This window comes from Ooceraea biroi, chromosome 9 (genome assembly GCF_003672135.1).
Source record: "Ooceraea biroi isolate clonal line C1 chromosome 9, Obir_v5.4, whole genome shotgun sequence".
NCBI classification, from domain to species: Eukaryota; Metazoa; Arthropoda; class Insecta; order Hymenoptera; family Formicidae; genus Ooceraea; species Ooceraea biroi.
The window spans coordinates 12,639,652-12,924,037 of record NC_039514.1 but is presented as its reverse complement, the minus strand read 5'-3'; the positions used below and the strand labels follow the sequence as shown (position 1 = coordinate 12,924,037).

The 284,386-nt window shown below is 41.1% G+C and overlaps 23 protein-coding genes and 5 long non-coding RNA genes across 77 annotated transcripts in view; 15 read left to right on the top strand and 13 right to left on the bottom strand.

Annotated features, from left to right (window-relative positions):
- Nucleotides 1–26,907, top strand: part of LOC105279564 (cAMP-regulated phosphoprotein 21) — a 30,541-nt gene extending 3,634 nt beyond the window's left edge. For 2 of the 12 annotated variants that reach the window (XM_026972742.1, XM_026972739.1), the window contains exons 2-14: nt 17,505–17,775; nt 17,861–18,283; nt 18,360–18,960; nt 19,066–19,241; nt 20,121–21,085; nt 21,182–21,367; nt 21,452–21,602; nt 21,693–21,880; nt 21,974–22,144; nt 22,226–22,388; nt 22,473–22,659; nt 22,754–22,857; nt 24,571–24,614. In XM_026972742.1, coding sequence (XP_026828543.1) covers nt 17,544–17,775; nt 17,861–18,283; nt 18,360–18,960; nt 19,066–19,241; nt 20,121–21,085; nt 21,182–21,367; nt 21,452–21,602; nt 21,693–21,880; nt 21,974–22,144; nt 22,226–22,388; nt 22,473–22,659; nt 22,754–22,857; nt 24,571–24,614 — 3,591 coding nt within the window. In that variant the 5' untranslated portion in view covers nt 17,505–17,543. Of the gene's footprint in view, nt 1–12,238; nt 14,203–15,780; nt 15,900–15,964; nt 16,155–16,910; nt 17,201–17,504; nt 17,776–17,860; nt 18,284–18,359; nt 18,961–19,065; nt 19,242–20,120; nt 21,086–21,181; nt 21,368–21,451; nt 21,603–21,692; nt 21,881–21,973; nt 22,145–22,225; nt 22,660–22,753; nt 22,858–23,003; nt 23,103–24,570 lie in introns of those variants that run through there. The other 10 variants (XM_026972734.1, XM_026972740.1, XR_003407037.1 and 7 more) reach the window with 10 other exon arrangements.
- A 2,932-nt stretch (nt 26,908–29,839) lies between these two features.
- LOC105279563 lies at nt 29,840–86,379 on the bottom strand. The gene is made up of 9 exons (XM_011339422.3): nt 85,309–86,379; nt 81,506–81,543; nt 75,059–75,128; nt 57,030–57,244; nt 33,985–34,152; nt 33,523–33,728; nt 33,101–33,263; nt 32,605–32,787; nt 29,840–32,475 (listed from the first exon to the last, which is right to left on the bottom strand). Exons 2-9 carry the CDS (start codon nt 81,539–81,541, stop codon nt 32,272–32,274), a joined length of 1,245 nt encoding a protein of 414 aa, XP_011337724.1. The 5' UTR covers nt 81,542–81,543; nt 85,309–86,379; the 3' UTR covers nt 29,840–32,271.
- On the top strand, nt 51,147–56,332 carry LOC105279562. 2 transcript variants are annotated; one of them, XR_893970.2, is made up of 4 exons: nt 51,147–52,334; nt 52,422–52,932; nt 53,423–54,015; nt 54,431–56,332. It is a non-coding gene; the product is annotated as an uncharacterized LOC105279562 (long non-coding RNA). The 2 variants fall into 2 exon arrangements; XR_002193283.2 differs by having other exon boundaries at nt 52,422–54,015.
- A 967-nt stretch (nt 86,380–87,346) lies between the features above and the next one.
- Nucleotides 87,347–94,843, bottom strand: LOC105279560 (blood vessel epicardial substance). 8 transcript variants are annotated; one of them, XR_893965.3, is made up of 12 exons: nt 94,259–94,664; nt 94,049–94,091; nt 93,847–93,982; nt 93,541–93,719; nt 93,049–93,315; nt 92,559–92,926; nt 91,538–91,695; nt 91,303–91,405; nt 91,002–91,142; nt 90,738–90,903; nt 89,766–90,038; nt 87,347–89,320 (listed from the first exon to the last, which is right to left on the bottom strand). XR_893965.3 is itself a non-coding variant. In XM_011339421.3 (9 exons), the coding sequence occupies exons 3-9, from the start codon at nt 93,278–93,280 to the stop codon at nt 89,253–89,255; spliced, it is 1,236 nt and encodes a 411-aa protein (XP_011337723.1). In that variant the 5' UTR covers nt 93,281–93,315; nt 93,541–93,719; nt 94,692–94,840; the 3' UTR covers nt 87,347–89,252. The 8 variants fall into 8 exon arrangements, 1 of the variants encoding a protein (XP_011337723.1); XR_893969.3 differs by lacking the exons at nt 93,847–93,982; nt 94,049–94,091; nt 94,259–94,664 and adding an exon at nt 94,692–94,843 and having other exon boundaries at nt 93,604–93,719; XR_893964.3 differs by lacking the exons at nt 93,847–93,982; nt 94,049–94,091; nt 94,259–94,664 and adding an exon at nt 94,692–94,842.
- Nucleotides 94,844–95,065: 222 nt separating this feature from the next.
- Nucleotides 95,066–99,764, top strand: LOC105279558 (transducin beta-like protein 3). Its single transcript, XM_011339419.3, has 15 exons — nt 95,066–95,642; nt 95,786–95,837; nt 95,907–96,111; nt 96,238–96,406; nt 96,486–96,656; nt 96,842–97,017; nt 97,101–97,300; nt 97,376–97,579; nt 97,710–97,899; nt 97,972–98,093; nt 98,175–98,333; nt 98,413–98,578; nt 98,683–98,907; nt 98,983–99,110; nt 99,429–99,764. The coding sequence occupies exons 1-15, from the start codon at nt 95,617–95,619 to the stop codon at nt 99,624–99,626; spliced, it is 2,391 nt and encodes a 796-aa protein (XP_011337721.1). The 5' UTR covers nt 95,066–95,616; the 3' UTR covers nt 99,627–99,764.
- A 665-nt stretch (nt 99,765–100,429) lies between these two features.
- LOC105279557 (kinesin-like protein KIF19) lies at nt 100,430–116,189 on the top strand. Its single transcript, XM_026972110.1, has 21 exons — nt 100,430–100,535; nt 103,330–103,513; nt 103,616–103,845; nt 104,931–105,013; nt 105,092–105,247; nt 105,369–105,524; nt 105,601–105,766; nt 105,902–106,091; nt 106,227–106,430; nt 110,856–110,951; nt 111,062–111,265; nt 111,337–111,486; nt 111,572–111,784; nt 111,959–112,440; nt 112,520–112,695; nt 112,886–113,046; nt 113,139–113,352; nt 113,632–113,833; nt 114,380–114,526; nt 114,740–114,864; nt 115,487–116,189. The coding sequence occupies exons 1-20, from the start codon at nt 100,453–100,455 to the stop codon at nt 114,861–114,863; spliced, it is 3,621 nt and encodes a 1,206-aa protein (XP_026827911.1). The 5' UTR covers nt 100,430–100,452; the 3' UTR covers nt 114,864; nt 115,487–116,189.
- A 620-nt stretch (nt 116,190–116,809) lies between these two features.
- On the bottom strand, nt 116,810–119,904 carry LOC113562501. 2 transcript variants are annotated; one of them, XM_026972109.1, is made up of 3 exons: nt 119,573–119,904; nt 117,679–119,023; nt 116,810–117,585 (listed from the first exon to the last, which is right to left on the bottom strand). In XM_026972109.1, the coding sequence occupies exons 2-3, from the start codon at nt 117,819–117,821 to the stop codon at nt 117,330–117,332; spliced, it is 399 nt and encodes a 132-aa protein (XP_026827910.1). In that variant the 5' UTR covers nt 117,822–119,023; nt 119,573–119,904; the 3' UTR covers nt 116,810–117,329. The 2 variants fall into 2 exon arrangements, with proteins under 2 accessions (XP_026827910.1, XP_026827909.1); XM_026972108.1 differs by lacking the exon at nt 116,810–117,585 and having other exon boundaries at nt 117,958–119,023; nt 119,573–119,836.
- A 4,240-nt stretch (nt 119,905–124,144) lies between these two features.
- Nucleotides 124,145–132,485, top strand: LOC113562550 (mitochondrial dicarboxylate carrier-like). Of its 2 annotated transcripts, XM_026972275.1 has the most exons (11): nt 124,145–124,373; nt 125,205–125,326; nt 125,399–125,560; nt 125,810–125,965; nt 126,060–126,226; nt 126,310–126,517; nt 126,600–126,680; nt 126,769–126,825; nt 126,917–128,622; nt 128,686–128,892; nt 129,110–132,485. In XM_026972275.1, exons 3-9 carry the CDS (start codon nt 125,465–125,467, stop codon nt 127,031–127,033), a joined length of 882 nt encoding a protein of 293 aa, XP_026828076.1. In that variant the 5' UTR covers nt 124,145–124,373; nt 125,205–125,326; nt 125,399–125,464; the 3' UTR covers nt 127,034–128,622; nt 128,686–128,892; nt 129,110–132,485. The 2 variants fall into 2 exon arrangements, with proteins under 2 accessions (XP_026828076.1, XP_026828075.1); XM_026972274.1 differs by having other exon boundaries at nt 126,917–128,892.
- A 4,659-nt stretch (nt 132,486–137,144) lies between these two features.
- LOC105279548 (NHP2-like protein 1 homolog) lies at nt 137,145–138,062 on the top strand. Its single transcript, XM_011339407.3, has 2 exons — nt 137,145–137,320; nt 137,536–138,062. Exons 1-2 carry the CDS (start codon nt 137,318–137,320, stop codon nt 137,929–137,931), a joined length of 399 nt encoding a protein of 132 aa, XP_011337709.1. The 5' UTR covers nt 137,145–137,317; the 3' UTR covers nt 137,932–138,062.
- Nucleotides 138,063–138,569: 507 nt separating this feature from the next.
- Nucleotides 138,570–139,112, top strand: LOC113562516 (NHP2-like protein 1 homolog). The gene has a single exon (XM_026972155.1). The coding sequence runs from the start codon at nt 138,601–138,603 to the stop codon at nt 139,030–139,032; it is 432 nt and encodes a 143-aa protein (XP_026827956.1). The 5' UTR covers nt 138,570–138,600; the 3' UTR covers nt 139,033–139,112.
- A 145-nt stretch (nt 139,113–139,257) lies between these two features.
- LOC105279549 (chitobiosyldiphosphodolichol beta-mannosyltransferase) lies at nt 139,258–141,798 on the bottom strand. The gene is made up of 6 exons (XM_020031725.2): nt 141,018–141,798; nt 140,484–140,826; nt 140,130–140,326; nt 139,869–140,042; nt 139,606–139,720; nt 139,258–139,522 (listed from the first exon to the last, which is right to left on the bottom strand). Exons 1-6 carry the CDS (start codon nt 141,334–141,336, stop codon nt 139,303–139,305), a joined length of 1,368 nt encoding a protein of 455 aa, XP_019887284.1. The 5' UTR covers nt 141,337–141,798; the 3' UTR covers nt 139,258–139,302.
- A 43-nt stretch (nt 141,799–141,841) lies between these two features.
- LOC105279550 (regulatory-associated protein of mTOR) lies at nt 141,842–150,635 on the top strand. Of its 2 annotated transcripts, XM_011339409.3 has the most exons (23): nt 141,842–142,485; nt 142,672–142,774; nt 143,323–143,564; nt 143,641–143,787; nt 143,872–144,047; nt 144,133–144,192; nt 144,292–144,392; nt 144,515–144,648; nt 144,796–145,179; nt 145,294–145,368; nt 145,469–145,726; nt 145,828–145,971; nt 146,040–146,295; nt 146,394–146,435; nt 146,645–146,790; nt 146,876–146,973; nt 147,046–147,157; nt 147,356–147,510; nt 147,595–147,765; nt 147,883–148,127; nt 149,207–149,371; nt 149,485–149,767; nt 149,972–150,635. In XM_011339409.3, exons 1-23 carry the CDS (start codon nt 142,297–142,299, stop codon nt 150,159–150,161), a joined length of 3,876 nt encoding a protein of 1,291 aa, XP_011337711.2. In that variant the 5' UTR covers nt 141,842–142,296; the 3' UTR covers nt 150,162–150,635. The 2 variants fall into 2 exon arrangements, with proteins under 2 accessions (XP_011337711.2, XP_026827955.1); XM_026972154.1 differs by lacking the exon at nt 146,394–146,435.
- Nucleotides 150,636–150,902: 267 nt separating this feature from the next.
- Nucleotides 150,903–153,814, bottom strand: LOC105279551. The gene is made up of 2 exons (XR_893962.2): nt 151,917–153,814; nt 150,903–151,050 (listed from the first exon to the last, which is right to left on the bottom strand). It is a non-coding gene; the product is annotated as an uncharacterized LOC105279551 (long non-coding RNA).
- Nucleotides 153,815–162,732: 8,918 nt separating this feature from the next.
- On the top strand, nt 162,733–185,696 carry LOC105279547 (putative phosphatidate phosphatase). Of its 2 annotated transcripts, none has more exons than XM_011339405.3 (8): nt 162,733–163,246; nt 170,399–170,550; nt 175,254–175,358; nt 175,613–175,818; nt 179,836–179,893; nt 180,323–180,499; nt 180,680–180,781; nt 185,233–185,696. In XM_011339405.3, the coding sequence occupies exons 1-8, from the start codon at nt 163,183–163,185 to the stop codon at nt 185,323–185,325; spliced, it is 957 nt and encodes a 318-aa protein (XP_011337707.1). In that variant the 5' UTR covers nt 162,733–163,182; the 3' UTR covers nt 185,326–185,696. The 2 variants fall into 2 exon arrangements, with proteins under 2 accessions (XP_011337707.1, XP_011337708.1); XM_011339406.3 differs by lacking the exon at nt 185,233–185,696 and adding an exon at nt 180,871–183,926 and having other exon boundaries at nt 162,737–163,246.
- Nucleotides 185,697–187,185: 1,489 nt separating this feature from the next.
- Nucleotides 187,186–190,443, bottom strand: LOC105279540 (N-sulphoglucosamine sulphohydrolase). Of its 2 annotated transcripts, none has more exons than XM_020031715.2 (10): nt 190,159–190,443; nt 189,706–189,835; nt 189,481–189,617; nt 189,229–189,400; nt 188,899–189,137; nt 188,678–188,797; nt 188,228–188,431; nt 187,976–188,145; nt 187,705–187,851; nt 187,186–187,622 (listed from the first exon to the last, which is right to left on the bottom strand). In XM_020031715.2, the coding sequence occupies exons 1-10, from the start codon at nt 190,403–190,405 to the stop codon at nt 187,473–187,475; spliced, it is 1,716 nt and encodes a 571-aa protein (XP_019887274.2). In that variant the 5' UTR covers nt 190,406–190,443; the 3' UTR covers nt 187,186–187,472. The 2 variants fall into 2 exon arrangements, with proteins under 2 accessions (XP_019887274.2, XP_011337694.3); XM_011339392.3 differs by having other exon boundaries at nt 189,229–189,379.
- LOC105279541 (phosphomannomutase) lies at nt 190,343–193,007 on the top strand. Of its 4 annotated transcripts, none has more exons than XM_011339395.2 (5): nt 190,343–190,483; nt 191,295–191,386; nt 191,620–191,814; nt 191,900–192,167; nt 192,371–193,007. In XM_011339395.2, the coding sequence occupies exons 2-5, from the start codon at nt 191,327–191,329 to the stop codon at nt 192,634–192,636; spliced, it is 789 nt and encodes a 262-aa protein (XP_011337697.1). In that variant the 5' UTR covers nt 190,343–190,483; nt 191,295–191,326; the 3' UTR covers nt 192,637–193,007. The 4 variants fall into 4 exon arrangements, with proteins under 4 accessions (XP_011337697.1, XP_011337700.1, XP_011337701.1 ...); XM_011339398.3 differs by lacking the exon at nt 190,343–190,483 and adding an exon at nt 190,674–190,698; XM_011339399.3 differs by lacking the exon at nt 190,343–190,483 and adding an exon at nt 190,717–190,891.
- LOC105279542 (methylglutaconyl-CoA hydratase, mitochondrial) lies at nt 192,936–196,005 on the bottom strand. The gene is made up of 3 exons (XM_011339400.3): nt 195,377–196,005; nt 194,201–194,990; nt 192,936–193,729 (listed from the first exon to the last, which is right to left on the bottom strand). Exons 2-3 carry the CDS (start codon nt 194,947–194,949, stop codon nt 193,570–193,572), a joined length of 909 nt encoding a protein of 302 aa, XP_011337702.1. The 5' UTR covers nt 194,950–194,990; nt 195,377–196,005; the 3' UTR covers nt 192,936–193,569.
- A 1,284-nt stretch (nt 196,006–197,289) lies between these two features.
- Nucleotides 197,290–211,007, top strand: LOC113562549. 3 transcript variants are annotated; one of them, XR_003406969.1, is made up of 6 exons: nt 197,290–197,989; nt 199,734–200,037; nt 201,183–201,297; nt 201,416–201,516; nt 204,190–204,483; nt 210,124–211,007. It is a non-coding gene; the product is annotated as an uncharacterized LOC113562549 (long non-coding RNA). The 3 variants fall into 3 exon arrangements; XR_003406967.1 differs by having other exon boundaries at nt 197,290–198,887; XR_003406968.1 differs by lacking the exon at nt 201,416–201,516 and having other exon boundaries at nt 197,291–198,887.
- Nucleotides 198,923–208,723, bottom strand: LOC105279546 (uncharacterized ENTR1 family protein). 2 transcript variants are annotated; one of them, XM_020031716.2, is made up of 6 exons: nt 207,725–208,723; nt 206,454–207,044; nt 201,869–202,143; nt 201,420–201,629; nt 200,841–201,131; nt 198,923–199,906 (listed from the first exon to the last, which is right to left on the bottom strand). In XM_020031716.2, the coding sequence occupies exons 1-6, from the start codon at nt 208,119–208,121 to the stop codon at nt 199,760–199,762; spliced, it is 1,911 nt and encodes a 636-aa protein (XP_019887275.2). In that variant the 5' UTR covers nt 208,122–208,723; the 3' UTR covers nt 198,923–199,759. The 2 variants fall into 2 exon arrangements, with proteins under 2 accessions (XP_019887275.2, XP_026828073.1); XM_026972272.1 differs by having other exon boundaries at nt 206,499–207,044.
- Nucleotides 211,008–212,396: 1,389 nt separating the features above from the next.
- On the bottom strand, nt 212,397–214,686 carry LOC105279539 (developmentally-regulated GTP-binding protein 2). The gene is made up of 5 exons (XM_011339391.3): nt 214,145–214,686; nt 213,697–214,004; nt 213,189–213,619; nt 212,902–213,103; nt 212,397–212,739 (listed from the first exon to the last, which is right to left on the bottom strand). Exons 1-5 carry the CDS (start codon nt 214,206–214,208, stop codon nt 212,653–212,655), a joined length of 1,092 nt encoding a protein of 363 aa, XP_011337693.1. The 5' UTR covers nt 214,209–214,686; the 3' UTR covers nt 212,397–212,652.
- Nucleotides 214,687–214,904: 218 nt separating this feature from the next.
- On the top strand, nt 214,905–215,793 carry LOC105279538 (thioredoxin-like protein 4A). The gene is made up of 3 exons (XM_026972273.1): nt 214,905–214,982; nt 215,117–215,253; nt 215,470–215,793. Exons 1-3 carry the CDS (start codon nt 214,905–214,907, stop codon nt 215,681–215,683), a joined length of 429 nt encoding a protein of 142 aa, XP_026828074.1. The 3' UTR covers nt 215,684–215,793.
- A 1,913-nt stretch (nt 215,794–217,706) lies between these two features.
- On the top strand, nt 217,707–222,488 carry LOC105279536. 2 transcript variants are annotated; one of them, XM_011339389.3, is made up of 6 exons: nt 217,707–218,387; nt 218,462–218,991; nt 219,129–219,439; nt 219,658–220,795; nt 220,881–221,295; nt 221,418–222,488. In XM_011339389.3, the coding sequence occupies exons 1-6, from the start codon at nt 218,061–218,063 to the stop codon at nt 222,168–222,170; spliced, it is 3,474 nt and encodes a 1,157-aa protein (XP_011337691.1). In that variant the 5' UTR covers nt 217,707–218,060; the 3' UTR covers nt 222,171–222,488. The 2 variants fall into 2 exon arrangements, with proteins under 2 accessions (XP_011337691.1, XP_011337690.1); XM_011339388.3 differs by having other exon boundaries at nt 217,708–218,387; nt 221,415–222,488.
- Nucleotides 222,489–222,499: 11 nt separating this feature from the next.
- Nucleotides 222,500–225,153, bottom strand: LOC105279535 (eukaryotic translation initiation factor 3 subunit L). The gene is made up of 3 exons (XM_011339387.3): nt 224,875–225,153; nt 223,314–224,765; nt 222,500–222,926 (listed from the first exon to the last, which is right to left on the bottom strand). Exons 1-3 carry the CDS (start codon nt 224,902–224,904, stop codon nt 222,792–222,794), a joined length of 1,617 nt encoding a protein of 538 aa, XP_011337689.1. The 5' UTR covers nt 224,905–225,153; the 3' UTR covers nt 222,500–222,791.
- A 167-nt stretch (nt 225,154–225,320) lies between these two features.
- On the top strand, nt 225,321–232,732 carry LOC105279534 (chitobiosyldiphosphodolichol beta-mannosyltransferase). Of its 3 annotated transcripts, XM_011339386.3 has the most exons (15): nt 225,325–225,756; nt 225,946–226,279; nt 226,433–226,629; nt 226,718–226,891; nt 227,024–227,138; nt 227,219–227,400; nt 228,448–228,489; nt 230,454–230,577; nt 230,824–230,874; nt 230,943–231,017; nt 231,122–231,276; nt 231,564–231,670; nt 231,797–232,025; nt 232,170–232,341; nt 232,417–232,732. In XM_011339386.3, the coding sequence occupies exons 1-14, from the start codon at nt 225,447–225,449 to the stop codon at nt 232,331–232,333; spliced, it is 2,259 nt and encodes a 752-aa protein (XP_011337688.2). In that variant the 5' UTR covers nt 225,325–225,446; the 3' UTR covers nt 232,334–232,341; nt 232,417–232,732. The 3 variants fall into 3 exon arrangements, 2 of the variants coding, with proteins under 2 accessions (XP_011337688.2, XP_026828072.1); XM_026972271.1 differs by lacking the exon at nt 228,448–228,489; XR_002193276.2 differs by lacking the exons at nt 231,797–232,025; nt 232,170–232,341; nt 232,417–232,732 and adding an exon at nt 231,367–231,449 and having other exon boundaries at nt 225,321–225,756; nt 231,564–231,671.
- Nucleotides 228,355–229,079, bottom strand: LOC105279533. Its single transcript, XR_893956.3, has 2 exons — nt 228,601–229,079; nt 228,355–228,498 (listed from the first exon to the last, which is right to left on the bottom strand). It is a non-coding gene; the product is annotated as an uncharacterized LOC105279533 (long non-coding RNA).
- A 399-nt stretch (nt 232,733–233,131) lies between the features above and the next one.
- LOC105279531 (zinc finger protein 271) lies at nt 233,132–247,429 on the bottom strand. Of its 16 annotated transcripts, none has more exons than XM_011339379.3 (12): nt 247,283–247,429; nt 245,931–246,036; nt 244,709–245,113; nt 243,635–244,143; nt 243,412–243,553; nt 242,987–243,319; nt 242,658–242,902; nt 242,144–242,409; nt 238,905–239,126; nt 236,889–236,972; nt 236,587–236,804; nt 233,132–236,248 (listed from the first exon to the last, which is right to left on the bottom strand). In XM_011339379.3, exons 2-12 carry the CDS (start codon nt 245,979–245,981, stop codon nt 235,769–235,771), a joined length of 2,955 nt encoding a protein of 984 aa, XP_011337681.1. In that variant the 5' UTR covers nt 245,982–246,036; nt 247,283–247,429; the 3' UTR covers nt 233,132–235,768. The 16 variants fall into 16 exon arrangements, with proteins under 16 accessions (XP_011337681.1, XP_026828068.1, XP_011337679.1 ...); XM_026972267.1 differs by having other exon boundaries at nt 238,989–239,126; XM_011339377.3 differs by having other exon boundaries at nt 236,587–236,972; nt 244,709–244,921; nt 245,003–245,113.
- Nucleotides 247,430–248,437: 1,008 nt separating this feature from the next.
- Nucleotides 248,438–277,622, bottom strand: LOC105279530. 2 transcript variants are annotated; one of them, XM_011339373.3, is made up of 5 exons: nt 277,374–277,622; nt 251,294–251,618; nt 251,045–251,197; nt 250,789–250,933; nt 248,438–250,499 (listed from the first exon to the last, which is right to left on the bottom strand). In XM_011339373.3, the coding sequence occupies exons 1-5, from the start codon at nt 277,468–277,470 to the stop codon at nt 249,831–249,833; spliced, it is 1,389 nt and encodes a 462-aa protein (XP_011337675.1). In that variant the 5' UTR covers nt 277,471–277,622; the 3' UTR covers nt 248,438–249,830. The 2 variants fall into 2 exon arrangements, with proteins under 2 accessions (XP_011337675.1, XP_026828010.1); XM_026972209.1 differs by lacking the exon at nt 277,374–277,622 and adding an exon at nt 265,149–265,167.
- A 3,212-nt stretch (nt 277,623–280,834) lies between these two features.
- LOC113562525 lies at nt 280,835–282,829 on the top strand. The gene is made up of 2 exons (XR_003406950.1): nt 280,835–281,826; nt 281,905–282,829. It is a non-coding gene; the product is annotated as an uncharacterized LOC113562525 (long non-coding RNA).
- Nucleotides 282,830–284,386: the final 1,557 nt, after the last annotated feature.

The window sequence follows — 284,386 nt, the reverse complement described above, 5'->3', positions numbered from 1 at the left end:
CCCCGCGTGATTGCGCGAGGCAAGTGACCGGCGAGATTCCTCTCCAGGGTATTTTCGAGCGAAAGACTCTTCTCGGAGAAAGAAGAGCGATGAGGGAGAAGTTGTAGAAGTTATTTTATTCTGATGAACTCAATTTACCCATTTATCTACTCTGTGGCAGGTTGTTGCAATACTTACCGCACGGTCTCTCGTTGCAATTCCTTGAAGTGACGTATTTTGGGAAACTCTTGTGCACGAATGCTGTTTCCGTTCGGCGCTATGCCGCGCGATGTTACGCGATATATGTGCATTCTTTCCGTTTACTATTTCTTTACAATATCTATGACACACAGTCAAAATAGCTTCGTCTCAATGAACGCGATTTGTTTGCCGTTTCCGACGAGAAGTAAATGTAGGTGGCAAAAACAAAAATCGTAGTCAGGATTCAGTAACACAATATCATTGTAATAGGAGACTATGTAGGACAGAGAAGGGAAATATGAATCAGGTGTGCAATTACAAACTTGACGTTATCAAAAGCTGTTGAACACGTTTTGGAGCACATCTGGTTGTACATCGCGATTTTTATTTTTAATATTTTAATTCTTTGAAGCATAGTGGTATGAAAAATGTCCCACTTTTTTAGTGCTTGAACGTGCATGGTGGTGGTTATTCATACCACCTTTAAATTGTGAAATTACTAGAAGCATAAAGGTTTACATTTTGTTCCACTTATTTAATATAATTAGAGACTATAGTCAGAGACTCTCAACAGATAACAGACATCAATTATTTTTGTTTTTATTATTTTGTTTAATTTTGTATTCCAAATAATTAAAATAAACCTATTTTGTCACATTTTATACAAATACAATTCCTGTGCAGTAGGAATTTTTTTATTATAAAATCCTGTGCTTCAAAGAGTTAAGGCACATTGTTACGCGTAATTTATTACAGCACCATAGCTCGATCGTAGGAAACTCATTTTTTCTCTCTGCGACTGCACGTGATTTCTAATCAAGCAATCAGTGGGCAAATTTCGGCGAATTCCCGTCAATCGTTCTCGCCGTCCTTCATCCGGATTACATCGATAATCCGCGCGTGGCCGATGTCTTTTATTCCAACAAGGTCATCTTGGTGGAACGAGCAAGATGACTCACACGACACGGGATTCGCCGAATCGCAGTCGGATCGATCGTCGGGTGCGCGCGGCCTGCGTCAGAAACGAATTACGGATTTCGGCAGTCGGGAAAGCGCCGATTTTTCGGGGAAGCGCACGCGATTCCACCCTTGCTCTCACATCCTTGCACCGCTTCTCCTTCTCGTCTTCATCTTCCTCCTTCCTCTCATCCTCCACTACAAGTTGGTGTGGCGCGTCACGCCACACACGTGTAACACGTGAGGAAATACAGCGTCACGCGTCTCGCCGTAAGCAGCAAGCGCCCCGATAACCTTCCTTCAAGGGAATTCCCGCCCTACGTATTCGATCGAAGGTACTCGGCCGGGGTGAAGGTCAAGTTCGCCAGCCGCCGGTCGGACGATATCTGATGATTTGCTCGCCATTAAGGTATCTCACGGGATATCTCGCCCTACCGTGGAAGGCAATTTAGATCATTGCGCCCCCCGACCTCCACCCCGCCCCCGCCCCCTCGCGGGGATTTCGTCGCGTGGCGGATGCAATTTATCAGTCACCGCGTATAGATAAATACGCGAAATCACAATCAGGGAGGGTGGCGGGTTATCTTTTTCTGCATGGTCTCCGTGTACTTCTGAGAAAAATTTATCGGAGTATATATAAATATGATGATATTGTATCTCCGTTGGCAACAAACGATGTATAATCGTTTGTGTATGTAATGCAATGTAAGTTGCGCCGCTAGTATGTACAATGCCTCGATAAGATCGACTAACTTTTTACATGTTTTGCCAGCAGCATAGTTATTATTTAAGCCGACGCGCGTGCGGTGGGTCCTTGGAACGTGTATCGGTCAACTTTGAGTTTCCTCGATATGAACTCTGAGTCACATTCGCCGAGGGTCGAATTACACCATTAGTTTTATTAATTTTTTTATTGAACGGGAGTGCAACCCTTTGGTATCAGTAAAAACATAGAGGAAAGTCCCCGATTATGAGATACCATATCGATTTTGCCGAATGTAAGGAAATCTATAGGCAGAATTTTAAAATGTAATACGTTATCTTGAAAAGAATTTAATAAGCTTTAGGTTGGTCAAATGAAAAATCTAATTTAAATATTATTTTTTCTGAAAATTAAAAAAATTTGAAAAAAGAGCTTTACGCAGGATCGAGAAAGTGTGCTCCTAATATAAGATACCTCGAGAAATCGGTGTTAAAAGTGCAAAATACATCAGTATTGCAATTAAAAAACTTTATTAGATAGTTTTATAAAAATACTGCTGCTACAGCCTTCGCCAAATCTTCACGATTCCACTGTCGACGCTTCCTCGTTCCTCTAACCTCCATAGTCAGATTCTATAAAAATTAAATACACAAAAATTCGTAATATAAATTCGTATTAACTTTTCTTTAACCTTAAGTAGTATTTTCTTTCTTTTTATTACACTACATACTCTTCATATTCGAGCAATAATTATCTCATATTAAGAGTACCCCGAATATCTCATTATACGAGCCACACGCCTAGCGGTTCCGCGATCATGAAATCTAACTTCTGCAATTAAGCAATTCAACAAATCGCGTATTTTCCTGTTACTACGATTCTACTCTATCATTGCATACTGAATTTATTGCCAACCATTTCTTTATTATATAATAAACAAGGTTTAAAGACTTACCTCAAGTTCCTTTAACATGTTCACACTTTCACAAACTTTTCTTGCAAAAGCTAAACGCAAAAACGAACAATGAATTTTTCACTAAATACATTTTACACCAAGAGTAATAAGTTTATGGTGGAATTAACAGATGGTGCTCACTAGTTTAGCAGAAACCCCATTATCTCATATTAGGAACATATCTCATAATAGGGGATTCTCCTCTATAAGTTAGACATTAGTTGTTAAAAAGCGAGATTGTGCAAGTAATACAATAAGTATAAAACCATATAGCAATGGTAAGCTATCCGATATAATTAACAAAAGAAATTCAATATTTGATTATAAACTCATTATTAACTAATTCCAAAAAAACGAGGCAGAATATTTTTTATCTTGCTAAGGGATACAACGAATAAATCAATATGAACACAGTTCGTCATCGCACATGTACGGTTTAACGGTTTGTATTTAGTTTTTTAGTGTGGGGACAGAAGTGGCGGACTGACATTTCGAACGGCCTATGACCTATATCATTTTTGACACGTCATTTTGTCGAGTGCTTGCCTCGCAATTTGCAGTTTTAGTACTTTGGAAATTTACATTCGACCTTTTTTCACTGTTGTGTCGATTTCGAGAAATCGAAAGTATTTCGATTTGTGCCTTCCAATTAAATGTAAAAAGAAAATTAACAAATACGTATTATTTCTCCTCGTCTTGTTTCGTTCCGCGATTTGTGCGCAATAGTTTTTATAAATATGGAATACAATATATTATTATATTATTATGATTAAATCGTCACCTCTTCATTATATTGACGATGCAGATAAAAGAACTAGTTCGATAGATCGCCGGATGTCACCCGTGAAATGTCACTTGCCTGGGGAGTTGAGAGTGGAAAGAGCAACGGCGCGATATTTTATACGTACCCTTTTCCTCATGTGAGCTTCACCATTTTTCGGAACTTTTTTGTCAGATCTCGCGTCAGATCTTTCTTTATAACATCTCGTCACCGTGCGGGATATCGTGGAGATCGATTCGCGATTTCGCGTTAACTGTATCGCGTGCACGTGCTTTTGCATTTATCATCGCGTGCATGCTCACGGAAGGCAAACTTTCGATCAGCTATGAGTTGTGGGAAATACGTGATCGTATCAATAGACTTGCAAATTCAACGACGTCGTCGTGACATTGCGAACGTGCGGTTCCGATGAACGAATCGCGTGGACTCTTGAAGTTATGTACATTTTAGCAATCCAAAATTAATGCGTTCCTATTAGCACCGATGTACGAATACGATGCGGTGTACGAATTTTTTGTTATGATTTTTTGTGGACACTTAATCGCTGTCCATCTACCCTGACTTTGAAGAACATTTTATCTGTTTCATTTGTCGCGTATTCTCCTGGTCACATAGGCTCATTTCTCACGGTGCTACACTTAAGGTAAAGAACACGCTAGGTCACTCACCTGCGAGAACTTGCGAGAGCTTTTCCGCATTCGTGAAATAACGGGTTCTACCTCGACCTCGGTGTCTTTGCTCTTGGAACATAAGATGCAACGGCCGGTAGCAGTTCTCGCGTATTTCCGTTTAAATATTTTAGGAGGCAATCGGCATACCTCCAAGATAATTGCGCGGGAAGACGATACTCTAGCGCAATGTACTGCCACCCGCTCGCATCACTTTGTTCCTTCGAGCCGCCTGCATTTTCCATGCTTAAGGAATTTCTCACAATTGCTATACCGTGTGTCGTTCCGTCGTTCGATTTCTCGACGAAATTTATATTGCGTAAATGCTTTTATACTTCGTCACGTTTTTTTATAACTGATGGCCAAACTTTAGCATTTGGCAGAAGTGTTTGTCGTGAGGAAAGTCTTGAATAATTCTTAGATTCTTGCGATTGTGAAGTGATCTTTACGATTCAATTCGCGTGATGCACGTGTTCGGCTCCTCTCTATACCCTATTCGCATGTTGTTCCGCACAGTTCCGGTCAATATGAAAAACGGTCTAACGTCTGAATAATGTAAAGAAATAAGACTAGGGAAACTTACAAGCTACTTGGATTCCACCTGATTGCAAGTATGGCTAACGGTTAAACTTTTGTGGGGGAACATTGAAACCAATGACAATTCTCTCATTAAAAATTACGGAGCTTTGCTGGTGAAAACGTTTATCTGATGTCCAACAATGCGTACAAACGTCGCGTGAAGTTTAACGTAAGAAACAAAGAAATTAGTTTTAAAGATAAATTAAAGGTGTTAAAGAACATGAGATTTTTTTGTGGAGAGGAAACTTACAGAGAATGTCTTCCTTTAAATGTTTGTTAATGTCCTGTTAGATATTACAGAAATTATTTTGATCGCATATAATCGCGCGTTTGGATCTTCAGAATCAAGATTATGCCGATTATGGTATGCCGAGGATTGTTTTGCGCGCGCTGCCAAGAAATTGCGAAAGTCACTTTGACGTTAACTCGCGGCGCTGATATTTTAGGTCGACAGGCCTACAGAGAGATATAACTTCTCGACTGTTGGAGATTTACTCTTTTCCCCTCCGTGTAGAGTCCTCTTCTTTCATTGATGCTGGCGTCAGAGACCGTCTTGACGTAGACCTGAACGTGGGCCAAGAGTGACTATCCACCTCATCTGAGATGCAAGCCAACGTTTTTCAATCTTCCTTGAGCAATCTTCAACAACAATAAAATTCACAAGAGATTGCGTTTGTCAATCAATGCACGTAGAAGATATTCGAGATTCTTCGATAAATTTTCAATTGGTCGTTAAATTTTCTTTGCAGAAACACGGTTCAATTATGTAAGCGTCGACAGTTGTTTGTTATGACTTAATTAATTAACGTGATTCAAGAGACAAGAACGTTGAAGGAAAGAATTATTATCTTGATATCTGAGATATGAATACTCATTCACATTAAATTTTATTACATTTTATTTCTGAAAGATCTCGAAAGGAATTTCTTCTCGAGACATTCTGATTTGTTAAACACTCTGTGGAACGTCATGTTATAGATACATCTTGCGTCAAACTTTAAATCGTACCTTCTTCGACCGGCGTTTAATCTCTGTCAAAAATTTCAGCGTCGATTGACACAATAATTCTATAAAAAGTGCGGATATTTCTGTTGCATCGTTAATTTGCAGTTTTTTAACTGTCGGTTTTTAATTGCTAGCTTAATCTGAAATCACGTGGATTAAACGATTCCTTATATTTATTTAACGTTGAGATTACTGATGAGCTTCGCAATAATGTTATTGTAGGTGAGATTCGATTTTATATAAAATATTTATACGGTAGGCGGTTTGCGCAAGAACATGAGTAACGGTTCTGGATATATTCCTGTTAACGTTCAGATCACGTGATGACAGGGAATGCAACTTGTGTCAGTCGGAGAATGAAGCGACGTGCGACCGCGTATTGATCCGCGCATGCTGTGGTCCAGCAAAACCGCGCGCCTTTTTGCCATCAATTTCGGCACATTCTTCGCGAGCGATCGTCCGCGAAGTTATATGTTTCACGAGGGCTGACGCTCCATCGCGTCTCTTATCGTTTTTCCCTCGGTGGCCAGATCGCCAGGTCGAATTCGAATCCCTCGTGTAAGCGAGAAATCGAACTTCCGCCCAGGCGATAAAAATATAACGCGTCGACATCTGACGATCGTGCACGCATCGTACCATTTATTTTTATGACGAGCGCAAACACCTGCCTGGTGATCGAGAGCCAGCAGAAAAATTTCGGTTACGGAAAATCCGACGAAAAACGATTTCGTCGCAAGGCTCGATGAGAAGAGATTGCGTTAATAATTCTACTCTGCTTAACAGTCCTGTGAAAGGGCAGAGAAAGGCAAGTGGAATAGAGGGGTGGTAAAGACGTCAGAAGGTTGTGTGCCTATCAGCGAAGGTATATTCACGTACTCTCCTCCTCGTTTATTTCTGCGATAACCGATATAATTTTCGCAAGGCACTGCTAACGTCGACGCGGTATAACGACTGAGATCTTACTTACAAAGCTAACACGCTCGCATAACAAAATTCGCAGAACGAGCAGTGGTGTGTGATCCATTGAAACTCTCCAGCGTTACAGAACTCGGTATAATTCCGCTTTAATGTCACTTGAAGCGACGCCGCGTATCCACGAGTTATGAGAGAGGCTGTCGTTAGCTCGGATGATAAGCTAGGGGTGGGAAAAAAAGACGTCACGCGAGATCGACGTGCTTGTGGGCGCGCTAAAAGCGTGACGAGACGTATATCTGTCGGCGGACATGTGGGCAGTAGTCGGTGGTGGACGGGCGGCGGTGGTCGCGAAAATATTTTCATTATAAATAGCGGTCGACCGGTGTGCTGGGAGTCCATTGCAGAAGGCGCGAGCAAGAGCTGCTCGCTGATTTTACGCCCCTGAATGCTCGAGAGCGTTAAACCGTCGACGGAATACGGTTCAATTCCAGAATTGATAGAAACGTCAGGATCATCACGCTTAACGCATTTTACGAGGATTCACTCGATTATTTACGACTGGCTGGGAAAACGAGGTCCTCCATAAAACCGGAAGCGCGTTCCCATAAAAGCGGCTCTGCACGCGCGAGGGATGAACCCTGCTCCCCTCCGTTCGTCTTCGTCATTTATTCTCTGACCTATTTGCCGATATATAGGTCACGGAGTTCAGCAACCTAGGTCGGTACTCAGGTCAACTGTTATAACGGGTGATCCGGGCGAAACTAGCTATCTAAATCGCCGACTCTCGCCTCGGGGTCGTCTTGCTTTATTTCGGCTGTCTCGTTTGCGGGGAACGTTTCGCGCGAGTGTCGCGCGTGAATCATCCACCCTTCGGCTTCGCGATCACGTAGACGAGACAATTTGGACATGTTCCGGATTTTCGCGCGCGCTATCGAACAAGCGCGAGTATTATATATCGCAAAGGGGGAACGTGCCACGAGAGCGCTTGGCAGTGCGTGGCACTCTAATTGGACAACCGTGAATCAAAGCACGTTACACCGACCATCGTGATCTCTCGTACAGTACGTACAGACTCGTACTGCGTAATGCTTCGTTCACATCTCTTCTCTCTCCGTCGCGCGAGACGCGTTTCAGTAAGCGAGCGAGCGAGCGAGTAAATTGGAACCGAAGCAGAGACCGTTCATCTCATCTCGCGCTGACCGTCCGTGACGACATCCGCGACGCGCGTATGTACACGCGATCCTTGGGCAGACAATGCTGAGACACAGCTGTCGTCGCTTTGAACGATTCTCGCACGGAGTAAACAGCCGCATCAATTTTAAACCAGAGCACAATGTATCATGATGATTGGAATAATATATATATTCCGTGACTTAATCCGCATGGTCACGCGTGTTTACTCAAATCTCGAGAATCACAGAGACGACAGAACGTCGCGCAACCATGAGGAAGCGCATAGGGTAAAGGTGACAGTCGTTGGCACATTTACATTAAGGGGGGAGCCTGCTTTAGAACGTTGAAAATAAGGTATAATTTTACGAATTTTTTTGGAGAAACTATACAGCGGATCATTATAAAACTTTGATGCATTTATTAGTACATGTTTAAAGATAAAAAAATTATTTTTTTATTTGAATATATCGCCTGTAGAGGTCGTCCTGGAGGCATCTTAGTGCAGCCGGCATTGTAAATTCGTGAGCATTCTCCTGCCTCCAAATTTCATCCAAACTGAAAAATTGAAATATTTTCTCGTTATTTATGAATTCCCATCGTCGATGAACCTTTAATATTAATAAAAACATTAAGTTAAACAATTACTTTTGCATGAAAAAGTTCAACAACTTTGCCTAAAAATCGTACTTTTGTGTTCTAAGCTCCACCATTTTGGCACTTTTCAACTTTTTTCTTCTTTCTTTGGTTCATCGACGATGGGAATTCATAAATAACGAGAAGATATTTCAATTTTTCAGTTTAGACGAAATTTGGAGGCAGGAGAATGCTCAGCAATTTGCAATGCCGGCGACGCGGCTGCACTAAGATTTCTCCAGGACGACCTCTACAAGCGATATATTCAAATCAAAAAATAATTTTTTTCATCTTTAAACATGTACTAATAAATGCATCAAAGTTTTATAATGATCCGCTGTATAGTTTCTCCAAAAACAATTCGTAAAATATACCTTATTTTCAGCGTTCTAAAGCAGGCTCCCCCCTTAATGCGTGTCAACTGCCACGAACTGCACAAAAATGATAGACATCTGACTATAGTCTATAACTATATTAAATAAGTGAGACAGAATGTAAACCTTTATGCTTCTATAATAGTAATTTCACGATTTAAAGGTGGGATGAATAACGTCCCACCATGTACGTTCAAGCATTACAAAAGTAGGCCAATTTTCATACCACTATGCTTCAAAGAGTTAAGTAACATCGATTATAAAATATGTCTTACGTGATACCTTTTCACTTTCTGTTATATCAAAATCATATTACTAATTAGACAAGACTGTTATCATTAAAAAGATAAGCCAAACAGTTTAATTTAACTAAGTTAAATTTCCAAGGACTGAAACTTTAACAATAAACAGTTTCTTATCGTTATTAGAATAGTATGCCAATAACTATAGTACTGCCAACGACTGTCGCCCTTACCCTACAGAGTAGACAAGCAACTTTTGATCGCAAGTTCGTTAAGTCATCGTTACAGTTGAGCATCTCTTTGTCGGATATCGACAATCTATCTGCAAATGTCCGCGGTCGTTAAACGCGAGGGTTGATTCAGATATCCGTCATAGGTCAGTCGCCGCTGCGAGGGATGGGAGCGGCGGAAGTTCAAAGAGCGTCCGCGAGCGGATATCCTTATTCGAATGTTTAACTCTCTCGCGCGAGGGTGCCCGTCCGATGCGCGTCCGTCCAGGGAGAGTAGGTCGTTTCCATAGCGACAAGGGGTGCATCGGACTGGCACTGGTATCGCTAAAACTGAACGGAGCATCCCCCCGGGTGGGTGGGCGGCTTCTAACCCCTCGCACTCTCCGTATCCCGTTCCGCGGATACACATCCCGGCCTCCTGGCATATCCTGCTCCGTGTACCTGCACGTACCGCGCTCTCGTTCCGTGCCTGCGTTTGCCCTGCACCTAGGTCATCCCTCCCGTGTGGAAATTGGGTTAGACCTCCGGAATTAGGCGCCGCCGACCGAATGGCGGATCCGCCATCGGTGCGGTGTTCAAGTCGGGGAATGCGGGGTGGTCGATGCGTGATGTGTTCCATTACCGCGATTGTCGAGACAATTTGTCACCGCGACGATAAATATGATAAAAGTAAGACATGAACTGAGGAATCGTAATTCCTTCGTCTTCGACTTACGTGTAGGTTTTGTCATACGTGAGATAATCTATCTCGTTATCAGTCGCCGTTGTCGGTTAATAATTGTGACGGCAGAATTATTCATTTATTAAATCTAATTAATTACAGATTTTGCGTTACATGATGGATGGACGGGAAGCCACATCGATCTCTCTCTTTCTTTGTTTCTGATTCTATCTCTGTCTCTGTCTCCCTCCCTCTCTTTTTCTTTCCTCTCGTCGCGGTCGGCCTGCGATCGATTTATATCACGCGGGAGTCTTTAGGGTTGCGAGAAAAATATTTGCACGGGAGAACCAGGACAATGTTGGTAAACTGAGCCTCTTCCTACTCGGATCCTGATAAAATCAACCTTCTGAGACAATATGTGTCGCTTATATCTGATTCGATATATCTCCTTCCGTCGTCGATGGTGGCCGATATGTAGCAATTTGGATTTCACTCGTGGTGGAAACTTGTAATCGACTCTACTGGGTGGTCGATTCATCTTATAACTGGTTATAATCTGATATGATCCATAACCTGATTACGCTGTTAGTGTAATTTTCATATTTTGACAAACATTGTTAATGTTTTTATATTGATTTACAGTTAATGTAATATTTTATCATCAAGTTTATTCACGATGTGCGCACCTGTTCCCGATGATTCTCGACGTGAGTAAGCGGAAAGTTGTACGTCGGATGAACGATAGGATTCTGTGCGTTGTACTATGCCCGAATCGATATCTGATATCGTTTTCTTCTTTTCTTTTTTTTCGAACGGGACACCCCATATTATTCCAGGGAATACAGGGGTGCACGACCTAGTTACGCTTGGGCGTGTTATATGGGTCATAGACACCATTCGCACTCGGTTACACGTGTGTGCGCGCGCCCACACGCTCACGCGTGCCCGATTGCACTGCTTCACGAGAGCAGCAACTCACAAATGTGGGACATAAAAGTTTTATCACCTTGCTTTCGCTCTTACGCGACTTACGATTAAATTGCAGCTCCGAGATATTTCTGCGAACGCCGCTTCTCTCGGGAAGGAGAGAAATAGATTTCGGGAATGAAGAGGAAATTAAAGGAGCATTCTGCAGTATCTTGCGTCTCGGTCGCGTGTAAGCTCACAATTTCAAATGGCGCCGAAGGGGGATGCTTATCTTACCTTGAAATATTCGCTTGTCTCTTTGTTCCTCCTCTTTATGCAGAAAATGCACAATACATCTAGAAAATAAAGAGATTGATACTAATACAATCATTGATTGTAGATGTGTGAAAATTGTGGATTTTATTCAAAGAATGATTCTTGGGCATCGATACAACATTGAACATGATCAACCAATGCGTGAATGAATTTTTGGGGATTTCCTTTCGGAATTGCCTCGAGGTCTTTTGTTGCAGCTCTTAGATGGACAGAATATCATCGTAGCAAAATCTTTCCCCTTCATTGAAATCTTAAGTTTCGGGAATAGAAAGGTAGTCGCAGATAGATGGTTCACTCCTGGTTTGGCTCCCTGTGATTACTTTCCGTTTCCAAGATACATAGGGCAGACATTTCTATTTCGCCGAAATAACTGTCAGGATCAGAGCTCATCCGAGCCCCCAATGTGGATTTACCACATCTAGGCTGGTGGGTTTTCGGTGTACACAGGGTACGCACGGGGACACGCGCACGCGTGCACTCGACCGAGGTACACGTCCCTCCGCGTCTTGCCTTCTCTCCTTTCCTTATCTCTGTCATCGTTATCATCTATCTCCGTCAACTGTGACTGTTCCGCGCGTTTCCATCCCCTTCTAATCATCCCGATCGTCTAATCGTCCCGCTCTTTCCCCGCTTGTCTCTGCATCTTCCTCCATGGCGCCTGTTCGGCGATGGCGATGTCTCTATCTTCATCCCCTTCGCCCTGTCATCGGATCCTTCTGTCTCTATCGCTCTCATTGCCATTTTGCTTACGTCGAGAGGAAGAGGAAGAGAGAATATATACGTCCCTCTCTTCTTCTCACTCTCACTACCGGCTCGTTGCGACGCCGTTTCTCTCTCGCTCTCGCTCTCCCCCTCTCTTGCTCTTTCTCTCCCTGGCTGGCTTTGCGCTCTCGTTCCGTCCGACATACGAGCTACCCCCTCGCCGCTCTTTCTCGACCCGGGTTAGCCGCGCGCCGCGCCGCGCGCCTCTCTCAGTCTCTCGCGCAAAGCGGTCCCGCGGTGACGTGACGTTACACTCGATAGATTGTGGCTGGTCCAGGTTCTCTTGCGTTCCTCGCGCGTCCATTGAACAGTGGACCGTTCGTCCGCATCCATCGTGATTGTGCCGTTTCTCTCCCTTCACGTTCCTCACGTTTTTTCTTCAGGAACATCACACTTTTCTCCCCAACGTGTGTGAAGCACACGGTAGAAGGCAGACGCGCTGGTACCAGATCCCGCGCGCGCGAAGTAACGCGCTCGGAAGGAAAGAGAAAGAGCGAAGGGAGGATTGGAAGGGAGAAGAGAGGGAAAGAGAGAGAGGGAAATAGAGGCGTTCTGCTATTTTCGAGACGCCGCGGAGCTTTGCCAAAGCGTGCCACCTCGACTAGCGGAAAACGAGAGCTGAGACATCATAGCGGCCGGAAGGTCGCGCGGCGATCCGCATTTCCGCTCGATCGATCGCCGAGATTGTCGATCGACCGGCGGACCAGGCGAACACCTCGTCTCTAGGATCTTTCGACGCGCGTCGTCGCGAAAGGATTCAGCGATTTAACAGCGAGAAAAGAGCCCTTGTTGCGTCTTCTCCATCAGTAATCAGCGAGTAATGAATTTTCCGCGACAGTGCGATCGGCGATGACGAGGAGATCGGAATGTCGCGGTAATCGCGGAGTCGCAAACGCCACGCCGGAATAATTCTTCTGGTGTCTGGCGTGTTTCGGATTGTCCCGATTAACACACAATTCCCAGTTCTATCTGCTTAATTAATCTTCCGTTCCCGGGATGAAGCTGTCACGCGCAGTGCCATAAGTGAGAGACGACGGATCACCACGCGAGATTGAACGCTCGGGGTCCCTTCGCCGAGAGCGTAATCTCAAAACGGCTGCCACGTTGACCATTTTTGTCCCCGCTGTAATCGAAGTCGTCGCATTGACGTAAACCTTCTTCCTCGTGAGATTTTTCGTCATATCCCCCGCTCGTGCCGAAGTTCATACGATGGCGCGAGTTAGCAAGCGCTTTTACGAGCGAGAGACGTGACTCTCGAGAGATTCCCAAGACTCAAGAGACTATTAACGGACAACCGACGAAGAAACAAGAAGAGAGAAAGAGATCTGTTCTCGCAAATCGCCGTGCTTCTGCGATCGAGTCGCTTTTACTTAGAGACCAACTGTATTTATCAGTCGTAAAACGCACGCGACCAGCCGATACCGCTCCGCGAAATCACTTTACGCGTTCGAGATAAGAAGCGAGTGTCGACAGCAGGGAACAAGGAAGTTGATGAGCAGAGTATGAACTGATCGCGTTTAATAATAAGCGGATTTTCGCGTTGATTATTCCAATCGACTCGTGGTGAACGCGAGACGTTATCTCGCCGAGAAAATTGGTATCGGCAGGAAGAATCAGAGACGCGATCGAGTCGATCGAGGCGTAATTCGATCATCGATCGTGGTGGACGAGCAAAAAGTCCGACTGAATGAGTATGAACCACGATGGGGAGGAGGAAGCAAGAATATAGATGAACGATATGCGTGGTGATCGATAGCCATTGAGTACGCACAGAACATCATTTCGTCGAGCACAAGGACGTCAGAAGGAATAAAAATAAAAGCGGGTCTATCGAGAGAGGCACTAAGAGAGGGAGAGAGAGCGAGCGAGCACGAAGACCGGCAAAAAGGAAGGAAATGCGATCTGCGGCTGATCGACGGCGATCGAGAGCGGCTCGCGATAAACGCGTCGCGACCGAGAATGGAGGATAAATTTATCCGCGTCGCGGCAGGAATGCGGCAGAAACGTGGAGGAAGAGTGCACACGAGTGTATACGTGACGCGTACACGGAACGCCGTAGTCGCATTTCCGGTGTAAATTTAACGCGATGAACCGCACGCTTTCCCAATTAGCTGTCATGGAGACCACTGAGCCCGATCAGAGGTTCGTTGGACACCGAGAGAGAGAGAATTGCCTTTCATTCAGATGATTGTTTTGCGAATCGAATCGAAGCTTTAAGGATATTGTTTCCCGCCTTTTCACCGTAATCAGCATGTGTGTTAATAACGTGTTCAGTTGCGGGCATGCCGCGAACGTTATTAACTCTTATCAATATATGCATCATTCATATTATACACGCTTGCTTCGCGTTTATACGGAATATTTATTAGGCATTTATTGCACAGAACAATTTATTAATACATTGGCAAGCGAGTCGATTTCTCGAATATTGAAACATTTCGCCCAGCCAATTGATTAAGTCGACAGCAAAGAGTATATCGCACATTAATATGATAAAAAAATCAAATAGTTTATTTCAGTCTTTTTAGTCAAGAAAGGATTTGATTTATAATTTTCCTTACATTTTTCAGTTTTTCACTTTCACATTGCGCGTTAATAAGAATCAATCATGCCCGATGCGAAATTTATTTGCGCGATACTGGAGCGTTTGCGTATCCCGATTAGTGATAATGTCGCTCGTAATCGGTTTCGTTGTGTACGCGCGTGATAATAACAACGTGTCAATGAGGATATCGAATCTTTTCGGATCCATCGCATTGTCGTGCCCGCGCACGTGAAGCAATCCTATGATTTAATAATCCAACAGCATCGCGCAGGCAAATGACTCACGACATAACGCTGACCTATAGAAGCTCCGTGATTCATAGCTCGCCGTTTACGCTACGTATAACAATTATCGGATACTTCACTCAAAGACACGATAACGCGCGATATAGCCTCTCCTTTCATTTAGTAAGAAATGACTCCTTCGCAGAAAAGGAATCTTCTTATGCAACAATTTTTTCGTCATTCCCCTCTTTCATTACGTAAGATGATTGTTGCGCTGACAATTGTAATGCAAAACCGTTTAAGAATAGGATGCTTACTTTCGAGAGATTATACGGAGCATCGCATCCATTCATACCCACGCGATCAATTAAATCCGACAATCAAATTTTACGAATCATCCAGTCCGGATTAAGAGCATGGTTAAACTCGCGTTATCAGTCAATTATTAGATTGTAACATATATTCGTCTCGTTCTTTTAGTATTTTTAATAATATGGATTGTAACATATATTTGTTATTAAAAACAAGCGAGAGGAATATATGTTACGACTCGATATATTACATTAGATATATCAAAAATGCGTAACAGTAATATTTATTTAATTGACAAATTCTTAAATTGCGCAAGACCGGCAGAGTGTCAGATGGTCGGACAATATTTTTGTGCATTAGATGCAATGATTATTTAGGAATCTATTTTTCAACCACGCGCCAACAATTTCGTCAGACTTAAAAACGCAGCCATTTCCATATTCCATATAAACCTAGTAATAAGTAGGAATCATTAAATAATAATGTTACGTTGCGAAAAAATACCACCCCACGCCAGGAATCGAACCTGGAACCTCTCTCAGGTCTTGCGCAATTTAAGAATTTGTCAATTAAATGAAGTTGCTGGCGATTCAAAGAGATATGTATTAGTAATATTTATTATTGCTCTCTTTCTTGTAGCTCTTCTTGTGACTCTTCTTGAGCTTTTACCTATTTCATTAATCGAACCCGCAATCGCGAAGCGAATTTATTATACATACGTTGAAGGAGGACTAGGATAGAGTGGGAGGGCCACGCGCGTAAGTTTCACAAGCGCGCTTTTTACGCACGAGAGCGTCACGAGCGTATCTGTGTCTGCTTACAGAGTGTACGATGTCGGAAGGTGGACGTGCAGTGAGTGTCCTAGCGCTCCTAGTATCAACCCCGCGTGCTGCACGCCACCCGAAAGATTCACGTACTAATCTAGTCGCACCTGCGCTCGTACCCGCCGCTCGCAGTTGCAGGCTACTGCACCGTAACCCCATGACGCATTTAACACATGGCCCGCCTGGAGAGTAAGTTGTGCCCCTTTCACACTCGCGTTTGCGTGTCTCCCGTATTGTTTTCTCTTCGAGTATATACCACCCCGCCCCTCCGCCGTCGCCGTGATTTATCGCCCGTGCACTGGACACACGTGACATGCACATGCGACACATGCAACACGCATACACACGCGCACGCCTGAAAAAACGTGTCCAAGTTTCACCCACGTTCGAGACACAATAGCCGGAATGACGGATGTGCGTAAGCGTGAGCGTACCATCAGAAACACAGGCTCCTTCCGAGTTTACTGATGGTGCCGATGGCGAGGAGGATCGTTTTGTCGACGTAAGACGATATATCGACGTTCGGATGAGGATCTTTCGCTGTTTGTAATTTAATAACTCTGAAATTCCACCGGACAGTCACGCCAACACACGTAGCGTACAGTAGTCTTCACATTGTTGCACATCAACAAATTATTGATTCGATTGGGATAGTCGCTATCGAAAAACAGTTAAAGAATCATGGAATCCGATATGGAAACGTCTGGTAACACAGCATGTCCCTTTTTCTGCAGATTCTTCGAGTCTCATTCATTAAACATTGGAGCACGCGACTGGTTTGATACTTTAATATTCAACGTGGCTCGACATGTTGCTGACAGAGAGAAAGAGAGAGAGAGTCACTCTCAAATTTACCGCAGAAGCTGGGACAATCTGTATAGATTTCCGTTGGCGTCGAGTAGATGTGTATGTGTAATCGCGGTTCGCGCGTTGTGATGATTCCAGTACCGAGCATAGTGGTGTATAAAGGAAGCAGGTCGCAGGATCGACCTGAGAGTCCCACGGTGGTGGTGCGAGGAGGAATGCCCTCACTGCCATCCTCCAGGCAAGGCCTCGCCGTAAGTGGCTCCGGTGGTGGTGCACCTCACCAGGACGCCTCGGAGTCGGATATGATAGACGGGAATGCCAACCCTAACGCCGGCACCTCCCCCGCACCGAATTCACTCCACCGTCCCGCGCCTTCCTGCCCGCCGCCCGACAAATCGGACACCGAGAGCAAGAACTTTCGCAATCGGGTGTGTGTGTGTGTGCATACAGCATCATTGCTAGATTATTGTGCTTCGTTCTGCGCGTCTTTTCCTTGTAGATTTATTAATGTACATTCTCTAATGTACATTCTACTAAGAAGTCAAAAGGTAGAGTGATTAAATTTCGCAAACGGAGAGAAAAAGAAATATATTAAAAGCATATGATTTGTTCATCTTTTTGTTCTTTTTGTTGATCTTTGTTTTTCTTTGTCTTTCACGAATGTAATGTAGTATATTCGCTTATACGTTACGATTATCATATAATGATCGTGGAATTGTCTGGATGTTGCAGACAAATACGAAACTGAAATTGCTGGTCAGAAGCCATGCCATGAGAGAGTCAACGTCTCCCCCACGGGAGCCACACGGCAACGGTCCACCGTCGCCGCACAGTCCCCAATCGGCAGACAGTGAGAAGAAGATCGTGTGCAGCCTCTCACCTAACTCGACAAAGCTCAATAACAACGAGTCGATGTTCAACAGCAACCTCTGTCCCGCTCAATCTCCCAAGCAAATGCGCAACACAGCGACCTCACCGACCTGCCGGACACCGTCGCGAAATGGTAAGCACATTTTCTAGCTCGTCGCACGCGTAATTAGAAATAAGCGTGTCAATTAAACGTCTTTATCCTGGATTTTTGTACGTAGGTCAATCTAGTCCCTCTCAGATACACTCACCAAAGAACATCACTTCTCCGACTAATGGTAACAAATTCGAGAACCATCGCTCCAAGTTCGCGGGCGCAAATGTCATCCAGAAATGCAATAATTGCGTGAAGAACAATCAGAGCGAGCGGCCGGGTCTGCTACAGACGCCGGTGTCACCTTCCAAGATCGGCCAGGCATTGCAGCACTCGCCAAAGAGCACCAATCTCGCCCTGAGCGCGCAGAATCAGCACAATCAGCACAAGTCCGAGCAACGCAGACCGAACACGCTGAATATCTACAATAATCAATGCTCGGCGCAATGCAACACGCTCTCGGTGAGCAGGCCCGGCTCTAGGCACAAATTGAGACATCAGAATTCGTCCCAGGGCAGCTACGACAGTGCATCACCATGCCTTTCGCGCGGTACATATCGTTTAATCACATGGAACTCTGAATTTTTTCTTATTATTTTATTATCGAGTTCTACATTTGTTCGCAGACAGCAGCACAGAACTGTACACGGACAGCACCGGGATAGATCTGGAGCAGTTCATTGCAGAAACCATAAATCGCAATCACAAGGATCGCACGGTGTTGCTGAGGATCGAAAAAGAGCTGATCGAATTCGCAAAAGACCGACAGAAGGTCTCTCACAAATTTCCGACCATGTCGTCGTACAACAGGATGCTGGTACATCGAGTAGCAGCTTACTTCGGCATGGAACACAACGTCGATCAGTCGGGTCAAAGCGTCATCATCACGCGGACGAAGAACATGCGGATACCGGACATGCGTTTCAAGGAGCACATCAGGGATGACTTGATCTTGTCGGAGGAGCCACGACGAAGTATCCTAAAACGGGATTCCAGTTCGTTCGAGGATAGCTTCAACTTTAAGTCGCCGGACAGATCGAGCGATTACTGCCGGCGTAGCAAAAGTTTCGAAGAGCGGGAGGAGGAGTACGCTCGGGCTAGACGAAGGATATTTAAGGATAGCAGCGGCGAGAGCAGCGAGGTCGCGTCTTGGACATGGTCCTCATTAGAAAGCTCGGACACATCGGCGAGATATCGCTTATTACCCCCCTCGGATCACCTAATAAGGTAATGCTATTGCATTCGAGTTTGTAATAGTGATTTATAAAATTCATTGAACTTAATATGATTATGTATCGCGATCGCGACGAAAAATGATGTATGCATCTTTAGGCAAAATCGACTTCTGAAGGGTGAATCCTTTGATGGGCGAGATTCGTTCCGTGGCGCAGTGTTGCGTCCGTCAGTTTCTAAGTCATTCAGTTTTGGTGGATACACCAAAGGTATGCTGTCGAGGGGAGACAGCGTCACATCTACGCACAGCGCAGGAGCTCGCCTTATGAAGCAAGGTAATAGTTCGTTACATTGTGTGTTACTTGTGTTGTGTTACATTGAAATCCTTGATAAAAATTTCATTGAATTTTTTACTGATACTACCTTGCTGATTAAACACACGAAATATATTTTGATACATATAATTATATAATAATTTAATTATTTTTACATGTATATTATTTTATTACAACTTTACATTAATTACATTGATGAACATATTTATTGTCCTTCTTGGTTCTTCTTTTCTGCGCTTCTCCAATGATATAAAACAATTTATGTTTCTAGAAAATTTGTACATAAAAGTATTGAAAAATATTTTATTATACTTTATTTATACTTTAAAAGTACAATTGCAAGGGAACTAATGTAATTAGTTAATTACTATCAGAAATATTTGCATGATTTGCGTACGAAAGACAACAATGTATGTCAATAAATGTTTATACCGATGAACTTATACCGTTAATCACATGCAGTATTGATGAAAACATGTTTTCATCGATATCTCATAGATATATCAATCAAGTTTATTACTTTCAGCTTCCGCCAAGAAAGGGACTTGGTTTACAACCAATTCCCTAACACACACATTTATTAACACACATATTCCCTACTTTCCTAATCTAACTACTTTACATTATTCGCGATCGGAGCCTTCTTTCCTTAACCACTAAAACCATTAAATGCACTTAATTTATATAATTTATCCAGTTTACATTTTACACTTTATTACTTTATATTATTTTACATTATTTACATTACTTCCTAAGTATTACTACGTTCAATTTTCCTACTCTCTTTCTGATCTTCCAGTCTTCTTGGCGCCATAACTTCAAATTTGTCATCTCGTAATATAATATAGTCCTAATATATTATTACGCATAAATTTGTAGACTCGGGTGCCAGTGTGTGTTCACGCTTAAGCCCGTCGAGTAGCGGCTACAAATCTCAAAGTCAACGCAGCGATGCGACAATCTCGCCGTCTCCTTCGCCCTCCCCAGTGCCGGCTGCTGTAACATGTAGCCACACTCAAGTATCTAGTCAGGACTTAGGTTCGCCGGAGTCGGGTGGTGGCCAGACAGTTATGTGGGCAATTACTAGTCTATCCAGTGTACCGCCCGGCAGTATAATAATAAACCCGCAGACCAATCAACCATGTACGAACGCGGACGGCTCGATTTATCGCTACGATCCGGACAATCCGCCAAAGTTTTTCGCCATCGAGAACGAGAGTGGCAATATACCTGCGGCTAACAAACAACAACAACAGCAACAACAACAGCAGCAGCAGCAGCCACATGCGGAGCTACCCTCCGAGCCGTCCAGAGTGACAAGTGGTAACTTTAAGAACGAAGGTAAAAAGCAGCGATCGTCGCAGTCGAAGATTAACACCAGTGTAACATCTGGAGCTCAAGTGACGAACACAGCGACGTCGCCAAGTCTGCCGTTCACGCCGCCACCACCACCGCCGCCACCTCCTCCTCCATCTATTCCACAGAATCCACCCATTCCGCAGCAACAAGTGCAGCAGCAACAGCAGCAACAACAAATGCAACAACAAATGCAACAGCAGCAGCAACCGATACCGCAACAAAGTCTAGTCAAGTCGTCGGCGACGATTCAGACGTGTAGTCATACTAACCAAACGGCTCAACAACCGTACGCGACCTACGTACCTACCTCAGAACCGTACAACCAGGGTGTCTATCCGCCCCCTGTGGGGCAACCGACTGTGATGATGGCGCCTCATCCGACTCAGGGTCAAGCAAACAGTCAGGCGGATGTTGTCTTCAATCAGAATCAGCTCTATGCCAATTATGCGATGTCTGTGCACCAAGGACCAATACCGCAGTCAACGGTAAGTGCACTTGCCAGCTTCAAGTTCTTCCTTAGGAAGTTCTTCGTAATAACGTTTTCTTCGAAGAAATCACCAGTAATGCTGCGTAACTTTTAGGATGTGGCTGATTTGTCCGGATATTTCTTGGGGATGAATATATACGATCAGCGTGGTAATGGAGACAGTCATCCGACACCACCGCATTCGACGTATCCTCAACCGCCGCCGTCTGCGAATCAGACCGTACAGAACGTGCAAACTGTACCACCGAACTATTGGCAACCACCGCCGAATCAAATACCGGTATGTGAGAAACTAAAGACCAGTCACGCGTGCTCGTCCTCTCATTCTCTCGTCTGTTTTACAACGAAGAATAATTCTTTCCAGCCCCAGCAGACCATGTACTTCGTACCTCCGCCTGGAACAGCGATTTCCGTCGGTCAGAATCCGGGCGACAGGCAGCAGCTACAACAGCAGAGGTTCCCGACGAATTACTCCTTCAATGCGCAAACGATGACTCCTCCGAGCCAAGCAAATTGTACGTTGTCACACTGATCACAAACGCTACAATGTAATTACTCTCCTCGTTTCTGTCATCCACATAACATCGACGCTGCTTGCATTTCAGCTAATTACGTGGGCAGTTACCCAGTAGCGTACAATTCGGTACCGGCAGTAACCACGACACCGGGCGACTATACGTATCAACCTCCGGTCCACATGGTTCCTACGTACTATCCGCCAGCGCAACCAGCGATGCAGCCGCCCATGGTGTACCGAGTACCCACGCCACCAAACACGCCAACGTCGAATCAGGTAATTATCTAATGCTCAATATCGATCCAGCGTAACATTGCAAGCCGCTCTCTGCAAATACTCACGCTAACAAAACATTGGATTATTTATCAGATACCCAGTATGCCGCTGATGTACGTCAACTCGAGCAATTACGCGCCTCCGGCGATGATGTCCAGTGGAACGTTTGGTCAGGTCGCGCACAACGCCGCGTCCTCCGCGCCAACCGGCGCGTATATGGCACCCACGCTCGTTCCCAATTTCGTTTTCAGGCAAAACGTTTCTGTAAGTATCCTGTAGAGCGATGTGCAGAAAACCTGCATAGCGCTTTTTCCTGAGGAGAATGGTGTTTCTGTGGGCAAACAGGTCGTTCCCGGTGTTCGAGCGACAACGCCAGCCAACTCTCAAAGAGCCAGTCGATCCCCAACTCCGGCGCACGAGCTCTTCGGAGGCGGGAGCGGGGACCGAAGCGCACAATCTCAACCACGTTACCCACTGCCAATGTACCAGGGTGTCCATATCGTGCAAGGTAACATCTTCGAAAACCTAACGAATAGTTTCACTGGATTGTTTTACAATTATCGCTACGTCAAACTTTTATTAAATGTCATAGGGGATATGAGATTGATGCATCCTGGCATACCAACCAATCCACGGTTGCAATACGCACCGGTATCATCACCGCCTGTTGTTCAAGGTTGCCCGCGATCGTACAGGCCACCGTCTTATTCATCTAATACCTCGGGCGCCGGCACACCAACTTCCTTTGACGGCAAGAATCAGAAGATTCGCAAACAGAGGTAACTGTTTCGACTTTCTCACATGTATATATCTTTATTGTAAGCGTTATCGCTTGATTCCTGATGAATTTGTGCATCTATACAATTTATTCAGGTCCAAAGTAACGTCTTTGCCACCGAATGGCACGCGGCCAAATCTGTACCAGACGCCTTCCATACCGTCGCTCTCGACAAACGTACCCAAAGACATCAGAGAAGGTATGAAAAATTGATGGACATAAAAACATAAAACGATTCGATGTTCGCTCAGTACGTCGCTTAAGATTTAGTTACTTTCTTTCATTTCGCTTATAAAGAATAAGGAGTAACACGATTTTGACACGATTCTTGTCTCTCCTTGAAAGCGAAACCTGTGGAAGACAGTATGATATAAGGTACAGAACTTAAATATAAAATACTACACAGAACACAGTGTCTTCTTCGTATGATAGGGGCTTCTTCACGTGCGTTGGTTCATTATTTCTTCTGTAATACTCGTAGTTTTTCGGTTTGTACAATAGCGTGCTGGAAAGTAATTCCTACTTCTGCATAAGAATTAATATAAGAATTATTACACTGAACCAATTACGATTTCCTCAAATTATTATCACAAAAATGATGACAAGAAATGACAGATTTGTCTCGAGATTGTATAATTTTACGGAAAAAAGTAGGAAAAATACCTTTTCACTGCACATATACTTCATTGTTACACTGTACGCTTAAGCAACAACGCGCGCACAGGATAACTTTCCTTTTACTTGATAAGAAAACGTGCAGAATTGTTTCTGCCCAATTTTCAAATAACGATAAGTCCATTTTCTTGTAAAAGGTGTACTCTTGTCGACGTAACCACTTCAGAATCTGGGCAGTAACAACTCTGTATCGTTTCTTTGTGAATACATTTTGTTACAGTGACACTGAATGTGGTGTTCGCACACTTTTTTTCTTTTTATTTCACGAACATGTACGGTACATTTTTCATGCTTACTCTCGCACACGAATTAACGAGATATGAATAATGTCGTTTAATCGATTTCGTCCAATCGACGTCGGATTTTTTTATTTTCACTCTTTTTTTATTTGTCGACTGTTACCACCTGCGGTTGCAATTCGCTGCATTATTCTTTCTTATGAGACATGGTTTTCTTTCATATATATAAGGCTTCTCTTAATGAGTTACGCGTATATACAGGGTGAGACACCTAAAACAGGCCACCTGAATATCTCGACTGTTATTGGTGATAGAAAAAAATGTGTCAGACCACACTTGTATGGTTTCGAGGGACACATAATTTGTTCTAAATAGTTTTTTATTAGGTGGACGCGTAGAGGTCGTATGAAGGTCAACTTCGTTTTTTTAAATGGTATGATATGGTTTTTTACGTACTATCTAGTAGAGCGTTTGAAGATGCGCACATCATTCAAGGTCACTGAAGGCCAACTGCAAGGGAAAATAATTTACTTTATATTGCCTAGAGTTCTCTGCTATTGAAAATACCGTAAATTCAGAAATGAAAAAGTTCTAGCACTTAGAAATTTTAGCCTTCAGTGACCTTCAATGATTTTGACCCGTAGATCAATGCGCATCTTCAAACGCTCTACTAGATGGTACGTAAAAAAACATATACCATTTAAAAAAACGAAGTTGACCTTCATATGACCTCTACGCGTCCACCTAATAAAACATTATTTAGAACAAATTATGTGTCCCTCGAAAGCATGCAAGTTTGGTCTGACACATTTTTTTCTATTACCAATAACAGCCGAGATATTCAGGTGGCCTGTTTTAGGTGCCCCTCACCCTGTATATATATAGATAATTTTTTATTTTAACGACGTTTGTTTATTTGCATCAGATTTATTCATATTACATATCGAGGAAAGCAGCAATTTCTATTCAGCTTTCAGTGATTATACTTTATTTTCCAGGAACGGTGAAGGTGACAATCAATCGTCGGAATCAACTGGTATAATATTGAGCGAAAAGGGTGGCCGAGATAACATCATAAGGATAACGCGAATCGCGATATCTTGATCATCCAACAATTCGACATTGGCAACCTATTTTATCCGACACGATGTATTCTTAATGTTACATTAATTCTTATCGAAATTATTAGGAAAGTCAAACGGTGCACGTATATTGAGATATATGTGTGCACATTGAGAAAGAATAGTATACCGTAAAGCGAGCTTTTTTCTCTTTTTCTTTTCGGTGCAAAGATGCAATCTAACTCTTATCGAAAGTAGTATCGCGATCGCGCTGAACAAATTCTGAATTTACCATGACACCCATGCAAAAGCACGAAACGAGGGAGGAGAGGAACGGGATGTGATCACATGCGTATTACCCGGTGTAAAAAAATGAACGAAGAATTTGTGGTGCAGCTAGAAGACAGAGTTTCTGGACAAGAGAATTTTAATTACTACAATATTATACATGTATGTATATATATGTACATATATATTATATACATATACAGTATATATATACAATATATATTATATGTGTGTGTATATATACATATATATGGCATATATATTATACTTGAAGATATTTTAACTGCGATTTTACAGATACTATATGAATGTGAGATTTACTTTTAAGCATTATCGTTAAGGTTCAAACAAATACACGAATTTCCCGAGGCGGTCGTCACGATTCTCGATCGCCAAGAGAATGGATGCTAATGTACGGCAAAAGAGGAGAAAAAAAAAGTACATTTTACTGAGTACGTTTACAACGCACGCGAGTCCCCCGACTCGGTTGTTAGTCGCGATTCAACAAAAATGAATATTCTATTACATACTATCTATTACCCGATAATTTTTTGATACGCGCTGCCATTGTGCATCGGTCAACGAATGTTGCGTTACATCGCTGCCCATTCCGAGTACGTTTTTCGAACGAGTTATTTGCTACCTCAGCGTGATATTTACGAAAAAAATTCTAAAAGTTGTCGCGCGTTGACGATGCCAGTCCTCTTACGCTTCTCTCTTAGATTACATGCGACTCGTATCTATGCGCTCTATGAACAATGAAACGTACACAGAAAAAGACTTTGCAGAAGTGACGTTTATATATAATTTCATATGAACTTATACCCGAGAACTTGCTATTATGTTTTGCGAAATGTCATAATGAACTTTATGAGAAAAGCGAAAACGAAAATAATAATTATCTGAATAAATGCGAATATGTAATACTTTACACTTATCCTATAATATGCGTAATCAGGAGCATCCCGATCGATCATTGTAATTCACGATTATATCAACGAACGTCACTAACTTAAGTAAATATGTAAACGTATTCAGTACACGGTCTCTATGTCTAGTTTCGAGCAGTAGTTAAGTAGCGTGAAGCCATCACAGCCTGATTCCACAAGAAATCAACTGCACTTCTTCCTTCCAAGAAAAACCAAATCGAATTCTTTCCAATTTCCTTTTTACTCGTGATAATTTGTCGCGTTATCATTGGCACGTAACAACAGACTTATTTCGGTGATTTCCACACGTTTCCTTCACGATTGTCGTTATCGTAAAAATTCGCGATACGATAAACCGACGTTTCTCACATCTATAATTCGTCTTCCAATATGTGCAAGCACTCTTCATGAAGATTTCACGGAATCTCCTCTCTTTTTCTCTGTTACCTCAGTCACTCGCAACAGACATATTTCTCGCACACTCGTTCCAACGAAATAGAGGCATATGTGTTATATGATGTATCGTACACCAGTAGCGGTGATGGTGACACGCGGTCGTGGTAATTAATAACGTCTCCGTCTGTGAAAACTAGGCAGACCAGCGCGGGCAGATCTTGCGTTATATAGCACATTACTAGCACATAATGATATCCTGTACGTGTTACTTTATGAAACTTGCGCCGGTCAAAATAGATCTTCGCGAGTAGCCAGATTAGCCGCGAGAAAATGGACAAATTGAGTCGTTAGTCGAGTTATTACTTCGTAGGGTAGATCGCGGTGATCGCGCGAGGGTTGTCCGCGCTGCTCCGCGACACAAAACCAAGTGGAATCCATCCAGAAGCTTCGCTTACGGTGATTGTACTTCAGAAACGTAGGTGAAGGTGTGCCTATCTTTTTATGAGAATCTGAGTAAACAAGAAGGAGAACGCGCGCGAAACCTATTTATCTTTGACCGAAAACGCAAAAGTATAGGAACTATCTTTTCTTTTTTTTTCGTGAGAAAGCGCGACAAAGACTTTAATCTCGTTACATATAGGCTTAAAGAAGGAAAAAAAAATACGAAAGAGACCTGAGCAGATGTTAAGCCAAAAAAAAAATAGATACCGGAAAACAATTCGATAATAAAGAGATGGGCGCACAACCATAGTATTTAACTGTACCTAACGTGGTCGTAGCGATTAAAGAAAAATAAGAAAAAAATGAATAATCGTACCTAATAAAAAGCAGTTCACGCATCTCTTTAAGATAATAACGAGTAAAAAGTACGGCAGAGGGAAGAGCGGAAAGAAAAGAAATTTATCGGCTACGGAACCGCCACCAAGTATCGTTCGACACCTGATATTTTGCAGCCGATCGATTCACGCGAAGGAAGAGAGAAAAATTGTAATGCAGGATACGACATGCGGGCGTATAAAGTGCGGACGTTACTTGTTAGGCGGTTGCGTCTTTTCATCGGAACGGAAAGGGACGAGCAAAAAGCCAAAAGTGAATGAGCGAACGATCATATTTACTTATCTCTTCGTTTCGTTATTATGCTTCACTGCGTACAGTGCATTTGACACACCTGTTCAGCACATCACATGATTTAAATTATATTTGCATTAAGTCTCACGTTTCTCTTTTTTACGCTTGTATTTATTTTATTCGCGTTAAACGCGTGAATGGAGTTTCTGCGTTTCGATTATTGTTTCAAATCTCTCGCGTCGAATAGCTCGATAGCGAGCAAAACTCGACACGCGCTATTTTTTACGATTCTATTGTTCACTTCGTTACTCAAAGAGGTGAGACGTCGAAAGATCAAGCGCGTTATTGTTACCATCTTGTTTTCTCGGCTAATTTTGTAATTTTTCCTTTCCACGTATTCTCTAAAGATCGTGCAAAATGAATGGAAGAAACCGTGCCGATCACGGGTAACTCGCCCTCGAGAAAATCTTAAAGAGTACGAACGATAGAAGAGAGAACGGGTAATATATAAGTGTCGTAAGCTTGCAGGACCTCACACGTACCACGTATACATACAACACACACACACACACACACACACACACACACACATATTCGTTTCCTACTATTTTTGTAATGCGATGTAAAGTGATTGATAGTGGCGAGCAATAAATCGGCGGAAGATGGAACAAGAAGGAAGCAAAGAAAAGTGACGCTATCTAAGTTACAAGGAAACGAGATTTGTACGCGAACTGTAACATCGATTTCTCTTATACGCGGATTGTCATTTATCTCTTCTCCGTCTCTCTCTTTCTCTCTTTCTTTTCCTCTCTCTAATCATTTAGAACTATTCTCCTTCCGTTGATTTGAGCGACCCTTTAACGATTTGTAGTCTCAGTAGCTGAATTGTACATTATTCTGTGTGTAATGATCTACGAAACAAGATTGTTTCCTCATTCGTTGCATGAATTGACTCGCGCGAGAAGCGAGAAGATACACTGCGTCTCTCTGCTTCTCGTTAAAAGTGTAAGACGCGCATGTTGGTAATGAAGTTGCGAAGACAGAGTTATCTCGGTGTTACAGGAAGCGAAGTATCTTACCATTCAGCATATCTTTGCTACTGCTTATGTTTAGAGCGCAGAGCGAGCGAGCGAGCGAGTCCGAGAATCAAATGGATATGCTTGATGCTTTAAGGGCTGCTGACGAGTCGATCAACAGCAGTATTGGTGAAAGAATTAGTAAACACGTTCGATCTTCTTCATTGTTATACGTGAAATTATAACGCGAATCGATAATCGTCTGTTCGCGCGGATTCACGAATTCCAAAAACACTTTTGCTTTCTCATTTTAATGAAATTTATTTTTCCAAATTGGTATATGAAAAGAATAAATTTTGGTGCAAGAACTATGTGAAATTACCTGACATTGTCTCACCGCTGCAGTTGCGAGAATTTAACTTAAATCATCAAACAAAATTGTAGTTTCCTGTCTGTTTCTACGCGTCAGCTGCACTTGCACAGTACAAATAAGAAGAGAATTTATCATTAATTAAGATTACTCTTAAGCGATGCCGACGAGGCCCATTTTGAAAATCCAGAGCCAGTTTAACAACACGGACAAGTGCGCTGCAAATATGTCGATGTATATATACATATCTTTCTTTTTTTTGCGTATACTAAGATGACGTATCAATTACGCTGTAAGAATGGACAGTGGCTGTGCACTCCACGCTTAATGACATATTTTATCGCGATTGCGTTCTTTTTTATTTTGTTGGTATCTTATGCAACAAAGAAAGAGAGATTTATTCCTACTCGCCACTTGTCCGGATTGTCGATCGTCGGACACGTGCAACGCGCGATGACGTATGCAAGTACACACATATGAAAAAAAGCGATGTCTTTATTAAAATAAGATCTCCCGAAATAGGCGTTTGACATTTCAAGCATATTCATCGATTCTCCGGAGCACCGCATTAAACGGTATAATCTTAGTTAAGAGAAAGAATGTAAAGGAGAATATGGAAGAGGAGAGCGGGGTGATAAAGGAGGGCGAGGATTAATGAAGCGGAGGAGAACCGACCTGAATTATCTGTGTATAAATATAATTGCGGGGATGATGAGATGAGAAAGCGAAGCAATCGACAATTCGGTGGGCGTAAAGTAAAGAGCTATATTATTCTCATCCGAAATGCACAACATCGTAGGCAGAGCCGGAAAAAATGAAATTTGATATAGAAGTCATGTCAGTCTAATTATATTTCTTGTTATATTATATACATATATATATTATATATATTATATCATATTTTCCAAAAACGAATTATATATATAATTCAATAAAAAAGAAGACACTCTCGTTTGATAATTTGTCAGCTGGTATCAATTAATTGTGTCTTGCGAGACATATACTTCTCTGTTCCTTTCACCTTTTTTCTTTAATTACATGAAGATATAAAAAGAGCAACTCGATAACGAGGATGTAGCAACTTATCTCAATCTGAGGATTTAGAATACTAAAGGAGAAGAGAATATTTCAAATTGCGGTATTTTTTAACTAGTTTTATTAAGTTTTCATTATTTACACAGATTCGTTGTAGATTCTTTTGACAAGGGTCCAGAGGAACATTGCGGGAACATCGAGACTCGCGTTACCTTAACGAGGAAAAAGAAGACTATACAGACATTTTCGTCCCCAATGATCACTATGAACCAATGCCACAGCACAGCAAGGGATCTCGTGCGATCCACTCGCCGGGCGAGTTCCGATTCTCGACAGAGGCTCCGCGGATTCCCGGGACATCTCGAAGTTATTGCACTTTTCGAGGAATAGCACTAAGAGGACCGAACGCCATCAGTTCGCCATATAGCGAGATGCCGCTAAAAATCTCAGCAGAATAAAGACAGGAAACATATTTGCATTCGTTAAAATCCAGAAGACAGATACTTTTCAAATTATCATTACATTTTGAAATCATCTATTTTAAATTCTGAAAGAACGCAACATTCGCGCATATATAAAACAGCTTTTCTGTGACGATTAGTTAATAAAGATTTTGCATCTGCCTTTGAGACCAGCGCGATGGCGTTCATAAGCGTCAGCGTTTGCGTTATCATTCGACACGCCAGGATCCATTCGGAGCAACTGTCGCACACATTATCATCTTTAAAGAATTACTACATCGCGACACCCCGCTTCTGCACACGGCGCGGTTTAACGTTCCAGTGCACGACGAGTTAGCGAGTTAACGTTTTTTAACGCGGGTTGATTTTTCCCTAAGTGTAAAATTTTACGTTCATGTACCCACCACCACGTTGAACCCAGTTACGCGACTGCGTTGGCAGTAGTGTTTCCTTGTCTCTGTCAGAGTTAAGATCTAAACGCTCCAAGGTGATACGATGTCGATATCCTAAGTGTTTTCAATTTCACGCTAATTAAGTCCGATCTGAATCAGAATCGTCGAAAATGTACGGCTATTACTAGAAACTGTTCCTCGTATCATCATTCTCGAATGCTTCAGAATATCGACATTGGAGCAGCACCTCATTTCGATTAAACTAATTAATATTAACGTTTAAGCGTTATAAAGGATTACAATCTGATCATACACTCCGAACTAAGCGCTCGCATTGCATTCATTCGAGTATCGCGTCGTTGTAGATGTCGGAATAAATTTATAATTTTATGTCAAATTTCAATCAGCCTGCTTCTACCAACTCGCTGTGATAAGATGATAAACTATTCGCATCTCCACGACGGCGATCGTCCATTCACACGTAACTTCACAGAAAACGTACAAACATCAGATATGATGAGCGCCAGAATCCACGATTGCATGCGGAGAAGCTGGAGGGGTAGCGATTCGCTAAATTAATCGCTGCAGTATTTGATTGAGTTATTTCAGAGTTCACGCGCGCCTATGTGACGTGTTGACCTAAACTTAGAGCTAGCTAGAGTGAGAGTTCACGCGGACGCGATTGCATTAAATTATTGAGAAGATCACGAGTATGGGACGGTACTTTCGCATGTGTGTGTCTGCATATGTTTAGTGTGATAGGTATGTATTAGGACAGCGTATACCGGACTAGTGTACAATATAGTATATTACGTAGATTATGTATATTATATTTATATATATATATATATATATTTATTTATATTTATATATTAGAGAGTGACGGAAAATTCTCGACGGAATCAGCCATGTCGATTCGTTAGACGTTCACGATCGGAATTAATCGTAAGAGCTAAAGTATATATAGCTCGTTACGACGTTACGGACGGACGCCGGCGGAACGCATCATTGTATCAAACGTGATTTCTCTTCGTTTCCAGCATGATGTAATTTAAATAGCAATGTTGGCTAATAATTCATTCCAGAAATCGAGAAATTGCATTTTCAAATAGATCTCAATAATTTATTCGTGCGCGACAAGCACCGATGTATACAAAATATATCTTTTTCTTCCTTGCATAAAAATACACGTAAATTTCTAACGTTTATTATAAGACATTCGAATTTTTATTTGGATATTGCACCAAAGTTCAAGCTGAATACGAATGTTTCGTTAAAAATTCCGTTTTATCGAAACTATCGTAAAACTTGGTACCCGGAAATCGAGCATCGTAAGTTCCTCGTAGGTACCTCGACGCACCGCCATTGCTAACTGAGGACATCATGCGAAACAATCGGATTAACAAGTACAACAGGCAGTAGCGTCGGCAGTTGAGCAAGAGATTCGCGTGTCGTTTGTTTCGCCTCGCTGCGTCTCGCGGCGGCTTCGATCGCCGTATTGAATCGACTTCGTGTCAGAAGCAACTAGTCTAATTAATTTCCATGTTGATCGGGGAAGTCCACCCGAGTAGATCCTCATCGAGATCTCGCACGCGCGAGACCTCCGCAAGAAATCGCGGAGTACGGATTTTCAGATCAGATCGGGGGAAGAGTGCACCGATCTCGCGTCGAACGGGACGGAGTTTAGCTGCTGTGGCTGTAGGCGGTGTTTGTGTACGGTCCACTGTAAATGGACGATCCCGTCGTGGAGACGCTCTTGTGCCGTCTCTTGGCGAGCAGCACCAGAATGGCGGCCACTACCGCCAGCATCAGTATCAGGCCGGCGATGGCGATCCCGATGGCGAAGCTCCTTTGCGATATGCAAATGGTATTCGGATCGTCGATGGCCTGAAAAAATAAAACAAATGAATCTTCATCTTCCTTAAAAAGATCTTTATTTCAATACAAGACTAAGAATTACTTAATTACTTAACTTAATATTTGAGCATACATCAGAGTTACTAATAATCGACTTACTCTTTCTCTCAAGACATCATCGGAGAAGTCCGATTTGGGACCGACGTCTGAGGCCTCGTTGACGTAGAGACCGCTGTAGACCTCAATCGTGGCCGGCGTACCGTCCAGGCCTTCGACACCCTTCACCTCCTCATCATTTGCAGCATCTCGACGTCGTCTGGCTATCGAGTTGCACAACGGTGGCTGCAAAAGGAGGATAAGTGATGACTACTTTTGGAGAGCCCCCAAGAAACGATCGTACTCGAACGCTCCTCTTCAGGGCTTTAGATATTTACATAATATCGCGTGCATTCATGTGTAACGTATTTGCTGAGGTCAATTGGATAATCGTGACAGTGAAGTAAACGGTCCGATATTATCGAGCGATAGGTAGCTGTTGTAAAATCGTTAAAGGATGATAAACACATATTTAATGGCCCCCGTAGAGCCATTATTCAAGCTAGCTAACTCTTATATATTATAGCTTATATACATATATATATAGTAATGACGGTACCGTATTGCTACATCCTCCGCCATGCTTGATGCACAGCCTGACGTTGCACTGATAATACACGCTCGCCGTGTACGGAAACTTGTGCGCCTGGAAGTTCACCCTGGCCTCCGTCTTGTCCTCGTTGTACGTGAATTGTCCCATGATCTCGCCGTCAATTGGGCAACTGCGAGAAAACACGTCAAATGATGTACATCAGCAAACTGATTCAATTCGGTTTAGACTCATGCTAACATTCTTTCATCGTGTATTAATTTATACCCATTATTTGCACCATTCTTCGTCAATGAAGACAAAGAATATTTTAATAATTGATTTATAATTTCTATTTTTGGAATAAATATTTCATTTTTGCGTAAAAAGTTGTGCGTCTTCGAAAATGATTTCTAGATAGATTCTTCTTTTGGTACCGCGAACTGACTTACCCCTCGTCATTTATGAGCCGTTGTTCGCCCCAGCCGAGACCGTCGCGCACCAGACAATCGGAGATCTTTAAGCCGAACATCTCCTGCTTGTCAATGCTAATGACCAGGGTCAAGGGATCACCGATCTTCACGTTCTCCGCCACGTGATGCTGCGTTGGATCGCCGCTAAAGATCTTCATCGTGCATCCCGGCATCGGCGCGGTCGCCTGTATGGGGGCAATGCGAATATTAAACGATGATTCATTTACTCTACCGTCCATGTTTGCCTGTCCAGCCAGTACGGATGATATTTACACTAGATAAGCCGTGAATGCCGTGCGCGAGGTCATCGTAACTTCGACGAGGTAAGTTTTATCGAAGCGCGGACGCGGACCGACAGCGCGAGACGCGTTTTAATTGGCATGATAAATAGATTTTTCCAAGGAAGAAAGATGATGCGCCTTATACCGCACGTTTTACTACCTGCAATGGTAGATATGGCAGCATGGACACGTGGGTCTGATCGTTCGTTACGACTTTGTCGCGCGTCTGGTATCTGCATCTCACGTGAAAGCCTCTGCCCTGGTTCGTGACCAGCTTCAGGTGCGGCTGCACTACTATGGTGTTGAAGTATTCGATACCACCGTCCTCCTGCGAAACAAAAGACAACGGAACCATGAGCGCAAGCTCTAAATTCCCCGATACGATCATCTTAAACGATCGGCTTGTTGCATTAATGCTGGTCCAGTGCGCTTGCATTCAACAGCCAAAGGTTCCTCTCTGTAATACTGAGGAACAATATCTCTTCGTTGACAAGATCAATCGTACGTTTCCAACTACTTTGCGTTCATAAAGAACTAAAGAATCGTGAAATATCCTTGTGAATGTAGCCACGCTGGATGCATTAATGCCTATTGAGTGAGGAATTCAAATGAATCGGGGAGGAACAGTATCATATTATTATCATTCTCTTATTTCTAGTCACGTTTATATTCAATTATACAGGGTGTTTCCTAAGTAAGTAGACAAACTTAAGGAGGATATTCCTTGGCTTATTTTAAGAAGAAAAGGTCATATAAACATATGTCCTAAACTGCTTTGTTTTCCAAAAAAAGTACATCACTGTTTTCGTTCACTTTTCGTTTATTATAGAACAGTTTGTGTTATTGCAAATGAAACAAATGAAAAACAATAGTAACCAAAAAGAAAAATTATAACGAAAAAGAAAATAGTAACTAAAAAGAAAAATAATAACATCACAGTAACTGCTGAAAATGTCCACCTGCAGCCATGATACACGCCTCAACTCTCCTTTCCATTGATTGACGTACACGCTCAAAAATACTTGGAGTGTTACGTATTCTTTCACATCCATCTATTATGCGATTTCTGAGATCTTCTTCATTTTGAATAGGTGTAGCGTAAACTAAAGATTTAAGCTGTCCCCATAGAAAAAAATCTACTGGATTTAAGTCTGGGGATCTTGCAGGCCATAAATGGTTTGGTCTTTGAGTACCTCGACCGATCCATCGATTGGCAAACTTCCTGTTCAAAAATTGACCATTCCCACTCCATCCCCACCGCTGTTGACTCGTACTGCAAAAGCACGCTATCCGAAAAGTGAACGAAAACAGTGATGTACTTTTTTTGGAAAACAAAGCAGTTTAGGACATATGTTTGTATGACCTTTTCTTCTTAAAATAAGCCAAGGAATATCCTCCTTAAGTTTGTCTACTTAGGAAACACCCTGTATATTTAATTAGTCGCGCGCGATGTAATTTTCCGGATTATTTGAGATAAAACAAATTTGTGAAATTTTAAGAGAAGTAACAGTCACGACGGAAGTCGGACATGAATCGAGGTAAAGGAACACCAGCCATTGTTCGATCGCGCAGCCGACCGCTGCGTATCCGCGTTTCGGTGCTGCAATTCTCGCGTTGGGCCTACGTTTTATTATCTCGTTTCAGGGAGTACAGTAAAATCGTGGGTATGCGGTCACGCTTCTCTGGTCACTTTCAGTGTTGCAGCAGTAGCAACAGCAGCCGCCGTCGTCGTTTGTCCTTGCACCCCGCCAGCAAAAACCGGACCGCTGGACCGAAGGAGCGCGACTCCCTCTCCTCCCGCAGCATCATTCCGTCTCTCGTTCGTCCGGGATATCCAGAAAGGGAATGTTTACACGTAATTTACATTCCCGCAGCTTCCTCTCTCGTTGAATCGTCCCGCTATTGTACTTCCCTTCTCCAGATGTTCTTAGGGAGATTCAATGTAGAGGTCCTTTCTCTGTATGTTTCTTCGCCATTTGCATACACTGCGTATTTCTGTTGCAGGTATTGAAGCGTTCTCGTGAGAAAATCGCTTCGGATATTCCTGGTGAAATTTCAGTAGTCGCCTGTCAGCAGGCGACGGTCATTAATGCCAACGATGATGGCTAATGAGAGTAGCAATCCGTAATCGAAACGTTTCCTGCCATTTCCGCGGACAATGAATGTAATCAAACGGATAATCATCGTTCTTAAAGGCCGATCGTCCTCGAGGAACGATAAAGAGGTCTCGGGCTTGATTACTCTTGGAAGCGAGCACACCGATCATTTAGTGGTAGGACTATTGTAGTAATTTGATGGTAAGATAAAATTAATTCTCCGCTCGGTATTACTGTAATGCACACCATACCTGTACGCGTATAACGCATAATTCGTAGTTTTTTCATGGAGTGCACGTAAATCGCCAATGTTCGATATTTGCATACATAATTGACTTTCGCGCGTCTATCTCACTTACATCGAATTTCATGATCGCAAAGCACTTCCACGATATTGCGCGATGCAATCAATGAGGTTCATTAAAGCCGCAGAAAAATACCGAGGATTCGAGGAATAAAATTCCCGCCTTATCTATTATTAAGATACTATCCTTAAAACAATAATTTTAATTTTTCAAGCGATGGTCGTTGCTCCTTTGTCGAACCAGGGCTCGACATCTCGCTCAGATCTTCCGCCTTTCGCGGCCAAGCAACCAAGCGAGCCAGACTGATGCTGCGGATTCCTAGACGAGCACCGGGTATATCGAGCAGGCAACGACCTTCAGCGGGGCTCCTCAGCGTTCGACCTCAGCAAGGATACTCGCAATCTGCGGTGCATCGGCCCGCAAGAGCCCCGCCGAGAGACGTCAGATCGCCGACTTTGCGTTTCACACCCACCTAGCAACCAGTGTGCGAGAAGATCATGGCTGCTTTATCACGAGGATATCATGGTGGGAACGCACAAGGGGGTGGGGTCCCTCCGTGTCTCCAGTTACAGTGTCCTGACCGGTCCTTTATCCTGCCGCATACCACCGCTCACCGATAGCGGAACACACCGTCGCGCGATCTGCGCTGCGTGAACGCGCTTCGCAGGCCCGCGGGCGAAAGGACCAAGGACCCAGGACTTCGGCCTGGGACACTTTCAACGTCGCACTCCCCGCTTTGGCGCTCTTCGCCTTCTTACTGTCACTCCCTCGACCGTTCCCCGATGCTCCAAGTTCACGTTTCCACGTTTTTACGTTGGCGCCAGGGACGACGAGACTTGTTCTCGTCGAGTGCCGTCTCTCCGGAGCGACTCTGGTGCGATCGCCTTGTGATTTTACGCGCGCGTAAAGATAATGCCTTTCAGCATGGCTCTCTTAATCTGTAATAATTTTTTCTGTATTTTGTTGATTGAAGATCAGAGAGTGTTTAAGCATTTATTATTCTTCTAGGCGAAACGATTATGATGAAGGCTGGATAAAGATGGGGAGATTCCTTTCGTTGCAGAGAGGAGATTCCGCTGCGCGCTCATCCGGTCGTCGCGTTGTCTACAAATCGCGGTTTTCTTCAGGTATTTCAACACGCCAGCGGGAATCTTCGTTTCATTTATATTCGTGTTCTCTTCCTGGCTCGCACGTATAAAGATATATAAGATTTCTCTCTTGAGACAGCTTCTCTATCCGCCTCTTCCCCCATGTTCAGGAGCGCCAGCGGTATTTTTGACATTGAATTCCCGTCTGGCGCATGCCGGCGGCTACCATCCCCGCGGAGAAGGCGATAAATTGCGTTTCCCCGCGCGATACGTGGCGCCCGTTGCGAGATCGTTACTTTGATAGCTCCGACATTTCTCAGGCGTGCCTCGCGAGTGCGTATCCACTGTCATAAAATTAGTCGTCTTCCCGATCGCCGCTGCCAACGCTGCTTTCAACAACCTAACCGTCACCGAGACTATCATCGATGGTCTCACGGATTTCCGCGAGGAGTCTCACAGCTAATGGCCTTCGAGCGAGTGGATCGTTGCCGCATTTCGTGAATCGAATCACGAGAATCGTCACGAGGGCTAGTCGGTTATGGAATAATTACGCCCACGCTGTGCCTCACTACTAAAGTGCCTATCGCTCGCGGATACGAGAGGTCACCGAGGAGGCAACCTCGTCAATGAATTCGACGCACAATATTACGTAATAGCTGGTTAGCATCGATTCGCGGCGTTTACAGCATCGTCCCTCGCGAAGGCTGTTTCTGTACGCTTACCGTGGCTTCTCGCACGTAAGCACACACGATCCATCCGCTTTACGTCATGCCAGGATCGAGACGCAACCGAACATTCGAAGCGTAGTCCGTACGAGCAACGGTGATGCGCGTTTATACGCAAATATACGCTCCGGGCGCGCAATTTGCGGACGTCCCTTCAAGTCACGTCCATTACGTGATGCGCGTCTCGCGGCGATCGACGATCATCGGCACGCACGTCTCTCGCGTGCGAATCAGCGTGTGATTCACCGAGAGGGTGGACCATGTCGAGAACACCGTTCCGTGCGTCGTCCGCGACCTTCGCTCTCCCACGCGATTCATCTCGCGGCTTTCCTTGGTCACATCCTGGAAGACACCAGGACTTTCCGCATGGTTCTCGTCGGAGAATCCCATTTGCACACGCGCGGAATCGCGTGTCGCACGCACACGAGCACGCGACGTCAGCCAGCGAAACGTCGTGCGCACAAGGAACGAACAAAAAGACGAAGACAGAAAGAAGAGTCGGCTTCTCAAGGGATTCAAGGGGTGGACGTGCGCAAACGTGCGCGCACACACCGCGCAAGGATCGTGTAATGCGCGCGAGGGTACGTTGAAGCGAAGACTACTAATGCTAGCCGCATCTTTTGACGCCTACTTGAGCCTCTTACACCCGTTATTACATCGTGGCAGCGGTCTCTCTTTCTCTTTTCCTGTCGATCGCTTCGAACTTTAGCAATCTGGGAAAAAGTGTGGGACAGCCGCTCTAATGGTACACCGCGGCGCGGAAAAATCACCAATCCCCCGAATGAGTCGTTATCCTGCGCGAGGGGCGTATCATCCTCCCGCTGTCATTAGTATCGCTCGAGCGCTGCCGATAATTACGAGGATTTTTTTACAGGCGGTTCTGGTTATCCTTATCTTTTTCTTTTCATTACGGCTAATCGCCGCTGCCATACGGACCGTGATTAAGCGCGAATCGCGTGACCCCGCGAAGAGGGTTCCCTGCCACCGCCACCGGTCGCCTACAGCTAATCGTCCTCACGGTCTTGCTATTTCGCGCGGAGGGAGAACGAACTTTTCAGTCGACCGTGCCTCGGAATCAGGCACCACGTGGTTACAGAACGATCGTTATTTTCTGTATGCAATCGGGATCATTTGACGTGCGAGAGTGGATCTGCTTAAAGGCACTCCCGAGAGAAGAAGAGAAGGAGACGGTACGCCCATTACGGACGTTCGCTTTTTGCCCCCTGGCATGAATAGGGGTACGGTAGCTAAGAGGCTCCATGCAAATTGGCCCATCAACCGACTCATCAGCACCGCCTTTTCGTCATTATTATTAATGCTCTCGCGAGAGTCTCCTCGCGCGCGCGGTGGCGCCCTAATGCGAGCTGGTTGCTCGCCAGCGGTTGTTGCCGGCGCGTAACTTTGCGGCGTGTTTGATTAAAGGAGCAGCCCCGCGCACGAGAGACTCCGCTCGACATGTTCAGTCTAATTTACTTGACCGTTAGTCCGAGGTGGATCTGCAGTTTTAGAAGCATCTTCTGATATCGGCGCGGAAACGCTCCGACGGAGCGGTTCCGTACGTATATTTCATGCGTATGACGTATGTATCTCGCATCACGGCACTAATATCGATATATCGTGCGCAACACTCGTATCGCGCATCCGGAATATTCCGCGAGCAAAACAGAAGGGCTAACGGCATCCGCGAGAGAAGATGCGCGTTAAAACGTCGAGCTCTCGCCGCATCCGCTGCGAGCTATACGTCCGCGACGTAATTCATCCGACCAGGAAGCTCGCGCGAATATTATAATTATAATTCATGCGCGCCGGAGTACGAAGCCCATCGTCCCGGAGGAACCGAAGTTCCTCGGCGATGCCACGCTGCACGGCTCGCCTCATTTCTCCACGTCGGACACGCTAATGTAACGTTCGTAACAGTGCGATGTGTTTTCCATGAAAATTACATCAGCGGCAGCCAAATTTGCAATCGCGAAGCAGGAAGCTGCGCACGGCGGTTGCCGTTATTACGCGTCCTTTATGATTTACGCGACGACGAATAAAAGGGGATGGGAACGGAAGTTGCGAGTGAAATATTAAAGCGGCCTTACGACGTTTCCCCGTATTACTGTCGTTAATAGCACCGCGCATTAATGCATCGACCGTGCCGTGAAACGCTCGTGAACGGACACTGAAAAATGATTCCACGCTCGTAGATAGAGAAAAAAAATGGGAGAGGAAACAATGCGTGTTTGCTGCGTAAACGCGTCGCGATCGCGACGAAGATCCGAGCGGACGCGCGCGTACTGCGCACGCGCAACGGCGATTTTATACCTCGACGATGTTCAATAAAAATTTATGCACATCGTAACGCTGATTCCACGTAAACCAGGAAGCCGCTAAACTTCTTATTAGACGAGGCAATTTCCTCGCGCTGCGCTACCGAGGAGGAACAAGCAACGACGACGACACGACGACGACGACGATACGTGCGTGCATGCGAACAGCACGTTTCTCGTCTTTCGGTCTGTGATTCACACGACGACGATCGTGCCACATGCTAATGGTGGTTTCCGCAGACCACGAGGAGGAAACCTCCCTCTGCACGAGCGACTAACGGGACCCATGATTGGAAAATCATAGGTTTTTCCGCGTTTGCGGTCGGCCGCCGACGCGGCCGGAATGCCGGATCATCGGCGATCGCTCGTGCACCTCCATCTATCCGCAAGATCGAGATCGACCGCGCGGTCTGCGAGATCGTCCGTGGAGATTCCGCGGAGCGGAATTCATCGTTAAAAAGTCACCGCGCGCCGACGCAGTTACGCACCGCGCACCGGCCGTCAAGGCAAGTCGACGAGTTCCGCGAGGAGGATGTGGATGCAAATGGATCCGCGATGGACCGCCGATGCATCCTCCACGCCGGGGGGAGGGGGACTCGCCCTGCCCGTGGGGCACTCCGTGCACTTATTACGATACATCTCGCGGAGCGGAGCATTTCTCGGGTTCGACGGCCGGTCAGTTCAGGTAGGCAGGCAGGCGGCCGGGCGACCGCGTCGGTCGTCGCCGCGCGCAACGTCGGCGCCGGACGACTGCTACTCGACTGCCTCGTTCCGTCTCTCGTGCCAGCGACGTACGAACAGTCGATAGTAACCCTGGCGATCAAGACCTGGAGGTTTGGAATTTCCGCATGCGATCAACGCGGCGTGTTTGTACGTCATCGAGGAGGCTTTGATGGTATCGCCGACGATTCCAAGGCTTTCCCCATAGTGATAGCAGCTCTATTTCCGCACAAGAAAAGGATGTCAAGGTGCAAGGATTGAGTCATCTTGTATCGACAAGTTTGAAAATTGAAATTGGAAAGAGAAGATTTCTCTAGAGAAAATGATTAAGTTGCTTTACTCAGTGAGATTGAGATTAATAAATAAATTCTTAAGCAAGAAATAGTGTAATCGTTAGAATGTTTCGTATGTTCACCTGAATTGTCGAAGAGATCACATGCGCATCACGGCACAGGTCACGTAGCTGAAATAGCGATGCGTCAGGAGATGAAATCATGCGGCAAGCGCACGCGGATGAGAGTATCGAGCAAAAGAGGCGGAAACGCACGGAACGTGGAAACATCGATACCGATACCGATACCGATGTTTGCACCGCTCGTTACGCATCCCTCGCATAATACCCCGTGCGCATAGGTATCTCTTGCAAGGTACCTCGCGGAATCTCTCGGAATTCTCGACGGCCGCGGGCGACTCGCGATTCCCGTTCGATATATGCGCGCATCGCTAAAAATAGCCGAGCGGATCCCGGAATCGGAATCTGCGCCGAAGGGGTTTTGTTTCCTCCCTCGCCGCGGGAGCCAAGCATGCGTGCGTGCACGCACGCACGGTCGCCCGATGTATCGCGGCACGTAGTGCAGCTGTCGAATTACCTTCCTTGCTGCGTCGTGGCGCCAATTACGCGGCAAAACCGAGCCGATTGGCGGCATACGAGCTAACGGTTGCGTGCGGCCGGTCGGTTATCCCGTATAATTATCGGGTGCGGTCCATGCGGGAGGGAGAGAGAAAAAAATGCACACGGCGGGTCCGTCGAGTGTGAATGATCAACATGAAGAACAAAACTCTTGCCACTTAGGCCGAGCAAGCTTAGGTTCTTATCCGCTTCATTTGCGTCTCTGAATAATTATGATTTCTGCAAGCGAAGAAGTAGACGAGAGGAACATATCACACATTTTTGGTAGTAAGTTGGTGTGACAACTACCGCGTGATTGAATTGATTGAAAACAGATTGATGATTATGTAGTTGCGCTTTATTATTGAGCTTCATCTGATTACAATGTGCAATAGAGAAATGAGTATCTCCGTTGGCGCAATCGGCACGGTGTCGCGCGTCGCGGTTTGCCCAAACCACCGTCCGCCTACCTGCGTTTTGCGTACGCGAAGTATGTCAATGAAATACAAAAGTGGCTCGCAACGCGTAGCAATGAGGTAAGAACGTAATACGTGCAGCCTGCATGTGACATCTGTCGTGATGTAAGAACGCGCTAAGAAAACGACGAGGCTGCTGCTGTCCATCTCTTGTTCCATAACTTCTCTCGTAAACGTGAACTCGGAACGGCACAACTGGCGTTCTCGTTATCACACCTGCTTATTCCTAGTTGAATTTAAAAAACAAGTAATAATAGAGAACATAAATATTCCTACTTGAATTAGAAAAAAGTAATAATAGAGAACACAAATATGCAAGAGAATTAATAGACTTCAATTTCACAACACAATTTCGGACCGTTTAGTCGATTAATGTGGGCGCAGAAGTATCAGGGTTTGTATTTACTTTAGCTTATTTTTATTTTGCATACGTTGCGTTCGTATTTGCATCTGTCTTGCCTTAATGTTGTATTGCGTTCTTGGACTTTTTTACTTGCTATATGCGTTTATTAAGTTTAAGTTACATGCGTTTAATTAATTTTATTAGGCTGTATTTTTATTCTTTGTGTGCAATAGAATTTATTTGTCTTTTTTAACGACTTTAATCAGAATATTTGGTTGGCATAATGCCTTTTTTCTTTATCCTGCTTTCACTCGATTTTGAACTTTTCGGTTCTGGAGTTTGCGATTTGGATTATTGTATTGCTTATTTGATTATTTACGTTCATTGTTATCCTGCTTATGATCTTTTGTGACACTAGAGGGTAATTTCCCGTTCATTGAATAAATTAAAAAATTAAATTAAATTAAAGTAAAGAAGTATATTCGTATTCATCGGCGTGTCGTCAACAGAGACAATTAATGCTAATCGCCAGACGAAAGTTAGACTTCATCCACGTGGGCGAGAAACGCTCCGAAACTAGTATTCGCGTGGGTAGTTTTATCACATAACGACCACGATGACGACGACGACGACTACGACGAGGAGACATTTCGCGACCTCCCTCGCGCGTCCTTGCGAGCACCGCCTCTCTCGAAAGAAATCGAGTCTCGGCCCACATATTCCACCTCGGGCTACACCAAAATTAGCTTTTCCTCGAGCCTATCCCCCCTCAAAAGGCAAGTACGAAATCCCAGCGATGGTAATCCACCCACGTTTCGACACGAGTCGCCTTTTGCCGTCGACAGGAGCTAACAAAGTCGCGCGATTTTGCAACGCACTCGCTTTGCGCTTTCACGCTAAGCAAATGTCGGCGTCATCGACGTTTTCGCATGACCGTTTCTTCAAGCGGCAGCCTTGCCACTGTTGCGGACTTTTGTCGCTTTCACATTCAGTACGCACTTATTTGCCTAGACGCAGTTTTGCGTCTTCACTACTCCGAGACGAATGTTCAAGAGCCACGCCAAGAGCAGAGTCTCGCAACTCTGTAAAATGACCATCGAAGTGCGAACGATCGTATAGCCGATAACACACAAAGTCATTTATACTGCTACTCTATCATTTCTTACGTCTATCGCTTATATCGATAGAGGCTTCCAACAAATTATATTATCTTTTTTTACGTAAAAGTTACGCTTCATATGAGAAACGGGGGAAGGATCTAGGATCTGAAAGATCATTACATGAGCATTGAAAATATACATTTCTCAGAGATTATCTGAGCCAGGGAGTCATTATAGTTGTAATTATCTAATTATACCTTATCTCCGCGGCATCGTACGTGAGTTAGCTATCGAACTACAATTCCGTACTGCTTCCAATGCTCCTTACTTGCAATTGCCTTCGCTACTACAAGGCAAGCAGACAGGCTGCGGCAGTTCGTCATCACGTAAATGTACTGCTACCGTGGTTCGCAACGACCTCCTCCTTATGCCTCTCCTCTTTCCTCTTCCTCCTCCTCCTCTTTCAAAGGAAGATGCACGACGAATGGAATACGGAAGGTGAGTGGAAGCAGAGTTACAGAGAAAAAATGGATTCAAGTTCAGGGCAAGAAACGAGTTAACGACAAAAAGGAACAGCAAAGGAGGGAAAGGGAGAGGGACGCAAGGAGGATGCTGTGCCAGCGAGCAGCGCGACTTAATGACGCGAGAAGCTCGGGGAAATGATTTCAGCGTACTCGTCCTCGCGATTATTATTCTCCCTCTTCGTCGACCGTGTGCTTTCCTCTCCGTTCCTCTCATGCGCTTTTTCCGAGGACGTTTCTCCCGCACGATATCCTCCTCTTCGCTCCCTCCCGACGCTTTAATCCGCCTTCTTTTCGGCTCGACGTGCACGGTCAATTTGCGTCTCATTATTTTTCAATCTTCGTCATTCGGAAACATCGATTCGTGTTTGTCGGTTTCTTAATTCGTTAATGGAGAATTTGCGCGCCTCTCGCCACTTATCTATTTAAAGCCTGGCCTTTTTCATGCGAGACAGGTTCAGCGCATAAATATGTATGAATATGAATGCTGCATGTTTTACCGTTTAGCTGAAAACGCTGGTGATCTCACGACGTTATATTAATGTCTTCGCGTGATGACTCGGGCTTATAGTCCGCGTTACCGTTACTCGGTGTCTAAATAATGATCGCAGAATCCCATCAGCTGCGACTGGCGTTAGATCGGTCAAGGATTTTTATTATCGCCTGATGAGACGTTCTGGTATTTTTCTGCGATGAAAAGTCGCACAACGGGAGATCCGCAATTCTTCGTGTCCGCATTTACGTAACTAGCGTGCCAACAATCAGCCAGCAACACTTTTGCAGGGCATTTCGTACTCGAGCAGCACCTTTACGAGGTCCGCGGCCACCGGCTGCCGCTCTCGTTGTCCAAGAAAACGCGCTTGGGAGATTGAACGACCTTGGTTAGTAGCGCATTTACGGCACTTCGCAACTGTTCCAACAGCAGTGACTAGTTTTCGTTTAGATACGCGAGTTTGTATAATCGCACGAAACGCCCCTTTACGAGCGCCATTACGAGCCCGATAATACGATTTGCCTACGAGGTCTCTCACGCGGAGAACGTGATCTCGCGGGAACAATCCCGTTCGTTCACCAGGCTCCGTTCCAATCGAAATCGCTTTGGAAACGCTGTGGAAATGGCAGCAGATATCCAGCGTGCTCGTGAGACCGCCCGCGTGCAATTTCTTTCCGCTGCTCGCACGGTTCCGGGCAGATTCCTCGAGATAACGAACGTGGAGGGATCAGTCGAACCGAATCCGACTGCGTGCGTATTTCCTCGAGTTCGTGAGGACAAAGAGAGTCATACTGCCGCGTGCATTTGCGAGCTATGCCCGCTTTTCCCCGGCTCACCCTTTTACGAGCTCGCGAACGTTGGTAGCAGCAAGCTTCTTCATCTACGCGGAACATCCCTAACCGAGGATTTGCTTACGAGATTGAATGGCCGTTCCCGCGGTTATTTATGGGATACCCATCGGGAACCATGCGGGAACTCTTCCCTTCTCGCGGGCATCGGTATCGAGTAACCGTGGGAGAGATCCCGCCGAGATTCGAACATCCTCTCTTCTATCTCATCCTCCCGCTCTTTTTCTCTCTCTCTCTCTCTCTCTCTCTTCCTTGGATTGTGCCTGCACTTCCTGCACGCTCAAGATCAGGCATAAATTCCAACTATGAGCGTCACGACGTATAACTTAATCCCTGAACCTCGACCGTGGCTGGCTGGGTCGAGGTTTCTGATCTTTCGGATGGCGTATCTCGCGGATTTATGAGAAACGCCGATCACACCGACAACTATAGATCGTTTCCTAGAGGAAAACAAAATATCCGAGTAACATGAGTGCGCGAATAAAAATCTTTTATCATTTATATAATTTCATGGGTAATAGTACATGACAAAGACAAAGTTAAAGATCCATTCCAATTCTGCTTCATTCATCCTTTATGTTTCATCGTGATGCTGTTGGCTGTTTGTTATCAAGATTTAGTCCACATTTTCCTTCGATAAAAAATGTGTAAATAACAAAACGTTTATTTGCGTTCGATTTTCTTGGATGAGTCAAGCGAGACGAACAAGCGCGTTGCAGCCCGAGCTCCGAGGATCTCTCGACTCCGAAGAAACGTACTCGGCGCACTCGGCCGAGGTGAAGGCTTCAAAAAGAACTAGAAAACACTGGAATGACGTTCGGGGTCTGGTATTCTGGATAATGCGGCACGACGATCGCACACACGCTCGCGGTCCCGGCGCCGGCATTGTCGCCCGACATCGCGGAGCGACAAGGATCGATGGCTGGAGTGCCGCAGATAGAAGAGGGTCGCCGAGCCTCTTCGGCAAAAGAGGAGACCGGTCTCGCCGCGGAGTTACGGGTGAGTATCCTTGCGAGCGGTCGTCCTCAGCAGGCCTGAAAAACCAGCCGACGCGATGGCCGAGGTGGCTGCATTCGCCCCCAGTCAGAGGTCAACGAGGTTGAGGGGACCTACACGTTGATTCCACACACTCTCAAGCGCATCGCGTGACAGACAGTGGCTCTCATGGAAAAAGAATCGTATTGGTCCTGCTCTTTGACTGACAGCAACGAATACGGTTGAAACGTAGAAGATTCGTGAGAAGAATGGAATATATTTGGTAATACACGAGTGTAATAAAAACTCTCTAGTCATCTATTGCACATGATGTCATAATCAAAAATATTTGCAAAGAATGATAGAAAAATAAAGATTTTCTTTAGTCATCTACATCATGTCATGGTCAGCAATATCTGCAAAGGATGATAGAAAAATATGAATATATTTCCATTCTCTTATTTGTTTTTTCTTTAATTAGTTTCAGTTTTCATAAACTTGGCAATTCGTTTGATATAACTCAGCATCAAGTGAAGAATAATACAATAATACAATAATGTCAATTTTTTGTTTGTTGTTTCAGATTACTACGGATTATTTGAATCATTTGGTTCAAGAGCGAAAATTTTATCGAATTGATCGATCTCCCTATTTCACAGCGCGATCGAACGTTCACCGAGTTAATGGAAAGTCCACAAGGGCACATTTAAATGCGCGACTTAAACCGCAGAACAATAGGTCGTTTGAAGAAGAGCTCGTGGAGTGGACACACCATCTCGGCTTGATCCACCGTGTGCAGAAAGTTTCTTCTTCGACCCTTACAAGGCTCGCAGTCGTCACATATGCGGCAGTGATTCTCAATTCAACCAGTATGCACACGAAGAATTGATCGGTCACTTACATCTTACGCGTTTATCAATTTTTCTCCAATCTTTCATTACGATGCATGTATCAACGTACATTAATTAATATTAAATCGCAAATTTTCAGTTCAACTCGAGCGTTTGGAGCTACACGAACGTCGCGCGGCGAGATTTAAACAATGACCGTCAACAATGAGGGAGAAAGCTTGATGACGGATTTCGTTTATCGCTTTCATGGTCTTTTCTCATCTGTGGATGGCAAAGTGAATCGATTTTCGCCGGTGGTGAGTGCGCTGAACTCCATACGTCCATCGCATAAACGTAACGGACGGCATAACGGTGTTACTATTAGAGGCGTAATGCACCGTGACAGAAAGTAACGCTCCGTGCATTAAAATGCCGCCTGTGACTTTTTGCGAAGACGTGCAAGGGGGTTGTGATGGCGCACACTTGAGCGTCTGTCAAGTATTATCCGTGGAATCGGACACCTCAATTTTATTCTGCAGACCACGCGAAGGGGAACACGAAAAATGCGAAGCGTCCGTTAACTAAATCCATTTACTTCGACGCGTGCATCGCGCGCAAATTGATTGTCAATCGTTATTCTGTCGCCTCTTTCTGCACACGGCGAAGTACGAAGTATCGAAATGTTTTTCGCGCGACCGTTACATCCGCAACATGTCCATTACATATACTGTCATGCTTAACGAAGTGTATATTGCGATCTAACTGTTAATAGAGGAAAAAATGCATTAGTCTTCGCTATAAGATCATTATAAATTAAAATCATTGAGATCATTAGATGTAAATTATTACAAATCATAACACGTGACTTTACCACTGTGGAGAACATCGTTGTATATTGTTATGCATTGTTACACGTATCGGAAATGTTATTCCGTTTGTTATCACGATCGCTCTAATTAAATTAACCGCTGTACTGTCTGTAATTATATCTTTCCAGACAATTAACAAAATGAAATTCTATAAGAAAAACAGCAAGCGTTAAAAAATTTGCGTCTGCCGTTGATAGCGAAGTTCAATGGGTGGAACGAGAAGTCGCGACTCGTTTCGGGAGAAATGGAAGAGGTGAAAGTCGACCATTAATTCTCATGTTCGAAAGATATACCGGTCCCAGCATGTGGGTAAAGTAATCGTGAGATGACCACGTTGTTGCGCATCAACGGATCCTTTCTCACGACGTTTCCTCACGCCAATGATTATACGGCGCGTATAAGAGAGCAAAATTATAGCCGCCCATGCCTCAAGTGACGTTGATCCTCGAGAAATTTTGTTTGTACATTTTGCCGATATCACGGGTTCTTGTGCCTTCATAATCACTGGTCTGCATTTTGCTGTTCAGAAAAAATCGCGAAAAGAGCTGCTCGAACAACTACGAAACATTTAACCAGGAATATTAACGTATTTTTAATACTCTCGCAGTATGTACATATTATCTCGCATACATATATTTCAAATTAAGATTCTTTAAGAAGATCGAGAAAAGTATCGAGTACCAAGGCCACGCGGCCTCAGAACGATAAATTTCGCAAAAAGGACTGTCGTTAAAAGAGTAGGAACAGCAAGCTGAGTAAGAATGGCGTGTAATTTTCAACTGTAATAATGCAAAGGTAATATCAAGACGGTGAAGATTATAATTATAAAATCAGAAAAATTCTGTAAGAGAGGTGTTACAAAAAAATATGTATCTATTAAAGCATCTATAACACTTTTGGGGATGATGCATAAAATTAATCAAAATTTGTTCTCTACACGTGTCTATCTGTATGTAATATTCTTCTCACTCAACCTCTTGATATATTGTCACAAGTCGCTATAATTCCTAATAATCCCTAATAATTCCTCGCGGGAGTTCTCGAGTTAATTATCGATTGCCGATAGTTCATAAGGTATCAAGGACGTGTGGCTCTCTCGGGATGTTAAGTTCCGCAAAAAGGACTGTCGCTCGAGGAAGAGTTCGAGCAGCGAGCGGGGTAAAAGCGGCGTATAATTTCCAGGCCTCGGGCTAGGATTTTACGATTTAATTGGGCCTCGAGGAGAGGAATGGCGGTTTGCTCGTAACCGGTGGTTACCTCACTACTAGGAAGATATTATCCGGCCTTTCTGTACCCCGCGCGCGAACGGGCAAGGGCACTATTCGCTCGGCTAATGGTGGTGATGCGAGGGACGAGCCGCCTGCTGCGTGAGCGAGTACGACACGGGGATATACCGGCGGATTCCATCGGAAAGGGATGGACGTTCGTCCACGTCGAACAATAACGATGACGCCTCTCGATTTATTGGCCTTTCGTGATAATCCGCACCGTCATTCGTATGGATAATCATGGCGAATATCCGATACTCTCCGCGAACGTTCCGTCCAATTTACGCGGCAGGTCTGCACTTTCTTGCAGAGATACGTGTGTGTGAAGCAAGCTGAGTGCTTTGGATGGTGTGGAGAGTGCGAATTTTATTATTTATCAAGCAAATCTTACTCTGCGTATGTGTATATCGCTTAGGCACTTTTACTCTTATTTATAACTTTCTACAGAGAACATACGCGCATCATTTATTCGTCTCGTTTCAATCTAACGATCGGGCGATTTGTGACTCTGTTGATTTGCATAATGATCTCGATCGAGAGCGAAAAAAGCATCGTGAATCGGCAATGCGTTTGAACAGGATTGGTTGAAAAAACCTACCGACGAAGAATGTTGGGAAGAGGAATGGCGGGAAAATGGAAAGCATTTATCTTGATGTTAGACAACGCGCGCCGGGAAGTTTCTGGGAAACTACGGAGCGACTTTCCGTCGCAACGAAAACGAGATCGCGATCGCGAAAACACTGACGCATGAGAACGAAGGCTGGCGCAGTGAGAACTGTCGCCTCGCTCGCGAAACCGTTGCAACGCCGTCGGCGAAAGTTGAATTAGCGGATTCCAGATGCTGCGAACGAACATACGTACGAAACGCAACTCGAGCATCATCTTCAGAGCGCGCGCGAAGACTTCGCATTCGCGCAGACCTGGAAAAACCTTCGGAAAACCTTCGAAAAGCCATCGTTACGTCGACGATCGTTGATCGCGATCGCGACGATTCGCCATGTTCGGTTAATTGCTCGATTACCGCGCACACGCGCGATGCGTCTACGTGTTGCACGCGCGTGCAGCATCGCGCGGTGCATTCGCGCTCGCAAGGTCGTAGCCAAGGACACGCGAGAACCGAGGCTGCTGGAGCAGGATGCCGGCGACTATATACGCTCGCTACACGCGACGTGATTTAGCGCGCGCCTCGGCTCGGCTCGATTCCTCGCACTGACGTCTCGTAATGTTCCGCCGCGCGCAATGATTCCGTTAATAATTTTTACGAGGCGTTCCAATGCCGGCAATATATCACGTGCCGGTCATAGCGGCGACGGCGGCGATTCACGGCATCGCGGCGCAAGTAATAATTGAATCCCATCGAAACTGGCTCGCTGCTATGATTACACGTGTGTATGTAACGAGCGGTCCGCAGAACGAACGAAGTTATCGCGCCGATTAACCGGCCAATTAACTGGCATCGTAACTATCAATCTTGGCTTTTTATCACTCGCCACGCACCGCGATTGCCCGCTATTGACACCGTTATTAAGATGACGCAATTTGCTTCTCGAAGACGGCCGATCGATGCGATGCCATTGATGAAAAATTTATGCGGCTGTTCAGTTACATTTCCCGCCGACGAACGGGCATCGCGCGCGATGAAGCGGCGTATCGTACTGAATTATATTGGACGTTCGTGTGCCTCTTATTTGCAATTACACTCGTTGGATAATTATACACGGACCGTATGTACAGTGAACGGCTGCGGGAATGAGAAGCGACAGAGCCAAGGGTATTTTCTGTCTTGTGCGCTTGATTTTTGCGTCGGCCACTGCTAAAATAAACGGCTGTCTTTAAGTAATTAATGTTCTTGACGTACGGGTCCGTGGCGTGCATTGGTGCCCGCAGCACAAGCGAAGACATTTCTCGTCCTTAACGACGTGCCTTAAATTAACGTCGTTTGTCAAATTCAAGCCTGTCTGTATGGTCTAAATTAACATCGCCTCGACTCGCGAGATAGACTTTGTAACGGAATGTCAGTATTGTAATATCATAAATTAAATGTGTAAAATCGGGGTAAAATAAACGCGTATGCGGCTACCGCGCGGTTTGCTGCAGGGTAGACGTGCTGCACAAGCGGTGAACGTATTATATATATTTTCGAACTGGTCTGACTACTTCTGGCAAATTCTTTCCCCGTGATTTTGTATTCTTGTAGGCGCACGGGAGAACTGCCGAGTCGATTTTATATGCGTGAAGATCATCGGCAACGATGCGAATCTTATTGAACGGTAGAACAAGAACTGCCAAACGGAATCCAGATGCGCGAAGGGGGAGCGAAGCGATCGGCGGTCGACTAAAAATGGAGAATATTTAATCCGCCGAAGAGAAAGAGGATTGACGGGAGAAGCAGCGAAAGGCAGCTCCAAAAAGATCATGTTATATAATAACGAGTGTATTTACAGGTGGCCCACCTTGTCAAAGATCGAGAGAAAGTTTTGGATTTCGACAGACTGGCCACTTAAATCTCTCGAGAGCCATTTTGGGTGGGCGACGGGTTTGCTCTTGGCGAAATTCGGCACGATTCTTCTCGACTAAAAGGCGACATCTCGCACATGACAAATAACATCGTTTCGCAATTTAATTCAAACTGCAAGCCGATTGATACAGGTTCATACATGAAATTTAAGGCTCCAAAATAATGAAATAGTTTTTTATTTAAACGTAATCTCTTATGTTTTTAAATTTTTATTTCAGATATATGTTATCTATATCACGCAACAATGTGTGGTGTATTGTCACATTCTGCATCTTCTATTAGATATTTCAAAGATGCCCTCGTCCATGGTACTGTAAGAGATATATACATATGAAAATTCGTATGTAAATTTATCGGTATGCACTCAAGGATACAAATAAAACCGATCACGGACTTTTACTTTTGCGGTACCGGCGTGGGCAAAGCTCACGTCACTACGTGGAAGATAGCAACCCACTCGATATTCAACTTAAGGCCTCGTCGCCGCTAGTAAATTTGCAAATGAGAGAAGAAGAAACGAAAGCTCTTGAGAGGCTGTGAAATTTGTAGAATGATGATTTCACGTATCTATTCTCGCGATTTTACTGTCGACTTTTAACGCGGAATTATTTATGAAGAAAGTTTCGAAAGAACGCGAGAGCTGGATGAAATATTAATGCACGAGAGTACACTCGGTTCAAAGAAAACGTCTGTAGTATGCAGAAAGCCTGAAAGATCGACATTTCTGAGGTAAGTGGATTTATCAGACAATTATGATAATCAGATTTTGCCCACGGAGCAATCCGAGAACGCGATTTGCTGATACTTCTGTGCGATGAGTCTTTCATTACATAAGAAGACACCGAATCACGTGCATGCGCGAGAATGTGCACTTGAAGGTAAGATTATGTAAGAGGATCGTACTTGGTACGGCTTCGCTGCATTAGGATGCAGCTTCTCGCGCGCCATTTCATCCGGACTCATCTTACCGTTACCGTGTGATGCAAAAAAAGAAAGCAAAGTAATCGTACTTTTCAACATTCTAATTAGTTGCTTACAAAGATTATACTAACGGTATAAAACTGATGATATCTACTGACGGTCCAGTAAATCTCTATATTTATATCTCTATAATATATTTGATTTTAGAATTATGTATTATATATTACATTGTGCATCGTGTGCATTACGTATGCATAATCCCCTTCCTTAATATCGCATTCGCATTTTTATTCGAAAGGGTCTCGAAGCCGGAAGGGTCAAACGGGCGTAAATTTATGCGGGGACGTCGAAGCTGTTTGACGTCGATTTGGCATGCATGCGCGAGAATCAGCCGGAGGGAGACTGCCCACACACCGCAAATCCGTTCGCGACGCCCACACCAGGAGAGATTCTCCACGAGGATCACCGGGAATCGCCCGTACACGCTGAGGTCAAAGACTGCCCCTCACCTCGTCCGTCCGACCTCATCTTGTACGAGCACGCGGTGCGTAGTACCAGCGCGAATTATTGTTCCCTTTAGCGCGCCAGCCCTTAAATTATGCGCAGCTCCGGCGGTAGGTGTTGTTGCCATTAAATGCCGGGAGGAAACCAGTCTCCTCTCCTCCCCGGAAAGCGCACCGGGAATTCATCGTCGTCGCGTTGTGCACCTTCGCCCTTCGAGGGCAGGCAGGCAACGACGCAGGTGGTACGCACGGGCACCGGTTGCTGAATCAAATTGTCGAGTGCACGACACGGATGCGTTCGTACGATCGGATACATGACGCGCCTCCGCGTTCGTACTCCAGGATATTGCAGGATTCCCGCTGAACTGGCTGTTTCCGTTCTTCGCAGGTATGAAGCGGTAATTGAACCGTATGCAATTACGATCGATTACGTAAACACAAAAATACGCTTCTTAAATATTCATCGTGCAGCGCATAGAGCGAACGGAGCGTACTTTTGCGTCGAATCGTACGGCGGATCGTCGGGCACGATTCGCGTTCTTGAGAGCGCCCGATGACGCCGGCAAATCTCAGCGATCTGCCGAGCGTGCTAATGATATAACCCGCTGCTAATGGAGGTAGCTCGCGTCCGTCGTAATATAAATACTTCGTCGAGATACGGACTCGCGTGAGCTCGCTCACGCGCGGGTACTTTAATCTACTCGCGAGATACGCGAATGATTGATACGTCGAGCCGCCGCTTGATCACGGTCGTTTCGTCGATACTTTAATTGCTTATTTATCTTCGTTATTTCTATTTCTAGGTCCTGGAGTGTTCCCAATTGAATTCACCGTGTCAAAATCACCGTCGTGCGATCATCGCGGTCGCTGAACGCTTCCATCATCGATACGGCGGTGCACTTTGCATCGCCCCGGGATCTACCTCGATGTTATTATCGACCCGTCGAACGAGCGAGCAATCCGTTAAGTCTCGGTCAGCGACTCGCGGCGTGTTTCTGCATTGCAAAGGAAAGAAGCGACAGACGCCGGCTGCACGAACCAGAAAGTCATCCCTTCGTTTCTCCCTTGCCGAAGATCGCGTTAGTCATACACGCCGAATATGACTCGCGTGCACACTCGGTGATTACTGCTATCTTTGTAGGCGGTTCGTAAAAGACTGAACGCGCACCTTGGATTTATGCGAGTGCCGCGGGGGCAGCTGGCGATTAGAAATCTGGCATACGTTTGCATCGGTATATATCTGCCCCGTATCAAAGCGGAGCAACGTGAACGACCCCGAACGAGCAATTCCGAGCGAACCGTAATGCCAAGCTGCTGCTTGAGACGTTCGCTATATCTTGCGAAGATAAATTTATAGCGCGCACACGCGCGCACGAATAAAACCCCGAGATTATTTTATCTTTAATTGCTGATCCTGGAGATATCATTAGGATGCATTCCCTCGTTGCGTTGACCGCGACCGCACGTCGCAAATATTTCAATATCGTCGACTCGGCATCGCGATGCTCGGTTCATTATCGGTAAATGGAAGAAGGAACCGGGCAACGGTCCGTTAAAGACACAAACGCGATTCTGCATACGTACGCGCTAATATAAGGCGTAGCTCGTGTGCATATTACATACAGGATGTCCTATAAAATCACCAGTTATTTCAACCATCGCTTTAACCACGTTCCTTGACCAATACGCAGCCGATTTTTTCTGAACAGTCTCACGGTTCTCGAATAATTAATTCTAGAAGCTAAGGAGCTTCCGGCAAACAAGGGAGAAAATAGCTAATGTAAAGTCATACTGTATCTATTTAATTTCAAATTCACTTGAGAATTCTAATTTAAAGCCTAAAGAAAAACTTGCTTCAAGCTGAAGATGAATAATGATTTTACATAAATATCTACAGTGTGAGTCGAGACGAGGACAAACGACGGCCTGTTCGACGCTATTTTTGCCGAGGAAAAGCCATCTCTTTGCATTACTCGAAAAAATTGGAGGGGCATCCATTAAAATTCTAGAACACCCTGTATATCCCTCTTGTAACGTTCCCCGTAAGTCCGGTCACATAACGGTCCAGTTATGGTATGGCGAGGAAGCGATCTCTCGCCTCGACACACGATTCCCTCGTTACACGAACGAGTCCTCCACCACCATTGTCATCACCACCGTCATCACCATCGCCGTCGTATTTCCGTCTGCTGCTTTGGCTCGTCCTCCGACCGACGCGGCTCGCTTCTTCGAACGTGTACTTGCGCGTATATTCGTGCCTCGATATTTTCCTTCCCTTCCTTTTCTCTTTATCATCGACCAACATACAGACGGTCGCGATCGTTATGGCGACCACGATACGTGTCGAGATATTCGATCGCAAGCAAGCAAGCAAGCACGTTCTTCTTCTTCCCCGTTTGTGCATACACGTACGGCGGTTGATAATGACATAATGACGTAATAAGAATAATGGTAATAACATTAGACATGTTAATCACTCTCATTAACATGATTGCCGCGATGGTATCGCGCTTGTTAGACGGAACTACGCCTATAGAGAGAGAGAGGACTTCCTTCCTGGAATATTTTTAAAACGAATGTTTATGCCTATCCATTCGATCATTCGATTCGAACGTCTATCATTCGATTCTTTATCGCGCAGTGAAATCAACCGTTATGATTTTATCATTATACTTACATTATATATTATATAACTTTCATTATTATTATTCATTATTATTATCCCCATTGTTAGTTTTTATACATTCTGTTCTTTTTCTTGTGTACGTGAGTACAAAGGAAATGATGATTTCATCACTTAAATGAGCCAAATTTTGCTCCTAAACACCGTAAACATAGTGTCACAATAACAACGTGCAATGCGCACGGTTTCAAGTCAGGTGTATTGGAATTACAGCCGGGAAAATGGAGCGAAGTTCTTGCGTCACAGACTGCAGATTACGGACATCGCTTGCACCGCTGGTGGAGCCCCTCCCCTGATTAGGCCTTTCAGATAATTTCGGTCTGTGCCTGCTGTAAAGCAGGAATCGTTAATCAACGGCGGCGGTTATAGGAAAATTACACGGATACGCGACAGACCAAATTAAAACTGTTCACCCTTCACAATGAAGGTGTAACTAGTGACGCAACGTAATAATAGTGGCGGTGATTCCTCGTGGTAATAAGCCACGGACATTCAACTAATAGATAGAACAAGCTAATCGATCGAGGAATTTACATTTCTCGTAAACACGGAATCCTGAACGATAAAAAAGGAAGACATAAATATAGACATAAAGAACAATAATGCGGAAAGGATGGTGCGTTGCACGAAGAGGATGATTATCGACGTATTTTATCTCGAATAATAGAGGCAATATGATTACTTGATATCGCTGATAGGGGCAGTAAGAAAAAACTCACCAGCTCAGTGGGCATAGTGTTGCAGGACCTGAGTGGCAGATTGTAGGTGATCGGAGTGGGCTGACTCCTGTACTCCTGCAGGCAGGAGCTGTTCTTCGACAGCCCACGCGGGTAGACCAGACCGTAGAAGTCCGTGTTGCCCTCCGTGGAGATGCGAACGATGATCGACTCGCTCGCACACTCGATCTGCACGGTGTTCGCTATCGCCGCGGTCGCTGTGAAATACGAAAGAATCGTAATCGGCAAATATATTATACGACACACGATACACGAATTAGAGCTAGCGCGATAGCGAATCTAAGTTACGAAAAATCGCGGTCTGAATCTAAATTACGAATCTCAAGCCGAGTTATCATCTCGGGCTCGGTAAACTTCGATTCAGATCGCGAGCGTTCGATCGGAGACGCGTCTCGGGGTGTCGTGCCGAGATGGCATTCAAGGTGTGAATAGCGTAACGGTGCACCTCACGAGCGATGCGATCAATTGTCTGATATTCGCGCCGTATTCGTCTACGAGAGGCAGATACACCTGAATGACCGGCGACGCTCTTCGACGAATCGGTACGCTCATTGAACGATCGCCATATCCGTGTAGCGCGAACGCGGCCATTGTACTCGCCGTACGGTAATTTATCGTTATTAACGCCCGACACGTCGGGTGAGTCGCACGCTCGATAACCCGGAGTTTAATAACCCAGACCCTCACCTGTTACGAATCGCGTCCGCTCTCGATTTCAAGGTAATCGCTCGGAACGGAAGATCGATCACATTCAAGTCCAAGACGATCTTACCGCGTTTTTACGAGACGCTCAGAACCCGGCGGAATCGGCGCTTTCTTGTTGTAAATGGATTCGTCGTAAATACGTCTGCATCGTGATTGTTATGGGTGTTGCTGCGTTTCGGAGCGTTCACGGTCTATCAGAAAGGGGTCAGAAGACGAAGAAGGGAGTTCCTTCGTCGAGCCAGCAGCAGCAAATCGCAACCATAATTCGTAACGCCGAGATGAAAGCAAACGCTGGGTACAGCATTGATAGCACTTTGTAGACAACCGCGAAATGAGCGAAAAACCCGCGCCGATTGCGCGATTGTTGCGCGATTGAACAGACAAACTTCGTAATAATGCGCAAGCACACAAGCGTACGGAGAGCTACCGCTTTCCGTCTAATCGTTTTCGCAAGTCGGATCCGGCGAAACTTGCAAGGTGCAAGTTATCGATTATCTTCGCGGATCCTCTTAATATCGCAATTCTGAACGTCACTTGCGACATCGGGAGGAACAGAGCACTCTAGGAAATGATCAATTTACATATTTACAAGCCATTACAGTCGTTAATCTACATGGAAATGTGCGTCGTATGTGACACGTGCATTCATGCGACAAGTTATTTAATCTCATTGCATCTGTCGGGAATATTTATAATACTCTCGACGGCGGTTCACGCGCGTCGTCTTCCTCGCTCGTCGATTTCCCGTCCCGCGGAAATTCCACGATGTCAGGAACTCGTTTGTGTCCGTTGGCCTGTGACTAATTATCCGTAACAACGTGCGTTCACGTAGTCGAAACGGCACATCGTTCTCGTATAGCGCGGAATCAAGCATCCCGGCCGCTGCAATTTCGTTCATCGACTTTGCGTAATCGCGTTACGGGCAGCCGACGCGCGATGAGAGAACCTCAATTAAATTTATTACGTGCGCGCGGCAGCGAGCAAGATTGCACAGCCGGAGAGGTAGCGCGCGTATACTTCTAATTGCACGGATGGAAATGAAACACTCCGCCAAGTGAGTGATCGCCGTCCATTAACAACGACATTGGCTCGCGCATCGTTATCGCGTATCGCGCCACGCTTTTCTATATTATATTTCACGTTCGGGAAATATTGTCTTGTTAGCGCGCCGAGCGACGAGAAGAATGTAATCGAGCGAATCTGCCATTAGCGGCGGCCGATTAAAACGGGGCACTCCCGTACGCGTTCATCGCGCCTAATGAGCGCCGCAGATTATCGCTCCGGAAAATTCATTAGAGCTCCCTCGCAGCGACCGGTGAGAGAAACGACGCCCGAGTAAATTGGGATGCTTCGCATGCATGAGCGCGAGTCGTAATGACAATAATCATCGGCGGATTATCATTATCAGCCCGCGAGGAGACAATGATGAGAGAGTCGTGAACTTGACTAGTCGTTGCGGGCGGTCACGTCGAGCATGCCGACGCGAGAAGACTTTCTTCCTGTATGTGTGCTCTCTTGCCTTGGAGAATCTCGTCCGGATCCAGATGTTGCAGCACGTTGCTTGGATTATTATCTGTGAGGCAGCATCGCGATGTAACGACGATTGCGCCTCGCGAGAAGAGATGTTATTGTCCAGAGCAGCTCAGAATGCCCGCTCCAAGAGCGCTGTGCATTGTTACATTTAAACGAAACATTTTGTTCTTTTTTATAATTTATAAGAAGATAGAATGGATAAGAATATAGAATGATATGTTAAATATTGAGATTGAAATATAAATTAATTATCTTTGGGGACAAGTGTTCAAAATCTGCATTGATGTATTCCATCAGCGAAAAGACGCAATCCTCACTATCGGGCAGTGTCATGTGCATGAGGAAAACTTAATAAGAGGTATCTAAGTACAAACATTATGTAGCGATATGAAAGTAGCCAATTGTATCACAAGTGTATGCTATTTATATTCATCTCTAACTTTCCCTTATTTTCTTTAATGCTCTAGTGTCCGTAACAGGGTTGGGTAGATAATTGCGGGAGACCCAATTCTCGAACAAACGATTAAAAGTCACCAGGTTGACGAGCGCTTCCTCAGCGCTCTATTGAGATGTCGTCCATCGTTTAAATTAAATTGAGGAGCGATGCCCGATCATGGTGGGAAGCAATTAACGGCACGCGAAAAGTTAATGGCGCCAGTCCCCATAACGTCAGACCCCGATCGTCGGATCACCGTCGGAAATATCAAGACGGGCCCCGAAAGAGTACCGGAATCCACGGAGGTCAACGACCGGCCACGGGTTCGTACTCTTCCACGCGATTTATTTCGGCTTTTCGGCACTCTCCGCATAGCGGATTCGACGAAGGAGAACCACAAGCGAAAATCTCCCTTCTCTTTCCACATATCTCCGTTCCCTCACAAAAATACCAAAGAACTCTGGCTGTTCCACGTTTCACGATACGGATGAAGAGCCTTGCCATAATGTGAATTCCATTAAAGCATTAAAGAATAGCTTTAACGTATTATTAATCTTACAAATGAATTAGCTAAGAATTATTACGTCAATTACAGTAACGCGCTCGATTATTTCCGCTAGATCTCATAATGCAAGGTATTCCGCACGAAAAAGAATTACGTTAAGGTGCAAGATGTACATTCGTCGCGCTTTATTATCTTTAAGCGAAATCGAGCGTTAACGCGGCGCGCGGTCCAAGTCGCCGGTCGCCGGAAGTCAAAGGTACTTGACCCTTCGGCCAGTCTCTTTGTACCAGGCGACTCGGACGCGTAACATACAACGAGTGAATCTGACGTCGCGTCGGTGGCGATGGCGGCAGTGCGAGACAGGTCCGTAAAAATGCTAATGAGCCCGGCGATCCTTGGCGTCGTCGCTTTTATTCGCTTTTCCTTTCTCCCGCGCTGGCCGTTTCACACATACGCACACGCACAGATACGCACGATGTTCTTTTCTTCTTTTTTCCGCCTCATGATTCACTTTGGTTCCCGAAGGACGAAACAAAGACGCACCGAAGAAGATGTTTCCTTCGTGAGCACAATTTGCAAACGACACGCGAACTCAGCTTGTGTGTGACTTCCGCCGCGCATGGAACGTGCATTAGAGAACTCGCCGACTTTGCGTTTCCCTGCTTGCTGCCATGCCTCCGGCTTTTTTCCTGTTTTCGCTGAAACTCATCTTACGCGCGAACGCTCCCGAGCGAGGATTGTTGCCCCTGCGAGATCGCGCGATCGTGAGAGGCGATTAGAGAGCGGCGCAGTGCTGTGATGTCAGCAAAGCAGCACGGGGTGAGAACTTAATATCACCGGATAGTATTGAGCGTCGAGGATAAGTGCGCGTGCAACGTGCTCTCATTATGAAGTAATTGCCGCGTGACGTTCGTACGTTCTCCCGACATAGCGCGTCTAACGTAAGTGCACTCGGACTGCCTTCCAAGTGCAGCCTAACGAAGCAACGATGATGTAAATTGAAAGTGTTCGATTACGCGCGTGATACACACCGAGTTACGATTTTCTTTCGGAGCCAAGTGCGAAAATCAATTTGCTGAAATGTAGATGTAGCTGTGCGGAAATGTCTCTTGTTTTAATTCATTTATTTTGAAAATTATATTTCCCTTGACAACGTAAGTGCATTATATTTATATTTATATGAAGTAATACAACGCGCGTAGCATTTGCGTTTCGTAACGTTGGTACATGGAACGGCGCGTATGTATATCGCAGCTGGATCTTTTTCTTTCGTTTCTCAGATCTCAGGATAAAGAACACGAGGCACGGACAAAGCACATGATGTACGTATACGTGGATTACTCAATAATATATCGCTTTTGTGCGCATTGTGCTAAGCGGCTCGAAAACCTGCCCGGACTGACCAGGCCTTTATTAAAAACGATACTTTCCTGAATTCTCGCGGAATATCGAGGTTCAATGACCTGCAGTGGTTACGGTATAAACCATCTAAATCTCCGTGCAAACACGCCAGTAATACAGGATGCTAAAATTCAAAGTGAAATTAAGAGCAATCTTCCGTGAATGCCGTGGAAAATTACGTTTCATCCTGTCGATTGCAATCTGCACCACTCGAGCCTTCTCGGGCCATGAGAAACGAATATCCATCGTCAAGATAATGAACCGATTATGGGTAACGATTAATAAATTAAATATGCAAATGAGTAAATAAAATAGAAACGAATCTACGAAGACAAAGACGGTGGACTGATCAATTCAACGTGAAGAAATGAAAATATTAATAAAATTCGAAACAGATGACAGCTCGAGCGAAATCGTCAGGATTATGCAAAGTTCATTTACATTGAAAATAACAGTCGATACTCTGAGGAATTAGCGAAACTCATCGTAAAAACGGTGAAACGATCGGGCCGGTGCATTGTGAGAATTATAGGTGGCTCGACGTAGCCGAGCACGGACACGCACGGTTATGCAAGAACTCAGTGCCTTTCGTGCGTGAGATTTTAATGCACCGTGATGGACACGAGCGGCATAAGGTATCGGGAATGCAACCAAACGTAGCGCGACGTCGAGCTTCCTGCCGTCCCGTCAAACTCGCTTCGCCAACTGCCCGGAAAATGTCACGCGGCAAAATCGCGCACGCGATTCCCCGGAAGAAGCGCAAGTAATTGCGAGGTAAAATCTCGTTCGTGTTTTGTTGCAGCGTATCTATTGCAGCACGTTGTCATTACCATAATTGTGTTATTTTTCGAAAAGGTAAAATCAATTATTAAAATCGCAGAATCGCGAAGATGTTTTTGTCGAGAGAATTTAATCTGAGCTTCGATGAATCGGTCTTCTCTTGGAACGAAGCAGGATGGCGATCTGCGATGTGCAATAAAATTTCGGATGGACGATTAGCGACTTGATTACAGCTGATCGTCCAGTGGAACGAGGTTAATGGTAATTTACGATTCAGCGACGATTAATTTGCATGATCGTCGAATCGCCTCGTACTTTCGTGGATCTTCTTGCGAGAAGCTCAAAATGGCGCAATCGCAAAATTTCAACGCATTTAAAGAGAATATCCAGGGAGAAGGAAAGGAAACGCCCCGTCGAGCGAGCATCTACAACACCGAAGTCGTTACGCTCGTTAAGATTTTTGGCGGAGATCTCCGGATGTATCTTTACGAAATTTCACTGAAACCCCTCTCGACTCGCCGCAGATTTTAACGATATTCGCGCGTTAGTTTCTGCGGTTTCATAATGTATTCATCCAATGACCAGTCGGACTTTCCAGCTCGTTGCATTGTTCTCGCAGGAACTGCATCCTTCCTCCAGCCGTTAAATACACAAGATTCACCGACTGGAGCAGCCACTTAATTTCGACGGTAATTTAATTTGCACTTTGACGTTTCCTGCATTTCCTAACGTGGAAGTGCCTCCGTTAGTTATTCGCGTCTAACTTAAATTTACTGTAAACTCGTTCTCTGGTTAAAATAACACGCGATCAACCGCACGATGGACAGATCGCAGTCGATGCACGTTTACGTTGCACTTGTGCAGCGGTGGCAATTCGGCTTTTGAAGCAAGAAAACGCAGATGCTAACGGTAGCGGCTTTCGGAGGCGACCTGGAATTAGACGAGACGAATTATGCAAACGCGCGGCTCTAACGATCGGTCAGCGCGACGTGAATTCCGTTAGAACAACTGCGAAACGTGTTTTCATTTGACTCGCTCCGCCGCTCGCATTATAACTGTCATATTGCACGCGCCTCGCGTCCGCACGGCGCGCATCGCGGTCCCGCTAGCGACCGGAAGTCGAGCCGGCCCGCTCTTCCCCGGAGCCCTCCCTCGTGTGTATGTGAAACCCACGCATCGTATAATACGTCTATCATCAAGATTTCAAGCGACGGGCACGTCGCTTATCGAAAATCCCTCGGCAAAAATCGTGACTTCTTTCGCCGCGGTCGTTCGCGTCACGCGCCGGAGGAACGCATTCCCGGCACTTCCGCCGCCGACGAACGTTCCGGGTAACGTTTGATGGAGGAGATGCATGTGCGTCGCACACATTTCGCACGTTAGCGTAAGCGTAAATATTTCCAGGAACGCGATGGAGCACGCACCGGGCGGGGCGCAACGTGCACGTAAGTGCGCTCTTCCGGCGTCAGGAACGGTCGTTTCCCGTTAAGTCGGAGCTTAGAAGCGCGACGTTCGGAATTTTTTTCTAGTTGTTTCTCTGGCGTGGGGATAATCGCGGTAATTATGCGTCGCATCGTCGTGTAATATCGAGGATAATGACTGCGACGTGGCGCAATCGGCGAACATGGTCGAAATGACTTTAATAAACCTCTCCGCGATTTTCCACGCAATTAATCATTGAATACTGTGCGGCTCCACTGTGATCATTAATCAAAACTTCTTGATAAGTAACGGAGCTTAATGCCTGAGAAGATGTAAATGTAATGTTGAGTTACGTTACGTTCGTTTACTTGTACCATTCATTATCTAAATCTGATTAAAATCATCGAAACAAATAATCAAGAAATTAAACAATTAGGAGGGACATGTTAAGAACAAAGAAGTCACGCTCGGCAGCGAAAAATATGTATAACATGTAACACGTAATCTCGCGCTTTTCGATCTCGTATTGCCACCGTAATTTAATTCGCGCGTAGCACAAAGTCGGAGACTTCAATGCGAATGACCAGGGATTACCCAGTTGCTGAGCGAATGTGACCAGGCAAGGTGCCTGAATCGGGATCGAGATTACAGTTCCACATGCATAAACCGAACGTGTCTGGCGTACCGAGGAGGAGATCCCGTGGCTGGACACGATTCGAGATCGCGATCTAGAACCTTCACGGACGCTCACGGACACTGGACGGTCGCGAGGGAATCTAGCACGATCTACGTATAAGCTGTCAAGGAAGAGCGTGAAACGAGGAATCATCGAGTGTCGCAAGCGTCTTAATACACGTGCGACTGCAAACGAAAAAAAAGAATCGCTTCAACGGGATAATCGCGGGAAGATGCGCGAGTAATAACGATGGACTGACGCGGATCGCGTTATGCAACAGAGTTACGCATCGCCCCGAGGAGATGCGCAAGGTTACATCCGACTGGGATCCGCAATCGATGGATCACGCGATTTACGTCTCCCTGGAAGCCTCGCGGGAGGCTCGGAAGGGAAGAACCGCTATCACACAAAATCAGAGGACACGTGATCGTGCAGAGCGACGCGAACCACGCGGATTCTCGAGACGGTGATACCGATCGCGATCCTGGAAGCGAGATCGCGCGAGAACGATCACGGAGAGGATTTCTTCCGCGAGGGATTGAACCAGGTTGAAAACGAGACTTTTCGTGTGCCCAGGTTCACCGTCCGGATGATAATATCCGAGCAATCACGCTCGACGATCTGGCCGTCGGGCACAGGATCCGAGAAACGGTACGAGAGCAACCCGGACGGCACTCCGAAGAAACGGTTCGTGCCGAGATGCCCGAGTAATCGTCGACCTTGAAAAAATGCGGGAATTGCGCAAACAGACGGTACCCCGAGTACTCGGAGCCATCCAGAAAAATGTACAAGCATAAATGTACAAGTATTCTAGTGCATCTGATCGTAACATGTTGCGAACGATGTTTTACGATATCTCCAGTCGTCCTGATTCGAGAAGCAGAAGTACGCAAAAAATGTAAGTAATTTAAGCGATTCTTCGCGATTCCAGACTTCCACAAAGCCTCTCATCATGTGTTTACGTTGTACACTTATATTCTGCTAGATTCCGGAAAAAACACAATCGGGTACAGTTAGACAAATTGATAACATCAAAGACGAGTCCGGGATTGAGAAGGTAGAGATCGTGCAGCGGAAATACCAGGATTCGGCTAGCAATTCATAATGGGGATCCAGCAGTGGTCACTAGTCAGGAAGACCAGTCGTCGCAACCGGTGACCGAAAAGATCCAATCCGTTTTAACTTCTTTCTACCGGAATTACTTGTACTGGACGCAAACAAAGGCACCGATTGCCCGTTCGGTTCTCGCGATGCTTATCCGCGCGGGAGTCGACGCGACGCATCGCGCTCCTGGCCTCTCTGGACTTATCTCTCTCAACGGTTTCCGTTTAATCCGCCGTTTAACTCTCGAAGCGCGTAAGGATGTTGCGTATGCGCGCGAAAGAAAGGATTAACAGCCAACTCGACAGAGTAATCTCTCGCGAGCGAAACAAGAAGATAGATGCGTTCTGTCTTCGTCTATCAGCTGATTCACGCGTGGTAGTATTTGCTTATCAAGTTTTGAAGATGTTGAAGATATGACATGCGAATTTTCGTGGCAAACATCCGCCTAGCATATTTTTAATTACGCTCTATGTCTATGTATAGAGCGTTACGCTCAATCGCTTGTTGATTTGTTTAACGTCTGAAGTGTCACCATAAGAAAACGAGACCAGCGAAAGTAATCGTGCAGCAAATAACGATAATCGTCTACGTAACCATTGTGACCCAGTTGAGCATTTTAATACTCGCCAGCGGGTCAATTTCGTCATGAATTTCGTAACAGTGCGATTGTCGTGCACAACACGACTTCGGTCGATGTGCCTCGGAGAATTAAGAAAAGCCTTCTTCCTCCAAGTCAGGTGGTTTCCGCAGCCTTGGCGCGATCGACGCGCTTCGGTGCATCCGTGTACTTGCCGCGGACCCTGAGGTAAAAGACTTCAGCTGTACCTTTATTGCCAGCGAAGGCACCACAGTCGGTTTGCACGACCCATCATTCGTTACGCTGTCGGCTCGCCAGCTTGCTTATTTTGAATAATAGTAAATCGAGCTTCGAGATGAAGCCTCTCTGACATTTCCGGCTGTTCAGCGAAGGTTTTTCGTCGGGTTCGATGACTCCTGCGGTCTCGGCAACCTTGACGTTCGCGTGGTCGCTCGCCTCCGTGCAGAGATGGAGATTCTTGCTCCGGTTGTCGTTCACAATAGCGCATCTCTGGCAGGATACAACACGAAGGCGACTACTGGACTAAAGCGGCGAATCGTCGACATTTCACTGATTAATCACCTCCCGTATGTACACGAGAAACTGTGTCACCGACTGTGATGATTGGGCTGTTTCAATTACCGTCATTATTGCGCACGCTGCGTCCGCACATTAACGCGATACACAACGGCCTTCATCGATGTACAACTCATAACAACGGGTGTTCATTGTTTGGATTGCGTCGCATTTCATTTCCAGAAGGCCGTTTCCCTCCAACGAGTTTAGGACATGGACGTGTTTCAACGCGTAACGCTCAAAATATGCCAGGCGGATATGTTCGCCATGAAAAGTCGCGTGTCATATCTCTGATATCTTCTGTAAGAGGCGAAAAATAACTAGGAGACTGCCTTAGATTTGAACTCGAACTCTCCGGGATCCCTGGTTCACACGCCTAGGTCTTAGGCTGTACGGCCAATACTCCTACTGTTGTGACCAACTTGTTTTCATTCCGATCCTCTATACGACCTGTCAGTCTCGACTATCTTTCCAAATCTTACAGCTCGGCCAGCCTGACATTATATTCGTCCCCGAATGTCTCCAAATCGTCGGTTCACTCCACTTGAGTCCCTCCCAACCTCCATTTTTCGTTCACTCTTCTGAGTCCTTCCCAACATCCATTTTTGGTTCACTCTTCTGAGTCCCTCCCAACCTCCATGTTGGTTCACTCCTCTGAGTCCTTCCCAATCTCCATGTTGGTTCACTCCTCTGAGTCCTTCCCAATCTCCATGTTGATTCACTCCTCTGAGTCCGTCCCGACCTCCATGTTCAGGCTTCACTACCGGCCAGCTGCTTCTCAACTTCCTCCTCTCCGGGGGGTAGCGGATTTTATCCCACTTCTGAATTGTAAGAGGCGAAAAATAACTAGGAGACTGCCTTAGATTTGAACTCGAACTTTCCGGGATCCCTGGTTCACACGCCTAGGTCTTAGGCCGTACGGCCAATACTCCTACTGTTGTGATCGACTTGTTTTCATTCCGATCCTCTATACGACCTGTCAGTCTCGACTATCTTTCCAAATCTTACACTTCAAAACTTAATAAATACTTTATTCACTTATTCATCGACATATATGCGTTCGCAAAAGGCAGGTAGTCGTAACTGAATATGCTTAAAAATGTGATCAGCGATGAGTAACGATGGGCAACCTCGGCAAGTACATTGCGCAATATTTCGATATTAATTGCACACCGAGCAAAGCGCGAGTTACGTGTACGCGCATTCCGCGGCGGAATTATCGCGCGCGCGCGCGCGCGTCACGGCGCAATCGTTTCGATTCAATATCCAAGGCCGACGAAGGTGCAGCGGAGGTTCCCGCGTGCTAGGTGGTATCTCCGACGGCGCCATTCGTCACGAGGGACATCCCGTACCCGCTCACGGCATCGTGTACCCGCTCTTCCCAAGCATTAAACTTTTCGCTTTGGCCCGGCCGGTCGATTTACCGTGTCGACGTAATGCTCGCTCGCGTAATTAATGACCGTGGGGTCGCGTCTATTTCTAGTCGCAGCGAATCGCGAGGAATCGACGAGCCGCTGGATGCAGGGCTGGGACCTCTCAAGGTCCTTCATCCTTCTTTCCCTTCCACCGTTCCAAACGCATGTGTGCTTACAAACTGAAGATTAATATTAATATACCGACAAAAATTCAAGAATACGATGAGAATAATTCACAGCAATCACGATGCACGAAGTAACGTACGAAATTAGCGAGACAACTCATACTTGGAGAGTTTCCGTGAAGTGGAAATTGTCTACTGTAATAGGGGGATGTGCCGACCGATACATCATATTGGGTTGGCCAAAAAGTAATTGCGTTTTTTTCCAATAGATGGACATACATGTCTTGAAATGTAACTAACTTCATTCTAAACCGCAAATTCATTATGTAGGTTAACAACTCACAGTTCAAGCTTGTTTTACAAAAAGAAAGTACACGATTTCGTTAACAATTGTTTCTTTGCCGTCGATTTCAAAATGGAAAATCAAAAAGAACATTTTCCTCATATTTTGTTTTATTACTTCCGAAAAGGCAAAAACGCTGTGCAAGCTCATAAAAAGTTATGTTATGTATATGGCGAAGATGCTTTAAAATTGCGGCAGTGTCAAAATTCGTTTACTAAATTTCGATCTGGAGATTTTAATGTGAAAGATGCACCACGCTCAGGAAGGCCAATAGAAATTGATGGTGACGAAATAAAGGCACTGATCGATTCGAATCGGCGTTTAACGACACGAGAGATTGCTGAGAATCTTAACATATCGAAATCGAGTGTTGAAAACCATTTAAAACGACTTGGATACATTAGTAAGCTCGATATTTGGGTACCACATGAGCTCAAAGAAATTCATCTCACTAAGCGTATTGACATCTGCGATTCTCTTTCGAAACGTGAGGAAAATGATCCATTTTTGAAACGTATGATAACAGACGACGAAAAATGGATCGTCTACAACAACGTCAAACGAAAAAGATCGTGGAACAAGTGTGATGAACCTGCTGAAAGCACTTGAAAAGCAGATATTCACCAAAGAAAGATTATGCTGTCAGTCTGGTGGGACTTTAAAGGTATTGTGTATTTTGAGCTGCTTGCAAGGAATCAAACCATTAATTCAGACGTATACTGTCGTCAACTGGATAAATTAAATGATGCCATCAAACAGAAACGTCGAGAATTGGTGAATCGCAAAGGTGTTGTGTTTCACCATGATAACGCTAGACCACGTACAAGTTTGGTCACTCGTGAAAAATTGTTGCAGCTTGGATGGGATGTGTTACCATGATGTTACCACATCCACCATATTCGCCAGACCTGGCACCATCAGATTACCATTTGTTTCGTTCTTTGCAAAACGCCTTGAATGGTAAAACCTTGACTGCTGATGAGGATATCAAATCGTTCTTGGAATTGTTTTTTGCTGAAAAAGATAAGAACTTTTTTGAGCGCGGAATCATGAAGTTGCCTGAAAAATGGCAAAAGATAATCAAACAAAATGGACAATATATTGTTTAATAAAGTTTTTGTTTCCCATGAAAAATTCGCTTTTTATTTATATAAAAAAAAAACGCAATTACTTTTTGGCCAACCCAATAGTTTCGCGCGGTCTAACGGCTCCGTTCGACCAACTTGATTCTTACGCAAACGTCGTAGCGAATGGCAACGGAGCGAATTTGTCGTGAATTCCACGTGAGGTGTACCGTTATCGGTTCGGGTATTCTGAGGTGAACGGAACGCGCACGGTATATCTGTCGACATCCAGCAGCATCGGCCGATTGTCGGCAACTTTTCTGTGCACGCGTGCATCGAACTCGTTCTTTTCTTGGCGTTCGCATTGTGAGTTGCTTCGATAATCCCGCGTCTATTCTTCGCGAGAACCGCTGAATCCTCGTTGAATGAAGTGCACGATAGCGTCCCTAATTCCGACGTCCGTTTGTCGACACTGCGGAGCTTCCGGGGAGAAACGCGACGAGCCGCGAAGCCGTAAGCGCGGATTAAAGCTGCGCGGATCTTCCTCTTCGCGGCGGAAGGTGCGCGATCAATCTCGGACAATCGATCTCGCGTGTGATCCATTGTCCTCCACCGGATTACCCATGGCCTACCTCGCGATCATATATCTGCGCTTCTTCATACACTTGACGCGGATAAATGATGGTGCGCGGTTGTAACAAAAACAAATTAAAACGAGCTGCATGTACGCGCGGAAATGCAGTATCACCGTTGCGCCATCATCGACGATTAGAATCGAGAGGGGGATGTTCAGCAATATTGTTTCTGTACGACTGTCGACGATCGGAACAGATGCGAAATGATGAGATAACGAACGAAAGATTCGCATCTCAAGGAATCGCCGATCCGCCTCTCGTGAGGCACGAATCGATGGAGGACTCGCCGGTATCTTCCTACATTTTCTTAGCCGTGGAAATATTTTAATCCAACGGTCGTTCGTGTAATCGACTAACGGACTAACGGGCCGGTTAACTGCGGACTATCGTAATTGCACGTGCCAGGTGTTGATTTTCGCGTGTAAACGGATCGTGAAAACCGATCGGAATAAATTCGCGGGTAACGGGACATTGACAGACGCGCGAACGGGAAATCGCGCAGCGTTGTTGACCGTTTAACGATCCTGCAGTCGTCATTAAGCAGGATCATTTATAATCCCGTGTCCCATTCCATTTACGGGCCTCGCGTAACGCTGTCCGCGGGTCATCGGCGATAATTGCAGATTTACAAATCGATGTAAGTACAATAACATATTATCTATCGTGCGCTATGGTTGTTTCAGCACGCATGGTCATCTTGTTGCGGAGCAAACGAGACGTCAAGGCTCATAAAATTAATTAACTAGTTGAGATTTACAACCGCATCCAAATTATCGCGCAGCAAAACTCGAGTTTGATATTGTGCAGTGCAATTACATACCTGAGACAAAATACGTCTCTCCGGTTCACACGCAAAAGAGATGAGCTTTCAAATGTCAATAGCAGAACTCTGCGACATTCCAGTTTCGTAATTTCGCTTTTATAGTAATTTTACAATAATGACTAGTATGTTTCACTAATATTATTAACATTATTAATATTATTAATTTAATTATCTAAAAATAGGTCGAAAAATCCATAATTATTAATAAGTTACAGCGCGATATTAAAGATATACAAGAATCACAAGAAAGAATCGCGAGAAAGAAGATGTACAGAGCGAAGGACAACTGTTGCTTTTTTGATGTAATTACCAATTTGTTATCTCGAGTGTGAGACGCGAACAAAAAATCGAACAGATGATTGTACCTCTAAAAAAAACCAGCAAGTCATTACATCGAGGTTCATCGAGACCTATCGAGACCTATCGAGGCGACGGATTGATCACCTGCCGCGGCATAAGTGCGTCGTAATGATGAAATAGATTAAAAGATAATGACGTCGAGTCAATGGTAAAGCGTAAAGTACCATTAGCCACCTGAAAATCGGATTAATGATACGTTAAGCGAACGTAATTAATTCGATGCAACAGCAAGATCGATCGACGGAGATACGCCGTGATAAATGACGATTTTGATACCGCATGATAAAGCTTCGACTATCCATCAATAATTTTCCACGAAGTTCTTTTATCTTCTTCTGTAAATAAATTTCGACGATACACTAAACAAATTATTACAAATCGTAATTTAAACCGTCATTCTTTAAGACAGCTTTAACCGAGAGATATTGATTATTTATTAGGCACTACATTCGCGTGTGAACGTTCTCCATGAGAAAACGTTTGTACGAAACGAATGTTTGCACGGAAATTTACTTGATTTCCAACCGAAACAACTCTGTCTAGAGATTTTTCTAATTATGTCTCCGCGCAAGACACACGCATAATAACACATATGTAATTATCGCGTGCTAACGAGTGACAACAACGGCATGAAGAATGAATGAAGGCAGTGTGAAAAATTCCACGAGGCAACGTGCAAAATGACGACGTATTCTAATACGCTAAATACGACCGCATTAAACGCGGACAATCCGATTCGCACGACCTGGATTTTTTTTACGATGCACGTCACGTGACCATGTAATCTTTCATTATGTCAACATGTTTCTCTCGAATATCAAGCATTTTCCGAGGAATTGGCGACATTGGAAGACATACTTGCATTACACATCTTCCTCTATAAAATGGTTTCTAGTCCGTGATTTTTTAGAGCACTTTCGCGCGCCAATTAGGATTGAGATTTTTTCTAGCGGGAAATGATGATTTCACCGTGGTGTTTTAATGCGTTTTTAATGCGTGTTGGACGACCGTGTCAGTGAATAATTTACCTTTCAACTTTCGCATGTTTACGGCGACGCTTAATGAAATAAAAGAGAAGAAACGGTTGCGTTTAGGATGTTTAGCGTAATAAACGGCGCGGTCAAGTTGCATACACATACTTATATGGAAATGCAATTACATCGAGTTGTAATTCCAAATGTAACGCGAAGATAACAGTTTGCCGCCTGCGAGCGCGAATGAGCGTGTTCGCATTCGGACGAAGGATAGGAACGAGAAAAAAATACTTTCTTCAAAGGTGCGGTTTCTCTTGGAGAACGTGCAAACAATAGTCCACGAAGCGTTAAACAACGCTCCCACCGTGTCCAACGGCGATCGCTCGCTACAATGTAACATGCAAATCTCGGTTTAATCAACGGAATTCGCACATTACAAGACGATGCATGTATTGATTCTTAAAATATTGCACATCTTACAAAATCTTAAATAAAGCGATGTAAGATTGAAAGTAGAAATGTCGAAAGTGGAATGGAAATGTTGAAAGTGCAACCAGTGAGAACGCAGACATGCAGACGAATCAAACTAAATGTGATGGCACGCGACTGGTTTCTTATCAGGGCAGAACGGAACGATTTCAGCCTCCTCTATCTCGCGATGATGTATTCGGCGGAACGAACGGCGAAAAAGTAAAAGTGCTCACGGGCTTCAACACTTTCGATTCGTCACTGTCGCTAAAGAAAATCGTGTGTTCGTCACGCTCATTAATCGTCACCTAGTTACGTTTGAGTGTCCGTTGCTGGAATCTTGCTTAGAGAAATTACGCTCCGCTCGATCGTGACGCTGTCTTAAAATTGATTCGCGTCCGAAACTGCCAACGTTGACATTGAATAGTTCCAAAAATAAAATGGCGAATCTTCGCCGTAAAAATTAATCATTTTATCTCTCGTATTCTCGAAACTTATTTTCCGGATAACAGCATTAGAGAACAACCAAATGAGAAAAATTATTTGATTAAATAAAGATAAGTCATTTTGAATAAAATATAGATCTACAAGACGTACTTCATACGTTTCTCCGCGTGATCGATTTCAGCGGACGCGACCAGTGCAGCCTTGACTGATCCGCGGAGGAATTTGCGCTGGACCGGAACACGTTCGCGATTTCATCGATCGCGGGTATAACATGCACGCCTTTACATATACACGCGTTGTATATTTCGACGGTGATTCGACGGGTGAAAATCGACGCGGTCTCGACTGCGTGAGGTAAAAGGCTGAAAGTGTCCGCCACCGCCGCCGCCGCCACGTTACAGGGACTTTCGATTTACGTCGATGCCATGGGAGATATCATGCTGTTTGAACGCTCGTTGCTTCGTCCTGGTTATAATCGTCATCTCGTTTCGTGCCGTTTACGTCTCATATCACCATCTTCGTTCTTCCTGCGAGTGTGCAGCTCACTCCTTTCCACATGAGAATGTAGGTCGCACGGCTGCGTTCACCTTCCAGCAAAAGCAATGTCTTCCAAGGAAGGTCGTCGCCTCGTCGGTCTCCCCGTCTAGAAAGACTCTCTTCCGAACGACGACGCTTTTCCCTTTCGTTAAATTATCCGTCCGTGCGGCTCGATTAATTACCCTATCCGATCTCCGCGACATAAGAAAAATTTATGGGGAACGCGAGGCTGCTTCGACGTCGAATAGAGGCGAGTACAAGGCAAAATCTCTCCCTTTTCCAACGGCTATTAATATGCGCTGAATAGCGTGCAATTAATTTTCATCACTCGTTAATTATCGCTCCCGTGCGCAACGGTTTTAGTAATTGAATATCGTTAATTTAGCAGCACAATTTATTAAGTGGCTCTTCAAGAAACGCCAAGTTTCTCAAATGATTGTCGGTAAATTCAAAAATTTCCATACTCCAAGTTCGTATAATTTGATATAATTTCAATATTAATAAGATCCCAGTTTTCTAACTGCGTAATTAAGTACAACAAATGTGGATAAAATCTGTAGATGATCTTCGCGTACACGTGCGCATGTGTTAAAATGAGCAGCTGGTCCAGGCACGTGCATGCAATCAACCTGGATAATCAATTAAGCCTTTCTGTCAGACGATAACTCGGGAGAACACACACACATACGCGGGGCGATTACTTTCTAGTAATCACGTTTACTCTCGAGAATTATATTCTTCGTTACCTCGAGCTTCGAGATTCGAGAAGCTTCCCTTCTCGAATCATTGTCATCATCAGGCGTATTGTGCCGTCATTAGAAAGTGCGCATCATGTGGAAAGCGTCCACTTTTATCTGATTATCCGGCACTTTGACTTCCCGTGGAACAGCGCGTGAATTTTCCTCGAGAGAAAATCTACCAAGCTTGTGCCAAACGTGCTTATGTCGATATGGTATGAAAAAATGAACAAGAAAAATGTATGTCGCAGACGCGTCGCACGAATTTTCCGCGTACACAAGATTTAGCGTTTAATTGATTCGCTCTAATTAGTTATCGCCGACGCTGGCGCTTAGTTAGAAAGTAAAGTCTCGCGCTGTATACTTACATGTTGGCGGATTCTGAGGTATTTGGGCTGCGTGTGTGCCGCTGCTGCTGCTGTGCCTCGTTATTGTGATCTGAAAAGAGGGAAAAGGTGATGGTTTCAGATCTTCTCGCTTAATGAGATACGATTGTTAGAGCTAACTAAGCCGCGCTATCGCCCGTGTTAGCTACGCCGGTAGTGAGCGTTTCGCTGGGATGCAATTAAAACAACACAATGTGCACGATATTGTAACACGTGTGTAATATACCATAGTCCGTACCGTGAATATCTTAAATATTCAATGTTCAAGTGAGAAAAGTCCGTGTCTTAAATACTTAAACTTCGACAGGTTCACACAAGGCCGTTCTTGAAGCCCACTCGCGGCGTAATTCGCTATATGAATATGGAACGACGTGGTTTACAATGGATGGGACGCGGAACAAGAAGTCATGTAAAGGAGTAAACGGGAAAAGGATCGTGGAAAAAGTTACGTAAAATTCTAGATAACCGACGCGTTGGATAAACATCGCGGGAGAAAGAAAGATGAAGCGCGGAAAAAGAGAGTGGTGTGCACTTTTACCAGTTAGATGGCACGTATCCATCGAAGGATTATTCCTGGTGACGGAGCAAGTTGCCACAATTGGCGGTATGATATCATCGACTTGTAGCGAAGTCAGTGACGAAATAGGCGCGACTGATTCTGAGAAAAAAGCTGATCCGACACTCGAGCCATAAGACGCTTCGAGACGGATCTGCGCGATTTGCATAAAGTAATCTCGCTTAAAGTGCGGGTAATTACGATCAATAAGCTTGTCATCCGCGTGGCGTGTCAGTACAAGTGATGACCTATTGCGAATTTATTTTTAATAACTTCGCGGTATCATCCACTTTAACAGTGATGCCTCGCAATGACGCGATCGTTGCGAGGCATTTTTGTGAGATGCATCTGGTTTGCGTTATGTGCAAAGTGATCGAAGAATATATCTTTAAATTTATATATTTTACATTATAACTCTAAAAATGTATAGCGTGGAATATTTAAAAATATTGTTATATCATTAATCACGATGAGAGGGAAAGAAAAAGATTAGGAAGAACTTGCTACTGTAATAATCTCGCTAATTGCAAACTTGCGAATCCATTCATCGCACTGTGCCGATATTATCTGTTTAATAGATCAAACAAATTGGCGATGTGGTTCTCTATAATTTACGGAATTGGCAATGTAATTTAGAATATGTTTCGAATATTTTTGCATCGCGCGATACGTGTGATGGACTTCTTCCAACATCCATTCCATCTTTGCATCCAAGTATTAATTTAACGGCGCGAGATCAATGATTGATCGTCACCTGATCAAAGTGTGCGATATGAAAGTCTCGCGAAAATGTCAAGCTCGACTAGACTCGATCGTCTCTCGACATTCTAGCTGTATCCAGAATGTATGAATCATACTGTTTTTACTTCTCACAATATCAATATCAGAGTTATTCCAGGTGACTAGCATCACTATTTATAAAAATTTCAAGGACAATAATGATTTTTTCAAAATATCAGACATTATCAACGATGATCAGCAATGACGGAATTAATGATTGAAATACAATTCAATACTCTTGCAGCTGGCAACACTCGTAAAGTTCATTCCGGGAGCTCACTTGTAACGCTTAAAATCGGCGGCGCTTCGTCGTTCCAACGCAAGGAAAGAAATGAAACTGATGATTAATTTCTTAAGTGAAACTGTGTAGAAACTGCTCGTTCATACAAGGTTATAAACGAGACAAGGCAAGGAAAGGCTTTTGTACATGAAGTGAGACGCGGTGAGTCGATAATGGAAAAGACGTGCAGAGCATCAACGTATCTGCAGGTAAACTCGCCTCTAATTACGCTATCCGGCGAAACACGTAATATCGCGAGTCTATTTTTAGATCAACAACGATGAGATACATGGGTACTGTAATTGCCTTCCATCTATCCAATTCGAAACTCATTACTGTGCAGCGCTCCTTAGATCGCGGTCAATTTCGCGTAATACGTAATGCGCAACTATAACGTAATTGCAATGACAGACACATCGAATTATTCTGGACGATTTAGTCGGGGGAACGAAGCAAATTGACGTGAGTCCACGTGCCCACCGTAAAGTGCTTTTATTGACATTTAAACGGTTCATGATTGAGCGTTTCGCGAAAACTGATCTACACAAGTCCGTGAAAACATCGATAAAGAGATCCAACTGATGGTGAAAAGACATAAGTGATACAAGGACGCTGATGTCTCGCCACGTAATCTCTCCTCGACATACTTCTGTTTCTCCATCGTTCCCAAGTTGGGCATCGTCGGGTGAATGAACGAAACCGAACAAATCCAAGTGAGATCAATAACTGAAATGTAGAGAAGAACGATTTAGAAACTATCTCCTTCACGTCACCGGAAGAGCCTCGTGATCCTTTCTCGTACGCGATCTCGAGATCTATTGTTGATCAAAAATAACTCTATGCCTTGTGCAAAGACGATCACTCCTCAGATCGGTGGTTGCTTGCACGACGGAAAGTTTCACGACAGAAGTCTCTTGGTGGCGAGTACTGACGTCAGCATGGCAGGCGGCGTGTTCGTCCGTGCAATGAAAGTGGTCTAACGAGTCACTGGCCATTCAAGTGTATACACACGGAACGACGTGGCCCCTTGCACGCTCCTTTCCCCCTTCTCTCCTGCCATGGCAGTATATATTTGTGTTTAATAATCTTGCACCGGAGCAAAGGCAAGAGTAGGAAAACCGCGTCTGGCGGCTGGCCGATTTTGATCGGGCAGCCGCCGTCCCATTAATTTGACGGACCTCCCTGCGGGCCCCTGTGGCGAGACGGATTATCACGGAGATCGGTATCGCTCGAGGCGATTCCCTCGCGCGATATAATTGGATCGAAACGTCGTGGATGTGATTCAAACGCGAAGCGCGGAGGCCAGAGATACCTCGATAAAGCGCAGCGGCACGGCACGGAGTTACCCGCCAGCAGCCAGACCGGACCATATAAGGTCCGCGGCGTTCCATCCGATGGAATCCATCGAGGACTGACCTTCCACAATGCCTCGCTCCGTCCGCAAAACGCATCTCCCTTCTTCTTATAGCGAAACAAAGAGGAGCCAAAGAAACCACTTGGAATCTTCGGCACTAATGGCGTTAATTCATTTTCTTATTATCCACATTATTCAATTACAACATAAGAATTTTCATCTCGTGTATATTATTATTTTTATTATAGACGTACAATATTATTAAGTATGTCGCTAACATCACGTAACAGCTTGTGATTGCTACGCGAACGTCATCGTCGGGAAAGACCCTCGCGCGTCAAGTAGTTCAACGGGTAATTGGAGCGGTGGACAACGGCCGATCGACAGCAGCGATCGCGGATCTAACGTGGGCCGTGGATCTCCTTGGAATCGCCGCCCATTTACTCGCTCCTTTGCTATTGCAGACACAGTTCTGTGCGACTCTTGCTAGTTAGTCACTCACGTACGCGACTCCTGTCGTGGCGCGTGCTCCCGTGACATCGTGATCTAACGCCGCGAGGCGAAGTCGCGCGATCGTGCATACCTATCGTTAGTATGAACGGCGCCGTTCCGGACTTTCCGATAGGGAAAGGGAGACCTTTCAGAACTTCGTCGCGTCGCGTGGGCGCGAGGGGATTGCGCGAGTTCGTTCGCGACGACTTCCGAACTGTAGACACCGCACACACCCACGCTCGGAATCCTCTAGATGCTCTATCGCAACGGCTGATCGCACGTCACGCGATTTCGCCGGTCTCTAATCGACCAAGTGGCTCGATTAAGCGAAACCTAATTTGGATCTGCTGGGTGGATGAATAGATCTGTATACCCGGCGATTCGACGCACACGTTGGGACATCAGAAGTTTGTACAGTATATCTCGGAGAAGGAAATGAAATGTTTGTGCGACGCGATTTTTGACTTTCTCTTCTGTCCGCCAGCACACATTCTATTGATCTTTCCGACCCAGCCGTGTCGCATGAAATGTTTGCTAGGAACATTATCGCCTTTGTGTTTCTACTGCACCGCTGATGGGAAGTGAGAGCATGGTTCACAAAGATCTGAGGGATCCTTTCCTCAACAAGAAGCCGTTGTCTATAACGAAGAATAATATAGTTTTATGAAAGACCGTTTAGAAATACACATAAGCCTTTCCTTTGAACGGAAACTCGTTTCAAAACAATTATGATGTAACATACTGGTCAAAATCGGTTTGCTTGTAAATTAATTACGTATATGTTATAAAGATCTTGTTTTTCCTTGTTTTGTAATAGAGAAATAGAGGAACATGTGGCTTTATAAAGCGCACGTACTGCGTCACACTTCCGGCTATCGGCGATCGTTTATCGACTATCCCTATAGAGTGAAATGTCTATGGAAACATGCCAGCGAGCTCTAGGCTCTCCAAGATCCCGCGCTCTTTAAAAGAACACGAGGTAAAAGTGGGCGCGGCAGTTTCCCCCGAACGGATTGTCTTTCCTTCTTACATGGCTCGGGGTGTTTCGGTAAAACTCACCACCTCGTTTCTTATTTCATTCGTTGCTAAAACATATCTCAGATTCTATGTCATGAAAGACTTTTTTTACAACGAATATCCGTGAACATTATAATTATATCAAGTTACATTTTAATGTTATATATAATATATAATAATTTTAATGTTATATAAAATACATGCATCTATATGTTTAAATTCTGCGGTGTAATTGGAGAACGCGAATAATTCAGACATTTTAATTATGATATATTTAGCTTCATATCCAATATTTTATATATGTATTATAATACTGTCAGCAAATATATACTGACAATAAAAGAAAACATTTTACAATAATGAATGGACGTACTTGGTAATTTTTTACGCCATTCGTTAATGACGTGTATGTCAAAGATCCTTTTGTAGAGATCTAAACCGCGTATAAACGCCAAGTTTAGCGTAATTGCCGATTATTATGTGTTACATAATGACAAGATCACCGCCTCTTGAATGGGTTAATGACATTAAATCCGTCAACCTCTTATCATGAGGACAATCCCACGACTATTGTCAGGATAGTGACATAATATCCTCCGAAACCGTCATGAGCAAGCTAACATCATTATATTTATTATATTAAATATTTGCATTGCTGAAATTTTTATTTACATCTTTTTAATGCTACAATCAAATTCATAATTTGAAGATATGTTTCATATTATAAACTTAATAATAATGGATTAATTAAATAAATTTAAGTTTTTATTTTAAAATGATTTGAGGAAAATAAAATCAAATTACTCGATTAATTTATAAGATATCTAATCAGGAAATCATTTTTTTATTTTTGTCCTCTGCTTTTATATGCCAGATGCTATCTACGTTTCCATATTTGCCGCTTTTTGTACTATAATCAAATAACTTTCAAGAACCGAAGGCGGGTAGGCAAACTCAAATATCGATCGGACACATTTCTACGTTGGTCATAATCAAAAAAGTATGACATGCCACTACGTGATTAGAGAGAAAATCTCACGCGCGCGTATTCCGTCTATGTGCCTGAAAATCGTTCGAAAGTCGTCGAGCTGCTTTCTCATAAAATTGTTCGTCAAATATTCATCGACAAGAACGTCCATTTGAATATTGGGCCCGCAACTGTTTAATACGTCAACGTGGGACAACTGCAGACATTTTTCTGGGATGTGTCTGCTGTGCCAACAAAAGATTACATAATGCGCCACATACCCAACCAACACAAGCATGTGCAACACGGCACGCATGGAGAAAGTGTGCGTACATATTGCAGACACATTAATTCACGTTGTCCGAAACGATAGTGAGAGCGATCACGCATTTATTCCCCATTACAACTTATCCACTTGTCCTTCAATTTCAGGTCGAGTCGAGTCGAACGTAAAGATGATAATTAATAAAATTTTTTATAGAACTATTAATGATTGTACAATCGCGCGAAATAAAAGCACTATTCCCATTATTATTTTATGATATTTCCTTTTTACAATCGTTATTGAAAGAGTCATTTATCTTTTCCATGTGAATTACATATATAGATAAGCGATTGGAACAATTTCGAGCAATTAGATTACGAATATTGTAAGAGAGATGGAAATTTTATAATATTTTTGAATTGGATTAAATAAAATATATGGAATAAGGAGAAAGTATTTAATTATGTAATAGAATTACATAATAAAGAAAAATTATGTATATTTAGTCAAACCAAATGTATTATCCACCATATATATAATATATATGTGTTGTTATTATTAATACAAAGTTGCAAATATGCCAATATGTTTGATTAATTAATATTTCAGAAGAAATAAAAAGATCGGATCAATCGAATAATTATAATATTTCCATCTTATATTTTCAATATAAAAATTTGATGCACAGAACAGCAATAATTTTTTTATATTTACTCACCACCAGAAAAGCCAGCGCGATCCCCCTCCAGTCCATGGCTAAAATAAAAGAGAAAGTCTTATTAATAACTGGGTCGAACTCCCGTGAGAGTACGATCAACCGCGCAAACATCGCCTTCACCGTACGAGAAGCGGCAAATTCAAAAATACGCGGCTTCTTATCATGTTTACACGCTCGTCCAAAAACTATTTCTTATCAGTATTATCAATGATGCAATAGCAACCCGATTACTAACAAATTTACCGAGTTTATTTCATTATTATAAATTTACAATCTTAAATTAAACATTTCAATATCATCAAACCAAACGTTTATACATCCTAATAAAATATTACATACACGTTAATAAATATATTTACTCACAAAGCAATTTATATTATCAAAATTAAAAATTTGGATCTTCTTATTCTAGCCTACAGGAATCGGAATCAAATCTGTTGACGAATAGAAAAAAGAAAATTATAGCATGCTTTTCTCCCCATGACGTCATCCTGGATGAGGGTTAAGGCCGATCTCGGCAGACGGTAGACGTTTTCAAGCGGGTTAGTATAGCGGGGCCCGTTCGCGTTCGGGTGCAGGCTCCGCAGCAGCCTGTCGAGAAAGCGACACGCTCGTTCGCGAAGGCGGCGGCGGTGGCGACGGTGGTGTGTACGATGCAACGTTCACTTTTTAGAACACCACGATAGGCGGCGGCGACGGCGACGGTGGTGGAGCATGGTCGACCTCGACCACCATCGGACCACCATGGTCGGCTGTGGACGCGCGGCCGCCATTTTCACGCGCGCGCCGAGCCCTTTTTCGATGGCTGGCGCCGGATGTATGCCGCAGCATGCTCGGTGATTTACGAGACCGACATCCCGCGAGGCACCGCCGCGGCTTCCTTTCTTACGGTGACTGCGTCGGGTTCTCGATCGCGGCCAGGGACACGCTCCTCGTAGTACTCGCCTCACGGCCTCGAGACAAAAAATTCTTTGCCTTAAGGGACGCGCGATTTGTATTTTAGAAGAACCTAAAGAACCGAGTAATATTGCAGCAGCAAACAAATTTGTTTGCGCTTGTTTTTTAAAGAGAGATATCATTAAGGAAAATTAACTGTTTGCATCTCTTTCACATAATGCCAATATAAACCGTTTTAAAACCGTCTTGTTATAACGGAGTTATCAGTGTCAACCGTATATCAGCAAGGTCGAATGCTCTGTGCAGCAAGCGAGGATATTTCGGTAGCGGAAACAGCTGTCGCGCAGGTGATTTAAGGTTTCGGTTAGTGGGGGAGTCACGACGGATAATAAAAGAATTCAAGGCCGTTATAACGAGCGGTACTTACGTGGGAACAATACTACGCTTGGAAATTTTGCTCTCTCTCTCCATTCAAAAATTAAAAAGAGAATGAAAAAATAGCGGTAATCTACGCGCAATGTTTCTGTAGTTATAACAGAGCCTTGACTGATGCATAAATTATTTTTCATATAAAACTCTAGCATATATACTATATACATTTTATCTTTATCTAGAATCTGTATATATTCTTCATATATTTATATATCAAGAATATAAAATATTAATAAGTACTATCTAAGTAATAATAATCACATAAATATATAATCATTAATTTTTACAAATTTGATAACGCAATTAAAAATTAATAGAAAGGATGATGTAATTAAGTGATGTAATTAAGTGACAAACAAAAGTGAAGTGAGTTTTTATATTGATATTTATACTGAAATACGTCAAGCGTTGAAATCACCGAAGACTTTAACGCCTGCGTGTAAGCGTGCATAAAACGGAACTATTACTAGCGACTTGAATGCTGCGTGTTATGCGCGCTTAACCGCGCAAATTGAAAATTCGCGCGATGTTTTAATAACTGACTTAATCAATTTTTCAGATTTTTACTATATAAAGAGTGCGCAAATTGACCAGAAACATTATAATTAAGACTATCATCTGTGATGATCGTTTAGTCGTACACCGAGAAAAATGGTTTGATTGTACCAACAAGACGTATATGATAGAATGCAGTTTGATGAAATCAAGCAGAATTTCTAGTTATCACGATAGGACTGGATATTCTATAACTAGAACGTTTGATAGACTGTACTATATATATAAGCTGGTAATTCCTAAAGGAATTCGTCCATTTTCCAACAAACAAACTGGTTGAACCTACTAGATTTCTAATTAATGCAACCAGATTTTTTTTCAGTGTATGCATACGCGATAAGTCCGTCCTGAAGTTGCCTTTAATTCGCCCCAGCAATGACTTCGAAATATGCATATAACCTACACGCGCAGCTTTACGAAGAATGAAACCTTGATGCCTGCATATTTGGTTAAGGCTCGCCCACAGCGCGATGCGCCGATGAGCTCGACGAATGGGAGAAGCCTTGTGCTCGTTTTCGTTGCATAACGCCGTTATTAAAGCGGCTGTTAAATTGAAATTATCCGGCCGATTCTCAGTTATCACGTCACGCATCTTTTGTTTAGCCACTTGATTGTCCCGCGGTATTATCAATGATTTCGCAAAGCAATGTTGAAGTACGCGTTGGCAGAAATGCACCCGTTGGATCAAGACCGTTGAAATTTTTGCGGATCGAATCTTTTTAAGAGTAAAAAATGGCGCTATCTTCTTATAATTGAGACCACTTTAATTCTCGTGGCGATATTTAATAAAGATTGAGATTTTTCTTTTCACATTGATTCAAAATGAACTTAATAATTAATAAAGTTAATAAAAAGGCAATACCCATACAGCACCGATTAATACAGAAAGCTTTCAGGAAGGTTTTAAAATCATTTCAAGATTTCACATTTCATATGCAACATTTCTGAAAGGATTCCGCAATATGTCATATGAAATGTTGCAACAGAAATGTTTCTAAAACCTACCACATGCAATAAATTTGAAAAAATGTGAATATTGTAAAAAGTAAAATTATATATATATATACCTAGACCAAGTATTCGATCTTTAGTGAAGCTAACCAGTTGACAAAAAAATGCATTATCTTCACGTATCCTTTTTTTCTTTCAAATATAAGTGTTGGTTGAACAGAGAATTATCTATATAATTCTTTCTTTTTAATCAACTATTTGGAGGAAGAAAAAGGAAAATATATAATATAAGAATGGCTCTTTGTCAATGTGCCAACAATTCACGCTTTTTAAAGGGAAACTTGGTGAATACTTGGTTTAGCTATGTATGTGTATATCTATATATCTTATATATATAGATATATATGCATACTATATACATCTTATATATATTATGTATTTTTTTCATTAAGCATATTTCAGAAATCATATTTATTATATTAATTAGATTGCAAATATTAAATAAAAACGTACAATAAAAATAATAAATACATTTTATATATAATTTTTATTATAACTTTTTAGTATTTGCAATCTTCTGAATACTCGTATAATAAATTTAAATATAATTTCTGAAGTATTTTCAATTTATTTTAATAAGAGCTTTGTAATTTGTGTGCAACATCATAGGAAAGTTTCAAAATTATTTCAATCAACCTTTAGTAATATATCAAAAAGATTTCAGCTATTTTAATAATCTTTCGGCAATATTTCAGAAAGGTTGCAGATTGATCTATACCTTTCAGCAACCTTTCTATAAGGTTTTGAATGCAAGTGTCGCGGACATTTTGCTATTCCGGAGTTGTCTCATAACTGTTGCAGAAACATTTTGCAATATTTATGAGATGCTTTCATCCGTCAGATGAAATACTTCTGAAATATTTCTGAAATGTTTTCGCGCTGTATGGGTAGCAATTAATAATGCTCACCTATTGCTTCTTTTCAAAGTCTCCAAAAATAATTCCCGGTTACTCGGGCTCGGCGTGATGACACCGTGCGGCGAAAATTCTTCTCCTTTCGTTACGCGTTCGCCAACTCGAGGGAACGAATGTGAGCGAAAATGAATTCGTGAAAGTGTCGCGAATCACACCAGAAGCAGAAGTAGGGAAGAAGTTCCTCGATAACGTGATCAATTGGCCCGATTGGTCGATTATTTAATAATCTCAGCTACGGTAGATCGTCGGTGGTTTCGCAAAGTGTCGAAAGCGCGTCCTCGCCGGCCACAAAATCCACCTCGTGCACGTCGACATCACAGACGAATTGCTATATCCTTCCTTCCGTTTCCCTTTCTTTTCTCTTTCTCTCTCTCTCTTGCTCCAGAATTTCGCGATGTCCGCGTCTCCACGCAGGATGGATCAACTTCCCCTGATCGATGATCGTTTCGAAACGCACTCGCGTAACTCTCGACTGATCACCTTTCGTACGAGATCACGCGCGGTTCGAACCGATCGCGAGACGAGGCGAGCATCGAAACGCACCTCTCCCCTCTGCCAATTTAACCGAATTGCCGCGAATGACGCGCACGCATGCGCGCAACTTTTTCAAACGGACACCTTTTTCGCGCGCGATCGACGCCCTCCCTCGATGGCCGTTCGGAGTTTCGGAGTTGTCTCAATCTCGAGCCCGATCTCGATCGCGCGGAAACATCCGTTTCACGCTGTCGCAATGTCGTTTTTTTAACGATATTTAAGTATTCGCGGAGCGATCTGTTTAATAAATAAGTGTGTATGGGAGTATACGGGAGTATCGGAGCGTTCACTATCTCGATCGTGCCGTTGCAGTTCGCGTTGCGAGCGCGTGCTTCTCGTCCATCCTCGGTCGCTTACGTGTCGTTTCTCACTCGGTCCCCTTATTTTGACACTGCACTTTTGCACTTACTGGGTCCTCCGATCTCCATGAGGCCCGGTTAAGCGTGGAGGAAGAGTGCGCCGCGGAGGAGAAGTCCGTTACGACCGACGCGAGGCTCGAGACTGAACGGCCGTTCGGCTCGCGGCGCCGCACTTCGTGCTTCCTCGTGGGACGTCCACGAGTGAGAGAGAGAAAGAGAAACGATCACATTGAACAGAGAAGAGATTCCGCGTGAGAGAGAAAGAGAGAGAGAGTAAAGCCGCCTACGTGACGAGGGAAAGAGAAACAATGATATAAACTGCGGTTTGAGTCCTGGGAGAAAAAGAAACGGCGAGATCGAGGTGATCGAGGGCGGGTGGGCGCGATGTAGATGGTGGTACAAGAAGGAGTTCTGCACGAGAGTCGCTTTTCAAAGGAAGAAAAAGAGAGGAGACGCGAGGCAAAAGGAGATAGCGAAAAGGACAGAAAGAGAGTTGTACTCGCGAGCGATGTGTAAAAGACGAAGATAGAGTCTTGATAAGATAGAGATGGTAGACGTGTGATGAGACGTAAGAAAAAGAGAAAGGAGGAAGGTCGCGTCCCTCTCTTTCTCGTTCGATTAGCGGACGTCACGCGGGTACGATCGCGCGAAAGATGCTGCAGGCACGGGAGGATGTGGGAGAGTAAAGAACGTGCGAAAGGGATGTACATACGAGAAGGAGGAAGACGGAATGAGTTTACGTCATCGTCTGAATTGGTCGTGCTGTCATCGTCGCGCGCGATGGTACCCTTCGGGGTGGAGAAAATATTGTTCCTTTGACACCAGACAAAATGATTCACGATATATCGTATTTTAATTACAATATCTTAATTACGAATCCAGATCAATTTTGCAATATACGATGAGCAACAATAAACTGTTAAAAAATTAATTTTATTATGTTAATAGTTACATAATCGTAATATATTTTAATAAACAAAACCTTAGTTTTTAAAATTCAATTCTTCGTACGCGATATTTTTGCCATCTATACTTCATTTAATTATGTTTAGTACAATATTTGAAAAATAGAGTTGAGGAAATATTATGATTAAAAGGAAAAGATAAAAGTGTGATAAGGATAAGGAGTCACTCGAATCTCTAAAACTAACTTTTTTTATTCGCGCTGCCACTTTATACTCATTCTTATTGTATCCAATGTGATTTAAATTACCTCCATCTCATCAGCCACTCATTTTATCCCTAACTACATATATGTGTGTATATATATATACTACAAACAATCTCACGTACAAAAATAATTATAACAACAATAAGAGATGGTAAACAACAAAGATTCAGTAACATATAATTCACATTCATGAAGAGTAATAATACACTTATTTCTTTACGTACGGATCGCGTGTATGCAAAAGGTGTTTTAAATCTTATGGTCCTGCATTCCGTTGCTTATACATATCAAAAGGGATTCCTACGTTTCGGTACTTTGCTTACGTAAAATGATATTCCCAGTACGTAAAAATTGTTCTGGACGTGCGACACATACGTGTGTGTGTGTGTGTCGTAACAGAAAACAATTATGTAAAACTATCGGCGAAACCCGAAATAGAATGCACAGACACGTATGCTCAGAATGATGATTTTACATATAAAAAGTTTCCTTAAAGTATGTATTACAACCTTAAGTGAATATGATATCGATATAGCAACGATTCTCTATATAATCTTCAATGCGATATTTCTGAAAATTGAACAAAGTTCTTTCCAAAGGGATTATACCTGCGACAATTTAATCAATGAGATATTTTAATCGTGAAACCTGCGACTTCTGCATTAAGCTCCATTATTTCAACTACTATTCTTCGATCTTCTCGATCATAATCGAGAGAAGTTATTGACCTTTTTTTCGATTAATTACCTTCGATTTGCTTTATATAATGTCTTAAAATATTTACTTTCACTTATTTAATTATACAAAATAATCGTTAGCATGCGCACCGTTCGCAAACAAAACAGAACAATAATAATAATAATAATAATAATAATAAAACAATTAACGTGACATTTTCAATAAACGCACCACGATCGTAATCACAATATCATTGTAGCAACTTGTATAATCATCTTTTCATCGTGTTAAGTATCGAAAGTCGTACACGCAATTCGACGTACTTAGCAGCAATGTAGCGATATGAGTTTCGCAACAGTATTCTTTACATCGCGCTTTTATGACATCCAATGCGTCTGTTTTTAATAATGGCGTAACTTCGCGTGCCTCTTTGACTTGGTGAACACCGGTTGCTTAACAGTATCACAACATGGACCTTCAAACACGTAATACAGCGATATTAGGAGAACTCTACTAGAATACATTGGATAAATATATGTGTATATATGTATATATAAGTCATATGGCGCATATCATAGTACTGTACATATTTTCACCATGGAAACATTAAAGGAAGTGTAAGTAAAAAGGCACTATTTCTGGGTATGGGAAAGAATCAGCTTCTTTAGGCCTCCCTGATTTCTATCAAAGTCCCTCATCATCACATCACAGACCTCGCATTGACAGAAGTTACGCCGCTGCGAACGTGTCACCCTCATTTCATTATACCTTGTATACTTGTAAAGTCTTGATCCATTATTCATTCATCATGGAACATACCGATTTTTTTTCTTTTCTTTTTTATCAAAGTAAATCATAAATAGCCAGTTCTTAAATTCAACATGCGCAAGCATATTCAACAGTACGATGGAAGCATAAATGATTGTTACTTATACTTTATAAACTAGAATGGAATTCATTATATGCTACAAAATGATGGAATTTCATCTTATTATCGCATACAGTTGACTAGTCATTGGGAAAATTATTACTTGGCAAGTGGATGTTCAATTGTTCCGCGCACACTTTCAACGTGCCATGGTTTTTTTAGTCACAATGAATATCAGCTTGCCCCGTATAATCGCGTTATGTAAAAACACCGGTGTTGCATTTATATTGACTCCCGAGGATGACATCGATTTACAACAATCATTCCATTAAACGGGTGTTTCGTGATCAGTCTCTTCGATTCTTCCCAATCTCCAAGCATTTGGATCCCCTGCCGCTGTAAATTAACGCAGTAGTATTTTAAATAACTAAGACAATATCTTACTGTAATATAAAAATCAGAGTTTTAAATAAATTGTATCACGATTTACACGTGTGCTCTATTACAGTCGTACCTACTGACTATACACAAGTTATAAAGTTCGCATGACATATATCTTTTAAATCAATATCTTGCACGTAAGTGGAAACGTGTCTCTATAAAAATATTCTACTCAGCCGTGAAATTAAAGGAATTCCAAAGAAAGACATGCAAGAATCTAAATATCTATAAATATAAATGAAACATAAATTTATCTTTGGATTATACACTACTTATGAATTTTCGATATAAAACATGCTGTTCTAAAACTATTATACTCTATACATCCCACTTCTAAATGCTACTTTTCGTATACTTCAATTATGTGCGATAAAAATTTTCGAAACCATACGGAACTCACCTCGATATAATACCCAGAAAAAAACAGTGAACGATTCTGTGACATTTGTGTAATGTATACGCATCCATTGCAGGAACATAACATGTACACCACATACGGATTTTGTGCTAGAGCATTGCACAATCGGCAGGCAAGAATTTTACAGCGAAGTCTGAACGTTGCACGACATAGGGTGTGGGGAAAATGTACAGGATGGTACACGTGGGCGATTCGTATGGTGTAAAGTATTGTTCAGCACTTCTTGATTCGTGTACAGCAGCGGCATTCTCTCTTCTATTTCCGAAACGAAATCGACGTCGATGCAAAATTATAAAAAAAGGGGTGCACATAAATAAATATAAGATTTATAACACATTTTTATCGCTACTTCCTGACGCAATCAAAAAATAAAAATAAAAAAACGACAAAGGTTGTATTACTTTGAAATGGAAAATATCATGATATGTTGTAAAAACATATTATGAATTAATAGTATATTCTGTAAGATATCAGTCACAACTCTTTTAGTTAACTTTCTTGAAATGCAGTGATTCATTTTGATATATTGGTGCAAAACTTTCAATAGCATAACAAAAACTAAAAATACGTATATGTGCATATCATAAATAAAATCATACTTGCAGAGATCGTGTTGAGAATTAAAAGGAATATTACAAGTTAATTAAATTGTAAAAATTAAAAAACCACACGCGGGACATGCACATGCCTGAGTTCGGGAAAAATGTGCATTTTGCTAATTAGAGATTGCTGATAAAAAAAATAATAAAATAATGAAACGTTATACAGAGGGTACAGTTTCTTCTTTTAAGAAAAAAAATATAGTGTGTACTACAATATGTTAAAAGATACTGTGATAAACGTAATTCAAAGTAATACAAGAAGGAAAGAGATAAAATTTTATGATACACATTTTCGGCTAAATTCCTGGATATTAAGTAGAATAGGAATCATAAATGCAGCACAAATACATACCTTGAAGTTGACGACTGATGAGAGCAGTAATGCCTTGACTGTCACCAGTCTTTTTTACAACAAAAAGTTTCGTATCAGCGTCGTTTTCTAAGGCTCCAATTCCACCTAGACCAATTATCTGTCCATTCTGTTGATGATGACTGCTCGCAGCCATCGTTTCGCTCACCTGCAAAAACATGTAGCGAAGCGCATTCAATCAACTTCTTTGCTGGACTTGAGACTTGGACTTTAACTTAACGAGCAATATGTACACAAACATTGTACCTGCATCAATTTTTTAACTACGTCTCTGCCGAGAATGTGATCAAACACTGCCTGCAGGAATTGATCGCTAATTATGCTTAATTTTAGTTTGTCCCTATGCCATAATAATATCCTTGACTCTTCCATAGCTGTTATTGATACCTAAAGAAAAAATATAATTTGAAGTGTGCACGTGTACTTGTTTGTACGTATGTATTGTGAATTCGCTTATTGGAATTACTCTTGATAAGCCTGATAAAAGAATCGCCGATATAAGAAATCGATGATAAAGATATACAACGCATTTGATAAAGATTTTTACCTGGAAGTACTCGTCTGTCGAGACGCCAAACCATTCCGGGGAATCCAGGAACTGATGTGGGAAGACAATATGCAATGCTCTCCCATTTTGTGAGACAACTAGCCTGAAAAGAATAAAAGTACTATGTATAAAATACTAATATATATTTATGCAATCTATATACATAAAACAAATATATAGAACTTTTGTAACGATGAATATATCCCGAAAAAACTTCAATAAGGTGCATTCTTACTTTCCTGACAGCACCAACGATAATGAATCGACTTTGGTCACTTTTTCTTGTGCATAAACTTCTTGATATTTTAACTGACGAATGACCTTCATGCAATTTAATACTCTTCTGAATTGATGACGGGACACCCGCAATGGCTGGAATACTGCAACGTATACCTAAATAAAAGGAGATGGCGATAAAACAAATTTCTTAGCTAGCTACTTTGAATATGAGGATAAATCAATACATCAAGGGCTTTGAACAGAACTTCATCTGCATTGTTGGGCTATATTGTTATACGATATGTATCACTAATTACTTGCTAATATTTAAGGATAGATTTCGCTACGTCCAAGATAGAATAGATAGCAGTTGATCTCAGCCACTAAATCTCATAACACACCACTCGATTTCGATAAAAACCAAATGAATATATCACTGATAAGACATATTTGTAATAATAGTGCAAAAATAAATAAATAAGAAACCTTTGTGTATGATACAAACGCTGCAGCCAAACAAAAAGCAAATTACAAAGAGATCGTCGTATTGCTAACTATACTACACACACTTCTCAAATTTCTAATATATATCCATTCGTAAGGTATACGAGACAGTAATTCTGCGAAATATATAGATAAATAAAAATTTATAAAACAAATTCCATATTTTAAATAAACTAGATTAACGACACACATTTATATCGCATTTCAATGAGATTTGACTTTTTTCTCTATAAAGTTTGTAAATTATATTAATAATTATCGATATATAATATTATCAATAACAATTTATATACTCTATATCTATACAAATAAAAAATAAATAAACATGCAATTTGCAATAGATTACTTTATGAGAACTATAAGTATGTTTCTCTGCTATCGAATTGTTCAATATATATGAAACAAGTAAACTAGATTATTAAGAAAATTATGCATGATTACTTTTGAAGATGTAGGAATAATAGAATCTTGAAAGGATGTTAAGATATTACTCCCTGAAATCATTGTCTTCTACTTGATCTTCGATCTCTTACCTCTTCGATTTCCCTTGTAAACTTGATAGGCCTGAGCTTGTAAAGAAGCGTGCATACATGGACGAAGTTGATGGCAACAAAGAGAGCATTCCAGAGAGCAGCGTCCAGCCAGCAAGCTATTGTCCAGCCCCACAAAGCAAGAAAGGCACAGCCCACGAGTAGAGTGCACCTTAAATAGAGTACACCATGTATGCCGCTCGGTGCAAGGTGTGACAATAGGAAGAAGGCATTTGCGAGTTGAAAGTAGATGTGGTTCACGTAAATTCCTTGATAGGGTTGGCAGGTAAGAGCTCCGTACAGAAAGGTTGGAGGCACTATCGGCGAATGAGGATAACCGGATCCATGGCTGACCACTGACAGTCCAGTACCTACACAGACACGAGAGCAACACATTTCGGGCGATCGAATGGCGTACGGTCGTCACGACTTGAGAAAATCATCATCCTTCGGTTCGCGCGAGTTTTCAAATGCGAGGATTTGTCAAATGTACCCTCTCTATTGTCAGTGGTCACATTCCTGCATTCGTCGTTCTCGTGGTGTGCCGACGCTGGTGTCGGTACCGACGATACCTCCGACGTGACGGTACTATGGGGGACATTGGACGCCGCCGCATTCGCTAGACTGACATCGATGGTGATGGAGCTCCAGTACAGAAGCGCGATGAATGAGACGGAGGTACCCAAGCCTACTCGGCTTCCTATCGGGTCGAAGCAGATCCACATCCCCGCATTACCACCAAGCTGGACCAATTTCGTTTCTTTAATCACATTTAAATCATTTCCTTCAATAATCACACTTTTTTTCCAAAATTGATGTAACTATCATAATCAAATTTACATAGTGAAATAATACTTATTATTTTATCAATATTAATGATGCGGATTAATTAGGTCGCTTCGCGATTTTGCACTATCACAATCTTACGACTTAAATATTGTATTAATGTGTATTAGACTACTCTAGTAATGATTACATTCCATACTTATTCATAAATGATGTAAAAGTGAATGCTCTGTGCCATTTGTGAATAGCAGTCACTGCTCACATTTCTATATTATTCTCAGCTAAAATTGGAACTGGACGACGAGCACCATTTCACAGACTTCAGGTCGAGGAAGGGTATTTGCATTACCAGCAGCTGTGGGAAGACAACGTTAATATCTGCAATGCAAATAAGCAGGCATTTCATTATATTGAATGTAAAACTAACTAAGAGGATTAAACGCGTTGCACGCTCGAGTTATAAAATTATTGCTTCTAATTACCACCGAGCTTCTCTTTCAATTACCTCTTTATCACTATTCAAACAATGAGTGAGAGATAAGACTGTTCCCCCTTAATGAAAAGAATCTTTATGGTTGTTTTCAACAGAAGCGGTCATTAATCAGTAAAGGATAACTAGTGTAACTGATATACTAGACAGCCTAAGGAATACAAATTTATTATCCAGTTTCTTAAACCTTTCCAAAAGCCTTCAATTTGTGACTTACATATCAGAAATTATCAATATCACAGGCGTAGATGAAATTAATGCTGAAACAAGTTCGCAAACAAGACAAAAGACTTATTCATACAATGTATCATACATATATATACACACGTGTACGTACAAGGAGACATTGCAATTTTGCAATATGTGTGACAGCAATTTCGTAATGCTAAAGAGCACGTTAGAGAGATATACAGGCGTGCATTTATACCTGTTCTTATGAATCATCGTGGGAATAATTTAATCCAGTTTCCACGATCCCGTTCCCACGTTTCGAAACATACATGTACGCGATACATGTATGCATAAGTATCTTTTGACCTGCCATTTTACATTCGACTTGTAGACTTCTTGCTCGCCGATATCTCTCGGACGGATCGCGAACAAACGAAATTCGCTTCGCTCGTTCGGCTTCGGGATCGGCGCCGTCTCGGCACGAATTTCCGCGTGCGAACGATGACGCGCGGTGAAACGGCCCGGAAAAAACTCGGCTCGGTCGCAATGCACGTTCGTTGTCGGAAAACAAATAGGAGACGACGGTCCGGATCACTCTTGCCGGATTCTCGCGTCGCGTCGACGCTCGTGATCGATGTCGTGCGACGCGCGTTATCAAGCACCCCTTTTGGAATCAATAAATAACTCACTCATGGAAAATTGGTGACGATGGGGGCGTACGTAAGGCATACAGATGAGAGGGCAAACGGTGGTGCGACGGTCGTCGTACGTGTGGAAAGGGAATCGCCGTGCCTGCTGTGGCCGGCCGTAGTCGCGGGCGCGCGCACTACGTGTTCGATGAGGCAAAAGCCGAAGTCGCCGAAGCCGCTGCTGCAACCGCGCGCCGCACTGTTCTCCCACGCACTCACCCGCTCTCGCTCGTAACGGAAACTGACGGATACGTCAAATTAGCGCGGCCGCCGTTGCGAGCGACGTTTGACCAGGAGTGGGGGGAAAGCGAGCGAAGGAGATGGAGGAAGTGAAGGAAGGACAGGGATGCAGTGAAGTTTCGAGTCGAAATAGGCCGCTCGAAGGGTGGCGCAAAGGCATGGTCGAGAAACTTTTGAGTGATAGAGATTACCGTAAACGTTTGAATATTTGTTATTTAACAAATATTTGTCTAATAATTTCTTATTTAAGAGTCATTAAATATGTAATAAAATTTGAACTTTAGACTTTAGACCGGAGTATGTATACAGCTATTGCTGGGAAAAATTAATGTAAAAATGTGAAAATATAAAAAGATTCTACATTTTTTCAGTGAATTTCAAACACGAGGTTCAAGTGTTTGTACATATTTTATAGTGCATTGCGTAGTGAGAATTACAGAAGCGACTAAACTTACTAAGAAATCCTTATTGGCCACAGCCTAGTGAATTTGGTCATTTTGACATGCGTCATTTCTATAAGAGTCACTAGTGTTTAGGTTGGTTTAGGTTTTCTGCTTGCATCCATTTGCAGACGCACGTGTTTACCGTCGCGCGTGGTTTAGCTTTTCATAAGTGACTGATAAATAGATCCCGATTTATTTAAAACAATAAATTTATTCTCTCTCTCTGAATATCAGATATAACAATGAGCAGAGTTAATCTCAAAGAAGCGTAAATATTATTTTATACTACTATATTATAATCTTATTCGTATTTCAATTTTCGTTGATAGTATAATAGTTATATTCACAATTACATATTTTTATAATTATATTTATTTTATATTTAATAAAATATATGTTACATATTTGCAGTTTCGAAGTAGAAAGCAAACATGGAGCGTTTTATACCGGTGGAGATATACAGGTTAGTTTTTAATCACATCATGTTCACTTGCTTTCCTTGAGCATGTTATACAATATCTTTTCATTACAGTGGAGTGCAGACGGAGAATACTTATTCTGTCAAAGAAATAATACTGTCTCTGTACTATCGCTAAGCAAAGGCTCTGTAATATCATCGTTAGGTGAAGTGGATAGTAACGTAGAAACGGATACAATAAATTGTTTTACTCTTATTGACGATGACAATATAATCTCCCATCACAAAAGTGGATTATTCAAATCATGGGATTGGAAAGGTGATTGTTTGCATTTTTAATCATAAATTTATAATTGATGTATAGTGAATATATTTTTTAGTCTGAATATAACATTTATAATTATTTATATTCTCATCTTTATCTTCTTGTTTATACCTATTGTAGCTAATAAATTGACAAAATTATGGAAATCGATCCATAAAGGACCTGTAGTTCAAATAGTTCATTCAGGAAATTTACTGGCATCTGGTGGCAGTGATGGTTCTATCAGGTTATGGAACTTGCAGCATCACGCTTGCACACATAATCTCAAAGGAGTGCAAGGAGTAATTAGGTAATTATTTATAAGCTAAGACGTTTTATCTCAAGATATTAATTGAAGCTGCCTCTAATATTTTTACTTTTATTTACAGTACATTGAAATTTCATCCAGATACTGAGAAGAAACTTATTTTTGGTGCTGGCGATGACACAAAGATTCATGGTTGGGATACCGTTACTGGCCAAGAAAAAGTTACTCTCTCTGGACACTTTAGTAAAGTTACATCGCTTAACTTTCACGAAAATGGAAATTACTTGATTAGGTGAGATGAAAAACTTTTTTTAAAACCTTTTTTTCTTTTTCATGTAGTATCGTATTTTCAATTCTTCATATATAAATTTTTTGACATATTATTTTGTAATTGAATTATTTTATATATATATAAATCTATTATTAATCTGGAATGTTAAGTAAGATTACAAAGCTAATAATTACGTATATGCAAAGTTCGGGGAGAGACAGAGTACTGATCTTGTGGGACATCCCATCTGGAACATCGGTACGCGTTCTGCCAGTCTACGAAGGAATAGAAGGAGCGTTCATGATATCTGTTAATAATTTACCAGCGTTTGTCAATGTTCGTAAAAAGGATGGTGTATACGTTGCCTCGGCTGGTGAGAAAGGTATGTGGATACAACTGAATCGCGATATCATCGAGATTCCTACGTAGCGTAAGGACGCGTGATTTAACGTACGAATTTTTCAGGTACCGTCAAAATCTGGGAAATGAAGACAGGCAGGCAGATCTACGAGCAAGACAACTCCTTGGTTCCACCGGCTAAAGAAGAGGGAAGTTTATCGATCACATATTTACTCTACAACAGCACCCATAACGCCTTTGCGGTGGTATCCGTCGATCACAACATCATCATTTATTCATTAGAGTTGTTCGAGTGCAGAAAGCAGGTTGGTACATGCAAGAATAATTTCGCATGGATTATGAAATATCGTTACGTAGATGCTAACTGGTATTCGTGGCAGTTGGTGGGTTACAGTGACGAGATTTTGGACGTTGCGTATCTGGGAGCTAACGACAGTCACATCGCACTTGCGACCAACAGTTGCGACATAAAACTTTACGAAATCGCCACTATGAATTGTCAGTTGTTGTGCGGCCATACCGATAGCGTTCTGGCTCTCGCGACGAGCCCAGCGAATGTAAATCTGCTCGTGTCTTCATCCAAGGTACTTATTTATTAATGTAATTATCGTTTGTGTGTGATGTATTAATGTAAATTATTATAAACATAAAGATATATTTATGGGAGATAAAATGATAATTCATACTTTCGTAACACATAATTTTTATTTGTAGGACAACAGTGTTCGCGTATGGCTGCTGGACAAGAAAACATCAGGAATGTCTTGCATCGGACATGCTGTTCGACACACAGCACCTATCAGTTCTGTTGCTATATCTCAAATGTCGACCAAATTCTTTGCCACCGTCGCTCAAGATTCGTGCCTGAAGTTGTGGGAACTGTCGGACGACCTCGAGTCATGCGGTAAGTTCGAAAAGTGTGATTCCTTAAATAAAATAACAATGATATGTGATACTAACAACTCGACGTTTGCAGATCAAAAGTTACCGTTAAACTCGACGCACGTAACAGCGGCCCATGAACAAGAGATAAATTGCGTGACCATTTCACCGCGCGATAACTTTATCGCCACGGCATCACAGGACAAGACTGCTATGGTATCGCATCAAATAAACTTGCTTCTTCATATATAAATAATTGTAAAATTACGTTTTATAACACGATTGATATATCTATAGTTGTGGCGTGCCGATAATTTGCAATTACACGGTACGTTACGCGGTCATCGGAGAGGCGTGTGGTGCGTGCGGTTCTCGCCGGTCGATCAAGTGCTCTTAACGACGTCCGCCGATTGCACGTTGAGACTGTGGTCCGTGACGGAACTCAACTGTCTGAAGGTACGTAAACAGGATAATATCTCTGTTAAAAATTATTTCTTAATAGAGATTTTTTTATTAATCTCCGTTATTGTCGCAGACGTTCGAAGGGCACGAGTCCTCTGTTCTAAGAGGAGAATTTCTGTCTGGTGGCATGCAGCTGATCACGTCGGGCGGAGATGGTCTCCTAAAATTGTGGAACATTAAAACGTCCGAGTGCATGTCCACTTTGGACCAACACGAAAGTCACGTTTGGGCGCTTGCAGGTGAGTCCGTTATCCTTCTAAAACTATCTTGTCATTGAAATCGATGATGTCAAGCATACCAATGAAAACGGTTGTATAACAAATACATACGTATGTTTGTGTAGTTACCAAGGATCAACAACATATCATCAGTGGTGGTAGCGATTCATTGTTAATAATCTGGAAAGACGTAACGGAAGAGAGAAAAGCACGGATCACATTGGAAAAGGAGCAGCTTGCGCTCGAAGAGCAAAAACTGGCCAATTTACTGAAAGCTGATGAGCTTCAGGCCGCGTTACGATTGGCTCTAAAATTGGAGCGGCCGCTACAAGTCCTCAAGATTGTAGAAGGTACGATTGCTCAAGTTGAAAATAACAATATCATCATCAACGCCATAGTATTAATTTTTATTTTTATTCTGACAGCTATACTAAAGAGGGGAAACGATAATTTCGTAGAAATAATAAAGGAATTGAAACCAGTTCGCAAAGAGGCGTTACTAAGGTGTGCTGTTACATGGAACATGAATAGCCGAAATTCACACATCGCTCAGGTATGACTCGAAGTTTAATAATTCATACATGTAATAATTTATAGTAAGCGATTTTATTGATAAAAAGGGCTAATTAATAAAAACTTTGTCAAGAAATTAATTATTTTACAACAGTTAAGAGAAATATAATAGAGCAGTTACAGATTTAACGCGAATTCTGTAATTTGGAATTGGTGTAATAGAATTTACAAATTGATTGATTTAATTGGAATTACACAGCTTCTTTTAGTGGATTTTTTAAAATATTCGTGAAATTCAAAATGTATATAGCTATGTATGTGCAAAGCTTCTTATTCTCAATTGTTTTATTACTTTCAGATAGTTATCAATTCCTTAATAACAGAGATCGGTACACAGGAACTGCAGATGTCAGGTTTATCTTCCACTCTCGAAGCTATGCTACCTTACACCGACAGGCACTTCAAAAGGTTAACGAAACTTTTACAGGATCTCCACTTGTTAACGTATACTATTAATCGCATGAAACCCGACATCGTATCAATTGGTACTAAATGATAATATATACTGTGTATATATTATTGCATATTTTATTATATCATGATACGTAAACATGTGTAAATAAATTGTACAGATGATCTTACATTTAACTTTTATTTTATACAATTTTGTTCACTAAATTTACTAAACCATTACTGCAAGTTTTCTATGAAATTTTACGTATGTCGCTTTCGATCCTTTATAGTTTTCAATGTCAAATAGATTTTAATCTCGTGGTAAGTTGCACAATACGATACAATAGTACTAGACGAAAGTAAAGCTGTGTACTTGTCATGATAAAACTTACAAGTACACGTGGTAAGATAAGAATAATTTCATTACACAGAAACGTGAATCATGGACCAGTATGCCAGTAAGTTTGTAGCATCTTTTCACAACATAAGTAAACAATTACGCGTATTCTGGGAAAGAGCGACGAGCCATACGGCGATATCTCCGATGTTGAAGTCTCACATTTAAATCAGTACGGTGCACTAAACGCGCGGCGATGTACGATGTTATTTATCTATATATGTACGATGACTGCAACATGCATGATGAGTGCAAGAATCTGCAATATTGCCAAAGCCTTAGACACATACCGAGTGTGTGCGTTGATGTCATGCATGTCGCGCATCTTTGCACGATGAGAGTGTACACGTGTATGTACGTTCGAGTCTCGAGAGAGACTCTGGAGGAGCACCATGAAGAGTGGGAGCGAGCTTTGGCTGGGCGTCTGGTTTCCAACAAATTTGCTCGCCCGACTACACTCACGGGCCACTCAAGGAAGGATCAGTCGGAAGCTATTAGTGGTACAGTTAAGTGACAAAGGGGTCTCTTGAAAATGACTCTCGGAGGAAGGGTCTTCGTTCTGGCGCTCTTCGTCCACCTGTCGCGGGTGCCGTCGCCTGCGGACGCAATCAAAATGTAAGTCAACGATTTCGATTGCACGTTCCGATTAATTAAAATTAATAATTTCATTGAAATAAATAAAATATAAATATGAACGATTATGATCGAAAAGTTGCTACTTGTAACGTGTGCGCAAGGCAAAAATATTAAAGGCGCACTCGATATGTAATATAAATAGTATATATTTTAATACACATGCGCATAAATATACGTTATTTAATTCACACATGGATTAGACAATGTCATAGTGCACGCGGTTTTCCTACTAGCTCATTCAAATACTCGTATCGATATTTAATTTCTAACAAAATCTTACTGCACATTTAAGACATTTTGCATTTTGGTTTGTAAAAAATAGTAAGGCGGTTCTCGAAGCGACATTATACTAATGGTGCTTCTTACAAAATATATGTTTCATAAATTTTGCAAAACCGCAAGTTTACCTGCCCGCGACACTTGTCGCCGCCGCCGCCGCCGGCGCCGTCGGGTGTCATTGTTATCTAAAGGGTCTTACACACCGGGAAGTAATGCAAAACGAAACGAAAGAAAAGAAAAGACGAGGATACTAATGTCATTCAATCTTTATCCTCATTTCCCGCGAATAATGTGTCTTTTACGTAAGCCCGACCGAACGGGGCAGTAGATGCATTTGTGCATTAGATTACGAGAAAATAACGGCATAATAAGGAAAATTCGTTTAATTGCTATTTTTAGCCTTGTAAAATTTTATGGTTGCTTTCGAACTTATTAGTGCGTAACGCTCGACCTTCGGGTCCTCATAAATGCGAGCAGTCATCAGGTGTTATTTAACGAATTCAGCAATGCCATAAACCAAAGCGAAAGAGCGCTTTTTACGCGACGTAAAAATTGTTTTCCGTCCGGCAGACGAGAGTGACAGCTTCGACAAAAACCGCTTAATGAAACCGCTCGCTGCGAAACTATCGTTTTCAGTTTTCGTACGTGCGCAAGAAAGTCCGTTTTATTTCGACAGCAAACAAGCACCGAGTCGCGAATCCGCACTTGTACAAACACACCGGCATTCGATTTTAATTTTTGTTATTTTTATTAATCTCTGTCTCCTTCTCGTAACACGCGTCTCTCTTCATCATTTTCGCCCGTTTCGTAACTTTTACCTGTTCCACTATATAAATATTTTAGTTAATACATTAAATTTACTGACTGGCAACATTAACAAGACGGATCTAATAAAAGTCGAGGGAGAACAGTTTGATATATTATCATGGAACGCGAAATATAAAATATTTCATCCAATTTGACCGATTGAAATATCTTCGTTGCTATTAAGAATTTATTTCCATTTATAAAGATATCTCAGAGCGGAATCATCAAAAAAAAGATTAATAACTTTCGAAAGCAATTCCATCTAGAACAAACTCATTATTTCGTATATAAAGAATATACGTTTGCATTTTCAGAAAGAACGTTTTAAATGGTTAACTTGAACAAAGCATCACACACATAATAAATAAATTGTAAAATACACTAAAAATTTAAAATTATAGATCAGGTATTACAAAGATAATTATCATATACATCATATGAAAAATCAGATCTGTCGAAGAATATTTTCTCAAGTACTTTGACGATCTTGTTTATAACTAACTGAAATATTCGCGACAATTATTTATAATTGAGCGCAACCTCTGCAGCAATTGATACAATTTGTTACACGCTATCAGATTAGTTTTAATGCGCTTTAACGTTAATCTCGATCAGTACATACTACTCTGTGAGAACAAAGACGCGTGTAACGCCGGTGTATCTTGTATAAACAGGATACTTGGTGAGGATATATATTTGACGTTATAAATTCAGGCAGCTAACACGGCGCGAGATAAGAACTTAATACAGTCGGCGGTATTCTTTTGTAGGCGCTTTAATTTAAACGAACGAAGCGCGTGCATGCGCCGCAACGCTCTCTGCAAAAAAGCATAATCTCTATCACGCGATGATCAACGTGATCAACGCGAAAGACAAACTTGGCTCTTGACTGTCTCGCGAGATTGTCCGGCTGGCATCTCCGGAATCAGCAGCCCTCCGGAACCCCTAGATTCGTTCATAATTAATTAATTATAATCGTAGTTAGTGCGGCTTATCTGTAGTTCGCGCAGAATCTCGGTTCTCCTCAGATCACATGCACGATCACGCGGCAAGTCTCGCGACGGGCAAATTCGTATATTTAAGTACGCGCTTATCTATACTTCCGTTGTCGTCCGTAAACGCATCATCTACATAGGCACAAAGAGTTAATGAACACACATTGAAAACACTTTGAAAACATACGCGCGTGGAGACGAGGTCTGGAATATTAATTCGAGCGACTTTTCTTCCCGAGCGAGGCGTATGACGCTGTTTGTGTGACGCGTTTTGTTACACACAATTCTCGCTACATTTCTATCTGACAAAACATCTCCGTTTTCTTCGTTGACGTACGAGAAGCACGCTTCTTTACAAAGCGTACTTCTTCTTCATTTTAGTAACTAAGCTGGCTCATTTTCATTTGTTCGTTCATCAGTAACTAAGTTATAGATCTAAAGTCGATTTTTCTAAACGTCTCTTGGACGTTTACTTGCTTTGATATTATGTTTCTTTTTATTTTATCAATGCTTTCTAAAAAAAGATTTTTTTATTTAATTATTGAAGAGTAACTCTGAATTATCGTGCTTGCGCAATAAACTTTCGGCAGAAGAATGCTATATTTCTGGCGTAATTATTAAAACAATTATCTAACGGATCTTGATACAGAATTCAGATTTCGTGTTTCAAGAAAATTTCGTATCTACTACAGATTGGGGAACTGCCCGTCGTTCAGTAGTTCCATGACGCAAACGGAACTACTGCAGGAACTGGCGAACGAATGCCGTTACGACAAAATGGTCAGGCCACCCGGGGTGATCAACGCGACAGATCCGATCCGAATCTACACCAGAGCCTTTATCTACACGATAAAGTCCAACATGGCTAAAACTCTGGTACCACCATAATTTTACTTACATCTCTGCCTTAGCATGTAATGCGTTGTGTAGCTATCGTCGAGGATCGATAATGTCGAGGAAATAAACGATGCATTGCAGCAATTCGACGTGCATCTGATGCTGCAGTTCCGTTATCTAGACAAACGACTGAAATTCGCGGACATAGCTCCCTACATGACCCAGATATATGCTGGTCAATCTGCGCACGGTCTGATCTGGACACCCACCGTGTACGTCGCGAACCAACGTACCTCGGCCGTGATGGGGAACAACGTTAAAGACTTACTTATCTCCATCAGTCCTCATGGCATGGTTATTCTGAACACGAGGTATTATCGATGATGCTGTTTGATTTCAAAAAAAGTCGAAAATCGCTCCGTGGAACCTGATAAATAAAACCAAGTTTCGTGTCTAGCTTTATTTCTTCTATATACAGGGTAAGGCACCTAAAACAGGCCACCTGAATATTTCGGCTGTTATTGGTGATAGAAAAAAATGCGTCGGACCAAACTTGCATGGTTTCGAGGGACACATAATTTGTTCTAAATAGTTTTTTATTAGCTGGACGCGTAGAGGTCATATGAAGGTCAACTTCGTTTTTTTTTAAAATGGTATGATATGTTTTTTTACGTACCATCTAGTAGAGCGTTTGAAGATGCGCACATTGATCTACGGGTCAAAATCATTCAAGATCACTGAAGGCCAACTGCAAGGGAAAATAATTTACTTTATATTGCCTAGAGTTCTCTGCTATTGAAAATACCGTAAATTCAGAAATGAAAAAGTTCTAGCCGTTAGAAATTTTTTCTTTTCCGAGAAGTTCTGAGTTGATGATATCATTATTTTTTATATTGCCTAGAGTTCTCTGCTATTGAAAATACCGTAAACTCAGAAATGAAAAAGTTCTAGCCGTTAGAAATTTTTTCTTTTCCGAGAAGTTCTGAGTTGTTGATATCTATATTTTTTATATTGCCTAGAGTTCTCTGCTATTGAAAATACCGTAAACTCAGAAATGAAAAAGTTCCAGCACTTAGAAATTTTAGCCTTCAGTGACCGTGAATGATTTTGACCCGTAGATCAATGTGCGCATCTTCAAACGCTCTATTAGATGGTACGTAAAAAAACATATCATACCATTTAAAAAAACGAAGTTGACCTTCATATGACCTCTACGCGTCCACCTAATAAAAAACTATTTAGAACAAATTATGTGTCCCTCGAAACCATGCAAGTTTGGTCCGACACATTTTTTTCTATCACCAATAACAGCCGAGATATTCAGGTGGCCTGTTTTAGGTGCCTCACCCTGTATGTATCTTGCTTTCACGTAAATCTTTATTAAATAATTTTATCAAGTTAAATTCTTATCTGGATAATTAATTAACAATGATAAGGAGATCTATTTGAATTTTAGATTGGAGGCCACCCTTAACTGCGGGCTCCGACTGGAGAAGTTCCCGTTCGACGTGCAAGAGTGTCCGCTGATATTCGAAAGCTGTAAGTTGCCATTGTTATAAATGAACATATCCCTTATTGCGTAGAATGAAGAAAATAAATAATTCCTCTTTTCGCCAGGGACTCACAATCTGAACGAAATGGTGTTGGACTGGGACAATGACCCGATCGTCATCGCGAGCAACTTATATCTGACGGAGTACAAGCTCGTGGACACGTGGGTCAACCGCTCCGGGGTATCCTATACCACATCACAGCATCATTATGGACATTTTGGTAAAACTCAATCAAATCTTTGATTTGATGATATAATTGATAATGATGCTTTGATTTGATTTAATAAGGCAAAGGAGACACGCGCGAAATCTCACTAAAATTCTGATGACGGTGATTGCAGCCGGCAATTTCAGTTCGATAAACATTACGTTTAAACTAGCCCGTGAGATGGGATTCTTCATGATGGACTATTATGTGCCGTCGATATTAATCGTGGTGATCTCTTGGGTGTCGTTCTGGTTGCACGTGGACGCGAGTGCACCGCGGATAGTTTTAGGTAGGATATCTGTGCATCATATGTACGTAATGTTAAATGATTATACTTGAGACACGGGGAAGACGTATACTTTCAGGAACGAACACTATCTTGGCATTCATGACGCTCGCGTCGAAAGTAGAGAATTCGTTGCCGAAGGTGTCTTACATAAAGGCGAGCGAGATTTGGTTCTTGGGCTGCACGATATTTTTGTTCTCGGCAATGGTCGAGTTCGCCTTCGTCAACACCATTTACAGGAGGAAGTGCGTAATTTCTTTCGTCGCGACGCTTTTAATTTCATCAGCTACATACACACAAAGCTTTTATTCGTTACTCAATTTAAATATTTAAGGTATAATATTTGATTAATTAATCAATAACGTGTCGCGTTCGTGCAGAAAGAACGTACCGCTGAAAAAGGTCAACAGCAAATACATTCTTAAGTCAACCCTGACGCCGCGCTTGGCGAGGAAGCAATTCCAAAAGAATACAACCGGGCTGGAACGATCGCGATCATGGTCGTCATTAGATAACGCGAATATGAACAGCGAGCAGGACTTCACGAGCCAGAATTACCTCACCGTGCACGTAAGTCATTGATAAAATAATTCTTCCACGATACTATTCGAAAGCGTAAATTATACTCAGGAACAATTTCTCTGATGGAGTAGTTTCGTTATAAATAGGTTTTCCTCATATATAAATATCCTGTACTTTATTCAGAGTTTCCCAAGTACAATCAACATTCCATCAGTAAGAATCGAGGAGGATAAGGACCCGGACTGTTCCGTCGGCAGCATTACGACCATCAACAGCACCCCGCCACCCAAACCCTTCCCACGCAGGGCGACCCTCGCTAAGCTGCACAATTTCACGACGATGACCCCGCAGGAGATCGCTCAGTGGATCGACAAGCGCAGCAGGATAGTGTTCCCCGTGTCATTCATCATATTCAACATCCTTTATTGGTCTTTCATATGGATCTGAAATTGCAATTTGTGATCAATTCGATTTAGTGGACGCGTTCAACGAGGCTTTAGTACGGTGAAACGTGATACAGAAAAACTTATCGTCAAGGAAAATGACTGTACAAAGAATTAGAATTAGGAAAGTAGAAGACGTAACATCCATTTCCATCCATCCGTGATATATTTGCACTAACATCGGTTATCCCGAATTGATATCGTAATTTATATATACACATATACGCGCACAAGGAAGGACCAGAGCGAAGGCGCGACACAAACGTACTTCGCATGCTAGGCGACTCGGCGTTTCCTCTGTACTGCATTGCGACCGCATTTTTACTGGAAACAATGAATCACCAAAATCTCGGATGATGGACTCTTTCCGCTCTTTCCCCTCGAAATCCTCCTTCGATCTTTCTGCGTGCGTGTCGAGTGAAAAGATATGATCGATCTTGAGAAGAGATACGATCACACCGAAGTGTGCGTGCGCGCGCGAGCGCGCGGGGACTTTGCCGCGGTATGAATATGTATTCGGCAGAACAATACGAAAGGCTCCCCAAGGTCATTTCCAATCGCTTAAAGGGCCGAGAACGGCCAATTCACGTGTCCCGCGTAATTTCCTTATGGCTGAAATTCCGCTCGCCCTCCTCACCTTGCACCCTCCCCAGCAAACACAAAGTAACAGTAATATACATGTTAGTTATAATTTCCCACTCAACAATGTAATTGTTACATAACACTTATGTTATGTTGCATTTATATTAATGAGTGGGAAATTATAACTAACATGTATATTACTGTTTGTGTTTGCTGGGTCGTCATGTAATTAAGTAGAAGGTTTTAATTCCACGCGGTCCGAAATAGCAACGCGATATTTTTGTCATCGCATTTGCCTGTGCGTTAAACATGCACGTATCGTTAAATATTGTTAAGCACACTTACGATAAATTATTACTGATCGAAGACCGCATCGATGCATCACTGGTCGCTGGACAGCTCTATTATATTATTAATATGTACGTGCATTGCATCGGGCGGTGCTCATTATTATTTTCCGCCGGATCGACGCTTATCGATAATCTAGAGTACGCCGTTTTATTTGGAGGTCAGAGGTAGCAACCCTTTTTTCTGCCGCTGTATAATGCTCGTTTAATGTTCTTCGTTCCCCTAAATATCGATCGGCGATATCTGACCGGTCTACCAGCGGTGCTGACCTCGATGCTTAACTGTGTCCAGCATTGATTACTTTCGTCGGTGGAAAATGATAGTGGAACGGATAACCACGTTTCGTGCCAAGACAAGCACGAGCACGCGGCATCCCTAATTCTGGACGCAAATAGTTTTTGCCCCCTGACGAGTGCGATGTGCGGAATCACCGTTCGCGATAAAGATAGACGGAGCGGTGTACCAGTGCACGTTACGTCGAAAGATTGACGCAATATCTAAGTATGCTGTTCCTGTTAACGAAATTATTCTCCTCGATCCTAATGTCAATCATATGATCAAGTATCCCCGTAATCAAAAGGCGCAATAATGATTTGTAACTCGGATTAGTATAAGCAAACTGTAAAATTGTACTATAAATAGAATTATACCGGAAATTATTGAAGATGCATTTTTAGATATTTAGATCTTTAAGAAACAATCGGTGTTTCTTTATCGAAACACACAAATATCGTTTAGGGTGTCATCGATATAGTGATGATGCGGTTAAGCGGAACGAATCGAAACAAAATGAATTAATCAGTACCGCATTAAATACGATGCTACATGACGGATGTATATCTGATCGATTGTAATCGCGAAATTGCCGCAAGCTGGTGAATATAACTTCTCAGAATGCTTGCTCATCCTTGACATTCCCACGTTATTAATCGCAGCTTTATTAAGGAAGCGCAACTTGTTGAACGAAACTTCGTTATTGGCGAACGAAATGCCTTAACTACACTTTAACCGAGTTGAGTCGCGGTGGAAGTCGTGCATGTTGCTTCCGCGTATTTAATCGTTAAGCTCTCGGTTATTCCCAGGCGCGTGTGTAAGCACAGCATTATACATGTTTCGCACTCCCTTCATAAATAATTCCTCGAGCTTTTCCTTCGGGGTTGGACGGCAATTAGCTTTCCTCATATGCATTCCGCCGCACGATAAACTACAGAATTAGTTTTTTACCATATCGGCTTGATTTATTCGCCCATTATCGTTAATGGTATTAAGGCATCCACATAAAAATTATTGTTTTATTTCCAGAAAGACGGTTTGCAAGGGTTCTGTGTATAAAGTCGGCGTTACACAGAGTGTGTGAAAAGTCTACAAAATAAAGTTTTTACGTCCTTGCATGTATTAACACGTGTATTTCTCGGTACTTGTGCAATTTTACCTTCGAAAACAAGACTATTGTATAAAACGTTTAGAGGTCTCTTAAAAAATTCATAATTTTACATTCACTATATATTTGTCGTTACCACGTTGTCGATCGATTTTCCATTTCTCGATTTTTTCTAATCGAATTTTAATTTGTATCTCAAGGTGAACAAATAATGTTCCTTTCAGTTCAGAAAAACAATTTTTCATTTCAATATACATTGTTACAAACATCGTCGTGTGGCGATGAATTAAGAAGAGAAATAAGAGATTAATGATATCACAGCAATTTTTTATTCAAACGAGTACATTTTCTCTGACGTATTCGTTTATATTATATAATAATGTAAAACCCACAATAGCTTATGCATTAGCTGCGTCGTTGTTAGTGTAGATTCACCGGTCGAACATCGCAGTACGCGAGGGAGTATACTTCGCGCGTACCCTGCGTAGGCTCGTGGATTCCTTTACCCGTGCAGGTAGACAGGTGCGCTTCAGTCGGTCGCCTGACTGCGTCGTGATAACACATACTGGATCGCGTACAACGAAACGCACATTTAATCATTTGTTTGTAACGCATAAATATCTGTGTGCACGTGTGTTAAACCAGCGTAGCATCTTGCGTATAGAGGACGATTTACATAAAACTCTTTATATAAAATTCGCTTTTCTCTCTTCCGCATTTCTTCTTTCTATTGTGCTTCTTCGTCGTCGGAAGCGATAATAATTATATTAAAACGCTTTTTTCAATTATCCTGTTTTCTTGCCTTTATTTTTATTATTAACTCTTCAAATTACGTAAATCCTTCGCACAAAGTCGCGTCGACGAAGAGGTGCTCGGTTACGAAATGATTACTCGCAAGCGCGTTTATTTAACGAAGAGTGTCACGATGACCGTCGACGTGGAAACTCGGGTCAATCGGAACGATACCAGGGCAGCAATGAGACCCGCGTACACGTGAACTTTACGTAAACGCAACATTTAAGTCGATTTAACGGCTCGTTTAACTTGCCGACCGCACGCGCCAATTGATCTCGATTGCGTCGCGTCGCTTTACGACACGCGAAATAATTTTGCATCGCGAAAATGACACAATACAGCAGCGGCGGCAGCAGCAGCAGCAGCAGCACCGGCCAAAGCGACTTCAAAGATCGTGGGGGTCGACGTGCGTTGGAGGAGAAACTCATGGTACATAACGGTGACTCATGAAATCGATCGAATCGATGGCATCGGTGGAAAGTCTCGTACCTGCACTCCTAATTATATTATTTACATCGTTTCCTGCAATAAACGATACAAGGGGATAAGATGATTGAGCACGCGAATACCGCAATACCGCAATCTTTAACGATCTTTAACTACTCTAAGTATTTTAACTGCTTTCTAATATGTAATAAAATGCGCCTTTGTAAAGAGTAAAACAGACGTGATGAATTGCAATGCCATTTCAGATTTATATCACACCTACGAGCAATAATATTTATCAACAGTATTTGTAAAACTTAAATCAACTCGACAGTCTTTTCAACTTTGAATGTTTTCCTTTAATTTGCGGTTGCGTCGTTATAGCTTAATTTAAAATAAAGCGATGAATATTGAAGCCTTCCAATAGTCGAATGTTTTGCTTATAGTTGGCTTATCCGATAGTTCGGTAAACGACAATCATAAATCAACGACAGACAATAATGACAAAAAGAGTGAAGAATGGAGACTTTCACCGATAGTCACCGACGGCTTGCGTACCTGAGAAAGTAATATTATTATTATCGTACTTTTTTAATTACAGGTTGCTGTTCGTATTCGACCGTTAGCCCCGAATGAAAGTGGCACTAGATCCTTGCATGCAATTAATGACAAGGTAAACTCGTGCGTTTAGATACTTCACTTATTGTTAGTGAACACACAGATTTGACTAATTCGCATGAAAATAAACTCACGTGCTACGTTTGTTCAGTTAAATGTTAATTAAAACTCGCTCGGATGCGATTTTTGAAAGATACATTGATACTTTGCAATTTACAGATGGTGGTGCTGGAAGATCAGGATGGTGACAAACAGAAACGTGCGGTATCGCGACAATATCTGTATGATATAGTTTTCGGAGAGGATTCAACGCAGGCAAGAACCGTTTATCCACCTGAAAAATTAACAACTAATATATTTATCTTAATATCTCTATAAATATATTATCGACATATTATTAATCATAAGATGCGTTATTGTCTCAGGAGGCGGTTTACGAAGGCACGACGAAAAAATTAGCACAGGACGTTCTTAGCGGCTACAACGCTACCGTGTTTGCATACGGTGCAACGGGTTCAGGAAAGACGCACACGATGGTAGGAACGTCAACGAATCCTGGGATCATGGTGCGCGCGTTAAATGACATTTTCTTAGGGGCCAAAAAGTTGCGGAACGACGCGGAATTCACGGTGAGCCTCTCAAAAGAACGGTTTTTTTCGATTTATATCCGTCCCATTAAAATTTTCTTTCATCTCGATAGGTAACTATGTCGTACATGGAGATTTATAACGAGAATATTCGCGATCTTCTCAATCCCAGCTCGGGATATCTGGACTTACGCGATGACACTCGCGGTCGCAACGTTCAGGTCGCAGGACTGACGGAGATCTCCACCAACTCGACCGAGGAAGTACGCCATTCATTTATAATTTTTGCGATGCAAACGTATTCAAAAAATCGGACAATTCTAAGTGATTTGTCATGTTACACTGCAGGTGATGCAATTGTTGCACAGAGGCAACAAAGCGAGGACGATAGAGCCGACCGCCGCGAACAAAACTTCGTCGCGGAGTCACGCGCTTCTCAGCGTCACGGTCAGGCAATCCTTCAATTCCCAGGATAGCGAGCAACGTTTACGCAACAGGGTGAAGCAGGGAAGATTGTTCATGATCGATCTCGCCGGATCCGAACGGGCTAAGCAAACTAAGGTGAATATTCTCCGTGAATGTTAAACTTGAATTTTTCTCTCACTTCGCATATCGCAAAATTATTTCATTCTTCTTAATAATGTCAAGGAAGTAGCTAAACGCCTGCGAGATTCACTCAGCGTAATTTGCGAATTGTTACACTAACAGTTGCGCTAATTCAGTTTGACATTGCAGAACAAAGGCAAAAGGCTGCAGGAAGGCGCGCACATAAACAGATCTCTCTTGGCGCTGGGCAATTGCATCAATGCCCTATCCGGCGGCGCGCGTTACGTGAATTATCGCGATTCCAAACTGACTCGTTTGCTGAAGGAGGCCTTGAGTGGCAACTGTCGAACCGTCATGATCGCCCACGTGTCACCAGCGAGCATGCAACGCGATGAGAGCAAGAACACTCTGATCTACGCTGATCGTGCCAATAAAATCTCCAACAAAGTTGAGCAGAACGTGCTGGACGTGAGTTATCTGCACGTCGCACAGTACCGCGACATAATCAGCGATCTGAAAATTGAGATCTCGCGTCTACGAAACAAGATGCAGGACGATAGGCCGAAGAGATCGGAGCTGGAAAAGGAGGCGACAGATGAGACGCACGACAACGATTTCAGATCGTTGAGAGAAAAGATCGTGTCGGTGTTCAAAGAACAGATGCGTCTGAGGTATGTGGATGGAATGAACAACTATAAATTCTGCTGCTAATAGTCCGGAACATAATGTTTATCTGAATTAATGTAACAGGAGGAAGCTGATGGAACTGGACAGCCATCTTCTGGGCCTGAATATTGCTGCTGAGCAGCAGCATTCCATAATCTCTCACTGGGAATCCAGAAACAATAGGGTTTACGGGAAGACACGGGATTCCAATACGCGTCGTCCCGGTACCGATTATCAAGTGGATGAAGCAGATGACGTGGGTAAGCACAGTTGATATAATACAGATCTACAACTATCATTATCATTATTATTATCAAGTCATATCCAATCGTTTTTTACAATATTCTATTCCTGCATGAATGTTAATCCTGAATATTATACTTCCAAGTAAACGTTGAGTTCGCCAAAGTTTCCATTTCCGAGTAATTCACAATTTTAACATATAATTAGATCTCTTGGAAGATGCAGATTTAGAGGATGACATGGCCGTGCAACAAGCGTGGACAGAGTTAACAGAGATTTCGGGGGAACAGGAAAGGTATGCCGAGATGCGCGCTACCACGGAGAGGGAACTCGAGGCCTGCCGGAAACGCAGTGCTGCTCTCGAAGACGTGAGTTTTTCATATTTTTTATAATCGTCTCATGTTAATTGACAAGCTGGAAATCAAAATTAAATTTATAAAATTTATACAACGGGAACCAGGAATTACCGTCGCGCATCAATTCGGACGAGGAACGAGAATTGCTGGCGCTAATGCTGCGAGTACACGAACTCGAAGCAGACAAAATGATGCTGCAGAGCGAGAGGCTGGTGAAGCAGCATGAGCTTAGACGTCGCGAGCTCTTGTTACTCCGTTATGACCGACAGCGGCAGATCTCCGACGAGATCATCACAAGACAACGCCGAATAATGGAGGGTCAGTAACGCAAATTTAAAGAATCGCGATACGGGAAAAACGAATTTATTGGCATATCATATTTAGCGATATTAATTACTATATAAACAAAAAAACTGTTACAATTATTAAACTCTTTTCCTGTGTAATTACGTAGAGAGGAAGCACAAAAAAATTGGCAATTTTGTATCCTTGATTATTAACCGACAGATCTATCTTTCATTTGATCCCTCTTTGCATAACAACGCCTGAATTTAAACTCTCTTTTTTCCTTTTTAATTCACAAAATTTAAATGACAGATGGTCGTCTGACGCTCCCACCCGATTTACAAAATCTCTACGCCATGTATCAGCAAGAGATCCAAGCCGCGGCTTACATCGACAGCAATCTTGGCGATGTCGCCATATCTCCTACTGCGTTCAGCCGCGGAAAATTACCGCCCATATCCAGCAGGCTCAGTACTTACGACAGTTTTAACAACGACATAAGAATAACTAGCAGGTAGGTACAATTGCACATTGTTAGTCCATGTTTCTCTTTAGCATTCTGTTATCGAACGATTAATCTTTTTTAATCGCTGAAAGAGATTAAAATTATTCGGTCGCAGGCAAATTTGAAGTACACATCGCGCGGATATACCCTGCTCTTGTTATAGCAGGAAAGTTTATACAGTTTTATCTGTGTGCATAAATCGGAATGTGACACAATGAGGGCACGCGACACGAGATCAATTATAATAATTGTGAAACGATTACATTGCACGCATCTTTCGAGTGGGTACACGGTAGTGAGTTTTCACGCAAATTCTCAGAACTATACATTACGCGTCATTTCCTAGACAAGCAAAATAGCGAGCCGTCACCCACGCTTATCATCAGTCACGATCGTTATGCGCGTATCGATTTCTCTCACGCGGCACGTTTCCTCGTTTTATACGTTTATTACGGTCCAGCTACGCGAAACTATCGCGTAATTGCGTTCCTTGCATTCTCGCGCAGAGACTATACTTGCACATGCATTGAGAGAACACTATTGTTGTAAAAACAGTTCCACGGACTCCGATTGGGACTCGCCACTACCACCGATTCAAGAACCGCAGGAGGAAGCAGAGCACGTGATGGGGCCGGTGGTGCAACCGCTAATCTCGCCGGCCGCCCTATTTCCGCCGATATCGGCAGCGAATTTGCGAAACAAGTAAGAAATTCCCGCCACTTACGACGATGATGATCTGATCGTGTGCGAGATCTCGTGTGCCTTATATGTACAAGCGGAAACGCAAACGTAACGTTCGCCTCTCGTTAACTTGGAGAGCCCGATATATCAGCCGTGGCCCAGTTTTTCATATTACTAGTTAGATGTATGCTTACGAGTGTTTCTTAAACATTTCTCCCGCTTCTTTCAAACCAGCGACAAGAAACTTCGTCGAATCGCGAGCGACGACAGCATCGACTCGGCGCGATTCGTGCACAACACTAGCAATCGTTACAACGCTCTTAGAACGAAGATTGATAATTTCGGAGGAGATAGCTGAGGTAAGGATTTCCGTTATAATATCTGCAACAGAATTTATTAAATAATAACATTAGAGAAAGATTATCAAGAATGAGAAAATTTTTTTGTTAAATAAATAAATCGTATTATAATTAATCAAATGCGATTGATTTGAAATCTATTGATTTTGGTAAAATTTTTGGAAAAATGATCACAACTTGTTGACTCATTCAATACTTGCCACAGAAATTATTACAATTATTCTGCACTATCGTATAATTTCGTATATACGTAAAAACGGTAGCGCGGAAATCAGACGGTCGATATTATTCCGCATTTATAAATGGAGCAGTAATGCTTCTACACTCCAATATTGTTTTAATTATTCATGTAGGCCATTTTTCTAATGAGTGCGATATAATGAAATGATTATCCGCGCGTTTTTATCTATTTCTAGCCATCTTTTTCGAAGATGCGTATTTGGGTACATTTTTATTATTCGTATGTTTGTATGTTACACGTTAATCAACAAATTATACCATACTTTAATGTTGCAACGTAATCAATTATTTACGATAAACGCCACTGTGGGAACGTATGAGTGAATCGAATCTATTATCAAAAGTAAATAAGATCTAATATTGAATTTATTTTTTATTCCAGATCGACACTGAAGCGTTCTCGGTGCCTTTTACGAGCGGTGTTGCGCGACTTCACGGTCACTTCGAGTTGTTGCGACATTTCTTCGTTGTCCTCCTCAGGGATAGTCTCATTAAACGTCGAATGATCTTTATTTCGCAAGCATCTACGTAGGATCGCCGCATTGTTTCGTCGTGAAGGGTTTCCGCGTGTGTTTCTAGCGCGACGTCTTTCGCGAGGAGCATCCTTCGCCGAGTTACGCGGAGGACGGACGAGACGATCGCGTTGCGGATCTTCAGGATATCGCTTATCGTTCTGACGGGAATTGTGCCTCTGCGAGACGTCTTTTCGCGTTCCGTCCGACGAATTCTCATCAGCCGTTTTGCTCCGGTTTAATAGCTAGAAAACATTTCTCGTATACTCAATATTTTATTAACATGATCGTTCCAGAGATATTCCAGTGTTTATTAATAATATGTGAGAAGATATCTTGATAGTGATGTTTTTTCCTCTAAATCTAATAATTCTTTCTTTGATAATTTTTAATGGCAACGGGAGTATCTCGGAAGATCAGATAAGAACTTGTATTAGAGAGAATGAAAAAAGAAATTTATATTCTGTATAGTCTGAGCGTAATTTATATTCTGTATTTCTGAGCGTAATTTGTATTCTGTATAATATGTGAGTGCGATTTTTAAATCGGCCAGAAATAGACACGTGAAAATAATTTACCGCGAGTCTGGCTGCAGACACATCCGACATTTGTCGTTTATGCATCAGTAACAAAGCCTTTCGCTGCAATGCTATGACCTCGTCATCCTCGTCGAGATCGGCTCTTGATCTTGTCATGTGTAACGTATTATCGTTGTTCATTGGTAAGCTGAATGAAGCGTCGAGGCCGCCAGATATCGTCATCCATTCATCCCACCGCGCGTCCCACTCTTTCTTCCAGTCATCCCAGTACAACTTGGTTTTACCGAAAATCAGTGGTTCGGCGAACATCGGACAGCGTCCCCACGGCTACGCTATCGGAAAGACTCCAAAAGCTATCGCTCGGAATGATGGCGGTCCATGCGAGTAGAACAAACAGCATAAACATTTCAACGCGTTCTGTTCCACGTGAAATATTCGCGGAATATCCGTGTGTTCCACAATACACGAAGTGACTTCGATAGATCAACTTTAAATTAATTCCAAGCTAGGTTTATAAATTCGAGTAAGCTCGACAACTGCTTCCTTTGTATGAAATATGTCATACATGTGTGAGTAAAAATATAATCGTCCCCAAGTAATATATTGTGGATTTATATACATATACATGTATATATAGTAACAAGGCAAAAAAAAGAAAAGAAATATTTGACTTTATTCTGTACAATTATCGAGGTAAAAGAGAGAAAGAAAATGCGGACGGATCTTTTAACAGCTAAATATTTTTGAAAAGGCGTTACTCCCCGATGTAAAATATTATGATAGAATTTATATAATAATTATCTTGCTGATTTCTCAACTAGAAGTAGCGATGTACAGTTTTATATATAACGTTTATCGTCGCGAAAAGAAATTGCGTGTCTTTTACCGATTTGATTTGTATCGTTACGTCCGGTTTTGCGACGTCGTAACCGCGGAAGATTTCCATCTTTATGGAGAGCTCCTTTATCATACTATCCATAAACTTGGATATTGCTTCCTGGCACTGCGCAGTCATCTGCGTTGGATACGTCTTTAACAGGTATTCTAATAACCACACCACAACGTTCTAAACGAAAAGTTTAACAAAACAAAAATATATGAACGGCGAGCAGCAATTGATCTGTCATCGAAACTCTAAGGGAGAAACTTATGGCTAGTCCACTTAAATTATCTGTTAAAAAAAAGCTAGTAAATTCTGTGCAAGACGTACACGCATATCTTGTTCCTCTAATCGCATGTCCTTATGTACCATAGCTATGTAACCGACAAATCGATCTAATCGTTTGGGCTTCTTATTAAAATCCAATAGGAGGTGACCCAGACTTTCCATGATTATCGAAAACTTTGCTGTGGTACGCGCGTCGAAGTTCACCGGCAACGTAGGCTCCAACGTGAAAAATTTCACGTATTGTGGATACATCTCGCAGAAGCTAAAAGCTCATGGCATTCTTAGATAACTCTTTCGTCTTCGCTTATCAGTTCATCGGTAGAACTTTGTTTTACTCGTCAACGGTATTACACACCTTCTGAGATACGCGTTGCCGTGAAATTGAGGATTGACTTCAATACCCGACCATACATTTTTAATCAGCGCGTACTCTTCCGCGCTGAATTTGTAATACTCCAAACTACCAGGCTTTTCGTAGATGCTCTGCTTTTTACCCATTTATACGATAAGCGAAGAATATTCTTTGACAAGCAAGCATACGTTAGCGGTACACGCGTAATAAATCGCAATGATAAAAACTGAATATAGCGACGTGAAATGTGCCTAAAGTTAATCGCATAAGTAACGTCTCATGTTTTTCATAATATAACAACAGTAATCATTTATTTTTTCGCGAACAAAATCGGAAAGTAAAATGTGCGTTATAAATTAACGTAGAAGAAGAAAAGGAACAACAATATGTTCTCAATGCTTAATTAATTGCAATATGAAATACAGCTGGCATATATAATTTTGTATTTTTTTATATATGTATAAACGTTATATAAAAATTCACATAGAAAAAACAAATATTAAACCACCTTACGACATTGCGCTGGGCGTAGAAATCTTCACTTGCCAATCTAGCAATTTAAACAGATATGTCATTCTCTCCGGCCAATTGTACATCGCTCTGACGGCGTTTACTGTCCAGTGGACAATCAGTTTACCGGATGCGTCATTGGAGTGACCCGTTTTCAGTGGCTCGGTCGTAACGCATAGGTCCGACTCATATTTTAACGCGTTAACAATCATGTCCGTATCTGAACACTCAGAATTCTTCTTTCCGTATGTGTGCGCGAGGATACAAAGTAGCGATTTGGGACGCATGTTTATATATGTCTCTACACATCTCACGAAGAATATAGTATCGCGCACACTGAGACCGAGATCAAGAAGATGATTTATATCTTCGATAATGAGAATAATAGGGCTGTTACGCCTTTCTGCATCATCGCACTTCTCTTTGATCTGCACTGCAAGCCTCTCCGCAATTTCTGGATACGTCGTGCAAGTGACATTTGGAATTATCATGCCTTTTGTGGGAACGTTATTGCACGTATTGTCAATATCATTGAGCACTATCTTCATAAGATCGACGACTCTAACCTGGCCCATCTCAATTAGCTTTAGAAGATCGTAGCCAAATCGTACGCCAATATTGTGATAATGGCCGATAGTGTTGTGACAGAGAACAAGACAAACAGACTCCTTTTTTTTCAACGCATTTGATAAGACAGACTGCACCAGGAAGTTCGCATTACTACCATGTTGCTCCTCGATGACAATCTTTCTATCACTCATGTCTACCCTGTCGATTCCAAGGATTTTGCACACTTCCATCATTGAACCAGCCATGATAAATTGAAAAACTGAAAATACTGAAAACGATATTTTGTTATATTATTGTCTCACAAAAACTCTTATTATTACTGTTACTGTTATCTTTCCTAAACTAAACAAGTTACTTTATTTTGATATTGGAGTTTATATTGGGTATGGTCAAAGTCACGCTTCGAAGCGCTTCTAGACACTTTCTATCCTTTTCCTTCTGTCAAATGAGAAGAATAGAAAGTGTTTAGAAGCGCTTCGAAGTGTGACTTTGACCATACCCATTAACAAGTTTGTTTGTTGATTATTTATATTATAATTACTATATAAAAATTTTATTATTAAAAGGTGATGCTTATGTGATTAGTTTAAGATATAACAATACATTACGAACAACAGACTACTATATTTCAAATGTAAAAACTTTTGTGATCTTGTTTTGTAACCTATAAAATGCGCGATTCTTAAAGCATTCAAAATTGAAAAGATTACAGTTATTATTTAATGATGTGTTATAAATATCGTTTGCTCTATTATTATAATATTATATAATGTCATGAATTTATTACAGCAAAATTGTATTTATGCCTTTTATTTACCTTATAGTGTATCAGCTGTTGCGCACAAGTATGGTATTCATAAGTTTATTCACTCCTTCAGTAGTGTAATCTTGCGAAGAAATTTATTTAATCCGCTATTAGGATATTTAAGTAATTAAAATTAAATTTTTTATTCAATCCTATTTTGAGTTATACCACTTGAAGACAAAATTATGTTTGATTCAATATTGAGTTATACTACGCTCTCATCTTTTGATTAGAAACAGTAGAGGCTCATAGCGGACATTTTAGGAACTGAACTAACTAAAGTGTTTGAAGCATTTGTAGCATTCAAAGCATTTAACTTCGTTTTAAAGCGTTTCATTTGAATAATTCAAATTATATGTAAAAAATACATGTGTGTAAAATAATGTCACAGAATTTAATATAGATATTTATTATTTATTACCTATAAGCTTTTAAATGGCAAAGGATAGTATTGCTTACCTCATTATTGCAATATGTACATAATATTTATTTTTCTCTTTCACCCGTATGAAATTTAGTTCATTGAATTCTGTTAATATTTCGTAGCATCGTTGAGTGTTAAAATTTGTTTGATTATAACTTTGAATTGATTATGTTCAAACTATAAAATGCGAAATATAAAGGAATTATTTAACAAAAGCTACATTCCATCTACTACTCATTGATGACAAAGATGACATGATATACATAGTTCACATAATTTAAATTATTTACGCGTGAACGTAAACTATTATATAATTATTCCCGGATAAATGTACGTGTCCTACATAGCAACCTATACCTCGTTCAAACCGCAAGCCTGCAGAATGACAACCCGCCATGCAGAGGTTAGTTAACCCCATTGGTTGCCATTCCGTAGGCGCCAATCTTGAAAAATGGCGAATTGTTTTCTGGACGCCCCGATTTCGAATGGATGCATCATTTATCGCAACGGAGGTTACCATTCTCGTTCGACTGCGAGCGAACGATTAACCGAATACACAAACTCGTTGGAAACTTGTTCAGCAACGTTACAAGCGGTACTCTCCGTTACATCAACGGGATGCATCCAGAAATTCCAGTCGCGATCACTTAATCGGCGGATCGCGTCGTTATTTCAAGCTACGAGCTGGTCGACCTTGGCTAACTCGCCGCCTCGAATCTTCGCCTATTTTGGGGAATAGGAGCGTCTCGTGGTCGCGACTCGCCAATTCCCGCTAATTCCGATCAAAGTCACCGTGCAAACCGGCACCAGCCGCGTCGGCGACATAAGTGGGAGCGCCGGAGGGCGATAAAAGACCGACGGGATGACGTGTGTGAAGTTAGCCCCGCACTTTTTGAATTTCATCTTTTTCTTGATTGCGCTGAATTGTGCTACGTTTGTGCCATATTCTGCCGCAAACCGCAGTTCAATATCTCAAGCCGTTTTCGAAAAAACAAATAAAAAACGAAAAATTTGGTAGCCCCGCACTTTTCGAATTTTGAATTTTCATTAATTGTGCTGCATTGTGCTCCGTTTGTGCTGTATTGTGCCGCAAACCGCAGTTCAATATCTCAAACCGTTTTCGAAAAAAAATAAAATGAAAAATTTGGTAGCCCCGCACTTTTTCGCGATTAAGCTCAAATTTTTTTTCCAAATTGGCGTTGACTTGTGCCGTGTTGTGCCGTTGGAAAAATTTGAATATTTCATTCCGTTTCGATAAAAAAAATTCATAAAGATTGATTAAAAAACATATAAAGTCACATTGCAAGGCAAATATATAATTTCTGCGAGTTGTGCTGAGTTGTACTACTCATTCCCTACGAGAGACATGCATAAAAATCGGAAATTAATTTGAGAGTCGATAATTATTAATGAAAAAGAGGTGGGGGTGAATAAAAAATTTGACACTTTCGTTTTTTTTCCACTTGTGCCGGATTGTGCTAGAGTAGCACAACAACTTTTTCAAGTGACAAAATTTCCTCAGACCGCTAGATATCGCAGTACAGAGAAAGTTAGGACTGAAGTGTAACGGTTTTTTAGGAATAGAAAATTTCAAACTCTTATAACTTACGAACGGCGAACGATAATCGAATTCTGCGAGTTGTGCTGGATTGTGCTACTCAAAATCTACGAAACACATGCATAAGAAGCGTGAATTATCGTGAAGATTAGTCAAAGTTATCCAAAAAATGGTGAGGGCGAAATAAAAATTTGACATTTTCGAATTTTTTTCGGTTGTACCAGATTGCGATCGACGAGCACAACAACTTTTTCTAATGACACAATTTCGTCAGATTACTGAATTTTGCAAAGCAGTCGCTGATAGGAACTTAGGGTTTAGGAATAGAAAAATGCAAAACTCCATACCGTCCAAACCATGGTACATAATCGAATTTAGTAAATTGTGCTGAATTATGCTAGTCAAGAAAAATGAACGACTATCGAAAGTAGTAGGTAAAATGGAAAGAGATTGATAAAAAAAGTCAGCAAAATTCGAAAAGTGCGGAGCTACCAAATTTTTCGTTTTTTATTTGTTTTTCGAAAACGGTTTGAGATATTGAACTGCGATTGCGGCAGAATATGGCACAAACGTAGCACAATTCAGCACAATCAAGAAAAAGATAAAATTCAAAAAGTGCGGGGCTACCAAATTTTTCGTTTTTTATTTGTTTTTCGAAAACGGTTTGAGATATTGAACTGCGGTTGCGGCAGAATATGGCACAAACGTAGCACAATTCACACAATCAAGAAAAAGATGAAATTCGAAAAGTGCGGGGCTACCAAATTTTTCGTTTTTTATTTGTTTTTCGAAAACGGTTTGAGATATTGAACTGCGGTTGCGGCAGAATATGGCACAAACGTAGCACAATTCAGCACAATCAAGAAAAAGATGAAATTCGAAAAGTGCGGGGCTACCAAATTTTTCGTTTTTTATTTGTTTTTCGAAAACGGTTTGAGATATTGAACTGCGGTTGCGGCAGAATATGGCACAAACGTAGCACAATTCACACAATCAAGAAAAAGATGAAATTCGAAAAGTGCGGGGCTACCAAATTTTTCGTTTTTTATTTGTTTTTCGAAAACGGTTTGAGATATTGAACTGCGGTTGCGGCAGAATATGGCACAAACGTAGCACAATTCAGCACAATCAAGAAAAAGATGAAATTCGAAAAGTGCGGGGCTACCAAATTTTTCGTTTTTTATTTGTTTTTCGAAAACGGTTTGAGATATTGAACTGCGGTTGCGGCAGAATATGGCACAAACGTAGCACAATTCACACAATCAAGAAAAAGATGAAATTCAAAAAGTGCGGGGCTACCAAATTTTTCGTTTTTTATTTGTTTTTCGAAAACGGTTTGAGATATTGAACTGCGGTTGCGGCAGAATATGGCACAAACGTAGCACAATTCAGCACAGTCAAGAAAAAGATGAAATTCAAAAAGTGCGGGGCTACCAAATTTTTCGTTTTTTATTTGTTTTTCGAAAACGGTTTGAGATATTGAACTGCGGTTGCGGCAGAATATGGCACAAACGTAGCACAATTCAGCACAATCAAGAAAAAGATAAAATTCAAAAAGTGCGGGGCTACCAAATTTTTCGTTTTTTATTTGTTTTTCGAAAACGGTTTGAGATATTGAACTGCGGTTGCGGCAGAATATGGCACAAACGTAGCACAATTCACACAATCAAGAAAAAGATGAAATTCGAAAAGTGCGGGGCTACCAAATTTTTCGTTTTTTATTTGTTTTTCGAAAACGGTTTGAGATATTGAACTGCGGTTGCGGCAGAATATGGCACAAACGTAGCACAATTCAGCACAATCAAGAAAAAGATGAAATTCGAAAAGTGCGGGGCTACCAAATTTTTCGTTTTTTATTTGTTTTTCGAAAACGGTTTGAGATATTGAACTGCGGTTGCGGCAGAATATGGCACAAACGTAGCACAATTCAGCACAATCAAGAAAAAGATGAAATTCGAAAAGTGCGGGGCTACCAAATTTTTCGTTTTTTATTTGTTTTTCGAAAACGGTTTGAGATATTGAACTGCGGTTGCGGCAGAATATGGCACAAACGTAGCACAATTCACACAATCAAGAAAAAGATGAAATTCGAAAAGTGCGGGGCTACCAAATTTTTCGTTTTTTATTTGTTTTTCGAAAACGGTTTGAGATATTGAACTGCGGTTGCGGCAGAATATGGCACAAACGTAGCACAATTCAGCACAGTCAAGAAAAAGATGAAATTCGAAAAGTGCGGGGCTACCAAATTTTTCGTTTTTTATTTGTTTTTCGAAAACGGTTTGAGATATTGAACTGCGGTTGCGGCAGAATATGGCACAAACGTAGCACAATTCAGCACAATCAAGAAAAAGATGAAATTCAAAATGTGCGGGGCTACCAAGTTTTTCGTTTTTTATTTGTTTTTCGAAAACGGTTTGAGATATTGAACTGCGGTTGCGGCAGAATATGGCACAAACGTAGCACAATTCAGCACGGTCAAGAAAAAGATGAAATTCAAAAAGTGCGGGGCTAACTTCACACACGTGACGGGATGACAGGCATGTACCACTCCACTTCCTTAACAGGCGGAACGCCTGTCCCTATTGGGCCGCGATACCAATACCACGACACGGTTTCCTCAGCCACGGATGGCGAGAGTGATAGCCTTACACGTGTTCATCAGCTGATGCGCCCGCGTCCGCGCCGCACCGCCCCACGTCGTCCGACGTCGCTTCTCCAGTGATAGGCACAGCCCCAGCCTACTCGCGTCGGCCGTCGGTTGCATCAGTCGCAATCCAGCTGCTGTCCGGAGTGGAGCGTCGCCGAGATCGCGTCGCGCTGAACATCACCATGTGAGTATCCTTCACGACTCAACTTCCTCAGTTCCGCTCGCTTTCCTTTCGAAATTTCCCTGAGCTCTGTTGATCGTCAGATTCATTCTGCACAACCGACTAGAGGACTGAGAATTTGTCAAATTGTTTTCAGTGCGTTTCTCGTTGTTAATTCATTTGATGATCGATGACGCGAGTCTAATTTAAAGTACCATCGATGGCGCGTTCAAGGCTCGACTGTCATTAATTAACATATAATGGCTAATTGCAGGCGCAAGTAGACCGACTTTGTGCTGTTTCATCTTCTTCCGACCAGCGCGCCTAAGCATATAATCTTTCTTTTTCTCTCGAGAACTCGTTTACGGAATATATTTACGGTATTTTACGATCAGCTGAGAGTCAGCTTTGCTTGTTCAAGCCGTATACCTGCGAAAACTGGTGCTTGTATAGTCACGTTTGGTTTGCATCTACTCCGAAAATCATTATACCGTTTCCACAAGGCCGCCGTATCGTGTTGAATTTAATTTTAGCACCACTCGTGTGTAATCGGTTTGGTCAGAATTTTCGATTTAATAGAAGAAATTTTACGTAAAAATATAAATATTGCATATCACGATAGCGAGTTTTGCACAATTTTTGCGATTATTTAATGCTAATTTACTGAATAATATATGTCATTAAAACATTTCTTTGCATTCAATCAATTTCTAATTTATTCAATTCAAAAATTAATTCAATTAATTAATGTATTCAATTAATTTGGATACATGAAACATATATGTAAAATATATGTAACATATGTGATATATATCTTATATTTTGTACATATATTGTGATATTGCAATCTTTCAGCCTTGTTTTCCTATGATGAATTATTTTTGATGCCAATATTGAAGCTGCTATTCTTACATAATGAACAGAACATATATAAACATCATGTTTTATTGATATAATTGGATATAACTGGAGAAGAGGTAAGCTGCAATAATTATACATTTTAATGAGATCCATGTACATATCTCAATCAATTTTTCCTGTTTTTGCAGTGCCACAGATATGTTCCTAACTTTTGCTTAATACTAAAGCTAACAGTGGAAAAGATAATAATCACAATGGCTGACAAAAGCAAGAAATTATCGCGTTGGTACTTTGGTGGTGTTTCTTCTGCAGCTGCTGCGTGTGTAACTCATCCTCTAGATTTGTTAAAGGTCTATACATATTTTTTTTTAGTTAGATATTTTTCTACTGTTCAGGAAAATAGTACAATGAATATTAGGTTTATGTCAATCAATATGAATATTTTATAACTGTGATTATTACAAGTACTTATTTTGAATGACTATTGAACTTTTAAATCTTTCAAAACTTTCAAATTGGCATATAGAATGTAGACGTTATTGTAGAAGGATTAAACGTATATTTAATAAATTAAGACTGATGGATCAAACCTTTCCTAGGTTCACCTCCAAACACAACAAGAAGGCAAAATATCAATAACACGCTCGACAGTTGCAATTATTAAGAAACAAGGAATATTAGCTCTATATAATGGACTCAGTGCTTCCCTGCTTCGCCAACTTACATACTCTACAATAAGATTTGGAGCATATGAGGTTTGACACGACGTTTACGTGCTTCATCTGTACATGTAGATGTTATTTCTTTTTTATTATGCGCAGACGTTACATATTTTATTCAATGTATCAGGTTGGCAAGCAAACGTTCGAGTCATCTGGACATTCGTTACCCTTTTACCAAAAATTACTGTTAGCTGGTGTGTCTGGTGCCACGGGCGGCGTATTCGGCACTCCTGCCGACGTAATTAATGTGCGCATGCAGAACGATATCAAGTTGGCACCGGAACTGAGAAGGAAGTAGGTTCCGACACTTTTGCATCGGTTAATATCTCTCAGATATATGCCAATCTAATACTACTTATATGTCCTTTATTGCACAGCTATAAGCACGCCTTGGATGGACTGTTGCGTGTGATCCAGAAAGAGGGAGTACGTCGGTTGTTCAGTGGATGTTCTACCGCGACCTTAAGAGCGGTGTTGATGACTATCGGTCAGTTGAGTTTTTATGACCAGATCAAAATGATGTTATTAGAGTCTGGCTACTTTCAGGATAATCCTTCGACGCACGTTTTATCCAGCATATCGGCTGTGAGTGTCCACAAGTATTCTAAAGAGAAAATTCCGCTCATCTTAATGAGATATAATCTCTTGATGTTTTTTATGTTAATAGGGCGCTATCGCGACAACACTTACACAGCCTTTGGATGTTCTGAAGACGAGGGCGATGAATGCGAAGCCTGGAGAATTTAAAGTAAGCACAATTGCATATCCTTTATTTAAATTTATACATTTTATAAGATGTACGCGAAGCTTTCCTGATTCTACGATTTTCTGTGTAGAGTCTGATGGAGATCTTCCTATATACTGCCAAACTCGGGCCACTAGCTTTTTTTAAAGTAAGTATAATAAAAGAAAATTTTTCATATGAATGTCAAATTTTTCTACTTTTGGACGTAAAATTCTAATAGGAAGTGCCTGTGATTTTAGGGCTACGTACCTGCATTTATTCGGTTAGCACCGCAGACCATCCTTACCTTTGTATTCCTGGAACAGCTCAGAACCAATTTCGGATTCTATCCAAAATCTGTGAAACCATCATCATAAACTGATAGATGTAATTTGTACAAAACCAGCTCCAACCGACTTAAAGAAATGGATCCATTACAACATGATGAAATCTTCGTACAGGGTATGAATCAGTAGAAGTGCCAAAGCTCGTAAATCTGAACAAATGATCACATTTGTCCAACACAAACAAATTCTATGATCCAATTCTATGAGACGCATACGTGTAGTTCAAATATTAGGGTTTAATTAATTAGTAGAGATTCGTCGTAAGAGATATATATCCAGAGATACAAAAATATTTTAGTAATGCAGATTATATATCTTACATATGTATGTATGTGTGTGTGTCTATATTAGGTTGATGCAAAAATAATTGCGGTTTTTCCGATCGAAGTTGAATAAGGAAAACCGCAATTATTTTTGCACCAATTCAATATGTATATATTATATTCCATCTGCGATACATTCCTCGTAGTATTAATTTCGATGTGAATTTATGCTGGCATATACAATTGTACAAATTTATACATACATTTAGTTACGCGACCTTTTACATGCGCACACATAAAGTGATTTTTTTAGTACAAAAAAAAGGATACATATTTACACGTAGAAGCTGAGCTTCGTATATTTCTTTATTAAGGCCTGCAGCACTTAAAGCTGTACTTTAAGCAGTTGTTCCATCCATGCTACATGTACAATAAGTGGAATTTTGCCAATGAACTATACAGTACAATTCATGAAAGAGCTTTAGATGGACAACTGTACAACGAAAATATTTTGTTAACGATTACCGAGACATAACGCCTACAAAAATATAATGTTATTTTAAAAACACGAACAGTTTATTATAACAACAATGCGAGATACCTCAGTCGTAACGACGTGATTAACAATTTTCAAGTACCTGCATACTTGCGAGAGCGAAAATAAAAGACCTAATTCGAATTTTTTATAATCTTGACTTATGATACAGTTGTCGGATAGAGTTATGATACAGTTATCTAATCATCAACTTTATTCTTGTATGATATATTGTTATATAAGGAAATCAGTGACTAAAGATATCACACAGGAATTGTGAAATTATAATATTAAAATAAAGATATATATATATATATATATATCAATGTGTTTATATCTGCATACATATATATATTATACATTTTATTATGAACACGGTACGTCTTAAGAATGAATCTAATATCGGAAATTTGTTTGCAAGTACATTTGTATTGCTATGTATTCTTAAAGTCCGATTGGTCTCTGAGGTTGATTCGATAATAACAGGAAAAAGGGGAAAGTGTAAAAAGACAGGAACAATAACATCGAATGTTCTGGCAGGTAATTATTTATTTGCCCGATGTTGTTGCCTACTATGGGCATGATGTCATATCTTAGCAATGTTCGCGCCTCATTGGATTTATCGAAGCAATTATCGATCGTCCGCGATTAGAGTAGATAGGCTACTCGCAACCCCCACCTTCCGTTCCTTATACTCCGCGCGAAAGATCAACTCTATTGTCAAACAAAGTGTCGAGTCGAGGTCAATCGAGATAAGTTAAGAACGTTGACGAACGGTTCCAGCGAGACCGTGAATAGGAAATACAATTTACATAGATATGGTAAGATTTATATAAAAGTTTTCTAATTTGCGTTGAAGCGGCTAAATTATTAACACTGCGCAGCATCGCTAGTGCCAACGGCCATATTAAAATGACTGTTCAAAATGATTCAAATTGGATAACCGAGAGAAAGAAGATCGCACGAGTCTACCTGAAAATCTGATCGTTTAAAACGATTGCTACAGCCATAGCATATACACACGCAACATCGATTTCGTCGACTTTAGGATTCTTTCTGGACTTTCTGGAAACTTATTTCTTCACAACATGGTGAGTAACAATATCTTGCGCTCGAATCACACTCGTCACTGTACGAAATTAATTGTTTAGACGTGAATCTGCACATGAATCGCATATACGCGATTTGTCTGTGTATATTATGTTTCAAAACCGCTAAGAATACGATTGTGATTCCTATTGTCCGATAAAACTTCCTTCAATACATCATAATAAATTACTCTAAATGCATTGCGATCTATTCTTTCAGACGGATCTCGAAAGCACTGGTCTGGCAAATCCAAAAGTGTTTCCACTGGCGAACGAAACACTCAGTTCAAGAATCTTTAATACAGTACAAAAAGCTAAGACTCACAGCCAACTCAAAACGGGGGCCTATGAGACTACGAAAACGTTATACAGAAAAAAGCAAGCCTGGTTTATTGTGATAGCGGCCGATGCCAAACGTTCTACTATCCGCCATTTGCTGTTTATCTGCGAGAAGAAAAGCGTCCCTTACGTTTTTGTTAAAGGAGACATTAGGACAAATATGCGGAGAACAAAACCCAGTGATAACCTGCTCCACGTTAATAAATGAAGAATCAAAACTGGCACCGCAGATTCAAAGCATACGTCGAGTAATAGAAGGACTTTTAATGTCATCGCACCTTTGACAATATAGTCAAAGCATCACACACACACAGGAAAACTTAAGCGGTGAGATTTAAGAGATGCCATCAATCACAAGTTTCAAGTTTTAAAATGTCTGCTACGTTCTCGACTGTGATTGATCGCAAAGAAAATTAAGACTTTTAAGTCTTAAATTTTACTGCTTAGGTTTTCTTATGTGCCTTAAAAGCAAGCCTGGTTTATTGTGATAGCGGCCGATGCCAAACGTTCTACTATCCGCCATTTGCTGTTTATCTGCGAGAAGAAAAGCGTCCCTTACGTTTTTGTTAAAGGAGACATTAGGACAAATATGCGGAGAACAAAACCCAGTGATAACCTGCTCCACGTTAATAAATGAAGAATCAAAACTGGCACCGCAGATTCAAAGCATACGTCGAGTAATAGAAGGACTTTTAATGTCATCGCACCTTTGACTATATAGTCAAAGCATCACACACACACAGGAAAACTTAAGCGGTGAGATTTAAGAGATGCCATCAATCACAAGTTTCAAGTTTTAAAATGTCTGCTACGTTCTCGACTGTGATTGTCGCAAAGAAAATTAAGACTTTTAAGTCTTAAATTTTACTGCTTAGGTTTTCTTATGTGCCTTAAAAGCAAGCCTGGTTTATTGTGATAGCGGCCGATGCCAAACGTTCTACTATCCGCCATTTGCTGTTTATCTGCGAGAAGAAAAGCGTCCCTTACGTTTTTGTTAAAGGTAAGGAGACATTAGGACAAATATGCGGAGAACAAAACCCAGTGATAACCTGCTCCACGTTAATAAATGAAGAATCAAAACTGGCACCGCAGATTCAAAGCATACGTCGAGTAATAGAAGGACTTTTAATGTCATCACACCTTTGACAATATAGTCAAAGCATCACACACACACAGGAAAACTTAAGCGGTGAGATTTAAGAGATGCCATCAATCACAAGTTTCAAGTTTTAAAATGTCTGCTACGTTCTCGACTGTGATTGATCGCAAAGAAAATTAAGACTTTTAAGTCTTAAATTTTACTGCTTAGGTTTTCTTATGTGCCTTAAAAGCAAGCCTGGTTTATTGTGATAGCGGCCGATGCCAAACGTTCTACTATCCGCCATTTGCTGTTTATCTGCGAGAAGAAAAGCGTCCCTTACGTTTTTGTTAAAGGAGACATTAGGACAAATATGCGGAGAACAAAACCCAGTGATAACCTGCTCCACGTTAATAAATGAAGAATCAAAACTGGCACCGCAGATTCAAAGCATACGTCGAGTAATAGAAGGACTTTTAATGTCATCGCACCTTTGACTATATAGTCAAAGCATCACACACACACAGGAAAACTTAAGCGGTGAGATTTAAGAGATGCCATCAATCACAAGTTTCAAGTTTTAAAATGTCTGCTACGTTCTCGACTGTGATTGTCGCAAAGAAAATTAAGACTTTTAAGTCTTAAATTTTACTGCTTAGGTTTTCTTATGTGCCTTAAAAGCAAGCCTGGTTTATTGTGATAGCGGCCGATGCCAAACGTTCTACTATCCGCCATTTGCTGTTTATCTGCGAGAAGAAAAGCGTCCCTTACGTTTTTGTTAAAGGAGACATTAGGACAAATATGCGGAGAACAAAACCCAGTGATAACCTGCTCCACGTTAATAAATGAAGAATCAAAACTGGCACCGCAGATTCAAAGCATACGTCGAGTAATAGAAGGACTTTTAATGTCATCGCACCTTTGACAATATAGTCAAAGCATCACACACACACAGGAAAACTTAAGCGGTGAGATTTAAGAGATGCCATCAATCACAAGTTTCAAGTTTTAAAATGTCTGCTACGTTCTCGACTGTGATTGATCGCAAAGAAAATTAAGACTTTTAAGTCTTAAATTTTACTGCTTAGGTTTTCTTATGTGCCTTAAAAGCAAGCCTGGTTTATTGTGATAGCGGCCGATGCCAAACGTTCTACTATCCGCCATTTGCTGTTTATCTGCGAGAAGAAAAGCGTCCCTTACGTTTTTGTTAAAGGAGACATTAGGACAAATATGCGGAGAACAAAACCCAGTGATAACCTGCTCCACGTTAATAAATGAAGAATCAAAACTGGCACCGCAGATTCAAAGTATACGTCGAGTAATAGAAGGACTTTTAATGTCATCGCACCTTTGACTATATAGTCAAAGCATCACACACACACACAGGAAAACTTAAGCGGTGAGATTTAAGAGATGCCATCAATCACAAGTTTCAAGTTTTAAAATGTCTGCTACGTTCTCGACTGTGATTGTCGCAAAGAAAATTAAGACTTTTAAGTCTTAAATTTTACTGCTTAGGTTTTCTTATGTGCCTTAAAAGCAAGCCTGGTTTATTGTGATAGCGGCCGATGCCAAACGTTCTACTATCCGCCATTTGCTGTTTATCTGCGAGAAGAAAAGCGTCCCTTACGTTTTTGTTAAAGGTAAGGAGACATTAGGACAAATATGCGGAGAACAAAACCCAGTGATAACCTGCTCCACGTTAATAAATGAAGAATCAAAACTGGCACCGCAGATTCAAAGCATACGTCGAGTAATAGAAGGACTTTTAATGTCATCGCACCTTTGACAATATAGTCAAAGCATCACACACACACAGGAAAACTTAAGCGGTGAGATTTAAGAGATGCCATCAATCACAAGTTTCAAGTTTTAAAATGTCTGCTACGTTCTCGACTGTGATTGATCGCAAAGAAATTAAGACTTTTAAGTCTTAAATTTTACTGCTTAGGTTTTCTTATGTGCCTTTAAACAGGATGTGTATCCAGTTTTTCTATACGTTTTTTACACATATCAACCCTTATTGTAAATAAGGCTGAAACTTAATGTAAAAATGTAAATAATATAAAAATAAGAATAGAATGGAATCGCTTATTATTATAATACTTATTATAATACAAATTATTTATGTGTAGAATATTTGCCAGAACAATAAACAGCTCTCTACCCTGCAGTATAAACAAAATGTGATGTGTTTAAACTTTGAATTAATAACAACCTCGAATAGACATTTGATTTTGATATCACATCGCGTCCAATGATTGACACAATTGAGTAAATTTCCCGAGATTAATAATTGTTAATTTCATTCGCTAGATATAAAAAATTTTCTGTATCTACTACACTACAAGTAGGTTCTCTTCATATTATTTATATAAGTATAATAATTATTAATAATTTGCACAAACAAATAATTGCATATTAAAGGAAGACGATAATAAAAATAATAAAATTTATAATAATAACCTATAATACTTATATTTTTAATATGTAACAATATTCAAATTGAAAACAAAGTCACTCATTTTTTTACGTGCCTAATTAGTGAAACATTGCGGAAAAGAAATAATCCATGATTCGCCAGTTTGTGATACTACGAGAAATGATGGTGCTCTGCACGAAGATAGTGTTTCATTATCATCACCATGTGATTCTGACAAATGCATAATATTCGCAAAAGCGTATTCCAGATCTCGCAGCGCACCGTTAAAAAATTTCGCGCGATCACACGCGCTCGAATCTGAGATTCACCGGGATTCCGATGATCCTGACATCACGAAGATCGGATTAAGAGCCAACGGAAAAGCATTTTTGCGAAATATTTATCGGAACATGCTTGACAAGCTGCCGCCGTCAGGAAGCGATGAGATAATTTCACAGTTACATTTGACAGAGGAGCAAGATCCATCAGTTGCGATGACAGAAATCTTTCAAAAGTACTTGAGTGTCTGTGATTTAAATTCTACTGATGATATCCAATATCCAGCGAATCAGGGAAGCGATATTAGGGTCGGATTGTTTGAAGAGGAACGGCTTAATGGCATTATTAAACCACAAAGAATGTCAATGTGCAAAGACTCACCACCACCCGGGTGTAAACCAATTCTTTCTCAATGCAATTGCAGCGCAGGTGAGATCTTTAATATAAAACCCAGCAAACACAGTCATATAACAATGATATTGCCATAATATAACAGAATGTAACACGAAATATAACATGTTCGTTACATGTAACGTATATGTTAGTTGTAATTTCCCACTCAAACAAAATTGCAGTAATATAACAATAATATAACGTGTTACTAAAATGTTATTTAAATGTTATATAAATGGAATATATGTTATTTATTCTTTCTTCCTCTCTCTACAACTACAGGTGCATGTTTAATTAATTTTCCTAAACGTTATGTACAAATTCGTACTTTCCTCTTATTTATTATTCGTTCAAAAATGTACCACTTCATCGTAGAAATGGACTTACGATACAAGTTGTGCCCTGCCGTGATCACCGTTCCTATATATATTTTATATTATATTTTGCATGCGAGAAACGAAGCCATCTACCGGACAACTCGACATCTGAATGTTAAAAATGATATATAACATAGACATAATATGCAAATATTACAGTTATATAATAATTCATATTTCAGTTATATTACTGTTATATTATTATAACCAATGTATAACAGAGCAATATAACAGTTTTATAACGCAGTTATATTGCAGTTACAAAGTAAATTATGCAACCTCAACATTAATAACATATAACAGTTGTTATATTACGTGTTACTTCTGTGTTATATAATAGTTATATTTTGTGTTTGCTGGGAACATGGAAAAAGATTATCAATCTTGCGAATAACTATAATAAACTGATATAAACTAAATGTCTTCCTTTTTTTACTCGCTCAATAATTTTATTAAATAATACTAAATGACTTATCAATTAATATTATAAAAATCCATTATTTATACTATATAAGAAAATTACAATATGTGTATTTATAGATAAATCTACAAACCGGGAACCGCTCCAAATCGTCGCCAAGGAGATTCGAAAACTTGCAGAATTAAAGAACCAGCAAGAATACAATGTAATCGTTCCAACTAGTATCACAGACATTTGTTGGAATGCTCTGTTAGACAGCGCGAATGACGAACTGCCAGAAAAGTATGCTATTTGTTTCTTAAAGTAAGTTTTCTATATACAGGGTGTCCCGGGTTTTAACCGACAAACTGCGGGAGCATATTCTACTAGTGGAAATAAGAAAAAATTCTTATATCGAGTTTGCTTAGAAATGCTTTATTACAAAGTTATAAACCAATATTGAAAAGAAATATCAGATAAGTAACAACGGAACATAGTGTAGAATTTGGAAGGTCGAAGATGTTCACATGTATTCATGTTCACTATGTCGAAACGATTCAGTATGATTGTTACTTTCACAACAGTAGCCGTTAGATTTCAATCGTCGTGTGAACTAGCAATTACTATCAGAATGCCAAAAGTGTTTTCAAATGAGGAATACACTGATATTCATTTCGTGTACGGATTCTGTGACGGAAATGCACGAGCTGCCGTACGAGAGTATCGACGTAGATTTCCCAACAGGAGAGTACCAGATAGATTTAAAGCAACGAATTACTAATTCAGTTACTGAGATGCAACAAAATTTTCAGGAATGTCGTACCGTAACAAATTCTGTACTACGTCGATGTCTAGCTTGTATCGATGTGCAAGGACAACATTTTGAAATGCGTCACTAAATCATTGCGTAGATAATTTTTATTTTTGTGAAAAAATCCGTTGTTACTTATCTCATATTTCTTTTCAATATTGGTTTATAACTTTGTAATAAAGCATTTCTAAGCAAACTCGATATAAGAATTTTTTCTTATTTCCACTAGTAGAATATGCTCCCGCAGTTTGTCGGTTAAAACCCGGGACACCTTGTGTATATATATATATATATAAGAATAACAAAATATATATATATATATATATATTTTGTTATTCTTATGGATTTTTAAAGATTTAAAGGAATGTTTTTGGATAACAGAAAAGAACAAGATGCCGATTTGTATTCTGATAAAGCGACGTGTCGATGCACGAACTCGTGTTCCTTTTGTCGCACAAATGAAGAGAAACAAGTAATTATAACTGCCCATAGCATATATTGAGTCGTCCGGAAAGTTCGTGCCGATTTTGAAGGAAAATTCAAAGGCAACATTTTTTTATGTCGATAAATATTTATTGACTTATGTATACACCGTTTTGTTTCACAACCTTTGTCCATCTTTCACGCAACTGGAAGATTCCATTCTCCCAGAACTTCTTAGGTTTCTCGGCGAAAAACTCCTCAAGGTGGTTTTTTATGTCGATCAAAGAGTTGAAGTTCTTGCCGCTAAGAGAATTTTGCAAAGACCTAAATAAGTGAAAGTCTGAAGGTGCAATGTCTGGTGAATACGGTGGGTGAGGTGGCACATCCCAGCCAAACTCCAACAATTTTTGTCGGGTAGTCAAAGAAACATGAGGTCTGGCATTGTCCTGATGGAACACGACGCCCTTCCTATTAGCTAATTCTGGACGTTTTTCCTGAATCGCTGTCTTTAATTCGTCCAGTTGCGAGCAGTACTTATCTGCATTTATCGTTTGGTTGTGTGGTAGGAGCTCATAATATAGGATTCCTTTCCAATCCCACCAGACACAGAGCATGACTTTTTTTGGATGAAGGCTAGCTTTCGGAGTGGTTAATGCTGGTTCGTTTCGCTTACCCCAGGATCTTTTTCGTTCTATATTGTTGTAAATGATCCATTTTTCGTCACCCGTCACTAATTGCTTCAAAAATGGTACGTTTTCGTTGCGCTTGTACAGCGAGTCGCAGATGGAAATGCGATCCATTAAATTTTTTCGGCCAAATTATGCGGAACCCATACATCATAGCGACTTACATAACCAAGCTCGTGGACAGTGGTTTTCGATATTTTCAGTATCTCTGCTAATTCACGTGTCGTGTAGCGCGGGTTATTCTCGATCAGTGTCTTGATTTGGTCATCATCAGTAGAGGGTCTGCCGAGCGTTCTTGGTCTTTAAGGTTAAAATCACGAGCTCTAAACTTAGCGAACCACTTACGTACGGTTCTTTCAGCTAAAGCGCCTTCTCGGTAAACAGAACATATCGAATTTGTTGCTTGTGAGGCATTTTTGCCTTTCCGGTAATAGAAAAGCATCAAGTGTCTAAAATATTCTTTGTTTTCTTCCATCTTCAAAAGAGTACAAAACTGACACGAATCAATTTATCTGAAACAACTTTTTTCCTAAAGATGCGTTGAAATGTCACCTTTAAGCATATGTATATAAATCGTATGTTTTCAATAACATTGATATATTCAGACATGTTCCAACGTCATCCATTAAAAATCGGCACGAACTTTCCGGACGACCCAATACCAAAATTATTGAAGTAATAACTCATAGAGCACAAAAACTTGCAGCAGCATTGCTGAAGCTTCTTTTTGTATTCAATTTGACTCATAGTTCGAAAATTGAACGAGGTTTTATTAAATGCTAATGGCCACTGCACACTGAACGCGACAACTGCTAAGTACAAAGTACAATTTCCGGTTGCAAAAGGCAGTCGCGGTTGCTATACGAGAGTTGCCTAACTTTTATGTTCTGCGATAGCAACTGATAATCGCAATACGTCAGCCACTGCAGCGGGCAACTCTCGTACAAACAACCGCGACTATCTTTCGCAACAGGAAATTGTACTTTGTAACTAGCAGTTGCCATTCGTCGCAACTGGCGACATCTGCTCGCGCGCGCCTCTAATAGAACTCTAGTTGTGGGTTGTGGCCTTGTGGGTAATCGAGAAGAGAAGGATCACACGCCTGTTTATCCGAGAGTGCGAAGTCGTTAACAGTAATTTTTGCAGCCACAGGATATCACAGCATCGATTTCGACTTTACAATTTTTTCTGGCATTTTTGGAGATTTGTTTTTTCGCAATATGGTGAGTAGCAATATTCAGATAGAAGTCTTGCGCTCGAATCACATTCGTCACTATGCGAGGTTAATTTTCTCCACGTGAATCGCATGTACGCGATTTGTCTGTATGTATCGTGTTTTAAAACACCAAGAATACGATTGTGATTCCTTTTGTCCGATAAAACTTCCTTCGATACATCATAAATTACTTTAAATGCATTCATCAATCAATTTTTTCAGACGGATCTTGAAAGCACTGCTCCAGTGAATCCAAAAGCGTTTCCACTGGCGGACGCAACACTCAGTTCAAAAATTTTTAATATAGTACAGCAAGCCGTGACTTATAGCCAACTAAAAAAGGGAGCAAATGAGACAACAAAAACTTTAAACAGAGGTCTAGCCTCGTTTATCGTACTAGCGGCTGATGCCGAGCCTTTAGAAATTATCTTACATTTGCCCCTTCTCTGCGAGGACAAAAATGTCCCATACGTCTTCATTAGAAGCAAAGAGACATTGGGACGAGCATGCGGAGTTTCAAGACCAGTGGTAGCCTGCTCGATATTAATGAATGAAGGATCTCAATTGACACCACAGATAAGAAGTATACATCAGGAAATAGAAAGAATTTTAATCTAAACAGGATCGATATCCTGTTTTTACATACTTTTTTTTTACATATCCACCTTTACAGTAAATAAGATTGAAACTAATAATGTAACACAAAAAGAAGCTTAGATATGGATTAAATAAAATGGAATCATTTAATATAATACGATTGTTTATGTGCAGAATATCTCCTACTACACAATAATAATAAACAGCTCTCCACAATGCAGTGTAAACACATGCGATTCCGTTTAAACTTGTTTGTTTGACGACGTAACGAACCTTAGAGGCTATTTTCAAAACACGAAAATCCAATGCATAAAGGTCAAACTTTTTTCATCAGCTTTCAACGTATTGAGATTACGGCACATCTCATATAATCAATTCAGCTTGGATTATTCATATTATTCTTGTTATACAATATAAATATATACTGTAAATGTTGTATTAAAAATGGCGAAATAAAATTGTTCAAAGATACACAATACAATCATATAATCAAATTATTTATTTTGGAGTATGTAAAACATTTGGAACAATAAATATATGTTTGCATTTGAATCTTATCTGTTAATCTGTTAAAATCTGCTTAAAAAATCCAGACTTTCCAGTCAATCCAATATTCTTTTATCTTATCCTCGTTTAAAATCGATACACATTAGTTTTAAAATAAATACTTTCCGTGTTTAATATATTTAAATGTTCTTTGTTTCTTTACGTAAGGAATGTAAGCGAGTGGCCGATCTCACTGTAAAGGAACAATTGTCTAACGAATTGCTGATATTACTTCGACAAATGTATCACGTGGAAAGAGATATGCTGTTCATTGGGTTGATCGACGTGATAAACTCGGTGGAGCAAAATCTAGCAGATTTCATTGTACTTGCCGAGAATGCCACGCACTTATTGGCGCCATTGGATTTCTTCGCACGATTGACAAAGTTAGCCGAAGCGAAAAATGTTCCCTATGTTTATACATGTAAAAAGAAGCAACTCGGTTGGGCATGTCATTTATCTGTCGGTATAAGCGCTATTTCAATCAAGATTGGACACTCCTACTTCTCAGAAAAGATTAATGCCACTAAAAGCATGATAATAAGTGCAGCTTTAAGCTCGACCATAACTTTATAATCTATTAGTTTAATATATTAGTGGTCCCATTATAATTGAAAATTGAATATTAACATATAACATATTATGCTTATCGAAAATGAAATAAAATATTAATAAAATAAACTCTTCTCGAATATTAATTCAATTACGTGCCTTATAAGGAACGATAAATATGAGTAGATTATGTAATATGTACAAAGAGTTGTATAAAACACTTGGCATTTGCCATCATGTACAAAAAAAATTGTATCAACTAAGATCAATACTAAAAATAAGGAAAAACAAAGATTATTGTTGAAAGCAAGGTAACACATTCAGTTTCCAGTTACCGTGCCAACCATTACGGTATATCTGGGACGTGAACATGTTCTCTTGAAACTTCTCACGTAAGTCTTGTTGTGCGCTGTTGTTTGGGAAATCTTGAAACCACATTTTCAACTGTTGAGCCAACTCGTTCTCGTCCGCGAATACCAAGCCGTTCTCGTTGTGCCTCACCAATTCTGACAAGCTAAAAAATAATACGTAATTTTAAGAAAATGTACTTGATAATGATACATTCGCGCATGCAGATCATGTTAATTTCTAATGTACCAATTAAAATTGTACGCGCAAACTGGCAAGCCGCAACCAAACATATCGACAACTTTCATCGGTAAGTCCAATCCACTGGATGACGTATGGAGGCACACGCCTAAGTCTGCAGTAGCTGTTTTAAAGATCAAATATTTCGTTAATATTATTTCTATGTAAAAAAGAAATCATGTAGATGTAGAATCATGTAGAAAAATGTAGTTTAATGCAAAATCTTGTCATTAATATTCAATAACATTATGCAAGTACGTATGATACATTACCTAGTATTTTCGGATAATCTTCGTTTTCAAGCCATAATGTTCTTACTTGAACATGTTTCCACTTTTTCAAGTCAACGATGGCCATGTAGAAATCGCGCAACGGTCCTTTACCCGTTATCACGCAGATCAAATCCGGTAGATTCAACTCTTCGTTCTCACACGCGCTTTCATACTCTATAAAAGATAACACAAGTCTATTTCTATGTCATCTTGTCACATTTGTTAAAATAATTATGTGAATGAAACAGGTCCACAATGTACCTTGCAATGCGTTTAACAACACTGAAAAATCTTCATCTTCAGTCCAGCTAGTGCTGGACACGATGAAGCCGGATCTTCTGGGTGAATCAGATATGGATAGAGCATATTTTTCTGCTAACTTGCACAGAAACTCATTCTTCTCTTCCACCGTGATTAGATGGAAGTCGTCCGCTGGTCTGTCATATAGGACCTTAGCGCTAAAATCAGATTTTAAATGAGTCAATTGTACTTTCCTCTAAAGAAATATATATATATAAATTTTAAAACGTATATGCAAGGTTTAGATGTGAATACATTAAGTAAAAGTATTCTTTTAAGCATTAGTTGTCTGGAAATTTAGTTAGTAGTACTAACTGAATAGCCCATCTCTTTTCTAGATCTTCCTTCATGGCTTTAGTGACACAGAAATTATTCGTCGCTCTGCGTCCAAATGTTACTTCGATAGCTCGTGCTACTTTAACCACAATATGATCCTTCCCTAAGCTTAACGCCATTAGAGAATATGCATAATTGTGCCAATCAATGATAAATTGCGTTTCCATCAGAACACAGTAAAACCAACATACTGGAATCGTTGGTATCGCAGGTGGATTTTGCATTATTAATGTATCCGGTATTCGTTTGGAAAGTAGCGACCATAAAAGATCAGCAGTTTGCCACATCACTTTTATTACATAGCACAAGAAAAATGGTAATTCTAAAATAATGAAAAACAGAATTAATGCTCTAATCGATATTAAATGCTTTATGGGCATTAAAAAGTAAAAAATGTAAGATCGTGCAAATATGAAAATATTGAAGATGTAACTCCTTGCGCTACGTTTTCAACTACTCAATATGTTAGAGATATCGACATAAATATGTAACAGTATAATGTCCAATCCCTACTGTTTCGCAATTCAGAAGGCGGTCGCAGATAGTGGATCTGTATACGTGGATTCTCGACAATTTCCTTCATTGGTGATGAACCAGGGTAACCTACAATGTCTACAGTAAAGCCTTCCCTGGCGAAGGAGACCGCGTGATATTGCATTCGCGGACTTCTGCCGATATCACCGAGCACCAGCACGCAAACATTTTTGTCGGATTTAAATTTCTTCAGGCAAAATTTGCGTACGATAAAAATTAGCAGGAGTATCAAGAGCAATGTAAACATCTTGAACGAAAGCCGGTACTTCGTACGACTTTGCTCGAAAGTTGATATCATATGCTAGGTCAAAACATATCTTTTATTAATATCTTAATAGATCAATATTGCTATTAATTATATAAAGTATGTATATTGCTGTTTTCTCGAATATTTTTCAGTTTTTGTTTGAAGTAACTAATGCTGATTTTTGTGTACCTCAAACTATGCGGTTCACTTAGCAATACAAATGCTTCAAAACAATTTTTATCTGTTTCCTTTTTCAAATAAAAAGAAGAATGGGAAGTATTTTGAAGCATTTGTACCGCTAAGTAGGCACACTTTTCTCTCAAATAACTAATAATCACGATACATTAATTAATTTGTTTTTTTAAAGAAATTGAGCTTTTATTTATTTTCTTTTCTATAAGAAGGGATTCGTCAGTTGCCTGATAGATGGAGAAAAATATTAGCAAATGATGGCGAATATTTTGAAGAGTAACATGTTTATCATTTCTTTGTAACAAAGGTTTAATTTCTTTTAAAAAAGTATCGAATTAATTTGCACTAATATAATAATTATTACTGTTCAAACGAACTGCGCACAAACGGCTTAGCTGCGGTCCAGGTAATGCTCCAAATGCTGCAGAACACTCTATCCTTTTCCTTCTTTCTACCCCTGCGATTCGTAAAGTCAAAAATTAAAAGTTGCCCGGCTAACTTCCCGGAGGTCTTCTTTCTAATAAAAAAGAAGAGAAAATGTTTTAAGCGTTTGGAGCATCAACTACCGCAAGCTCTGTCTGAACAACAAGTAAACCGTTTTTTCGCATCATGTCCGATGTAATTCATGGCGACATTCCAATCGGAACTGAATGTTAACATGGCGACGAGTGCAGCAAACTCGGCAAGTCGCGCCCCGTCGGGGTGTTTTTATGCCGCGAATAAATGGTGAATATGTGCTGGCGCGCGCGTTTTATCCCGCGTTTGTACATTATCGTTGCAGTAGATACGCGTTAATCGGGTGTTACTGTACACGCTCCGATGTCGGTGAGCTACACCAGGATGAAGTCGTGTCAGGAAGCGTCGTCGTCGACGATGCCGAGTAACGCGCCCAGGCGAGCCGGCCGTGAGGAAGACTGGCAAATGCAATTGGCATTCTGCAAGCCTCGTCACAATGCGACGATCGAGAGTGTGAGTTGCATCAGTCAGACTTGGCGGATGAAGGAGCGGGTATGTATACAAACACCACGGAACGCTCAGAAAATACGGTCACATATTCGCTTAATTTTTCAATGAGCGCGAAGAAATGCGCGATAATTGCAAATAAAGAATTTCAATTGCGACTTTAGCCTCACCGAGCGCAAAGTCTCCCGTAAATGGATCATCGTGATGGTGCACGTGTTTTTTTATTTTTAGATGAAGACCGTGAGCGTTGCCTTAGTGTTATGCCTGAACGTCGGTGTTGACCCACCGGATATCGTCAAGACGCAACCGTGCGCACGTCTCGAGTGTTGGATAGGTAACTGAAAGCATAGTTAACCCTCGCGCTTATTTACGTTCCGCCCTTCCCCGCTTGCACATCGTTATGTAATTGCAATTTTGAGGTTATCCATGTGCACTACGCCGATTGAATTTGTCAAGGCTGCGGTGGAGTGCCGACGCCTCTGTGAAGATCCGCTAGATGGTGCCGTTTGACGGAATTTTGCTTTAAATTTTTGAAAACTTTTTCAATATTTAAAGTCGAGTTTTATGAATCAAGCTAGTTTCAGCGGTCGTAATAAAATATTACATAACAGTGAAATATCATTTTTATAAAAGTCAAGTGTATTTTTATTAAGGCTGCGGTCCGAAATACGCTCACAGTGCTGAAAGCGTCTTCTATCTTTCTTCGATATATAATAAGCAACAAGGATGGAGGACGCTTTCAGCACTGTGAGCGCATTTCGGACCGCAGCCTAAATATGCACTCCATACCTAGCAAGATCAAAAACAAAATAATTTGGGAAAAAATAAACATAATTTTCCAATAATTTAAATATAAAATTTTTGGCACAAATATCTTTCTAGATCCGTTGTCAGTAAGCCCTCAAAAAGCTCTTGAGACTATCGGTTCGAATTTGCAAAAGCAGTATGAACGGTGGCAGCCGAGAGCTCGTTACAAACAGAGCTTGGATCCAACTGTCGAGGAAGTCAAAAAATTGTGTACATCCCTGCGACGAAACGCCAAGGAGGAGAGAGTTTTGTTTCATTACAACGGTCATGGTGTGCCCAAGCCTACCACTAACGGTGAAATATGGGTATTTAATAGGGTCAGTACGGAAACGATATAATTATATTCGGTACATTCAACACAATATTTATTTTAACGATGATATATTTTTCCAGACGTATACGCAGTACATTCCATTGTCAGTATATGACTTACAGACTTGGATGGGTGCACCTAGTATTTATGTATATGATTGTTCCAACGCGGGCATTATAGTCGAATCTTTTCAGCAATTTGCCGACCAGCACGAGAAAGAATACGAGGTACGTACTCGAACATTTTATTGGAAATTATAAGTATTGTCGAGATACACGCACAGGACAGTCGAGTGAGATCGGTCTTTGCAGATGGAGAAGCAGCAAAATCGTGCAACTGGAGTGACGTGTCCTGCGGCGCCGTGTTACAAGAATTGCATTCAACTAGCAGCGTGCGCGGCTAATCAGATTTTACCTATGAATCCGAATTTACCCGCGGATATATTTACATCGTGTCTTACTACTCCGATAAAGATTGCAATACGCTGGTAAGACTTTCGGATATGGGCGTACATGGAAAAGGGAAAGGGAAACCTACATGTATCAATGCGATATCTTTTTTCTTTTTCTTAGGTTTGCGATGCAACCTACATCCAAATTAGTTCCCAACATATCTCTTGATCTCATTGACAAGTAAGATTACATTACGTTATATCATAAAATTTTACGTTTTGTAGAACAGAGAGGCACTTATCACAAATTATCGCACAAATGTTTGCGTATACGTTTTAGAATTCCTGGACAATTGACTGATAGGAGAACAATGTTAGGTGAGCTTAATTGGATATTTACTGCCATCACCGACACAATAGCGTGGAATACTTTGCCAAGAGGTAAGGAACTTGAACGGTATACTTATTTTGATTTCTATACAAGGTAAGTATAAAATAAATATACAATTTGTGCAAGATGAAAGTAAAGTGACTGTTAGAATATATTATTATTTTGCTTTTAGATCTGTTCCAAAGATTATTCAGGCAAGATCTATTAGTTGCGAGTCTCTTTAGAAATTTCTTGCTAGCAGAGAGAATACTTCGTTCTTATGATTGCACGCCAGTCTCTTCCCCTAAATTGCCACCGACTTATCAGGTAAATTGATCGTTAGTAGTAAATTAATTGGCGATTAACTCTACGTGGAGTACATTTAATGTATAAATGTGTGTTAAATTTCAATAAATACTGTTTATTCCAAAAGTTAGAATAAGAGTATGATAGATTGATACATGCGTTTTCCAGCATCGTATGTGGCAAGCTTGGGATATGGCGCTCGATCTATGTCTGGCGCAATTGCCGACAGTCTCGGAAAATGAGGATCGATATGTGCATTCATCATTTTTCGAGGATCAGCTCACGGCTTTCCAAGTGTGGCTCAATCTAGGATCAAAGAATCGTAGTCCACCTGAGCAGCTTCCAATTGTCCTCCAAGTGCTGTTGAGTCAAGTGCATAGACTGAGAGCATTAGAGCTGTTAGGTCGCTTCCTTGATCTTGGTCCATGGGCGGTTAATCTAGCACTTAGTGTCGGTATCTTCCCATATGTTCTAAAATTATTACAGAGCAACGCTAGAGAACTTCGACCCTTACTTGTTTTTATATGGGCAAAGATTCTAGCTGTGGATAATGTAAGTTTCTTTCACGTTTCTATACATTATTATATTTAATTTTATATATTGAAATATTTACAAATGTTCTGTACATTTAAGTGTACAGATATATATAATTTTTTTCAATTACAGACGTGTCAAGCAGATCTTGTGCGCGATGGTGGACATAAATATTTTCTCTCTGTGCTTCAGGACACTTCGATTCCGGTATGTCCCAAATTATTACCTAATTTCAACCGGCAACAAAAATTCAGGCGATGGCGACTAAACTTTTTTCATAACGAAAGTGCGTCTAATTGTATTTCAGAGTGAACACAGGACGTTAGCTGCATTCGTACTTGCTAGTATAGTCAACGATTACCGACCAGGTCAGGTAGCTGCGAATCAGGGTAGTCTCGTTTCAATATGCTTGGAGCAACTGGGAGACACGAACGCCTTGCTGCGACAGTGGCTCTGTTTGTGTCTGGCGCGACTGTGGCACAACTACGACAAGGCGAGATGGTGCGGTGTCAGGGACATCGCTCATGAGAAGTTGTTCATGCTGTTAAAGGATCCTGTCCCAGAGGTAACGATTTCGACCTTTGGAGCTGTTAACTCCATAAACTTATTATTATTAAATTTGTGTGATTGTGGAATTGAATGTAATTGAAACGTATTAATTTACAGGTCCGGGCAGCCAGCGTATACGCACTGGGCACATTTATAAACAGCGTTACGACTAGGAGCGAGCACGCGAACAACATCGATCAGATTATTGCAATGACGCTTATTAATACCGTTTCTCACGACATGTGTCCGTTAGTTAGAAAGGTAAGCCAAAACTGCGACGTGATTTATATCGGATCGGACGGACCGTTATGATGAAATTGATATTGCAGGAATTAGTGGTAGCTCTTCAATGGATGGTGCTGCATTTTGAAAACTCCTTCGTGACGTTGGCCATTGCCGAGGAAAACAGTCGGAAGGATCTTATCGTGGAAACGCTGTCGCCGTTCAGCGGCATGAGACGTATCAGCTCGCGCGACAGGTTGAAAATGCTGTCTCCCAACAATGCGTACACGGTGGACACGACCGACGGATTCACGCAAGATCGTATTAAAAGAGTATCGTCTTCGTCGTCGATCAGCAGTTTAGGTAAGATAACAAGGTGCTATTGGTTTGAGAAGAGTCGAAAGTCAATCAATACTCTTTGAATAGATCGAACAGTTATTCTTGATTCTTTCGTGTACCAGGTAATAATTGGGAGTTCGTCAGGAAACCTTGCGAGTCACTCGGTAATAATGATTGGAAGTTTCATTGCATGTTCGTACATAGCTAATCTTTTGTTTCTGCGCAACTGTGCAATTTCCATTGGTATAATATTATAATGCTTAGCTTCGCACAAGCTTTGTATGATAGCCATGATATATATTTTTTTATCTCTTAAATTAAGTTTTAATTAAGCCATAATAATTTCATAAATTTTATATTTCGTTCATTGCAGGTCACAGTTCTCTTGGAAACTTACCGAGTCTCTCCTACGGTAGCGTTTATATGAAATTGTGGCACGGATTGTGTAGCCTCGATAACGATCCTCATCCAGCGGTCGGTGCTATGTCGCAGAAAGTTACCAATCATATTCGTAATAAGGTAATACCGATATTTAACGTGTTATTCACACCTTGATCGTATAGTTATACTGAATTTTCGACATGTAAGACACGAAAAATTTTAGATGAAGGCGTCTTCTGCACCCAAGGAAGTAGCTGAAACAAAAATCTCCTCGTCGTTGTCTCTTCCACCATCTCCGTCAAATCGAACTGGTTATTTGAGGTGCGTAAAAGCTTATTTCAGTATAAGACATGATCAAATGAGTATGTGTCGCTAATAATTCTTGCGCTTTAGTAACAGCAAAGGAGAATCGCCACCAACTGCTGTCAACTCTGGGACGGATTTGCTGCGTTCTACGCGAGTTCTACCGCACAGTAGCCGTACAAGAAAACCCATTCCTAATACAGTAAGAATCATATTTTTTTACTTTTGTTTAATGATTGTTATAAATGTGCTTATTACAACAGATTATGTCTTAAAAACCAGAAATGTAAAGAAAAGTTACAAGGCAATTTGCGATAATAATATTACAACTGATAAGCTTGCACGTATATAGCTGCAAAGTTCAATAACAGTGTTTTCTGAAATAAATTCTTAACTGTAGATATCTGAAGAAACGGATGAAGTACCTGGTGTAAAAACGCCATTGACAATCTCGCAATTTGTCGAATGGAGTTGCGCTCAGTTTGCTCAGCCTGTGAGCCTGGAAGACGAAATGGACGATGTGGAGAGCAGACCGTACCTCGAACGGGAATGGCGGTAAATAAAATTCTTAGAATTTAAGGAAATCTCAATCAAGCTTTCGTAGTTTCTTATACGAAGTGTCGCACTCGATCGTTGTAGATTTATACGCAACGCGAAGCAGAGACAGGACGCGATGGAAGAGCAATTACGCGCGCCGCAAAACAAGGTGGAATCGCAGGTGTATCACGCGAGGTGTCCCCATTCACCTCAGATTTTGGCTTTTCATCCTTTCGAGCCGCATTTAGCCGTCGCTCTCAAGGATTGCTTTGGGTATTTAAATTTTCTGCTTTTCTCTTCAATATTTGAAACGCGATATCCTATATTATGCGTAAAAGGAGGATTTTCTGTTTAACGTTTATTAAAAACATTTCTCTGTATTTCTTCCAGAGTATGGGATTATCAAAGTGGCACGAAATTGACTTACTGCGCGAGTCGCGGAAGTAAAACGAAATCGCGCGTCACGGCGCTCGAGTTCATCAATTCCCACGACTTGAGCCTGTTATTGGCGGGTTCTGACGATGGTTCCGTACGAGTATGGAAGAATTATAACGGCACGATAAGCCGCGATCCAATTCTGCTCACAGCGTGGCAAGCGTTAGCGGACGTGCAGCCTGTAACCAAAACTTCTAGTGGTATGTACTGGAGAACAAGTAAAGCTCAATAATTTATCTTCCTTAGTGTTGCGAATCGGAAATTATTTTAATAATGTGACTAAATGTGACTAAATAACTTGAAAATTCAATACTGCAATATAGAGGAAAGTCCCCAATTATGAGATACCATATCGATTTTGCCGAATGTAAGGAAATCTATAGGCAGAATTCAAAAATGTAATACGTTCTCTTGAAGAGAATTTAATAAGCTTTAGGTTGGTGAAATAAAAAATCTAATTTAAATATTATTTTTTCTGAAAATTAAAAAAATTTGAAAAAAGAGCTTTACGCAAGATCGTGAAAGTGTGCTCCTAATATAAGATACCTTGAGAAATCGGTGTTAAAAGTGCAAAATACATCAGTATTGCAAGTAAAAAACTTTATTAGATATTTTTATAAAAATACTGCTGCCACAGCCTTCGCCAAATCTTCATGATTCCACTGTCGACGCTTCCTCGTTTCTCTAACCTCCATAGTCAGATTCTATAAAAATTAAATACACAAAAATTCGTAATATAAATTCGTATTAACTTTTCTTTAACCTTAAGTAGTATTTTCTTTCTTTTTATTACACTACATACTCTTCATATTCGAGCAATAATTATCTCATATTAAGAGTACCCCGAATATCTCATTATACGAGCCACACGCCTAGCGGTTCCGCGATCATGAAATCTAACTTCTGCAATTAAGCAATTCAACAAATCGCGTATTTTCCTGTTACTACGATTCTACTCTATCATTGCATACTGAATTTATTGCCAACCATTTCTTTATTATGTAATAAACAAGGTTTAAAGACTTACCTTAAGTTCCTTTGACATGTTCACAATTTCACAAACCTTTTCTTGCAAAAGCTAAACGCAAAAACGAACAATGAATTTTTCACTAAATACATTTTACACCAAGAGTAATAAGTTTATGGTGGAATTAACAGATGGTGCTCACTAGTTTAGCAGAAACTCCATTATCTCATATTAGAAGCATATCTCATAATAGGGGATTCTCCTCTAATAATATGCTGTTATTAATAATATATTATGATTACATGTTTTCAGCGGCGGCACAGTTGGTCACAAAGTGGGAGCAAAAATCGCTCACTTTAGCAGTGACAGGCGACGTTCGCATCGTCAGACTCTGGGATGCGGAAACGGAATTAAAGAAGCAAGATATACCGACGGGCGCCGATTGTTGCACCACTTGTATCGACTTTGATAATACAGGCCGGTAGTCTAGAAAAATGTTTCTTTATATTATTATAATTTATGTTTATTATAGCATACAGTTTTTCTTATATTAAACAGATATCATATTAATGGTAAAATTTTTGCAACAGGTGCAATGATGGCACTGGGCTGTGGCGATGGATCAGTCCGACTCCTGGATCGCAGACTACCGCCCGCGGAAGCGAGAGTTATGACCTGGAGGGAACACACCGCCTGGGTATTGGGCACCTTCCTAAGAAAATCTACGGGATCCGCGCCGCAACTGTTTACTGGCTCTTCCTCGGGCGACATCAGGATTTTCGATCTTAGAAAGAATTCCTCCGTGAGCACGATTCAGGTAGCGGCTGGTATCGCGGCACTGGCCGTCCACGAGATAGCGGATATTTTCACCTGGTAAGCGCAATTAAATCTCGCTATTATTATCGTTAAAGTTGTTAGTATAGCACATTAATGTGACGATTGTAAATTGTCATTAATGTGTTTAATTAATGTGTTGAGTTTAACTTTAACGATAATAATAATAAATTGTAGAGTACTTATTTTAACAATAATTCTCTTGCTGAATTCTTCCAATGAAAGAACGTATTTTTGTTTTAGTGGCACTACGAATCACTGTATCGGTATCTATAATACATCAGGCCAACATCTCAACACGATAAAATTCCACGAGGGATTCATGGGTACGCGTCTTAGTCCTGTAAATTGTTTGAGCTATCATCCATATCGTGTGACCATGGCAGCTGGCTTTGTGGACAGTACTTTCACAGTGTATGAATCACGCAGATGACTACTAGAGATGGAGTTTATGTAAAATCTTTGCAAAATTTTGTAAATTTATAGGCACTTTACGTTCGTTTGCATATTGCGATATATCGTCGACGAAATTAGAATCATTGCTGCCTCCATCGTGAGAGGACCGTAAACTAGTTCCACAACGATTAGAGAATAGTCCCTCCTTTTTTCGCTGTTTCTTAGACGATCTTGCCTATTATTTCGTGCAACGGATAGAAAGAGGATAGCTATAGTTTTTGTGATAAAACTGAATACTGTGAACGGACCAACCAAAGTATTCCGAGATGATCAAGGACGGTCTGGAGGTATCACCTGTTGTGCATCTCGATGTGATTTTTACGCGCGAGAAAGGTATCGGAAATACTTTGATGTCCCGATGCATAAACCTTAAAGCATAATAAAGCGTATGTACGTGCATTGTGATAAAAAAAGTTAATGCGAGTTCGTACGCGAGAGTGGCTGAGAAAAAGAAGGAGAGAATGACAAGTTTGACGAATACTGACGGTCCGTATGGTCAAGCAATCTCAACTATTGTGCCATGCAATATCTGCTTCAGACTAAAGCTTACACTCCGTCAAGATCTTTGCGCAACGGAGATATTTTAACTACCGAATCGATCACAACGTGGCTGTGTAAATACGGCTCGCATTATATAATGCATTTTTATAAGCTTACGTGTGAAAAAGTAGCTAATGTATAGAATTTCATCATCATTTCTTCATAATTACCTTTTACCTTTTTTTTTCCTTCTCTCCTTGTTGTCTAATTCCTGCTATCATTATGTTCTTGACCGATAAAGTAATGTAGATTTGTTTCGAGAGATTTTAACCGTTACCGATATCGTACAAACTTCGCATAAGTAAGTTAGGTTTGACAAAGCACACCTATTACATGCACATGTTAATTTAGTGGCAATATTAGATATTAGACCGTGTGCAATACGGGTCAGTGACGCAGATGTGATCGCAGAGAAGATGTCAGATACAGATGTACGAAATTACGAAGAAGCGTGAAAAACACGATAATATTTTTTCATACAATTATCCGATTTTGAAAAAAGAAACTTTTGTTCAAAATCCTAAAAAATCCTAATAATGTGGTATTATACATATACAGTGGTTTCTTTTCAACTATAAAAATTTTGAGGTATCCTGTAACTGACTTACGTATCAGATTGTTTAAAGACTACCGCACGTTGAACGATAATCGAACGATAATTATGAAAATCATTGCAGAATACGGATACTATTATATTTGCGATCATGGCTGCGTAATTTGCGCGTCGCTGGACGATGTACGGCGGATATTGATAGCGCAATTATACAGGGTGTCCCAGACCTACCGTATCGCCGGTTAATGGTAGATTGCTGAGGTGATTCTGAGACGAATGTTCCTCTTGCAAAATGTCGAGGGTGGCGTAGTTTCGGCGCTACGAAGGGTTGTAGTTATCCTATCCTTGTGTAGAATTTTCCCGCGTTCAATGACGGTGGGTCGAAGGGGTCCCGCGCATCGCGCACGCTTCAATTTGAACAGCCGCGGAAAATTAAGACCAAATTGAAGCGTGCGCGATGCGCGGGACCCCTTCGACCCACCGTCACTGAACGCGGGAAAATTCTACACAAGGATAGGATAACTACACCCTTCGTAGCGCCGAAACTACGCCACCCTCGACACTTTGCAAGAGGAACATTCGTCTCAGAATCACCTCAGCAATCTACCATTAACCGGCGATACGGTAGGTCTGGGACACCCTGTATATTACTTATGTTACTAATTTATTGATCCGTCTCCGTTTTGCTCGCGCGTTCACTTCCACTGTTATTAGTAACGCATAATATTTCTGCGGAGATGCAATCGTAGCTTCTTCACGGTGCGTAATAGATAAAGCGATTCCACTGCCAAGTTAGGAGTGCGAATCGCATTAAACGATACGCGTGAACCGTGAGACAACTATATTAGCGTAACGATAGGTAATATTGTAAATACGTAAATGCATGTATCATAGGAAACGCGCGACCCGGTTAAAGCGAGAGGAGACGCGAGAGATGCAGATAGCACTTTATCTCTCCACGTTACACGATAGTTTTGTTATTGGCACGCGCTGACGCAGTCTAGGCGCGCGATATAGTAACGAGGATTGATGACGATTGCGTATGATATTGTGTAAAGAGTTCCGCCGATTATAGATGCGTACAGATACGTGGATGCGCGTACACGCAGCGTTGGATGTACTTAAACACCAATGTCGATCGTCGATTATTTTTACATTTGTTTTTTTTCTTTTTCTTTTTCCTTCCTTTTGCTCTTGCCGAGGCGATTCGTTCGACTCCATGTTTCGCCGCTGCGATATTTCCACACTCGGTCAACGAATTGGATGTCTATTATCAGCGCATGGCTACTGTGCCTATTAGATTTCTCGCTCACAATACATTTGCGCCAGTTATATGTGATTTACGCGGCTCACAAGGCTGCCCCTCGATCCTCCGTTACGTCGCGTCACACATTTCAGACAATAAAAAAGATGATAGAAATAAATAGGAGACAAAATAGAATAAGTCACGCTTTATTCACGAAATCTGACATTCTATCTGAGGCATTATTTTCGTAGCGTAAAGTGTGAAGAATAAGCGTAAGCCTGCTACGCGAGAAGCACATATCGCCGTTTTTAAGGAGAGATGCTCCGACTAACATTTAATAGATAATGCGAGGAAACTGTACAGATGTTCAAATAGAAAATTTAAATTCTGGCGCCGTGAAAAATCACTGCACAAAATTGCATTGCGGCCAATTGATTGAAAATCATCGCGCCATAATTCAAATTATCTACTATAATTTCGCGTCAACCGATTCTCTTCTCCCTAAGCTTTAGTCGAATTTTACAGTTACGTGATATTTTTTTCTTCGACGGACAAATTACGCTGATTCGAATTTTCTTGAGAAAAATTGCAAACTAAGGAAGGAGATATGGAAATTATGCACGGTCGAGCATGCGCCGATGTACCTAGATCGATTTCTGAATAGCTATTATGGAATCATTGTCGAAACCACAAAGGGAAGGAAGGAACGACCCTCTCCCTCGTCGAGCGTCCTTTTACGGACGTGCGAATGGTATGCAAAACGATGGGAAAGTTCTTGAAACGCCGTTCGAAGGTGCGGGAAAGTCGATTACGATCGGGACGCGATCTACGGAGGCGGGCGGTCGGGACAAACCGGTACCATTTGTACGTTATCGCGCGATGGTGGCGGATCGATTTCGAAAGGGTCTCGTAAAGAGCTCGAGCACTCGAAAATTTCCGCTCGGAATAGTAAGCGTAAATTCCATGATAGCTCCTCCGCTGTGTATTATATGCAACTGGATGATCGCGTCGCTATTATACCGTTAGCTAGCAATAACAAATGCCGAGATGGGCGTTTAGGGGAGAGTGAGCCGAGGAGCACGATTTACGTGTTGCGGCTTCGCGCTGTATGCTATTGTACATTAATGTATAATTATATAATCGCCTCTTATAGCAAAATACAATATGATCACGCGTTACACCGATCTTGTGTACATACAGGGTGTCCCATGGGAAGTTGCTGAAAGTAAACGATTGGTTCTCCCCTCCATGACTTCAGAAAGGGTCTTACGGTTAACGGTCGTTCATCTGAGTGTCCGCAGTTTTATTCTGGTTGTGGTAGATGCAAGTCCGTGCGCGTCAAAATGAGTAATCTGACGACGGAAGAAAAGATTTATCTTGTCGAGTGCTTCTTTTCCAGAGGAAAAGTTTATAGCAATGCTTACAGGGGGTTTCGTACTAAATACGGAACATAAAGTTAAGAGCGAAAACACGCTGAAAAGGTTAGAATTTATTATTTCTTTAAACGTATGCGTTACGTCACTCCATTTTTTGGCAATAAATCTTCATTAAAATAATGTTTTGTGTTATTTTTATCAGAATCATCGATAATTTTATGCAGTATGGAACTATCCAAGACCGTAGACATGATCTGCCAGGTCCTTCTGTGTCTGTAGCTGCAGAAGAAAACATTGAAGATATTAAGAAGTATTTTGAAGAGAATCCAAATTCTTCCATTCGGAAAGCTGCCCAAGCTCTTGAAATATCCAAAACAACGTTACACAGGATTTTAAAACATTTCCTGAAAATGCATCCCTATAAAATAACATCGCATCAATTGCTACCCAAACGCGCTATGACGAAACGTGTGGAATTCTGTAAGACGATAAATGGAATGTTTGAAGATGGAGAACTTGATGCAAAATTGATAATTTACACGGACGAAGTACATTTCTGGCTAAATGGTTGTTAATAAACACAATTATAGATTGTGGGGGTCGGAAAATCCCAAGGTTTCCCTGGCTAAACCTTTACATCCACAAAAAATAATAGCATGGGCTGCGATCTCGGTAAAAGGAATTTATCTGCAATTCTTCGAATCAACAGTCACTGGTGAAAGTTACAAGCAGCTTCTTGAAACACAATTCTTCCCTCATGCAAAAAAAGAGGCCTGGTCAGAGGATTTCACTTCATGCAGGATGGAGCGACACCACATCGAACCCAGGAGGTCTTCGAAACAATCCATAAAGTTTATGGCAATCGAGTCATCGGTCTGGGATATCCCAAATTTGCCCAGGGGGGGGCTAGAATGGCCACCGTACTCGCCGGATTTAAATCCATGTGACTTCTTTCTTTGGGGATACATTAAGGACCATTGTTATGCCGGAAATCCAGAAACAGTGTCAGATTTAGTAGTAGCTATTAAAAAGGTCGTCAGCAACATTAAAGACAACATGTTAGAAAAAGTTTTCACAAGTTTTCGTAAAAGAATTGATTTTTGTACAAATTCAGATGGTGCACACTTTGAAAATATTTATCATTAGCTTACTTGATTATTAGCATATTTTTCATTAATAAAATAAACTGATATACAAACATTTTTCTAAATTTTATTTATACCCATTAAAAACTGCAGACTTTCCTCTTTCCAACGCAATTTTTGTTTTTTCAATAACTGCATACGTTTAAAAATGACAGCTGATTAGTTTCAGCAACTTCCCATGGGACACCCTGTATATATTACCACAAATTCTTTAGCTTAGAAGTTTATAATTTTCCTTTTCTTTCTCTTCGTTTCCTTTTTTCTTCCCGTTCGCTCACAAACGTCCACCATCCGAAACGAACGCAGGCGAATCTCTGCGATCACATCTCGCTGCACATGCCGTGCCCGAGACAGTTCGACAATATTTCAGGCTCTCGGCCTTCTCGTAGCCATATTGGATTACAATGTCGGACGCGAGAAGAATCGTATCGTAAAATTACATCGACCAGGCCACTGATAGCTCGATATGGACGTATATAATGCAAGCGGAGATACTTTTAGGCTGCCGCGCGAATTTTTGCTACGTGCCCGTGTCGAGTGCGTGAATGCGAAGGGACGAGTCGTGGTAGTGCGTCGCGTGTCATTCAAGTGACGGTAGGTATTGTAAGATCTGGAAAGATAGTCGAGACTGACAGGTCGTATAGAGGATCGGAATTGAAACAAATTGATCACAACAGTAGGAGTATTGGCTGTACAGCCTAAGACCTAGGCGTGTGAACCAGGGATCCCGGAGAATTCGAGTTCAAATCTAAGGCAGTCTCCTAGTTATTTTTCGCCTCTTACAATTCAGAAGTGGGATAAAATCCGCTACCCCTCGAAAACAGTTGAGATTCATCCACTATCCCTCGGAGAGGAGAGAGTTGAGAAGCAGCTGGCCGGTAGTGAAGCCTGAACATGGAGGTCGGGACGGACTCAGAGGAGTGAACCAACATGGAGATTGGGAAGGACTCAGAGGAGTGAACCAACATGGAGATTGGGAGGGACTCAGAAGAGTGAACTAAAAATGGAGGTTGGGAGGGACTCAGAAAAGTGAACCAAAAATGGATGTTGGGAGGGACTCAAGTGGAGTGAACCGACGATTTGGAGACATTCGGGGACGAATGTAATGTCAGGCTGGCCGAGCTGTAAGATCTGGAAAGATAGTCGAGACTGACAGGTCGTATAGAGGATCGGAATTAAAACAAATTGATCACAACAGTATGAGTATTGGCCGTACAGCCTAAGACCTAGGCGTGTGAACCAGGGATCCCGGAGAGTTCGAGTTCAAATCTAAGACAGTCTCCTAGTTATTTTTCGCCTCTTACAATTCAGAAGTGGGATAAAATCCGCTACCCCTCGAAGACAGTTGAGATTCATCCACTATCCCTCGGAGAGGAGAGAGTTGAGAAGCAGCTGGCCGGTAGTGAAGCCTGAACATGGAGGTCGGGACGGACTCAGAGGAGTGAACCAACATGGAGATTGGGAAGGACTCAGAGGAGTGAACCAACATGGAGGTTTGGAGGGACTCAGAAAAGTGAACCAAAAATGGAGGTTGGGAGGGACTCAAGTGGAGTGAACCGACGATTTGGAGACATTCGGGGACGAATGTAATGTCAGGCTGGCCGAGCTGTAAGATCTGGAAAGATAGTCGAGACTGACAGGTCGTATAGAGGATCGGAATTAAAACAAATTGATCACAACAGTAGGAGTATTGGCCGTACAGCCTAAGACCTAGGCGTGTGAACCAGGGATCCCGGAGAGTTCGAGTTCAAATCTAAGACAGTCTCCTAGTTATTTTTCGCCTCTTACAATTCAGAAGTGGGATAAAATCCGCTACCCCTCGAAGACAGTTGAGATTCATCCACTATCCCTCGGAGAGGAGAGAGTTGAGAAGCAGCTGGCCGGTAGTGAAGCCTGAACATGGAGGTCGGGACGGACTCAGAGGAGTGAACCAACATGGAGATTGGGAAGGACTCAGAGGAGTGAACCAACATGGAGATTGGGAAGGACTCAGAGGAGTGAACCAACATGGAGGTTGGGAGGGACTCAGAAGAGTGAACCAAAAATGGAGGTTGGGAGGGACTCAAGTGGAGTGAACCGACGATTTGGAGACATTCGGGGACGAATGTAATGTCAGGCTGGCCGAGCTGTAAGATCTGGAAAGATAGTCGAGACTGACAGGTCGTATAGAGGATCGGAATTAAAACAAATTGATCACAACAGTAGGAGTATTGGCCGTACAGCCTAAGACCTAGGCGTGTGAACCAGGGATCCCGGAGAGTTCGAGTTCAAATCTAAGGCAGTCTCCTAGTTATTTTTCGCCTCTTACAGTATCATCGTTCATGCGTGGATGCAGCCGTGAAACACGTCGAGAATGCACCGCGGGTGGTGCCGGAAAGTGCAAAGTTGCAACGGCGCGATAAGGGCTTTTGTCCGGGCTCCTCGCGCCCGAGGGCGCACAGGGCGATCCTATCGGACGCTCCACGGGCGCGTGACACGGAGAATTGCAGCCACCGTTATCGGCGATCGCGACGGTATTTCATGCTGTTCCGTTGGCGTTCTATACTCCGTATGCTGTACACACACAGACGCCCGCGCACGACTTGCGTTACGTAAAGCAAGTGTGCACCGAAACTAATTCATCACACTGAAAACAATCTGGTTGCATTAATTAGAAATCTGGTAGGTTCGACCAGTTTGTCTGTTGGAAAATGGACGAATCAGAATTCCTTTAGGAATTACCAGATGAGCATGATTAATTCCTTCCTGTTAAATTTACCAGATTTTCTTGATAATAATACTAAATGTATTTAGTTAAGTTAACATGACTGTTTAGTGAAAAGAAACGTTTTTCTGTTTCATTACCGTGAGTTTTCTTGGATTGCTGTAAATGAAATATCATGTTGATATTTATACAGGATGTCCCGTAATAATCGCCTAACCTCTCGCATGCCAATAGAGCAGATCGAGATGAACAGAAAAGTCCCATATCATTTTGCGATATTCGCAATAATAATCGAAATATTGCATATTAAAGTCAAGCGAATCCAGAGCGCGCGGAGGCGAGTGCCGAGCCGCTCGAGGTATAGGATTATTATTGCGAATATCGCAAAATGGTATGGGACTTTTCTCTTCATCTCGATCTGCTCTATTGGCATACGAGAGGTTAGGCGATTATTACGGGACACCCTTATAAAAAAATATAAGAAGAGAACACGTTTTTTCATCCGCCATCACTTCACCAGCCACTTCACAGCCATTCCACTAACTAATTTCATTTCACTACAGGAGGAAAACGTGCCGTCCGTGCCGATCAACACGCACGACACGAAACAATAGAATGCTGCTGGAGTGCCCTGCGATTAACCAGAATTCTGATTGCATCTTCGTTTGTTCTTATGTCTAGCGTAATATAACGAGAAGTTTTATAGATCCAACTGGAAAATACTAACCAAATTCTTACAATACAGTCTATCAAACGTTCTAGTTATAAAATATCCAGTCCTATCGTGATAACTAGAAATTCTTGGTTAGTTTAACCAAAATGCATTCTATCAGATACGTCTTGTTGATACAATCAAATCATTTTTCTCAGTGCAGTTTCACGAGGGAAGGAGTCCAAGGCACCGCGGCTGCGAAAAGTGTGTCGCGTGTCACGCGGCTGTGAGCACTCGGGCTCACGTAAATCTAGGCAAGTGCCACACCTGTCTCTAGCCTTCTACTGAAAGCAGGTCCCAGCGGATCAACAACCATTGTTGATTTCGCCGGCGCGCGACGAAAATCGTTTCGGCGGCGATAATGCGCTGCATGCATAACGATGATAATAATAATAATAACAGCTCGCCCGCGTGGCTAATTGTACCATACGGGCGTGTTCCTTCGCGAATTATGCCTCTCATGCGCGCCGCGCGCACGCCTGTATCCTTTTTCGATTTTCTCCGGGTAATCACATTCAAATTGAATCCCACGGAGCGAATAAAAAATTAGTATATTCTCAATGTTAATACTAATGTTTGCGTTAATATTAATATAATTATATAATCCTAAAAGGATTTATATATAATTAACCTCACAGCGAATAAAAACTAATAAATTTTCGATGGTTTGCGTTAACACGATACGAATACCGAAAGTTTCAAAATCCTAAAAGAATTCATATATTAGGGGTGTGATTTAGTTTTGAGGGTTTTTTTGCTCAAAAACGCATGTATTTAAATATGATAATGAATGAATACCTTAATCAAAATATTTTCCTTCCTTTTCTATAACTTTTTCCCATCTTTCTGGCAAGAGATGGATTCCACCACGATAAAATCACTCTTCTTTGAGTTGATCCATTCGTCGACGAATTTTCGCACTTCTTCGAAATTATGAAAATGTGTATCCTCTAAAGCGTGTTGCATCGACCGGAACAAATAATAATCGCATGGAGCAATGTTCGGAGAATACGCGGGGTGCGGTAAGACTTCCCATTCGAGCTCTAATAGTGTTTGTTTCACTGATAACGCAACGTGAGGTCGAGCGTTGTCACGAAGAAGAATCACTTTCCGTCGTTTACTCGCAATTGCTGGTCGTTTTTGGTCCAATGCTTGCTTCAACTTGTACAATTGGTGTCGATAACGATCAGCCGTGACAGTCTCATGCGGATTTAACAGCTCATAGTACACTATCCCACCAAATACAGAGCATTACTTTTGAACCGTCAATATTGTGTCTCCGAGTGGATGTTGATGGTTCGCCTGGATCCACCCATGATTTTCTGCGTTTCGGATTATCAAAATAGATCCACTTTTCATCCCCAGTAACAATCCGAGACAAAAGACTTCTTTTTTTGCCTGGCGATCAACGAAATGCAAATGTTCAACCGGTTCGCGATGGCACTTTCCGATAATTCATGTCGAACCCATTTCCCTTCTTTCTGAATTTTTCCCATTTCATGTAAATGTTTCGTAACTGTTGTACGATCAACATTTAATGCTCTGGCAAGTTCTGAAGTGGATTGTGCTGGATTTTCGTGCAATAATGCTTGCAAATCTGCATTTTCAAGCTTTCTTGGTTGTCCCGAGCGTTCTTCGTCCTTCACATCAGTATGACCACTTTTAAAGCGTCTAAACCAGTATTCACACGTCTTAATTGATGGGGTAGAATCACCATAAGTTTCCACAAGAATTCTATAACCGTCAGCCGCAGTTTTCTTTTGATTAAAAAACAAAAGCAACGCATGTCGAAAATGCTGTTTCGGAAGTTGCATTTTTACGATGATATAAACACGACTGTTATTGCATCTATTGCTATAATGCTACTAAATGTCATGGATAATGTCAACACTGTAAGAAACAACAGTTATCGGAAACAGCTATTGGAACAAACTGACACTACAGCCATCCGTTGCAAAACCCTCAAAACTAAATCACACTCCTAATAATTTTGTTTTCGCTTTCGAGATCGTAATTCAAGATGGTTGCAATGGAATGCCATAGTCTAGCTCAAATCAAATTGCGGGGACGATCCTTCGCACGTACAATAAACAGTATGGTATGCCCGCAGATGTGCATTTGTGAAGATTAGACTATGTTAAGTTACATTCAGCTTACTGAATCTATGGTTATGCTTCGTGTAGGCATTTTACCTTGATTACCAACGCCCTAATGTGTTTTCCCCGCAAATATCGGTAAGGGATGCAGGTGAGGTAGCCTAATGGATAAGGGCGCCTCTGTTTGCACCGAAAATATTTGCCTTCGCTTTCACATTTTTAATCTTATCTGCTCTTGTTTTGGAAAATCTCCTCTATATTCGCGGCATCTGTTACCATATCAAAAGAAAAGAGGCGCTCTTATATTGGATAAGAAAATTTAGGTTAATAACCTGCAGTTGAAAGGTGACAAGTGTCGTGCCACTGTGCGTATAAGAATAAGTAAATTATTTACGTGTTTAGGCCCAGTTCCAGAACTTCGCGAACTTACTTTAACCGGAGTTTAACGATCGTTAATGAAGAATTCATACTATGTCCGATGCCCGATGTATGACACTCAATCCAACAGAAGAGTTCGTTTTCTAGAGATTTTACATGTGTGAATTCTCCATTAAACTCCGCCCATACAGCACCGATTAATACAGAAAGCTTTCAGGAAGGTTTTAAAATCATTTCAAGATTTCACATTTCATATGCAACATTTCTGAAAGGATTCCGCAATATGTCATATGAAATGTTGCAACAGAAATGTTTCTAAAACCTACCACATGCAATAAATTTGAAAAAATGTGAATATTGTAAAAAGTAAAATTATATATATATATATACCTAGACCAAGTATTCGATCTTTAGTGAAGCTAACCAGTTGACAAAAAAATGCATTATCTTCACGTATCCTTTTTTTCTTTCAAATATAAGTGTTGGTTGAACAGAGAATTATATATCTATATAATTCTTTCCTTTTAATCAACTATTTGGAGGAAGAAAAAGGAAAATATATAATATAAGAATGGTTCTTTGTCAATGTGCCAATTCACGCTTTTTAAAGAGAAACTTTGTGAATACTTGGTTTAGCTATGTATGTGTATATCTATATATCTTATATATATAGATATATATACATATCTATATACATCTTATATATATTATGTATTTTTTTCATTAAGCATATTTCAGAAATCATATTTATTATATTAATTAGATTGCAAATATTAAATAAAAACGTACAATAAAAATAATAAATACATTTTATATATAATTTTTATTATAACTTTTTAGTATTTGCAATCTTCTGAATACTCGTATAATAAATTTAAATATAATTTCTGAAGTATTTTCAATTTATTTTAATAAGAGCTTTGTAATTTGTGTGCAACATCATAGGAAAGTTTCAAAATTATTTCAATTAACCTTTAGTAATATATCAAAAAGATTTCAGCTATTTTAATAATCTTTCGGCAATATTTCAGAAAGGTTGCAGATTGATCTATACCTTTCAGCAACCTTTCTATAAGGTTTTGAATGCAGGTGTCGCGGACATTTTGCTATTCCGGAGTTGTCTCATAACTGTTGCAGAAACATTTTGCAATATTTATGAGATGCTTTCATCCGTTAGATGAAATACTTCTGAAATATTTCTGAAATGTTTTCGTGCTGTATGGGCGGTTAAAGTAAGTTGCGGAACTGGGCCTTAGTTATTGTTATTTACTATGAATTCGGTACGTATCTTCGCTCTGGTTTTATATCCGTAAAGTAAAGTAGCTCATAAAACGACCCGAGAATGTACAATAACTTGACATTCCGAAGGAGTTAGCCACGCTCAATGTAATAGCGCTCATGATAATGCGTCTATTCCTGGTATTCTATTCTATTTTATCTGTTTCTCTATTAGCTGCACGTTTGACTCTATTCCCTCTCCGTCTCACCCTCGACTGTCGTAAGCATGGCATTTTAGGGACGGTAATTGGAAGAAAGCTAAAACGATCCGATGATTTACGATTAATGTTAACGACGGTTAATGACATCTGATGAAGTTGACTCATGCATGAATGGGATCGCGCAGCTCGTGCCCGGCGCACTTTCGTCGCGATGCACCGCGCGCACCCCTTTCTCCGCCCTTTCTCCACGCTATCGCGCGCCGACGTGACGCGCGCGGCGGGGTTGTTCCATTTTCCATGTTTACGTGCCATTATTCGCGAGCGATCGCGCAGCGGTTCGGGACACGTGCACCGCGTACGTGTGCAGCAGTCTCTCGATCACCGGTTAGTCGTCGAGCGGATCTCGATCGGAACGGTCGGCCCATCGCATTCGCCTGATTGAAAAAGAGAGAGAGGGAGAAAGTAGGAATCTAGGAAAAGCACGAGAGAGAGGGAGAGGGGAGAACGAAGCAGCTTGGACGGACCGGCGCACCGTGTCGGCCAGTCCGCTGCGGAACGTCGCGCGTGTAGGACGTGTCGCGCGCTGCGTTTCGTGCGCGTCCACGCTCGTGAAACCGATTCGCGCGCCGCTTCATCGCACAGCCTCGTTGTCCCCGAGCGCAGCTTCCTCGCGAGGCTGACCGATCACTTTTCGATCATCGCTGTCGTCACCGCCATCACCGTCTCACGACGTGCTCGAGTTACCTGAACATCGTCCGCATCCTTTGACGTTTCGCGATATCCGCTGCAACGAATAGCGGGTCATCAGCATGGATCGATCGTCCAAGTTGATACTGCGGAAGCTCATCATGGACTTCCTCTGCATATTCGTCGGTAAGTGAAAGATTGCGAGAAATTCTGCGCGCAGAACCGTGGGACATCGTCGCCGACGCATTCCGGGCTGACAAACGCGTCAAACACCAGGCGAGATTGACAGTCGAGGCGCCGCGATGCGCGGCTCGTTTGATGTCCGAGCGCGCGCGCGTGCGCGGGATTTTTAACCTCGGAATTGGCAGGTGCGGTTTGTCTGCGGCGGTAGCACCGCACTCCCGCCGGCGATTACGCGCCGCAGACTTCCGCGAATTGTCCGCTTGTTAAAAGGAAAATACGAGGTAAATATGTATAGAGAGAGAGAGAGAGAGAGAGAAAGAGAAAGAGAAACATTGCTTTGAGAGTATAGGCGAGATCTTAGCCCTTATCCGTTCCGGAATGTAACAGCACTTGGGTTTTAATGGAGTCCCTTCCCTTAAGGGGATGCTGGAGCTGCTAGTAAACTATTTTTTCACTATAGCGATGGTAATTGCAGTTTCGAAAATTCTCTTTATTGCTTGTGCAGAATAAAAAGTCCTTTTCCACGAATGAAGCATAGATAGAAAGAAAGCCCGCTCTGCAGGACTTTATATTCAAAATGGAAAAAAGTTAAAAACTTGCATTTGTCTTTTCTAACTTTTTTCCATTTTGAATATAAAGTCCTGCAGAGCGGGCTTTCTTTCTATCTATACTTCATTTGTGGAAAAGGAATTTTTATTCTGCACAAGCAATAAAGAGAATTTTCGAAACTGCAATTACCATCGCTATAGTGAAAAAATAGTTCACTAGCAACTCCAGGATCACCTTAAGGGGAAGCTGGAGTTGCTAGTGAACTATTTTTTCACTATAGCGATGGTAATTGCAGTTTCGAAAATTCTCTTTATTGCTTGTGCAGAATAAAAAATCCTTTTCCACGAATGAAGCATAGATAGAAAGAAAGCCCGCTCTGCAGGACTTTATATTCAAAATGGAAAAAAGTTAAAAACTTGCATTTGTCTTTTCTAACTTTTTTCCATTTTGAATATAAAGTCCTGCAGAGCGGGCTTTCTTTCTATCTATACTTCATTTGTGGAAAAGGACTTTTTATTCTGCACAAGCAATAAAGAGAATTTCGAAACTGCAATTACCATCGCTATAGTGAAAAAATAGTTCACTAGCAACTCCAGGATCACCTTAAGGGGAAGCTGGAGCTGCTAGTGAACTATTTTTTCACTATAGCGATGGTAATTGCAGTTTCGAAATTCTCTTTATTGCTTGTGCAGAATAAAAAGTCCTTTTCCACGAATGAAGTATAGATAGAAAGAAAGTCCGCTCTACAGAACTTTATATTCAAAATGGAAAAAAGTTAAAAACTTGCATTTGTCTTTTCTAACTTTTTTCCATTTTGAATATAAAGTCCTGCAGAGCGGGCTTTCTTTCTATCTATACTTCATTTGTGGAAAAGGAATTTTTATTCTGCACAAGCAATAAAGAGAATTTTCGAAACTGCAATTACTATCGCTATAGTGAAAAAATAGTTCACTAGCAACTCCAGCATCCCCTTAATTTACACCGCGAAGATTGTAATGGGCCGGCTTAATCTTGGCCTGCTCAATGTTACTTATGGCCTCCCTTCGCGTGGGAGGCTACTCTGAAAATTTCATCTTTGCCATAAGTACGCGCACGTATATTTCCATGCTCGTCATCATTTGGATTAATGATAACGTAAGTAGAAGTAGCTGCACGTGCAGATAACGCGAAAATAGATAAAAGGGACAAACCGGGAAATCTAACGGATTAGCACTCGAGCCAGTGTAATCGTGCAAAAAAGACATGTAACTCGGATCCATTCCGCGGGGGGAAACATTCCACTTTTCCATCGTTATCGACCTTTATCAGAATAACGGCATGTCAATTAGTCAACACACATTGCTACGTTTCTCGAGGATATGTTTCACCGTCACGAGTACGCTGCGATAGAATCACATCGTTGCAACTCGATCGATTTCATCTCGCGATGCCAGCGACATAGTTTCCGCGAGACGATGCGGCGCCTGCGTGGTTCTCTGGCTACGTATTTAGCTTTAGATGTCCGATTCTCAAGTCGAGTGTTATATAATCATATTGCTCATGTCAACACATACAACGCATCATGCAAGCTACCTTGCAGTAATTATCACATGATGTATTATAAATTGAGCTTGATAAAGGACAGATCGTTTAGCGCTGATTGTACAGCCTGATTAGGCGATTTTTCTTTTGCAAATAAGCTTGCTGACTTTAAACAATCTACTTGTGCCGAAACACCATCCTTTCGAATTTGTTTTTGAGCAAAAAAAACTGATAATAATTTCGTTATTGTCGTGAACTTTTACGATTACATTTGAGGATTTCTGATTTAGATGCTTGGTTTTAATTGCACACGTCATAATGGTTTTTTCACGATAAAAGTCGCTGATACTGAAATTTTTTTCCTCATTTATCATCAAGATAAGGAAATTGCATGAAACCATGCACCGTGTCGGCAAGTTCGCGACAAACAGGCGGAAGGGAAAAACGGTCCTTGGACGTTTCCGCTTGCGCAATCGACGTTTTGAGGACACATGTTTTAACTGCTACATTATATACATGTATAGACGTATCGAGTGTACTTATTTTGTCCCACTTGCTCACAAACGAAAATTCTCCCCAGAGAAACGACAATTGAACTCCTGACCATTGCGTTGTTCGCGAGGCACACGAGTCAAGTCGGATGGACCAAATAATCCACTCTCGTGCAGCGTTTTCGCGGGGAAAAAACTCATCGGATCACCTACGTTCTCACGCTTACATGCGCACGTAAAAATAAACGTGCGCTCTCTAGTTCAAACTGATCATCGTGGCCGCCTACGACAAGACGACCTTGGTCTCTGGCTGACTGAGATTTTTTAACTTTTACCATTTGATGGCACGCACATTCATGCATGAAGTGCGAACACGCGGAGACGTTCGGCATGCTTGCTTAGAGTCATCAATTCGCTTGCCGATCCACTCCGACGTGTCGCGCGAAATTCTCGTGGGTCCAAGGCCAATAATCGGTTCCTTTCAACATTCGTTGGGAGTGGCGATCGGTCGAAAGGAGGAGGCTGTGAAAAGACTCGAAACCTGCGACGCTGGTTCGCCGCTCGTAAAGCGAGCGTGTATCGAGTCCATTCATGAGGAGATAAGTGTCGATTAGAGGAGCCGACTCTGCGGGAATCGCGCGCGCGTGCACCCTCTACCCCGATGAATATACATAAGTCTATTAAATTAGAACCTGTCCTCTCTTACCCCTCTTTTCCCTTCGTTTTCAGGCGAGTATATCGTTTCAATTATCTATTGACCGCGCGAGGAATTAATAATTATTTTGGGATAGTTGCTCTCCCTCTATCTCTCCCTCTTCTGCCTCTTCTGTCCAGCTCTCTTTCTCTCTGGTTTATTCGTTTTCTTTGTTTCTCGCGCGTCGATCGGTCGAAGATTTATGGTGTTTGTATTTCGCAGTTGCCTCTCCGGTTAATATATTGCGGATTGCAATTTCGTTCGCGGGCAAATTTATGCGGGCGATTGTCCGCGTGATATATAGCGCGTGTTACGTTGAAGTAAATCTGTCTAACCGGTAGCGGAGACGCCTCGTAGGTAGCTCGTCCTCGAAGGAGTTCTCGCTGTCGAGATTTCTTTTTAGCGATTAATCTATTCCTTGCAGATTTTAGCATAATGATAGAGGCGATAATGAGATGCAATGACGGTTCGAATAATTAAATAAAAGTAAACCTTGAAAAACACACGTGCTGCATTCAAATATCGGGTCTTTTTGCAATTCTTTTTGAAATAACGTCGCACGCGCCGATAATACTTAAAAGCGGCTTGATAAGAACAGACAGTACATGTATGATACTTTTTATGTTTATTATGGAAGTCAGCGTGGAGATAGCGATAAGGAAATACCGCCTTAACCAACTGCAAGGCAGCAGTACGCGATAATTAAGATGTATTATAGTGGCGTATAATGTTTTTATTATAAGCACGCGGAAAATACTTTGTTGCAAGCCTCTTCTCGCGACAAGCAAAGTATTTTCGAAGTTCACGTTGAATGCTTTCGACGTTTCATCAGATCAAATATTAACAAAACGATGTATAGATGTGCACAAACTGTAGAATTAAAGTGTCTTTATCCTTTGAAAATCAGTATAAATGCATCAGAAGAATTTTTTTAAGCGTTATTAAAATAATTAAGCATGAATGACTTACCATATATGTCACATATTTTAGCTGAAATTTTAATAAATGTACGAAGTTGTAATAATTTGCAAGTGTTCATGTCCGTCGTAAGTTACAATCGAAAATATTTAACTATAAAAATATTTTTAATAACATTAATAATATCGTTAATAAATAACATTAATATTCCGAAATTGAAAGATTTCCAGTTTGAGTTGTAACTAGTTTTAACTACCGAAATCTTTCTTTCAAAGTTTTAACGGCTCGCGAGCTTTTATTACAGTCTCCTAGTCGAAGGCACTTTTACTTATCACGAAGAGAGGGTGAAAAAACCAGATTTATGTTCTGGGGAAGTAAAGTTTCTCGCGAAACGAGTATGAGAACGTTCGAACCTATGAAAATTGAATATACTCACTGGCGAAAGAGACAAGCCGCGTCAACTCAATCATTTTCTAATTTCTTTATTATATAAAGAAATCTTTAAATATTCAGTTGACAATATTGATAAAAAGATGAATGAAAGTCATTATATGATTCGATAAATGATTATGAGATAAAATGTCGGGATAAACAACACACTTTGTAACAGAAAAAAAAACATTTTAAATATCTTATTTGTATTTACTTTTACTCACGACGTGAGTGAAAAGACGGAATTCCGCGAAACTGTATTATGGTTTTATCGAAAAATACAATTACTTTATCGGCAGATAGAAGAGGCCATCGGCTTCGCGTTGAGTCATCTGGTATTGCGCTGATGTACAAATCTGTAATGATGACGAAACGCGAATGCCTATACTATAAATGGGTGTCAAGGCGGGTCTAAATCTGTTACGTCGATAGTGCGATACGCATAATCGCGTATTACGTCTGTCACCATGAAAAATACGCTTACGTTATATATTATACATTATCAGCAATTATGCAATACAATGTCACTGTACTCTGAATACGTTGCATCCGTACGATAACATTACCGTGTATCATCTGGAAAAAAAGTAAAATATTCGCGATGATATCGAATTTATGATGACGACGACGAATTCTTCGGCGATCGATAACGCAACTCGATTCCTCGAATATGTGTTACTAAAATACAACGTTATAAATACGACGTGACGAACGCAAAACGCATTTACTTCTGTAAGCACCTGTAAAAATGGAATAATATTAAAATATGTTTTTACGATATTTGCAATTTCAGATTTGGGGTTTTAATTATCTCTGGGGCTTCTCAGAACAGCAATCACAAATTGCTTTTTATTATCCATTGGAATCGCTCTTGACCCTTTTCTGTCGTATCACAAATGATATTACGTCTGACGACTGGTAATAATATTATTCTTTTTTATTATGTAATGCAGAGAGAGAAAGAAAGAGGGGTGCAATGAGCTATAAATAAGTCGCGAGTTTCTTTTACGCTTTATTTCATACTTGATTCTCGCAGAGACCATTAGGCGGTGCTCATGATTATGAATTAATAAAAATGACGCAACCATTGCTGCCTACTCCTACGCCCCAGTAAAGATATCGAATTGTTTTGATATGTTAATACTTTCTTGAGAAAATTCAGCGATAAGTTATCTATCTGCGATACTTATGGATGAGAATACGTTGTATTTTTATAAATTTAACTGTATTTCCTTGTATTTAAAAATTCAATAACATTTACGTTTTAAACGAAAAACAGAATTGCAAGCTTTTTTACGAAATATCACGTAAAAACTGATAAATATTTAATTTGAAACATTCTAAAATTTACGCGATAAATAATTCATGATGTTCTCAGTTCAACTTTGCCGTTAAAAGAAAAACAAGTAAACGTGAGAGATCTCGATCGCACTATGTCGATATCGGTATGCAATGTTTTTTTGCAGCTTGTGAATTTTTCGGGGCCGCAATTTGGCTTGCAAAACACAGTCGACGGGCTACATAAATAATAAGCGACCTCGTACGAGCAGTTAAGTCCCACCGCTGCTCTGCGCGTACCATTTTGTTTTTGCTGAAAACGGCGTCACAATTATCTCAATAACCAGCTGCGCCTATGTTTTCCAGATAGTAGTGCAATTATTTGTAACGTATGCGAACAAATTTACAGAGCTGACAGGTGGCCGTAATTTCCCGCGGATTTTCCGCAAAACTGCGCGTCATTAATATATGCATCGACGACAGGTGCAAGCGCATTTCATGTTAAATATGAGAAAAAGAAACTACCGCCGTGATCGAGCAGAAAACATGATCGATAATTAGATGATACACAATTTTCATTTTAACGAGCTCTAATAACCAGCAGCTACGTGATCCTCGAGCGTTTGATAGAGTCTTCTTCACGAGAAGTATCGTTACGAGAATGGTATCCGCAAATAGCAGAGATTAACAGCATCCGTGGTAACGAGGTTGTTACAATAATTATAACCGAGTATAAGTAATTTCATTCGAATATCCTGCGACATATCGCTCGCGCGTGCACAGAATAAAATCCAGTTATATTTTTAATTCCGTGGACCCCCGTAATTATCGTGTTGCGGCGAATTTTTCCACGCGATCGAGATCGGTGTTTAAAAAATTGTATATCAAAGCGATCGAGCATGTAGAATGTGCAAACGCATAAGTGTAGTACGATATAGTGCGTCACTGAGTGTTCCAAGAGGTATTTGCACCAGAAGTATGCTGTAATAGAAGAGGTTCGACGATCCGGTCGAAGATTAAAGAGCATCTATTGAAAACAATCTATTGGACGACAGTGCATGCCATCCTAATTGGTGAAAGCACAACGTTATTGTCGCGTTGCCGCAACAACAAGTACAATAGATTGCATGTTAATTCGGAGTTCACGAGCCGACGTTCACTCCCGATTAGTCGATCACCGGGGATCGATGACTCGATGACGATTTTATTATTGCGATGACTGCATTGGGTACACAGTAGTAATGAGTTTGTTTTTCTCTACGTTTGTTTCAGTGGGCATCGCGGTGTTGATGTTCTTCCTGTTCGGCAAACCGTACAAACGTGGCTTTTTCTGCAACGATGAGTCACTCTCTTACCCGTATCACGGATCCACGGTTACGAGTGCGGCTCTCTACGTCGTCGGACTTTTCCTCCCTATATGCACGGTGAGTCATCGTTCGCGATTAGGTATGCGAGATTGCGTGTATGATCTACGCGCGTCACGATATACGCACTCGAGAGAAATCACCTGACGATCCACCGTTACGTGTAGAAGATGTCATCTGCCTCGCTGCGATTTCTCTCTCTTTTCTCTCTCGCGTGCATTTATCTGCTCGTACGACTCGACAGAAGTGCACATCGAGATGCCATCGCCATTTAGCGAATTGATTTAGCGCGTTGTTCTCATTTCTTATACTGGTGCAATATTCTCTTGTACAATTCTTATCTTAGCAATTATCTATTGTATTTATTTATATTTAGCAGAAAGTGCATTTGTTGCGCAACTCCTTTGCAAGTGTATCTCGCTAATTCTTTTGCGAATTTATTCTTGAGATAGTGTTTTTCCGTAAAATAAAAATTATCATAGGTATTCTTTCTAAATTATATTGGTAACGGTCATGTCAGTTTTATTCTTATTCAAGAATAGTTTGTCTTCCCCGCATACTTCCGTGTACATACTAAATGAACAATTTCAGGTACTTCATTGCAACAATTAACATTTCAGTGGATTTGTCTGTAACGTGATTGGAAATTTTGTTGCAGCAAAAGTGGAGAATAGTAAAATTCGAACCTGCTGTCGTGTCTTTGTGTCATTCCGTAACGGCGGCGGAGTGCTTTGTGCACGTCCGAATGATCAGTAGCAGATGCGATCGCGAGCGATCTGAAGGGCTTGTCGCGTGCCGCTTTTCAGGCTTCTTCTCACCCTTCTCTAGATGAGAAAAGTAACGACGAAGGTGGCGTCTAAGAATACGGAGCACACAAGTGATCGCCCGCTGTCCGCACATGTGGGTCGGCCGCAGAGAAAAGTGCGCTCGTTGAGTTTCGGTGGTCGTGGGAATCGATTTACGGTATCTGGAAGTGGTGCACGTGTACCGTCGACCCGTCGAGTATTTTTGCCGAGCTCTTTGAGAGCGTGAGGAGGATAAGAGGAAGATAGAGATGGCGGACCACCTCTCTTGTACGTGCACTTTCTCTATTTGCATCCTCGAGAATTGCACTTCACCGACGAGTACAGACGGAGCGAAGGAACTGTCGGTCACTGAAGGAAGCGAAGCATGTTTGCAGTTTGTAGCCGGCGTGGCAAGAGATCTTTCACGATACGTCGCCGTCACGTGACGTTCGTTTGTCGTTTCAGACGATCGGCACATTTCCGTGGGGTTTAGTTTGCGCCTATTTCGAGATTTCGCGTGTTTCCTCTTACTCTCGAACTTTGTTTAGAAATCCGTGCCAGCCAGCTTCGACGAATGCATCGAATTCCACTGTATGGATACCCATTCTAATATTAGATCGCGGTCGATCATTCCAAAATTAAGTTTTACTGCCGCATGTTTAGAAAATAGAAATAAAAAGTACGCTCGTTTTGGTTTAGTTCCGGTTATTTTCGGCCTTGCTACACGATTCTTCAACTTCGGTCGTAATCCCTGAACTTTCTTACACATTCATTCACATAAGAGAACTCGTGAGAAAGGAAATTCGAAAGTCATCGGGTAATAATCAGGTTCACCGTAACGCACGTGTATAAAACACCTTTTTGATTTTTTCCGGTTTTTGTTAGCGAACTCGAGATTCTCATTTCGATGTCAGGCCTTGAAAAAGGCTCGCCACTCTTCAAACTTCAGGTACCTCGCTTTGCTCTTTTGCTCTCTTTTCCTCTTCACGTCGCATGAAGTTCGAATTAACGCTGTCACCGCAGGGCGAATAATTTCGAACGTCGTGCATAATTCAAAGCACATGAGATTGCATGCGTGCGTGCGTGCATGAACGAGAGGAGAACAGAAAGAAAGAAGCAGAGAGAGGAAGAGGGGAGAGAGAGAGAGAGAATAAACACATGAGTTAGTCTCGTCAAAAGATGATCAGAGCACAAAGAGATTATAATATAATGAGAGATTAAAGGAAGACCGTAATTCCCTTCGCAGCAAGTGTGCGTCGCATGTTCGCGAGAATTATGCCCAAATTGCTCTACGCGATGATTCTGTACCAGATGATACAAGTTTAAGTACCAAATCTAAAAAGACAATGAGCTTTTTTAATCGTGAATTTTCAACTTCCAATTTTTCCAGTTTTATTTTTAATCCCTTGAATCATAATGTACATATCGATGATTTTTTTACATTATTTAGTTTGTTATCCAAATATACTGTTTTTTTCCTTAGGAAATCTGAAAAAGAAGTTGTCTCTCTAGAGAAGAGAGTTCTTTGCCAGTTACTGTGTAGTTAATTAATTTCGATAACATTTTACTCTTCGTCGTCACGTACTTCATAGGTCAGTGCACATAGTTAATGAACATTCTATTTTCCACCATCTTTGCGCGCTTCATAAACGTGCCATTCTCCCGTGGCTGTCGTAAATCTGGCAGGTATAATTACTAAAATGAACGGTAAATAGCATCTATCCGAGTAATGGCTTCGTCCGCCACGCCACGCGTGTAGGGCTTCCTCTCTCCTGGCGTAAGATATAGTCGCACGCTTATTTACGCAGCAGCAGAAGATGAAAGAGGATCCTTCTCGGATTCCACAATCGCCTTTACTTCGTTAAGCGGGCGTGCGTATTTTACGCTGGGAGGAAATGGGAAGTGATTACATCGCGGGGGAGAATACACGTCTCGCGCTGTTAATTTAACACGATAAACCGCGCGCGAGTGCGCGCGTGATAAATTATCGCGAACAAAGCCAAGATAAATCTCAACCCTTTTCTTTGCGCGTGGGATTATCTTGCGGCGTCGCGAAAGTTGCGTAGCTGCCTCGAAGACTTTCTTCAGGACGAGTTCTTCCTCGAGAAGGGTCCAGCTCGAATGTTCTACACATAAAGAAGATACAAACCCTCTCTCTCAAGCTGAACTTTAGGCAACCTTAAAAATTATGAAGCGCATTATCCATCCCGAAAAAAATGAAAAAATTAAAACTTAAAAATTTTGCTATAATAGAATAGGTAAAAATATTTTGAGGAAATTGAAAAATAATTGATATTTCAGAATCGGAAAGTGACAGTTGGAGATAAAGCGTCGAAAATGAAATGTCAGTCAAATGTCATTCAAGAATAAGCGCCGTTTTACATTGAAATTTACATTTCAAGTCATGTACTTGAACTCGTCAGTTAAATCTCATAGTTTGACTATGCTTTCAAAATAAACAGGTCGGACATTATTCAAGAATCTCAATATTGAATAGGAATGGTCCATGTATTTACGCAGCTATTGATCGCCCCGTCGAGAAGCAGCTATTATGCACCGGCTATCCGTACATAAAGCCATACATAGTTATCTACTGGCAATCTGGCTTCTGCGTTAAGCAGATAATTCCAGGCTGCACGATTTAATCCATCACGCTCGATTCGGAGCTCACGAGAAGAGGAACCGACCACATTTCAAACAAATTATAGCACTCGAAATAATAAGCAGCTTATCCTTTTCGCCTTCCCCTAACGTGTCTATTCATTGGTAGAGATATTCAGTTGCACAATTGATGTGCGATGTCTTCCTACGAGAGAATAAAATGTCTCTTCGGTAATTTAAATGCGGACAAACGGTACATCAATATTTTTTAATTGATATTTTTCGAAATTTTATTTTTATCTTGTTTATTGCATGTTACTCGATTGTTTTATATCGTTCTTGTTTCTTATTCGCTTATACCTTATTTATTTTATAGAACTTCTCATTATTCCATAGAAAACTCTTTGCGATTTTGTCTGGATAGACTGAAAAAAATTAGCAGTTGATCGATGATGTCCAACGTTTTTGACGTTTTGGCTAAGTAATAGATACTTTTTTGTAGCTATCTATCCGTATTCTTCATCTTGACATCGGCCGTCTCTATTCACCGGTATCTCTCGTACCTCCTACTTCGGCGTTCCAACGCGTGGTTTTATACGTTTTACAGGTACGGCGCATTCCTCGTACGAGACGGCAATCCGAGAAGGGTTCTCCCCTTCATCGTCCTTATTCTCCACTCGGCAAGGGATCTCGCGAGCCTCTCGCAGAGAGCTGGCCGCCTCTTTATTATCTACCTCCCTTCGCAGGCAAAACGGATTGTCCGCGCCCAACGTTACACGCTCCTCCAGGATTGGAGGAAGGTCCAGGCAGGACAGGTAGAAACGGACGGTCGCGCGCGACTCACCGTCGTATTTCATTCACGCATGCCTCGTGCACCCGGGCTCGTATCACCTGGCGACCTTTATCTGGGATTTGGCCTGGTTAACCCGGCTTTGGCCGGGAGCATGTCAAATCGGTACATCCTAAAGAGGAAGAGAGATGAAAAGAATGAGAGAGAGAGAGAGACTGAGTCTTTGGAATTTTCTTACAGGCTGAAAAGCTTGTAAAGCAATCTCGATGTGTGAGATCGTATCAGGTGCATCGTGCAAGCTATCCCAGGTCTGTCAGATGCCTGAGAGCCGATTCTTTCACGAAATTGGAGTCAGTCCTTCTCGAAGGAAACTCTGAGCGATAGTCAAGTGGCGCGTAGGTTCTTTCTAAATACTAGATGTTACAATATGTCTTCCTGTCTGAATACTGTATGTTACGATGTAAATATTTCTTCTTAGCAATGAATATTAGGTGCATAAATTTATTTAATATCTTTAATGTTCCCGTATTATTTTTATTACATTTATGATGTATCTATTATTATATTAATTTTGATTGATTTTTCAGATGCTTATAGGAGAGTTCCTATATGCGAGATACCATTCTGGACATACGGCAAGAGTGCTTTTCGGATACACTATACCTCCGTGGTTATGGAACGCCTATGAAAAGGTTTGCTTCAATTTTAAGTGTTACCTATCTTTTTTAAAAATTTTTCCTTAAAATTTTATATATGTTTTTATTATTAATTTTAAGTTAATATCTTTTTTAAACTAAAGATCTCTGATAATTTTTGACCAGCCTCAATTTCTTTTTAACTTTTATTTAATGAGACTACATAAAAATAATTAGTCCCGCGTCGACTTTTATTTCTCTATGTTTATTATAAAATTATTTTTATTGTAAAAAAATAACGTGTCGCGCAGATTGGTGTGTTCGGATTCGGCGCAGCCTGTACTGTTTTAACCACGGACATCGCTAAATACACCATAGGCCGATTACGACCGCACTTTATGAAAATCTGTGCACCTGAAGTTAACTGCAGCCTGCCTGAGAATCAGCACAGATATATCGAGAAGTTTACATGCAGTACAGTGGGTTCGATCTCGGCCAAGATGCTAAAGGAAGTCAGGTAAGAAACCCTCTCGAGATATGAGAACTAGTTCACAATTCTCTCATCAGGTTTACACGGCGATGATGTCTTAATCCTCAACACGAGCGTTATCCAGCTTCTCGATCTCGAATCATACGTGTCTCTTGATGTGTGTATCCATCTGTGCAACGCATAGATTATTCGTCATAGAATTATAAAAACATTCTATGCCGCCTGTAAAATTATAAAAAAAGTATAAAAAATTTTTACTAGATTAAAAATAATATATATTTGATCGTTAGGGAAAAGCTACTTTTCGCTAACTGTTAAAGGATGATATTCCTTGATGACGCGTGAGCGACGTGACGTGGACTTCCACTCGCGATGAATCAATAAAGTTTGACCGCGCGCGCTGTGGAATGATAGGACAACTAGCGTTTTATGGCGCCGATATGTGCGTCTCGCGGCTTCTTCGCGGCTTTATTCTCAGTCTCGGATGCGGCGAAGCAGCCAGCCAGCCAACCAACCAACAGATCTTCGGGGCAATACCCCGAAGCAGCAGCGGTGTTTGAGAACACGAACCGAGAGCTGTTTAGATTGCGTGACGGTAACAATTGCGTCGGCAATTACGGGCCACGAGTAAAGCGTGCGATTAAATGGAGAAGCAGGGAGGAGATCGTCGCGTTACGTTATTTTTACTTCATTAACAGCCTGCGGGCCTCAATGTGATAGAGAGAGGGAGAGAGAAAGAGACTGAGGGAAAAGTTTATGAAACACGAGAACGCAACGGTAATTTGCAGTAATCAGAGAGGGCAAACGCGGAAAGACATGGTCGTGGCTGTCGCTTTAAATCGATTCGATACGCCGACGCTTGACTTTCATTAAACGCTCATTGGATTATCAGTCGTTTGCCCGCTTGTCTCCCGCCTTCTCCTTATCGAGTTATTTATACGCGTCCTTTTTAATTGTGGCGGTATTCGCTTACGTTTGCTTGCTCGTTTTGCATACGGATCGGAAATTCGAAAAGGAGATCTCTTAAGAAACTTGACTTTTCAATAGAAACGAAAAGTACGAATTTCTAGGATTTGATAATACAAATTGCTTCGGATAGCTAGACGAGAAATTATTCGATATTTTCGCATTAATACAGAATTTAATCTAAAAGCTTAAAAAGAATTTAACCGAATTAAAAATCATTGATTAAATCGCGCGCGTGCGCGCATTAATTGACTGAAACTTATTTTCTTCAGAAACATCCGAAAGATCTCGTTAACATCGTTAACGCCGCTCTCCATTTAGTTCTGGCAAAACTCGAGCTTTGTCGTGTCTCTTCCTGAATTCCGCGTGTGCGGGCTTTGTCGCACGACCAGTGGGGAAACCTTTTTGCGCGTCCCGGATACACGTACCCCGGGGGCCGGTTTTAACGGATATGCGCGCGCACAAAAAGAGCCACGGTGGCGAATGACAATGAGCAGCGCTCTACTCCGAGCTCCACCGGCGATTCGCACGAGCGAGATTCACGTTAGATCGTACAGTTTTCTCTTTTTCTCATTTCGTTTTCTCTCCCTTGGCCACGGAAGCCCCATTACACGCTCGAATTATCCGTACCCCTCTTGTTGTCGTTAACTAACAATAGCGATTACCAATGATTCGAAAATTCGCACGTTCGATTCCCATCCCTCGTCCCATTTTTCCACGCGGCCGGACTTGCACTCTATCGGTCGAGCAAACGTGCAATTTTTCAATTTACCGGAATTAACTTAGCATATCTTTGTCTCTTTTCAGATAAGTCCTAAAAAAGAGATAAAGATATAGTACCTGTCGGGTAAAACTTACCAAAAAGTTGGAACAATCGGCCCTTAATGTTACGTTTCTATATTTAATTGTGTGACTCGGCTTTTCGTCGAAATGGAAGATTCCGCAATTTGTCAAGGTAACACCAATTTACCTCGGGAAAACGGTACGAAGAACACATTATTTGCCTGACGCAACGTAAAATTCGATTAGCAACGCGTAACTAACTTTAGCGCTTTGCTAGATAGTGAATCGCGTTAGTAGAAGCGAAGGGGCAGATCTTCCGTAACGTCTCAGTCGCTTCTCCTTTTGGCACGCGTGCGATTTTCGTCTTCAATTTACCGCACGATTCACAAAGTGCGGAGAGCAAAAAAGGGACACCGCGAGAGATAGGGCTCTAGGACGAGCGCAACGCACGCAGAAACGTGCGAAGAATTACGCGCCGCTTTATTACTCGAAATAACTCGGAGCCCACCAACGTGCACCGACGTACGTTATATGTCATTATCTTTTAGAACTCACAGGGAAACGCGACTTGTGGAAATAAGCATCCACGACTAGCGAGGCCGGTTTCACATGGATGGACCGCAGACAAGAGAGAGACTCAATCGAACTTTCCCAGACTATTATAGAAATGCTTTCGGGGAAGTATACCGGTTTTCGGAAAATTACCTGGCAGACTTTCCAATTTTTTGACATCTTCCCGACGCACGTATAAAGTGCCAAGCACCGTTCCGTGATCGCGCCGAAACCGCGCGAAAGCAACTTAACCCGGATTCGCGAGATTATCCATGCGCCCGAGAAAAGAGCCGTATCGAGGGATCATCCTCGATTCTCTCTCTCCGCATTCGGTGATCGCGGTAGGTTCCAGAGTCCACAAAACGGAGTCCGCAATCGGGGGCCCGCGCCAGTAGCACTATACGAGCTTACGTCACGCGTGTTCGCCTTTCTTCTCTTCTGTCGTTTTCTTCCTTTCGTGTTCCTCTTTGAGAGAGACAGAAAGAGAGAATAAGAGAGAGAGAGAGAACGGTCGAGTGAGTGTTATCGTGCAAGTGAACAAAAAGAAGGGACGGTCTGTGCGTTATAACGAGGCCGGAGTACTCCCTTTTGGTACCAAGTACACGCGCGTACTCGACCGTATCGTCATCTGCCCTTCGCGCGGGCGGCTGGCAGCAGAGACAGTTTTACGTATAGGAAGATTTGAGGAATCGGAACGAGATAAAGAGACGGGATGCCATACAGAGAATTCATTCATTGGTCCCTCCCGTCAGGGCCCTCCGTCGTCCTCCGTGCGTCCGTGGTAGCCGAAGGGACCGTGGCAAATGAGGAGAAGAAAGGAAAGACGGGAAGATGGAATAAACGAAGGGCGGAGCGCAGGACTCTGATGGCCCTTACTGACCCGTCCATTTACCAATGTCATCTACCACAAATCCTCGAGACTTACATAAGTGCGCGGAATCTAGAGGACTCGAGAAAACGGTGGCCGTGCTTTCGTTCCTTGATTGCCACTAGTGAGCCCTATCGTTACACCCTCGAGTTTATAATGTCAACGTTGAGAGATATATGTACATACGAGATCCCGCCGACACTCGACATCTAAAATCTCTTTAATCTCGGACGAATGACGTAAGATTATTCAGAAAAAGTAGCCGATGACGCGCCAGAGCGCGGCTTATCTTAATTATTACACAGAAAAAACGGAAGAACGGAACGATTGGCGGTTTAGCTTTCCGCAAAATCTTTTTCAAGTGGCGCTCGTGGAAACGATATTGCACGTTGATTAATATAACCGTAAGAGATCGACTCAACCCCGTCCCGAACGGAGAACCGACAGCCAAGCGCCGTGCTGCAGGTCCTAATTAACGCAGCACGTCCTTCGGATCTTTTTACGAGCGGCGCATCTCACGGCGGAGGGAGCGGACGGGGGAGAGCACAAGTATCGAATCTCTCCCTTGCGCCCTTCCGGCATTTTTTGCTCGTGGGATCCGCGGCGCGGCCTTCTTCTCCGTATTCCCCGTCCCACGGCTACGTGCAGCCTCTGCACGTCCGCGATCGTAATCGGCACGCTACACGCCCCGGAATTAATCGCGATAAAATTAATAGCGGGCCATTACGCGCGTGTACGCGACGATCACGATCGCGAAGGAGAGAGTTAGGACCTCTCGTCCGCTCTTTCTCCCTCGCTCTTTCTCTCTTTTATCCTCCTGCACAATACCCGGGATAAATGGGATTTATTTGACACGGCACGATTGATCGTTTCAGATTATCGTTCCCCTCCGGTCACTCATCCTTCTCGGCCTACACCATGCTCTACCTTGCGGTAAGTAAGTTCTTAAGTTACACACACGTTGTGTGCTACCATTGATTTGCATACGTACGGGCCGGATGCGTAATCATTCATCGGCCTAATATGAGCGTGTCGATCCGCGCACGATCTCGGGATCTTCGATCGTAAAAACCGATTTGCATAATTTAATGTACGTTAAGGATGTTACAGATCGATGCATGTTCGTAATCGAGTCAGTGTGATAATGATAGCGGTGATTACGAAACTAGTTTGAATTACAGATATGGGAAAATTGAGTCGATCGTGTTCATCTTACATCACTGCACTGATATTACTATTATTTATTATATTATTACTATAATATAATGTGTCTAATAAATTTACAATAGCTACAAATTTCTTATGTCAAATATCCCGATAATCGTATTCTCTTTTGTGAAATAAAAACTTGGTACCTTTTAGATGTATCTTCAACTGAGGATGAAATGGAAAGGCAGTAAACTGCTTAAAAATTTTCTTCAACTGCTTTGCTTGCTCATGGCCTGGTTTACGGCAATGACGCGAGTTTCCGATTACAAACACCATTGGAGCGATGTACTAGCTGGATCCACCCTCGGCGCGATTAGCGCTTTAATAGTGGTAAGTACATCACTTTAGTCAATTCTTATTGCATGTCATTTATTAAAAGAAATATCGAAAGATGATAACAAAATATATGAAAAACAGTTTTCTCTTAAAGTTGTAAAATTAAATGTCTTAATATTTTGGACTACTCTTCAAGTTAAGAATCTACAAACTAAAGTCTTGCTTGTGTTTTAGACACTATGTGTGGCAGATCTCTTCAAAGAGGAGAGGCCTGGTCCCGCGGAGAAGCACCGATCTGCCGATTACGAAGCGGAGACCGGCGTCGGTGGCACACAGGTGAATAATGGCACTGCTAATTGCAACTGTTGACCTAATGAGCTCGCTCTTCGCTTGCTGACCGCAACAAGGCCGTGACTGTCTTCTAGTTGGCTCCGGGAAGTTAAGAAGGTCCCCGGTTTTCTCGGACAGCGTCAGATCCGATCTCGTCCGGACGTGTACGTCGGCGTACAACCTTCGCCAGCCGGACCTTCTCCTTAGCGCGACCGAGTCTTAGACCTTCAAGAACCACTTTTCTAATTCCAAGACAGTAAACTGCCGGTTTTTGGGACCGTTTCTCGACGAGTACCGCATCTCTGCCGAATTTTCTTCCCTGACACTGTTACGTATAAGCGCGCGTCAACGCTCTGTGAATGTTATACAGAAAAAAAGATGAAGAGGGAGAGACCGAGAGAAGGAAAGCAAGGAAATGCGACGTAGCTGGAGCTTTGCGAATACTTTTTATTTCGTTGAGCTTTGTGTGACCGATCATGTAAAATGTATCCGTTGTGGAACGCGGTATACTACTTTCTTTGCAGCGAGGAGCGAAAGTCTCCTTCTACTTTATTACGCCTTTGTCTCTCAGCTTTTAGTAGTGCTGAAAGAATAGATGTACGCTTATGAAGCCTACGTTCGTCCCGTCCAAGTGACGTCTCTCGCGTCTAATAGGCGGAAGATCAGAATATCTCACGCCCGTTGCGAAAGGTTGATTGATACTTGGTTGAAAACGTGACGAAAATTATTTTTGTATAGTCGATATATTTATATGATGTTTTATAGATGATAAAGAGGATGTATTTATTTCTTTTAATTGCATAATGTATTTATCATTAACGGGGCGGATCGGTGCTTTAGTACTTTTACGCTTAACATGATAGAATCGAAAGATAGAGCGAAAGAAAATGGAAAAATACATTACATCACGAATAATGGAACTTTGACGATTAAAAATACTATTTTTTATTACGTTAGGATACATGATTTAATTAGTATCTATGTAATTTTTTATTTTATTACTTGAACGACATATCTGTGTCATTATGCTGTGTCATTAAGAAGTATGCACAGTACTTCAAGAAAGTTTCGTACTAGATTATATTTTTTTAATAGATTAAATTTTCTTACCGTGTTATACATACGTTGGCCTATTCTGCAGAGCAGATTATAATAGAATCACAGACGTTATGATGCGTACAGATTGTAAAAGAGACTCTCGGAAAGAGATGTTAATAATATTTAAGATTTTATTTGATTTCGATCTTTTTCTGTGACTACTTCTGTGGCTCAATCGCCGCGAGAGTAGTAACTATGAATTATCAGTGATAACGACTTGACGATGACGTAGTGTTATAGCGACAGTGTTTACTTATGGCACCTTCTGATATTATTTGATATATTTCAAGAATTCATATACGAAGGATAGATGAATTAAAATATTATTTAATAAAATATTATTTAATTAAAATATTTAACAAAATCAATTGCAAAAGATTATTTCTACGAATGTTATGTAAATATTTAACATTCGAGTTAATTAAGAATTAGTTTCATAATTTCTAAATTTTATTTTACTTTTTCTTATTTCCAATATATACAAATTAACTTAAACGCAACTTATAGGAAACTATTTAAATAAAAAAAGTTAATATAAAATAGATTTTGTATAATTGTTTTTAATTCATCTATCTTTTTATAACAAGAATACTGTCGTTTATTGTCGATTTTGTTTAGTTTTGATCAGTCTCTTGCTGGAATGTAAGATTATTTATGAATTTATACATAAATTAATAGATGCGTATTCTTACGATATAGGAATTATCGCATTTTGTCGACTTTCTAATGACTTTTTACAACGTTATCCAATACGCGAATATTTACGGAAGATGCACACATTATTAATCATGGAATTAATATTTAATTAGTGTAGACAATACATGGTATATGGTGCTCTAGAATTGTAATTGTAATTAAATGTATGATGGTAATCTACTGCAATTTAACTGAAAGTATTTGGTGACCATTATAGAGTCACGATACGAGAAACTGCGTTCGTACATTGATATATGTATATACACACACACACATACATACATACATATAGGAAGAGATTATTTATTTTATAGGAAATTATTATTATATATATATACACACACATCGTTACATATATGTATAAAAATTCCGTATATACATATATATGTAGTATCAGATATAGATATATATATATAGTCGGATCTTTAATTATTCGTTATCTCGATTCGAGAGCAGAGCTCCGAAAATTGTGACCGTGAAAATTTAATTATTCAGACATTCTACTTTATTTGTAATATTATTAATATTTGTTTCCTTCTTCGCGTGCATAATAATACGATTATGTTTAAACAATATTTTTTAATTCACAATCTTAAATTTACGGGCTTTAATAGACTTTTAATTAATTAATTTTTTTCAGATTTAAATAACGAAGCATTTATAATTTATGAATCGTAATAAAACATTAGTATTCATTCGAATGTAAGTATAATATATCGCTTATTCCTTTGAAACTATAATTTCAGATTTAATTACTAAAGTATTTAAAATTGAAGACTGAGAAGTTTTGTAATAAATTATTTTTGTTTTTAAAGTTTCTCTTAGGAGAAACTTTACTCCATTAAAAAATTAATTATGAAAATTAAAATGGGAATATCTAGAACTCCTTACATATTTAATACTAATCTATATCTGAACGCTCTAATCTCTACGTAAAAATCGAACCATGATATGATATGGTCACGTTATCTGTCGTGAATTTGAGAATCATTCGATCCGATTAAACAATCAGTTACTATTCTCTATTTTTAGATATGCTATACGTACCGAGTAGATTACGTATATCTGATCGCATTAAGAAGTAGCACAAAATGATACAAACGGTAGAAATGGGATCATACTATTACGAGACCAACGTTGCTCTATTAACTGTTCTCAGCGTATAATCTGCGCTTAAATACACTCATCGAAAACGCAATTTACATTACAATTCTTGTAAAAACTTTAACCAGGCGTCGGAGACCGTTGCTCCCGTCGTCGTTTTATTCCGCATAACATCAACAATTATACATCGGCATCGGCAGCTTCGCCGATAAATGCTGTACAGTAGGAATAAATTATTGAATTATGAATCGTACGTCGTGTTGCGTCCTTGATTTACATTCACATCATCAAGAGAAAGAGAAAGAGGGACGATTTTGCCGCCCGCTGCGATCGCTTCAAGATAAGTCCCGCATCCTCCCTCAAGGCAGAAGGCGAGCACCTTTCACGGCCGGCAAGCTATTTACGATCAATGTTTAAGCGAGTCATTTAGCCGATTTAATCCCTGTAGCTGTCCGTCTCAGCAGTAGATTATCTGTACGTGCGAGCCTCAGCTGTACAGAAAGTATTTCTAGGCCTACTGGTCATTCTGCTAATTTTATATGTAAAAATATATAGCTTTCTCGACGAGTGTGAAATTCAAAGAACACGCGAGAGGAACGAAGATGCGAGTTGCTATTCATGAACGTGTTTCAACGTGTTACATTATCTATCATCTGTGACACGTGAAATTAACGTTGCTTCTTTTGAAACGAAACACGAAACAGATAACCGTAATAATATCTGTGATTAATGCGGGCTTCAAAGTGAGATATTCTATTTTATATTTACTTAATAATTTTATGTATACATATATCTGTGTATATTATAATATAATAGTTATTATAAATGCAGATATAGACAAGCCATTTTGCATAAGAGTAGATTGGAATTGCTTTTCTAACTGATTACGGAGCAACTGTAAGTATGTGAGCTTGGCAATGATTGTTGATATTAATAAATCGCTTCAACGTATGTGCATGTACACGTGTTATAAATTCTATTTACGTAATGCCGCATTACAGGTTGCTTACGGACAAATCATCTATAATTTCAATGGGCTAATTACGGCACCGCTTATAACGCATTATACTTATTAATCACGCTTGTATTCATGTCATGTATTTATTTTGTGCGTAAAGTGCGATGATGCATTTGATTATGCACACACTTACTCATTCAAACTTCAAATTATATTCATTTAAATACGTTTTTAAAAAATTATTAAACTTTAATATACGAGTATAATTAATAAGCATTGAAATAAATAATTGTAAAAATGTACATTATACCATAGTATATATATATTTACATCATACATTATACATTCAATCATCACACGTTATTTTTTAACATTATATAACACATTAAATGAGTTGCATTACGTATACATTATACAAATTGTATAATAATTTTTATAACGTAATCGTGCAGCTTGCATGGTTTATGAGTAACATATAACATATTCTACATATCAGTTTTTATGTGTAACGTTCATATATCATTCCTTTTTAATTTCGTGATTGTGTGAATAAGAGTTTTTATTTTTCATCAATCTAACAAGATATTTCTATTAATTACAGGATGAATCGAGCCCGCTGCAAATTGGAATGCAAACATACGGCGGAGTCAATACAAGTGTAGAAGATTCCATGCATAGACGTGGTCCCAATTAGAATTCTGGAGCACTCAATATAACGATAAATGTAACGTGCTTAATTCTGCTTTGTTTTATAAATTGTCTTTAAATCTTCTTTACGCGAATAGAATAGAATATCAATCTTTTGAACTCTGAAAACTGCTGATTGCAGTTTAGATACTTATATATTGTTAGATAAATGTATATGTATCTGTCTACCTCTCATTTCTTTTTGTATGTCCATTGTACCTGTACAAGTTTATAATTTATTAAAAATATTATCGAATTATGAATTTTATGGAAATAGATATTATATAGAAGAATAGTTTTACGAAAAGTAGTGTCAAAGATGTGTGTACAAATTTATATAAGAGGAATTTATAATATATGTGTTCATACATGTATAAATAAAAGGTAATAAAATTTTATAATAAAATTTTCTTATCAAGAATTATTAGTATAAATTTAGTTGCGTGTTTTCAATGGAAAAGTTTGTATTTCAGCAAGTTTTGAACGTAGTTTAATAAATTTTAGGATTTTGTTAGATATAATTCTTCACATTTATACGAATCTTTTAACGTTATTTTTTATCATATAATAATATGCATCGCAAAAATCATGTTTTCGCACAAAAGTATGCAGATAGATAATCTTAAGAATATTATTAGGAAAACATAATCAAGTAACAAACTGAAGTAATCTAAGAATTTAAATTTAAATTAAAAATTGAATTTTACTCTGAATTAAAATTCTGTAATTACGAACTCGTTCTAATTAGCACTATAAATGCACTACTATACTATACTATGTACTATAAATGCTTTAAAACATTTTCTATCCGTTTTCTTCTTTAAAAAAATAGAAAGTGTTTTAAAACGTTTATAGTGCTCAGTAAACTGCATCCTAAATTCTTAATATTAGGTAACATAATTTAACAAAAGATGATACGATACTTGACGTAAATTTTTAAAATAAAATTTTTTCCATCCATTTTTACACAATTCTTAGTAATGATATTAAACATACGTTTTTGACAATTTAAAACTTAAATTCAAAACTTTAATCTGTCGCAACTTGTAATGTTATGACTTTAAAACATTATTCAATAATATTTATTAACTAACAGGTAGGTATTTTACAAATTATTTGAATCCTTGATTCGTAATAAAACAGCAGATTTAGCAGCACACAGGTACAAACAGTGAGCGTAACAAGTGCAATACATTGTGGATACGTGTAATGTGCTCGATTTAGTTTTACGAAAATGAATTCAAACGTGCCAATCAGTGTAATGAGATAACATGTTGCTATATCACGAGAAAAATTACATATAAAGAACTATTTTCGTACCTTATCTTCTACGTAACGCAATTACTTGTACTTTATCGGTTGTTCTAACCTCAAAAAGTGTGATGCTCTTTTTACGCGGACTTCAGAATTCAAATTCTCTCGTTTTGTTAGGCGGCCTTGTTTTGTGCCTTGTGTTCATGATTCAAATTAAACAAATCTACAACAATAACCAAAAATATAACAGATATCTGAACTACAAACAATATGTAAGATATCAATGATTTTCACGTGTATAGTTGTTAACAATTATATTATTACAATTAAATATGACAATTTATTCAAATATTATATTAGTTTTTCTTACGTTATGTTTTTTATTTTATAAATTAATACGTTTGGATATAAATGACACGATTACGTATATTTCTAGATGAGTGAGATTACAACAGAGTTGAAAGCCGTAGTAAAGTCTGTAAACAAGTCATCTGCTTATGTGCGCCAATTAAACGAGATGCTGTCCAAGTACCGAGAAAAAGAATCAAAGAATACCTCTACTGCAAGAGTATCGTCGTAAACAGTTTTGGCTGTCGAAGAAGAAACGCATACATTCAAATTGGTGAATATATTTATATTATCTTTGTTATAAAGTTATCTTTACATTGTGTTACTTAATGTCCTATGTATTAAAATTTAAATGAACATTAACATTTATTATATGTAATTTACATTGCGTTAAATATTAAATTATGATATAAATTATAACATGAATATCAAAAATTGTAGTACAATTGAGTATTATCTCTTATGATTTATATTGAATATTATTGCTGCTATAAAATGCACAAAATTAGAATGCAAAAGACGTCGATAGCAACACATCAGGAACAAATTTTCTCAATCGCTCAAATTGTTCAGTGGCATACATTGAGGATTGTCCTTGTTAAGTCCGGCATTCTCAAGAACACCATCAGGTGCACACAGCCATGGATCCTTCGTTACTTTCAGCCAATTAAATAGTCGTTCTTGCAGCTCAACAAACACGCTCTAAAATTTCAACACGTATCTGTTGTATAGGAACAAATGACTAATTGATTATAATTTTGATTGCAATTTGATCATGATTTACCTTTACCGATGGCTTTAGAGCTATATTATTCAACTCCTCCGGATCGTACTTTAAATCATACAACTCCCATTCCGGTCTCTCGTAATATTTCTTCAATGTTTTGTACCACGGTAAAAATTGATGGCTCCGTGTTCTGTTTAGGATATCCTGCGTGCGTGCACGATACAATATTACGAAATAAAAATCTGCCTCTATTTGTAAATGACTTGTAAAATTATATTTAAAAAAAATGAAGATTACTGATTTCAGAAATTTCTTCTTTTTAGATTACCTGGAATGTCGGCGATACGTAAAAGTCTTGATCGATTGGGAACGGCATTCTATAATTGATGTTGTGTATGAGCTTGTAATGTTTGGTCCTGATCGCACGCATGGGATAGTACATGGTAACTTCATGATGTGTCTGGCTAGCAAACACCGCCGTATTATTTTCCATCGGTTCTGTACAGTAAAAAGGCTGTTGATTATTTTATAGTTGAGCCTGGCAAATAAAGGGACACGGTGTTTACGTGCACGTACGCACCTTCAACGAGTAATGGCAGAAGCGACTTGCCAGTGAGTTGCGGAGAAGATACCTCATTGGTATCCAACGATTGATCCGTGTAAGTTACATTAAACCAGTCTAGTATTGTCGGTACTATATCCAGTAAGGATGTCATGCTATACGTCACGCTGTTTTTCCTGTGATCGCGAATCGGTGATGAAATCATCATGGGCTCGGCGAGACCTTTAGAATTATTTTTTTGAGTATGCTTATCCACTTGCATGCGTGAAGTTGTAGTTTTAATTAAATCATCGCAATCATGTGATGATAATTTTGTAAAACGAGACACTGAGAATAAAGCACAGATGAGTGCAAAAATTATCTGTTGAATTTGAATTATTTATCACAAGTATCGATACTCGACAGAAAGTTTTTTCAAAATTTTTCTGACTTCCTCTCAGTGTCCGGGTTTTCACTAAACTTACAAACCTGAATCGTACAAATTCGTGCGACCATTTGGGAAAGGTATGCCATTATCGGAGGTATAGATTACCAAAGTGTCGTCTTTGAATCCCGCTTTTTCCAGTTCTTCAAGAACAAGGCCAACACCTAAAGGATTACATATCTTAAATAACATTTCATATAACGTGCGTATATCTTGCTAATATTTGCTCGCATAATAGATACGTGACTATTTTTTGTGACATCACCTTTGTCCAAACGAGATATCGTTGTATATTGGGCGGCAATATCTCTCCTAGCAGCTTCAGTATTTGGAACATAGTAGGGCACTTTAACTTGCTCCCATTGATAATATATCGGGTTCCAATCGGGAATCGTACCCATTCCGACATCACCGTTACCGAATTTCTCGCAAAAATTGCCATACTCCGGATTGCTGTGCCCACAACGATGTGGATCGTGGAAGGCGACGTATAAGAAGAAGGGTCTACAAATATAATGCAAACAAATTTTTGCGCGTTACTCATAAAGTTACTCATAAAAGAAATAGTAATATCAATTAAAGCACGCATACTTACTGCGTTTTATTTTGCGAAAGGAACTCGCGGACCAAAAGCTTTATGTAAGTAATATTGCGACCCACTTGGAGTATAGAATTGTTTTCCTCCGTATACGCGAAATCAAACGGATAAACTTCACTCGGGCCTACGTGTTTCTTGCCGATGATTCCTGCGTAAAAGGAGTATGATACTAGGATAGATATGAAAAAATATTCTAACAGCATAGTGTTTCCATTATAGGTTGGTGATTATTCATTGTAACTGCTTTACCTGTACGTATATTATTTCTCTTTAGTATTTTCGGCAAACTTTGAACATCATCAAAAGAATTAAAGTGATGAACTCCATGATGAAGGCCATACATTCCATTTTGATGGCTTGGCAATCCAGTCAATATCGCTGAGCGGCTGCAATATTCATAATTTGTAATTCATGAAGTTCATAATTTGAAAATTTGTATCTGATAATTAGATTCGACGAGTATAATGGAAATACCTTGGTGAACAGCTACTGACTGATGTGTACGCGTTATTGAACAGTAGACTCTCCTTCGCTAGTTTATCCAAATTGGGAGTCTGACAGATCTTGTTTAAGTAGGATCGCATTTCGAATCCTCCATCATCAGCTGTGAATCAAAGAGAGAGAGAGAGGTAATAACTACAAATGATGAAAACCGAAAATTAGATTCATTTAATCTACGATCCACAACGTGCAGCTCTAAAATTATTTCTACACATAGATGTACATAATCTTCTGGCTAAAAAAGATTGTAGCTTCTGTCGTTCGCTGCATCCACTTTTGTATTCTCGCATGTATAATTGGAGTTAAATCGCTTCTCTTTAATTTTCGATGGTATTTTAGGTAAAATTCAACAAGATCACAGATCCTATTTATAAAATCCCATGTAATTGCACATAAAAAAAAGGGAGAATAATTCATGTAAATTACCGAGCAATAACAGCACGTTCTTTTTAACCTCGCCGGCATTTCCGCGCGCATTGTGCAATGCCAATAAGATAATGCACAAAAGACGTAATGATTTATTCAAACAGATGTTGTGTGGCATGTTGCAACGTGACTGTGAATGTTCGTGTGTGTGCACGTGTGCGTGGGAACGGCGCACGTGACACGTGCCGTCAGTCGTGCCAATCAAGCATCTTCCGTCCTTTCGAAATGATGAGCGACGATTGATCATCCGTGATATCGATTATCACGTGACACACGTTGCTGTGTTCAGTGTGGAAACGCGTACAAAACTGTCGAGCGTAAAAAGGTGCGTATGGCAATTTAATTTTATGTGAAACGCGATGAAATGCAGCTGAAGGAAACGCGCGTGTGAAAATGTTTCGGTAACCTGGCAGTGGCGTCGTTCGGTTGGTACGCACAAGCGACATAAGTTTGCAGCCTTGGCAGCACTGACTGATGCAAAACGCGACATCCGACGTCACGCCGGCCACGTGGTACATACGCTCGCGTTTCTTTCTTCCCGTTCGTATTTCTTTCCTACATTTCGCTCCGAATGCAAATATATCGCGAATATTTGCGTTGCACGATCGTGACATAACCGCGTGATCCATAAACGCGAAATTTACATTTTCGGCGTTACGTTCTCGAGAACCGGAGTACTCCGAAATGATCCCCTCGAACACGACACGTTACGTTCTCTGCGCCGAGATCACACGTACGCTTATTTTCCTCGAAATATGCTTTTCTCTGCCGCGTGCTGCTGCAAATTTTGATATTCATCCGTTTTCAACACGAGAATACGAGAGTTTCGCTGCAATCTTGATGCTCTTGTTGCGGTTTAATGATTTCAAATGACAGCCGTTCAAAGTTGTACATGCATCTCGCGTGTTACATTGGGAGTGGCTGTGTAGATAGAAAAGGATGATTTCGGAGAGGGGAATTATTAACTCATCTTCTTAACATGCCCGGCACGTGATTTGAAATCGCGCCTTCTGATCATTTTTTCTCTGCAGCTTTGAAGCTGGCCATTCGTGTGACGAAATACATTAATGGTATAAAGTTTGAAATATAATTTTAAAGGCCCCTTTGTTTATTTTGTGCAACAATATGTGTTTCAGAGTCTCTGGTTGTTTAAGAGAGAACTTGCATCATGTCAAAGAAGATCGTCTGCCTGTTTGACGTGGATGGTACACTTACTGAACCACGACAGGTATATTTTACATATATTGTGTGTGTGTGTGTGTGTATAAAATTTTATATACGTATATGTAATGTTCTTATGTCTTCATATTATTATAATATTATTATATAATTTTTAGAAAATTTTTTAATGCTATATTTGTTCCTAGATATTATCAATGAATTTTTAAACATTAATAATTAATATTTTCGTTTGACCTTGTTATTCTTATTTCTTTAATAAGAAACGCTTGTTTTCCGCAGCCAATCAATGCCAGTGTCGAAAAATTTCTTCTGGAGACAATCAAAAAGGAATTTGACATTGCGGTAGTTGGGGGATCCGATCTAATCAAGATCCAAGAGCAACTTGGTGGTGGACAGTTGTTTGAAAAGTACAAATATGTTTTTGCGGAGAATGGCCTTATCACATTCAAGGATGGCAAAGCTTTACCATCACAAGTAAGTAATGTAAAGTACAGTTGCGTGCCAAAAACAACAGGAACGAAATTTTGTACGTTCCGTTTTGACATGCATTATGTCACAGTCGATACAGGATATGCTTGGCGAGGATGCTCTGCAGGATTTTATCAATTTCGTCCTGCGATACATATCCGAGCTGCAGTTACCGTTCAAGCGTGGGACATTCGTGGAATTCCGCACGGGCATGATAAACGTTTCGCCAGTGGGGCGAAATTGCAGCAAGAAGGAACGTGAACAGTTTTATGAATACGACAATGAGCACCATATCCGCGAAAAGTTTATACAGGCTCTCAAAAAGGAGTTTCCTGATTTGGCTCTGACCTACAGTATCGGTAAGTTGATGATAACATATAATACAATTAATAACAATAATTGAGATATTTATATTAATAATTAAGACAATTATTTCCGCGTATAACGTTTCGCATTATTATAAACGTTTTAATTTTCGAGGCGCAACAGAATGATGATTCACGTAAAATGTTGCATTATGTATAAAGCATATAAAACAGTTGGTCATTTTCATGTTTTCAAGGTGGACAAATTTCTTTCGACGTTTTTCCTGTCGGTTGGGACAAAACGTATTGCTTACGCCACCTTCAGGGATACGACGAGATACACTTCTTCGGCGACAAAACCGCCGAGGGCGGTAACGACCACGAGATCTACGAGAGTGATTTGACGATAGGACATCGTGTCACTTGTCCCAAGGACACGGTGAACCAACTGAACATTCTTATGGCCCTCTTAAAAGAAAACAGGGAGAAAGAGCAGCTCAACGTTCCGCTGCAATGCGTCTAACACTGTCAAGCCCAAAGATCGAAGTATTTTTCTAGATCGAGGTAAACGGTACATTTTTACTCGATATACGCGAGGTATACGAGCTCATCACGTTTTTTCGTCTTATTTTACAATGTTTTGTTGAATATATATATTACATTCCTAAGAAAGAGTAGATGTAGTATTTAATCGTTTTATCTTTAAATAGATCTTGAATTGTCTTCGTTCTTTCTTACTCTCTAAAAAGATTAGAAGTAGTTCGGTATTTTTTCCGAAAACAGATATTCCCGTGCAATATGAAAACCATCTTTGTACATATGTCCTTTTCGAGTGTTTTATTATCATCACTTACACAAGATGATAAACGTTGAATAAAAAGGTTATCGGTATTATGAATATAGTTCATTATTTCTCGTGACTCACACACAGATCTCATGCACACGTATCACACATCCGCGCATATCTTAATGCATTTATGTATATGTAATATACATGTACCCTCATGTATGTATAATAAGACTGCTAAATTTTAGTACTATCGACGAGAAGAGCCGTAACATTGTGGAAGACGGAAGTGAGATTATGTGTCACGACGTAGAATCTTTTTCTGCTGCTGACATAAAGTATAAAAGTACGCCTTTACCTCATTAGCATATGTAAATGGTAAAATGTACAAGGTTAGTGTTTACGCTGTTTTCTTGTGGCTCGCGTGAAAACTACAACGTTAATTCCTCTTATTTCTACATAACTCCCATTACTCGGCACCGAGCGCTCGCAAATGCATTTCCGATAAAAATATGTATCAAAATCTATATATGCGTGTATGTATATATAGTATATACGGCCACTCAGCGAAACGCTGATATATACATATGTATCATGAGAGGCTCATGTAAAATGCATTTTGTTCGTCGTATTGGAATTGAGCATTCATTGCGATGATGCAGTGAATTTTTACGCTCCCTGATAAACCGGCACTCGCTTTGCCGCGAAAGCGGCGAGTCCTTCGATTCTGTCCTTCGTGTCCACGATCTTGCTGTAGCACTGCTTCTCGACCTCCAGGCCGTCTTCCAGAGACATTTCCGTACCTTTGGATATCGCCACCTTCGCCAATCTAGATAACAACGATAACATCAAATATTATCAATCATAAAATCATTTCTGCAGATAAGTTATAGATAATATCGTTTTCCATCTCTCGATGATGAAAATGACGAGTGAAATTCGAGTATTAGACAGGCACGTCTCATATTCCGAAGATAAACATCTCTGATGTGGTGTGACGTTAGTACATCATGCAATACGTTAGCGATCGTATCAATGATGCTGAGTAAGCATCGCGGCATTTAAATGCTTCTTTTCTTCTTTTTTGTAAATAATAAAGCAACAGGAAACTCTGCTCTTTACTTTTCTCGTATCTTTTTTCTTCCGCGTTTATACACCGTTTCCATTTTCATTCTCGGTATCCTCACTTCTTAGTTATTCTCAAATACGCTTTTCCATTAATTTTCACATATTTTCATAGTTACACCCCACTTGCTTATTAAGACATTTTTATCACGATGTTTCAACATTGACGACTCACCTAACGCCGATGGGACCATTGGGCAAAATTTCCCTCGCGATAGCGAGAGCCGTTTGGTAGGCCGCGTCGCCGATCTTGTTTTGCGGGACCACCTCGTTCACGAGACCGATCTGCATCGCCTGTTCCCCATCGAGGATCCGCGCCGTGTAGATCAGTTCCTTAGCCTTGGCTACGCCGACTATTCTCGGCAACCGTTGCGTACCACCGCCGCCTGGTATTATCGCTAGTTTCGTTTCCACCAGGCCCATCTTGGCCTCCGAAGAGGCGACTCTGATGTCGGTGGCCAGCGCGAGCTCCAATCCGCCACCCAGCGCGTAACCGTCGATGGCCGATATCACCGGAGTCGGCAAGGTCTCCATGTCGCTGATGAGACCTCTTATGGAGGACACGAATCCCGGCACCTCCGAGGTGTCCATCTTCAACCGCTCCCGCAGATCCGCCCCGGCACAAAATACTTTCGGGACCAGGCTGCGCACGATTAGCACTCGCAGTTTGTTGTTCTGCCTGATGGCAGCCAGCGTTTCGTTCAATTGCGAGACTAGGGTCTTCCCGAAAGAGTTACGGGCGACGGGTCGGTTCAGTCCCAACACGGCGATGCCGTTGTCCTTCCCGTCCAAGTAATTGACAATCACCTCCCTCGCCTCGTCCTTGGGATTCGGCATCGCGCTCGTGGACAGTGTCCTTACGGCACAGGCGCACAAATGACGAAAAGAATTGGCTACTCTTACGCTCGCCACTAACGAAGCCATGGTAGACAATTATCGTTTATCTTGAAAAACTGCGAGGGGAACTGAAAAAAATGAATTCATTTACATCCTTCACGCGTTCTATCTGTAGAATTTGAATTAATAAGCCGATACATAAGTTCTTCGAGTTTGCGGTTTTTTTTAAATTAAGCAATCGATACAGTAATATAAATCAGTCAAAGTATTTTCCAAGGTTTTTCCCGACTTTTTTCCATCTTTCCGGCAACGTGCAAATGCCACGTCAAAATTAGGAGTCATCCTTTGAGATGATCCATTCATCGATCTATCAGCAAGAACTCGTGCACCGATCTAATATTAGAATTTGTACTTGGCTCTCTACATCAATTGCTAAATTATGCAATATTTAATTATACATACATATTTAACATGTTTAGTGGTAGAATTTGACAATTTTTTGGAGAGAACTTACTCAACACAACGAACCGGTTTCCCAGCACTCGCACGGGGACGCACGGTAGTAGTGGCAAGAAAAATCTACGACGTCGTTATCCTTGATCCTATTTCGGGATTACGATGCAGCCAGGAGCATTCGCGTCGAGCGCTTGCGCGCGCGCGAGAGCACTGGTGTTACACGCGAAATCGTGCGCGCGCGCGTCGCGTTCGTGCGTGTGCGGCCGCGGCAATCTCTCGTTGGGACCGCTTCTTTAATTTCCGCGTGCGTGGATCGTGCGCGCGCGCGTCGCGTTCGTGCGTGTGCGGCCGCGGCAATCTCTCGTTGGGACCGCTTCTTTAATTTCCGCGTGCGTGGATCGTGCGCGCGCGCGTCGCGTTCGTGCGTGTGCAGCCGCGGCAATCTCTCGTTGGGACCGCTTCTTTAATTTCCGCGTGCGTGATCGTGCGCGAACGTCACGTTGCGCCGCTCGGACTCCCCGAACTTTGCTGACCGTCACGACAACATGATACTACACGGCGACGTGTAACGACACGATAACGCGGTGCTGGCGCACGGTGACAACGTGGTGGTGGCGATGATGATGGGTAGGGATGGCCGAAGAAAGTTGAGGCGAGAGGCGACGGCGAGCCGCGTGAATCTCTCCGCGCGGAAACGCCGCTGCGTCGACGTCGTGGCCGCGACTGTTTGCTTTTCGCAAGCGACGAACGAAAGCAAACAGCGTACGCAGGTATAAGTAGTGGTGTGTGCGTATTGCCGAAGGTGCCGGGTTCCCCGCGCACGCGCAGAACGCGCTTCCATGCGAAGCACGCAAATAAAGAATCGCACGCCACGTGACCCCGTTCGGTATCTCTAAAATTATTTACACCTTTCTAGGAAAGTATCGATAAAATGTCATTGAAACTTATCCAGAAGATCGATAAAAATCGATCGAATGATAAGTCGGCAACTTCACGCTTGCGATAGCTTGCGTGACGCGTTGTGCCACGCATGCGCGAAGAATCGGCGTGTCTGGTGCGTGCACGTACGTGTGCTGCGTAAAACTGCCCGTACATCGTCCGCGATCGTGTCTGCGCAATGTAAGAAAGCAAAGATATTACGGCGTAACATTTAATTTCCCGGATATATACCGGTAATTGGTCATCGCGCTATTTTTATGCTCGCTAGAGATATACAGGGTGTCCCATTTTATATTTGTCAGTAAAATATTTCGATACGACGTCGTTTCAGAGAAAAATGTTTCAGACAAAAGTTTTTATGACTTCAAGGGGGACATAAGATGCTGCCACTGATTTGACCTTGGGTGCACCTGTCAAGGTTTATGTGAAGGTTAACCTCACATTAATAAAGCACCCCGAAGGGAACAGAAACCTACTACGTCCACGCCGTTGTTCCTGGGTAGCGCCAAAAGTAGGATAGTTGATAGAACGGTACACTTTGGGTAATGCAAATGCCGGCAGTATTGTAACTTGTAGTTCTCATAACTCGAATAATATTTAACGAAACAATACTTTATTATAGTGTTTTGAAAAGCTCTCGAGGTAAGCTACAAGACTGTATAATGAGAAATAAAGAGATCCATTAAAAAAAAAGTTAACCTTCACATAAACCTTGACAGGTGCACCCAAGGTCAAATCAGTGGCAGCATCCTATGTCCCCCTTGAAGTGATAAAACTTTTGTAAGAAACATTTTTCGATACAAGATTTGGTTTATGTGTATACTTAAATTATAAAACAGTATACTTTGGAACGCTGTAACTCACTGAAAAATGGTCCAATTTCAAAAAACAAAAAACCGTTGTATTCGCCTCATTGTCAGCTACAACTTTTACTTACAGAGAAAAATCGACTTCCATTTAAAAAAATGGCCGCCATGATGAAATCTCGAAAGTGGCGCCATCTACAATTAAATTGAGAATATCATCATCTTGCCCCCTTCGAACCAAACGACTTTTGTCTGAAACATTTTTCTCTGAAACGACGTCGTATCGAAATATTTTACTGACAAATATAAAATGGGACACCCATATATATACGAAGAAGATTCATAAAAATCCGTAAGAACTGCGCGTTACGTGATTCGATATAACAACACGTACGTCCAGTTTAACGCAATGTCGACTGTGTTTATGCTGACTCTGCTTTATATTCGCTAATATTTATGCAGTCATTTTGCATTCGCAGCGCGGCGATACGGCGCGCATTTACACGAATTTATTTTCTCTGCCCACCGCGGTGATATTACTGCGCAATAATTCGTCGCCGATACTTTCGAAGAATACAGCCGGCAGAAACGGTTCCGGCGACAAAATGATTACGTAATGGCACCAAGGGTCTCAAAGGTCGCGTTAGACCGCGCGGAGAAACTGCAGGTAGTAAATCGAGGTAATCGGCTGGGAATAAGGCGACGGCGCGTGTCGCCGCGAAGTGCATTCCGGCGAATACATTTGTATGCAAATCCGTGTTTATTTCCAGCCACGACGACGCCGTCACGCCGCTGATCCGGCGAGAGGAGGATCTCCTATCGCCCGTGCATGCGCGTGCGCGTTATCGAGGAATAGTTCTGTCGCGATTATTAACAGATTATTTCTATTTTCGGACAGTAGTTATTCGCAGATGCCATGTCGCGAGGTAAGTGAGGAAATAAAAGGAAGTTGTTTTCTAGTCGTAGATTTGTCCTGCCACACTTACACGGTGCGTCGCCGTGTGAGTGCTGAAAAACCAGTTCGTTGTGTGTTAAGCAAGTTCTCTCAAGAAAAATTGTCAAAATTCTACTATTAATTCCATACATTTATAATTTTGTCATAAATTATTCAGAATTTATAAAGAAATCATAAATGTGTATGAAATTGATAGAATGACAATTTTCATAAATTATTATTTTTATGATATATAATTTTCATAAATTAAATATCATAAAAATCCACGTGTTTACTTGAACAACATAATCCATTTAAACTACAAACATGTGAATTTGAAACATAAATAGCATAAATTCTCCTCAAGGATATGTCGTTGCGTTTGTTGCGCTCTCAATAGCGATGCGTTGCAATGGACTGTACGTACGGACAGTGGACAGTGCAAACTCATTATAATGAGTACTGACAGGGTGAAATTTCTCACGCAACGAAAGTTGAGAAATCTTCTGTTGATGCGCGGTATCGAAATGTTGCCGAGTCAATCGAACGTGACGTCATAACGCACTTAATACGGAGTGATTATCTAACTTCTACTGTAATCCATGCATACAACGTGCATATCTCATCCGAAACGCATGTATATATGTACGATCCAAAGTACATCCGTGCGTTTTTCCAATAAGCGAGTATTCATTAATCATGAACGTGACTATTGAATGTTTGGAATAACATTTTAATTAACTGCCGAGTTTGTGGAACGGCGCGTTCGATGCACTGGATACAATCTCACGCGTGATATAAATATATATATATATATATGCGTCAATAAATAATAATATAAAGTAAATTATAGTGCAATATAAAATTCTTCGAAATTTATGATAGGACAGGTAATTAATCGGGGATAAAATGATAAACAACGCCACTCGCGTATGCATTCTATATTCTAATATTTCTTTTAACAGATTTCCGTTTACATCTGTCTAGGTAGACAATCTAAGTTGTATAATGTCATGGCTCACGTCTATATATTTCGATTTAATCGCATTTCGTAGAATACATGTATATCAGACTTTCTGAAGGCGAGTTACAAACTATATGACAAATAAATAAATAAATAATTAATAAATAAAGTACAATTGCCCGAGATTGGCCCAATGTGAAACCCGTAATGCAATTTATCGTGTTAGTTTTGAACGGCAGATATTTCGAGCGATTCGGAGTCAATTTTCTCCTTAGCAAAAATATCAATGGAGAAGATCATTTAACGTAACATATTTTCAAAATCTTAAGATTCTATTGACATGAATTTCATTTGAAATTAAACAAAGATTATAATTCCGGCATCAATTCTTTATAATAAAATTTGATTTCTCATTCGTTAATCGCCTGGAAACCATAGATGTCTGTCTTGATATTTCTGTCGGGAAAAAAATCTGCTCCGAATTTAAAAGATAACGCACAGTGGAAGTCGGACACGGTGCATATCTCTTTTAGACGTTACTTTCTCTCGCGAGTGCGTTGCCTCTCGTTCGCGTTATCTCAAGCGCGAGAAGAGGCGATCGACGCGCACCGTTTATTAATGCGAATCCAGTTACATCCGCCGAAAGTCTTCGTGCGCGCGGCTTTCGCAATCCACCATGACAAACAGTACCATAAAACGATCGGGCGACCATACGCGTCGCGTTACGCGCCTTCGATCCTCGTGATACTTTGATTACGATCGGCGGTTTCAGTTGGACCAAGAGGCGGCAGGAGCAATTTAAGCGGCAGGTGCGGCAGGCGGCGGCCGAAGCATCGACCTGGTGGCTGAGGAAAGCTTCTGCGACACCAAATGCGCGATGTGCGACGACCTCTTCCAAACAAACTCCCGCGTTCTATCGTGGTCGTCCTGGCTCTCCACTCGCACCTGATTCCAGAGAAACAAGCTCGGCTTAATGCGTGAATGTAAAACAAACTTGTTTACGCCAAACAAGCGGAAACGATCAATGCGTTTTGAGAGAGGAAGTGACTGATAATGGCATCAAATTTAAACTTCAGGTATAGTCAACACTATTGTTTCCTGCGTGAGCAATAAATATCTTTTATCTTTCTTTTATCTTTCCTGGAATCTAAAATTGCACAGAAACGGAAATGTTATGTAAACCGACAAGCGATGGACACAAAATATACAGGGTGGCCCATTTTAATTTATACAGTCGATTTTTTAAAAAACTAAAAGAGATACGAAAAAATGTTTCAGACAGACATGTCACGATTTCGAGGGGGACATAAGATGATACCATTGGTTTGACCTTGAATAGTCGTTTGAAGGTCACGCGAAGATCACCTTCAATTTCTTAAGTTGAAACCCCAACTTTTTATTGCAGATTCTTATTCTCCATCGAAAAGTAAGTAACTTTTGTCTGAAACATTTTTCCGAAAAATGTCATCTTATGTCCTTAAAATGATCTTCAAGATGAGTTTTGAGGACATAAGATGACATTTTTCGGAAAAATGTTTCAGACAAAAGTTACTTACTTTTCGATGGAGAATAAGAATCTGCAATAAAAAGTTGGGGTTTCAACTTAAGAAATTGAAGGTGATCTTCGCGTGACCTTCAAACGACTATTCAAGGTCAAACCAATGGTATCATCTTATGTCCCCCTCGAAATCGTGACATGTCTGTCTGAAACATTTTTTCGTATCTCTTTTGGTTTTTTAAAAAATCGACTGTATAAATTAAAATGGGCCACCCTGTATATCCCGTACATAAATGGAATGGGTTGCAGAAGCCGCACGGCCTGCAGCTGAATTCCGCCTCGAGCTGAGACACACAGTTCCACAGTTTTTCATCGACGTACCTGTTTAGGTTGCAAAACTCGAATAGAATGTAGTGTCGCTGCACCGCCGTGTAACACGCGCAGGCTCAATTTGCCGGACATCTCGGCAGTGGTAGCAGTCGCACTCCTCAACTCCTTCTTCGCTGCCCGGCCAAACTCCTTCTCTACCTTCAGTACCAACGGCCCTAAGCTAAACTTCGTCTTGATCGTCGTGTGATCGCTCATCATATTTACTGACACGTCGCCCGTTCTCTGTAGGGATGCCAGTCCGTACAGTGTGGCCCTCGCTTTCGGTTTGCTCTTGGACTTCGTCTGAAAGTTGAAATAGTAAACTAATCGATTGCGCCTTTTTTTCATTTTTAGATTATTAGTCGGTGCGTAAGTTCTTGCCGATGGGTCGTTGGATCGCCTCAAAAGATGACTTTTTCTTTCGACGTGGTATTTGCCGAAAAGATATGGGAAAAAGTATAAAACGATGGTAAATACTTTGATTGGTTTATCGATGCTGTATCGATTGTTTCAATTGAATAAAGAAAAATTGTAAAACTGATAAGAACTTATCCACTGATCTGATACAATATTTGTGGTTTTTTTAGTTACCTTGTTCTTGTTGCTGCTTCCTGAGCTGCCATTTTGGACTTTCGTTCTATTCTTCGTTCGCTTGCGATTGTTCTTGTTGGAATTTTTGTTGTTGGACGTGTGTCTGTTGCTAGATCTTACGCTCGCCTCCGTGGGAGATTCGACTGCGACCAGCGTGATCGGATCTTTTTCGGTTGCCTGCGTTATAAGCTCAGTGATCTGCGTTACTTTCTGCGAATACGAATTGTACATGTTTATTGAAGAGTGCGTTTAAGTAGTAGATAAGATTCTTGAAATTTAATTTTTATGGATTTAAAATATCTGAAATTTATTAACAAATTCTAATTTGTTTGGCAAGAACAGAACCAATTTCGAATTTATTCAAGAATCTATTACTCATCATTAAAATCAATTTGCAATAATCCATATAAATTAACAAAATTGACAAAACGAATTCCTACAGATCATACCTCGACTTTGTTGTCTTTGTCGCTTCTCTCAGTGACAGCGTCAATCGGCCTCGAAGCACTCTTCTTAACACCAGTTTTGTTACCCTTTCTCTTGGCTTTACTCTTGTTCTTGTTCGACTTGGAGTTCGTATTCAGATTTGTCAGTTTCACGGTGACCGGCTCGTAATTTGCGCGTAGGATGTTGTTGATTTTACCGAGGATATTATCGACAAAACGATTGTACTTCGCTACGTAAATCGCTGGCACGTGAGCGCTTGGTTCGGATTCCATAGCACCTAGAACGGCGATAGGAATTGCGTCAATCTCAGTTTCTACTTTCCCGGATATTCCTCGCGAGAGTCCGCATGATAGCGTATTATCCGTAATACCAGCTTACATCCTGAAATCGTTGAAGTCACGACACTCTAGCGCGTTGAAATACATAAGCCTTTTCCCAAGAATGTCGCATTTTTAACAAAAATACATCATATCGAAAACGAGTCTGACTTTGATTTCAATTGTAAGACATGTTATATCAGTTTTATAATTTTAGCAATCTATTGAATTACACATTACTGTCAGCATTACAGCCTGTGCTTTCAAATAGTAATCTTTATAATTCTATACATGATCAGCTTACGAGCGGCGAATCATCGAAGTAATCGAGACATCCAAACGGACCCGGAAATCGCGTCTATAAAAATTTTCAATTCAAGGAAATTCCGAGAGAAAGAGAGAAGAAGGAAGGACAAAGAAAAGAACTCTTTGAGAATGCGCCACCGCCGCGACCTTGAAACCACTTTTCGTGAGGCCATCTCGCCTTCTCGTCCGGGTCATTGACCAGGTAGGACGTAGCCGCGCGACATTGCCTTCCGCAGACCCCGGTGCGATGTCTCTGGGTTTTAATGAAGGGAAACGCGTTCCCCTGCTTTAGAGGGAAGTCCGCGGTTGCCGATCGAAGAGGAGGAGCCTACTTAGAGCGGCGACAATGTTAACGGTATATTGGAATCCTTCGGCGTGGCCAAACTGGTCCCCGATCTGGGCCATGACCTCGTTCCTTGCTTATATGCTCACCTACAGACCCATCTAGTCGTACGCATTCAACACACAGGTCCATCCAACTTCGTGTGCTACCCGCCTAAAAGCTCTCCTTCTCTCTTCCCCTCTCTCTCCTCGGTCGTTGCACTTGCAACAAGTAAGCATACTTTCTTTCGCAGTCACGACGTGATGAAAATTTTACGCTACGGACAATATCAAGGCCGTCCACTTCGGGCGGAGGCGGTGAACGCCTTGATGAACGCATTGCAATCCCTCAATAAAGAACGCGTGATAGTAATTGTTATCTGTACTCTGAAAAAGTACGTTACAAAGAGATCGTAAGTGCAACGCATTAAAGTTTTGTAATATTTTGTCGAGCAACTCTTTTTTCTTTTTGCTTAATTATTCGAGAAATTTTATTAAATACCATTTAAAAGAAATTCTCCTTTTCAATAGATTTTAGTATTTTGAGAAACAGAACGGATCAGTCAGACCCATACACGCAAAACGGAGGAAGTAAGAGCGACGACGTACTAAATCACGTTTGGATGCGCCTCGTGACCGGAAATCGAAGGACATCGGCTTCGTAACTTCGGCAGTGGGTCAGGGTCACGGTTGGAGGAGGAGACTCTTCCTCCTCGTATACCTGTACACGCCAGTGCGCGTTCTCCGGGTTGGTGGCCTCGTTTCTTTTTCGACCGGTGAAAGCCGGGAAAAAATTTCAACGCGGTCGCACCTTTGTTGGATTTAACCCGGCAGTCATGTAGAAAGTTAATTGAACGTGCCGTGACGGCCGATTCCCCATTCGTAAGAATCTCCGCTCGTAAACTAATACGCCGGGACGTTCTGATCGATATCGGAGTTGGACCTACGACGACGTTAATCATCCCTGACCGAAGTTTCACTCATGGGTCAGCGATGATTAAAATCGACATCACAGCAGATTCCGATGTTAATTATAGCCTCGAGAACCGAATTCACCCAGATCTCAACGATTTCAGTCGCTGGCATAAATACGCAATATCGTATATCACGACAACGAAAAATGTAAAGCATAAAGAATTAAAACTACTAGAGATATAACTAAAAACCAATTTACATAAGCCATTCAAATTGAATGGATTAATCTACGATAGAATAAAAAACAAGAAAAATCTACGATAGTGCATAGTACGATAGTAGTGATAGAGAATAAACCAGATTTTCCTTCTTCGTTCAATGGGCAACTACCAAATTTTGCTTATTACTATAATAGTTAATTAACTACTAATAGTTAACTAACTACTAATTCTATGTCTACTTAGAGTGATTCGGAAGAGGATGCAAGGAGAACAAGGAGCATAGATGAAGGGATAAGATGATGGAAAGATTGTGCTACTGTCCAGGTACAGTCGATCGTCCAGAAAACCGTCCACCAACACGCGATCATCTACTGGCAAGTAAAAAAGGTACAGCTGAAGCGACAGCAGGCAAGGGCGGCTACGGTTTCTTGTGAGAAACGAGCGACGAAAAAAGAAGCAAAGTAAGATCGGAAGCTAAGTTGAAAGAAATCTAAGAAGAAGAAGTGCTACTATCAAGTGCATTCTGCAAATAGCCAGGTGGGTTACTGCACGTCACGTCACGGAAAACACGCCCTTTTCTCTAGCCGGAGATCGATGCTACCGTGGAATTCAACTTTCGATGCCGAGAACATCGGAAAGACGATCTTTGCAGATTTCTCCATGTTTGTGCATCGAAAATTGATTCGAAGCGGATCATATCGACTTCCGGATCTCGGTCGCGAAGGAGACTCGCGCAATCTCGTTTTAAGTTCTATATTTATCGAAGGAAGGAAACAGAGAGAACTCACGCGCGTATCACGAGTGTATCTGGACATACGAACACGTACGACTGATTTGACACGACTGGACGACGATGGTGAATGAAATAAAAAGGCGGTACACATAATTTTGTAAAAATAATAAATTATTTGTATTTTGCAATCCAGAACGGACAATGTCTTTGTACAAGTCTTGTTCTAGAGTAGAAAAACATCGTAAGAAAAAAAGAAATCTCTCGATTCTGTTAGGCGCGCGCGCGGGAGAATCGACACCATCATCGATCACGTTTAATCCGGCAGATGATATGCTACTTCGATGAAAATTTGATGAAACAAAGATACAGTTTGACGCACGAAATTACTGATAAGTTTTTTACACTTCGATGAAAATTTGATGAAACAAAGATACAGTTTGACGCACGAAATTACTGATAAGTTTTTTTACACTGTAAAAAAATAAATTATTGATATCTTTGAGAGATATTCTTGCCACTGCCAGATTAAGCGTCTTATCGCAAATTCAAGACGGTAGGCGTAGGACGAGATTAGGTTCTCGTTCTGATTTTCGACGTGAGCGATCTTGGTGTCGCTTGACCCTGTAGACGAGATTAAATAGAGTAATCTTTAAGTATCTCGGTCTTTCTTTCCCTCTCATACACACGCACTCTCCCTTTGTTCTCTTCCTTTCTCTTTCTCCCTCTTTCTCTTTTTTCATTTACTTCTATGATCATCCATTCGATCGACGGCAAGTTGACACATGAACGTTGGAAAAGGGGATAAATACGTGACGTGAGGTCACCAAGCCAAAGCATTTCAATGCCATTCCAAGCAACACAAAAATCCAAAAAATATCTAAAGATAAAACGGCGACTGAAAAGTATTAAAAAATATCTAAAAGACGTAAACATTCGAACACCTTTTAGAACATTTAATAATTATATATAAAGGACGTTCTTTAGATATTTTTATAAAAAGTTTTTTTGGAACATTTGTGTCGCCCGATAACTGTCTATCTGTCGTATGAAGAACCTTGCGCAGTCTTCGATATTCGTGACAACGACTCTCCCGAGTTAATCAGGGAACCGACAATTATATATATATTCCATCAACGATGGAAAAGCATAAGCGACTTGAGGATCTATAGTTACACTTATACATTCTTTATACAATTATACAGAGCTTTGTGCTGAAAACAACGCAAGCCCAATCGAGAAACTACGAGAGGCAAAAGATAGAGAAAAGAATAAGATAAAAAGGACTACACAAAGAGACCGAACAAACAGTCTATCGTGCGTTGCGACGTGCGATGTGACTTTATAAATAGAGGTATTGCCGTTAATAAATACAATAAATAACTAATGCTAGACGCGATTTTTTTAGAGCGTAACGGTTGGTCGTGCCGAGCGTCGTGTGAAGTGATGGAAAACGAAATGTTAAACGCTCGACGGTATCGGTAGATAATTGATTATCGGTGTGCAATGACCTTCTCGTGGGAAGAAACCTCTGTACGAGGGGATGAACGAGGTCGCGGGTCATCGTCGTCACTGCTGACGACGGTGAAAAGAGCGCGCGAGGTCGTAAATCACGTTGCGCTTGCACACGCAGTGACGTTCTCGACTTTAATTTAAACGCTCTTCGATGCGGATGAGACAATGGGAGAAGAAGAAGAAGAAGTAAAAGATGGTGAAGAAGAAGACGAAAAAGAAGAAGAAGACGAGACCGATCGCGCGGGCGATTTGCGCGACTTACGGGCGTGCTTGGCGCTATGTTTCTTGGTCTTGCCCTTGAACTCACGTGCGTGCCTAGCGCTGGCGATGTTGGCGATGTCGTCCACCTCATCGTCGTCATCGTCGTCGTCGTCGTCGTCGTCGTCGTCGTCGTCATCGTCGTCGTCGTCGTCCTCCTCCGTGATGTCCAGATCTACGTCGTCGTCGTCGTCATCGTCATCGTCGTCATCCTCGTCGCTCGTTGAGGCCGGAGCGGGCGCTACGACGCCGACGGGCGACGCCGGCGCCCCGAGAGCGTTGACTGACACCGGATTCGCGATGGACTCGGCACCTTCGAGCGTTGACTCGTGTACGTTGGATGCAGCTTGGCCTTCGGCAATACCATCGGTCGTTTCCTCATCCTCGTAACTGGCGGAATCATCCTCCGAACCAGCAGCTTCGCCTATAGCCCCAGCGTCTTCCGCAGCTTCCTCGACGGCAGCCTGGTTTAGATCGGCCGCCACATTGAGCGGTACCTGCGGCGAAGCGGCCGGAGCCGGTGGAGCTGCAGGGGCGACAGGCACGGCCGCAGCCGGAGCGGGTTCATCCTCGTCATCGTCGTCGTCGTCCTCTCCTGTAAAGCGACAACAGAATATTTATATATTAAAACTGGTTGCACACGCATACTTATATTACGATATCGTTAAAAGATCACCGAGATTACTCAAGAATGCGATATAAGTACAAAATGGGAACATTAACAACGATGCTGAAACGTAGTCCATACGACCATATTGAAAAATACGCTAGTCTCAGCCTTATCCAAGCTCTCGCAAATTCAGAAATTCGTAATCTTATTCATTCCACGTAAGCGATAGTTGGAAACTCGGATTATCTTTCCGTATCCGTATCCAGGTCAATGCGAAGAAGTAGCGCGTAGAAATTTTTTTTGAGCCGAGATCGCCGTCAATTTATGTTAATTTGGACGAGTCGAAGTACTTTGTACCGTTACAACGAGCGTGCAAATAAGAAAAAGAGGAGGAAAGAAAGAAATTCTCGAGTAACACAAAGCTCTGTGTTTGTATAACGGTGTGTGTCAGTTTACAAGATTTCCTATTGTTTGATTCGATGGAAAAGAAATTGATACGATACGTACATACACATCATGTACACAAGAGAAAAGATGTCGACTCGTTCTTCAATTGAGTCTTACTGACATAACTTAAATAATGCAAATTGTTTGATAGAAGAAACGTAAATTGGGCTTTTATGATGACTAATAAAAATAATTAGGAAATTTAATTGATTATTCACCTCCAAGTATATCTTCAATGAAACGTTCCAGGTAATCGCCATCATCATCGTCGTCATCGTCGTCATCGTCGTCATCGTCATCATCATCATCATCATCACCGGTGATATCTAGATCGACGTCGTCATCATCGTCGTCGTCGTCGTCATCGTCGTCATCGGCAGCGGCAGGGGCAGCAGGCGCCGCGGGTGCTTGCCTGCCCTTCGCGATGACACTTTGACTCGACACCGTGCCGTCAGCGATCTTGGGCACCGGCGAGGTGAGTGCCCCTATCGCCAGACAGCACAGCAACGTCAGCACTGCCACTAGTCTCATGGCTCTGCAACAGCAAGAGGATATAGAATTAAAGATCCGCGGGTCAAAGGGAGCGCGATTAAGTTGGAGCGCCGTGTGTATCATCCAGGATCGCCGAAGATACCGAAGACGTCGCCAGTGACGGTGATAACTGCACGATGACTCGCTTACGTTATCCGTCACGGGTGACACGTGTGCTCGTCGGAATGCTACTCGCGTCGGGGCACAATATTGTATATAAAAACGCGATACGGTGTCTGGCGACAGCGAATCAACCGTTAAGGAATCGCGCGCGTCTTTTCCACGAGCTGGCTGCAGAGGAGAGACACTTCGCGACCGGCGATTGGCGAGAAAGATGAACAGTTCTCACACGATTCTCGGTTGGCGTGCGTTTTTCGAGTTTCGGATATGCGGAGATGGCCGCGGGATGAGCCTTAGGCGAGCCGCCCTGCGAATTACTGGCTAAGATTCTCAACGGGAAACCGAATAGCACAACAAAGCTTCCGAGTACGTCACACGAAGAGTACCGGCTACCCCACTGTATTAGCCGTTGCACACAGTATCACTCAACCCTTAGGGAGATCGTCTCTTCGATCGTCTCTCAGATCGAGGGGAGCCAGAGGAGAGACCGACCGGGGAGTCGGTCAAGGTCGCTCGCGGATCCGGAAATCGGTCTTTCTCCGGCTGGGCGATTGTCGACGATGGGGGTGGGTGGTGGACACTGCTTTCCACTTTACTGGACATCCGAGCACCATAAGACTCGCGGGATCCTTCGGAGACTCACCTCTCTCTTTCTTCCTATGTTTCTCTTTTTGTTCTCCTATTCTTCTTTTCTGCGTCTTCTCGGTCAATCGACACGATCGACGACGACGCGCGTATACGTCCGTTCTATCACCGATCAATCGATCCACCGAGCGGCCCGGTGAGAGTGTTAAAACAGACGAGGCGCCGCGATGCGACCCTTTTATACCGACCCGCACCTCCACCTCCTTTCGTACTCTTTCGTCGTCCTCCTTCTCATCGTCGTTGTGCTCTTCCTGCATTCGTTCGCGCCGCACCAACTTACCTACCTACCTACCTACCTACCTCTCTTGCTCTCCACGTGGCCTGATCACGCGTTTTCTCCCTTTCTTGAGACGTGCATGCGTGCATTGCGCGGGTGCGGAAAACACGAGGGATGAGCATACAGATTTTCTTAATCACTTGCAATAGCGATGAATTTCCTTTAACTGGTATATGCTCCTCCTATATTTCTACATTTTCTACTTTGAATTTTTACATAAGCACTTTTGTATTTCTTATGATAAGTTAAGTTTCGTCATGCGCTAGGTATCTTTTCAAGTATCGAAAATTGCTTGGCAAAAAGAGAGAGAGATTGAATGCCAATCACTAAATAAATGAATCTGAGATAAATCAGACGTGCATTAGAAGATTATTGTCACTCTCGCTCCTTCTGCGAAGTGTTTAATACTCCGCTTGAATGACGCTGCTCGTTTGCTGTACTACTTTCACGATAAATAATGCATTACCCGGATCGACATAAGTCGGGATAGTTTGCTCGATGATGAGACGGCTAATTATCGCAGCTGCTTCGCGTGTGGTTGATTGACGCTCGGTAACGCGTATGGATCGTAAATGTAAAATGATCGTATCGATTAATTGAAGCATTATGCTGCTTATGTCGTATGGATTTATTGATAATATTGCGTTGCAATTTCTTGTAGTGACACGAATGAGCCTCTACATAATATTCCGTGTCCTTATTAAATCTATAGAAATCTATTACTATAAAAACTTGCATATATTATATAATGTATAATGGTTTAAATCTCGAAAAAGTCAAGTTAGCAATCGATGTTCAATTCCGACTCGGTAAAATCAGCTCTGGCCGACTCCGTATTTGCATCTTTCATTGCACTACTTGCCGCAATATTTGCTTCGAACTTTCCTAATTTTCTTTCTATAACTTTCTCTGCATAAATCTGGCAAGTAAATTTTTAATACGTAAATAATAAATATTACGCTCATCCTTAGTATCAAATTAAAAGCTATTTATATTTTTCATTTATCAATTAAACGATAGTTGACGTTCTTTTCATGTTAACAGAATCTGGTCGCTGCTGCTGGTGCTTAAAGGGCTTAAAGCAAAAATTACAGAAATGAAACGTTCGCCTGGAGAACGAGGAGCGAAAGCAACACGCTCGATCATCATCGAGCCGGCCGCTCGTCTAACTGTAAATACCGGGCAACTTCCTCCCGCGGATGGCATAGCAATGGCTACCGATGGTCCGCCAGCATCCGCTCTGTCTAATGCCCGAAGCGGCGGCGTCGCCGTCCGATTTTTATACGATACATTCCAGTTTCTGGAACGTCGGATTTCACGCTTCAAGACTACTCCCGACGATCTTCAGAGATATGCGATATGCGATCTTACGTAGTATCTTTTTTGGTGCGTTCATGATATTATATTTAATCCGATGGACTATTGGGAGAGATTCCGATCTACGCAGACGATGCGAGACACCATAACAATTTTTGAAAGTCTGCGTAAACTGAGATAGAAAGTTAGAAAGAAAGACAGGCAGGAAGAAGAAAAAGTGGTACCGCGTCCTAAAAGGAACGGATATCTACGGAAGAAAAGAAAGAAGCGCGTCGAAAATTTAATTAGAGATTTAATGTGAGAAGCTGTGAAGTTAAATAAACTGGTAACTCTGTATCTTTTAAGTTTCATTCTGATTTTCTTAAGATTCAAGATTTAACTGTAATTGAGAAATATCGTGGAAGAATTTATGTTTCACCATAAATATCTTAATTTTTATTTGCCGAGAATATTTAATGATATCCTGAAGAGAGATTATTTTTGTTCTTTAATTCTTTTGGAAAGTTTACGCAGCCTTTCTTCACGGAGAGCGATGTTCCATTTCTACTATTATTGTGATGACCGATATGGATCTGTAAACGATAGACATCAATAAAGTGCGATTAATACTACTTGGGTGACGTAAATCACCTACGAGGTGAAACAACAATGCGTATGTGTGGAGGCTGATTACCTCACAATCGGGCTAATGTAATGAGAACACAATAGCATTACACGTCAATCAATTGCAATTGCATCGTACAACCAATTTCGAGATTCTCTCCTTGTAATTACAGCTGCAATTGTTTTTGTTCTACTTATGCATCTTTAAGTCATCTGTTTCTTTAATCAAGACCATTTATCTCAACAAGTACTCGGTAATAAATGACCTTTTTTGTTGCTTGTAGTAATTGCATTGTAGGATCATCATAAGATATAGCTAAGTAATTTTTTATATTAAAAATCCAATTGAGGACAAGTTCAATGGTGATGCTTTCTTGACGATGGGATATCATCAAGAACCGCTATCGAAAACAAAAATTCGCGAATGGCTAAATTGGCCTATAAAAAGGTTGTTAGAAGATCTGACTTTCTCTCGTAATTTGCATAATACACACCATTCATAATACACACGAGATTCATAAGCATGACAAGAATGCCTTACGTTTGACAGAAATAGAGAATAACTCTATCTACAATAAATTTCGTTTAAATTCCCGGATTATAAACCGAAATTTTTGCATATCCAATTTTCATCGAAGCTAGGACACGTCCAAATTCAACGAGAAATTTGCGACCGAGAGATAGTAGTTCCCAGGTAACGGCGGCAAGGCAGCCTGCACAGGATCCGGTGCGAATCGCTCGCTCGCGCGGATCATCGAGCTCTTGGGTTCGCCGACTCTCCATTCTGGCCGGAATATGGGATTTGGTGTCACAACGAGGCGGGGAAGTAGTCCGCGGCTACGTGAATTAGTAATCAGGATGTGTGTCTCGCGCGAGTGGCGAACGCATTTTCGTGTTCGTACGCCCGTGAGAAGGAGCATGAGGGCGGGAGAGAGCGAAAGAGAGAGAGAGAGAGAGGGAGGCAACACTGAAATCAGAGAGGGACGAAGCGACGGAGGACGATGCGCCTGGCAAGATCCACACGCGCATTCTTCGCGATGTCGTCGTGCCGCGGGAACGTCATTCATTATTCATCGAATTGCGCGGGACGATGAACGAGGAGAATTCGCGCGCTCGAATCGCTACTGTCCCCGAATTCTCCGGTCGGAAAAATTAAACTCTGCGTGCCGTACATGCCGACGGCTTCCTCCTACATCGAGACCGTTATGCAATAATATGTAACGTCGACCGTACAATTATTAGACTTTGCTCTCTCTAAAACCAAAAGTACCATCAGTTTTTTAATTTGACACGATATGAAAATTATGTATGTATATATGAAATACACATATGATAAATAATATATTTGCTTTCTTACTAAATATAAATAAATAAATAACTTATCTGAGCTGGATCCATTTTTACAAATTTTATTGGAACAATGCACGCGGATCATAAGGTTCTTAAAATATATGATTCAAGCGCATATCATACACATCCATGCTAAAACCGTCGAATTTTATCAATAATAGTAGTAGTGATAGTGTAGTAATTTGCTTGCATTTTTGTTACACATATACACCTAATATGTAAACAAAATATAGAGAAGGCTAAGTAAGGCCTATATTGCTATCCACATTTTGTCACCGATGAATTTGTTAATTCCGAGAGGATTTATTTTTTCATTATTTGTACAACATCCTCATCGTGTATCACATGTTGCAATCCTACTCGCTGGGGCGAATATTTGGTGCTTGTGCCCTAAAAGCATGAAACATAAATTACACACACATCTGAAAACAAATTACCTAGATTGCACACACGACGTTGCATCATTCCACAATTTATTGATGACATCATTAATGTGATAAATACAATGAACGTAAATCAATACACGTGCATAATAGGTATCTAATGACTTACCCATACAAAAGCATATTTAAACTGTTGAACGAGCGTGCGGTGAATCGCATGACACACATGTTCCACCGTTACGCCTTTCCTCAATATCAAACCATCATCGAAGTCGGGTGGCTGTCCAGGTTTTTTCGTGTACACTCTTATCAAAGACAGATATTCCCACAGTATCTCCAGTAAGAAGTCGAGATTCAACTTCATATTACAACTGCGGGGAAAGTATCATGATCACCAATCACACGTTTCATGAAAGAAGCATTGCGTGTGAGAAATCTGAGTGTCCCATTACCTACCTAACTACGACACTATTGGGTTGTCTAGCAATCCGATCAACTTCTTCTATCGATATCTGGTCTATTTTATTATATACATAAAGGCAGGGGAGGTATACACGGTTCCCATTGATGACGTCGATCAATTCATCCGCAGTGCAATCCTCACGGAAGAGTACCTCGGCGTTGAAGATTTTATACTCGTGCAGAATCATTTGAACTAGCTTCTCGTCTACCTTCGTCAGGGGACACGTTGAATTGAAGGCCAACCCGCCGCCTTTCTTCACTTTAAAATATATATTCGGCTTTTTCTTATTCAGCCGTATCCCGACCGATTCCAGCTCCTTCTCCAAGAGTTGTCGTTGAACGTCCTGTTTGGTTGCATCCAGCATCATGAGAACCAGGTCCGCGGTTCTGGCGACCGCTATTACTTGTCTACCTCGTCCTTTTCCCTAGAATAATACAAAATATCGTTCAGCATGACATGACATGACACAACAATCGTAGTAGACTTGTACAATTTCTTTACCTGCGCTGCTCCTTCGATTATACCAGGCAGATCTAGCAATTGTACGTTGGCACCTTTGTACTCGATAACACCGGGAATACACGTCAAGGTGGTGAACTCGTAGGACGCAGCCTCCGACTGGGTAGCAGTCAAGGTACTGAGCAGGGTGGACTTGCCGACCGACGGGAAACCGATGAGCGCAACCCTGGCATCTCCCGACTTCAGCACGTCGAAGCCTTCACCCTTCTCAGATTTCTTCGGCGGTTCTAAAAGCTGGGACCTGTACTTGGCGAGTTTCGCTTTCAGCAAACCCAAATGATACTCGGTAGCTGTAATCCAAATTTCGAAGTACAATTGTTACGAGTGTACCGGAACTTTTCGGTTTGTGATCACGCGTTAGGGCAGCAATATTGTCAACTATCGCCGACAGACAGGTTAAGAAATGCAGTAACGTGAGATCGAGACCCACCTTTGTTTTTCTGTGTTCGCGCGATTTCCTTCTCAATTTCCGAGATCTTCTCCAGAATTCCCATTGTGAAAGATTAAGATTGGTGCACGGTAATATGTTACATTTACAAGCGATCAATCAACAAATAGCTTCGTCCGGCGCGTGCTACGATGACAGTGCGAATGGTTATGAGCACACTGAATGGTTTTGTGACAGCTGTCGTACAACTAAAGCAGTTTTTATAATTAATAGTTCCTTATTAACTTTGTCAGCAACGACAAGACAATTCTGTTGTGGTTCCTGGGCGAGAAAAGGAAGACAAATAAAAAGAACAAAGCAGCGAACTTGATTAGCTGTGCCGCGTTCCTCCGAAATCGCATTAAATCATTATTTTAAAACAGAAAATTCTTCACAGTGCGTGGATAGTGCTGCCTAAAATTAAACTTTGTTCTAATTCATCATTAAATAATATTATGTGCAAATAAAAATTAGTTGATTAGTTATCTTTAATCATACTATTTACGAAAAGCTTTTTTCTCGCTCGCTGTCGAATCAAAAGACACGGTACTTGCGCTAAGTGCACGCGTGAAGCGACGCACGAGCGACGAGCCACCCTGTATATGCGTATATTAATGCAAATTAATTCGGTGCTCCTTTCTTGTGCGCAAAACCGCGTCCCCGCTGACAGCACTTGCCACGTGCTATCAAACCTCGGTTTCTGGCATCGTTGATATTTTATTTTCATCGTAACAAAAACATCGTACTTAATATACATCCCAAAATGTCTTACATGCTATCACATTTGCAGAATGGTTATCAAGTCGATCAGGCGATCCTGTCGGAGGAGGACAGAGTCGTGGTGAGTCCTACATGTTTTCACACGTTAACCTATCACTCTGTTATCGCTTCATATTAATTCAATTAATCAGAAAGACATTGTTTCATGTGAAAATTCGCACGTTCAAAGTAACGTTTCTTCTTTTCTTTCTCAAGGTTATCCGCTTCGGACACGATTGGGACCCGATGTGCATGAAGATGGACGAAGTCCTGTATAACATTGCGGAAAAAGTGAAAAATTTTGCAGTCGTGTACTTGGTCGACATCACGAAAGTACCAGATTTCAACAAAATGTATGTAGAATCTCATTTGTCATTGCATTACAGACCGCATGAGCTAATAATCTTGACTAATCAACGTATTAATTTTTATATATGAATTAAGGAAGATTAACGAGTTCAGGCGAAGAGAAATTAAGCTATCTGATTATCCATCGTCAATTATCATCAAGAAATTCACTTGACTGTTAGGATAAGTGGTACAATACAATATACAAATGTTTCTTACAGGTACGAGCTGTACGATCCATGTACAGTAATGTTCTTCTTTAGGAACAAACACATCATGATAGACTTGGGGACTGGAAACAATAACAAGATAAATTGGACTCTGGAGGACAAACAGGAAATGATTGACATCATCGAGACAGTGTACAGGGGTGCTAGGAAGGGCCGAGGTTTGGTTGTTTCACCTAAAGATTATTCCACTAAATATCGATATTAATTTATTTAGAAAGTATAATGACATTAATATTAAGGAAAGCGTTAATACTATATTTGTCAGCATTAAATATCAAACGAGTTGAATAAATGATTGATTTTTAAACGAGCAAATCGTGTGTACTTTCTTGTGCCTTTTATTTGCGTAGCATATTTTAAATAAATACTAGAATAAAAATGTATCAACTCTTGAGTGTTATATGCTATTACAGAGAACCTGATTTATATTTTTCTGATAAGCTTCATCCCGTGAAGCGTACGTAGGACCTTTTGTCAAAATCGTATCAGTAAAACTTCGGCTGATCCACTGTTGGGTCATACTACTGACAGATAAAACTGTCTGATCTGTCGTTGAGTTATTACTATTTCATTTTCCGAACGAAGAGGAGTTTATATTGGGTTGGCCAAAAAGTAATTGCGTTTTTTCCAATAGATGGACATACATGTCTTGAAATGTAACTAACTTCATTCTAAACCGCAAATTCATTATGTAGGTTAACAACTCACGGTTCAAGCTTGTTTTAGAAAAAGAAAGTACACGATTTCGTTAACAATTGTTTGTTTGCCGTCCATTTCAAAATGGAAAATCAAAAAGAACATTTTCCTCATATTTTGTTTTATTACTTCCGAAAAGGGAAAAACGCTGTGCAAGCTCATAAAAAGTTATCTGATGTATATGGCGAAGATGCTTTAAAACTGCGGCAGTGTCAAAATTCGTTTACTAAATTTCGATCTGCAGATTTTAATGTGAAAGATGCACCACGCTCAGGAAGGCCAATCGAAATTGATGATGACGAAATAAAGGCACTGATCGATTCCAATCGGCGTTTAACGACACGAGAGATTGCTGAGAATCTTAACGTATCGAAATCGAGTGTTGAAAACCATTTAAAACGACTTGGATACATTAGTAAGCTCGATATTTCGGTACCACATGAGCTCAAAGAAATTCATCTCACTAAGCGTATTGACATCTGCGATTCTCTTTTGAAACGTGAGGAAAATGATCGATTTTTGAAACGTATGATAACAGACGACGAAAAATGGATCGTCTACAACAACGTCAAACGAAAAAGATGGTGGAGCAAGCGTGATGAACCTGCTCAAAGCACTTGAAAAGCAGATATTCACCAAAGAAAGATTATGCTGTCAGTCTGATGGGACTTTAAAGGTATTGTGTATTTTGAGCTGCTTGCAAGGAATCAAACCATTAATTCAGACGTATACTGTCGTCAACTGGATAAATTAAATGATGCCATCAAACAGAAACGTTCAGAATTGGTGAATCGCAAAGGTGTTGTGTTTCACCATGATAACGCTAGACCACGTACAAGTTTGGTCACTCGTGAAAAATTGTTGCAGCTTGGATGGGATGTGTTACCACATCCACCATATTCGCCAGACCTGGCACCATCAGATTACCATTTGTTTCGTTCGTTGCAAAACGCCTTGAATGGTAAAACCTTGACTGCTGATGAGGATATCAAATCGTTCTTGGAATTGTTTTTTGCTGAAAAAGATAAGAACTTTTTTGAGCGCGGAATCATGAAGTTGCCTGAAAAATGGCAAAAGATAATCAAACAAAATGGACAATATATTGTTTAATAAAGTTTTTGTTTCCCATGAAAAATTCGCCTTTTATTTATATAAAAAAAAACGCAATTACTTTTTGGCCAACCCAATAGAATTATTTGAAACTAATAATTCAAATAGTGGCAGTGTCGACGGCTTCGTTACTACGTCATCACCGCATCATTCATCCATCTCCATTGGTCGATATTGGACTAACGCAGCAATCAATGTGAACAGAGAAAGAGTCAATATTTTCGAATCTCATTCGAGAGTAATATATTCTTGTTTTTCTTGAATATAACAATAAAAAATTGTTTTCGTATGTTTTACTCGTGATATAATTCGCGATTACTACAAAATTCGAGACTGTGGTGCCACTTATCGGAATTCGTTGGAACTATTTGAAAAGACTGTTTCCACAAATTAATCGCACGCGCACGGCACGAATTTTAAAGCAATGTCGAAAGAGCGGGAAAGAAAGGTTATGTTGTGAACAACTTGTGGTGATATGTATTGCCATGCGTCGGCGAGAAACGGATTATATACAAAAATAATTCATTTTGCAACAAATTTCAATTGCATCAATAAATTTATTAATGCGTTATTAATACGTGATTAATTATATCTTATTGTTAGTATTTTGTTTTCTACTCTCGCTGATTCTTCATTGTTAGCAAGCCAGTATGCCTATTATTTTTTTTTTGGAATTTCTGCGAAAGTAACAAAAGAGAGGCATAGATAAAGAATTTTTTCACCGAGCAGAAGTAGCATTTACATAGGCAGGGTGAAATAATTTCTACTTGCAAAGCATGAAGGACATAAAACAATATTTTACCAACGGTGCAAAGACGGTCAACGAGGAAGTCGCTACTGATTCCGGCAATGCAGCAGACCTGCAGCAAGGCGAGCTGGAAGAAACTGTGACGACGCGCAAACGTAAACGCGTGAAAATCCGGATATCACGCACCAGAGACTCCAAAGAAAGGATGTGCGACATAATCGAGAGCAAAAATGACCTGATTGACAAAACACCCAGTCCGTTCAATGCCAAGAAGGTAAACAATGAGAGTACTCCGCAAGATAGGACGCCCAAGTCTCGTCTTGCTGGTTTCAGCACTGAACAACGTTTGCAGAAGGTATTGGATTTAGAATTTAGTAAAAAGCATAACATTAATTTCACAATATACAAAAATATCTCTTGTTTTTCAAGGATTCTAAGCTTGCTGCAGAAATGAACGGAAGTCAGTCGGAAAAGATAAAGAATATTCTGCAAAATCAAAAGTTAAACACACCGATTATTCTGGATTTGGACGATGATCCTAGCAATGATGCAAAGAACATCGACGATAAGGATACGTCAAATGCAGAACTCTGTAATGAAGCTGGTTCCCAACGGGAAGAATCAAATGCCTTTCAATTGCTTATGAATCGTAGTAAACCAATACAGTATAAGTCACCGTTGCCACAGCCTGTGGAAGAAGTAGAGCTTAAGGAAAAAATTACTGAGTTGAAATCTAAACGCAAAGAAAAATTAATAGCCTTAGCTGACAAGAAAGGTTATTCAAAAAAGAAACTTGCAGAGTTGGAAGAGGGTGAGAGAATAGAAAAGAATATAGAAGACCGCATGAGAGTTTTCAAAGGTGATAACAAGGATAATGTTACACACAGAAAAGACGAGAATATTGAATTACCATTGAAAAATAACAAACAGCATTCTGGAAACTTGCTGGATTACTTCAGGTAATATATACAGACATCCATATACAATACTTTACTACTATATAATATTATAATACATTTTATAGGTTTAAAGTTATTTAAGAAAAATTAGTAGCTTTAAAATAATACAGACAATATAAATTATTATCTACTTGCAGTAAATCACCCTTGAAATCGGCAGATAAGAACGTAAAATGCATGTCTACTTTTACTGTAAAAGCGGATGTGCATCGAACTGATAATTCCGATATCGAACCTGTACTCAAGCCAGTACCGAACAAAATATACTCTAATAAAACATGTTCGAAGTCGAAATTGGATCTTTCCACAGCTGACGACATTCACATTATAACGTCTGAAAATTTATTTTCCCCGCAAACCGCTAAAGGAGGCAAGCAAAAGCGAGAGAAACCTCGTTGGTCTTTGCGTATAAAACTGCAATCTTCGGAAAATAACGATTGTGCAAATGGTAATGTATCACTATACATATATGTAAGAGAGAAAAGTAGCAACGTACATCTTATACACATGATGTGAAACGCATATAGAGTCTCCCAATATTTATTGGTTGATGGCAATGATAATTTCTTCACACTTTGATCGCTGATAAATCTTCAGTAAATAATTCTCGTTCTAATCTTAATGATACTATAAAATTAATGTGTTTTTTTTTAATTTTATATACAGATACTACTGATGACGAGTTATTTTCACCGAGGAGCAGATCAAAATTAAACACCTCGAGTAAATCGCGAAACTTAGTAAATACAGAAGGAAACGAAATTTACGTGAAGAATTCTAATGGATATAGTAAAAAGCTGCGAAATAACGAGAAAAAAGAGTCGACCGATAAAGAAAGAAATGTTTCGAACACTGTCAAGGATGCCGTCATTAGCAGTGGTGATAAAGATGTTGACATGTGCCCGAGAAAATCAAATACAAGAGGCAGAACGAAGCAAAAGCTTAACGTTACAAGTGAATCTATAGTAATTGACGATGAGTGCGAAAGTATAAATGATAGCGTGTTAAAGAGGAAGCCGAATGAAACGCTGGCACCCTTGTTTGTTAAGCGACGTAGGACGGATCCTGCTGCCGCGGCAGCGAGACGTTTGTTTCTGCAGTCTGATATGACCGATGTGGAAAACAAAAGTGCAGATCGCAAGCTGAATAATAACACATTTATGCTACCGTTTCCTGCTATTAGCCACGTGACACAGCTAAAAGATAAATCAGACTCGCCCACAGCGGCGATTAAACATAAATTCCCGATGAAAGTTGAGAAAGAATATTCGCCTTCGATAAATGTTAGTAATTATAAATGCATCACTAATTACAGTGAAGTGCCAAAAGCGACCGAAGCGATAAGCGAACCTGTGAAGGAAAACGTCGATCGGGTATTGTCCGAGATCGAGAAGATTTGCCCGGACGTTCAGAGAATGTGGAATACCATATCGGCGATCAAAGGCAAATTGAAGAAATCGCAGATAAGAGGCAGAAAGTCGCTTGAACGAAAGAAGATGTTAACTGAGAGCATTAGGAGCGACGAGAATCAATCGCACGATTGCGCGTGGACTTGTAAATATAAACCGACTAGCGCGCAGGATATAGTCGGGAACGAAGAAGCCGCGGAAAAGCTGAAGAACTGGCTGACAAGTTGGAGAACGTCCTTAGTGAAAGGGGATGACGGCAGCAGTGGTGATGAGTTCTATTCGTCGGACTACAGCTCATCGTACAACGAGAATAATCAGATAGCTGTGTTACTGGGACCGCACGGCAGCGGGAAGAGCGCGAGCGTGTACGCGATAGCGGAGGAACTCGGTTACAGGTTGGAAATGACAAAATATCTAATGAATCCAGAAATTATATCAGTTACTTAAAGTTCATTCGATTAATGTACCTTATCTTTGCAGTGTACTCGAAGTGAACGCTTCTTCCAGGCGCACCGGAAAGAAACTTTTGAAGGAATTAGAAGAAGCTACGAAGTCGCACAGAATTAGAAAGAACAAACATAAACCTCTGTTTGAGCAGGCCGCAAACAAGAGCGAGGAGCCAAAAATATTGCAAAACTCGTTAATTTTGCTCGAGGACATCGATCTCATTTTTGAGGAGGATGAGGGCTTTATTTCTGCCGCGTATCAATTAGCATCGAACACTAAACGACCAATTGTCATGACATCTAGAGATACGTGCCCGCACTTGAGTAAAATGGCACCGCAACAGAACAAGATCTACTTTCAAAGAGTGAATGGTAACAGAGTGTCTGCCTTACTGGAATTAATTTCATTAGCGGAAACGGGTTATAGGATTCCGCATAATTACCTAATGGTAAGCGATCTCTAAATAGCATGATAAAATCACATTGTCGGTTAGAAAATGCGATGTCAAGACCCTTATAGCATATTTTTCTAAAAAAAGAGAACTTACGAGTTTATTTTCTTTTTTAGCAGTTGCTACAAGCGGGCGATTTACGACAGGCGCTGCTTCAGTTGCAATACCTGGTAATGTCTGGTCCACCAGTGTTATCCGAGCAATCCACGACCATGAAGTCGTCATTCTGGCAGGACGTGCAACGCTACGTATACAAGCCTGCAGTTAAATTAAGCAGGAAGCAAAAGACAAAGAAAGACGTGAATACCAAAACATCCAATAATATCGTGCACATAATGAATAGTTTAGCAGATGATTTGGATGGTGTATCTCTAGTCTCGTCATTAATCGATGTCGAAGATGCGGTATTGAATATGTCGAAAGAGAACGTGCAACCGAATCTATCCTTAGCTGAAAATGTATCGTTCTATTCGGCCTCGCACGGTCTGAGCGTAGACATAGCGAGTTTTGTGAGCGATCGAATATTGTACAAAAACTTACGCGTGAACGAGTATGTACAAAATCAAAATATCGTTCTGCGAAAGCAACTGAACCAAGAAGTGGATCTCGCGCTGTCGCATGTCACATCGACCTGTTTGGATCAACGAATCATGGCGTTAGATTATCTACCGACCGCGCGGGCAATATGTCGCGCGGAGGAGTCTCGCTCCACCGCCAATTACAAACGAGGTAACCGATTTTTCCATTATCTGCACGGCCTGAAAGTGCCAACCGCGTTCATGAAGCCGAATATCTTGGCCGCTGCGTGTAAAATGTTGCAAGAAAGAGTAGATAAAACTGCACTCGCAGGCGTAACCAACGTTAGCGATTAGTCTTTAGGATAGATGCACTTCTTTTTTTACACAAAAATGTGATGCACGTATTTTTAGCGAAAGCGATAAATTTTGATGTGAAATATCTGAATTTGTGACTTATATATGTTATGATGAAATGGTTATGATGTGGTGAGTTGCAGTGTATCGTTACTGTTGTATATGCAATATCTCTTTTAATATTAATTATTACTATTACTACCCTAGTGCCTTATATACATCTTGTAAATGAGTTTATTATATTAATAAGATACAGGTATATCTGCATGTGTAAAAAAAGTAGAAAATAAATAATTATATTTAGAATATTTTATATTGACAAAAAATTATAGAAAATGTATTTATTCATATTATCTCATATTTTTACTGCATATTTAGCGCAAACGCGATCGATTAATCCTATTTTGTAGGATATAAAAATACATTGCATGTTGTTATTTCTACATTGTGCTACAACGTAGAATAATATACTGCAAAACGCAAAGTATACAGTTTATTATAATTCGGAAATCTTTATATGTGAAGAGTGTTTAATAAAAAATATTTATTTTTAAAATCTTTATTATTCTTTATACGCGATGTCAAAATGCTTATTAATATTTGTGTAATATACAAAACAAATTAAATTTTTATATGATGCAGTTTACGATTCAATTCTTCAAACTTCAGTATTTTGCGAATGAAAAAGTCTCCATAGCGATGCGCTACTTTCGTGTCAGCGATGTGAATCATATCGTGATCGATATAGAAATCCAACTGGAAAAAAAAGAATTTTCTTGTGTTGATACATGGAATGTGAGTAATGTAACAGCATTCTTAGTTATTTATACTGCAAAAGCTTAATCATGTTAAGAATGAGAAAGTAAATAATTATAAGTTAAAAGTAAATTGATTTTATATTGATTTTGAAGAAAGAAGAAATTGATTAGACATTTATAAGAAAGCCAGTTTTGCAGTTAGTTGTTAATAATCTTATAAAATAATTAAAAAAAATACAATTTAAAAGAATTATAAAAGTAGTATATTATTTTTTATATTAGATACATTAGTAAAGGCACGTTAAAGAAAGCAATACAAGAAGATGAAATACTTGAGTAAAGTATGCACTTGTAACATGAGACAACAAAATAGAAACGTAATCACCTCAGATCCGGACTGGAATTTTCCGTCTAATCCCGACGTGCCTTTTGTCCAAACGATATTCTTCATTTTGTGTTTGAAGCAGAGTAAATGTATCGTCAACGCGTTGACTTCCTTGGCCAAGTCCCAGCCTTCGTCTCTATTGTTACCCATGAACGTGGCCAATTTGCTCAACGGCAATGTTGTGTAGAGCTTCAAATACGAACGAATAGTCGGCAACATCTTCTGCTGTACCACCTCATCCATGAACACCTGGGTCTGATGCTTGATGGCCTCACGAACGTAATCTTCGTTGGGATTATCCGGATTCGGTGGCGTCAGCGACAGGAATTTAGGGCAGGCAAACACGAAGCAGTTCTCAAATTCGGAGAGGTCGCCATATTGCATCTTGTACATCTTTTCGTGATAGTTCTTGTCCCGCAGTGCCTGCTGCAGGCCCTCGTCAATGCACTGTGGATGCAGTACCAGGCAGATGGCGAGTAAATGATACATCTGCTCAGTCTGCTTATTGATCTGATCGTTCTGATAACTTCGCGTGGCGAACAGCTGCTTCGTGCGCTGAATGTACAGCAGGATACCCGAGAACGTCCTAATCGCGTCGGCATATCGGCGCATCATCATGTAGGCAAAGCCCACATAGTACGCAGTCGAGATCTGACAACCGGGTACGTGAGAGTACGCGCTCTTCTTATACAGCTCCACGTTCTCTAGCACTTTGATCGCCTGGTAATAATCACCCAGCAGGGAGTGCAATCTCAGAAGACCAACGAGCGAGAAATAACCAAGCATCTTGTACAAGGAATGCCTGCCAAAGGCACCGGCCACGGAATCCGGGTCGCCGCCGCTCGCGTAAACCTCCAACTGGCTCTTGATCTTGGACTTATCGACCAGATAGTGCAAGACATTCAGCACGCACAGAACGTCCCAGATCTTGTTATGAGCGTTCAGATTCTCAATCTCGTCTGGTGTCTTGTTTGACAGATTGGCACGGTATTGGGCGAACGACTGGAACTGATAAACAAACTCGTCAATTAACTCCCACAGCCACTGATCGGGCAGCTCCAGTTGCACCGGCGTGTCGGGATGTAGGATGTAGTTGAACAGGTCGCAGTAGTTGTAGAAGGAATTGAGACGCTGCTCCAACGTTGGACCTTGCATGCGCGCATAGATGTGACGGTAGTACAATTCTTTGTAAAGGGTCAGGAAGACCGGATCGTTGTCAACGATGTGAGCGATTGTCGAGGCGTCCGGCCATGGCGACTTGTCGAACAGCTGCTCCGACAGCTTGGGGAATGAGTTCTCGTAGAGATTTTGAATCTCGAAGATCATGCCCTCGTTGATGCAATTACGCAGGAATACCAAGAAGTTGCGCACCATTTCGGGCACTTGCCGATAGCTCGGCCGATCGTACTGATCGTGAACGTCCGGCGGCCCGTAATCGTCGTACGCGTCATACTGCGGAAACGCGACATACAAATTAGAATAAATCATGCGAACGGAATTACATTAACGAATCTCTCTGACAATTGTATTGTGAAGACGGCTAAATTTCCAAATAACGTACCTCGTTATAATCATCGTACATCTTACTCATTGTATCCAGATGACTTGGAAAGAAGGTAACCTTCTCTTCTTCTTCTTCTTAGTGTTTAATTGCACCCGATCCCTTTCAGGTTCGATACGGCCAATTGCAAAAATGAGTGAAATACAAAATACGAAATAACAAGTTGAAAAAAAGAAAACTCGGAACAACCGTTGCGCACCTGACGACTGTCCCCTTCGAAATCCCAAGGTAACCTTCTCGTCTGATAGGTATGCGACACGAGTTCGTTCAGTTGGTTTCACCATAGATTGAGAAAGAATATGATCGGCAACAATAGTGGAAATTCTGTGTAGGGCTAACTAAGTGGCGTGAAAAAGAATAGTATTTACTGCGCATGCGCGCACCGTTAGTCACGTTTCCATCGATTTAAATTTGGTTCTACACCGCATAGGTGTGAATGAATGCTTCGGTGGAAACCAGACCATTGATATATTAAGATATAAATAAAAGAATGTTTTGAATTAGTATATAAGATCAACTTTCGAGCAATTTGTTGTACGAACTGGCCTTTTTTATTCTGCTTTTCGTTTAAGATGTTTATATTGCTTCGATACATTGATTCGATACTTAAATTGTTTTGGATACTTGCGTCCCTTTGGATATTTCTGCGTGTCGTACACAAATTTTGTCTGAAGAAATTTAAATCCAACAAAAATGTTTGTGTGCTGGTGCCCAACGACATCGGCAGAAGCCCGCGAATGCAATATCACGCAATCTCTTTCGCCAGGGTAGGCTTTACTGTAGACGTTGTAGGTTACCCTGGTTCATCACCAATGAAGGAAGTTGTCGAGAGTCCGCGTATACAGGTTCACTACCTGCGACCGCCTCCGGAATTGCGAAACAGTAGGGATCGGACATTGTGCTTTTACATATTTATATGTCGATATCTCTAACATATTGGAGTAGTATTTAAAAACGTAATGGAAGAAGTTTCATCTGTAACATTTTCACATCTGGACAATCTTAAATTTCTTTTAATGTTTATGAAGCATTTATCGCTTAGGGCATTAATTCTGCTTTTCATTATTTTAGGATTACCACTTTTCTTACGTTACGTAGTAAAAGTGATATGGCAAACTGTTGATCTCTTATGGTCATTACTTTTCAAACGAATACCAAATACATTAATAATTCAAAATCCCCCTGCGATACCAACGATTCCAGTATGTTGGTTTTACTGCGTTCTGATGGAAACGCAATTCATCATCGATTGGCACAATTATGCATATTCTCTGATGAGCTTAGGAGAGGATCATATTCTGTTTAAACTGGCCAAACATATTGAGATAACATTTGGACGCAGAGCAACAAATAATTTCTGTGTCACTAGAGCGATGAAGAATGATCTAATAAGATGGCACATTTAGTTAGTAGTACTAAATAATTTTTTGGATAACTAATGCTTTTATGTAATTCACATTTACAACTTGCACATATTTTGAAAGTTATATATACATATATTTTTCTTTATAAGCGTTTCTTTAGAGAAAAATACAATTGACTTAAAATCATGTTTTAGCTCTAAGGTCATATATGACGAACCAGCCGATGACTTCCGTCCAATCTCGTTGAAAGAGAAAAATGAGTTTTTGTGCAAGTTAGCAGAAAAGTACGCTCTATCTATATCTGATTCACTCAGAAGATCCGGATTTATTGTGTCCAGCACTAGCTGGACGAAAGATGAAGATTTTTTACTTCTGTTTAATGCATTGCAAGGTGCATCTGTGGACTTGCTTCATTCACATAATTATTTTAACAGGTGTGACAAAATGAGATAGAAGTGGACTTATGCTATCTTTTATAGAGTATGAAAACGCGTGTGATAACGAAGAGTTGAATCTACCTGATTTAATTTGCGTGATAACGGGTAAAGGACCGTTGCGAGATTTCTACATGGCCATCGTTGCCTCGAAAAAATGGAAACATGTTCAAGTAAGAACATTATGGCTTGAAAATGAAGATTATCCGAAAATACTAGGTAATGTATCAAACATACTTGCTAGTGTTATTAAATATTAATGACAAAATTTTTCATTGAACATCATATTTACATGATTTCTTTTTACATAATTATAAATAATATTAATCAAACATTTGATCTTTGAAACAGCTACTGCAGACTTAGGCATATGCCTTCATACGTCATCCAGTGGATTGGATTTACCAATGAAAATTGTGAATATGTTTGGTTGTGGCTTGCCAGTTTGCGCGTACAATTTTTATTGGTACATTAATATGAAATTAATATGATTTGTACATATGGCATTATTAGCAGATTTTATTAAAATTGTGCACTATTTTTTAGCTTGTCAGAGTTGGTGAGGCACAACGAGAACGGCTTGGTATTCGCGAGCGAGAACGAGTTGGCTCAACAATTGAAAATGTGGTTTCACGATTTCCCAAATAACGACGCACAACAACAGTTACGTGAGAAGTTTCAAAAGAACATGTTTACATCCCTGGTACAGCGCAATGCTTGGTGCAACGGTAACTGGAGACTTAATGTGTTGCTTTGTTTCCAAGGATACAAATGATCTGTGGTTTTCTTTAGTTTTATTGATCTTAGCTAATATAAGTGTTTTTGTACATGATTGCAAGTGCCAAGTGTTTTATACAACTCTTTGTACATATGTACATATTACATAATCTACCCATATTTATCTCCTTGTAACGCATGTAGTTGAATTAATATTTGAGTATAGTTTATTTTGTTAACATTTTATTTCGTTTTCGTAAAGTGTGATATTATATATTAATATATAAATTCACTAATAGATTATAAAGTTATGATCAAGCTTAAAATTACACTTGTCATCATGCTTTTAATGGCATTAATCTTTTCTGAGAAGTACGAATGTCCATCTTGATCTTGATTGAAATAGCACTTATGTTGATAGATAAATGAAGATAAATGCCCAATCTTGAGTTGCTTCTTTTTACATACATATGGGGAACATCTTTTGCCTCCGCTAACTTTTTTTTACAAGCTCCAAAATAAAAAATTTAATTATGAGATTGTATTCTTGTATCTTTAATTTTATTTTGCCATTTTTAGTGTACTCTCCGTCCTCTCCCCCTAATACTAAGATATCTAACAAATCACTTCACTTCCCAGTGAAGATAGCCTAGTCATTTTAACAGCTATATTAATTTGATGATATAGCATCAAATTAATATAGCATTAAAACTATCGACGTTGTGTCAAAGAAATAATTCAACATGACAAAAAATTGACACTATGTACATATATATATATATATAAATATGTAAACAATTGGCGTAATTATTACGTCCGGATGAGACTATCTATACGCGAGCGCACAGTTTACGCGCCCGCGTGATAAGGGGAGATACAGCGGTCGATACAACGGAGATAACAATTATAACAAACGCGGAACATGATAATGCGTTACTTCTACGCTAATAGCGATAGATCAAGCATTTCTTTCACTCCTCTAACAGCTGTATTTGTGTTGTTGCTCATGATGAACGTTCTGTGGCTTCTGTGCTCATTTCTGGCGTACGCTTTCACAGCTGTGACCACCGGAGAGGAGTTGAACGATCGGCCGATCATCGGTGAGTTTTCTATCGAAACAATTACGATCCCGTAATAGACAAGTGATTGCCATGCGTATCTTTGATCGTACATACAATGTACGCGAGAAAAGAGAAAAGGTTAGGATTTACCGGAAGATGGAACTACAATTTTTCCTTTTGCCAGAGAGATGCGTTTTCCGTGTAAAGTGTCACGTGAGTAAGTTTATTTATAGTAACTATCGGAGAGTTTAAGTATACACGTTTTATTATCTCTGATTTTACATTTTGTGTAAAAATTGTTAATCGGTTTTTTAATTTAATATATGATAACGCGATAATTAGAAATGATACATGCGAAGAGCTGTTTTAGCGTATCGGAGCAACAATTTTATTTTATACATTCGCGCACATATTTAGGGCGAATTTGTTAAAACTTGCGTTGTTTTTGCATAATTTTGATAAGCGCTTTGTACAAGCCTAGCTTTTTAATATCGCAAAATATTGTCGCGCCACGCAGGTTTTCTTTTACGTATCAATTTGAATGTATAATTGATAATATAAAATATGCGCATATTACATACAGCAAAGATTATAATCACGAAGAACGCGGTATGCAGTTATGTATGTATCTATTGGGTCGTCCGGAAAGTTCGTGCCGATTTTGAAGGAAAATTCAAAGGCAACATTTTTTTATGTCGATAAATATTTATTGACTTATGTATGCACCGTTTTGTTTCACAACCTTTGTCCATCTTTCACGCAACTGGAAAATTTCATTCTCCCAGAACTTCTTAGGTTTCTCGGCGAAAAACTCCTCAAGGTGGTTTTTTATGTCGATCAAAGAGTTGAAGTTCTTGCCGCTAAGAGAATTTTGCAAAGACCTAAATAAGTGAAAGTCTGAAGGTGCAATGTCTGGTGAATACGGTGGGTGAGGTAGCACATCCCAGCCAAACTCCAACAATTTTTGTCGGGTAGTCAAAGAAACATGAGGTCTGGCATTGTCCTGATGGAACACGACGCCCTTCCTATTAGCTAATTCTGGACGTTTTTCCTGAATCGCTGTCTTTAATTCGTCCAGTTGCGAGCAGTACTTATCTGCATTTATCGTTTGGTTGTGTGGTAGGAGCTCATAATATAGGATTCCTTTCCAATCCCACCAGACACAGAGCATGACTTTTTTTGGATGAAGGCCAGCTTTCGGAGTGGTTAATGCTGGTTCATTTCGCTTACCCCAGGGTCTTTTTCGTTCTACATTGTTGTAAATGATCCATTTTTCGTCACCCGTCACTAATTGCTTCAAAAATGGTACGTTTTCGTTGCGCTTGTACAGCGAGTCGCAGATGGAAATGCGATCCATTAAATTTTTTTCGGCCAAATTATGCAGAACCCATATATCATAGCGACTTACATAACCAAGCTCGTGGACAGTGGTTTTCGATATTTTCAGTATCTCTGCTAATTCACGTGTCGTGTAGCGCGGGTTATTCTCGATCAGTGTCTTAATTTGGTCATCATCAGTAGTAGAGGGTCTGCCCGAGCGTTCTTGGTCTTTAAGGTTAAAATCACCAGCTCTAAACTTAGCGAACCACTTACGTACGGTTCTTTCAGCTAAAGCGCCTTCTCCGTAAACAGATCATACCGAATTTGTTACTTGTGAGGCATTTTTGCCTTTCCGGTAATAGAAAAGCATCAAGTGTCTAAAATATTCTTTGTTTTCTTCCATCTTCAAAAGAGTACAAAACTGACACGAATCAATTTATCTGAAACAACTTTTTTCCTAAAGATGCGTTGAAATGTCACCTTTAAGCATATGTATATAAATCGTATGTTTTCAATAACATTGATATATTCAGACATGTTCCAACGCCATCTATTAAAAATCGGCACGAACTTTCCGGACGACCCAATACATATAGATCTTTTCGCGCGCGGAAAATGGCGCGAAATTTGTATCTGATGATCTTCAAGTTTTACGGTCATAATTATTTGTACTTTTTTTCAAGGCATTCTGACGCAAGAAATAGATTACAATTTAAATAAGAAGTATCCCGATCAGTATCATAGCTACATCGCTGCGTCATACGTCAAATTCGTCGAAGGTGCTGGTGCGCGACCCGTCCCGATTTGGTAACGTTATTTAAACACTTATTTAAACATCTTACTTAGACTTATTTGAGCAAGTTGATCAAAAGGAAATACAAATTTTGTAAATCTAGCTCGATCCACGTATTATATGGATATAAAATATTTGCTTCAATATGTGCGGCAGATGTGTAATATTTTATAGAAAGTGTTTGAATATTATTTATTATTTAATATATCATTAAGTTTAATAATTCATGTATTACGTGTAAAATGTGTAACTTTTCGTAGGATTGGCGCAAACGATTCATATTACGAAGATATTTTGAGTAAAATTAACGGGTACGTGATACGTGTTTTTAAAACATTTCGCTATTAAATATAATCGTACAGCGATAATATTCTTTTAGAGTACTGTGGCCGGGAGGTGCGACATATTTCTATCCGAATGAAGGATACGCTGATGCAGGCGCTGCGATTTACAGGTCACTATAAATAGAATGAGAAATGGACTAAAAGCAAATTTCACTCCTCAAATATATCGCGTAAAAAATATATATCTTTTGTTCACGTATTTCTTCATTAACAGAATCGCGAAGACAATCAACAAGAGAGGCGAGCACTTTCCCATACTCGGCATCTGCCTCGGTTTCGAACTGCTGACGTACGTCGCGGCGAATCGTGTCGAGCACAGATCGAATTGTTCCAGCCAAAATCAGCCCCTTCCGCTGGAATTCAAACCGGGTAGAATACTTCTTCGAGCCTTGGAAAATAGTCTTCCTCTTTCATTATTTGTTCTTATTTTTTTTATTTTTATTTATGAATTATTTTCAGATCGCAATGTCATGTAAAATAATGAATCTTTAATTCTAATGGAAAGAAACTACCAGACCGATTCTTCACTAAACATTTCATCTGTATATACGTATTTATATTATATCTCACAATACTTAATTTATTAATGAAAACTTTCCCTTTTATATATTGTCGTTTTTTTAATCGCAGGATGTTAAATGCGAAATTTCTTTCAGACTTCAGGAAAAGCAATTTGTTTAAGAATGCTCCGTGGGATGTCGTGGAAATCCTACAAGAAGAGAATGTCACGGCAAATTATCATCGCTACTGTGTTACGGAAGAGGCAAGTATTTTTCTTGGAAATTATTATATCAATAAAATGCAAGTGCGGGGAAAAATGGACATGATACTATATACATCATATTATTGGTCGCGTACGGAATTAATGATGGCTCATTCTCTGTATTAGGATTTGCACCGTGTCAATTTAAGTGATAAGTTTCGTGTGATGTCACTGAATCGCGATACAAAAGGCTTAGAGTTCATCTCTACATTGGAGCACAAAAACTACCCGTTCTACGGAATACAGTTTCACCCAGAGAAAAACTTGTACGAGTGGGTGACTGGGAAAAATATTCCCCATGGACGTAATGCCGCTCGAATATCTCAATACTTCGCAAATTTTTTTGTTAATGAGGGTAAGTAATAATCGTATGATCGAGAATCATCCAGATAATCCATACGTCATAGTATCATAAAATTTCCGGCATCGGGGCATCAGCCTCAATTAATACGAAACTCGCGGAAAACTCGAAGAATAAAATAGACTTTTCTCTGCGTAGCACGCAAGAACTTACGCAGATTCGCGTCGAAGCAGGAGGAGGAACGGAGCTTGATCTACAACTATCCCATCACTTACACAGCTCTGCAGAATTCCACTTATCTGCAATGTTACATGTTTAAGAAAAGCGACCGTAACGGCCTCACTATGGACAACGCTGTGTAAGGCTTAGAGTAAGTTTTATTCTTAAGATAGAAACATCGTTTTGTTTTTTCATGTACAAATGTCATATTCTCGATTTCATGTAGTACAAAATAATTCTGGAAACGCGTTCGTCGAGAACTCTCATCCTTGGGATGATCATTGGCGCGCGCAAAGACGAATAGATAAAACTGATTAGGCGAAGAGAATGGCTGTCAATTCGATTTTATGGAATATCGCCAATTATCGTCGTTAATACGATCGTCGAGAGACGGCACTGGGGAACACACAAACGAAGAAAGACTGATTACGCGGGGTTTCCACATTTAACATAACACCAGTGTATATTGTGTCACAACTGGGATACATAATATTACAATGGTGCATAATAAAATTCTATACATATTTTCGTTCTATCTAAAGTAAATAATCATATTTTGAATTTTTTTTTAAATCCCTCACCACGTTCCGCTTTGAGCCGAAGCGCCGATTGTCTACGAGTCGTTACGGATGTGGACGATTGAACGAGACGACGAACTCACGTTGGCATGCGATTTCAAGTGCGACGTAACATTGGCGGAGAGTGATTGTGACGATGATAACGACAGTGTGCAAGATGTCACTGTCCAACGATGCTGACGCGCAAACAACTCGCTTCGACCCACAACGTGAACGTTCGGACTTGACTCTGCTTGTCGTTAGTCTTCTTTTTATTTTTAAACAAGCACGAAACTAAATCTCTTAAAAGCATGAATCAACTCTTAGTGTTTTTTTTATTCTCATAACGTATGATAGTATTATCAATAATCATAATAATTCATATAAACATTATTTCTATTTATTCCTTATTACACGTTCTTAGTAATGTTGTCGCGCGGGATACCACGGTGAATTATAGAGGAATTGTTTTTTTTCTTTGCTTGTCTTTCTTTTTCTCTTTACACGTATCTCATCGGAAGTACATTCTCCTCGTTTCCAAGGAAAAAAAAAAAGATCTGGTCGTTTTCCTCCGCAGATTATCTCGCTTATGTATGTTACACAGTATATATACATAATGTATATAAGCACATGAGCAGTATATATATTATACATATATATTTTCGTCCATCCCATATAAGTTCACGTATTTTTTTTCTCTCGCGCGCTCTCTCTCTCTCATTCTCTCTTCATCTATCTTTACTTATTACCCATCTCTCTCTCTCTCTCTCTCTCTCTCTTTCTTATTTTTCCCGAGAATATAACAAATATCTACGCATAATGTAAGGTAAATTCCGCATGGTATTTCAAGTATAAGATGACCCTGCAGTACATTCAAGTTTTCATTGTTTCATTATTTTAAATAGTACATGTGATATCTAACTGTGTCTCAATATGCTTATTAATATATATATATATTCATCAATATATTTATTTATATATTTATATTTATATTTATATATATATTATGTCGATCTAGATTTCTACCATGTTGCGAACAACTTCCGTCGCACGCGATACGCGTGACACGTTTTAATAAATTCCTTTTCCTTTTATAATGCCTATTTTATAATTACTATATTATACATAATTATATATTTAACGCAAACGCGACAGTGCGACGAACGATCAAATACACTTTTGTATTTCGACAATCTCGGTTCTCCAAATATGCACGACTTCAATCCGAGATTCGACAAATGATATTACACACACGTAACCGCACGTCGCATCGCCCCGTTAATTTTTTTAGCTCTCTTTTATCTTAACGGTAAATACGAAATACATGGCCTTACAAGATGATCGCTACAATCGTATGTTCATCCCTTCTCGTATTAGATAATAAAAAGGATCATTAATCGTCAACCAAGATCATTTTTGTTACGAAACTTAAAACCTTAATGAATCTGCTCCAGATAACGCGTGAAACTCAATCAATTTAATTTAGCTATTCTGATTTGCCTGCGATCCGGTGTCAGTGGTATCCGTTTGTTTGCAGTTGCCTGTTTTGCAAACAAAAAACACGGCTCTGAGCCATATTGCACTCACAATTAACTAAGAATTATAATGACTAAAGTCCGAATTGAACGTCCGTATACATTGTCTATATGTTGAATTTACACTTTTCCCAACTAGAGCTCAGCTCATCCGTCATTTATCACCCTATGATAGCGAGATCATAACTACGCAAATTAGATATTAAATGATAACTGAGAAATCAGCAAGCAACTAATGTTGCAACTAAACGTGGGAATTTAACGAAAACGTTACAGCGTTATAGATGCATTAGGTGAAATTAATGCGATTATTTATCATTAAAAATAATTTGCTTACGAGATCTTTTTGTCAACAATATTACTTTGCGCACAGGACACATCCGTGCTACTATTGAGCGCAATGTTTCGATTATGAAATTCAAAATACCACTCCGGATCCACAATGAAACCACGCAAATCATCATCAGAGCAATAGTACAAATAATATTCATTCATACAAAAATTACACGTGAATCAGTAATTCGTGTAAATCAATGGTCGATAGGACTACAATTATCACTCAACTTTATCATGCTTTGATTCACATTTGGAAAATCGCCATGCACATTGGACAAGCTGTACTTAGAAATCAAAGATACACATTTTACATACTATCGATAATACATTTTACCCGATGTTGTATTATATGCGCTATCGATTTCTGCTGAAAATTTCGCTGATCAGCGAACGCATACGAGTGCACACTCACATGAAAAATAAGATATGAACATAATAATGCAAGACAATGTTGCCATTATAATTAGTGCCTCTGTTAAGATTACACGTTAAAATTACGGAAGGTTACTAAAGTATAACGAAGAGAAATCATCACGTGTCCATCACTTAGTCGCAAAGTTCTGATGTTTCTCCGATGATCTTTTTGCACGAATTTGACAGGAATGCGCGCTACGCATTCCTTATCCTTACACGCGATCGACATACTTATCAAGTACAAGCATAAACAAGCAAAACCAAACTTTGGATAATACACCGCCATTATCGCACAAGGAACGGTCAATGTCGATGCACGTTTTACGAGCGATCGCTATGCACGTCACGAGCGATCGCTGTATACTACGTTTATCGTCACCAAGAAGGTTCACGGCGAGTCATGTGAAACGAAGATGTTTGCAGCTGCTGCAGAATCGCGAGCGGACGTTGAGACACTGATGATTTACTAGTGATTACTGGTGACGTATAACTCACTGGTCCAGGTCCTCGACGAAAAAACGACGAATGACGAACGAATCTTCCGCGCAATTGCTCGGCACAATCGTATTTTAAGCATACACACGCGTGCGCGTGTGTTAAACGTTTTCAAAGATCACCCGTCTTTCTTCCGTTCCTTTCTCTTCCTTCTCGTTTCTTTCTCTTTCTTCTAATAAACGTATGCTGCTTCTTCTTCCTCTTCTCGAACATAACGGAGATTTTCTCGTCTCTCTTTCTCCTAATATGATGTCAGTACACCAGGCGGTGTCGGTACAACCACCGTGTGCTGCGGTACCACCACAGGCGGTGCTGGCGGTGCTAGCGGGTGTCCGACCAGGACTGCGGCTGCTGCCGGGATCGGCAAGACGCCGGATTGCGGTATGGCCGAGGGCGTGCTGACCTGCGTCGGCGGTCCTTCAGCCGCGTGCTTGCGCAAGTGTCGTAGCATATTGCCCTTCTCGACGAAGGTCTTGCCGCAGTCCGGGCAACTGTGCGGCCGCTCGTCTGAATGCGAGCGCCGGTGCGAGACTAAGTGTCCTTTGCACATGAAATCTTTGGGGCACAGGTCGCAGCGGAACGGCCTCTCGGCGTTGCTGCCTTTATTGTGCGATCGCATATGGAAGAGAAGATTGCCCTTCAGCGGGAAACTCTTGCCACATTCTGTGCACACGAATGGACGTTCACCAGTATGGCAACGCATATGATTCACGAGATGTTCCTGTAACAGAGAATTATGAAGGCGACATGAGTGATACCATCTATCACGAGCAAAGTTATTTAATTCGACAAATACAGTTCTGGCTAAAGCAAAAGTTGAAATAAACAACCAATCTCAATTTCGTAAAATTTTATATAATATCTTATTAATTTTACATACATTAAACAAAGAAGATTTATATGTTCAAAGAATCTTTTTTTTTTTTCTAATAAATATAAATCAGAACTGCACAGAGAGTGCTTAAAAAATTGGAATCATTAATAATTCAATTTTTTTCGTAAGCGTATTACAGTGAAACGTATTAACTTAAAAGTGAGATGTTCGAGAAGCCAACGTACCTTTCTTGTGAATGGTTTGGAGCACACGTTGCAACAATGTGAGGAATCTCCGGTATGTTGACGGAGATGATTATTTAGATGTTCTTTCCTAGTGAACGTCCTCTGGCAGAACTCACACCTATGTGGAGATTCGCCAGTGTGGATGCGCACATGATTCGTCAAATGCTCCTTACGAGTAAATGACTTGGAGCAGAAGTGGCATCGATGTGGCGATTCGCCTGTGTGTTGACGCACGTGATTGGTCAAATGTTCCTTCCGCGTGAAGGATTTGGTGCAATACTGGCACTTGTGCGGTGACTCACCCGTGTGCTGCCTGACGTGGTTCACCAGGTGATCCTTCCGCGTAAATGCTTTCGGACAGTATGAACAGCGGAAGGGCGTCTCCCCTGTACATATTTTACAAGCGAATTCGCAACGTTTGAGGAAAAAAAAAAGAAGAAAATGTTTCCGTCATTCAGAACTCAGTGGAGTTATCCTGCACAAGGCGAGTTTTGCCTGACGCAACGCACAGAGAGGGCACAATATCGAATGGAAACATGGCAAATTCAAGAAATGGATTTAAATTTTAAATATGATCTCAATTTGCAGTAAGATTAATATATATTAAACTTGAAACTTAAATAAGTAAAGTTTCACGTAAGACAACTGTAATCAAAAGACAAGTTGCGATGACTCGTCTGATATTTTATATATTCTCGAAAAGTTCAACAATATTCTATGAATTTAATTTAAAGTAATCTAATATATACAGACTTAACAGATAATTGTCTAATATTACAAGAAATATTACTTATAACATTATTCGTTGTAAATATCTAATAAATTGATTATTTTGCCATTTAGGAAGAAATATCGATCACATACATTAAAAATTCATTAAAACAGTTGTGTGAATGTCTATTCGATATTGCCATATCTTTACGTTACATCAAAGGAAAGTCAACTTGTACAGCAATAGACTAGTATTTTGATATACTTTCTATATACTATATCATATATATATATATATATATATATATATATATATCAAATACTGAAATGCTATATTACGCTACTATCAATTTAAGCTTGAAAACTTTCCATCTCGCAATTAGACAAATACATATTGATGTTTTTCTTGTGAATCTCTTTTGTAATTCTGTGACATGCTTGAACTAATCCACAAATAATGCTCTCTATATTAACGTTAAAACTAAAACGTTCGGAGCTTCGAGACTTGTACCACGATGAGAGGTGAAGGTACGATGGAATGATGAAATTATTTACAAGTCTTCGAGATGCGTGAAACACAAAATTTGACTGACTGAATGTAAAATGAGAATTGCAAACATTCATAAATTATTGCGAGAGACGTTAAAACGTTGTTAATAAGAGGCATGAGAGCGGTGTATTAGGCAGAACAGCAGCGAAATGTCTCTGGAGGATGATTCAATGGCAATAAAGGACTTTGCAACGATCGGATCGAGTTAGGCGCGATGGTGCAAACGTTAAGAAACACGTACGATGAGAGCGACTGAATGAGTGAACTCATGGTGAAACGCTATGGCGATCCCGATCTAAATGAAGATCAATTCTCATGCAAATATTTGATCCTCAGCTAAATGCGTCACACAGACATATATACAGAATGCCGCACTTCTAACGGATCAATCATTGACGTTAGGTTTCTTAAATAAAAATGGTAAAACAGCAACTGTAATATTAAAATATCGAGACATTAAATTTTTAACAATAAAAGAGTTATACGATATATTGAGAATAAAGGATTTTTTGTATCGCTCTTTTTCTTCAAAAGATAAGAAAACTTAATAAAACTATTATGCATTTAAGTTTGTTGCAGTGTATTTTGATTTTAAAAAGATGTTTCATATCAAAAGCCACTTTTGACAAATTATTTGATTTTTACTGTAACTCTATATCACGATTTTTTTGCTAAAAATCGATTCCAAAATTCATCGAAGAGTTTTGCCACTAAAGCTGTGAATCCAGTGTAGCAACAAGTGTAGCAACCCATATGTAAGCCAGATTCAAGATATGTGAAATTGGAAGCGTATGGAGAGATGCGTCTCGACTCGCGATTCGATCGAACCACATAAATGTGCTGCGTGAATATTATAATACACGAGATGACTCTCGCAGTACCTAATTGACTCCCTAACTCTAAAAAAGAACAAAAAAAAAACAAAAAAAAAACAAAAATATTAATTGTCTCGTTTTTTCATATATGTTAAAATATATCACGAAAATATAACAACTACTCTTAATAGAGATAATTATATCGGTTGCCCGTGAAGTGAACATCTGCCAACCGCTCTCACCTGTGTGTTGGCGGATGTGATTAACAAGGTGTTCCTTTCTGGTGAACGATTTGGAGCAGAAGCCGCATCGATGTGGAGACTCACCCGTGTGCTGGCGAACGTGGTTGAGGAGATGCTCCTTTCGCGTGAACGTCTTCGAACAGAAGTCGCAGCGGTGCGGAGTCTCGCCCGTATGCCACATTATGTGGTTCGTGAAGTGCTCCTTCCTCGTAAACGACTTACCTGTACACAGTGGCGATAAACAGAAAAACCGAAAACAGGTGCATTTCATTAGATTGTAATGTCTATAGATAGATAGGAATAAATACGTATAAACGTGGGACGATTCCAAGACCAAGAGGGTTTTCCGCAATAGACATTGTTATTCACAAGCGTTATAAATTATTCGTTATTCGTCATCATTTTTTTAAATTATCGTGATTGCCATAATAGAGAAACGAATTATGAGAGATGATTTGCTCCTTTTTGTACATAAAAGAGCTTCAAGAAATCAGATTTAAATCATTAAATCTAATCTCTTTTAATATGAAATATATAAGTTGATTAAAAATTACAACTAAATTGCAAAGAATGCAATGAGGCGAAGGGGGATTATTCAATTACTATCTACGTGATTTTCCAAATTTGCTAAATTTGATGTAAAATACATTTTTATCAGTATTTTTAAACTCTGAGATTTCCCCGAAAGTGCATTTCTCGAAGAAAATTCAACGAAATTGCAGCGTAGCCGAATTGTCCTCTTCTAAAAATGTCAGCAGACAGAGTCAACGTGCACGTGTATGTATACATGTAACACGTGGCATATATAGATCGGTGCGCATGCTTGCAATCCTCTGTTGAATGAAAATCCAAATTTCGAATTTCCCACTGTGTTACACGATTCTACTCCATACGCTCGCGATTGGAACAAAGTTGCTGTAAATGTAATTATCAGCTAATCGCTCTTTTAACGTGCAACCGAACGATTTTGTGCTAATTTTTTGAAATACACCTTGTAACAAGATACATCCCGATTCATGACAATATTCTTGCAAGGCGCAAACGAGATCTTTGAACCTCGCGATAAACACGCAACGCGTCGGTGATTTTAACGGAGATTCTTGCTAGAATAATCAAATACGTACGAATTTTCGGATAAAATTACATTAAATCAAAAATGACAAACGGGTGTCCGATGACGCGATAAGATCAAGTTCACCCTACTCGAAACGCAGAAAGAATCAAGGAGACGTGCAACGCGAGGCCAACGATCCTGGCAAGCCGGTCGTGAGAGAACAAGGAGCCCGCCTTGCCGAATTCGATGTAATTTCGCCGATAAAATGGCACACGCGAAACGCGAAGAAAGCGTCGAAGAAAAAGAGGGGATTACCGAGGAAGGGCGACGTGCAAAGCGATTTTACGTGCGTGCATGCGAGAGGGATCAGCAAACAGCGTTTATACGAACCGCTCAAATTTACGAAATAGCAAGTCATGCCATCACAGTTCACGGCCAGACGTTGGGTGAGAAATAAAGGGCCCCCCTTGTGGAGAGCCGGCCGGCGGCAGGAGGCTCGCGCGATTCCCGAGGACTGAAGAAGGAAGAAAGGGGTTCCCCCGTCGTCGTCGTCGAGCGGGTGGACGGACGGACAGACGGGCGGATGGGGGCGGGCGGACGAGAGGGCAAGCGCACCGACACGATTCTCTAAGGTTGCGGAGGGGCGCCTCCTCGCCACCGCGAAGGAATGCGCACGACCCGCGCCCCGCGGGAGAGCGGCCTGGACGGGCCGGGACCGGGCACGGGGGACGAGGGGCAAGAGGGACGGCTACTCGCGATGCGCGATCAATTCTCGCGAATTTTATTTCACCGCCGCGTATACCCGGCTGCGACCGACGACGATGGTAGTGGGGGAAGCCGCCGCTCGTACAGTGCGTTCGACGTAACTCTGCACTGCATCGCGCGATGTGCCGCTAGACTTAAAGAGGGATTTGTCAAATCTCATCGATCGCGGGAATGTCCACGCTGTCGACGCCGTGCGCCCGTTTTCCTCTCGTGCACGTCGTGATAAAGAGAATCTTATTCTCTTTTCTTTTTTTTTTCCAAATATGCAATATTGTAATAAAACATGTGTTTGCGGGGGTTGTCAGTTTGATGGGGATTAACGCAACATGCCAAGAAAGAAAAGCTGAAATAGCTATTTCGAGGCTTACAATGCGTTCTCTGGAAAATGTACACACTGTATCAGTTCTTATGCCCACGCGGAAAGTAAATCATAAAAGCTGCATGTATGTGTATACGTTATGATCCTATTAAATATTGTTACAGCAAAATTAATACATTTATTTTAATGAAAAGCTAGGGTCCATAAATTCAAACTTAATGTTTTGGGGGAAATAATTTTAATAATAAATCTTGATTTTTTAACTAGAATTTTCTCATAGATATCATACTTCTTTATATTTGCATACATTATTAATATTAAAATTGTGAAAACAACGAAATTTAGTTATGGGAATGTCATATATTAAATTAATAAATAAGTCAACATTTACGGAGGAAATTTTATAATAAGAAACATATTTTTAAAAAATTTGGTAAAATCAGAAAATGACAAAGTTTGTTATTTTTCAATTATAAATTTCTAGGGTTAATTTAAAGTTTGAGATTCAAACGAGTACTCTTATATTGATGGAATGAATACTATTGTTCCATTGAATAGTATATTCGAAAATATTGTTTTAAATCATGATGTGTGTGATGATGACATTTAAAGAACATTGATTACTGATACACAGAGTAGTAAATGTATTGGGTCAAGGAGAGTATATAATATAATATTTTACTTACCTTGTTAAAGCTTCAAATGTCACGAAATCTATCGTGTATTTCGCAATTCACATTTCCCGTGATAAAGTAATTTAGTGACAACAAAGATTTACATATTTTATCGCAGAATAATCCACGAAGGTCAATTCGATATTAAATATAATAAACCACTATGTCATAAATATGTTTCATGAAGCGAGATTTAAAAGATATAGATTACGCGGAAAAAAAACTAAAACTGGAAGAAATCACGTTAATTTAGAATTAAGTTAGTTTCTGGAATCGTCCCATTAAGTAACAAAATCTTTTTCGTCATTCAGACACTGATAGTATAAATATTTAACTTTTATCGGATATGAATCCTCAAGCAAAGTTTGTCGTTCAGTCGTTTAAGTCGCGTAGAAAAAAACGTGAAAATACGGATTGTGTCACTCACCGCATATCTCACAACGGAACGGCGTGTCGTTCGTGTGCGAGCGCATGTGGTTAGCAAGATGCTCTTTGCGCGTATACTTCTTGCCGCAGGCTTGGCAATGATGAGGGGTTTCTCCTGTATGCCACATAACATGGTTCATAAAGTGTTCTTTGCGAGTAAAGCTCTTCTTGCAAATATCACATCGATGTGGAGTCTCACCAGTGTGTTTGCGAACGTGATTTACCATGTGTTCTTTACGGGTAAATGTCTTCGAACAGTATTGGCATCTGCAATGTACGTACAATTGTATCAAGACATTTCTCCTTAATATTCGTCCGCTGGAGCAAAATAATCAAGAACTTTGCAAAAAACGACACAATGAAGTAACAGACAAGTAAGAAAAATTTTAACGTTTGAGATATTTTAATATCATAATCGTTAATTTATTGATTTTTTGCATCGTAACTGTTGAAAAATCATTGTAACTTTATTTTAACCATTCTGCAGCCTGGAAAATTATAGGAAAGCAACTTACCTATACGGTGTTTCGCCGGTGTGGCATCTCGTATGATTATCCAAATGTTCCTTTCGTGCAAAGCTCTTACCGCAGACCGTGCAATTATACGGCTTGTCGGTGGCGTGTCTCTTCATATGACGTTCTAAGGAGGGCGCATTTGCGAACACGTGGAAGCAGACCGTGCATGTAAACATGGATCCGCCCAAATGACACTTGCCATGACGCGTCAGATCGTTCGCATTGGAGAACGCCTTGCCGCACACCTGAAATCAATTTGGAAGTTTAATAATGAGTCACACTTCACCATGTTTGGAAAGCATCATTCGAGTATAAAGGATTCACCGTACCTGGCAGGTGAACGGCTTTCTCTCGGTGTGATATCTGCGATGCACGATAAGCTGATAACGAAACTGGAAGATCTTGCCGCATATCTCGCACGAGTGGCTGCCAACCGAGACGGGCGACGCGCTCGGGCCAGGCGTCGCCTCGCCGTCACTCGACTTTATGTCGAACTTGTTCAGCTGAACTTGCTGAACGATCGGTGTTCCATTTTGTATCGTAGTGACCGTCTGCGTTGGAACGGTACTGCCTACGAGGGTCGTACTGGCCGCGATTTCGTTCTGCAACTTTCCGAAGACCTCGTGATACGCCAACAACTGGTTAATGTCCTCAACGTTCACCTATCGAGAGAGAAAAGGAAACATTGGTTTGAACATTATCAACGTGTATCGACTGCTGGATCGTGCCTAATCTCATTTGCTGCTTTGCGCACCTTGTACATGTTCTGCACCATCTCGACACCAAGAGTCTTCGCCAGATCCTGCTCGTTTCCGGCGCTTATTTTCACGACTGACCCGTCCGCCGTTCTCACGTCCATCATGTGTCCACCCGGTTTCAAGTCAGGAACTTGGAATCTGTAAGAAAGGTCATGTGTTTATTAATATCACGAGTCTTACAATACGGAGGAAAAGATTAATCCAAGATTGAGCACGTACTGGGTCATATTCAGCTGCCGCAATTCCTTCTCCTTTTCGGGCTTCTCGGAGTTGTTCTGGTTTCCCCCCTCGTTAGTGGAGTTCCCGCTGATGCTGACCCCGATCTGCTGCTGCTGCTGCTGTTGCTGCTGCTGCTGTTGCATCAAGCTCTGTTGAAGATCTTGGGGTGGTTGTAATTGCAGATCGCATTGAACTTGACAATGAACCTGATTGTCGCTGCAGCGCTCGGTGGTGCAGCTACCGCCCTCGTCCTTGACTTTGTTGTCGTCACGCTGCACGTTCTGGCTGTGCGACGTAGGTCCGTTGTTCTGGGCGTTCTGGTGATTCGACATCTGGTGATGAGACTGCTGCTGCTGCTGCTGCTGCGGCGGCGGAGGTTGCTGCTGTTGCAGCTGCTGCTGTGCTTGCGCCTGCATTTGTTGTATTTGTGCATGCGCGGCCTGCAGGTGACTAACACTCGTCGGTATATGTGCGCCGTCTAAATTAAGGCCGGGAAGAGATACGGGAATCTGTCGAACAAAACGCATATCTCTTATTATTATCATTATCGTTGAACCGGCTATAGTTTAATCGAAAATCGAAGGTTAGCAAAGTAACTTATGCAGGCTTATAATGGTCTGAACTTTTTCGTACTTTAAATTGATCTTTCAAAGTTTTTCACAATCAGAAACATCCCATCGAAATCATCAATAAATCTTTGCACGCAAGATACTACGAAACAAGTGACAACTGATTGCAGAACAGCTTTTGTACAAGAGCGATGAGTACGCAACGAAATGAGAGATTTAAAAGAAAATTCTTTTTCGCGATCACGACGACAAGCGGGAGTTTCAGCTACGAGTTACATTCGAGCTCTTTTCGTATAGCATCTATTGTTATTTAGATTTAGATCAGTTGTCATTTAGAAACCGCGTCATCTACTCGCGCGTTCCGTTCTCGTAAAAGATCGCGCGCGTTACCGCAGCTCCTGCAAAATGTCCAACTACTACGAATCAGCAACAATGTTCTGTAAGCCTTATCCAGACCGTCATCATTACACGTAAACACGTGCGTGCCGCTACACAATTAACAAACCTGCGGATTCGACTGCAGGGAACCGTGATGGCTGCTGCTGCTAACCGAAGGCTGATGATGATGCGCGGCGGTTGACTGTTGCTGATGATGCGAGCTGGAAGTCAACGCCATTTCCTGGTTGAGTGAAGAGGCTGGCTCTTTGGAGGATGATGCCTCCCCACCGCCACCACTCCTATGCGAGGAGTTGTGGTGGGAATGGTGGTAGACCGAGACCTGAGATAGCGGTCCGGGAAACAGATTGGTGAGGACCCAATACTTAGCTACCGAGGAGGCTAACGCTACGGCACTACCTACACGCAGGTCCGCGGACGAATGGGGGGTACTCCCTATATTGCCAAGACCCACGGTCGCAGTAGCCAAACCACCTGGGTATGAAGGACGACCACTTTGACCCGCGTTTACATCCTACCGATATACATTCAGACATTTGTACAACATTGATAGGGCATGCAGCGGCATGCACCAGGCTGAAATCCAATCGACAAATGCGCCACTTTCGATACATATCTCACTCTCTCTTTCTAGTGCAACTTCCACGGCGGCTACAACGAGTATTCAGATGTTCGTGCCGGCAAGTAGGCAAGTTGGTGTTTTCTGTGCTATGTACAGAATGCGTATGACGAGGAAAGTGCTCTATACACCTGTCAAGCCATACAAACTAGTCGTAAATGGATACTCTGTTCTTGAAGCTTGCGTAAGTACACGAAAATTTGTTAGAATTTTCACGCATTAAAGTATTACGTACTATGACAGGAGAGAGAAGCAAAGTGCCAGTTAGAAGAGTAGAGAACTCCAAGCATAAGCCATATATTATGTATATTATATAAACAATGTGGTATAAGCGTTTCTAATCTACCAACTACAAACTACAGCGGTCTAAATGATCGTATCACAAAATTATGCGATAATAATAATGGCATGTTCTCAACATAGGTGACAAAATTGCAGCTAATGAACGTAAGTTGAACGTCACGTCAAACCAAATGTCATTAAACGCAATTACGAACCTCGAGTCGCAGAAACTTGCAAAAATTATAAATCTAATTTGACGTGGAACACGACTTATCAAGGCAAATTGAGGTAAGAGTAATCCAAGAATCAACAAAGCTCATTATACAAATGTCTCAATATATCCAACAACGGCACAGTGCGTCCGTGTGATCGTCATTTGCGCATTTGTAGTTTGGTGTATAGCCTGTCCGCGACTGGGTAGTGGTCTCACCTCTTGTTGTGCCTGCGTAGTCGCTGGCAATGCATGCTGCTCACTATTCATCTTCGTTCACTGAAGAATATCAATTAAACGTTTCTGACATACTTCATTTCTCATCCTGCAAAAATGCATTAACAAAACATTAATCTCAACTGTAACAACTACAAATACAAAGTTATAATATCGATATAAATTTTGATGATTTTAAAACTCTTGTAAGCTACTAGTCGATATCGAAACGTATGGCGACGTATGGGAATCGAACGCCGCACGCGTTTAATTAGCGTGTGAAAGCGGCTAGTCGCGCTAGTGGAGCAACAACGCGCGACGAGCGCGGGCAAACATATTGGGTTCAGCTTGACAACTTTTGTTGTACAATATCGATTTGCAAACGTGTCGAAATGCGCACCATATTGTTAGCGGGAGGTATACCTCGATTCTTTCCGACTCGCAACTCTCGCAATCTGGATGCGTGCGTCTGAAAGGACGCGATTTCGCGACTTGCGGGCGCGAATCCGGGGGAATTCTACGCGGCAGCCGTCGCGCCATTGGGGACCGAAACGCGCGATCGTTCGTTTAACCTCGAAAGCTCGGCCGTGCCACGGCGACGAGGCGCACCGCGCGTAATCGCGCTTCGGCCCGTGTCGTAAACGATCGTGGACGAGCAAATCGGCGCCGTTCGCGGATGATGACGACGAGGACGTGCGAGAATAACGAGGGGAACGCCGCGTTTCGACGCGATTACCGTTTAACCTCGCGGCGCTCGTCGCTCGAGCGAGCCTCTTGCGCGGCCGCGAGCTGGAAAGGGTGAGTCATCCTCGCGCGGCACGACAAAAGGCTCGCTCGTTTCAAAGGCCCGCCGTTTCCTTTCTTTCAAGCAAAAATATTGATATATATACACACACACACACATATATGTATACATATGTATATACATACTATGCGGGATTATCGTCGCGCTTCGCGCGACAGAAAAAAGCGAGGCGTAACAAGGCGGCCGAGGGGACTTAATGGCGTGACCGCCGAAACGGCCGCGACGATGAAACGGTCGGGCGCGTACCAGCGAAGCGAGCGAGCAGCAACAGCAACGGGCGCGGCAACGACGGCGGCCGCCGGGTACCGTCGGCCAGGCACCCATCGTCGAGCACCATTCGGCAATCTCGCGCGCATCATTGTCGTCGCTGGCTCGCTTGCTCCTTCGTTCGCAGAGAGCAACGGGGACAAGGGGCCGACAAGATGGACGTGCTACGCGGACTCGGGGCGAGGGGGCGATGGACGCGCGGCGTGGCGCGGTGCGGCGCGCCGCGGACTCGTCTCGTTAACCGGGGGTCGAGAGGGTTACGCGGGTAGGATTTACAACTCACGTGGTGCGCGGTGCCGTCGGTGGTTCTCGCATCTCGTTCTCCGTCGGCTCCGAGGCCGCCTCCTCCTCGCCTCCTTTGCCGCACACACGCACGCGATCACGCACACACACGCGCGCGCGAAAGAGCGAGCGAGAGAGAGAGAGACAGAGCGCGCGCGCGCGCGCGCGCGGGGGACGCGCGCTACGTCGACAAGCGGAGCGCGCGCGCGCACGACGGGAGACGGGCGGGCGGGCGGGGAGGGAGACCGTTCGGGTCTGCCCGTCGCGACACCGCTGTGCCGCGCTCCGTGGTCGCCTCTCTCGACGCCTCACCTCGCCACGGATGCCCACAAACAAATCACCGATAATGGCCACGCGCTCTCGCCCACCGTCTTTTCAACAGCCGCAACGGGCAGCCCGGCGAGGGCGGGACGCGGTACGGCCGTTTCTGGCCACGGCGAACGCCAAGCCGCGCGAGATTTTCACGGAAACGTCGCCGGCGGAGCCTGCGTGTGCTCGCGGTTAACAGAAAATACGACGACTGTCATGGCGGCCCCTCGCCCACCCCGCAGGAACTTACGCGCGCAGGGCATCGCCAGGTCGACCGTACCGCGACCGACTAGTCGGACGGTTTTCCGCCGGGAAAACGGCCGGTCGGTGTCACGAAATTAATTGCCCGACCAGTTTCGCGCCGAAATAACATCCGTTCCGCACGTATTTCTCCGATTAAGTACGTTGGCGGGCTATTATCGCCGCGCCGCGGCTGCGCGCGCAGTCATTGGTCGCGTGCGCGTTCGTTCATTTCCGGTAGCGAAGAACCGCGCGATTATGAACGCGGATAACTCTTCGTTGATTCATTACTTGGGCGTGAAAGCTTTCAAGTTTAGCTTCTTACGATTTCAATTTCGATTCATTTCGATAGAAATGTCTCTATTATACGTGCATATTTAATATTCTTTCACAATTCTGTCAGAAATAAGTTTCTATCTGTAGCTAGGTTTGTTTCACCGGTGCCAATATGCAGTTTAAAACTTTACATGCAATTCTTTTCTAACATAAGGTGATAAGATAACAATATCGCAGTATGGAATCGTAGGAAAAACATATCGCATTAAAAGAAAAGTTACAAGAAGGAAAATAAGAAAGAAATTTCATTTACAGGGCGCATATATATATATATATTATATTCGGTACTTTCTTATATTTATTACTAAAATATTAATCAGTATTTACATCAATTTGTACAAGTAACCACTTTGGTCATACGTATAATATTATACGCATATGTAATGACACGTCCAACTGGAATGCGTGATATGTGTATGTGTACACGCATTCGCGTGGAATAAAAAAGGATTGCAGTTGTAAGATTCGCGTTATTTTTTTCACTTTGCTATTAAGTTTACATTGCCACTTTAATACTAGTGGAATGTTTCTCCGAAACGTAGCTTGTGAAATGAGCATTATATATAGCGCGTATCACCACGAATCGGTTGATACGATTTCGCTGTGAAGCCTTACGATGGTTACAATTACAATTATATAAGAATTTATGTCAATAAGAAATTGACATGAAATAAATTATATATGCGAGCGAAGGGTCGATAAAAATAAAAGTGATAGAGACATTCTCCGATATTTGGATGCGAACAAACGGAAACGTTGACTAGCACACCGTATGATATACAGTGATCGTGTATTAAACATGTACAATGCAGAAGTTAAATAAAGGCCAATATTTATACAAAGCTCTCACAATTATTTGGTATCACTGAGAATTTTCTCTACTGCACAGTGTACTCGAATACGTTCAAATCGAAAAGGTCATTTCGTAAAACGACATTTGAGGCATAAATTATGTTCAATATATGCCATAGAAATTGTACAAAGTTTTCAGTAAGCAACGTGCCATTAATATCCAACATTTCGCGTTAGAAGATCCCAAAAGAGAACAAGGAAAAACTCGAGTTTATATTCAAATCTTGCAAATGACTAAGTTTTATATAATTGTTCCTTTTTCTATTGATTCGTTCAAGTATTCCATATTCTGTTAACAATACTTGTCAGTATCTTAACCACACCACAGACAATTTATTATTCGAATATCTCCCGCTGCCGATGTTATTGAGCAACGTAAATTGTCTAGACGTGACAAAAGCTTAGTTAATAACTTATGCACAATAGTATTGGTGTAAAGTTTATAATTAATTCATACTAAGAAACGTACTCTTACGTTCTAAGAGATACAAATTAATTACAAATAAATTCTTTACAGACGAAATACTAAAGAACATTTTTCATAATTGCAGTAACATACTGATATTATTTTACTCAAGATTATTTGTAGATATTCATGATTTTTAGAATAATAATAATTACGTTTCTTCACGATATAAGATACCGACAAGCGTTAACACGATATGGAATCGAAGATCGTCATGAAATTATCGAAGAAAACTGTTGAGAATTTCCGGGATAGCTGAGATTCAATGATCTAAAACGGCGATACTTTGGGAAAACACGAGCATTCGTAATCTCTTGTTTTACAAGTCTTGTGATATGTATCAGCATTACAATTCCGTGGTGATCTCGTCCTGCGGTCGGAAACCGAGAATCGTAAAGTCGTCGATGAGATAGTCGCGAGCGGGCGACCACTCTGATAGAACGGTGTAATTGGCCGCCTCGACAGGGCTGCTCTGGAACTTCCATTGGGGATTTAAATCGTGGTCCAAGCCGTCGCTCGTCTCGCACTCGTCGTGTAACACGCGGATACCGCTGTTGGACTCGAGGGGAAGCGCACCGCCGTTGTAACTGCGCGAATTAAACGCGATCGTCTGGATCTCTTGAAGATGCGAGTCGCTCGTCATTCTCGTTCCGCGTTTCTGAGTGCCATAAACCAGAGGCGTCGTCTGGCCGATCGTTGAACCGTTTGGACTGAGCTTCTCGCAGTTGTAAGCGCCAGTAGCGCTATGCTGGCCCAGACTTGAACCGAGGGGACTGCTGTCCTTCGCGTAGCCGAGGCTCGAGCTTGCCGGGCTGATACTCGATTTGTCGCTCGCTTGGAACGTCGCGAGCGGCACATTCGCTTGGAACGTTGTGAGATTCGTAGGGGTGCTTCTCGGTTCGAAAGTAGGCTGATGCGGAGACGATTGCGATGCCGCGACCGGTGACTGCACTGGAGACGTCGTCTGAACGGCGCTATTCGCTGGCTGCTGCAGGAACGTCACGAGTTGAGCCACCTTGAAAACATGAGGAGATGATTAGTGTTACATAGTTCGATATAAAGCTTGCTCGTGAAAAACAGTTTGAATCGCCGTACCGAGGCGGAAGGGGCTTAACGAGGGGGTACGATCGTCTAAGCTACGCTTTTCGCATACAGCTGTATGAATATACGACTATATGACGCTATATGACTCACCGAAGTGCTTTAGGGACTGGCGTGAAAAAGAATTGAAAGTGTGAGATAACATCGGTAGCGTTTATCGTTTTTATTCAACGTAAAAGCACTCGCGGAAATAAAGGTCTTACCTCTGGAGAACTGTGTCTTTTGTATCTTCTCAGCAGCCGTTCCGCCCACGAGAACAATCGTTGCCAGTCATCAGGCGGGAGTGGTATCTCATCATCTCTTCTGTTTACGAGGACCAAGATCCTCGCCAAGTCCCGTAACACTGGTCTGGTAACAGTATGAAAATTAATAAGGATATGCGCAGATAATTGAAAAAAAGTTTTTTAAATATTTAAAAACGTAATCTGTTTTGCTTTAGAAAAATGTAGAAAAGTGTACCTGTACGCTTGGATTCCGACGGCACCATCTCCGTTATTTCCCGAATAGTATAACTCTCTGACTTGTCTTCTAGTATCGTTGAGCATCGCGAGGAAAGTGTTGGCCTCTCCACGGAGCGTTGCCAGGTGTTTCAAGAATTCTCTCCGCTCCGCGCTGAAACGCACAAGCGTGCATTAATCAATTTGTCGCTACACGACAGTGTACTGTGAGTATCAGAGCACAACGTGAGATATCTAGTATCTAGCGTACCTATCCTCGAATTGTTGCGCCAATTTAGCCGCTTTCTTCTTACGCCGGTGCACGACTATTGCGCCGCACAGGATGATAAACACGCAGATCGTCGCGCCGGAAACCACCCCAACCAGAATAGCGACCTGGCTACCGGTGAGGCCGAACATGTAGCCGGTTTCCTGGCAGATGCGGCCCATGTACTCGTCCCGGGTCGACCAGTCGGCGACGAAACCCGGTGGGCAGGTATGCACGCATGTACCCTGGTGAAGCAGCACGGCACATCTGGCGCACGTTCCGTCCCTGCACCTCTTGCATCCTGTCTCGGACTCGATGCAATCCACGGCTGTAAAGTTCAATAAGATTCAAGTTCATTCGTCCCAGATTTCGGATTGATCCTTAAATGCTATATCTCGATTCGAGCGTGTGAAACCGAAACGCAAGTACTCACGTGGGATCATCCGGAGATCCCAGAGATATCATTACACAATTCAGTACTAAGCGATTGCGGAGATGATTAGTAATTAGCGATACGCAGTGTTTGTATCGCTAAATGTCGAGGTGTCTCCCGGACGAGGACCGATGAAGTAAAGACACCTAATGCAACTAGACATTCGCGTTATGTGTGCCAAGCATTTGGGCCACCGCTCGGGGCTACGGATCACCGATCGCGAGAATTCGATTCGCACATTGCTTTCCTTCACGCGACGCCTTCCGCGTTCCTCTTCTCGTCTTTGCGTTTTATCAACTCCAGATGCTTCCACTGAACATCGTTCATCAAAGTTAACTTTCGTCAAGCATCTTTATGCTTGAATCAGTTCCGATGTAAGGAGGCGCATGCACGTTGCACCGCGTTTTACATTCTTCAACGCGTTCTTTTTTTCCAACGTCCGTTTTGCCATCTCGCGAGACACTCGCTCGTGACCTTTCAATTACTCGTCGTCTCGGCGAGAGGAGCACCTTCCCTCCGCGGTCGTGCATGCCTCCCTCTCTTCCCTAGGTCGCATCTCTTCCTGCCCGCTCGGTGACCAGATACATCACGCGGGGTCACGCGAGGAAGAGAGCCGGACGGATGGAGCGCGCGAGAAACTGAAAGACCTCGTGCGCGCGAGGGAGACCTCCAGGCTGCCGCCTGCGAGCGAGGCGGTCCATTAGTACGTGTATGAGGAATGCGGTTGCCGGTTTCTCGATTATGTGGGTCTATAAACGTACACCCCGTGCCCGCTCCGGAGCAGCCGCAGGCCGCCGATCGCACACATTCTCCAAGTTGAGAACACTAGGTCGGCTCCCCCTCTTTCCCCTTCGCTAGCGTGCGCGGTATACCGGTGTTCTATGAACCTCGGGGTCGTCTATTTATTTTATCGCCGGCATCCTGCGACAAGGAAAGCCTTCGAGGAAGACGCGATGCGTCTTCATGGCCCTCGAGAGGCTTTCCACGGCTTTTCCCGCGCGCGACGAACGAAGTAGACTCGCGTTCTCTCCTCTCGTCAAGTGCTATCGAGATAATCTAGCAATTGAAACATTTTTAAGACGGAGAAACGCAGCCGCGCGCCCAGGGAAAACGCGATCTCTGAAAAACGACCGCCACGCGACTGATTACTGTCCCGCGTATGAGCGCGTACTGTCCGGTATAGAAAGTACCCGTCGACAACTTGACGTTATTTAATGGATAGTTTTTTTTGCATACGACGTTCTGAAAGTTTGCTAGTAAATGGTCCAGTAAGGGGAAAGCGGATATTTATATTACTCAAGCGAATGGACAAGCATCGAGAAATTGATGACTGATATATAATATGGTAACGTTTCGGTCGTACATATCCAAAGTGAATAATATTAGGTCGTAACGTATATTCGCCCCGTTTTTTAGTGCTTTTAATCATGCGGATTGTAATGTATATATTCGTTATTAAAAACACTAAAAAATTGAGACGAACATATGTTACAACTAAATATAGCAAGTAAATTAATTAATACTCTCGGATTACTTCAATTTCAGGTTTCAATTATATCGTGTTATTGCGTACACTCTCGCGGGATTTTTACGCGTCGGTCTCCATCGGCGAACGGCTTTTCGCAACAGCCATCTGCGCGTCAGGAAACCGTTAGTGGATTCGAGTGTCGAGAGTTCTGATTAGGTAATTAAAGGTCGAGGAGAAGTCGTTGCTTCGAGCGGCCTGTGTGACCGAATTAGCATGATTTTTCATCTTTTTCTTCCCGGTTAGGTTACTTTTCCATCATTTTACGCTGACATTTGCGTGAACGTTTCATTTTTTACGTTTTATTTTACCCGAAGGAAATCGGAAATATCTCGTTCGTTGACAGAATGTAGCAATCCCGGGAATTCTATTAAGCGGAGAGATCATTATTAATTTCGCAGGCGTGGCGAACGGCTGTTTATAAGTAACGCAGGCGTCGCAGTGGATGCAGTAACAAGCGCTAACATGTATGCTCGTTTTCGTTATTAATTAGTGTAGTTAGTAGACTGTCCATCGTCTACTGCCGACGCTTCTACTGAATAGCTAATATATCCGAGGTAATCCTCGGGTTATATGTTGCGTTGCCAATTATCGATCCTCAGTATGATCCATCAGCATGACTTAGCAATATAATTTAATAAATTAAAAATCGTTCGTTAAGAATTCATTTCATTTAATCGCTTCTCGTTGTTGTGCAGGTAACAAATAATAAATCATTGTGTACAATGTGCACAGTTACATCATGTACAATGACAATATCAGCAGCGATAATACACTCGTATCACTTAGCGAGTATTAAATCCAATTTTAATCACGACCCCATCCAACATTGAATATTCGATATCTGCGTCCGGCATATGTACTAGAAGCAATATTGAAATTTAACGTTCAACGCCACTGAATCTCCAACGGACTGGCTGAAGTAGGCCCCGTCGTCCCATCGTAAACTTCGTTTTTCGCCACGTGCTTTCTATAATACTAACCCACATTTGCGCCAAGAGGGAACGGATCAGGCTGGTGCGCGAAGCTCATCGATTCACGCGTCCGGGGAATTTAACGGCCGCAGTAAACGTCGTCCCTGAACCTTCAGTAAGTTTTACGGGTCCGTGCACGGACGCTGCGAGCGTGGAGTCGCGTGAATCTTTTCAAGCACACGAGGCTCGTGTGTCAATTGCGCCCGTATGTATTCGCCGAGAGTACAGTTACTCGCGGCGATATTGCTGCACGTGTGCGGTGCGTCTCGTCCCGAGATGCGATGCACGATACCCAGAAGAGACGGGATCGAGTATCTCGCGAGCGGACGCGAGCGAAGATACCTGGCACGATCTTTTTTTCGCGACTACTTCGAGGAACGCGAAAGCGAGCCACTTTCCAGTAGGAATTGGAAGTAGATTCCAGACTTCGGAATTCATTAGGTGTATGTGTTAAGCTTCAGTCGTTTCTCCGCATCGCACGAGAAAAATTATTGTAGATTGCGTAGATTTCGTCCTTCCGCGTCTTTGAAGTGCTGGCGTTTAAATCTTCTCGAAATGTTCTGAGATATCACGATTGTATTATGGGAGTAAAACGAAAATGTTTTCAAAAAAAAAGATTAAAAATTCGCATCTAGTAGCGTTAAACTCAATACTATCTTTGAATGACAGCATTAGCATCATAACGTGCACGATGATATCTCTTTCTCCATCTTTCTTTTTTTCTACCTCTCTGTCTTCTCTTTCTCATCAATTACATCCGTAAAATCTGAAGATCTTTCTACGCCAGTGTATGCCACTTCCGACACTCTATTAGCGGAATCATGAACGGAAATGCGGTTTTTTGATTAGCTTAATTTACATTGAATTTCTTATATTGCGTTGTTCCTCGCACTCCCCGAATATTAAAGTGTTATTCCGTTATTCTGACTTTTGTTACCCGCTAAATCGAACAACTGCGAAGATGCGCAGTAAAATATAGCATATAGATGAGTTTTTCAGGTGTACACACGTGTAGCATGACAGCAACAGATAAATAATATGCGAAGAACAAAAATTACGATTTATGAAAAATTGGTTTCGACTTGTACGAAAAATTTGTATTCCATAAAAAATGCTGTGCTTTCGTAAAGCGAAAGAGAATATCGCACAACTGAATGTCTGAACACCGGATAAGCGTTTAATCCGCATATTGCACTTTCTATTCGTGAACGCATTACGTAATAAAGCGCAATATTATCCATCCCAGTATATTATTCAATAAACGTGAGAGCGCTTGGAGTAACAATGCTGAGACGTCTATTTTCTTCTTTTATTTTAATCGCTAATTATTATATATTGGACGTCAATTAAAAATTATTGAATTTTATTCATTCTCTCTTAGATTGTACTCAATAATAACGCTATATTAAACGCTCATACTGGTACACGTCAAATATCGGGAGTGCATGCCTTTGATAATTCCCGATAAAAAATTTCATTATAGGCAAAGTGCATTTGGCGCGTCTGACAGCGAACACGGGGCACTGTCTGAAAGAAAAGTGAAAAAATTTGATCAGCGTTTAGATAGTAAAATAAAAGGTGGATGCGACGTATATTGCAGAATGCACGTTGCCGTGTGATAGAAAATTCGTAATCGAATATTTCAAGCGTGCAGAAATATTACGTTCACGTAAACGTACGATAAGGTGTTACGCGTACGGAATCTACAGATCTTCTGCAGACGCATATCAGACATGGCTACCTATATTCACAAATCTATATTTTAAATTATTAATTTTTAATTAATTCTTATGTTTTCCACTTTCGATTTAACGATAAACATTGCGTTCAAGAGAGAGAGAGAGAAAGAAAGAGAGAGAGAGAGAGGGAGCTATGGTTTTTTTCACAGGATCATAATTAACGCAGCCGTGGCTTTGTCGGGACAAGCAGATGCAAACGACGAGAGGTGTATATACGCAATTTCCGCGACGAGAACTTTGGCGAACGTTGGCATCGTTTCCTCGCGCAGATTCCGGTGATATGCTTTGCGCTCGTGATCGTTGGAACCGATTTACGTCCCATGCGGGACCAATATCGCCGATGGTTCGTGTCTACGTCAGATCACCTCCAGCTCCACCTGACTATCAGGAAGTGCTATTTACCGGTCAGGTGAAACTTTTCTCTCTCTTTCTCTCCTCTCTCTCTCTCTCTCTCGAGCAGCGATCGGCGCACTGTTGCTCTCGCTGGCCATTGGCGCAGCGCTCATAATACTGTGAACTGGCTGTGATTTACGTCAGAGTTTCTCAACCCACGTCGCGCTGTCACTTCTCTCGCGAACGACGCGTATGCTGATTAGGACTTTCAAGCAATTTTCCTGAACCACTTATTCCAACGTAGCAGGACACAGCAGGGAGAGGGAGGAAAGGCAGACTGTTATATGTTGTACGTCCAATTATGCACATGGAAATACGGTGTACTCGAGTGTACACCGAAGAGCGGGACGCACAAATAATTGGCGACAATAAAAGTCCCGAGGGAAGATAGAAGAAAGCCAGCAAGAAGTGCTCGCCAGGTCCCATTTCCCTGCGTAGCGAAGAGGCGAAAATTTATTTGAAACTATTACGCTACGTAACTGGAGATAACACTGAAAACAATTTTGAAGAGAACAGAGAAGAGTTCTCCTCCTGAGAGCATATTTTTCTTTTTTTTTCTTGAAAGTGACATACCAAAGGTAACTGGAATTCAGCGACGGATAAATCCAAGTACAATTATATCGCGAAAAATTTAAATATACACGGATTTTACGAGTACATTCTCTCTTTCTTTTATTCCTGCCTTTTAGCTAGCTTCAGATATTAATCCGGTGCACACAACCGATAAACTCGCAGAATTTTCCATTTCCTGTTTACGTTAAAGAGATACAGCGCATTATGTAAGTGAAACTTGAAGCTGTGTGGACAGATGTACTCGTCTATACAACTGTGCGCTATTAATGCAGCCGTTAAAATGCAATCTCGTGATATCCTAGTCCCTCGGCGTCTCCCATTACCAAGCGAAAAGGATAGTTTACGACATGGGCCGATTTACGAGCGCCAATGCCAAGACACTCGCCGTGCAGTCCTTTTCTTCTTTCGTCTTGCTTTTGTTTCAGATGCCGCACCGAACTTTCGCCAATAAAAGCTGCTACGGCTGACTATTGGATATAGAGAGTCATATCCGCGTGAACTATGAATGAGGCATCGATTCCGCGCGGTCGCTTTTATCGTCAAGTTTTACCCGCAAAGGTAGCGGCGCTACTACAATTACTCATAACATAAAATATTTTACAATAGAAGAACTATAAAAGCGACACTTATGCACGTTCCTCGCGTACGTCGCACCGCAATTGAACGTGGTAGAATTGAAGACTGCAGTTACATGCAGAAAAGTTCCGGGAACTGGACAACTCTTTCAAATGGATTCTTAATAAATGGATCAAGAATTCTAGTGGCTAGGAAGATGCCCAGTGCCTTCGCCAAACAGTCGGACAACCATAAGACTTCCTTAAATTATAAAAATATAAATTGTATGCACGAGAAACACTGCGTGAGAAGCTGGTCGAACATCGTTCACAGCAATTTCGAATCTGAATGATCTAGGGCTATCAAGGCTTCGAGTTTATTTGATAATAGCTGCCAGCATAGACACATGTTTTTCGATCGTTTGGTGGGACAGGTCCACTCGCCTTCAGGTGCATTCACCTCCTGCTCGATATTCGAGCAGCCGACACACTTTCCTGCGCGCGCGTAACCAATGATTGAGCACCGCTGCAAGGCCGCCGGGAGGCCGATAAGCCGCGGATGCAACGGCTCTAATGCAAAAGCAAAACGTGAAATACGCCGGTTAAACGCGAATGCCTCTCTGTTTACGGTAATTTTACGGCAAACGTCGGGCGAGAGCATGCAACGGACGATATTCAATATTTGAAGACGTTTCCTCGAGAATTTAAATACCGAGTTTAAAAACAAGTTACGCATGGAAAGAGTCTCCAGCAATTTAAGCAAATTTGAAAACAAGATCGAGATGGCGAATGATAAATTTACGTGGCATTCACGCGACACAAAGCGACTGCACTTCGCGTGATAAGAAGCATTAAATCGACATACGCTCCTCGAGTCTTTTTGGCACTTGTAGCTGCTCGAAATTCGTTAAGCCGCTCAATTAGCGCAAGGCAACGGCTCTAATGCAAAAGCAAAACGTGAAATACGCCGGTTAAACGCGAATGTCTCTCTGTTTACGGTAATTTTACGGCAAACGTCGGGCGAGAGCATGCAACGGACGATATTCAATATTTGAAGACGTTTCCTCGAGAATTTAAATACCGAGTTTAAAAACAAGTTACGCATGGAAAGAGTCTCCAGCAATTTAAGCAAATTTGAAAACAAGATCGAGATGGCGAACGATAAATTTACGTGGCATTCACGCGACACAAAGCGACTGCACTTCGCGTGATAAGAAGCATTAAATCGACATACGCTCCTCGAGTCTTTTTGGCACTTGTAGCTGCTCGAAATTCGTTAAGCCGCTCAATTAGCGCAAGGCAACGGCTCGCCATGAAATTAACAAGCCACAATTGGCAGTCTGAACGGGGATGGTTGGCAGATGCTCGCGTCGCACTTGTCGCACGTGCATGTGCATGTGCCACACGTGTGCGACGCACACGCGACCGTTGTTTCTCCATGTTTAGATAACACCTCACATCCCAGGCGCAAAATCGCGATCGTAGTCTCCGTTTGTTCTCTCTCCCACAGTGTATGAAAAGACATCGTCCGGTACATCGCTGATGATCAGCATATGCGTATAAACATTGTCCGTTACGTCGCTGATGATCACATACGTATAGCGTATTGACTTGATTATTTCCATTACATGCTCAAGAGACGACAGAGACTCGAAATTGCTCCGAGTTGGAGAATTGGACCCGAGTAATTGCGCATGAGATTCGCGCAACGCACGATGAGCTTCGGACACGAAGAGACTTTTTCTCGAAATTTAAACGCCGGCAAATGTCAGATTCGATTACGTCCCGATGATATCACACGCGTAACTTCAGAAGGTCGTAAGAATGGTCTATAAGAATGTCTTACGTCACGGATGTAAGGTCTTCCATGCGACGACCTGACGCGAACGATGCGCTCATCGCTCGCATCATACAGACGGGCTCACGCACGATGTGAAAGCGTAGCGAAATTAATTTTCCATGAACAAATGTGGTTATCGTGCACAATCATCTCAACGCGCTTACGGTGACCTCACGGGGTCACGACTCTTCTACAAATAATAAGTCATAAACGGACTCGACTTCAGAATCGTTACTCTCATGGTAATATGCAATCACTTATGTACCGCTGATCGAAAGATCACGCTGAAAATATCTTTATGCTGAATGATGGCATCCTGTATTTTCATTATGTATCTTGGGTCATCAACGATTTCTGAATAATTTATTATAGTTAAAGCCAACTAACAAATGTATCATGAGAATTACGTTTCAGGAATAAATAATATCTCATATTGTTCGCATTTTAATTAAAAATAACTATTAACATGAATAATAAGTTGAAAATTCAGAAGATTGTAAAATAAGGGTCGATTTAATTTTCATCGATACATTAACGACCTCAAGTTTGTGAAAACAAAAATATGCTCTTGGAAGGTATATATTATTACTTCAGAAATGTCATACAAATTTATATATTCTAACGTATCTCTTTGATTAAATATGAATGATTTATTGCGTTGTTACATATATTCGTTATTAAAAACGCTAAGTAAACGGGACGAATATATATGTTACAACCCAGTATAATCGCTGATCGCACATATGCGCCGATCGTATTTATAACATTCTGAATTTAAGACTGATGAAAATTCGCTCGACTCGCGTCACGGGTCCTTTCGTTGTGTCGAAAGTATTCGAACTGCATCGATTTATCGGTCTGGTCACCGGGCGTGTCTAATGTGAATTGTATCGACTAGCCCGGATACCAAGGCAAGGTGAACTCCACTTTCCAATATTCCACACGAATTCACGGAGGCGACGAACGGGCGTAGTCGTTACGGGAAAGTGCGCGATTACTCTGCATTCATAGATTTGCGAAACTTTCCGCGATTTCCCGTCTCCGGCTCCCAACAAATTCATACTCGATGCTACCTATACACGGGACGCTAATTAATCGGACTGCACGCTTATCGCGACTTGCTCACGAGACTTTTGTTTTAATGGGACAGCGATGTTTATAATGTATAACGTAACTGTAATAAACATATAAAGTACATATAAAGGAAGTGATGTATCCAGCGAATACAGCAAGTCTCTCTGTCTGCTTTAAAAACGTAATAAAGCGCATTCATTAAATGGTATCTAGTTAACGAGTATACTCGATGGATGGGTAGGCGTACGACCAGCTCGCCAGTAATTAGTAACGAGCAATTAAATGGAAAATGACTTACATTTACGTTACTCCATATGTTTAAGATCACAAAGTAAGCACACACGTATACACATATGCACATATACACATTGAGAATGTCGCGATCAATAAATGTCTCTCCTGTCGACACAGAATCAGTTTCAATCTCTTCGCGCGATACAATTCTCGCGGAAACGTTTCAATTAAGGTCCTTTTGATGAAAGATAAACGATAATCGGCGTTGACGGTTAATAGTTCGATATATCGATACCTTTCCTTTTGTTCCAAATGTGTCATCGGTGTGCGATTGAACAATGATTCTTCAGCAACGGCGAATGAACAGAATTTATTTCGCGAGATTCTTCGCCAAGGCCAGGAAAGTTACTTTTCGAAGTGCCGTAACGCGTTCTAGCCAGCCAGCTTGCAAATTGGACAATTTAACAATCTGGAACGAAGTACCAGATCCGAATAGCCATACTTGATGTAAACGTTTCCTCTTTGCGTAAACGTCGTCGCTTTCACACGCTACGGCGAATCGTGCATATCACACGCCTGATTACCACGTTGAGTCCTCCACCCGCGTCTTCGCTGTCTCCTCGGTCTTTCCGTTTCGCAAAGTTGTCGTAACGAACAGCGAAACGTTGTTGCACGCTGATACACGCGAGACCAATTAAGATCCGGGAAAGCGCAGGCATGTGCGCGCGATGTCGAAACAATAATAATTTCGAATTAAATCTCGCGATCGTTATCGAAAAGGGAAAACGGGAAAGTCCGGGATGGATCCGGTCTGGCGATCTGCATACTCGTTACTCTGAAGTGCGACTTGCATAGACGCGCGCCGCTCCGCCCAAGTCCCTCAGCTAAAGTGCCAGAAGTGGGTCGACATAAATTGAAATAGATGAGGGAAGCTAATTGCCGCGAAGAGCACAACGGGTCGCCGCAATTTCCGAATACAAAGAGACCATTCCATGACGTGTGCCTTGCCGCTGGGATAGTCTGTAACTTGATCTACGGGCAATTTCAAAGACTGTCAAAATACGTTCAGCTGACGATATCAACGATTCTATTTTGGAAAGCGTGAAATAAACTGAATGTCCGAGATTGGAATTTCCTCCTAGCGATAATTCAGAAATTTGCGACGTCTTGTATAATATTGTTGTCCGAAAAGTTCGTATATGAGTTTCAGAAACCATGTGGATGATTTCTTTACCTCTAAACTAGCCAGGTTCTTCGAGGATAATATAGAGTTGCCTGAAAGATGGGTCAAAGTACTGTAACAAAATGATAGATACTTTGAGGAATAAAATTTTCATTTAGTATTTAGAAATTGTATTTCATTTTAACATTTTACGAACATACTCATATGAATTTCTCGGACAACTCAGTATAATGCCGAGGAAAGAAAGAAAACTGCTTCCTTCCTTATTTCTTCAAGGTTTGAAAGTGCATTATAATCTGACGAATTCTTCAAAACTTGTCTACAAGCATTAAATAAATGCCTTCGAGAAACATAAAAATTATAATAAATACAGACTACTTTTCTACATGAGATTTGCGTAGAATTGGTTACTTTACTATGTTTTAATCAAAAAGTTATCTAATTATTCTGTATTCTCCACAGTTTTTAATTCTCTCCGCGAATATATCTCATAATATTTCAATATTGCGGTCTCTCTTCTTTCTCCTTTTGCAACACGTGAATAACGTGCACGTCATGACGTCCCATGTTGCGTATCTCTATCGCTCGAGTTCTCGACGGCGCTCCTACAAATAAGTAACTGTACTTCTCGCGATTTACTCCTTCGCGCGAGGTGCCGCGATCGAGCAAACGGGCCCCAGACGCGGTAGAAAGGAGGCAGAAAGAGACGTGTACATCGGGACTCGTGATCATTTGCCGAGAAAAACAGAGAGGGAACCTCTCATTACGTAACTTGGTTAATGTCGATGCCTCTATCGTGACTGGTCCGCCATACAGTTAACTCATCGCCAGGTGATGCGAAGCACCCGGGCATAAGCACTTTCCGCCTGTACGTTTTCGAGTACTTCCACGCTCGTATATTGAGACATGAGTCACATGTGCGAGACGTCGTATTCCAAAGGCCCGTTTTATGAAGTGCTTTTATAAGATAAATGTCTCGCATAAAACGAGAGCGTCACGTAGAACGACTCCTTTAGCGATCCCTTTACAAAAATATACGTCTGCTTCTGCAGGATATTCCATTGAGAATAAATTTGCGAAAGTGTAAGAAAGTCGGGAGATTATTTTAAAACAAGGATCGAGAATTGAGCACCCTTTGTACTCGTTGCCCGCGTCAGCGGTGAATGCGAGCAAAACGCGCGCGAAAGAAGGGATGCTATCGACCAGGGTTGCGATGGGGGTTGCCTGGTGGTCGGCGGAAAGGAAACGCTCATCGTCCTCGCGGAGAGAGCTGGAGAGGGACCTCACGCGAGCGTGGCACGCACCCTCGCACCCCCTCGCAATTATCGATCGTATCGCGGAAACGCAGGTGACCATTGTCGGATCGGCGACTCGGGGAGTGCAAATGCGGCGCGTGCTCGCTCGACGTGCACGCGCCGACGAAGGGTTCCGATTTAAACGGTCGTTCTATTGTCGGAGAAAAACTCTGCTATCAGGCAGGATCAACACGGTTTTATTTAATCCGCGATCTTTCTTGAAAGATCGATAATTGTATGAAAATGATTCCGATGATTTTATTCTTTAAAATAGATAAATTAAAAATTTTTTAATTCCAAAGTTTTAAATAAAATGTAAGATTTTAAAATTCTGTAAAATGCTTGGCATTTTTCAACTTTTAATAATATTTATAGTTATTAATATAATAGTATAGTCAATATAATAGAATAACAATTATATTGGGTCATTAAGTATGAAACTTTACAAATAGAACATAAACTTTTGCATTTTTTGGCACATGGACATGATTTATTTTCAATCGAAGTATGCGCCCATGTTATCTACACACTTCTGCCATTTTAGTGGCAGTTGGTCTATGCCTCTACTATAGAAGCCAGGAGTACGGGAATCGATGAAGTCGCGGAAGGCTGTTTCGACTGCCTGTTGAGAATTGAAGAATTTTCCCACCAACAAGTTGTCCAAATTCCGGAAGAAGTGATAGTCGGTAGGTGATAGATCTGGTGAATATGGTGGATGACGGAGAGTTTCCAATTCCAACTCCCGTAGCTTTGCCACGGTCAGTCGTGCAGTGTGCGGTCGAGCATTATCATGCAACAGGATTGGCATTGACCGATTGACCAATTTCGGTTGTTTAATAGCAAGTTGTTGCATCATTTCGTCCAGTTGCTTGCAATATACTTCAGCCGTTATCGATGTACCAGGTTTCATAAAGTTGTAGTAGATAACACCTGACCTGGACCACCAAACAGTCACCATAAGCTTCTTCTGTGTAATGTTGGGTTTCGCGTGATGTCTCGGTGGTTCATCAGCGTTCAACCACTGACGTGAGCGTTTACGATTGTCGTAGAGTATCCACTTTTCATCGCAGGTCACAATTCGATTAAAAAAAGATTCATTTTTGTGACGGGAAAGCAAAGAAAGCGAAGCCTCTAGACGTTGCGCCTGCTGCGCATCGGTCAATTCGTGCGGGACCCATTTGTCCAACTTCTTTATCTTACCAATTGCAGCTAAATGAACCAATATGGTGGGTATGGAAACATTGAATATCGATGCCAATTCACGTGTACTTTGAGATGGATCGGACTCTACTACGGCTCTCAAGTGATCATTATCCACCTTCGTCTTTGGTCTTCCACGTGGCTCATTAGCGAGGCTGAAATCTCCATCTCTGAAGTTTTTGAACCAATTGCCCACCGTTGCTTTAGTAGTTGAACCTTCACCAAATACAGCGTTGATATTACGAGCTGTCTCCGACCCTGTGGTTCCACGGCGGAACTCATATTCATAAATCACACGAATTTTGGACTTTTCCATAGTTCTATAAAAAAGAATCCACCAATAAAACTAATGAAGATATTTGAACAAACAAATATGACATTTGAAGAGCGAACATACATCTATCACACTAACCTAACCTGATACTGACGTCTGGCGCCAAATTTGAGATAACAAATGTTAAAGATGGCGCTTTTACATTTGTAAAGTTTCATACTTAATGACCCAATACTAAAGCTTCTGTTCCCCCCCCCCTCTCTCTCAGGCTTTTCTTTCATTTATCTCCCTTCGCGGCTTCCACTCTCGCGAGAAATTGAGCAATGGCAAACGGAACGAAAGAGATTCATCGGCGTTCGTTCGCGGATTCCAAAGTCGCAAAAGTCACGACGATAATCGGCAAGCAATGACGAGAACCGCAAGAGACACGGCAGCGATGGTGGTAGTAATACTACAACGTGGTGTCGCGAAGAGGAGACGTGACTGGAAAACTATGCGGTCACGATGTAGACAGGTGTGTATGTGTCCGTATGCGCGACTACCTGCGCCTTTAAAATCAGCTTTTACCTCAAATCTATTCCGAGTTTGTTCCTGCTGAAACGAGGATGACACGTCCGTCTTGGTACGTCGTACATATACATCGCGGGCGCATTCCTTTCCGCCGTTCGGTTGAAACCACCATACGTTCCTTCAAGTTCCCCCTTCCTCAAGGCGAGTCATCTTCTTTCTAAGAATTCTTTTCTTGTAACTTTATTAAAACAGATATTCAGATCTCGATAACTCCTTATATCATTCTTATCGAGTAATGTTAATTATTGCATAAAGCTACCACAAACCGGAATTGCGTACTGCATGTCGACGCCGGATGTGAAGGGAGAACATTCATTGCAAAAGTACAAAACATTAAAAACAAAAATTAATATATGTTCGTATGTTTATCCTGTTAATCACAACCTTGTAGCAAATAACAATCAATGACGCTTTGCATTCCGCTTATCCAGCGTCAGATAAAAAGGATAAGCCAGTCGAGTGAAAGAACGCATTGTTTCGCGCGTGAGCGAGCCGTAACGAGATTGCAGTAAAACCTCTTTAATCGCGGGTGAGCAAGATAGCGGAAGACGGCAACAACGGCCAACGAGACGACGAGTAAGGCAGAAGGACGACAAGGAGGAGGACGCAGATGTTTCACCGAGTTACCGGAGTCGAGGCGGAAGTCGTCGTCGACCGGATGCCGATAGCGAGACCAACTTCTGGCTCGTAAAGAGCACGCGCGTTTGGCGCGATAAAGGTGCATTTCCTTTTCATCCCTCCATCAGAGACATCGGGCGAGCGCACCCTAGCACACGACGCGCGAGAGCGTCCTGAAAGTGCGTGTCGGGATCCCAGAGACGCGCAGAAGCTTCATTTTCAACTCACAGGCTAAAGAGGAATCATTTCGTGAGATTTTTATTTGTGCAGATGAATCCTCTCTTTCCCTTTCTCTTCCCTTTCTGCAATTGATTCTTTCAAAAATATACACCCTCAGAAAGGATTTCTGATAACAAGACGAAAAATATTCTTGACTAATTTAATCGTATTACAAGTATAAAAAATATGAAAATAAAACAATTTTTAATTTAAATCAGTAATTTCTATTCTTCTCTCTCGAATTAAATAAGATTGTCTTACTGTCTTGAGACAAGAGTAACATGTACAAATTTATGCTTATATATTCTTGTATGTAGAATAATTTGATATTAGCGCCACTTTATAGTAGGCTTTGTCGATGTCGATGCATCATTTTCTCACAGTCGCTCGTCGACTCGGCGCTTCTGCGTCCTTTATTCGGATAAAACGGCCAATATTTATGTGTTGCAATCGAAAATCGGGAAAGTGTTTCTGTGTTTCTGTTATTTACAATGAATAAGTGCAATACTCTACAAGAAATATTAAAAGATATGGAAATGTAAGTAAGTATATACAATATACTTACTTGAGAAATAAGATTCGAGATAAGACATTTCCATATCTTTTAATATTTCTTGTAGAGTATTGCACTTATTCATTGTAAATAACAGAAACACTTTCCCGATTTTCGATTGCAATACATAAATATTGGCCGTTTTGTGCAGATTCTACAAATTCTCTTAGAAGAATAGAATAAGATGTCTTTTAGATCTCACAATATTCTTAAATCAAGAATATTTTGAACTTGCTACAAATTTGTATCTAAATCCTTCTGAGAAAATTAATGAAATAGCACCAAGATTATTTTAATCTAAATTTTAGAATTTTCTATTCAAGATTAAAATATGCTTCTTTTCAATAATAAATATGATTGCCGCTATAGCGATCTTATTTTATGATAGATTAAGGGGGGAGCCTGCTTTAGAACGTTGAAATTAAGGTATAATTTTACGAATTTTTTTGGAGAAACTATACAGCGGATCATTATAAAACTTTGATGCATTTATTAGTACATGTTTAAAGATGAAAAAAATTATTTTTTGATTTGAATATATCGCCTGTAGAGGTCGTCCTGGAGGCATCTTAGTGCAGCCGGCATTGTAAATTCGTGAGCATTCTCCTGCCTCCAAATTTTATCCAAACTGAAAAATTGAAATATTTTCTTCTTATTTATGAATTCCCATCGTCGATGAACCTTTAATATTCATAAAAACATTAAGTTAAACAATTATTTTTGCATGAAAAAGTTCAAAAACTTTGCCTAAAAATCGTACTTTTGTGTTCTAAGCTCCACCATTTTGGCACTTTTCAACTTTTTTCTTCTCTCTTTGGTTCATCGACGATGGGAATTCATAAATAACGAGAAGATATTTCAATTTTTCAGTTTAGACGAAATTTGGAGGCAGGAGAATGCTCACCAATTTACAATGCCGGCTGCACTAAGATGCCTCCAGGACGACCTCTACAAGCGATATATTCAAATCAAAAAATAATTTTTTTATCTTTAAACATCTACTAATAAATGCATCAAAGTTTTATAATGATCCGCTGTATAGTTTCTCCAAAAACAATTCGTAAAATATACCTTATTTTCAGCGTTCTAAAGCAGGCTCCCCCCTTAAAGAGTAATAGCATTAAGTCCAGAAATCTTTTCTGTGGGTGTATAAAGATGTATCACACATGATTTTAATTCTTTTATTTATATTTCTGTTTTCGTAGTTATCGCTATTACCCGAGCAGTAAATCATCGGGTACGTTTGTGAAGAAATGATGGATCCAGGACGAATCCATCTATAATCCACTCTGTCTGCAAGCATCTTGCAGCTGAACGCGCACTGCCAACGACTCGCTTTACTGGACGTTAATGGGTTCAGTTAACACCTGCTGGTACGCGGTCGTTCTCGCGACTCAACGCAGTCAATGTCGTAAAGCTCGAGAACACAAGCACCGAGATCATTGTCCGCGCGCGAAATATCTCGCGCGAAAGGGGATAATTGGAGGGAATTGCCGCGCGCGTATTCCGAGTAGCATCGCGAATCACAAGTACCCGATCTTGTACTAAATTTGGCGTTTGAGCGACTTTTATCGGGTAAAAAGAACCGAGGGATGTTATGGACAGATCACAAATTTGCGTGGAGCAACTTAAATGATATCGGGTCGCGCGTGAGCAGCCGGCGCGCTCCTTTTATCGCGCTGAACTTGATGTTGGCGTGTACCGTTATCCGTCTCGCAATGTTGCGCCAGTGTTGCGTAGCTCACGCGACGTGATCGCTTGATCGGTCGTTCGCGTCACATGTGAATCGAAGGATGTCGCAAAAATTGCCGCCAAGTTGCCACCGATGCGCCTTTTACCGTACAAGTCGCGCAGCACATTTTTAAAAATATTTCTTGCCGCCTTGTCGGGGAGACAACATCCTTTGCAGGAGAGATGAACGTCGCGCCGGTCACGGCGCGGTATGTTGACGTTGCCGATTTAATTTTTATCGCGCGGCGGGAGGGAATTTAAACGTCAGCAATGCGCAACGCGGAGGCTCGGTGCGTTGCACGGAGAAACAGATGGATTGCGCTAGATTCGTGGAAGAAAACGGTACTTTAGAAAATCAAATGCGAGCTCTCCCTCTCTCTTTGTCTTGGTCTCTAGAGAAGAGAGATGGAGAAGCAAGGAGAGACGGAGGGAGACTATCGTGTAACCCCACCTCCAACCACGGCATCCATGGAACCGTCATCCGACCGGTATATACCGGTCAAAAAAGTCTGGATTCCCGCTTACCTACGGTTCGCCGGAGATCAAGTAAGGTTCGAGATAAGAAGATCTCACGAGCGAGCGCTCCGTTAACCTTTCCAGCCGACATTCGTACGGAATGGCTTTGCTTTGAGTCGCGCGCGGCTGGTAAATTAAAAGATATTTCATACGACAAATTGTAATGGCGAAAAGTAATTCCAGATAATAATAATAATTTGTCTAATTTAACATGAGAAAAAATATGCATCGTAAATGGTTTATTATAGTGTATTTATTTTAATATCTTATATGTTTTAATTTTAATAAGGATGAATACAAATAAAAAAAATATCTCTTGCTTGTTACGTGCATTAACAAACCTTAATTGTCCATGGTGGTTTGTAGGTGACCTACAAGTTGCTAGCTTTATGTTAATTAAAACTAATAAATAGTGTGTGCGAAATGTGTTAATTTTTAAACGTCTAAACAACGCAAGACATGGAGCATGTTCCAAAGAAAGCTCATTAATAAGTTGCACGATAATTACGCGCTAGAAACTAATGTTGGGACCTGATGATTTATGTTCCATTTATGTTTATCTGACCCAGAAGGCAATCTTATCTATTTCGAATTACTAAACGTATTATTCAAACACGTTAGAACCATTTGAACATGTTCATTAAACATTCATTCAAGATATGTTTCTCAAAATTTAAATTCTCTTCGTTAAATTATTACGTTGGAACATTTATCTCGGATGTAACGAAGATAAAACGGTAAAAGTATTGAACATAAATTAAGGATGATGTAAAAAACCGTAAGATTATCTCAGATTGTCACCCTTAATGCATTCTCATTGTACGCAGTCCTAAAGCAATGTAAATTAAATGCATGTCTAATGACCCAACGTGCGATCTCTCCCGGAAGTATCATACATATCCTGCCGCGTGATCTTGATAAGCCATTCTCGATTCACTATTATCATGTGGTAACTTTATCGGGAATTTAGAAATTTAACGTGTAACCTTCACTTTATTCTGTTGTAAACAATAAAATCATCTTTGTAAACTACTATTGTCTCGCGCCAGAAAATTTCGATTAGATATATTACGTGAATCAACTAGTCAAACATTTAAATGTTACGAAACTGAACTAAAGATATCGACAACAATTGCCATAAATATTTCAGTATCTTTCAATTAATTCTATTTTATTCTCTCTTGATTATATTCCTATTGTTATAGATTTATTAATTAATTTATCATACGTTTTACTTCACACATGTATGTCTCTTTTTCGTCTTAAGTTATTAAATGTTTCCAAGTTCCGAGTATAGCTTAATAAGAAAATTACATGTCAACCAATCAATGTCAATGTAAAACAAAAATGCCAATGTTTGATGCTAAACAACTGTGCGTTATAAACGTGTGGAGTTTTGGATAACCCGATGATACATAGATGATTTACATTAACGCGAGAGTGACAATTTCTCCACTTGAACTGAATCGTACGCTAAAACAGGATGTCCGCTGAATGATCTTCACAATTATACGTGTCACTGGGTCGTAATACTCGCGCGACTCGGACGCAGCTATGTAACTTTTGTCGTCGTACTTGACGATCACGGGATATAATAGGACAAACGGCACTACTACGATTACATTAATTAAGAGAGATCTGGAGGACAGGCCAATACACGAACAATGATCGCGTTATTGTGCAATGAAACTGATTAAGGGGGGAGCCTGCTTTAGAACGCTGAAAATAAGGTATATTTTACGAATTGTTTTTGGAGAAACTATACAGCGGATCATTATAAAACTTTGATGCATTTATTAGTACATGTTTAAAGATAAAAAAAATTAGTTTTTTATTTGAATATATCGCTTGTAGAGGTCGTCCTGGAGAAATCTTAGTGCAGCCGCGTCACCGGCATTGCAAATTGGTGAGCATTCTCCTGCCTCCAAATTTCGTCTAAACTGAAAAATTGAAATATCTTCTCGTTATTTATGAATTCCCATCGTCGATGAACCAAAGAGAGAAGACAAAAGTTGAAAAGTGCCAAAATGGTGGAGCTTAGAACACAAAAGTACGATTTTTAGGCAAAGTTGTTGAACTTTTTCATGCAAAAATAATTGTTTAACTTAATGTTTTTATGAATATTAAAGGTTCATCGACGATGGGAATTCATAAATAAGAAGAAAATATTTCAATTTTTCAGTTTGGATGAAATTTGGAGGCAGGAGAATGCTCACGAATTTACAATGCCGGCTGCACTAAGATGCCTCCAGGACGACCTCTACAGGCGATATATTCAAATCAAAAAATAATTTTTTTATCTTTAAACATGTACTAATAAATGCATCAAAGTTTTATAATGATCCGCTGTATAGTTTCTCCAAAAAAATTCGTAAAATTATACCTTATTTTCAACGTTCTAAAGCAGGCTCCCCCCTTAAACGTTTTAAAAGTTCCATAAAATTCTTTACTGAGATAGATAGAGAAATCACATGACGGAAAGCGTATTTTTACAGTACATCTTGAACACCGTATACGTTGCATCGCCGCTGAAGCAAGAAATTGAAAATTACCTCGCACATTTTATTATAATATAGATATACAATATATATTAGATACAATTATGCAAATGTAACGTATTACATTAAGGATGTGTACTTTTCGTTGAAATAATCACGTTGAAACAATTGATTGGAATTACTATGAGATTTTGCATTGCATATTATATCGTAAAATTATTCCACATAAACATATTTTTCGCCAAGAATATGTCTTTTCCGACTTTCTTTGTTTCTCTTATTGTTAGCTGGAGCCATAAAAGGATCTAATTCCCTCAACGAAGAATGCATGACTTACATTAGTTCATTCTCGTGATTACGCACAGTTACGTGATCCACTCCGGGAGCCAAGCATCCGGAGGAAGAGGGGATAGGAGAGGGAAGGAGGAATCTCGGGGAAAGATCGTTCTCAGGGAGAGAACGACGGTGCGGATCGTGGAAATCACGCGCGGATAATCATCATAACCGTGAAATTCGCGGAGTTCCTTTCCTCGCTCAAGGATGAACGAGCCTGCTCCGCGTATCTTGCTCCGCTCGTATTGGTAGCCGCGAAAACGTTAATAAAGCAAACGCGATGCGGGAAGGACCCCTCGTCGGCCTGGCGTTGCCGCCGCTACGCGAAACAATAACCGGTAGAACGACGTGCCTGTACGATTGCGCTAATTACGAAAACTCGGGGTAATCTTCTCATCTGCCACGATAACGGCCATCGTCGGGCATGGTCATCGCTGGGTCGCATTGAGCGCTCACAGGATGCTGCCGTTCATCATCGCCGGGACGACGACGTCACGTCAGTGACGCGTGTCGCATGCGGCTCCCGGACACGGTGTCCCGGTCGACACGGCACTCAAGAGCGAGGGCGAGAGAAAGAGAGAGACAGGGGGGAGCCAGGAGAGCAATTTCGTGATGGAGAAAATGAGATGGTCGGTATAGTAATGTAATATGCGGGAAAACATATCCGCGAATCTCGTGGCGTGGCGCGAGAGGAAGGAAGAGGTTTGCGGGGATTGCGAAATTGCGTTCGCGGCAGTCAGAACGGTATCGTAACAATGCACCGGAAGCCTGGAGAGAAGCGTTTATTCCGCGGCGAACCGTCGCACGATTACAGCCCGTTTCAGACGATCTGTTATTCGCTGCGGTTGATTCGAGACGCCGGCTTCAATCAATCTCTCGCATCTCTCGTTTCGGTCGATCGTAGGTGCGACTGGTACTTACGATCTGCCTGCTGGTGTGAATTTGGTTGTAAATCCCGTTATGGATGTTGCGTAATTTTCTTTTCAAGATGAAGAAATAATTAATTATATTGCAAATTTTAACAAGAAAGCCTCATACTCGTAAATGCGAGTTATAATGGATTTATCTCCAAGCTTGCCGTCGCGTGTCAGATGACGACACGCGTGCGTAACGTGAAGGATGCGTGACGAAATTTATTGTGGAAGAGCACCGTCTGATATTAGACACTCAACAATTACACGTTTCGCAACTTGTTATTTGTAACGTTTTGGTAATTTAGCCGAGACTTCGGACATTTATCTTCCTAATAGACGACGCGGTAGCCGTCGAACTTTCACTATCCGGTATGAAATAGCTCACTTTATGGCTCGCTTTATGACTTTCATGGTGCACCGTTATCGCCCTGAGCCGTAATATTGGACTAATCTTCGATGAAATTTGTACTGCATACGGTTATGTGTGTGCGTGCACGCATATGTTATACACGGAACAGAGTGTTCATTAACGTCTCAGAAAGAAAGACGAAAGTGAAAATCACGTTCAAGAAAATTTGCATACGTCGGTGCAACGTACCATAATAAGGATTAGAGGATAAACATAAAAGAAATCCTAGTGCATAACGACGCGTTGTAAATCGCATTAAAGTACACGGCCGGCGATTAATTTGAATAATGCGATGAGCACGTGAACGCGGCAAAGCCATAATGAGAGCATAGCATAATGAAAGTCTCACTATTAGAAAATAATAGCAGAAAAAAATCCAAATAACATAAACTCATGAGAAAAACAATGAACATGATCATTCTCTTTGAAATATTTTGTAGAATACATAAAATATCATAAGATCGAGAATATTGCGATGTTTTGCTGTACATCAACATAATTTATTTGATTTAATAAACAAATTTATATATTTCGATCATCGAGAGATACATGAAAGGATGAAAGTTCTGTGGCTGGCATTCAAACCGAGCATGAAACGAATGAATGTTGGAGGGATCGATCATAGAAATTGCGTACTATCCGGCCCTAATACGGCCCTGCGGCGTTGGTGGTCCGTCCGCGCTGGTCAGGGCCGTGATCAGGGCGGCGTTCTCCAAGTCTACGATTGCTCGCGGCACGTAAGAGCATGGTCGGGCGAACGCGAAAACGGTTCACGTCCTTTCACTTCCACAAACGAGACAGACACATCGACCTAATCGCACACGATAACACCAGTGGCGTAAGTAAGAAAGCGAACTTGCATTCCTCCTTCCCCGCGCGTACCACAATTACTGCAATTATCGTTTTATGACATCCAAATCGACGAAACACTACCTCGTAACATTTCCGATCGAAATTGCTGGCCGATGAGGAAATCTTCAAAGAGTTTTGAATTTTGGGTCTTTAAACGCGAAATGCGCGGGCATATTAAAGCTTTAGAAGTAAATAGAAGTTCTATTACAATTATATTTTACGTAACATTGTATTTCATAACTACACACTCGATTGTAATATCTAAACATGTAAACTCACTTCTTAATCAGTAAAACGAGCTTCTCATCAAAGCTCGCTCTAGCTCTTGAAGAATTTTAATGATGAAGTAAACGAGGCGAGGGAACTTGGCATGTTTGGCAGATCACGTTTAACGAATGACAGCTGCAGATGATTAAGAGATTTCATCGCACGATTAAACACTTGCATGTGTGGCGTTTTTAGGATAAACTACCATAAAGACCGATTCCGTGATTCCCCTCCAGCGTGTACTCTACGCCATTGAACAGCCAGCGGCGGCACGGGAGAGGCGAGCAACACCGGGAGAGGATTTCTGGTGCAATGCACCTGTGAACTCGCGAGAGAGCATTGTGCAACAATTAGCGGTCGAGACGGCCGTGCTGACCACCGACTGGCCGGCTGGCCACCGCGCTTCGTGCTCGCCTTCGGGAAGAGACGCATCCGTCACGCGCCAGGACGCCACTACCTCGTACAGAAGCAGAAATGGATAGACCAAGCACTTTTTCAGGATATCTCATGAACATATTTCCTCCCGAGGAAACGCGACGACGCCGCCGTTGACGTTAGCTACGAGTAGTCTAGTTTCTTTGCAACTCGCGCGCCTCTCGTTCCGCACGTTATTGAGACGTAACGTACAAACGCCAATGATTTTGCAAATTAGATGTAATCTCGTTAACAAATACTGTATTCATTGCACCCTCAGAAAGGATTTCTGATAACAAGACGAAAAATATTCTTGACTAATTTAATCGTATTACAAGTATAAAAAATATGAAAATAAAACAATTTTTAATTTAAATCAGTAATTTCTATTCTTCTCTCTCGAATTAAATAAGATTGTCTTACTGTCTTGAGACAAGAGTAACATGTACAAATTTATGCTTATATATTCTTGTATGTAGAATAATTTGATATTAGCGCCACTTTATAGTAGGCTTTGTCGATGTCGATGCATCATTTTCTCACAGTCGCTCGTCGACTCGGCGCTTCTGCGTCCTTTATTCGGATAAAACGGCCAATATTTATGTGTTGCAATCGAAAATCGGGAAAGTGTTTCTGTTATTTACAATGAATAAGTGCAATATTCTACAAGAAATATTAAAAGATATGGAAATGTAAGTAAGTATATACAATATACTTACTTGAGAAATAAGATTCGAGATAAGACATTTCCATATCTTTTAATATTTCTTGTAGAGTATTGCACTTATTCATTGTAAATAACAGAAACACTTTCCCGATTTTCGATTGCAACACATAAATATTGGCCGTTTTGTGCAGATTCTACAAATTCTCTTACAAGAATAGAATAAGATGTCTTTTAGATCTCACAATATTCTTAAATCAAGAATATTTTGAACTTGCTACAAATTTTTATCTAAATCCTTCTGAGAAAATTAATGAAATAGCACCAAGATTATTTTAATCTAAATTTTAGAATTTTCTATTCAAGATTAAAATATGCTTCTTTTCAATAATAAATATGATTGCCGCTATAGCGATCTTATTTTATGATAGATTAAAGAGTAATAGCATTAAGTCCAGAAATTTTTTCTGTGGGTGTGCTTTTTTTATATATGGAAAATGGAGCGCATAGCCTTAAGTGGAGTAAAGTTTCGATATTTTGTTAGATTTAAGAAATTATGAAAAAAAAAGACGTATGTGATACGTTTCCCTCGATTTATGTATATAATTATGATTTATAAATATAACTTTATATATACGAAGAATTCAATGACTTAAAAATATGACATAAAAGATTTGCGAGAATTAACGCAATATATAGTTATAGTTATACATTGCGCAAGAATACATAAATCTTTCGCGGCATTTACAAGAGCGGCAGTTTTTTTCGCGAGTAACTGCAACGAGCTTTTGAAATTTAAAGCGTCGAACGCACGAGTCAGTCATAATTCAAGAAGACACGTGAAACTCGAGATGGAACTAGCAAGTCCGAGAATGATTACGTGCTCCTATCTTGCGCGTTTTGCGCGCCATAAAACCAGCAAGAGTGCTTAAGCAAGGATGCTCCGAGAGAGATCCGATAGTTATTACGGACGCGCGGTCTCTTAATTTAGGCGCGCAGTAATTAAACTGCACAAGCAATTTAAACGCTCAAGGGAAGATAGAGTTGTCTTGAGTATATTACTTTTGTTAAATCAATAGTGAAAATGCACGAGAGAAAAGAGTCTTCCCGTAAAGAAAAAGTCTGTCTAAAATTATAATCTTTGTCCCTGTGCACATCTCGCATAAAATATGTTATAATAATAATCTCCTATATTGCACTTTCAATTCGTAATAAATGCGAAACAATTAATATATAGGCGCAAATTAATTCGGTGTTTTTCTTTTTTGAAGAAATTGAGCCTTTATTTATTTTCTTTTCTTCGAGAGGGAATTCGTCAGCAATCCAATAGATGGAGAAAAGTATTAAAAAATGATAATGAATATTTCGAAGATTAATATGTTTTTGATATTTTGTAAATAACGGCTCAATTTTAAAAAAAGCACTAAATTAATTTGCGTAATACATTATGCACATTATGTTAATATGTAGTTTCAAAACGCACGAATTTAAAAACTAGCAGTGCTATTCCATGTACATAGTACACATTGTTACAAAATAATGTTACGTGTACATGTACTTTACGTTTTGAATTCCCGTATTACTTCGTAATCACTTACGAGCAACAAAGACACGATAAAAGGTCAACACGCGGTGAAAACCGTCATGCAACTCCATGTATATAACTTATGTACAAAACGATTAGTAGTGAGGTAATCGAGTTTTGTACGAAATTCAATTTCAAAAAAAGTTAGTAATATCTTTCACAGAACTCTAGAATATTATTTAGGCAATCAAAGTTTGAGCACAAATGTAACAGAATATTTAAATAAATGGGAATACTATCGATATTTTTTATTTTTAGTTTTGTAGAAACTTCAACAATTTACATATTACTTTTTAAATAGTTGTAAACTTTTATCATGCATATTTCAATAATCGTACAGTTATAACCTAAAATTATGCGAGCATGAAAGTCACACGTGACATCACTTCGATTTTGAAAATCGACTTTTTTGAAAATAACGCCTCGAATGGAGGGATTTTATTCCACATAATATTAACTTGCAAATTAGTTCGTGTAAAATTACCGTGCAATATTAAAACTCGATTGTCACTAATTATTGCACGCGCACGACTAAAAAATGTTCGACTGACGTGCCCGCACTCGCGTGGTGGTAGCACGTGTGTACGTGGTGCATCGTCAACGTGAGAAACGTCGAAACGTCAAGTGTGACCTGAGCTACATCGCTTACCCGGTGTTTCGTCCTGGGCCAGGCTGTGATCCGCGAGGAGACAAGCGAGCAGAGACGCGGCACCTAACTTCACCAGCAGCGTCGGCAGATTACCCATTTCTTCGAGTCGACATAATTCCCGTCGTGGCGGCAATAGATCACGACGCGCGACCGCTCATAGTCGCCCCGTTACACTGTCGCGACGACGACCAGCAACGAAACGCACGCGACGCACGACGTTCGGTGGCATACTGCGGCGGGATCGCGCGATTTTCACGTTCTCGGCGAGTGCCCGGAGCAGCGGCGCCATCTTGGAACGGACGGTGTACTAGACCCGTATGCGTGTGCGTGTGTGTAACGAGAGCGCACAAAGCGCGCACAAGAATTTGTCATAGAAATTTATTGCTATTTTATTGCTTGCTTTTGACCAACAGTCCGTCGACGAATTAAAATTGGAAACGTGAATGTTACAATGTAATCGACGCAGAAATCTACGCGTTATATGTACATACATGGTTGATATAATCTCGAACTTATTGTTTAGGCTGCTGCATTTGACACTTTACGGGCGATAATATTTGTATTGAATCCATCGCGATCTTTGACTATATACCTATGGACTGCTAATGGGCAGCCGTTGTGCGATCCAAGATCTCGGCGCCACCAGGTACCAACGGCCAAACCAAGAACTAATAATCATATATTTCGTGAACATTGTTTTAAGAATATAATATTCACATTCTCTTATACTATTGGGTTGGCCAAAAAGTAATTGCGTTTTTTTTATATAAATAAAAGGCGAATTTTTCATGGGAAACAAAAACTTTATTAAACAATATATTGTCTATTTTGTTTGATTATCTTTTGCCATTTTTCAGGCAACTTCATGATTCCGCGCTCAAAAAAGTTCTTATCTTTTTCAGCAAAAAACAATTCCAAGAACGATTTGATATCCTCATCAGCAGTCAAGGTTTTACCATTCAAGGCGTTTTGCAAAGAACGAAACAAATGGTAATCTGATGGTGCCAGGTCTGGCGAATATGGTGGATGTGGTAACACATCCCATCCAAGCTGCAACAATTTTTCACGAGTGACCAAACTTGTACGTGGTCTAGCGTTATCATGGTGAAATACAACACCTTTGCGATTCACCAATTCTGAACGTTTCTGTTTGATGGCATCATTTAATTTATCCAGTTGACGACAGTATACGTCTGAATTAATGGTTTGATTCCTTGCAAGCAGCTCAAAATACACAATACCTTTAAAGTCCCATCAGACTGACAGCATAATCTTTCTTTGGTGAATATCTGCTTTTCAAGTGCTTTGAGCAGGTTCATCACGCTTGCTCCACCATCTTTTTCGTTTGACGTTGTTGTAGACGATCCATTTTTCGTCGCCTGTTATCATACGTTTCAAAATGGATCATTTTCTTCACGTTTCAAAAGAGAATCACAGATGTCAATACGCTTAGTGAGATGAATTTCTTTGAGCTCATGTGGTACCCAGATATCGAGCTTACTAATGTATCCAAGTCGTTTTAAATGGTTTTCAACACTCGATTTCGATACGTTAAGATTCTCAGCAATCTCTCGTGTCGTTAAACGCCGATTCGAATCGATCAGTGCCTTTATTTTGTCATCATCAATTTCGATTGGCCTTCCTGAGCGTGGTGCATCTTTCACATTAAAATCTCCAGATCGAAATTTAGTAAACGAATTTTGACACTACCACAGTTTTAAAGCATCTTCGCCATATACATCAGATAATTTTTTATTAGCTTGCACAGCGTTTTTCCCTTTTCGGAAGTAATAAAACAAAATATGGCGAAAATGTTCTTTTTGATTTTCCATTTTGAAATCGACGGCAAAGAAACAATTGTTAACGAAATCGTGTACTTTCTTTTTCTAAAACAAGCTTGAACTGTGAGTTGTTAACCTACGTAATTAATTTGCGGTTTAGAATGAAGTTAGTTACATTTCAAGACATGTATGTCCATCTATTGGAAAAAAACGCAATTACTTTTTGGCCAACCCAATACAATATAAAACAAAATATTCATGGTCATTGTATTAATATGATTTTTTAAATGCTTTTTGAACAGTAAAATTGTTGCACTTTTCATGTTAAATTGCAAAATAACTTCAAATTCTTTTCTTACTTACAATAAAGCATTAGGTACTTGAAAATGTAGTACAATAAAGTATACTTGAAAGGAAAAATTAAGAAAATAAAAACGTAATCTTAAGAGACTAGAAATCAGTTTTATTATACACTAGCATCCCCCGTCACGCGGGCTTCGCCCGCGATATTATGTGTAGAATTAAATAAAACACATTTTACCCCTTCTCACCCGTTAGGGGTGGAATTTCGGAAAACCCACCCTCAGTGAGCACCTACGTACTAGTAGGAATATACCCTTAAAATTTCAAGTCGATAGATGCAGTGGTTCGGGCTGCACGTTGATGAGTCAGTGAGTGGTAGTTGGCTTATATATACAGGGTGTCCCGGGTTTTAACCGACAAACTGCGGGAGCATATTCTACTAGTGGAAATAAGAAAAAATTCTTATATCGAGTTTGCTTAGAAATGCTTTATTACAAAGTTATAAACCAATATTGAAAAGAAATATCAGATAAGTAACAACGGATTTTTTCACAAAAATAAAAATTATCTACGCAATGATTTAGTGACGCATTTCAAAATGTCCTTGCGCATCGATACAAGCTAGACATCGACGTAGTACAGAATTTGTTACGGTACGACATTCCTGAAAATTTTGTTGCATCTCAGTAACTGAATTAGTAATTCGTTGCTTTAAATCTATCTGGTACTCTCCTGTTAGGAAATCTACGTCGATACTCTCGTACGGCAGCTCGTGCATTTCCGTCACAGAATCCGTACACGAAATGAATATCGGTGTATTCCTCATTTGAAAACACTTTTGGCATTCTGATAGTAATTGCTAGTTGACACGACGATTGAAATCTAACAGCTACTGTTGTGAAAGTAACAATTATACTGAATCGTTTCAACATAGTGAACACGAATACATGTGAATGCACGTAACATAAACGTCTTCGACCTTCCAAATTCTACACTATGTTCCGTTGTTACTTATCTGATATTTCTTTTCAATATTGGTTTATAACTTTGTAATAAAGCATTTCTAAGCAAACTCGATATAAGAATTTTTTCTTATTTCCACTAGTAGAATATGCTCCCGCAGTTTGTCGGTTAAAACCCGGGACACCCTGTATATAGATTACACTTACTGCCCTTTGAACAAAATTAGTTTTGTAAAATCTTTACGGACATATTTTACATGTAAGTTACGTGTCAATTCTTTGCCAAACCAATATAACTTTATTTTTAAATAAAACTATTATTGTTTTTATCATTTTATGTTTGTGATTTTCTAATAAATCATTATCTAATACGTGCGCGTCAAAATTGGTAAAACGATTTTGGACATTAATATTTCTTATTACGTGCAAAGTCATTCTTTGAAATGCGTGTTTTATTTTCTATTCTATAAATATTAAATATTTTTTCTGTAGTGCTCGTTATTGTATGAGGTATGACCTCAATGATTAATCGACGTCCGTTCGTAAGTAAGTAAGGAGAAACCTTTCAGATTCAAGGATCTGTGCATCATCAACCATCGGAATTGCGGACCGATAATCGCAGAGAATTTAAGGAACCAAGTGTGAATTCTTTATTTCGAGACGATTTTTGTATTCCTGTTTTGGCTTTGTATCGTGTGATTGTACATGATTTGATACAACAATAACGAACCATTTTGTTTTCACTTAGAATTTGTCACTTATAACACCTCACATGCGTCATGAAACCACAGAACAGATGCTTCAGTCAAATGTATATGCACGACTATTAGTTCTTGGCTTGGCCGTTGGGACGTGGGTGCGCTGAGATCTTGGATCGCGTCTTTTACATTACCCAAGTGGCAACGTTAGCAGTCCATAGGTATATAGTCAAAGATCGCAATCAATTCTATACGCTGCAGTGACTAAAAATGGAAGTTTTTTTGATCAATTATTACTACTTCAAGATGAAGTTCTGATCTACTGAAGTTGAGTCTATTATTTTTGCATATTACATTTATTATTTTAATTTTTTAAAGCAGCACTTAAACTTTATGACAAAGTTTCTTGGAATTAATAATCGTAGGATAAAATCTTCCTCTTCCTTCAGTTATTAAAATATAAAAATAAAATTAAAAAAATTTTGATCAGTTCAGCTGCAATACAGGGCCGTGGAGCCATCTATCAGAGTTTGTTGGAAAGTGAGAACAGTGATTTTTCTAGAGTCTCACACATACATACCCACAAATTCTAAACACTCCGCTACGAATCTTCATTACTTTCTGTGAAAAATGAGATAGTAGTATAACTCAATGATGGATCAGTTGTACTTCACGTAATATGGCTCATTAATGGATTAAAGAAATATTTGTAAGCTTTAATTATACATATCGCCAGATCTTTTTAACGATATCACAATTCGAATTTAGGAACTAACTTGTAATGTAGATAACCACTTTTGGGCTCATAATCTGAAGCATCCGCCCTTATAAGTTGAATCTTCTCGTCTTTAGTCTTCATGGCCGTGAGCTTGGCGAAGCTCACATAACCTCACATAACGGTATCGAATGCAATGGCGTTCGACAATGTTCGACAAGCAGCATATATCAGTTACCCGATAGATGGAGAAAAGTATTAGAAAATGATGGCGAATATTTCAAAGATTGACATATTTATTTATTTTTTTCTAAATAAAGACTCAATTTTAAAAAAGCAGCGAATTAATTTGCGCATCTATTATATTTCTCGTACAATTGCAATTCCCTGAATATGTAGGAAAATTTATTTGAAACATGTTTTATGTCAACATTTTTTATATTAAAACGTTTAATAAGAAAATATTATCCTACACAGATTATTCTGAATTTTTTCTGTTCTTTCTCTCTCTCTCGAAGCTTTTTTATCGTAAAAAGTTTGGCATAAAGGATGTTAATATTAAGTTACGTTGTTCTAATAACAATCGGAAATTGGGAGTGTTAGTTTTAATAGAAGAGTTTATAACAATTTGTAGCACATATCGTGTTTTATTATTTATTATATTTATATTACACAAAAATGTATACTTAATCGTATTATTGTATTCATCTCAAATACAATTCGCTGATTTCTCTACCACTCCGTATTATTAAATAGAGTTTATAACCAATATTTTTCTTAATAATTATTAACATTAAACCAGGTCACAAAAAAACGAGTACATCTAACCGACTCGGAAAAGAAGAGAAATATGTGGGACAGACAAAAGCCAGAGAAGAGAATAGAGAAAGTGAGACATACAGAGTCGGAGGAAGTCGAGAGAGAAAAAATAGACTCTAAAACGAATTAGACTTAAAATATACACGAAGATCAGGAATAAAGAGATACCTAAATCCTTTGTTCTCGCCTTTCGATAGCGATACAGTAATGTTTCCTTCGCCTGTTGCCAATTATAGCGACTGTTGCTGTCGCGTTACGCTTTTCTCTTACACCCACATTATCACAACGCGACAAATTAATCCCTTCTTTTTTTCTTTACAGATTTATCATTTATACAAATTATTTAGGCATTGTGATATTCAGGTTTCTCTGCGCTTGACTATTCCCGTCCTGACGCTTCTCACGTCTACGCACGTCTCTCGCTCATTAACGCGCAATTTACAAGCCAAATATGTTCCATTTATACAAAGTCGAATCGAAATATCAAGCGCAAAACGTTCCTGCTGCACGACGCATGTCGCGACTCTGCGTACAAAGAGGCTCTCGAAGACTTTTCTACAATTTTGGTGATGCAGTAACTGCCTTAGACTTAACTTATCCACGAGATAAGTGATCTAAGTACCACGGATCTAAGTAGTGTAATGTATTATACAACGCTATATTATTGACTCGCTACAAAAATTCTACTGTACATGAGGACACGCGCGAGCGAGAAACATCCTATATACGCAGAATCGCTGGGTGACAATGAAAACTGGAATATATTTCGCGTTCATCGTACCTTTCTCACTCCGAAATTTCTTTTCTGCTTCTTTTCTACCTTTCTTTCATATTTTCTTTTCTTTGTATCACAAGTAATGATTAATATTACAGTTACTCTTCTAAGATAGAATTTTGTTTCCCTTTCATACACAATTGTAGATTATAAGCGTTTTTCGTTTACAATTTAATATCTCTTTTATTACATCTAAGTATTTTTTGGCTGTTTCATCTGTTTTATACAAAGTGCGCCCTTGATGCCGGGAGAGCATCAAAACTTCATGCCTCGAAAAGTTCCACGAAAAGAAAAATTAGGCTTCGCGTATATCTCTTCGAAGTGTGAACGTATTATTATCTTTATTATCTTTTTAAACAGAGTTTACGTTCTAAATAAAATGTTTTCTGAGATATTTTTTACATTTGTTGCTATTACATATATGTACAAAGAATTTCTTTACGCTCAATAATTTTATCTTCGTCTTTCTGAATATATATATATATATATATATATATAGTTACTATTTAAAAATGATTATATATCTAATTTATCATATTCTGTGCTGTGGGGGAGGAGATGTGACGGCTATCTTCAATATATATACTTGATGTATGTCGTGTTTTCTGTGTACACACACACACACACACACACACACACACACACACACACACACACACACACACACAAAATATACATATACACACACATATAATCGATGTATATATGTATATATACTTTTTCCTATGCAAATTAATATTATATACACATTGTTTCTCTATATAATATAATTTTTATACACTTTTCCTGATCTTTGCTAGTTCTCCCTGATGTGCAACAAGAGAATCGCTTGTTAATGTTCTTACATTTGTCATAGCAAAAGATTGCCTCTCTCACGCTCTTATAAAATACGATGAGAATGATGGTGACGAGAATGGCAGCAAAGATATCGCAATATAATATTAATATGAAAAATTAATG

Bases quoted from the DNA above. Each gene is read 5' to 3' on its own strand.
- LOC105279563 (XM_011339422.3), bottom strand. From the start codon at position 81,541: ATGGACTGGAGGGGGATCGCGCTGGCTTTTCTGGTG. The intron at 33,264-33,522 runs GTAAGTCAGTTC...GTTTTCTCGCAG, and splicing joins CGGCTCATAAATGACGAGGG to TTGCCCAATTGACGGCGAGA. The intron at 32,788-33,100 runs GTACCGTCATTA...CTCCTTTTGCAG, and splicing joins GCGGAGGATGTAGCAATACG to CCACCGTTGTGCAACTCGAT.
- LOC105279560 (XM_011339421.3), bottom strand. From the start codon at position 93,280: ATGTGGATCTGCTTCGACCCGATAGGAAGCCGAGTAGGCTTGGGTACC. The intron at 92,927-93,048 runs GTACATTTGACA...GTGTCTGTGTAG, and splicing joins GACCACTGACAATAGAGAGG to GTACTGGACTGTCAGTGGTC. The intron at 89,321-90,737 runs GTATGTATTTGT...GTTAATTTACAG, and splicing joins CATCAGTCGTCAACTTCAAG to CGGCAGGGGATCCAAATGCT.
- LOC105279558 (XM_011339419.3), top strand. From the start codon at position 95,617: ATGAGCAGAGTTAATCTCAAAGAAGC. The intron at 96,112-96,237 runs GTGATTGTTTGC...TACCTATTGTAG, and splicing joins CAAATCATGGGATTGGAAAG to CTAATAAATTGACAAAATTA. The intron at 98,094-98,174 runs GTATCGCATCAA...ATATATCTATAG, and splicing joins CACAGGACAAGACTGCTATG to TTGTGGCGTGCCGATAATTT.
- LOC105279557 (XM_026972110.1), top strand. From the start codon at position 100,453: ATGACTCTCGGAGGAAGGGTCTTCGTTCTGGCGCTCTTCGTCCACCTG. The intron at 111,785-111,958 runs GTGAATATTCTC...TTGACATTGCAG, and splicing joins AACGGGCTAAGCAAACTAAG to AACAAAGGCAAAAGGCTGCA. The intron at 113,047-113,138 runs GTGAGTTTTTCA...AACGGGAACCAG, and splicing joins GCAGTGCTGCTCTCGAAGAC to GAATTACCGTCGCGCATCAA.
- LOC113562501 (XM_026972108.1), bottom strand. From the start codon at position 119,000: ATGGCTGGTTCAATGATGGAAGTGTGCAAAATCCTTGGAATCGACAGG.
- LOC113562550 (XM_026972275.1), top strand. From the start codon at position 125,465: ATGGCTGACAAAAGCAAGAAATTATCGCGTTGGTACTTTGGTGGTGTT. The intron at 125,561-125,809 runs GTCTATACATAT...AACCTTTCCTAG, and splicing joins ATCCTCTAGATTTGTTAAAG to GTTCACCTCCAAACACAACA. The intron at 125,966-126,059 runs GTTTGACACGAC...TCAATGTATCAG, and splicing joins TAAGATTTGGAGCATATGAG to GTTGGCAAGCAAACGTTCGA.
- LOC113562516 (XM_026972155.1), top strand. From the start codon at position 138,601: ATGTTCTTTGTTTCTTTACGTAAGGAATGTAAGCGAGTGGCCGATCTC.
- LOC105279549 (XM_020031725.2), bottom strand. From the start codon at position 141,336: ATGATATCAACTTTCGAGCAAAGTCGTACGAAGTACCGGCTTTCGTTC. The intron at 140,327-140,483 runs GTTAGTACTACT...ATCTGATTTTAG, and splicing joins GAAAAGAGATGGGCTATTCA to CGCTAAGGTCCTATATGACA. The intron at 139,523-139,605 runs GTACATTAGAAA...ATTATTTTTTAG, and splicing joins TGCGCGTACAATTTTAATTG to CTTGTCAGAATTGGTGAGGC.
- LOC105279550 (XM_011339409.3), top strand. From the start codon at position 142,297: ATGTCGGTGAGCTACACCAGGATGAAGTCGTGTCAGGAAGCGTCGTCG. The intron at 145,727-145,827 runs GTAACGATTTCG...ATTAATTTACAG, and splicing joins TAAAGGATCCTGTCCCAGAG to GTCCGGGCAGCCAGCGTATA. The intron at 147,158-147,355 runs GTAAGAATCATA...TCTTAACTGTAG, and splicing joins GAAAACCCATTCCTAATACA to ATATCTGAAGAAACGGATGA.
- LOC105279547 (XM_011339405.3), top strand. From the start codon at position 163,183: ATGGATCGATCGTCCAAGTTGATACTGCGGAAGCTCATCATGGACTTC. The intron at 163,247-170,398 runs GTAAGTGAAAGA...CGTTTGTTTCAG, and splicing joins CTTCCTCTGCATATTCGTCG to TGGGCATCGCGGTGTTGATG. The intron at 179,894-180,322 runs GTAAGTAAGTTC...GGTACCTTTTAG, and splicing joins ACACCATGCTCTACCTTGCG to ATGTATCTTCAACTGAGGAT.
- LOC105279540 (XM_020031715.2), bottom strand. From the start codon at position 190,405: ATGATCAATCGTCGCTCATCATTTCGAAAGGACGGAAGATGCTTGATT. The intron at 189,618-189,705 runs GTATTTCCATTA...TGAATATTGCAG, and splicing joins GTCAGTAGCTGTTCACCAAG to CCGCTCAGCGATATTGACTG. The intron at 187,852-187,975 runs GTAATCTAAAAA...GCACGCACGCAG, and splicing joins ACGTATCGCCGACATTCCAG to GATATCCTAAACAGAACACG.
- LOC105279541 (XM_011339395.2), top strand. From the start codon at position 191,327: ATGTCAAAGAAGATCGTCTGCCTGTTTGACGTGGATGGTACACTTACT. The intron at 191,387-191,619 runs GTATATTTTACA...TGTTTTCCGCAG, and splicing joins CACTTACTGAACCACGACAG to CCAATCAATGCCAGTGTCGA. The intron at 191,815-191,899 runs GTAAGTAATGTA...ATTATGTCACAG, and splicing joins GCAAAGCTTTACCATCACAA to TCGATACAGGATATGCTTGG.
- LOC105279542 (XM_011339400.3), bottom strand. From the start codon at position 194,949: ATGGCTTCGTTAGTGGCGAGCGTAAGAGTAGCCAATTCTTTTCGTCAT. The intron at 193,730-194,200 runs GTGAGTCGTCAA...GTTGTTATCTAG, and splicing joins AATGGTCCCATCGGCGTTAG to ATTGGCGAAGGTGGCGATAT.
- LOC105279546 (XM_020031716.2), bottom strand. From the start codon at position 208,121: ATGATACACACGGCGCTCCAACTTAATCGCGCTCCCTTTGACCCGCGG. The intron at 207,045-207,724 runs GTGAATAATCAA...GTCGCTTTACAG, and splicing joins CATTGAAGATATACTTGGAG to GAGAGGACGACGACGACGAT. The intron at 199,907-200,840 runs GTACGTCGATGA...CTCTGGAATCAG, and splicing joins GAGTTTTGCAACCTAAACAG to GTGCGAGTGGAGAGCCAGGA.
- LOC105279539 (XM_011339391.3), bottom strand. From the start codon at position 214,208: ATGGGAATTCTGGAGAAGATCTCGGAAATTGAGAAGGAAATCGCGCGA. The intron at 214,005-214,144 runs GTGGGTCTCGAT...TTTGGATTACAG, and splicing joins GCGAACACAGAAAAACAAAG to CTACCGAGTATCATTTGGGT. The intron at 213,620-213,696 runs GTAAAGAAATTG...GTATTATTCTAG, and splicing joins TAATCGAAGGAGCAGCGCAG to GGAAAAGGACGAGGTAGACA.
- LOC105279538 (XM_026972273.1), top strand. From the start codon at position 214,905: ATGTCTTACATGCTATCACATTTGCAGAATGGTTATCAAGTCGATCAG. The intron at 214,983-215,116 runs GTGAGTCCTACA...TTCTTTCTCAAG, and splicing joins CGGAGGAGGACAGAGTCGTG to GTTATCCGCTTCGGACACGA. The intron at 215,254-215,469 runs GTATGTAGAATC...TGTTTCTTACAG, and splicing joins GTACCAGATTTCAACAAAAT to GTACGAGCTGTACGATCCAT.
- LOC105279536 (XM_011339388.3), top strand. From the start codon at position 218,061: ATGAAGGACATAAAACAATATTTTACCAACGGTGCAAAGACGGTCAAC. The intron at 218,992-219,128 runs GTAATATATACA...ATCTACTTGCAG, and splicing joins AACTTGCTGGATTACTTCAG to TAAATCACCCTTGAAATCGG. The intron at 220,796-220,880 runs GTTGGAAATGAC...TTATCTTTGCAG, and splicing joins GCGGAGGAACTCGGTTACAG to TGTACTCGAAGTGAACGCTT.
- LOC105279535 (XM_011339387.3), bottom strand. From the start codon at position 224,904: ATGAGTAAGATGTACGATGATTATAACGAG. The intron at 224,766-224,874 runs GTACGTTATTTG...GCGTTTCCGCAG, and splicing joins TGTACGATGATTATAACGAG to TATGACGCGTACGACGATTA. The intron at 222,927-223,313 runs GTGATTACGTTT...TTTTTTTTCCAG, and splicing joins AATTCCAGTCCGGATCTGAG to TTGGATTTCTATATCGATCA.
- LOC105279534 (XM_011339386.3), top strand. From the start codon at position 225,447: ATGTTTATATTGCTTCGATACATTGATTCGATACTTAAATTGTTTTGG. The intron at 226,892-227,023 runs GTAATGTATCAA...TCTTTGAAACAG, and splicing joins AGATTATCCGAAAATACTAG to CTACTGCAGACTTAGGCATA. The intron at 227,401-228,447 runs GTAACTGGAGAC...ACGCTTTCACAG, and splicing joins GCGCAATGCTTGGTGCAACG to CTGTGACCACCGGAGAGGAG.
- LOC105279531 (XM_011339374.3), bottom strand. From the start codon at position 245,981: ATGAATAGTGAGCAGCATGCATTGCCAGCGACTACGCAGGCACAACAA. The intron at 242,410-242,657 runs GTAAGTTGCTTT...CGTACATTGCAG, and splicing joins ACCGGCGAAACACCGTATAG to ATGCCAATACTGTTCGAAGA. The intron at 239,127-242,143 runs GTGAGTGACACA...CACTGTGTACAG, and splicing joins GTTCCGTTGTGAGATATGCG to GTAAGTCGTTTACGAGGAAG.
- LOC105279530 (XM_011339373.3), bottom strand. From the start codon at position 277,470: ATGGGTAATCTGCCGACGCTGCTGGTGAAGTTAGGTGCCGCGTCTCTG. The intron at 251,619-277,373 runs GTAAGCGATGTA...TGAACTTTACAG, and splicing joins GGCCCAGGACGAAACACCGG to CCGTGGATTGCATCGAGTCC. The intron at 250,934-251,044 runs GTACACTTTTCT...TACTGTTACCAG, and splicing joins GTCGGAATCCAAGCGTACAG to ACCAGTGTTACGGGACTTGG.